This window comes from Larimichthys crocea, chromosome III (assembly GCF_000972845.2).
Source record: "Larimichthys crocea isolate SSNF chromosome III, L_crocea_2.0, whole genome shotgun sequence".
NCBI lineage: Eukaryota > Metazoa > Chordata > Actinopteri > Sciaenidae > Larimichthys > Larimichthys crocea.
This window is the reverse complement of record NC_040013.1, coordinates 14,197,979-14,419,771: the sequence shown is the minus strand read 5'-3', so window position 1 is coordinate 14,419,771 and position 221,793 is coordinate 14,197,979. Positions and strand designations below refer to the sequence as shown.

At 39.5% G+C, this 221,793-nt stretch overlaps 9 protein-coding genes across 14 annotated transcripts; 3 read left to right on the top strand and 6 right to left on the bottom strand.

The window, feature by feature from the left end:
- Positions 1-7,815: 7,815 nt before the first annotated feature.
- Positions 7,816-19,519, bottom strand: bmp5 (bone morphogenetic protein 5). The gene is made up of 7 exons (XM_010756380.3): positions 18,280-19,519; positions 15,546-15,738; positions 11,023-11,171; positions 10,461-10,658; positions 9,204-9,280; positions 8,983-9,093; positions 7,816-8,851 (listed from the first exon to the last, which is right to left on the bottom strand). Exons 1-7 carry the CDS (start codon positions 18,770-18,772, stop codon positions 8,702-8,704), a joined length of 1,371 nt encoding a protein of 456 aa, XP_010754682.1. The 5' UTR covers positions 18,773-19,519; the 3' UTR covers positions 7,816-8,701.
- Positions 19,520-20,444: 925 nt separating this feature from the next.
- On the bottom strand, positions 20,445-44,722 carry col21a1 (collagen, type XXI, alpha 1). Its single transcript, XM_019268521.2, has 29 exons — positions 44,432-44,722; positions 39,293-39,420; positions 38,544-39,104; positions 38,221-38,386; positions 37,913-38,141; positions 36,388-36,558; positions 34,728-34,805; positions 33,681-33,764; positions 32,489-32,551; positions 32,028-32,081; positions 31,884-31,937; positions 31,726-31,779; positions 28,117-28,170; positions 27,968-28,021; positions 27,815-27,868; positions 27,400-27,453; positions 25,723-25,767; positions 25,574-25,627; positions 25,425-25,478; positions 24,368-24,421; positions 24,144-24,215; positions 23,953-23,988; positions 23,250-23,294; positions 22,583-22,615; positions 22,346-22,492; positions 22,172-22,226; positions 21,894-22,085; positions 21,734-21,811; positions 20,445-21,568 (listed from the first exon to the last, which is right to left on the bottom strand). Exons 2-29 carry the CDS (start codon positions 39,387-39,389, stop codon positions 21,381-21,383), a joined length of 2,880 nt encoding a protein of 959 aa, XP_019124066.1. The 5' UTR covers positions 39,390-39,420; positions 44,432-44,722; the 3' UTR covers positions 20,445-21,380.
- A 4,223-nt stretch (positions 44,723-48,945) lies between these two features.
- On the bottom strand, positions 48,946-64,847 carry zmp:0000000760 (collagen alpha-1(IX) chain). Its single transcript, XM_027277350.1, has 27 exons — positions 64,317-64,847; positions 63,685-63,796; positions 62,515-62,638; positions 61,244-61,637; positions 61,072-61,149; positions 60,843-60,938; positions 60,710-60,763; positions 57,645-57,698; positions 57,492-57,545; positions 57,358-57,411; positions 57,146-57,199; positions 57,005-57,058; positions 56,864-56,917; positions 56,418-56,471; positions 56,248-56,292; positions 56,093-56,146; positions 55,950-56,003; positions 55,804-55,857; positions 55,598-55,669; positions 55,477-55,512; positions 54,888-54,932; positions 54,763-54,795; positions 53,929-54,075; positions 53,348-53,524; positions 52,508-52,598; positions 50,871-50,948; positions 48,946-50,575 (listed from the first exon to the last, which is right to left on the bottom strand). The coding sequence occupies exons 2-27, from the start codon at positions 63,761-63,763 to the stop codon at positions 50,373-50,375; spliced, it is 2,292 nt and encodes a 763-aa protein (XP_027133151.1). The 5' UTR covers positions 63,764-63,796; positions 64,317-64,847; the 3' UTR covers positions 48,946-50,372.
- A 458-nt stretch (positions 64,848-65,305) lies between these two features.
- Positions 65,306-166,205, bottom strand: dst (dystonin). Its single transcript, XM_027277337.1, has 105 exons — positions 164,649-166,205; positions 164,305-164,336; positions 162,839-163,027; positions 158,617-158,830; positions 145,330-145,391; positions 142,431-142,520; positions 140,268-140,303; positions 138,919-138,996; positions 137,800-137,892; positions 131,546-131,712; positions 131,302-131,414; positions 131,038-131,144; positions 130,828-130,947; positions 130,363-130,458; positions 130,138-130,265; positions 128,564-128,657; positions 128,307-128,461; positions 127,758-128,226; positions 127,542-127,670; positions 127,343-127,420; positions 127,074-127,235; positions 126,692-126,796; positions 126,427-126,522; positions 126,223-126,348; positions 125,977-126,129; positions 125,735-125,889; positions 125,494-125,620; positions 125,175-125,358; positions 124,454-124,611; positions 124,182-124,360; positions 123,928-124,066; positions 123,654-123,847; positions 123,407-123,569; positions 123,232-123,315; positions 122,948-123,055; positions 122,749-122,847; positions 116,240-116,386; positions 114,553-114,641; positions 114,359-114,467; positions 109,478-113,743; positions 109,230-109,376; positions 108,908-109,123; positions 108,685-108,828; positions 108,373-108,609; positions 107,369-107,521; positions 107,008-107,241; positions 106,557-106,841; positions 105,767-106,315; positions 105,344-105,520; positions 104,274-104,397; positions 103,700-103,908; positions 103,250-103,567; positions 102,974-103,140; positions 102,677-102,830; positions 102,129-102,255; positions 101,889-101,939; positions 100,486-100,721; positions 100,205-100,334; positions 99,661-99,860; positions 99,069-99,567; positions 97,306-98,774; positions 90,279-90,440; positions 89,933-90,103; positions 89,499-89,665; positions 88,796-88,955; positions 88,271-88,597; positions 88,026-88,110; positions 86,929-87,170; positions 86,607-86,813; positions 86,331-86,450; positions 86,103-86,210; positions 85,797-86,015; positions 85,512-85,715; positions 84,830-85,061; positions 84,124-84,350; positions 83,920-84,042; positions 83,699-83,800; positions 82,952-83,053; positions 82,438-82,611; positions 82,035-82,190; positions 81,655-81,852; positions 80,920-81,048; positions 80,181-80,351; positions 78,889-79,044; positions 78,302-78,508; positions 77,890-78,009; positions 77,156-77,325; positions 76,911-77,070; positions 76,100-76,294; positions 75,889-76,017; positions 75,414-75,557; positions 74,988-75,176; positions 74,766-74,895; positions 74,427-74,590; positions 74,180-74,342; positions 73,944-74,098; positions 73,777-73,851; positions 73,558-73,575; positions 72,585-72,701; positions 71,058-71,175; positions 70,099-70,212; positions 68,693-68,883; positions 68,361-68,471; positions 67,672-67,798; positions 65,306-66,375 (listed from the first exon to the last, which is right to left on the bottom strand). Exons 1-105 carry the CDS (start codon positions 164,830-164,832, stop codon positions 66,119-66,121), a joined length of 22,299 nt encoding a protein of 7,432 aa, XP_027133138.1. The 5' UTR covers positions 164,833-166,205; the 3' UTR covers positions 65,306-66,118.
- On the bottom strand, positions 116,351-118,886 carry LOC109140762 (plectin-like). The gene has a single exon (XM_019268515.2). It carries the CDS (start codon positions 118,729-118,731, stop codon positions 116,662-116,664), a length of 2,070 nt encoding a protein of 689 aa, XP_019124060.2. The 5' UTR covers positions 118,732-118,886; the 3' UTR covers positions 116,351-116,661.
- Positions 166,206-167,071: 866 nt separating the features above from the next.
- On the top strand, positions 167,072-174,618 carry znf451 (zinc finger protein 451). Of its 5 annotated transcripts, none has more exons than XM_010756397.3 (13): positions 167,072-167,196; positions 168,406-168,466; positions 168,775-168,861; positions 168,954-169,067; positions 169,965-170,076; positions 170,353-170,503; positions 170,603-170,729; positions 170,813-170,972; positions 171,088-171,235; positions 171,365-172,863; positions 172,945-173,016; positions 174,180-174,233; positions 174,479-174,618. In XM_010756397.3, exons 2-13 carry the CDS (start codon positions 168,410-168,412, stop codon positions 174,517-174,519), a joined length of 2,622 nt encoding a protein of 873 aa, XP_010754699.3. In that variant the 5' UTR covers positions 167,072-167,196; positions 168,406-168,409; the 3' UTR covers positions 174,520-174,618. The 5 variants fall into 5 exon arrangements, with proteins under 5 accessions (XP_010754699.3, XP_010754721.3, XP_027133146.1 ...); XM_027277345.1 differs by having other exon boundaries at positions 167,103-167,187; XM_010756405.3 differs by lacking the exon at positions 167,072-167,196 and adding an exon at positions 167,870-167,997.
- Positions 174,619-175,653: 1,035 nt separating this feature from the next.
- On the top strand, positions 175,654-178,321 carry bag2 (BCL2 associated athanogene 2). Its single transcript, XM_010756435.3, has 3 exons — positions 175,654-176,132; positions 176,490-176,599; positions 177,375-178,321. The coding sequence occupies exons 1-3, from the start codon at positions 176,011-176,013 to the stop codon at positions 177,767-177,769; spliced, it is 627 nt and encodes a 208-aa protein (XP_010754737.1). The 5' UTR covers positions 175,654-176,010; the 3' UTR covers positions 177,770-178,321.
- An 866-nt stretch (positions 178,322-179,187) lies between these two features.
- Positions 179,188-183,112, bottom strand: rab23 (RAB23, member RAS oncogene family). Its single transcript, XM_027277844.1, has 6 exons — positions 182,928-183,112; positions 182,511-182,596; positions 182,101-182,257; positions 181,896-181,978; positions 181,708-181,800; positions 179,188-181,623 (listed from the first exon to the last, which is right to left on the bottom strand). The coding sequence occupies exons 1-6, from the start codon at positions 183,080-183,082 to the stop codon at positions 181,490-181,492; spliced, it is 708 nt and encodes a 235-aa protein (XP_027133645.1). The 5' UTR covers positions 183,083-183,112; the 3' UTR covers positions 179,188-181,489.
- Positions 183,113-187,961: 4,849 nt separating this feature from the next.
- prim2 (DNA primase subunit 2) lies at positions 187,962-210,169 on the top strand. 2 transcript variants are annotated; one of them, XM_010756450.3, is made up of 14 exons: positions 187,962-188,101; positions 189,228-189,377; positions 189,498-189,610; positions 190,309-190,403; positions 190,497-190,617; positions 191,396-191,491; positions 193,134-193,271; positions 195,460-195,527; positions 196,904-196,976; positions 197,293-197,478; positions 204,841-204,967; positions 205,206-205,288; positions 207,552-207,620; positions 209,500-210,168. In XM_010756450.3, exons 1-14 carry the CDS (start codon positions 187,981-187,983, stop codon positions 209,725-209,727), a joined length of 1,668 nt encoding a protein of 555 aa, XP_010754752.3. In that variant the 5' UTR covers positions 187,962-187,980; the 3' UTR covers positions 209,728-210,168. The 2 variants fall into 2 exon arrangements, with proteins under 2 accessions (XP_010754752.3, XP_027134331.1); XM_027278530.1 differs by having other exon boundaries at positions 188,038-188,149; positions 209,500-210,169.
- The last annotated feature ends 11,624 nt before the right edge of the window (positions 210,170-221,793 follow it).

Here is a 221,793-nt window from a genome sequence, read left to right as displayed (position 1 = left end):
TCAGCCCTGAAAAAGCCTTTTTTGTAGCAGACTTCAAGGTTGATGTCTATCAGTTGCCACCCCCTAAAATTTAAAATGTCTTTTGGTGTATTGCCTCTGATCATTTATTCATGGTCCTCTTGTACACAGAAAAACAGTGTAGTGGCGTCAATGGTTGGAATTCAAAGTACAGAATTTACAAATCTAATTGTCAACAAAATTTTATTTAGCCTTTTACAATAAAACAAATCAGTGCTGGTCATTATTTCTGACAAAAATTAATAAAGTAAATGTCTGTTGTTGTTATATTTGCCTGAAAATAAGTATTCTTTTTTTTTTTTTTTTTTTTTTTTAGATAATTTCATGGTGTTATTGGTCCACTGGGCCTTAAATTCTTTTCAGATGTCTGTAAACCTGTGCTTTAAAGGCATCAGAGCCTGGAAATAATAAAAAACGTGTTTTGCAGAAGCACTAAATTAGTGCTTATTATTATTATAATAACTCTGCTACCATGGCGCACACTTTTAGGTATAAATACTGTATGTAGAAGCTTATAAATGAATGTGTTATGGAACTAATTATAATGTAATAATTCTTCATAGCATAGAGCAAGGTTGAGAAATGTGATGTCATATCACCATAACACGTGTAATTCATCATTTGCCGTCTATTGCCAGAAAAATGACAACTTTTCAAGGAAAAGTTGCTTTGTCAACATCTCTTTTTCAATCAGTGATAACTGCATAAGTCGATTAACCCTAACCGGCCTTTCAACATTTCTCTTTTTCAAGGGAACACAGCAGCTACGGTTTATCTTGACAAATACCAGCTGCAGAAGGTCGCTTTAAAGAACTGGCCTTCGGGGGCTTTCCTGCTTTTAGGAATCAATGTGATGCAGGTGAGTGGAAACTTTAAAGTTAAATATGGTATGTAAGTAGAGGGAGAGTTGACATTTTACAAAAAAAAACCCCAAAAAACAGTCCATCTGACATCTGTGAGAAAAGCGAAATAGTTTTGCAAGTTATCAGAGAAATATTAAAAGTTGGGTGTGGTTTCAAGCCAAAACTGATGTGTAAAACGTAAAAAAAAAAATTCTGCCATACAAACAGTACAATCATAATGTGAGACACATTAAACAAATGATCAAAGTACTTTTAATGTAATTAGGTCTTGTCTTGTGCACAGGATGGAGGATTTTCAGGACATTTGGCTATCAAATAAATGGTGGGTTTTTGTATCACAGCATTATTAACAAATTAGCATCAGAAGCATCACTGCCCTCATGTCCAGTTTGTTCACTGTAAACGGTAGAATAATGAAGTAAAAACAAAATGTCAATTCAGTGTAATTATTAGGCTAGTAACAAAAAATGTTAAAGTAGTAAGTAAAGGAACAATACTCTCTACATTTGTGTAGATTAGGCGAACAGATATGCCTTGACAGGAAAAGGGATGTCTCATGCTAGTTTGTAAGCTGTCTCCTGAGAACAATATATTATATACATGAGGATTTTGGAGACCAAACAGATGATGAATGCTTCAAAATATTAAATAAAAGTAAAACAGTGCAAATGTCACAACATGTTTCTGAACTGGAAAAAGTTGCATATGAAAGAAAGAAGCTATTCTGTCTTTTTTGGGGGGGACTAAGAAAGAAACAGATGTGAAAAACAGTATTTTATAGAGTACAGGTTTCGGCATGGCATGAAAGAGGTTTTAAGCTCTCAGATATATACTGAAAACAAAGTGTAAGAAAGAAAACAGGAACCAGATTAAATCAATTTTCAACCTCCATCCGGCTTCAATTTCTACATCATGGATTTAACTGAACTGTAACAACAAGAGAGTCCTGGTGCTGAGCGAATAGCACACTTATCATCACACTGAAAGCAATAATCATGACATCGTCTTCCAGACCTGGAGAAGATGGAAGGGTTCATTAAGATATATAGTTAGAATAATTACACACAGTCCTACAGCAGCAGACCACTTGGTGGTGTATAATTGAAACTGAATCATTTATAAGACAAGCTGAACAAAAAGAGAGAAAGAATGAATAATTATGGCAAAAAGTAGTCTTGCTCTTGTGTGAGAAAGGCATCTCCATCTCAATTCCATTATTTTTAGTCATGCATGCAGAGAAAAAATGACCCCAAACACTTTTCTTAAAATAAAACGTAAAGCCATTATGAAAAAAAAAACAAAAAACAGCAGCCTACCTTACAGTTTGTTCAGGAAGGCTGGCCACTTTGAGCCAACTTTCCACAGCTCCCCTTAGAGACAGCATGTGTGTTAAAGATTATCCTCACAGTAATCACACCGCAGAGCGCCCTGTGGCTTTTAGTCACAAAAGCCACTGACCTGTGTGTTAGGTTTGTGTCCACACATGATCATGGCTATTGAGCATTGATTTATAAAATGCAATTTCTCTGGCTCAGCACATGCAGCTTAAAGTGACGCTGTGGGATTCGGTGCACCCGCCTGCTCAGAATAGTGAACATTAATCTATATTTAATGAGTGTGATTAAATCATCTGCACTTAATATTCGATTGGCTGCGAAATAACGGCATAATTCATTTTGACATGTTACAGTCTTCATTATTTTCTTCATTACACACTAGGTAACACAGATACATTCAGGCAGATGTTTCTAAGCAGTCAGATATTTATTGTGCAGATTTTTATATTGCACCTTAGAGGACTTCATGGCTGGATTACGTCTCCGTCTGGCTCATAAAGTATAGAGAATTCCCACTATGTATCCATATTGTTGGTGGGAGAGAAATTTAATTTTACTGCAAAAATTTACAACAGCCAGAATACAATTGAACCGGGTTAAGCGGTGTCTGTTGACATCTCTATTTGCTGTCTAAATTGGTCCAGCAGCATGTTTTTGTTTATTGAGTGTGCCTGCAAGGCATATATTATTCATACGTATCCCAGGAGCAGTTTTGGTCGCACATACACAAAAAAGGTATCAAAACGACTAGCTCGGCTGGGAATGGTGTGCTATGACTTTTCTAAGCGTTTCGCCAAACAGTTGTGCCAAAAATTGCCAAAAACCAAGCCAAAAAAATGAATGGGTGTGTATTGGTAGAATGTTCGCGAACTAGAGATTGTGTCTTCTTTCTCTCTCTCCCGAGGTCACAATTTTTAACTTCAAGCACTGAAACTCTGCATTCCTACGGTCGACAAGATGAAGATGTTCACAGTCATTTTGCCACACCGTTTGGCATTTGTGGCCACCAGTTCGAGGGGGGTTCATTTAGAGATGTTCTGTATCTCTCAGGGGTCAGGGGTCAGGGCCCTGGTTGCTTGGCAACCACAAACCTGACTGTGAAACAAGCACGCACACACACACTAACAGCTATTTAATGTATGGGCATGATGGGGCCAGAGTCAGGCACACTCAAAATTTCTTTAGAAATGTTGTAGTTTTTTTTATGGTGGTGAAAAGATGACAGGATAAAGGTCAACTTGGTCAAATGAATTTTGGTCCAGGGCTGAGCACGTTATTTTTGATGCCTTACATTTTTGAGAAATATTTTTTATTATTTTTTTATTTGAAGAAAGAAGCCAAAGGTCTCTAATGTTCCCCGTAGTTGATACACAAACAGCCATTCAATTTGCCAAGATAGTGTCAAAATATAACTTTGGATTATTAACTGGACAATAAAGAAGTCATCAAGATTTTACCTCTGACCAGACATTTTACACTAGCTTTCAATATCTGTGCTATGAACACATTTCAGTTGCTACAAAAAAGTACCTGAAAAATAACCTTCAGATAGTGACAGACTTTGGGTGACATATTCACTCTTAATTCTGAGCAACCCAGGATCCAGTTCTGTGAGATATCTACTCAATTTAAGTCTGTGCTAAACCAAAGAATGTTGCATTATTTAGACCTCTGAACATACACATCCAAGAGCTATTGACTCAAGAGGTTTATTTAAATAATAGTGAAAGATGTGCTATTGTCTTTCTTTAATCAGCTGCAGAAAGGTTACTAAGACACAGCGGTAGCTGCAGTTCTTCTGAGTGAACCTCAAATCTACAGTATAAACACTGCTAGATACATTTAATTACCTTGGCTACTGCAGTGATGATGATTAACTCTGTCTGTCTGTCTTTAAGTATGTGCCTTAAATTTAAAGACTTGGATAAAAACTGATTTTAGTGTTTTCAATTAAAAAACAACAGAGCAGCAGGTTTTAATCACAAAGGTTTACCTTTATTGAGTGAATTGTGCTTTTCCAGCCTTGCTTTTTGTTCTTTCTTTCCTTAGTTCATAATTGTGCCCAGATATGCCCAGAGTCTTTTAATGTACCCCATTTTGGCAGCATATTAAAACACTTGGTGATACAGTAAACCAGCATGATAAACACAGTACAGAGACATCCTTGGCCTCAGAAACAGGTTAATATCCTGCGCATCTGCTTTGGTTTGTGTTTTTCCTTTAAAACCTTTTTTTTATATGATGTGTTCTTTGACATGAATAGATGGCTGACAGAAGGACATAACTAACCTGCACAAAGAAGAAAGCAGACATTGTTAGCACTGCATAGCACGTGAGAAGCTTTTATTTCTCCTGAGACAAACCCACAATTCCCATGGAAAATATGTCTAATATATGCCTCATGCAATAAAAAAAAATCAAATGGAAAGCCCAATCAGGATTTACTTTAAACGCAACTGCACGTAAGTACTTCATGGAGTTGTACAAAGTAAGAGAATTTTTAAATTTATACTTATTTATTAAATCGTCTCAGAAAAGCACTGCCAAAAAGTATTTAATGATGAAATTCAACTGATCTATACATTTTAATGCATGTATTAAATCCACACTAAAACTACAAGATTTCAAAATATAGGAATTATTAAAATACACAGGTGCCACCTCTAATGGTAATGGCAACTGACAGTTGAGTTCACAAACAGGCTGTTGTAACTCCAAGAACTCAGAACCTCTCTCTCTTCTCCGGCTGGGGAAGCTAATGTGCATATGTGAATAACAAGCAAACATAATGGTGTTTCTGCGTTGCCCTCTGTCGGGACACATTCCTCGCTGGTCCTGCTGCAGCCTTGTCATACCAAACAACATGTAAAAATGTGACCCATATGGTCTCCCTCTTCAAGAGGGTCTGATTGAGCTGTATGGAAGTCATAGCCCACCCACAGAATACAAATAAGGAGAACCATATGTGGGGAGATGAATTAGGTAAACTGCACAACATTTTTATTAGATACAATTTCACTTGCCTTGTGGATGGACTGCAAGGTGACACTTTGAAAATAAACTCTGAGCCACAGAAAGAAAAAGACCTCTGGTTAACAGAGGATAAGTCAATGAAACATGGAATTACTAAACCAAATGAACAATAGCTGTTATGGTTTGTAGTTGTATGAGATTGACTGAAATGTGATGAAAATAAGCATCATGTCAGTTATCTAACCTGCCTGCATTGCACTGACTGTATAGTCAAAATTGTGAATGTGTCATTACAGTCCCTGGCATATTAAACTCCATTAAGCTTGTGAACAAATGTTTAGTTTTACAGTTTATGGGTATGTTAGTGTAAAATCCTACATTACTTTCATGGACTACTGGACACATTTGATTTTCATTTCAAATACAAAATGTTTACAATATGAATAACTCCTCAAAACACTTTAAATACACTATAAATAAGTCTTTATAGGAAATTATAGTAAGTATCCTACAAGGCTTGTAAGCCTTTAGGAGGTTTAGAAAAATGCACGGGTAAAATAACAAGTGCAGTTTTTAGTCTTGGTTGCCTCTCTATAATAAGGAAAAGATACTTTTCTCTTTCAATATTTCTAAAACATTTTTGTTGCATGCATTCACATACTTGGAAACTGGTGCTGATTATCTTGAGTTACTCTGAATCTTAGAAGTTTATAGACTATTTAATGACTTAGGATGGATGACTTAGGCATTGCAGTCGACAAAATATTGCGGCTTCTGAGGACATAAGAACACATCTGTGAGCGGCCTCTGTGGCACGAACACCTTGGTTGGTGGTCTGACCAGATCAGTGGCTTGTTAAATAAGCTTTTTTTTTTGTTTTTGTTTTGCGGCATTTGTATCTAATGTATTTCCTGCTTGCGATGGTTTAGATTAGATAAAATGACCTGAATCATCAAGCATTTTGCGACTTTTGACAAGCAGCCAGTCCGGGCCTGTTAAAAGCTTCAAGATGATTTCTCCTAACTAAATATATCACTTATGCTGAACAAAAGAACATGTTCTTAACAGCCGCTCACATGGACATGTCTGTTTTCTCAATCAGGTTGAGAGAATAAACATGTTTGTGGTAGAAAAAAAAGCCTTAATATCAGCACCTGGAAACACATCCTGACATTATGTAACCGTGTTTATGTAAAGTCAACAGTATGTTGTGACATGCACTATAAACCTGAGGGCATGATGCATGAATAATTCACACGAAACCCTTCATGAAAAGTAAACTGCAATAGGTTGTGACCCTTTTCCAGCCTGTTTGGAGAAATGGCCACTCGAAGTGCTGATCTGATGGATGTCAAGGCTGACTCATTGCAGCCTGTTTTTGACCAAGGGGTCTCAGAGGAGAACGGGGCCACTATATTAATCTGCCCTGAGTATGGCAATTGTTACCCTTTCCTTTCATGTGGTTTGGGGGTTGCTGTCGAGAGGGCTGCGTAGTTTTGGAGAACCTAAATAGGAGCTCATTCATAGCAGAGAAAAAGGAAGAAATGTAGCTGAATTGGAAAGAATCCATGATATTAAACAGTAGATGGGATTGTGAAGTGCTAGGAGTAATCATGCCAGGCAACAGGCCGCAGGAATGCAAATCACCCCTCAAGCCAAGAGTTAAGTTAGCAGGTGGCCTCTTCTATTCACTGAATGTCAACACTCCTTTTAGATGGAGCCCACATAACATCTGGGCAGGCCAGCCACTGCTTTTAATTAAGTGAAATACAGTCACTCAATGTTCTGCCATGTCAGAGAGAAAAAAAATGTTATAAAAGTAGGAGGGTAGGGGGAGAAAAAGTGCAACAGTACATATCCTGTGTTCAGCGAAGGTCAACACAGTTGTGTAAATAAATATTAATCCTTAACCTAATCCCTGGATTTCCAAGACTATTGAAAATACCCGCAAACCAGAGTACTTCTCTGGAAATAGCACGTACTTTCGCATTTCTTGGAAATTCTACTAATCCCGCATGAAGAGGAAATGCAACAACACTTGCTAAGTTTAGTTTATGGTCTCCACTGTGTTTCCAGGGGTGAATCTGAAGCTGTGAGCAGATGGCAACATCCAAAACATGAGTGTCGAGAATGCAAGCAAGCAGAGATGTGCCATACACAGCACATAAATCATGTGATGGATGCTATCTTTCCCCATAATCAGGAAGGGATTGCTTACAAAATGATATACCTCTCTCTGCTTGCAGCCCTGTGATAATCACCCTTTTGGGCTATCTTTGGAGGTCACAGTACTGCTTTATTGCTAGCACTGTACCACTAGCATTACCACTCCCCAAGAGCATGTCAACAGGCTCCATGGGTGGACCCCTAGTTTATATCATACTTGTCAAACATTTATAAATCTGAGACGGTAGTCCGGCAGAGGTGTGTAAAACATCTGCAGAAGTCCAAACAGAAATATAAAAAGACAACTTGAATAGAGGACTTGCAGCTGGACGAGGGGAGAAAAATCTGCAAGGTGAAATCCATTTGTGCATATAGTTTAGGGTGATAAATGGATGAAGAAAAAGCTGTGAGGTCAAGTAAAGACAAAAGATAAGACAAGCTTTTCAAGTGGTATATTTATTAAAATACACAGCATTTTACATTAAGATATACTTTCCCCAAACGTGAGCAAGAATTATTGTGGAGCAAGGACGTGTACAGCTATGACAATGTCCGCAGAGAAATGTGAAAACAGTGTTTATAAAAGACTTTCATTCCAGACTGACATAATCCCCTTCTGAGGACGCGCACTCTTACAAAAAAAAAAAGCTGGCATGGAAAAGGTGAAACGGTATCAGTGCTGAAAGACGGTGACAGCTTGAAAACAGCTTTAAGCAGTTTGGTTCAGATTAGAGAACACTCAATCTTCCTTTTTTTCCCAGTGATCCAATTTGATTTTCAAAATTTCCGACAGTCTGTTCAAGTTGTGATGTTAGCACTAATATCATCACCTTGAAGTCTCTCTTATTTATCAGATATACTTGTGATGCTGCATTTTGTGACATTATTCTGTATGTATCAGCCATTTACACTTATTGTTTCATTACGGAAACAAACTACATGAATAAAAACACATCATATACTGACATCTAAGTATAATTCTACATATCACAGTGAGCATTTATAACACAAGTGTATTGTGAAAACAAGCAGAAGGGGAAGCGACCTTATGTATCATGATGACTCCAGTGAATAACTCATACAAGTTATCATACAGACGTAACTAAGAGAGTATATGCCAACGGACGCAAAAGTTAAATGATAACTGGTGTAAAGTAAAATCAACATTTTGTTCTAATCATTTAAATATCACAATATTCAGTGCTATTTTTTTAAAAAAAGAAGAAAATAAATTAGGTAATAAAACTTTATATACATAATACTGTACATCAGATCACACCTGCAGCAGATGTCTTTTCCAGCGATTCCCGTACCAAATAGCATAAATTAAGTTACCCCCAGCCACTAATGGCAACCACAAGACCTAACTACCATATTTCTATATTTCTTGAGGATAACGTTTGAGCTGTCATCGAAGTAAAGTACTGATATTGCGTTGAGCTTGGTTGGGGCACAGCATGGCTTTGGCACATTGTCAGGAAACATTAAATGGACCTGTAAAGGAGAGCATAAAGTCGTTTTAAAAGAGCTGCAACAGTGGTGAGCTTCAAATGAAGTATAACTGCTAAGAACATTATGATAGGTTATAATAGATTTTATTGCCGTACATGCTGAAGAATACTTACCAGGGTTTGCACAATTGCATGATTTGTTGCATTCATGTGTGCGTTGAGTGGAAAAGAGCATTCACCATCGCAGTAAAAAGCAGCATAGCCCTCAGGTGCAATGATCCAATCCTTAACACAAAATTAGCTTCTTTTATTTATGACACATGGTGAGTTTTCCTGGTGTCACCTTATAATCTCAATAAAAATGTATTGTTCATTGTGTTATTGCTGTGCCTTACCTGCCAGCCTAAATCTCGAAAACTGACATAAAGTTCGTGCTTCTTGCAGGCTTGTTTCTGTTCACTTGTGTTGTAATCTGAAAAATAAAATAAAAGGTTATTAATCATAACAGAAAGTAAGAATGTTTATATCTTTTTTGTCAGCTTACTATAGGGAGGTTAGCACAACAGTGGCATAAAAGTCTTCTGAATAAAAACACATTCAGTTCAAATATGCAGTCGATAAATACAGACTTAGTGTATCAAAGGATCCTAAAGTCCTGTTAATCACTACTTTATTGTGATAAATTGTTTCCTACAAATGTTGTATTATTAAAAAAAACAAGAGATTCTTGATTTTGGAGCTACAGGTGTTTTCTTTCCCACATCAGTGTGTGATGGTCATAAATCTATACAACAGGCAAATGAGCCATGAGGGTTGTAGTATTCCATAAACCTTAACTTAGTCATTAATTATTCCTTGAAATAATTCATGATTAATGAGATATGCAGAACAGAGCATTACGGGGCTGTGCCACTTTGCACATATCTGTCAACCTCCCACTACTAGCAATCTCTCACACTTCACAGTAATTTCAGTTTAATACTGTTAACATGCAGATCAGACCTGAATGCTGAAAAAAAAAATCTCCTTTAATTCAAACAGAATTTATAAACATCTGCTTTCTAGCCTCCAGAAGCATTTCTGAAGAAAATCCTTCAAAGGAACAAACATTTTGCAGAAGAAAGCTAAAGATTAATATTAAAACCCTGCATAAAGCCAGGCTGCCACGTTAATTACACCCCACAATATGAAAGCAAGGACAAAAATCATACTGACTGACATAGTAAGAACCTTGCCAGCAATCAGGTTAAACATGTAAGGTTTATTCCAGAGCACCAAAGGAGAGAAATAAAGTCATAAAAGCAAAAGGTTTAATCCTCTAGCAGAACTGAGAAAGGTGCTCATGGCAATATGCCCACTATATGTACAATATACACATTTAAAGTCGAAACTGTGAACTGACTAAATATCATGAAAACAGACTTTATGTCTTTGACGTAATTAGTGGGAATCTCATCTGGGGACTATTAATCTCATTTGAAGTTATTTAGCTGGCCCGTTGTTGTGGATATATCTTGTTTCAGGATATTAAGCAGGTTAGTCTGGTGGATTTAGCAGGCTTTTGCTGTATCTAATTAAGAGATGGGATGTGTATAAGTAAATTATTAAAAATCTACCCTAACATCTGAACTACATCGTAAAAGTGCAGATACCTCCTGTTTTCGGTGCTCTTGATGATTCTTGTTGATTAGTAGATTTATTGCGATTGTGGTTCTTTTTCTTCCCACCAGCAGCTCTGACAGAGCGAAGCAACACCCCGCTGGCCTTGAAGAAAGCAACCAAGAACGGCTGTTTGGACTGGGGCCCATTCCTCCCAATGATTCCTGCAGATTTTATGTTGATACTCCGTCCTTTGAAAAACAGAAGGTAAATAAAACTTTCAAAATAAAACTATAGAAAATTTAACATTTTATTATTTTATGACTTCTTTCAGAGTGATTCTGAAATTCAGCACATTTACAAATACTAGCTTGAGCCAGATCAAGCCAATGATATATTTTGTGGAATTTTGGCCATTTATTTTTTGTAAATAATGAAAATAATTGACAGACATAAAAGTCACATTTGTCCTGAAGTCAATGAAAATATTAGATTTTTATCAAATGCAGACATTGAGGATTGTCTCAAAAGATGAACTTCCTGACCTTTTCTTGATTACAACAGTCTTGATAAATCTGGGAAACAAATGTCAAATTGTTATAAAACTTCACTTGCCATCTACAGTCTCCACGCAGAGCTGCAGCCCCAAGTTCTGCTGTGGGTTCATCACCCAGTGGTTACTGGTGGCCGTGATGTCGAACACTAGCCAGCCCCCATCAGACGCTTGGACCTTTTTGGAGTCGAGCAAGAATGTCTCTGCATCTCTGAAGGTAAGAAAAAAATATCCGCATTAAACAATCTGCATTTAAAATTGTGCACGCCAGTACATACAGTTTCCAAGATTATTACTCCTGTGTTACAGAGCGTGTTACATTTGCTCAAACAGATGGTGAAATGAATGTGGTCACTTTACTGCTGCATTGTAAACAAATTACAAAACCTCAGTGCTACAGTGTGTTAAGCTTTAGACCAAATAAAAACTGTCTGTGCACTTTAATGTTGCATAGCTTTAATGGGAGACCGAAAACCATATGCTTCTTTGAGGGCATTTAGACTGAATCCAAGAGGCCTTAACCAGTTAGACTGGAACAGATAAACGAGGTATCACTGAGTGATCACAAATGGATGCTTCAGCTCAAACTCTGTAGCAGAAGCCAAAATCTGAGTGGCTTTTATTAGTTTCTTCATCTCTTTTTATCCTTTAGAAACCAAACATTCTTCTCTCTGATTTGGTGAATACAAGTCTTTTTTTTTTTATTCCAACTTTGTAGTAAGATAAAAGAAAGCGGCATTGCTATTGTTGAAGTAGCTGTGACTGTGTAATAAACAGAGTTGTGTGGGAAAACGTGTGCCAAGACTTCAGCTATTTGATTGGCAAAACATTTCAGGAGTTATGAATCATGTATATCAGCCCTTGTGTGTATTTTTAACATGAGCCTGACATAAGGCATCAATCAACCCTGAGTTGAAAAAGCCCCACTTCGCAATTTGCATTGGATTCCTTTCAAGTGGCAGATCGGATAAGGCAGCGCCTGTTCATTTTTTGTGGTTACATGGTGCTGGTCGGAGAGAACCAAGATTTTCCATGTGGCCCCAATAGTTCAGGAATTATTCAAGTGTTTATTACAGGTGTAATAAAACTCCACATGAGGTTAATCCTTATGAGTGACATACTGCTGAACTTCCTCTTTGAAAAGGATTAGGCTTATATCCTGTGATAATTTAGTTTGTGTAGGTAAGTATTCACTATTACCATAGCCATATCCAAGAGGAAATTTTTTTTATCCCACCCTGCCTCTATGATTACTGGATGTACTGTTCCACAGAGAGTGAGTTAACGCGAGTGGATAGACGTAACTCCTCTTTTTAGACAAGTCTGTCTCCTGCAAATTATGTTCATATGCCACGATCCTCCATTAGCAATTTATGTCCAGTAGCAAAGTTCAGTACTAGTGCAAGACACAGTGTGACATTGATATACTAGAGTGAAAGGAGGTCAGATTGGTGCGTAGTTGTCTGACCTTTAGAGTCAGACTCTACGCGAAGGGTTTTTGCCCACGAATACTGTAGAGATACTGTAGGAAGCAATTATGTTTTTAAGAGGGCCTCGTTTTGTTAGTATCTTGTTCCGCTCATGTGCACAAGGTCAATGTTTTCCCCAGTCCACAGTTAGTGGCAGTAAAGCACCAAAAAATGTTGCAATATGCCAGGGCAGTGAAGAAGAAAACTGCTAGCAAGCAAAACATGGCTCTGGAAATGTTTTAAAAGAAAGGAAATGCATCGAGCACTTTTATTAGACCTCAACGATACACACAGTGTGTTCTGGTGAGATAGACTGCTTGTAAAAATAACTTTGGGGACCTTTAACACCAGAATCTTGAGTTCAATCTCAAACTCACATTAGTAGTGAATGATAGTTTACTTATTTAACTTTGACTGCAATGTTAACTTAAGCCTAACAAAGTGATTTTTTTAAAGTATTGACAAGAAGTTAAGGGATGGAGGGCAACAAAAGTCCCTGGCTGGACTTTAGCATGCTGCTATTACTATACATGATCACTATCTTAAACGTCCAAGCAAAGTGGTTTTAATTTGCTACTTAACCACTCTTTAATTGATCCACACGTGGATTATGTAGAAATAACACACACATGCATATGGCTTTACAAACTAATAGTACTTGTACAGTATAATATGAATTAATTCTGGCTTTTTAAGTTTATTAAAAGTGAAGCACACAAATCACATTCCAGTATTGTTTTCTGACATTGTTCTTCTTTGTGAACACAAACTAAAAACACACTCTTCCCCATGAAAACGTGTGTGAAAACTTAAACTGAGCAGTCTTCCCCTTTAAGATGGCAGAGTCCATTGACTTGGACCTTTTCAAAGCCCAGGAGGGCCATATCTCCTCTTCAATCACCCACACACATTTTTGGCAAGCAAATGTGGGCCCACTTTTAAGTACACCCTTGTGTATTCAGCTATGTCATGGTTTAAACTTCCGGAATATTGTTAAGACAGGCAGGTGGTGGGCATAACAGTGACCACGGGAGCACCCGAGGGAGCCCCCTCCCCCCCAAACATAGGCCCTCATGGTTTCATCTGGGACACGGCCAGCTTGGCAGGCAACACAAGACGAGTGATAACTGATGGACCTTCCAAGCTTCGTAAGTGGCCAACTTGCTAATGGAGTTCTCTTTATCCGAGAACTATATTTGTAAGGCAGACATGGTGCGAATGAAGGAGAACAGAGTTGGAGATAGAAGGGCATTCTACGCAAGTGGAAAGTTTCAACCACGCAAGACAATAGCTGTTGGATTATTTGCCTTTTTCATTGTAAAATAAGATGAACTGGATGGAAGACATTATTTGTTTTTACCAGTGAACTAACAACTATCTCTGTTTCCTTTACTTCAATTTGCAATTGCAAACAAGATATTGTTTGCTGTCTGCTTTGAGTTTCACATCATGACAAATAACTGAGGCAGGTTTGATGCAGGTCCTCAGCCTATATTGTTTTTTGTTTTCACTTTGGATTTCTCTTTCAAATCTCAAACATCAGTATCTGTTGATCCTCAGTGAAACAATACATCTTTATAGCAATATCACTCAGACTTGTGTATTGTAAGTACTCGTAGTTTGACTTAAGTAGAATTAGAAAGTATTTGCACCACAATGTAGTTAAGTATCAAATGTGAAAGTACTCATAGAGCGACTGAAGGGCCCTACTGGACTAAAATTAGTGATTAAAAAGCAACATTTTAATGTATTAACTGGTTGAGCTTATTTTTTTCCTTCATTTGGAATCACATTTTAACAGGATTTCAGATAGTGATCTATCTTTTCAATTTTTATAGAACAAACAAACAGGTTAAGAAGAGAGAAATTGCAAAGACTTAAATGTTTAAGGGCAATATACATTTTTCTAAAATTTAGTTTTCTGTAGTCTCACAGAGAAAGTGAGTCTTTCCATTCCAAAGATTTCATTAATAATACCAGTCCTCTTCTTTGAGATTGCTTTTCTAGCAGCTGCACTGAATATAACCAGTGTTTTGTTTTAATATTTGTAGATGTTGATTGTACAAACCTAAAGAGTAGTCCATCCCAACTGAAATCAATTGTCCCAAATATCCTCCGAAAGTATTTACATTTGGACAGACCCAGAACAAGTGATAATGGTTTGCTTCCTAGGAGTCACATTTTCTCTAACAGTTTGAGGATTCTGAGTGTTGAGACTGCTGAACGGGTGTAATAAAATATCTGCTAAGGCTCTTCCAGCCAAACGCTCTCCAAGAGGTTGCACTTGATGTCTTCCATTGAAATTCGCAATAGTTTGTCCAGACTTCCTCCAGAATGCAACTGCTGGATTCCCTTTCCCTTTTTGTTCAGTGTAGGCGCTAACTAGTTTTAACTCCTTGAAGTCCCTTAAAAAGTCCTACGATTATTCTAAGCCCTGAGTTCACCCTGTAGGCACTAATACATTTTTTTAACGTGACGTACCTGAAGAAATCTTAAAAAGTCGCCATTGTTCAAGCCATGTAGTCTCATCAGTGCCTCACAGCTGGTCGCTGACCTTTGGTTAGAAAAGGTCCAGTATGAAGGGAGACCTTGATTAGCTCATCTCTTCTAATTGATTCGGGTTAAAGTCAGTGTCATGTGAGTGCCATCTCAGAATCTATTTTTCTTCTTGCAAGCCACTTTTATTAACAATGCTTTGTCATGTTTTCTGACTCAAATTGGTCCATCTATTACTTGTTTCCATTAAGTTTCTAATCAATCTTTGAACCCCTGTCTTTGGCTGAATTAGCATTTCCTCAATTTCTTTTGGTTGAGCTAATTTTAAGTTCTTTGTTGTTAATAATTAATCTATCACAATGCAATTTTTGTAAGCTGGTCATTGTATGTAAAATCTTCATTTGAAAAGTAACTAATGGCTATATCTGTCAGTTAAATGTAATGTGGTAAAAAAACACAAAATTGTGAAATTGTTTGGATTATAGGTGTAAAGCAGCAGAAAATAGAGATACTCAAGTAAAGTACCTCACAACTATGCTTGGGTACAGTACTTGAGTAAATGTTCTTAGTTACAGTCCACCACTGCTCTAACGTTTAGTTTTGGTTGATTCTGTACTTACTTGTTTTGATATTCCTTGATGACTTGATAGATGGAAACCTTCAGAGTGATATTGTCGTAGCGGGAATGACTGCGGTCCTTATAGATCCGAAACTCTGCAGCAGTCACGGCCTCTCCATCTGGGATCTGAGTCAGATCAAAACGGAACTCCTTGTAGTGTCTTCGTTGGTGAGAAAAATCTTTATCTTTCTCCACTGGGAAAGAAAATATTTTATGATGAATTTCATTCTTACTGGCAGGAAACCTGATCAAAAAATATGACTTCAACTCCTGAACTGCTGTGTATGTTGCTCACAAGAGAAAATATGCCAGCATTAACACACAGAAAAAGAGTAATTTATCACATCTTCTTTTACATTCCAGGTCCAATCCAAACATTTTGACTACCAACAAAAGCACTTTCCAGTTCATTAAATCAGTCAACTGAATACAGGTAGCAGTTCCCAGACAGGCCCTCTACTGTGTGCCTAACTGCATTCTCTGGCCATGATGAATGGGCTGTCAGTTAAGAAAAACAGGCTGATTTCAATTAAAGACACTTTCGTCTGCTCCTCAAGTGAGAGAAAAGACCAGACAGGATTCTTCAACGTCATGTCAGCGTCTACTCTGACCTAATTTCTGACCTTATACTGACCTCCTGTAGGTTTCATACAATGCAGTAAGAGCATTTAATAACCCTTAACCTTTGAAACTAAATATTTCTACTATAATGAGCAACACATTTTAGGCCTGTCATTTTTGAAAATGTTATGACGTATGATTATTTTATATATTTCCTCCATGTAGAAAATAAAAAGACATATACAGCGTAATTTTTCAGGCGTTGTATCCCTTTTTCTAGATAAAAAAAATTCACCTCAGTAACTCTAATACCCCATCAAAACTCCTCAGTGTGTCAACATGATGAACATGCTGACAAAAGATAGTTGGACAATACTATAGTGACTGTCCCACACTCCTGTCTGGTGGCAGAAACAAGGCATGTGGCTGAGGTCAGTCACATCCGCAGTGATATCATGCAGTGCATTTCCCTGATATTTTATCGAGAGAGAACGCCTGCAGTTACTTAGCACAAAGAGTTTAAAGGTCAGGTCTGACTTTTACCCACTGAGCGTGTTCCATTAAATTAGCCACGGGCAGTAATCTGAAGCAGAAGTGCCACTGAGGCCGTGGAGCTAACTAACTAACATTCAAACAGCTAAAGATTCAATAATAATGACTTCACTCCATGGTAAGGGTGAGCCGGGAGCCGCATGTTCTACTAGGACCATATTTTGTTAAACAGATTAATAAATGACTGGTGTGTTTCATCATTACATTCTCCTTAATACAATCTCATGTGTGTATGTGCGTGTGTGTGTGTATTTTTGAATAGCTGACTTCTTATTTATATATTGAACATTCAAATGGTTACAGTAAGCGCACAAAATGCTACATAGACGTTTCTAAAACAGTTGAGGTCAGTAGCTATATTTGAGTGTACTGTAATAAAGACAGAGCCCCATTGAACACTTCACTGACAGTCCCCAGAACGAGAGCAGAGCTTTCAAGGCTGACAGTGTACATGCCCTGCTATAGTGGTAAGTGGAAACAGATGGGCTCAGGCCAAGGTGAGGGATTATACTTCCAGGCAACTTTACACAAATTCACTTTGAAATGTTTTGCACGATATTTAATAAAAGAACGTCCTTAACACTACAGCATTATGTAAAGTTTATTTATGGTCATTTGTTATTAGAATCCATTCAGGATTCTGCAACGCTGCATCATTTTTTCATTTGGCGTAAATTTCCATGTGACGTGCTTAATATTTTCTCATTAAAGAATGATAAATGCAGCACAAATATGAAGACTAGAGCTACTGCTTTCAAGTAGTGACAGAACCTCAATATACACAGGCATCAGTCAATATCACTCCCCCTTTAACAACAGGAAATCATTTAGACCAATTTTCTCAAGGTCAGACAGTCATCTGATAAGTTGCTCTGAACTGCTGGGTTAAGGGTCACGGCTACTGAACAAACACAATCATTATACAGATCAGCTGCTTTTTAATCGAAAGCAGCACAAATTGATAGGGTCAAAACTTTGGGCCTAATTCTGTTAAATAAGAAATATTTCACACAAGGCTGAAGCAACTGAACACCTCAGAGGTCAGATGATGACTGACGTCTGAAAATGTTCATATTCACATTCAGATGTAGAAATAATAATTTTTAAAAAAAGCCTGTGAATGATACTGAGTTAATTTTTTTAGGACATCATAACCCTCAGATTAACTGAACAAAACGTGTTAAATATTTGGACAGAGCTAAATTCACGTGTTGATGATACCACAACACAGAGGCAGAGAAATGCAGTATATTAAGGAATTTAAAATAGGTCAAATTTTTCTCTTGCAATATATCAATTTCATGCTGCAGTATTTTTCTGTTTCTTGTCTGAGGTGGATAATTTTGAAAATGAGGCTTTTCATCAAGAACACATAGTCAAAATACGAATCATAGCATCATCATTATCATCATTAATTTCTTTAATAACATATAATATAATTAATTTGTTTTCTTCCTTGAAGTGGGTGGAATGAAAATGAAGAGTAACATTTAAAGACTAAAGTGTTGCACCTCTATATAATATTGAAAACAGACATCGCCTGCACTCAAATTTATATTAATTGCTTAATGTTAATTTAATGAAACCTGCCAGAGAATTTAGCCCGCTTTAATACCACTTACCTAAATTGACAAAACTCATAACCATGTCCGCATCATTGAGGAAGTTGGTGTCGTGCGCTGAGGTGAGTGCGGGGCTGTGGCCTAACAGAGGTGCCGCGCGGTAAGGCTGCGCCACACGGGAGTACCCGGCATGCTGGGGGCTGTAGTAACCTTTCCTGGAGTGCCCTTGAGCCTTGGCACTGAAGCTCTTCCCCGCGCCCTGCTGCACCCCCTCCTCCTCGTCCACGGCCATGGCGTTGTACAGGTCGAGCATGAAAAGCGGCGCGGAGGACGCCTGTTTCCCGGGAGAGAAGGGCCTCGGACGGTGAGGCAAACCCAGGATGGAGAGGATCTCTCTCTGGATCTCCCTGCGTTCGTGATTGCGCAACCTCCTGTAAATAAAACTGGAGTGCACATGGTTGTCACTTAACCCGCAATGAGCGCAGGACAGAAAACTCAAGCAGCTCCACGCGAGTCCAAGCACAGCACGGTTCAAAGGTGTAAGCGCTGTCATCTTGACAAGTAGTTCACTCTGGGGTGTGAAGTTGAACTACATCGCACTCAATTTGTGAGACAAATAAAATAATGTATATCTCTGCCAATACGGAATCATAGACTTTCCATATTAGACAGAGGCACCACAACTTTCACGGTGGTAACTGAGGAGGCTTTTCTCTCTTTTTTTGTTTTTTTGTTTTTACCAGTCAGCCTTTCTTACAAATGAGGTATCAGCTTGCAGAAAAGTCGCCGCTCCTCTCTTGTGCGCGAGGTTCCTCCAGCAGTATTTACTCCTCCAGGGTCCATCCAAAGCCTGTGCGCACACCAAGTATTTATGGAGATATGACCCCGTCCCTCACCTTACTCATCTGTGATGCAGAAACACGTAGGTACGCCCATAACGTCGAGGGATAACCCGGAGTTTCCAGTAGATGAAATGTATTCAACTGTGTCAAAAATGAACAGAGAGGAGCTCTCGACTCATGCCCCGGCTCACATTTTTCTTTTTTCTTTTTTCCCTCTTCCCCCCCTTGAGAGTGTATTAGGGCTAGCTGCCCTCTGAGTCCATCCCACACTCAACTTTTGTTTTTGCATCCACCTCTAGCGGCCGCAATAAAACTTCAGCCCGGTCCCATGATGAATGTGGCGGCTCGGGAGTGTAAAAGGAGACACTTGAAATTCGAGAGCCCGTCTTAACGAGTGAAAGAATAATGACAGAGCCTTTTAATCACCTCAACTTATTGAAGTCCGCGTGTTTATAGGAGAGGGCTCCAGATGCATTCAGCAGCACCAACAACAAGGATCCTGTTTTTAATACTGCAAAGGGCTTAAACATGATCCACTGCTGTAAAAAAAAAAATTTTTTTATTAAACACACCAACAAACAAGTGAGCTTGTAATGTGTGTGCACCTAAAAGGACACTACGGTACATAATTCCCATGTAGGAATAGATCAAGGAAGAAAAATAAGACAAAGACTGATAATAATTCAGTGTTAGAAACTAGAGACCCACTGCAGGTCTCCACAGTCTACAATGTTTTCCATCTTCATAATTATCAAAGTTGACTTTGAGTAAAGACAAGTTAATTTAAAGCAAAGCGGCTTAATACAGAAAGCTCTGCTCCCAGAGGAGCATTACGTAAACAATATGTTAAAGTAAGTATGCTGAGATAATTAAAAACATAAATAGTCAGAGGTTTCCATGTGATGGGTGGCTGCTGTCCAAGCTGGAAAAAAGGAAGCTCCTTTTTAGGTAAAGTAACTCCTGGACAAGTTGGGATGTTACCACATAGCGCCATCTAGTGTACAATGCTACAACACTTTAATTATTATTTCTGGAGTATTATTCTCTCACACACCATGTCCTGAAATTTTCAAGCCAGAGCTACACTTGTATCCAAGTTTCCAAGTGCTGTGTCCTTAGAGGAATACCCAGGTGATGATCTCTTTTTTGTTTCCATCGCACTTCACTTTGTTTTTTGATCTTGCAGTAAAAAAAAAAAAAAAAAAAGGAAGCATTCACAGCAGGTACACCTCACTGCCAAAAGAAAGTCAAACAATTGCCAGCAGAAAGTACACCTCACTGCCAAAAGAAAGTCAAACAATTGCCAGCAGAAAGATGAGACTGATGATGTGATGAAGTCCTGAAATAAACCTTAAATGTAAAAGCCCCAAAGCAGAGAAGAAGTTCACAAATCATTAAGATATTTTAATTCTAGTAAAAAAAAAAGAGTCATACAAAATAATAACACAAAATAATAAAATTACAAAAGCTGTTTACGACATGTCACTGCTGAAATACACAGTTTGACTCTTTTATAAATAACAATAAAATACCTACAGTAATGAAAGGTAAGCCTTGGGAACATGAATGACATACAATCTAAAATGTCAGCATGTTCATAGATGTAAAGTGAAAACATTTTACTTCCCAATTGGAATAAAATAAAGAATGTATGGGTATTGTGATTGGGGGGCTGGGGGTGGGGGGGTTAATTTATCTTGGGTGATACAGAATATTAGCAGTCATAAAAGGTTTTCATAAAGAGTTAAGTGCTTAACAGTCAAACTGAAGGCTTTAGGAACACAGGCTTACAGCACCTCATAATCAGCTACAGGAAATCAAACTCACAGTCTTGTGCTGAAACATGCCAATTTCAGACATCATTTATGATCACTGAACATGGAATTTATGTGTTTTTGTCTTTTTAATGGAACATATAGCAACCAACCAATGTGCAGTGAAAATTTTGAGAGCAACATGCAACAAAACAACACCAGGGGGCAATATGGGGGAAATATACCAGCACGAGAGAGCTCCAGAGATACATTTAGTACATGAGTTCAAGGTGCTCAAATGAGAGACATTAAATGGAACCAATTATTAATTCTTTCAGCACTAAAACATCAATGAATATTCAAAGACGTGAATAATAATACAAACCAATGGAGAAAATGTGATGGGATCTAGTTCTATTGACTGTCTAAGATCACATGAAGGGTGTTAGAAGAGGTCCGTTTTGTTTCCACAATAGAGAAAAACTGTATAGATGAGATCTTCCTGAGAATGGCTGTTTGTTCCACATCAGCTCCAGACTGGTGCCTGCAGTGACGCTGCATTACGTCAATAGTTTGGCCCTTTGCTGTAAGGATCCCGCCTCATCATGCTACCATAGCACATGGATGGATCACACACCCCAGGCTCACCAGGGATGCCAGGATTACCTCTTTTACCCTCTGCTCCATTTAGACCAGGGGATCCAGGCTGACCTGGAGGACCTGGCCTACTGTACCCCTGTGGACCCATTGGACCTGTAGAGATAAAGTACTAAGCCGTGATCATCAAGGACACAGTAGTAACAGGTGGCATTAAATATCAAAACTCCTTAAAAGTACCCCTGCAAATTAACTTCCACTTGGATTTCTGTAAATACACTGAATGATTAGCAAAACAGAACAATCAGTCACGTTATTCACCTGGCGGACCAGGCGGGCCTTGGTCTCCAGTGGCAGTTCGACCAGGACTCCCCTTCTCACCATCTAAACCTGGTTCTCCTACAAACATAAGTGTACTTTTTTGAGCATCCTGCAAAGCAGCTTTAGTAACATTGACTCTTGACTTTGACACTGGCTTTACCTTTCAGTCCATCAACACCAGGGTGCCCTGGCCGACCAGGGAGGCCTGGCTGTCCCCTGGAGCCGCTAAGTCCAGGAAGACCCCTGAGTCCCTGGGACCCAGGTGGACCTGGAGGACCAGGAGATCCAGGCCGACTTTGACATCTGGTACAGCTAGTCTGCTGGTTGCCCAGCATCAGTAACGGCAGCTCCGCTACGATAATTGACAGTGAAAAGATTTCAGATGTGTGTTGAAAAGACACAGAAACACATCATCATTCAGTCTGTAGTGATACTCACACTGAAGAATCTCTCTGCAGATTTGCCGAATGTGATTGTCCGACATTTCACTTGCCTGAAATGAAAAGTGATAGATCATTTGTATTTTCAGTGATTGTTTACTCCATTGTGTTATCAGATATAACAACATACAAAAACACATTAAAGTTGTTGCATAATGTGTAGCACACATACAGATCTTCCTTCAGGTCCAGGTGGGCCAGGTAGACCTGTGTTCCCTGTCAGCCCTCTGGGACCAGTTAGCCCTGTCTGACCCATCTGTCCAGGCCGTCCCGCTTGACCTTCTTGACCTCTCTGTCCTGGTTCCCCTGTTGTCCCTTTCTGGCAAAAATACCACCCTCATGTTAGCAATACACACAACGATTGATGTTAGATGGAGATACAGTGATTAATGCATTCAGCTTAACATACCTCTCCTTTTAGTCCCATTGGACCGACAGAGCCCTGAGTGAAAGTCAGGATAAGTCATTAAACAGGAAAGCACTTAGACAGCAAAAGTCTCCAACAAGACTGCATAATCCTAAAAAAGTGTATTTTGTAATAATAGAAAATCAGCCTCAAGATCTCCATCAAAATGCACAGCGAAAGACAATCTTGCTGAATTTTGGAAACTCTTAAATAAATGGAATTATTAGGTTTTAATATGGATGGAAATTTTAAGCAAGGCAGACACATGACCACTGAGTGGGTAAAGCTGTTGCAGCACCCCCTGTTGGCTAAACAGAACCAAAATTTATTATGCAGTGTCACTCTACATGCCTAACTTTGGTTATAGTTACACCTGCATATGTTCAGGAATTATGGTCATTTGGCTTTCAAGAACAGTGGTGAATGGATCATCCTTACAGGGCCACAAAATGTGATGCATCATTTTGCTGGTAGGCCTCATGCTTCAGGAGTTATAAGGAAAGACTTAGTGCTTAATAAATGACCACATGGTGGCGTTATTTACATTAAGAACAAAGTTACAGTTTTTGAACCGCTACTAAACTAACAAGCAAGGACCATTCTTCAGGAAAGTAATCCATTGATTGTGTACTGAATTTTGTCCAATTTTAGCTTAGTGAAAGACACTCACATGTGCCCCCGGTCGACCATGCTCTCCTTTTTCGCCTTTCATTCCCTGGTAAGAAAATGAGATTTCAGATTAACATCATGAAAGCAGTGTTTCAGCAATGGTCTTTGCTGTATGAGCAGCAGTACCGCAAGTTAAAACCTCAATTTAAAACATGATGATTGATGAATATTTGTAGTATTTATGGGCGTTAATGTGTTTTAAATGCAACAGGTTAACACCCATTAGATTTGATTACATGGCTATGAGAGTTTTAATTTTGTTTTCATGTAATGAAATTGATCCAGTTCCGCATAATGGAGAAAACCATCTTGGAAGTCAGCAGAACGGCAAATATCCAGTTATACTTCTAAAAGACAAAATGTAGCTGACACATGATTGTTTTCCAAACCCATAATCAGTGTGAGAAATGAGGAAATGTCCAGTGGGTTCTTGAAATTTGAATATTTTCCATAGTAAATGATTTAAGGGCAATATATTCCTCCAGTGATTAGGGTTAGGGTTAGATTATAATAGACTACTTAGAGACAACAATTATTAGAGTTCCATCCTGTGGCCATCTTGATCTCACATTTATTAAAAGCTGGTGATGTGCTCCCAAACCCAATTTGAGTTATTATTTCAGATTGGCATTACAGGGGTCAACACAAGCACAATATGATTTGGTTGTTTGACCAAGAAATACTTTTTTCCTGTCAAATCTTACCGTGTCTCCTCTCTCTCCTGAATTTCCTCTTTGTCCCTGATAAAAAAATAAAGACATGGATTATTTACTTTCAGTTACTAAAACATCTTATTGAAGTATATTTTGCACAAATGTACAAAAACAATGATTGTGATGTAAGCCTCTTGCTGATATAGAGGTTTAGTCACTGGCAGAAATTATAGTAGAAATACCTTGCTGCCCTTCAGGCCTGGCATGCCTGAGTGCCCCGGCTGACCCGCACTTCCTGGTTCTCCTGCACTCCCCTTCAATAGTATTTGTTTTAACACCAATCATTAAACGAGAGCACACATTACTTATATTCTGTAGGACACAAAAACTCCCCAAATACTGTATTTTATTTTAAGCACAATATTTTAATATTGGTGCATATTAGATTATTTAAATGGAAACATACCGCAGGCCCTGGTATTCCTTGTATACCTGGACTTCCACCTTCGCCTTTATTCCCCTTTATTAAGAAATAAAACATGTCTTACAGAAAACATACAATGAAATAACATCCAAAACACATCATTTTACTGACTGGACTGCAGCATACTTTCATGAGGTTTGGATGTATTGCAGCTTAACGTTTAATTGTGTCTAGTCGTATGCTTTCTTTTCCAGTTGAACAAGCCCCAGTAATTGCAGTCTGAAGCTTAGCCATAAAATCAAAGTACTGCCTGCCTGTCCATAAACTAGATTTTCGCTTGTGTGCCATTTACCAATACACATTGGCTTGTTAAAGGGAGATCAGCTAATGAAAAGTGATTAGGAGACAGAGCGTCCAGACCAGAAAAGCCCAGACTGCTTACATTTCCACTAAAATTCCACTGACGAAAGCAGTAGGTTCGGATCATCGCTTAATTTAGCATCACCGGTACGGCCAAGGGATTGTTACTTGTGCAAAGTGTATTTTAATAAAACAGTGACCAAACAAAACATGCAATGCTGCTGACCCAAACAGCTTTCTATGTATTTCAATCTACCCTGCGGTTAAAAAGCTTTAACCTAATCAAAACTAATGACACTGTGCACTGCGATGCATTTTGTATATGCTTGATGATATAGGGCATGGGAATGTAATGTCATGTAACATCATGCTGCACTGATCCATTGTACTTGTTAGCAGTACAGTAACTGCGCCACATTGTGATTGGACTTAATTTTAAATCAAGACATGGCTCGGCCTGCAGCTTGTCAGTTGCTAAGGCTAGCTTGTGTGGATTGATCGGCATTATTGACTTTTCTGAGTCACAATCTGAACCATTGCACTCACGGCCCCAGGATGTGGAGAGGGATAAAGTCACATTATATTTAGTGTACAGTTAATCCATTCAATCTTTTTGATGTCTGTTAGTAAGATAAAAGTCGGTCATTATATCTGTTAACCTAATTGTAGCTTTACATCATGAACACTACAGCTGTTTGAAGTAGCTCAAAGGGAAATTCTTAACAGGACAAATGATTACCTTGGGTCCAATTGCTCCTTTTAAACCAGGTGCACCAGGTAAACCCATCTCACCCTACCGGAGGAAACAAAATGATTTTAGCAACTCTTCAGATTCAATATTAACAGTTTGGTGTGTACTGAACCTATAGACAAACAGCCCTAACTTACAGGTGGTCCATCCGTTCCTTTGAAGCCCCTGGGTCCTTGCAAACCAGCTTCCCCCTTAAATGAGGATTATGTCAATCATTATCACAAAGAATGATGCAAAACATATGTTGCATTTAGATTAGGAACTTGTTACCTAGTCAGGAGCTCACCTTTTGCCCATCCAGGCCTGCATTTCCCGGCAATCCAGGCATACCCTAGGAGCAAGGAAACTGATTTTAATATATTGCAGAAAAAATATATTTAAGAGAAAAAAACACATGACATGAGATTGTTTGTAATGTTTTTATTTGTCTGTTAATTAAATCCTGAGTAATGTCTCTATGTGCAGGTGTAAATAGAAATAATATTTTTAATGAAATGGTATGTTTTAATATGCAGTTTTTCTGAACTGATGCTAAAAACAGGTTCCAGTTTACTTTCTTTCACAGTGAAATAATACCTTCATTGTGTCCTAAATAAAAAAAACAACTGATTGAACTGCCATGGTGCAGCAAGAAATATCTACCAAAATGTTACTTTACACTCCCCAGTTACGCTTGGCTTGTTGTAAACAGGAAAAGTGGAGAAATATGGTCTTGGAGCCTTTTGAGGCCAAATTTCTGCTAATATTTTTTTATGTAAATAAAATCACTACAACTAAATTAATTGCATGTCCTTCTTTAAACAACTTGGTTCTGTGCAGTAATAGAATACTGACAAAGGTTTCATCACTATGTCAAACTGTATGATCCTAAGATGAACTATGCACACATGTTTTACTGATAAATTCAATAATATAAAAAGTAGTTGATATTCAAAAGGAACTCCGGACAAAAAACTAAAGCTGATACAAATTTTAAAATAATGGTTTTATGTGGTTCAACACATGAAGCAAAACTATCTTGGAAAGCCTCTTTAGCTTTTTGTTTTAGTTATTTTTTTTCTGAGATAAATGTTTGCAGATGCTTAGTGGTTGCCTCAGACTGAAGTTGGTAACAAATGTGCATCGTGAAAAGATACGGCGGCAGGCAGAGAGACATAAATATAGATAGAGCCACCCAGAACACTCTTACTCAACCTATAGGTGAAGAAATCCCCTATCGCTAAAGCACTATCTTCTTGTTTTAACTTGAGGAAGTACAGTACTAATCCTGTCTCTGTGGAGACGTTCGCTAACTCTATTGTTATAGTGGGGAAAAATGGCTTACAGCCTTGTGGAGCAACTGACTCATCTTTTGTAGACCCATCACAAATTTTTGGACAACACTTATAATCATGATCTGTGGGATTGGTGCCCAGTTGAAACACTTTCTTCCTAAAACAGATTTGCCGGAGCACCACAGCATTCCCTCGATGAGTTACTTTCACTGCCTTAGATTATAGCCTGAGCCTGTTTGTTACATAACAGGGTTATCCTGGGATGAACTACAGGGGAAATACCCCTGATTTACTGGCTGTCAGGGGTACTCTCCGTACTGCTGACAGTGTGTTAACACACTGTAGTCTTGCAGTAAAAGACACTATGCAGATCTGTGTGATCCATTTAAATCAGCCCTTGTACTGTATTTGCCTATTTTACTTATCTGTTACTTACACTATTATTTAATGTCAGCTACAATTTGTATGAAAAGGACTCTGAAAACCATAATGGAAAGCACCACATACATAAAGTTCCCATTTTTCTTTCTTGCTTTGAATAAAAGTTAACTCAATATGACAGCACATTTCATATTTAATTCATGCAAACTTCAGTTTCTAGGAGTCCAAGTAAAGATGTAATAGCAACAGCTCAAACAGCGTATGAAATACCAAACATGCACAATGAATAATGTCTGTTTACGACTAACAGGATGGCCTTCTCTTCCATCGACACCGGGAATCCCACTGGCCCCAGCTTCTCCCTTTATACATTAGAGAAACAAAACCATAATTAACACATTTATTTTCATCCAAAGCCCCATGTATACTTTGTCACATATTTTTTACATCTCATCTTGGATTTATTAAATAGACATCTATCCAAAATGTGGAGAACGCCTCTGATGCTTACAAGAGATGTCAAATGGGTTTTGGAAAAAGACACGGGGGACACCAGTACTGTATGACTACATTTCCATGGTTGCCAAACATCAACAACACAACTTTGGGAACAGCAAAATCTGTTAAGAATGTGCATGCGTAGCCAATCTCATGCTTCCATTTTTCTCCTAATCCCTGAATGGGCTTTGTAACATACTGTTTTGTATGTCATAACAAACAGACCTTTTGACCATGTGTCCCTGGAAATCCTTCCTTTCCGTCTCTCCCAGTTAGGCCCTGAAATCAGAGAAATTGATTTTATACATCATTATAATGGCACACAACATATAATGGCATGCTCTGATTTGATTCTGAATACCGTAGTTGTATACGTACAGGTTCTCCTCGATAACCTGGTGGCCCAGGAGGTCCCATACTTCCCTTTTCTCCCTGGAAATATCACACCAACATTTATTACATTTCTTGTGCCATTTTTAGCGAATGAAGCTTTAAATTTCTTTTTGGAGATTTGTCTGCACCCTTACCACTTGACCAGGCTTTCCAGATAAACCTGCTATTCCCGGGGATCCCATTGAGCCCTGGGAGAAGTAAGAAGATTTATAAAAGATCAATAAATATGATTTAAAAATAGTATTTCATGCTGAATGTGCCACTCATCTAACAGGACCATCCATGTTTGTAATATAGGAAGCAAGTAGACAAGGTGGCACAGGTTATACAGTACAGAATAAGAGCACTAAGTCCACTAGGTCACACACGTATGCAGTCATTGTCTGATAGTCAGCTGTGATCTTGTCTTGTTCTCAGATAGACAATGAATTTAGCAACTTTCTGGAGTGAAACCCAAGACAGTGACGTGCTTCACTGCATCATTCTGGCATTTTTGAAATTGCACTGGTTGACCTAATGCTAGACGTTAGAAATCTGTTGAAAAATGCCAAAACTTGACAGGATGATGCGTAACTGCATTTTCATGTTTTCAGACTAAAAAACAGCTTTTGGAAGAAGACGGGACATTAGATCATTTATTTTCTCAGAATTTGCATTCCATGATTCAAAAATATGCTAATTACCTCAAGATGGAACAGATGACTTAACAGCGTAAAGAACGAATGATGTATTCATTGCTGGCTGACTTAGGGACTTTTGTGAGCGACAACATTTTTATTGTGACTTCGTTTGTAAAAATATTTTGATATAAATAAGACATTTTAGTCAAGGTATAGACAGTTTCTTTGGTTCAGATTCAGATTCTCAGATTCAGTTAATAAACAGGTCAGGTGTTCATGTTCGACTGCTGTCAAAACATATAAAAATATCTCTCCAGCTGTGGCCATCACTACAGTTCTGTTTACTAGAATTGCAGTCCAAAACAAACAAGCTATGGCAAAAGGGATTTAGAGGCTCAAAATGCCATTGACTGGAAATGCTGCAGCCAGACCTCTAAAGACACAATAATGGAGGCCAACTGGTGATGTTCGTGCTGTATTTGTCTTTGCAAATACTACGGAGTATCAGTTTATGTGACATGGAGCATAAAAGATGTAGTGTGAGCAATGACTGGTCTGTTTGCATACCTCAGGTGTGCATGAAAAGCTACTGTCGTGATAAGGAGCTTTCCCTAATAGACATGCTCATTCCCCAAGCTGGGCTGTGGGTTTCCTACAACTAAGGAACACTGATTTCGCTGCCAATGTAATTACAGTGTTAATGAAGGCAAAGACATAATTAGCAATAAAATGTTCCTTCAAATGTGATGAATGATTGTGGTCACGAACAAGTATCATAGACTAAATACACAAACATAGCCAATTTTGGCAAAGTGGCTAACAGTCTTGTGTCTTTGAATTATGCACTTCTGACTAAATTCAGCAGACATATCATGTTTTTGTTCTCTGGATCCTATGCCAGGAAACTTACACTACACCCTTGGGTGGTCTCAGAATATGGAAACAGTTTGGAAGGATATGTATATGTAAATGTGCTTATATCCAAAGAAAATCTTATACTCTACAAGATGAGGATTTCCTCTAACTTTAATTGAAGCTAAAGTGGCTCCCTGCTGGTTGAAGAGGGTTTTTAGCTTTCCAAACCTTTTGACCGACACATGAGGGACATTTAGTTACTTGACTTGGCCTGTATGAAGAATAATTTGAAGTTGAATGCCAAATGGCTAGAGTTTGTATTGCGAAAGAGCCAGAGGCATCTGAACATGTAAAGGGGAATGGGATACTTTACATATGTTTAACTGTGGTAGTGCCATGGATCTATGGATTACAATGTTAGTCAGTCAGTCTGTTTGTCCACCACTTTGGTCCTATCTTGACAGTGATTGCATGGATTGCTCTGAAATGCAGGCATGGTCCCCACACATGGAAATCTACGTACTTTTTGGCCATTTATATGTTAAGCTTCAAGTGAAATTATGAACTGCAAAAAATGTGTTGTTAATTCTATTCAGTTAATTCTAAATTTAAATTGACCACATTTGACTGGTGATGTGAGAAAACTTCAACATATTTGGCGGCCGTCCTGCTTTGCCATGTAAAAAGTGATGGAAAATCACTAGCAGTGCACTTTTCTAGATCATTCATGACCGATACACTGATTAGATGTCTAATTATGGGATTTTAAAAGATTACGTTGACAGACCAATAAAAGTCTTGTTCCTTTCGTGGTTTAAGTACAACTGGAAATGGGGTAAAAAGATATAATAAATCTTTCCTCCCCATTGTGTTCTCTCTCTTTGTGTTGTTCTGTGGCTAAAACCCAAAGTATCTGACCTAATCAAAAGAAATTGAGAAGACCGTCCAAGTACTAGTAAAAACTTAATTTGATACATCCTGGACCTTTGAGTGAAGCTGTAATAATGGGACAGATGGTGCAGGAGGATTTGCTCCAGGTGCAGACAGCTGTAATTTTCAAAATGACACTAACTACTTGAATTGTTCCCAATTTTAGCCAACTGGCAGTGCCCCCCGTGCTCTCGCTGATTACAAGGTGGGATAATATGACAGAGGTGATGCAACCTAGTGAGGGTGCATTACTTCCCTGTACCTTAAAATAAACGAAAAAGCTGTTCGGATGAATATCAAAGCAATAAGAAAGTTCTGGATAAAGCAGTATGACTGCTGTGAGCCCTTCTATTACCCGCTGAGCACTAACCTGCTGGACTGTCTGCCCTTTGTTGTGGATTATTGTATCAACCTGCTCCACTTTTCTTTGGACTGCTTTGAGGCAGCTGACACATTTCATCTCAGGTGTTTTCCCCCTGTGACTTATACCCTTTTGCCTTGTTACACATTACCACAGCTGCTGGTAGCACAGTCTGTGTGACTGAACAGTGGGAGAAGTAGTGATTCATCCACTCACTGTAGATTGTGTATTGATTTCTTGACATCCCGTTACTTTGAATTTGTTTTGTGGTTGTTATCTAAGGCTTAGAGATTCTCACCCTAGACTTGAATGTTATAGAAGTGGAGCTGTCAGGTTTCATCTGATAAAAGATTCACCTTTATGTCAGATCTTACAGTAATCGTTAGGCTAAGGAGCAAGGAGAAGAAACAAGTGAGATAAAAAAACAAGGTTAGAAGAAGATACACCTCTGGCGTCCTGGAAATAGCTAAGAAACTGTTTAAGCCTTCTAAGGAAAGGGCAGAACAAAAGCCAGGAAATATGAACACATTTAAATAGTCTCTGATGGCCTCCATGCTCTCTCTGCAAACTAAGTGCTCTTGCTGCACAGCATAGAAGATGTATTCTTGACTCTCCCAGGAGATCTGGCTTTATATTCATAACATATGGTTTGTAGAGTGATTGATGCATGGTGTTCAAACAGTTCAAGCTGATGTATCTAGCAGGGATTTCCTGTTAATCCTACATTTGATCTCATAAAAGAACAAAAAGAGTTACCTTGACAATTCAGCTTGTATTTTGCACTTCTTAACAATCGGCTGTTTTTCCTACGGAAATCATTTTTCTCAGCTTTGGTCAGTCAGCGCATTCGGTGTATTCAAAGTTTACTCACTTTCCATACTTGTATTAAATGCTTGAGATAAAAATATTGAACAACATCTGGATACTGTATTATTGAGCAAAGATAGTCACCATAACTGAATAATTAACAACATCACCTTCTCTCCTGGTTGTCCAGGCGATCCTGGTAATCCAGGCATACCCCTCTCACCCTGAAAGAACAGATTTGTATTACAAAATCACATTTTATTAGTCACAGATTTGTGTTGCATCATAACAATCAAACCGACACAAATGTGCTATTTGACCTTCCTACCGAAACACCAGGCCTCCCTTGCTCGCCTTTGTACCCATCTGGCCCACGTGGACCCTGACAGAAGTAACAAAGTAAACCAGATTTAAATTTGTGTTGCTTTATGCTTTAATGTACAGTATGTAAATTAGGTGAAATTGTCTTTACCTCTATTCCTGGTGGACCTGGCAGCCCTGAGCTTCCTCTAATACCAGGGATACCCTTAAAAAAAGACAAGAGATACACACATTTGGTTAAACATTTAAACCCCCTTAACTGTGTGCATGTTGCACAAGTGATTCTAGGCTGCGGGGTAGATTGAGTTTTTGATCATGGTGTACAACATGTGGTTCACTCTTGGATGCTTTTCATCACACAAAATCACCACTGTGTTGCCACCAGTGGTATAATCAGGGATGTTTCTCATTTGCCCATTGGAAAAACAAGAAAATAAGTATATTTACCGCTGTGTTTTAACATTCTGAAACCGTCCTGACCACATTGAATTAACAAGCAGAAATTTTAACTAAGTTGGTTTTTGGCATTTCCTCAGAGGCTTATTGTGGACACTGCTGTGTTGTTGGCGGTTATATTTTGTATGTTTGTATATTGAACTATGTAGTACTCACAGGCTTACCATCAGCACCAGCAGGTCCAGGCTGACCGGGTTTGCCAGCACTTCCTTGTTCTCCCTAAAGATAGTAGAATGAGGTTGTTTAATCATGTGTAACTCAAACAAGGTGTTAGTGCGTCTTCATCAATCACTCAGTCTCATAGCAGCAAAATTCATTTCAAACATTTCTGGTAACAATGTGCTTCACAGACGTGATGATTTAATTTATCCATAAACTGTGCTGAGCAAGCTGGCTTATCTAATATAAGATGCTCTTGTGGGGTTACAGGGAACATCTGCAAACCAGCAATGGCATTTTGGATCTATTAGTAAATGTAGTAAAGACATAACAGTGATCTTATAAAGACAAACATGCATGAACCCATGTAGGTTTTATTAACAGAGTTTTGTTGCTAAGGTTCTTGTAGAAAGGCTTTTATGACAAGAGCTGCTATTATTAAGGTGATGCCCTGTGATCAATAGAGGCGTAGGTTTTGGTTCCTATTTTGGAAATTTTCCATACCAACCAGTGTTTATCTTAGGCAGAGGTCTGCTTTGCTTTAAGTAAACAGTACGGTGCAACAGGATCTAACAAGACTAACCATAACTCATTAACAATGGCAAGCTGCAATTTATCTAAACAGAGGAGAGAAGCTTTTTGGTGCATTCATAAAACTGAAAATGTTCAGCATGTAACCGTACTTAAGAAATAAAAGTGCTACAACCTCCCACACTGTTTCGTGACATGAAGGAAATCTGTTGCAGCCTGTAATGACTGTAGTTTGATTTGACCTACTGGAAAGTGCAACCTCATGTGCTCATCACATAATTATCCAACAAAGAGCAACATTTAGACACCACTTGGGAATTTATTCAATGCTAACCTGGAAGAAAGAGAAGGTTTGTGCTCTGTCTCCCAACAGAAGCCATTTAGTCTCATTGTCATTCCTGAGTTTACACATGAACCAGCATAGTTAGAGATTAAGTTATTCTTCTCCTATTTAATATCAACAAAGCACTACTGTCTAAAGCAAATATTTAACTGGCTGAACACTGAGGGGCTAGAGAAAGTTGAACTCGTGTGCTAAACCAGAAACAAACTCTGCTATCTTACAGCAGAGTTTGTTTTTTGTAGGATTGTTTTCAGTAAGTGCTGTATAGGAGGAGGAAAATTTAATATAAAAAGGAAACTTTTTTGAATTACTGACCTTTATTCCTGGAAGTCCAGGGGGTCCAGCAGGACAAACACAGGGTTCTTGAGTTGGTTCAGTGTAATCAGGACTGTTTGAGCACTGCAATGAACAAAAAATAAACTCTGATAGAAAATAGATAATAGGCAAGAACAGACACTGAGCACATATACAGAATTAGCAACTGTTTCAGCCATCTATTAATCATTTTGGATAATCTTTTTAAGAAAACATGCTACAAATTTTCTGGTTACCACTTCTCAAATGTGAATATGTGGTGGTTTCCTTCTAAGATTATGAACTGAATATGATGTTGGACACCCTGTTTCACCATTTTCTGACATTTAGAACATGAGCGATACTTAACTTATTTGCTATGTTGAAAACTAATCTGTAAATCTGCTAAACCATACACTAAAAGCTGCTTCTTAAACTTAGTGCTGTGAGATTTCGCAAGAAGGGCGTCTTATCCACCATTCAAAAAACAATTGATAACTAAACTGTGATATCCCATCGCAAATAAACCATTAAAAAAAAACGAGAGATTAGAGAAGCGAAGGAACTTGGCAAGCATGTGTAATCTTAGGCTTCTCTTTTTGCCTCTTTTGATATTTCTATCTAACAGCCTTACGTTAAAAATAGCCATTTGGCTCTGACTTTGTTTTTATAGCAATTTCTAAGCCAACATAACAAAGACCTACTGCTTCACAAACACAGTTGGAGCCAGCAGACAATAAAAAAATATACTCAGTGAAACATGTTTAAAGCCGAGCCATGGTCCTCCTCCAACAAATTATTCTGTGCATAAACAGATGTGGCTTACGCTGAATATGCTGAGTTTACACTTTCCCTACACAATACTATGATAGACTGTACTGAATAAATAAAGAGCATTTTATGCCATGCAGTATAAGGTGTGGAGTTAACTGATGATGAAATTGTGCGGTTCATTTCAGAGCAGTAACAGATGCAGTTGAACAAGGTGAGAAGTAGGTGGGAAGAAGTTATCTCTGTTGATTTTGGGCTGAAAAACAAGCGCAGAGCCAAGCAGACTTTTATACTCACAACTCCGGGTATTTCACATGCAGTCTCTCGGTTGTTCTGCTCAGGGTCACAGTAAATGCGAAGCTTCTGTATTTCAAACTAAACAAAATAATAATAATAAAAAAAAAAACTTGTTAAAAACACAACCACTGTTCTTTATTCCAAGCAAGCTAACAAAACAAACAAATTGTAACATGGGGGTAATTTTGGAACATTTAGTTTAGTTTTATCAGTGCTTTGCCACTAATGAATTGAAATTGCTATTGTATAACTCTTAAAAGAAAGATAAGTACCCTCACTCAGTGTTAAGCAGCTACATGCTGCCAGACCTCCCTCAGTGTTTGGAAATGTTTTGCAGCAACGTGACCCTATTCTTCCATTATTTGGTATTTTGTTGATGTTGGTGGTAAAATGGCTCCAGAATGTCCCATAGACTGTTTCACTTCAGTTACAATGTGAGCAGAAAGAGGATCCTCACATGTGATTTATATTATTTCCAGCCTCATGAAAACATTACTATGACTCCATGATTGGGCACATAAATCAATCTTAAACAATATGGTTTATACATTTTGTTAATGATAACAGTGGCTTTAAACATGATAAGAATGTCTGGTTTGGTCTGTTCATGCTAATGTACTGATATTTAAAACTGCATTGTGGTCCACACTGGTGTACTTGGAAGTCAAATTACAGAACTCTGTTACCAATTAGAAGTGTGTTTATCCAGAGATTATACTTGCTTAACTACATTCACTTTGTTAAATGGCTTTAAACTACATGATCCTTATAACAATGGATCGGTACTCACGTTAACATTCACTACAAATCTTTGGTTCATATCTGCAGCTACAATGATGTGTCAACATACTGGCTGGCATAGGAGATCTAAAAGTCTAGAATGAATTATTCTCTTTCTTTTTAAACAAAGGATTTTTTGTGCACAATCCTGTTAGCAATTAAATTCTATTTTTCTTTATGTTTATTATAATCATGCACAGCAAATTTGTACTGTAAGGATTTTAGTTTTAAAAATGGCTGCTTCTTTTGAAGTTAATTTATTTAACATGTATTTTATTTCTTTGACCATCATTACAGTTACAAATGCAACAATGCCAAACCTGCTTCACTGCTTACATATGTTTGTGAGGTATTTTAAAGGGGTCAGTTTGTCCTATTGTTTCATAATAAAAGGTATTACATCATATTGACAATTAGAATAAAAAGGATGCATTGTGCAGAACACGGTCATTTTTCGTTTCCATGTTGTTATCATTACATTAAAATGTTATATTCTGTTTGCACGGTATGTATTTGCATCTATATTCAATAAAAACACACTCTATATAGCTTTCTGCAGAGCAAATTACAACACAACATAATTATGTACCAATTGAGACAAATAAAACAAAGATTAAAAAGACCTTGTGGACAAAATGGCAAATCTTTGCCAAGAATTTATTATCCGCTGAGTTAAGCATGTCTCTCAGGGGGCAGCAATAAACTCTGCAGTTCTGTGTGATGCAGTTTAAAACATATATCAATAATGGGTTTGCTCAACTACTCATTAAAACACAACTTTTCCTTTTTCTATAGTCAAGCTGACGTAATGCTGGATAATTTCTCTGGGAACCAAAGAACATGCATTTTATTAAAATATTGTTGATGTTAATAAACTTACTGGCACTGTTGTTTCCTTATTGACATATTTTCCAACTTGGGTTTTTCCATTGATGAAAATGCCGACAGGGGGCTCCAAGGATAGGGTTTCAATTACCAGGTCATCAACATGAAGAGTAACATCTTCCTCAGTTACCAGCAGCCGCAACTGGTGCCATTTCTCATCAAACAGCTTTTTTTTTTATCATAGACAAAGAACAGGAAATAGTCATTAATACAATACAATACATGCTGGCATTGTACTGAAATAGACTTAAAATAGTCTGTCGCCTGAAGGGTGTGTACAGTTCTATAATTGTTGTTGGAAACAAGAAGCAAGAGGAACTTAGTAACTGACTCAGTTTGAGGCGTTAAAACTTGGACAAGTTATACAAACATTAATCAAAATATTGTAGCATTTTGAAAGGGAAACCTTCCTCAGTTCAGAAAAAGCAAGACTGACATCATAATTAAATTCTTGATCATATAATTGATGTACAGGAGACTCTGTATTCTAAGCTAATTATTATAAACTATTAGTCTACTATCACACTAGTAATCCTCATTTAATGTATGCAGAGTTTGATTTTGAAGATTTGTGCTTCATCATATACTAATATCTGTTACACAGTATCCAGTTTGCCGATTTTGACCCCATGTGACCCAATTATCTGAGTTAAGATCAGTCTTTTGTATCCTTTGAAAACCAACACTGTATTTAAAAGCTGATTTTAAATAACCTGCACTAGATTCTTTTGTGTATTAAACTCCAGAGAGTTTAATTATATGATACTGCTCCCTTATGGGCAAGGACACAATGTGCCAATCAGGCGGATTTACAGCTGCTTCTACTTTTGTAAAGGTTAAATAGACTTCTGAAGCTCCACAGGCTCATAAAAGCTGCCTTGATGTGAGAATAGGTGGATTAGGCTAGAACAGTAACATAACATTATGTGGCTGAAAGAAATAGACCTTAGAGGTGATTTTAAACTATGCCCCCCAGAGTTGCACTATATGAAATAATGAACAGAACAGTATAGAAACAAGCAACTGCTTTACCTTGATGCAGCTGCCCTGCCAAAATGTACTTTATATTCATTATAGAGAGTATAAGTGTTCTTTCTCTCTGAAAAAAGCATTCATACCAAGAATTGGTATAAAATGTGTATTTACAATAAACAGATTAAAGGAAGATTGGTCATAATCAAAGCATAGAACCTGAGAGGCCCTAACTTGAGCCAAGCTACAAAAGCTTCCATAATGCAACTCAGTAGTGTCTTTTTCTTTTGACTTTCTTTCTTGCCCACATCTTTGAAATTCTTGGTTTGTAACAGAGACTTTCTGTTAAAAATGTGTAGCCACCAGGGCCCCAAGCAGAGATAACGCTAATGACATCAGGGCGATTTCCTCAGACTTGACGAATTCTTACAGATCCACAGAAATAACTATACAACTGTATTCACAGGTTATGTAGTGGTCTCTTTTAAATGTCAACTGAAGTTAATGTGTAAAATAACCATTTCAAAGAAATATTAGTGTTACTTTACCATTTCAGTCTGTTGTGAAAATGTAACAGTCTGAGTTCCACTTGGTGATTCACTAGTTGTGGTGAACATGACAGTACGGTCGACTCCATTTAGAGTGACCGCCATCTGGGGTTTCCCATCACGTGTCTGTACTCTCCACAAGTCCCACTCCTCTACTGCCACTGATCCTTTATACCTCAATGTGGCCACAAAAACATATGATGGAGGCAGCCCATCAGGAAAAAGGGTCCTGGGTAATAAATTTGAAAGTCAGTCAACCTTTGAACACATGGGCGATAATTAAGAATGAACAAAAATTAGATGATTACCATGTAGTTTCACTCAAGTCGAGACGGGATGTCACTTCATAGGCCTTAGAGCCGTAATATGCCCCTTGTGTCTTCTTTGCTTTTTTAGCCAAATTTAAATGTAAAAGGATATCAAAACCCTTCTCATCTCGGGAATCTACTGGAATTCTTGCTGGACAAACGGTCTCTGCAACAGACAAATACAGTGAAATAGAAAATAGGCAAACACAGAGACAAATAAATAACAGTACTTAGTCAGAGATGAAAAAATAGCAGTGATTATAAAAGTAAGATTTCAGCAGAACAACATTTTTAGATCAATACATTGATCAGCAGTTGCTTACCTTCACACAATTTCTGTCGTATGACCTGTATGATCCTAGAAATAGCTTTGTAGTCCTCAACAGAAAACACATAAGTAGAAAATGGCTTGTTTGCAATGTCCCTCAACTCGGCCTCTTCTGTCTCTGACCCAACACCAATTGCAAACAGAATTACTCCTTTTTTCCTTGCTGCCTCTGCTGCTTTCAAAACCTCATCCTGAGACTTCCCATCTGTGAGGACAACAGCAATTCTGGAAATGCCTGATGGGCCACGCTCAGACAGACCAAACAGTTTTTCTGTAGCAAACTTAATGGCTGTGCCGGTCCTTGTGTTTCCCCCCATGTACTCAATGGACTCCATTGCTTTGATGAGCTCTTTGTTAGAGGAGTACTTCCCCAGCGGTATCTCTAAAACGGGGTCATCGCTGTATTGGACGACTCCAACCTGGGTAAACTTCTGTCCAATGTTGAAGCTTGTTGTTATGTTGACAAGCCATCGCTTTACTAATTCAAAACTGACATCTTCAACACTCCACGAGCCATCTAGAATAAAGACCAAATCACATGGTGCAGTCCTACAACCTGAAGCAGATAGGAAATAAACAATCAGCAGTGTAAAATAATCATACCTGGTTTGGTGGAATACATTAGATAGAATGCATGTACAGTACATGAAATCACCTTTGCCAGTTGTATGCATTTGACAGTTTTTAATGTATGGACAACAAGCATAACAAAGTGTGAGAAAATGAAGACAGAAGCACTCTTACTTCTTATGTCTTCATCTTGAGCTGCACTAAACAAATGGAGAAGCATGAAGCACAGGCATCTTAAGACACAATGCATGGATGTCGCTTTGTAACCCATTATGCAGCAGTACCAAGTTCCAATTGTGCACCTACAGGGAAAGGGAAAAACATGCTTTGTATTGCAGAGAAAAAGAAAAGGACAATGCAAGCATTTGTGACATATGGTCCCTGTGTTATTCTTGCCTTGACAGAAGTTAATGTATGAGACTATTGTTCATTATTAATTATAAATATTATTGACATCATCCTCTCTCCAAAGGTTTAAATGTCAAAACCTTCCCACACGAATCTCACAACCTGCCTTTTCACACAACAGAAATTATAAGAGGTGTCGGCTGTGTTGCCAGGCTCTGCAAAATATGAATTAATTCAAACAATAAATGATTCAAGCATTGTATACACATGCAAATTAGCAACATTTGTTCATTGAGGTCATGTTGTCCTTGAATGATGCACCAAAGTTGTTAGATGAAAGTGAACTGATTAAGATTTGTATCAATGTGTATGACAGCAGGAAGTCCATGCATAAATTCAGACTGTAAGCATTTGTTATGATTCCTTTTCAAACATGTCCTACATTAATTTTAATGTTAGAAGTTAGTTTTGGATAGGTTTTTTTTTGGCACAGCAGTTTATACCCCGGTTGATGCATTTAATATTGGTTCATATGAATCATACAGTGCAAAGATGTGGACATGATTTATGTTTTTCATTAACTCAGCTGTGCATTTTGCAGAAGCCTGGCAATCACCAGGATAGGCATTAGTACAGAGGAGTGCTCACATACAAGCTGACCTGGTGCAAACAATACTGTATGCATTGCTCTTAGGCCAAGGCCTAAGTCAAGCAGAGAACAGACAGTCCATTCATTGTTTGTGGTAATTCAAATCTTTCTATAAAAGGTAGAAAATTATCTGTCAAATGTCAAAACAATTAATATGAGAAATGTGAGAAATGGCTTTAAATTCCAAGTCATATCCTTTTAATTCAAAAGTGCAGACAGATACTTTAACATACGAATTGCTGGTGGGGACCCCTGTGTTTGACAGAGTAGGTATCAGTCGCACATAGTATGTAATTGGAACAATATTGTGGCATAACTTAGGACAAGCAACAAACAATAGATCAAGGATGAGGAAATCATACATTGCAAAGTACTATGTTCAGAACCATTAAAGAAGCAGCACTACCTATTAGCCACCTACCCCGAATATGATGGTTGAGCGTCAATGGGGCAAACAAGTGCTAATGCCATTGGCCAATGTTGGCTTTTCCCTAAGTTATATTCACTCCCTACCTCCCACTGCTGCTACAGACACCATACCCACAAATCCCTAATTCACTTACTGTTACCACTAAGTTAAACTCTAAACTCTGCATCTATCCTCCAAGTGGTGCAATAAATCTTTCCAATCCTGCTGCACTGTGTCCACAGCCTCAGTACACCTAAGCATTTTCCTTTCAAGCTCCATCTACCACATCCTCACATGGCACTGTCAACTTTGCTAAGAAAACAATTCACTGAACCTCTGACCACAACTACCCTTAAAACAGTGCTTGCTCTTTCCTGTGGGATTATCAGCTGTTTCCTCAAATCTGATGCCATTTGCCAATCTCTGCCCACCCTTGGCCCAAACACAACAGGCCTGCCCAGAAGAGTTTCACTCCTACACTTTTCCTCTCCTAAGAATGAAACAGATTGTAATACCTTCCTTCGCATCATCAGATTAAGTAATTTTAACCAGTTACTGTCATATGCTGCTAAATCATTTACTGTAGTTATGTCAGCAGGTACGTCTTTATTGGAGTAAGAATATTTTACACCCTAGTGAGTTGGTAAGTCTAAACATAAGGGGGACTGACATTTTGGAAAGATGAAAACCAAACAATTTGTTCATATGATTGATCTCCTTTGGTTTGCTTCCATACTTTTCTCTTCCCTGCAGCTCTTCTTGTGTATTTTCCTAATTCATTCCCTGTACCATTTCTGTTGATACAGCCTTCTTTGTGCTGACATTTAGCCCTACAACCAGTCTTTACCTGACTGACTGACTCAATCTGTAATGATTTCGTTGTGCCCAGCCCCAAGGCTCCCCACCCTACACATGCACAAAAACATCTTTGCTCTATGGATGAGTGCTGAGACTGCTGACTGTTGAAACGCTTCTCCTACAGGTTACTATAACCAGTGTTTGATTAAATGATGGTATTCTGAAGCCGCTTATGTAAAATATCTCTATCAATCTAGCATACCCTAACAACAAAATCTAAAAACTAAAAATAACTTAAGGTTAAAATTGTGTTTTTTAGTAAAATGTCTCCAAAGCTACTAGATGAATGACCATGAAATTTGGTACAAATATTCATGTCATACAGAACCATAAATCCTAATGTCTTTGGTAATCCTTATCATATAGCGCCATCATCAGGTCAAAATTTCAGTTTGTCTGGTTAATGTTAGCATGCTAATATGGCAGACTAAGATGGTGAACATGGTAAACATTATATCTGCTAAACATAAGCATGTTAACATTGTCATTGTGAGCATGTTAGCATGCTAATGTTAGCATTTAACTAAAACTAATGGCTGTAGACTTGGTCTTGTTCACATGACCGAGGACCATTTGAACAAATGACCAAATCTGTTCTCATTAAAATCCCACTCAGATTTTAATGATGCAACGTCAAGGCAAGTGCAACACATGACAAAATGCAGTTTGTCTGTTAACATCAATGAATGTCAAATACAAAACAATGGTATGTTACACATACATGCTGTTTACATTTTGCAGGTTTATTTCAGTAACAGATGGACACTAATGTCATTGCATGTGCTGCAAACAACATGTAGCATTATAATGGAGTACAATGATGGTTATGTTCATGCTCATGAAATGAGAGATGAAATGGGATATTAAGAAACATGTCACACAGTGACAAGAGTCATATTTACATTTGGAAGTAATGAACTAAAGAGTTGCATGTAGGCAGACAGCAGACATTGTTGTTTCTGTGGCTGCTCTATCAAATCATCTTTTACAGTGGTTTCCAACACGTGAACGAAGAAAGAAAAAAAAAACTGCTGACATCCTAAAAGGAAGCAGTTCCAAATGAAGACCAGATATGCTCCATACAGCATTAAAAGCAGAACTTCTGGAAGGAATTTGATCAGAAGGAACTGATCGTACACTTTATTCATGGGCATTTCTGATGGCGACACGTGAGGGTCAACGAAACAGTGGCTAGGATATAACCCATGGTCTTTAAAATGCTTTTATTACAGTGCAGCCATAGAGGGGTCACACTCATTAACATGACTGCATTTTTCCACCATGTAAACTCAGTAACACAGTCGAAGGAGGCGTTAAACTGCCTTAGTTGTGCAAGCTGTTTCTTCAGAAATTTTTCCCCACTAGAGAGCCTGGAGGAGCTTGTCGGAAAACCCCCTCATTGGCAGAGTCCGGTCAGGATGACTTTCCCCTCGACTGACTTTCCCCAAACTGAGTGTTTCTACACCTCTGCTCGAGCCACATGGAATTCATTTCCACCATCAGACAGTGAAATTCCAGCTGTGGACTGTGACCAAACACATGTAGTCACGATGAAGGGAAGCAACCTTCATCCAGGAATAAAAAAACGCAACATTACACGTGCTATGCTATAATGCTTAGAGCTGGAATGCATGCATAATGTAGCAGAATTAACAGGTGCACTAATGTTGCAGGTTAGTACCAGACACCAGAAATCTCGTATTATTGTGGCAGCACGGACACTTTGCAGCTCCTGGTTTTGGTGACTGAATGGCAGAACTGTATGGGACGCATAAATATTATATTATAAAACATAACAAAACAAACTTTAAAAGTAGATATTATAGGTCCAAATATACCAGATGACATTAATTCTGAGATGAGCTGTGATAGTTTGCCACAGTACTGTGCAAACTTAATAGGATGAATATGATACTTTGTCGACTTAGTAGCAGTTAAGTTCCAGCTGGATTTGCTTTTCAGGAAACTGCTGAACAAATGGCTTCTCACGTGTCACCAGATAACATTTCACATGTTCAGGGTGGGCGTCAGAGTCATCATACAGATTTTGACCATAGCACAGACCACTGGTTTTGTGCTCAACAAGTCATACTCCCCTTCAGATTTAACATTTTTCATTCCACTATTTGTTTTGTGCCCGTAGTTTACCGTATATGAGGCAACAGCAGGTTTTAACTGCACTCGTTGAAGTTATAGTTATCTGCTGTAAATTTGGCAGAAGGAAGTTGTTCCATTCCAAAAACAACAACTGCTGTTCAGCATGAACAGTTGCCAAGATCAGGGGGATTTATTGCTGCCAAATTCTTCAACCAACAAGGGAAAGCCAAGCCCTATCAGTTGTTCTCCATAGAAATCTGTTCAACTAATCCAGACAATTAAATAATGTGTTGTAAAGCACTAACTCAAATGGGGTCTCGCTTTTCAGCCAACATGTCCACTTTAAGATGTTTCAGATATTTTCTACCATGGTCGATTATTGTTCTACATACACACGCAATTCTCACATCTGCAGCTGTGCTAGTACTACACAAGCAGTACTGTGGTGCACTGTGAAGTGTGCTGCACAGATTCAAGAAATCTGAAAGAATAGTCCTTTTACGAGAGGTGAAAATGGCCAGGAAAAATCTTGAGATGATTCCATTCATTCTTTGCATGACAGTAGCACAAACAAGGGACTGATAACTGAGCTTAATGTCTTCAATATGCAACTGCGGCAGCAGCAGCACAGACTCTAGGACACGAGAATAAACGTTGACACAGTGCTAAACTATCACTAATCTGCACAGCGTTACCAAATCATACAACAATAAAAAAAAAATCACTAAAATCAGCTCATCAGGTTTACCTTAATGATCAAAAACAAACTCCACAGAATCTAATACAATCTAAATAAAAAAAATTTGATGTGTGCTGATTTAAGAAATATGACAGTTGCACCTTCATGCATAAAAACACACCTAAACTTGTAACTTCAAAACAGATTTTCTAAAATTGAAAAAAATAGAATAAGTTGCCTTGCAAAAATTACACAAATTGAACAAGAAGTTACCAGTAAGTGTCCAAGCCCTTTGTGCGGATTCCCGTTAATCCATTGAGAGCCAGTGATCAATACTGTTCACAGCCCTGGGATTACAGAAACTGAATTTCGGGAGAAGTGCACATGTTTCTCTGCTGAATGAAAGCCTGCCCTTTCCAGCAGCTCTCTGTCTCCTCTGTTTCTGTCCCTCTTCCTCTCCACCCCCCCCTTCTCACTCCGGACTTTTACTGGCCTACAGCCACCCTCAATTACCATGGGTGGAAAGAGAAGCAGATAAGGAGAGCATGAAATAGTGAAGCAGACAGCCCATCTCTGACAGTCCAAAAGGAAAATAATAGTAATGAGTGCAGCCTCCTTCCAAGTGTTGAGGGTTTGGATCGTGTGTGGGTTGCTAGGGGCATAACCAGAGAACATGGAGTTTTTTGGATGCAGGACAAGCACTAGATTAGCCAACAAGTTGTGTATACTGAGACACATATACTGTACAACTCATACATACAACATTTAGCGGTATATGATATGCTAAAAAAATGCAATTTTACTACTCATTTATCAATTCCACTTCATCACTTAAATGAATAGCAGATAATGTTCTACAAGTCAGCAATGAACAAGGTGTGAAAAGCTACTGCAGTACTGTTTTTTTCTGTGAGGGCAGCTGGAAGTCATTAGAAATACAGAACTGAATCTGCTATCTGTAGAGCAGGCAGACCTCAGTTTGATCCACTCTAACAAGTTTTATCATGTTTGTACTCGGTGGCAGCCTGCTCTGCATCAACTAAAAACAGCCTCAGTGTTTGCAGGTTCTTTCAAGACTCCAAGAAGCCTGATGGTGTACTGAACACTGTACTGTGCAACACAGTTTTAAGTAATGCATTTAAGTACGTGAAATACTGACCACCTGCAGGATTAACACACTCTTTACATGTTAATGCAAGAACAATAATAATACAGTACTATAAAATATATACCTATATAACACATCTCTACATGTGATGCTTCAAGTAGATTTAGTTGCTAATACTTTTATACTTTAATGTTACTTATCGCTACTTTTGCCTCCTTCCACCACTGTGTTTATTATCCTTTGCATGTACAGGGTAAACAAAATTCATCAAACAGTGCTGTGATAAACTATAAATGTCACGTGGCAGGTAAAGATGTCATCAGCCGTCATCTTATGCTGACACTGAGCAGCAGTAGTTTCCGCATGAAGGCCTGATTGACCCTGAGTCCCAGCACACTCTGGTGGATCACGCAGGCAAATACTGAGTTGGTGTTTGGAGCCTGGGAGTGGCCAACCTGCTGGTGAGAGTAGACTTTCCAATGCTGACTAATCTTTTGTCTCTATAAACTGGTCTCTGGTTTGTAGCCGACAGGAGGTGCACATGAAGGAAACCCCGGGGCAGAAAATCTGTGTGCTTATTGAGTTTTTCCTACAGCTGTCTTCTGAGGCCTTTGATTAATATGACTGCAGACTCAGGTCAAATCTGGAAATGTGACATTAATTACATTTAGCACAGAGCATGTCGAGATTACATGATGAATACGTTTGGCAAGATAATGCCATGAGGACACATTGTCATAGTTAATTACATGCAGAAAAAAATCTGATATAATAAAGATGAATTGCCACAATATTGTCAAGTGAATTAAACTATTTTGTAAGCAGATAAAGTCAGTTTGAATCTCGCTAATTAGACACAATTGAACAGCTCATTATACTAATTTGTTGGAACAGGTGAAATCATTTGTTTGCTTAACTTATGTAATTGCATTTTCAAAGTAATGAAAGTCAAGGTGCAACTCAAGCAAAACAAGGCAGCTACTGTGTAATCATGAGCTTTATTTAATGTGCACACAACATTATCTCAAGTACAACTGTGGCATCAAACTGTTTTTCTACTTTAGATCCTCGCTACAGGGTGCAGATCTGTTTCATTTGGATAATTCTTAGTGGCCTCAAGAGGTGAAACTATATAAACTAAAGAGGAAAAAACTCTAGAGGAATTTTCTTATTTTCTACTACTAACTTTGTGAGGCAGCTGGATTTGTGACATCCCGAAATCACGAGAGAATCCATCTGTCACTATCTTGGCAGTACTGCCTCTGCCACCTCCCGTCAAAAATAGGCATTGACGTGGACTGTTTTAGGACCTGAGGTGGGCTAAATGAAGCCTGGGTGCTCAAAGAAAACATCTGTAACGGCACGCACCTGTCAAACAAAGTGGCCACGCTGTTAATCATGCATAACTTTAAGCCTTAATATAATTCAGTATAGTTGTCATGAACAGGGAAACTATAGAGACAAGATGATTTTTTAAACGTGTTTATTTCTGCTGTGAAGTCGGACATTTTAATATGGGGGCTTATAGAGATGGTTCTGGTTCTGTGGCCAGCCTCAAGTGGACGTTCGAGAATCAGCGGTTTTTGGCACATCCGCATTGGCTTCACTTCACAGCCACGAAGGTTGCCGCTTGGTCTGAACGCAGTGGTTTGGACCAATCAGCGTCCTATGAGGACCTGGCATGTGTTATGGCCATGGTTTATCGCTAGGTGTGTGAGACAATAGGTGACTGTGGCAGATGCTAAAGAGGTCGGCATTAATTCTGCTATCATCAGTTATATCAGAACTGAGAGAGTACTTATTGATTGAAAGATGTTCTCACTCAGGCAATAGTAGTTTCATTTAAGGCAATCATATGGGCAAAAGACAGCATCAACGATCCCATGACATCCTCAGACAAAAGGCCTTTTCAACAAATTCTTACATTAACCTTTAACCCTAGTCGCCACATAATCATCAGAGACTTTTTTGCACAAAACTCAAACCCAGAACCTTTAACTGATCTCTAGCTGAGAAAAAAAATCCTTTCTGCATGTGGGTCTGCTAATAAACTAAATCCATCAAATGCTTAAACAAATATGTAGTTGGGTTTCACAAATGAGAAATTTTTACATACAAATAATGAGGAAGGAAATTAACCAGAAAAGGTTTATGTCATCCACCCACCCACCAGCATCTCATTCTGCCAATGTGTTAAAATGCGGTAAAAAAAAAAAAAAAAGTTGTCAGGATACTTAATTAAATCTACAGTTGGGTCTAACAGCATAAGCAGTCTGGTCACTTTCACCTCTACAAAACACAATAACACATTTGGCTTATTACTTACATCAACTCACATTTACAGTGTCTGGCACTTGCTCTGAAACTTTTCAAATAAATGCCCGAGGACAACATAAAACCCCTCTCTCTAATAACCTCTGATTTTTTGCCATCACTTTGAAGCTCAACTGTACTGGGTTGTTTTAATCAGCTCCCATGCATTAAGTCGTATTTATCATGATGATGATGATGGTTTGCCACAGAGATAAATAGTGAGCATGTCTGAAGCAAGTGGTTGAGCCCAGAAAGAAAATTCAGAGGATAATCGTGGATTAGTAATAGTTTCCATGACAGAGGTGGCCACAGCATCCAGAGCAGCATGGCACACATGATGCTGCAGTTGTAGAGGGGGTGGAGGATGAGGATCTAAAGTCGATGGGTTTCTCAGAGGAAACAAATGTGAGCCAGGAAAGACACTGAGAACAGCCACAAGGAGTGCTCAGTGTGAGTTTCTCTCTTTGGGAGTGTTTGTCCATCAGAGCTGTGGAAAACAATCATTATCTTTCTCAACTCATTAAGTCCTTTCTGGGCTCCAGGATTGCTGGACCCTCTCGCAGCCTATGTTGATCTCAGCAGGGAAATGCCCTGGACAGGGCGTTGCCCCATTGCTAATACAGATAGACAGACACAAGTAATTTAGAGCCTCTATTCCACTTGACCAGCAGGTTTTTCAGCTGGAAAGTCCACACAAGCCAGGAATCAAACCGGGTCTGTGTTGCTGTGAAGCAACAGTGCTACAACAGTATCTGTGGAGCCACCATGTGGGAAACATTGCTGTTTATGTCACTGTTTGTTCTCATCACTACAACAACTGCTAAAAAAAAGAGTAAGCACAGGTTGTAGGTCATTAACTTTTCTATTGACAGCTTAAATTTATGCATACTCTCTGTAGCCCAATGAAATGTGATTGAGATTTGCAAGCAGTTAAATTATAACCAGAAATCATCACAGATAGGATTTCCAAACCTTCCACTTGAGGAAATGCAGAGAATTTTAGTGACCGGGGCGTAGCACCAAATTCTGGATCCTGCACATAGGTATTCTCCATGGACCCCTGCCCACATCCACAGCTGTCCATTTTAGTATCTTTGTGGGCCCATCTCACATGACAGTCCTGCATACTGAGCCCTACCCACCGCCCAGTCCTGCACTCCTGTTTGTGAAATGTTAGGGCTTAAACACAGTTTTCACATCTCTCACATCAACACAATAACAAAAGATGTAGTTTGATGACATTGTGATTTTAGCATGGGATCATGGGAATTGTTCGTCTTCACTGTTAAACGACCACCATTGCTGATGAAAATCTATCTGACATGGCTCAGGCAGAAATCATGTTCAAGCATCAGGGAATGTATTAAGGTTTTATTCATGTTACGTTTGTTGACTTCCTTCCTCACTCTCGGACATATCCTGTTTTTCCCGAGAAGTTATAGCAACCAGAGCCAAATGAAACACAACATACCCTTGAATCCAATTACTCATTTCACTGGACTTTGTTGGAAACATTTGGAGTAATGTAAGTACACAGCTCAACAACATATCTAACATTCAGACTTTTAGAGATTCTGATGTGAAAAAGTTACATATTACACCTTTAGAGGTACATTCTCTGACTTTATTATAGCACACGATTCCACCCTCAATCTCAAAGTTCAGATATCTTGCATTGTGTTATAAAAATGAAAGGGAATGCATCCGGATGGTGCAGTATCCCTTAAAGAGGGATAAACATGAACATATTAAGAAAACTCGATTGTGTTCCAAGTAGGCACCCCACGCTCACTGTGTGCATAAACCACAAAAGTTTTTTCAGCATTTTTTAAGGTAGTATGCGCATGAGCCAAATAACTAACTAGCTAACTTCCCATGTGAATAGCATGGAAAAATGTACTGACATAGCTCTCCAAGTCTTGAAATTTTATTGTACTGAATGCATTAAATTCTGATTATACAAAGAGTTGGGGTGCAAAATGTACTCAGTGTTTTACAACCATTATAATGTTAATGATTTTGACAATGAGACAAAAGTATTTAAGTAAGTGTAAAATAGTATAAAATCACCCCACAGCTGTCTGCCAGTGTATTTTTTTAGACTACTACTAGAGGTGTCAAAGCTGTAAGTTTTCAGATCCTACGATTAGTAATTAAAACATACTTAAGTGTCATAAAATCTGAACTTTTTCACAGAACAGCTCCAGAAAATACATGGCAAATATAACAAAAAGACAACTCAGAGTTTTAAATATTCTGTCTATAATTTTCACTCAAGACTATAAGATGTGGTACACAGAGTCACTCTCTACATAGAGAGTATTACATAAACTATTCATGCTCTTCAAACATTTTTTTATTGTTAGTTTTGTTTTGTTTTGCTGCCTTTGATCAAGTAATGACTATAGCTCTCAAATTCCAAGGCGGATAGAGCATTGATCATGAACCTGAATCAGGATTTCACACAAGTCTAAAAAAAACATCACTATCATTTTTTGTATTTTTATTAGAAAGAATAGATGTTTAAAGACAACTCAGACTTGTGAAATCAGTTTAAATAAAACTATCAAATGAAGACGGTCTTTTTATACACATATATTTTGTTACCACTCTCCTTCAGATCACATTAGTGTTGTCTTTGGTAACCTTGTAGATCAAACTGTCCCCAGACGTTTCAGTTGGGATGCATATTTACATGAAAGTTTCAATTTATTTGAACAAAAACATATTAACAAAAAACGATCTACCATGTTTTCCTCCTTTAAGCTCAATATTATATTACTGTTTTTTCCTCTACTGGCGATTCCTCAACCTCCGGGGTGCTGGCTGAGGTGTCCCAATGGTGGGGTTCAGCTGAGCACACCCTGAGGTCATACAAACACCTGGAGGTCCTCTGAGACCTGCGTGGCCCCTGAGTCCAGGGCGGCCTACATGTCCCCTCTCACCCTCCTTGCCTGGCTGGCCATTAAAGGCTCTGCCCGGACGTCCATGCTGACCTGTGATTGAGGCAAAAATGTTGTTTAGTCTTCGGTCCTCTCAGTCTGCTGAGATGAGCTGAGTAAGGCTGTTTTCACAGATTCCATGAACAGAGCATTTACAGAGAAAAATAATTTCTTCTTTGGCAAATAACACATTTTTCTTACACTAACACGTCTCCTCTCCCTTTTCCTGGGATTTGACTCAGCTGAATATAGTTTGGAAAATGATGCACAGGCCCAGATGTAGACATCGATTAATGTCTCATTTTAACCAAATCATCAAACAACATTAAGTACTGGAAGATGAATTTACCCTTGGGTCCCTGGTCTCCAGTGTAGCCAGGTAGACCGTAACCCTTGGACCCTTTATCACCTTGCTCTCCTCTGTCACCTGCAAGCCAGACACACACAAATACACTCACATTAGTCTCTCAGCAGAAATGACACCAGACGGGTCTAAACGCTATTCCCACAGGGGTGAAAACACTCAAAAACACACTGTTCATGTTGATTAAAGACCATATGTGTTACTGAGATCATTGTTAAATAAATGTTTAAAACACCTTGTAAATGCTCTTCAATTTCATTGGCTTGGCACGTGAATGTAGCAAGTGTGTGACATCATGTTCAGACGTCTAACCATAAATTAGAGCCGAGGATATACGTGTTAGCCTACCAGTTTTACAGCACTGCACAGTATTTGATTCAGCAGTTTCATATTATGCGGTTCATGATGAAAGGGAGTCAAGTGTTTTTTTTCCAGTGGTGAAAAGAGTAAGTACATGTGTTCAAAAGTGCAATGTGTGTTTCCATTTTAAGCCACTTTAGTCTACTCCACAATGTTTTAGAGGAAAATATTGTATATTGTATATGTATATTGTAAATATTTTAACTTCACTACAATTATTTGACAGAAGTTTACATACAAAACATGATGAAATATAAAGCATCTTTAAAGATTCAACTATCCAACAGGATGTAAAAGACTAAACTGGCTCAATGTCTGGCTACGTCAACATTAAAATGCTGCTTACATGCTAATATATCCTTAACACTTTGGAAAGGGCCATTCTGCATCCACATGTTGCTGATAATAATACTTTCACTCACAAAGGTACTCCAGCGATTCAGTCTTGCACTTCTATAAAGTTGGGGAAAATGTAAGAGACTGATTGGTAAAAAATGTATGCTGACTTCTGTACTTTTAGTCCCCACCGTCAGTCTAGGTGTCATCAGCACTTCACATAATACACTATAAACTAAGTGTTATTTTTTCTCAGAGTTGACAAAAGCCCACAGATTATACAAATATTTTTACATACTGAGAAGAACTATTTCATTAACCCCTCAATTCTTTTTTTACTCAAGTTTTACACATATGAACCTGAAATGCAACCACACACACACAAAAAAGGCCTACAGTATAGACATGCAAATGTGGAGAGATGGTGGAGTGATGTGCTTTCACATAGTAACGCCCTAGGAGCTCGGGGTGTGGTGCCACGGCAGTGCCCAGGAGGTAAATCCAGCACCTAGAAGACTGATAATGACGTATAAAATCGGTGGTGTGCCCCTTTTAAGTAACATTTTGAATGCTGATGTGTTATTTATTGTATTGATTTCATTGCTACTTATGAATTATCACCGAACTCCTTACCAGGTAGCCAGAAACACAACTGTATCTGCAACGGAAGAGCAATGTTACTCTACTGTATGTCTGCTGAAGTGTACATAGGCAACTGTTCGAGTAAATGAACAGCTTTGTAAGGTCATGTGTGTATGATATATGTCCTGCCTCTAAGAGGCCAAAACTATGAATTCATGCAGGCGTTAGTAAAGAAAATTAATTCTTTTTCCTCCACTGTTTTTTTCTAAAATAAGCACTGGTGGATTATAGTTTTGGTGTTCATCATATTAATAAATATAATGTGTCAGGTTTGATTTGCACACCTGTTTCCCCTTGGCGACCCAGATCTCCGGCCTCTCCATAGAATCCCGGCAGGCCCACTTCTCCTTCATCACCATCATTACCAGGGTCACCCTGACAACATAATCAATAGGAAAATACATTGTTAATCTTTGGTGTGTTTTTACTATAAACCTTGCAAAGTTTTGCAATGTTTTTCTTTTTTTTAATTAGGTCAAGTCATGAACTGAGATTCGATTCATTTTGACCAAATCTGTGCACAAAAACTGAAAAGATTTATCTATTTATCTATCTATCATTCAATTCTTTGTCAGGAAAGAATTGTAGAGTACGGGTTCATTGCTGTTCTTGGTTTGGCATTAAACGCCACAACATGAGACTTACTGGCCATAATCTAATATAGTGGAATATTTTTATATACTCATGGCTTCAAGAGCATTTATCAGCCTGAGAGTCATTGTAATTAAAGAAGCTGTGGAACATGAATCGGTTCTACACTGTATAATAATGTGGAAAAGGCTTTCCAATCCAAGGGCAGCCTTGATACTCTCCAAAAACCGTTCAACACAGACCAAGTGTCTAGTCTGTGACTCCTTATTTGTCCTCATGGAGACGTGGAAAATCGTAATGTTTTCATTCCAAGCTTTTCTGCCAAATACTTCAGCTCTCTTAGTCCAGTCCAGACCCTCTCAATGTGTTTGCATTTTACTCAGGCGGGGAGACAAAAACGAACAATGTATGGAGAATGTGCTGCACTCTGGCAACGTGTCAGTTAAAGGTCTCAGCTAAAGCAATGATTTTGCAAAAAAGAAAAATCAACTCCATAGAGTGTCTGTGTAGAACACCCAAACTTTAATACTCACAGGTGGTCCGGGGGGTCCTTTCTGTCCAGGGGGACCAGGGGCGCCCATAGGCACGTCCCCGTAGAGAGGACAAACTGCAGCACACGTCCTTTTCACAGAGTTGGCAAAGGTGGACATCTGTTCCAGGACCACTTTCTTACAAACCTCAATCACGTGTTGAGCAGCGAGCGTTGGGCCCTGTGTAACAAATTATTACCACATCCATCACTGGAAGTGACCCAACTTTGGGACATATTATGGAATATTACAGGATAGGACATGCTGAAGCAATGGTTACCTCTCAGAAGAAATGCAATGAACAAATGAAGCCAACAATATTTCCTGAGGCTCATTATGAATTTATAGCCGCACTAAATGAAACTCTTGCTGTGAGTCACTACTAAGTGCAGGCTAATGTGAAACTGTTTAAATGTGTTCTTGACACCAACGTTGTTACCAAACACTGTGGTGCCACTCAGCACGACTGCTCGTGCAAATGATTATTCTGCTGTATCTGTGCCATCACATGATGTGCCAATTATAGTAGAGACTGAAGAACAGTGCTTTTCATCACGATTTTCAGAGACTTGTATTTTACTCACTGGTGGACCTGGGGGCCCCTGAAAGCCATCTGGTCCTCCTTCGCCTCGAACCCCCTTGACTCCAACAGGACCTGAGCGTCCAGGTGGGCCTCCCGGGCCGCGCTTCCCCCGTCCTCCCTGAGGACCCTGCTCACCCTTGTCTCCAACCTGTTAATAACAGATCCAGAGAACAATGAGGAATCACTTTTGCAGAAAGCAACAAGCTTAAAATGCGTATTATGTCTCATGAATAGTAAAAATAAACTGTCATAAAGACAAAATGCAAGAGCATTTTAAGGATGTGACTAAAATAAACATGAAAATTGTGCAAATATACAAAACCCACAATGTAAGTTTAATACATTCATAAACAAACTGGACGTTTTTTCTGCAGGTTTCTGGTAGAGGACACCTGGAAAATGTGCAATGCTCATCTGTGGGTGTCACCGGCCTCATTGCAGTTACAGATGCTCTAAATATGATTGGTATGTTATTTAATGGAGTGAAATGACATTTTTCAGGCTATTCAGTTTTCCAACAGAGAATGTGATGAATGTAACATTTTTGAACCAGTAGAATGATGATAGTCTGGCAGAGGTATCACCGTATGAGGAAACGCACACCTGCAAGACTGTTCCTTTCAGTGAAACAAATTCTTCACAGAGCAAGTTATGATTCATCTTGTACTAAATCAGAGGACTGGATTGATGGTGAATAGTGGGCGGTGGATCTGTTCTTGCTTCATAGCTCTTGCACTTGCGCCATTTAAAGTTGAGAGTTTTCTCTGATCTCTTTGTTTTTTCGATCTCTTAATAAAACAGTTAAACATTTCTTTATCAAAGAATCCCAGCTCACCTTTCCTTTTGGGCCCTTAACTGCTTTTTCTCCCTTTAAAGTAAGCAAAAGCAAAGTCGCGTTAAGAAGAGAACAAGAACAAGATGTAAGGATGAGGAGAGAAGATGAGATATTTAAGGCAGTACCTGTCCACCTTTAACTCCTTGAATCCCCGGGATTCCTGTGTCTCCCTGCGCAAAGCAAATACAAAGATAAAGCTTGTAAATATTTAATATATGAGAATTTCACAGGCACTGCTCTACTCTATGAATACATGTTATTTACCGGTAAACTAGATCTTTGTACATTTAGTACATTTAGGGTCTCAGTCAGGCCACAATATAGCTTTTAACTTATTAATGTTTCAAAGTTCCTGTATGTTGCACTGTGGCTGTGACAAGTCCAAAAAAGGAACTTGAAAATCTTGTGTTGATGGCAGCAAGCCCCTTCTTCATTTTCGTTCATTCTTTTCATTTGCACCTGCACTTGAGCAGCATCCCAATGTATTATATTCCTGTACAGAGGATTTTGGATTGATTTTATCCCATTTGACCTTCATTCATATTTAAATGTGACCTTAAAAGTTGTAAAAGCGTGTTGCATAAGAGAAAACATCTACAGATCCTGAATGACTGCATTAAGCTCATGAATCGGTATATTTTAAATATTTCCTGAATTGTGGCATTGAATGGTGATTTTGCCGTCATATTTTATTTGAGCGTGAGGATGTATTACCTTGGACCCTGGTTTTCCAGGCACACCCACGTGTCCCTGTGAGGAGATGACATGGTTTAATGGCTCGAAGAAAATGAACTAGTGTTTGGAAGAGTTTAGAAAATTCATCTGGAGGACTTACAGTAGGTCCTGGTGGGCCGATAAATCCAGGTCTTCCTGGCTTCCCTGCAGAACCCTTGTAACCTCTTGGGCCCTCGAGAATAAAACATTTATTAAACCGACCTAAGGGACTGCTTTATTCTTTGTCGTTTTCCTTTAAGATGGCAAACTACTTTACGTACCAAATGTATTATGTGCTTGTCTTCAGTGACTGAAAAAGTGACTTACAGTTCGGCCTTGGGGGCCCATTTCTCCTGCTGGACCAAGGGTGCCTTTCTCTCCCTATAAAAGACACGAACCACAGCAAATGAATCAGCCAAAAACAACTCAATTGCACATTTATTTACAAAAGCCATACAAGATCAGCAAGTTACCTTTGCCCCACTTCGTCCGACTTTTCCACTGAGACCTTGTGGTCCTTGATAAGCCTGTTTGGAATAGATTAAATTTACAATAATACAAGCGCACTGCTTCTAAAATTCAACATTAAGATATCATTGTCAGCAGAATATAATACCTCTACTCCTTGATCACCATCTCTGCCTGATATGCCCGGATCTCCAATAATTCCCTGTGGGAACACTATCATTATTATTATAAAACAGACAAAGTAGTGTGTACAGTAAGCGAGCACAAAGGTGTGAGGAGCTGGGTGTGTCAGCAGTGAATCACCTTTGGTCCAATGGTACCAGCTCTGCCTGCAGGTCCTGTGATCCCCTAGTTTTCAAAAGTTCACACACACACACACACACACACACACACACAAAAGCATTTTGATCGCATTTGTGGTGTAAATCTAACCAAACAAAAAGGACAAATTGTGATTAATTTGTGATACATACAGGTTTCCCCTTCTCTCCAGGAGTTCCCCTCTCTCCAGGATCTCCCACGATACCCTGTTAAATCATCATTTGAAGCAACACAAGTTAAAATGTTACATTGTATGCAACTTTTCTAATAAGTGAGCATCATAGTGAACCTGGGAGCCTTCCTTCATATACAATAGAGTAGGTTATCGTTGCGGTCGAGGCTCCTCTTTCAGTGACTCACCAGTTTATGCTGATATAGTTCAGACCCTCAGATCTCAGCCAAAATCCAGCCACATGAACTAATGTTTATGGAGACGGCAAAAACAAGCCAAAAACATAGCTCTATTCCAGTGTTTTACCACATTAAAAATGATTTACTGTGTCTCCAAGCTCACATGAGAGGATTTTGAAGATAGAGGACAAAGAATTTAGAGTGTCTTATTATGGATTATGGAACAGGCAATCCCACGATAACCCACCTGCTTTCCTCTGGGCCCAGCACGCCCTGTTGGCCCAGTGGCCCCCTGTTCTCCCTAAAAATCAAAGCATGATGGAATTAAATCACAATATCTAGATAAAAAAAAGAAGAGAAGAACGAGGGGGGAAAGAAATAGGAATACCTTAACTCCTTGAAACCCGGGAATCCCTTCATATCCTTTTTCGCCTTTAGCACCCTTCATGGAGGCCAAGATGTTAGTGATACAGTAATTACATAATGACTTGCAAAAGGGCTTACCACTGTGTGTGAAAGGTCAGCTTACAACTTCTCCTTGTTTCCCAGTCTCTCCAATGTCTCCAGGGTGCCCACGGACTCCCTGTAATTACAGTCAAAATGCCGACATTAAACCTTCAGGATTATCTATAAAGTTATACAAGTGAAGCAATAGACTGCACAGAAATCCAATGAAAAGTCTGTAACCTCCCTGGATGGCTGTCTGTTTTCTAATTAAACAGATTACCATTAGGACTTTACCTTGAAGCCTGCTGCCCCTTTTAATCCTTTCAGCCCTTTAGGACCTCTGTCTCCCTGTTAACACAACATCTCATTAATACAATTTCTAACATTTCAGGTTAAAGAAAACAATAAATCTGAGTGTGATAAATTACCACTTGGCCCCAGAGTCCTCGCATTCCTTTCTCGCCTTTGATTCCTTTTTCACCCTGAGGACGTGTGTGAAATTTCATTAATCCATTTTGAGAAAGAACTCAAAAGGTGTAAACGTGTAACCCCTGATAGGGGCATATCAAGACAGATCTTACCTTTGGGCCTGTCTCGCCAATGTTGCCATATTCTCCTGTTTTTCCCCTGATCCCCTGTAAGACAAGATTGACACAATCACAAGCAGGACCACAGCCATTTGTTTGGGAATGGACCAACTAGAGAAAGGGTCACTGATCTACTGGGAGATTAAACTTTGCATGCAACAGAAAGAGAAATTGCTCAGACATGACAGCATTTGCTTTCTCGGAAAAGAGAGATTCAAGAGTCTTAAAGGAATGTTTGGACATTTCGGGAAATACACTTACTGGTGTTTGGTTTCCTGCCTTGATTTAGATACACTCTTATGCTTGTATGGTAAATATGAAGCTCAGGCTAGCAAAGTGTAGCTTAGCTCAGCATAAAAACTGGAAGCAAGGCGAAACATCTATCCAAAGGTAGCAAAATCTGCCCAGCATCTTTACAACTCACTGAACATGTTATGTTTTGTTTGTTTATGCCACACAAAAACGTTCTCTACAGTGTTAGCTGCACAACATATAGGCAGACATAATATATTACACAATAAATGATAATCCTAAAATTCTTAGGTAGACAAAGAAGAGCTGCACTTGACTTCAGATTCAGATGGCAGTAAATTAAACTGGCTGCTGGCTGTGTGCTATGCCATTGTTCCAACAGCTTATTATTCCAAAACTCTAATAGTTTGAAAAACTATTGAAAACTGTCCATTTGTCTGACTGGCTGTTATTCAGAAAACTCCCTTTTCTCCAAGGCCCGTTGTTCTGATATCATTGATTTAAGTAGGTAATTTAACTGACGTGACTAACATACTTAACCCAAACCGCTGTCTAATAAATAATGTAGTAAACCTTACCAAACTTATTATTGTTTCCAAGACGATGAAAGTTACCTGACTTCTCAGCAAATGTGCTTCCAGTCTAATTTTTCAGAACATTTGGGTTTTGGAATAATGCGCCACCAGAACAATGGGCAGTCCCCACTGTAACTTCATATTGAACGGGCCAAACATGCGAGTGGTACCAATTGTCTCATCTAAGTCTTGGCAAAAAAAAAAAAAAAAAAGCGTGAAAGCGCATTTTCCAATATGTCACATTATTCCTTCAAATATGAAGCTACAGCCAGGAGAAAATTAGCTTAGAGCAAACACTGGAAACAGGGGAGACACAACTATTAAGCATAGCTCTGTCTATATCTTGTTTGTTTAATCTGTACAAAACTGGAATGAAAAAAGTGTATGTAAGTCATTTTTAGAGATGTGTATTTTTGAAGTTTGGACAGAGTAGGGTTTTCCCCTGCCTCCAGTCTTTGGCTTAGCTAACCATCTTCTGGCTTCAGCTTCATATTTACAGCACAGATATGATAGTAGTATTGCATCTATCTCTTGTCAAGAAAGTAAGACTTTTCCCAAACTGTAAAGATCACATGATAAAAGGAGGACAATTCATTTTCAAATGTAAACATACTATAAATGTCACATTAGTCACATTACTGGAAAATATACACAAGCATATTCAGCAGGATTTAGGAAATATTAGTCATAAATACAACAAAGCAGAGCAGTATTGTTTGCACAGATGCTGACTTCCTCGGTAGTAGAAGGAAAAGTGTTTTCCAGTTGGCTGTATTTCACTGAGTCAACAAACAGATTAAACAAGGCCAGGATGCCTTTGTGTTGTCAGTTTATTTGACAATCTCACCTAACACAGTTTTTTAGCAGAGTCAGCTGGGCAGAGGTTAACCTCAGAGATGGCCGACAGTACGGCGAGAGGCATGACCGTGAACTTTACAACGTTTCTAAGGCGGTATAGCCCCGATGAGGAAAAGACCACCCACCACCTGAGATGGACAGTTCATATATCTGTGCCAGGAAATGCCCTCCTTGGATGCCAGCAGGGGAGGTGATAAACATGTTGGGGCTCTGTGATTCACAAGTTGGCAGGAGGTCAAAACTCTAACGAGTTACACACGGCAGATGTTTACTCCATATGAGCTACAGCTGCAATCCAGGACATCAATATGTAGCATGTACAGCTCTGGAAATGTGCTCTGAATGTGTTTGTACAGGCAGTATGGGGGATTTCGTCGAGTGCAAAGGGAATGTTAAATGCCAAACCATCTCATACGTATAAAAAAAAAAAGTTATCCTCTTTAAACACATGTTCTCCGGACTGTTTTTTTAAAGTCTCTCACATCTCCTCCAACATAACTGACTGCTAAGCATCAAAGAGATTAACAGGTCATAAATTTAAAGTGGGAATAATCACGTCTGCAGCTCCCTAAAGGATACAAATGTGAGTGTATTTCTTCATTCACTGATGTGTAACTGACTCCTCCTGCAGCAAAATACTTTGTTCATTATAATTTTTCAAACCTCTCCTCTGTTTCATAATTTGGTCCTCCTCCTACACTGAATTCATTGACCTTATCCAGAAAAATACAAACATTTAAAAAACAAAACGTCTAAGCAATTTCACACGAAACTAATGCCACTCATTACCAGACACTTGGAGTGTATGGTTATTACTCAACTGCCTGGTTTTCCTGTGTGTGTGGGATTCATTACTTTTGGCTCAGTTTCTTCCAAATGGAAAAGCAAAACCATTATAAATCCTGTGATCCTTTGCCAGTTTGAGTTCAATCCTGTATTCTAAACCAGTAGAGCCTGTGTTTTAAGATGCAAATGGCTATTTCAGAACTACAAAAACAAATTTATTGTCACATCCGTATTGGTTTTGTGTTTATCTTGGCTTCCTTCTAAATCTTTTGCAAAGCAGTCATGACTTTTTTAAGTATGAAAGGAGCCCCTACGTTTACTATTGCTAAGTGCTCCTGCTTCCAGATCTGTTTCCATCCTGTCGTGTCTCAGTTGTACTTCTACTGCCATTTTCCACAGCTTCGCTGCTGTCTCATGAGTGGCTATTTTACAGTGTCACCTAACTACACTTCACTTTAATATGCTGCAATAGTATGGGGGTGCTGCTGACCATAAGAAGTTAAGTTAAGCACCAGAACAAGCATTCATCCAGCATAATAGAAGGTTTGATAGTCACATGGTTAAGAGACATATTGCACATTTATTTACCCAGTTTCCCAGCCTTCCTGTGTCTCCAGGTACTCCTGGAAGACCTCTGTGACCCTGCAGATGAATAAACAAATATGTCAACACAGATTGTCTTCTCAGTATGCTCCTGTTTTCACTATACAGGTACATTTACCTTTGGCCCTGGAGGTCCCTGAACACCAGGTTGTCCATGCAGACATTTGCAAGAAGCTCTTCCAGCTGTTAGACCGATCTCTGCATACCCTCCGCACTGCCATGAACAGAAAGGCGAGACAACAGGTTTTAAAACTACACACACTACACACACACACACACACGCACACACACACACACACATTTCCAACAGAGGTAGTGAAACAATGTTGAATAGGAAGCTGACTCACCACGCTGGAAAGCTCACAGCAGCCCTCTGAATAAGCCTTCTCTGGGTCACATGACACCTCCATCTGCTGAAGATCCACCTGGAGACACACAGGAGATAGTATGAGAAATTATATGCCAAATCAAAGTTAAAATATTACTCTTGATACATAAAAATCCAAGTTGTCAACATACAGACACAGAGCGATCTCTTGCAGCCCGCTTGACGATGGAGGTGTACCCTCGATTGATCACTGGCCTCGGCTCATCAATGGTCTCCACACTGACCTCTTCACAGTCTATCAGCAGCTTCACCTTGCTGCCCTTTACACTCAACGCCAACTTGTGCCACTCTCCATCAAACAACTTTTCTACACCATGGAAGGTCCTCAGCATCTGGCTCCCATAGGGGCTTGTGTAGAAGAAGTCTAAAGAGTGCGTATCACCCTGGAAACGCAGGCCAACTTGCTCTTGTCCCTTGGGGTCACTGACCTGCCACAGGTCCCAGGATTTCTTGGCAGTGTCTTTGGTCACCTTAAAAGTTGCGATGACAGAGTAGTCGGAGGGAAGTCCATCTGGATAAACATCGCTGTGGCACGAGAGTTAGGTTTAGAGAGCTGGATTACATCAAAGAGAGGATGACTTTCTTTACAGAACAGCAATTAAAGGCTTTTGTAGGAACAGCTGGGTTTAAGACCATGAATAAGTAGAAACAGCTTCTTAAATGTTATGCTCAAATTCCACATTAGCATATGACATTTCGATGGAACTTTTTGTGAAATCTCTTTTGATGTCGCACCACTTAATTTGAACAAAGCACATTTTCCTGCAGCACAAAAGGCAACACTGAACTCATTTTCAGAAAATGAAAGCTCAAAGAAAAACGAGCTTACATCAGCGTCTAAGTGTGCTCACAATGCAACTGCTAATATACTGCGATTTAGTAGGTATAAGATTTACTAATCCATCTAACAGTTGTTGATACATGTGACTAATTTTAAACATTTAGCTTTAACATATTAAATACACCATTTGCATGTCAACGCGCTATCAAACTCTCAAATAGGGACTTAATAGAGTAACTTAACACCCCCCAAATCCTGTTTTTGCTGACGTCCGTTGATTTAACTTCTCACCTTGCTATAGAGATGTACAGGTGTACTCCAGCACCATGTGTTATGATTGTTTGGCGGGGTTGCAGGTGCAAAACTGCTTTTCAGTCTGGAGTTCAGTTACACTTTAAAGAGTAACTTAACACCAGGCCGAGGAGCAGCATCAATAATGTGTGTGGTCAGAGGTGTCTTGCACCTGTAACCACACCCAACAGTGATGTAACAGTGTACTGACACACCTTGGAGTACAGTTCTACATCGCTGCAGCCAGATGGCACGTTGAAGCTCTGGTCACAGCAATGTTAGGTCACTTTTTAATCATTTTCCAGCTGAAATTAGTTGAGCTCAGTGTACCTCATGGTCTTGCGTAGATGAATAGCAGGGTTGACACGGAAGGCCACCGCCTCAGGCTGAGAGCCGTCCACTCTCTTTACTCCTCTTGACTCAGGCACACGAAACTCCTCCAGCAGATCAAAACCTCACAGCACAAACACCGAGCTTAGTTCGACCTCACACTGATTCAGCATCAAAGGCGGCGTACTACTTCTAAATCTTACGTCAATGCTGATATCACTGTTTTGTTAAATGGTTGCATTAGTCATTGTCATTATTAATGCCATCTCTTCACAGGTACAATGAGGTAATATATTAAACCCATTTACATGAAGAGGCTGTTTATTTTCTTTCATGAGTGGATTTGGCTACTGGATTCTAAACACTGCACGCTTTGTGCTGCAGTTTGAATGAGATCAGAATGACTGTGATGTTTCCTGTGAGGTGAAAGTGCGTGGTTAACAGCTGGTGAAAGATCCTGATTACAAATGTTATGAAATAACTCAATGAACCCGCTCTGCGATAATGTAAACAGTGACACCTGCTATTGTGCCATATTATAATTACAAGTTTTCCTTTTGAGATTGTAAGTATGTAGATAGATTTTTCTGTCAGCTGTTTTACTATGTTTTATAGTCAATAATCCAAAAATACACCACTGCTTATGCTATTTCTGCTGACAGACGTCAGACAGGACACCATGGAGACAAAAAAAAACATTGTGTTAACTGATTTATTTATGGTGATAGAGACTCAGTTCCAAGGCTTCAAATGTTCATGTACATAGCTTAACCCCAGGATGACCTCTTTGACCTTTTAGTGTTCACATAGCCACTGAAAACAGGAAATATGATACTAGATCAACAGCTGTGATGACTATAAACTGAGAAACACTGACATCTGCTGGTCAAGACACAGTAATACAGTGTTCAACTTGGAAAATCTATAGCTGGAGCAGATTATTAATACGATATATGAGATTATTGTCAATAATATTTAATATGAGATGCTTATTTAACCAGAAAATGGCTAATTGAGATTAGAAATGTTGCTAAATCCAGTGTTGATAAATCCAGCCCCGCATGACTCCATAAAAGCTGCACATTGTGTGGGAGATGATCCAGTGTTATTTTTTATGCAATGATAAATATGCCGTAGATGTCAAATAAGTATGAAAAAATGTAAACTTACTTGGCAACTTTTGACATTGGGTCAGTCCCAAGATGGCAAAGACTGCTGCAACCACCAGCATGTCTTTGCAGGGTGACATTTTCAAATGTTTGAAGTCAGGGGCTATAAGTGCCTGTAGTACAGCAAAAAATAAATGAATAATTCAGTAAATCAGATGGCAGAAGTACTGTAGGCTGTTAAATAGAAGTCAGTCATTCAATTTGTTAAAAAAAAAACAACAACAACATTTCTATGCCAAAATGTTAAAGATTTAGAAAGAAGTAAGAAAAAACTGAAGCTGTTAGATTTCTTGGAGTAATTTAAAGTCAGAAACTGGTGAAAGGATCTTTTTACATATCACATATTCTAATTTAATTTGATGCAATACAATTACTAATGTTTTATAATCATATTGTATGATGAAATTATCTTAAGCAATATTAGATGTACTGACTTGCTTTGTCCATGCAAACATTGTCAAATTTCATGAAGTAATCACTGGATGTCATACACAGCCGATCAAACTACATTGTCCCGTGTTTGTAAAGCAACCAGATTTAATAGACAACTCCAAGTCATGTAATTTCTCAATGCCCTAATAAAAGGTATTTTAAAAATAAAGAAAAGCGAGAGAAAGACAGATAATTACTCACATATTCTTGAAAAAAGAAAGTCCCAGGTCTCCTGCTGATGGATCTTTTCCAGTTCTTGGTGTGAGGATTTATCCCGCTCTAAAGTGCCATCCCCGGGCCAGTGTTTGAGCTGAACAGGAGGACCATTCAAACTAAAAGATCTGGGTCTCAGAGGAGCCTGACCCCTAAGCTCCACTCCACCTTTGGTCCCAAGGGGATCTGTGGCTTCTCATAGGCCAGTTACACCTACAGTACAAGTCCAGTAAACTGAGTCATCACATTAAGGAAATGTAGGTGAACATACCTGGACCTCTATGTAGGTGAAAGGACAATTCACAGTAATGTTGAAGAATAAAGCCTTTACTTTAGCTAAGTTTTGTTCAATGCAGCTCTCGAAAAACGTATGTGTATTTCACTGTGCAGCGTTTGTCTCTTTGCACATTTACCGGTACATTTAGGATACTGTTGTAGAAACAGTAGAAAGTCTATAATTGCTTTAAAGGCAGTCACACAGGTTTTAGTGTATGTTCATTCAAGACAGCGTTTTATCATCCGTGGGCTCTCACTGAGAGAAAGATGTAGTATGTCACAGCTAAACACAAGATGCTCTGCAAACATTCCACCAAGAGTAGACCACACCTTCAACCTAAACCTTCTCACAGCGTCGAAGGACCAGGCGATAGAGAAAAAGACTGCCGAATAACACACAGGAAGATAAATTCTTCAATAAATGGATACAAATAGAAAATTTAAAAAATGTGTCCGGTGTCACTGCCTTTGCTAATTTAAGAAAAGACCTTTGCTGTAAATCTGTATGAAGCAATGGGGTGGCTTTTAATGCTTACTAAATAACTTTAGTTTAGCAGCATGAAAGAAAAAGACACAGGAGACAGAGGCTGAAGCGGTGGACTGGCCACCCACAGACTGACACTGACATCCCTCACTGCTACCACGGCTAATAAAACAAGTGTAAACGGGCAAAGCAGAGACGATTCAGTGGTCCACACCAGTCTCTGGTGGTTTTCTGCAAGCAGGTTTATTACAAAGTAATGTTACAGTAACAATTTCAGCTCTACCGAAATTAACCATACATTGACATAGATGCACAAGAGAATGTCTACATGTAGTGGCGCCTCTGAAAGGTCAATGCACACACTGCTGTGAAGTGTTCAGACAAAACAGGGACTGCAGCTGCGCACAAACAAACAAAGACTTAAAAGCTTCATGATTACGAGGTTTCTGCTACTTGCCTTAAATAAGTGTTTTTCAAAGGTTTCTGCAGTGCTTACTGGGGGTTTATTGTAGTATATTGCATTGCCCTTTAAATGCATGTTGGCAGTATATCATAGCACTTAAATAGATAATTGCAGTGCCTCAAATGGTACCATAATGCACCATCTACTCCAAACATCAGCAAACATAAATTACAATACATTCAGTAACTCTCAGAGTGCTATCCTGCGTGTTGCCCTTCATTAGTGTGTTTAGAAATGTTAGTTAACCGTACAACGTAGTCATTCCCAAGTTTTCTAGTGTTCATCAAACCTCTACAGGTTTTGCATCAATAAAATAAAATACAATAAAAACAATTTGACATTTTTCACAAAAAGTAAAATACATTAAAAACAAATGCACAAGGCCATTAACATTCCATTCTCACATAATATTAAACCATATTGCCTCTCAACTGAATATTTTACATCTTCGCAACAATTTAAATAACACTCAACACATTTGCAGTCTTTTAAATTAGATATCTCCAGTGTCCGTTACGTGTTTAGGGTGCAACTAGCTCCTGGGTTGTTTGTTTTAAAGGCCACTGACTATCGCTTGGATCCCTTGGCCAGTTTGCTTGTGGGAGTGGTTCTTCTTTGAGGAGTGGGGATCTTGGAGGGTTTTCCTCCGTGTTGACGGGACGCAGAGCGCGGCGTCGCTCGGGTTGAGTCACCGACTGTCTCGGACATGTCTGAACACACAGACTGGATGTCCGAGATGTCAAAGTCAGAGGCGTCACTTCCTCTGCGACTGCTCCCTCTGCTCCCAGCTTTACTTCCTGGTCGACTGGAATTTTTTCTTGAATCTAGAAAGATAAAATCACAGACAATAATTAATGATCTATTAAAATGAGCCTTAACAGTTAGGTATAGTGTTTTGCCACTGGCAGTTGGTTTCAGGTGTTGCGACCACTGCTGCAAACCAAAGATTGATTGATTAAAATAATAATGGGTATTGAACCTTTAACTCTTTGATGGGTTGAGATGGACAATTATATTTCATAAACAATATTCTGAAAGGGTTAGGTTTCCATTTGTAGTCCAAGCAGTATTGAACAGTGGCTTTTGGACAGTCCATACAGAGAACAGAAGAGGTGGAACACAATGCAATCTCAGAATCCATCCTCTATTGTTTGCTGATGATTAAGCTTTTTGAGGGTATGTCTTCATCACAAGATAGCTAATGATTTCCAAGATTGAGAAATGGATAATTTTCATGTCTGGAACTATTATGTTTTCTGTTATCCTCCTGTCTTGTCTTTCAGGTCTCTGCCTTCCCCTGTAAGTCATCAGTGCTCCCTGATTACCTGCCTCCCTCATGTGTTTCACCTGTGCCTGATTGTTTCCCCTCCCCTTTTCCCTCTATTTAATCTCTGTGCTCCTTTTGTTTGTCTTGTACAGCGTCTCTTTGTCTTGTATTCTTTGTTTACCTGATCCTCGACCTCAAGCCTGTTTTTCTGACCACGATTTTTGCCTCACTGATTTGTACTGTCGCCTGTGCTTGTGTTTTTCTAGTTTGACTAGTAAAACCTTTTTTGAACCACCACATTTGTCTCAGTCTGCATTGTGAATCCTTCTGTCAGCCCTTCCGATAATAATGTTGTTTTATGTACTCAGTATCTATGCTGATTTATCACTATGTGCATAGGGATGAAGGCAAGATAGCCAAAAATATTTGGTGAATAAAGAATGTCATTTCTGTTTTTGGTGTTTTTGACCTTTTATGGAAGTATATTTCGCTCGCTGCATAGCTGTGTAAGACTTTAATTGTGTTCACCCACATCATCTTAACTTGGTTTCCCTTATTTTGACATTTTTGTTTAAGTAACATCCAAGATGGCAGAGAGCACTAAATCTAACTCCTGGCTTCAAGAACTTTCAGTGACATCTCAGATGCTTCACCCAACATTTTCTACAGGGTAGAATTTAATCCTTCTAACCTTGAAATGGTTATTTCGACCTCAAAATGTTCTTTTGTTTGACATACAAAAAGAGTGTTCATTCTCAGCCAAATTATTTTCATTCCTTAAATTCGCTGCACTAGACAACAGACGCAAACACACCTTCAAAGCATGATAAAAAGTTAAGTTTCTGCTACTCACCACCTATTGTCTGTGCTCGGGCTTTCAATACAGCAGCACTGATCAACGTTCCCTCTTCACCAGACTGAAATCCTTTGCCTGACAAGTAACCAGGAAGACGTAATTTGCTGCCTTGAACTGGTGTACCCTGCAAAAGACAGAACTTTCATTTGTTATCAACGGTAGTTATCTCCTTGACAGTGTCTTAGACAGTGTTTTAGAAAACAGACCTTACCAACTGCAGAACAAGTTGTACCAGAAAGCACAGTTAGTTTGAAATCTAATGAAAAACCCCATTACAGCTGGGGAATCCCTTTGAGAGGCGGTTAGTATTTGAACTATACGTGTTAAACCTGCGGTTAGTAAGTCATGAAGCAATCAGACATGCATATATTATCATATTATCATATTATGGTGACATTAAAATGAGATAAAGATTTTTGTCAGACAAGAATTAAATATTAAGCACCATTAGTTAGCAAAGAAGTTAAAGCGTATAGACACAACTGAAATCTTTGACACATCGAATCACTGTGAATCCAGCATCTTCCAGATCAGCTCAATCAGCCATGAACAAATGCACTTTTCACAAACTGCAAGCTCTATCAAGGCTTCCTGGCATCATAAAAACATTTTGATAATTATGCAGTAGATTTCAGTTGGGTCATAAATCTAAAGTGTTCCACATCATGTGCTATATGTGACTATACCTCTGAGGATGAACCTTGGCTCCCAAAGGAGTCAGATGATTTAAGAGGAGTGGAGGGTTTGCTGTTTGTAAGCCAGGGCTTATCATAATTGCGGGTTATGTGTTGGGGAGTCTGGGAAACAATGGCAAATCAAAAAACACAGACATGGATTCATAAATCAAAAACTACAAGAAACACTAGATGTAAGAGACATAAAAAATAAACAGGAGCATGATTAAATAATGAAAAAAATAGATAAATAGGAGGGAAATTATGGTGGGGAATGAATCAATCTACAGTGTGACGGACAACTAGACAACAACTGACTCTCCCAGCAGAGCGGAGCCACTCACCTTGACTGTAGTGGTCGCTGCTGTGTGTGATGGTACCGGACAGCTCTGACTGGAGGTGGATCTGTTCGGGGAAGCTCCTCTGGACGACGGCCGAGATCTCCGGCCTCGGTAGCGGAAGCTCGCCATCACCTGAGTGGTTCCCTCTGGGAGGATGAACTTCTCTCGCAGCTCCATGTTAGTCCGGCCTTTAGCTAAGAAATGACAGTCCAAATGAGCTTTATTGCATCAATGCAACTGTAATTATTTTTATGAGCTTTTTTTTGTTGTTGTTGATGATGATATGAGTTAACACTTTATTTTCCACATGAAGTCCCTAATTTCATAATTATTACCTTGAAATATCGATGTAATTTGGTGCTAACTTTAGATAAAACTGACATTTTCTTCTGCTTCTTTTAAATTTAAATGTATTATTTTATATGTTCAAATGTATGCTTTGGCTACTGAAAGTCTTACAGAAGGAATTAATTATTATTAATTAATTAAAAATGCACCAATTGAACACTGTGTCTGTAGCACTACATTACATAGTTATTTCCAGGAAATTTTTTAATAAATTGAATGAATGAAGGAAATATGGACCTGTAAAATAAAGTGTATTTCAAATAAAGCAGAATACTTAAAATGAATTCAAATAAAAGTTGGAATTCTAATCCTGAATAAACAAAGAAAAATCAAGTCTCATGCAGTTTTCACATCTCCTCCATACTCGTCCAACAGAAGTTCATTCACTGCTGCACCAGTAGCGGAGTAAATGTTTATAATTCTCAACCAGCAATACTTCTTTGTTTGCTTGGACTGCTAAACAAAGAGTGTCTGCACACCAAAACAGCCCAAATCAGAAAAATTACAAAACCAAGAAAACATAAACTATACAGAATAAACCAAACAGACCCCACACCAGTTTGGTTAAAAATGAACTGGCTCACATGCAGTTTTCAATCACAAACAAAGTGAAGAGTCCAATAAATACTCTTTCAGTTTTGTTGTGTGTGTTGTATACAGACAACTTCCTCAATGACCACGTTAGGCAGTTTTATATCAGTGTCAACGTTCTTCTTTAATCTTTCAAAAAGGTTTTAAAATGCTTGTTTGTTTGACTGATTGTCAAGCAAACCCGAAAAACTGCAAAAGAAGCCGCTCGTTACATGCTGAGAGAGAAAAAAAGAAGCTGGTTTGCTTCACGTCCCCCAAAAAAGTGCCTTAGACAAAGTGACAGCACGTGATGTGTCCCACACAGACAACTTCATGCATGAAAACCAGCCGGAGCTGAAAGACAGTTGATTGTGAGTGGAACTTGTTCATGAGGATGCCATTACCAATAAGTGCTCGCACACACACACACATAGTAGTACACACCGGGACCAACACAAACAGCACACACTCGGATGTGCAGACACACATACCACTGGTGGGTTCATGGAGTAAGGTGAGTAAGTTTGAGATTTGCCAACCTATAGGAGACTGAGTAATTGAAGAGTTTGATTCCGAGCGCAACATTTTGCTCCCGTGGTGATGAACTAGAAGAAATGATATCATGTTCAGCAGGAGGAAGGTTTAATAGGGAAAAACAGGAAATTCATCATTAATACAGAGGAACAGCAGAAACAAACACATTGAGCAAATCAACCTTTCGCACTAGACGTGGGCACAGATCGGATCGTTTCACACTATGCAGGTGTCAGATTGATGATGGGCAATTGTATTTCAACTTTGCTCACTAACTTAAAACTAACTCAACATTCATGTCTCACAAATTACAGAAATTTGGCTCTTGCTGTGTGTATTTGTCAGTTTTTCTTGCAGTTTCGTCTTACTGCTTCAGTTATCTTTTTAAGAACGATGTGTTGGGTAAATAACCACAGACATGACTCCAAAATATATAATGAATTAGTACCAACAAAAAGAAAAGACAGTCACAGTGGTTACTTCTATTTATATTCAAACAGAGGATTAGACTCCTAAGCTCTCCAAAGCCTTTGATGGACCTGGAACTGAAAAATCCCTTTGCAGTCATGTATTTTGAATCGGTATATTAAATAATAACACTAATAACATTATTATATTAGGTTAAAAGAATCACTGTTTTGTCTTGTTACTGACTTTAATCTCAGGGGATGTGCTGTATCCATATGTGAGCACTAAACAGTACTTGGACAGCATTTTTGTGGCTGTAATGGTTAACAGACTTTTTTTCACTCTGCATCTGTTAAAGTATTCATTATTTTTCATAATACCTCAGCTGTGGCCTCCTTCTTGAAGAGATTTTGAAAAATCGACCCAAACTGTAATATTTTAGTCCTTCTAGACAGTGAGAATTTTTTAAGCTCTGCCTTCGTGACTTCTCGTGAACTTTTGAACTCACCTCGACAGGGGTCGTTCTTCACCAGGAACTCATCCAGAGCCATCCAGCCTCCTCCCACCCGCACCATCACAGTGCTGCGTAAAATTCGTACTAGACGAAGCTGCTGAGAGTCTCCAAACTGTGGCGGGGAGGGGAAGGAAAACAAAGAGGGCATGTGTGAAAACACTGACCTGTGTATGAGCACTGTCTTATTACAGGCTACACACTGTGCAACACTGGAAACCAGACTGTTTTGGAGATTTATTCCAATGAATTCATTTATTTACTTATTTTGTGGAATTAGACAATCAAAGTATTCCATGCACAAATTAAATAATCAACAGAGATGTTTTGTGTCCACTTCAGGACTGATTTCCTTTCCGTGTTGCACAGATTCACACAGGATTATGACACAAAAACACACATTTTTAGTTTTCATTCACCTCAAAGACACAAATTACACAAAGGTCAATCCAACTGGTTTTCCTCTAATAGTGTGTGCTGGTGTATTATTCCTAAATTAGAGAATTATTAATACTAAATAAGCTCATACTAAACTAAAATTTTCTCATACCATTTAGTCATAACATTTGATTTGACATTAGATGCCTGATATATTTATTGTTGGGTTAAAATGATTATATAATATTGGTTTAATGTAGATATTCTATATTTGTATGTGTGTGTATATATAATTTTCACACAACAAAATGCAGCAAAAGTACTCCTGATAACTTAGAAACAGTGCCTTCATCACATTTTTCTGATCTTTTAGATATCTCACTAACACATAATATAATTACAAATAGCAGAAACAGCCCTAAAACCTGTTTTCAGGTTGTAACGTCTGACTTTATTCCGACAGTGTCTGGCTTCGGTTTGCTTCCATTACTGCAGGTTGAGCCTGTGAAAAAACACATTAACTGAAGGCACGTTATTACACCACCAGGAGGCAGCAGTGTACAATAATTTGCCTTCATCTCACCAACCACACATAAGAAACATAAGAACACAGAGCATGTTATGGAAGTGAATGATTCAAGGTGTATGAGGTGATGGGAGACGAGAAGTCAGCCAGTTGGATGTGACCATGAGCATTAGCACCAAGACATAAATCACACGGGACGATCACGGCCGCATGCTTTCTGTCAAAAACAATTTCACATCATGTTCAAGCGGACAAACAGCAATCTCCTGCAATCCACCACTTTGTTGCACTTTCTACAACTACGACTCAAAATGCTTGGGATGCATTGACACTGATGCAGATCCAATGCAGCTCACACTGAGAACAACATGAGGAATGGTTCAGATCAGTTCTGTCTAATCCACCACAGTGACACGTAGACATGACCAAACACTGATGACCCTCTGCTTAAGTGCCTATTATCTTATGATATCTCTTCAGCTGGTAAAACAAATCTTGCACTCGATGATTATCTATGATTATCAGAATGATTTAATGTCACTGGTGATTTTAGTGATCAAATACATTAAAGGTGATGATGATCTGGAGGCACAAGACACATCTTAAGAATAACCATTTACCAGAATACAGCTTTCCAAAACTGCAACGTGTAGGTGGGGGGTAAGATTTTGATTTTCCCTGTTTGCTATTGTCTCATCGCCGATTAAGGAGTCATGTAAGCAGTGAACCAGACCAAACTGTCAAAAGAATTATTTCAATTCATTTGTTGTGCGATACATCAATACAAACTAGTTCATAAACCACCACTAATGCCCCTATCCCCTTTTAACTAACACCTTTACATTATTAATCTTAATCCAACAAGCTGCAGAAAGCATTTGTGGCATATGAACCCATATCAGCAATGAATTTTAAATTGCAACATGCAATTTGTCAAGACATAATAACTCAGTAGGTAAAAAATTTAAAGAATTAATTGAAATCATTAAGGTTGCCCAACTATGAAAATAAATAAATAAATAAACAGTGTCAGTTACACAAAAATATGTCAGCCAATGTTGAGGTAAAATCATTCCCATGATACTGAAGCGCCAAAGGCAAGCAAGCACAGAAAGCATTATTTTCCAAGCTGCCCAGCAGATGAGTTTATGCCCGTGGACCAATAAAAAAATATGGGCTGAAATGGTATTGGCACTTTAATATTGTATTTTCTGAAACTCAAAAGCAGACACATAAAACATTTACTACACTCATTTTCACCTGGATTGTGTTATTCTTCAACAAAACGAGAATAATCTGAAAAAAGCTATAAAACTTAAAACACATTTAATGTTTCTTTCAGGTTGTATGTTCTGATCACATTCAGCTACCATAAAATTGTTGGACTGTAAACAAATCTCAGACCACTGTTCCTTACGGATTAAATCAGATGGCCGACAGATCTTTATTTCTACTTCTGAGTTTCATACTGAAAACATCAGCCAGGAATTTGGGCAGAGAGAGTTAATTGAAAAACAAACATGGTAAATGAAAAAGGTTTTGGATAAGGCAGAGAACAGAAGGATAAAAACAGAAGAGGGCTTTCATATGTACCTGGTTTCCAAGGTAGAACTGGTGATGTGAAGAACAATAAAATATAAATAGGTTAGAGCTTTTAGCATGTATTGACACTTTTTGCAGCACATTCATCACTTACCTTCCACTTGATTTTACCATGAAATAAAGCCATGTAAAACATTTCACAGTCATGACATTGCTTGTGTTTACTAAAACATCCTTTGTTTTCGGTGTAATAGGTTCAAATCTGCTTACCCGGTATTTGTTGGCACCGATTTGCTCCACTTGGAATCGTTTTGGACATTTGCACTTCGCTACCTGGCGTGTAACCTGCAAACAGATATGAACAAACATGATTGCACCATAACTCCCTAAACACATCTCTAGATTTGAAAATTCTTGGCGTGAGAGTTCGTAATCACCTCATCTTCAATTTTGTCAGCATCTGTTAGTGGTTTGTAAGCGTCCTTGTTGGGATGAAGAGCTGCCACAAACTCGTAGTAGTCAATGTAGCCGTCACCGTCTCGGTCAAATATGTCTGCCACAGCGCTCATCTCCAGACGACTGGTAGGGAATTCTATTGAACAGCAATCATGTGTTACAAAATGAGCATTTTTTGAAACATGTTCATTGGTAAGTTTGTGTGTTGGATACTTACTGGAGGACAGAATGCCTTCAATAAACTCCTGTCGGGTCACCTTGCCATCTTGATCTTTGTCAATGCGGCGGAAGAAGTCCATGACACGAGACTTTTTATGATTCATCCAGCGCATGTAGCGCTTCCGCCACACGTCGAAGTCGAAGTTGGCGAATTCCTTCAGCTGCACATAAAATATAAAGACTGATGCGTTCAACCAGAAAAGATGTGAACAACCAGGTTTGCAGTTACACAGAGAGCAGGTTACCTCCTCTAGTCTGTCCATGGCATCATTGAGTTTCCTCCTTCTGTCCAACGCCAGCAGCCACACGTGCTGCCACTTAGTGACCAGCAGGTTAACCCGGGGGTTCTTGGTTTCAATGGGAGCTTGTGTTGCTGACGCGTACATGGTTTGTGTGGGAGAACGTTTTCCTGTGAGTGAAAGACAAACACCTTCAGCATGTAATCAGGAAGAATAGCTGAGCAATGACATCATACCAGGTGCTAAAATGGATAAGATGAGGATGTCGCGTCACCCTGCAGTGACTCAACACTGGGCCAGATGGCTCGGGTCATGCTCCATGAGGTGTATTTGTGGGATACATACTTCCAGGTCTTCCTTTGCCAAGCACGGGGATCTGAGACTGGTTCTGGGGCTCTCCGACAGGCTTCCTTTTGTGTGTCTTGGTGATTTTGTCAACATCTGGTTGCTTCCTGGTCATTTCCTCCATGAACGCCTGCAGGGGAAACCAACACGTATGCCTCAGTGTTAATGTAACAGCAGAAATAGTGAAATAATTCCTTTTAACTGCAGTTTGTTTTACTTCACCTGGTGTTCTGCTATGAGGCTTTTGACCTCTTCAATCTCCTGCGGCAGCACCTCCTTGTCCTTGTCATTGAGGTTGGTCTCGGCCCACTGTAGCCAGGTCAGCAGATTCTCCAACAGCTCCTGAGTGGCTAACAGCTCAGTGAGGGCCGTGCCCAATCGCTGCTGGTGCTGCCTGGCCCAAGCCTGCACCTGTAACAGTAACATCACACACATCACTCATACTTTTTAGGAACAAAGCAATTCCTGTGCGACTAGGCACATACAAGTGTTACGCTGAAGCTTCAAAAGGTTTCTATCCACACCACCAATCTTCATGGTAAAAAAATCTCAATTGTTCTATCTTGATCCAAGTCGTGTAGTTCGGTCATACCTGTGGATATGACAGAGCTGAAAGGTATGTATGCGAGCATGCAGCTGTGAACTGACCTCTTCAAACCGGGCTTTAATGATGGTGTTCCAGTGTTTGATGGTTGTGATAGAGTCTGGATGGCAGATGGTCAGAATAGCCTCCCCCATGCTGGTTGCTTTATTTAGAGCCACTCGCTTTTCTTCCAGTTTCTTCATGAACTCCTTAAAAGTAAAAAAACCCAAAAACGTTTAGATATAAAATTGGATTCTTTTCAGGAAACATAAAAATTAAGCATTGCTCACAAGGTTGTTTTAATATTGGAGCGAGGCAGAGCAATTTCAATAAGATGAAATCATAGTGAAGAAAGAATATCTACAATACTGGATTTTTGGCATGAAAGATGACATGGCTAGTTGCTGCAATTATAAAATCAGAGTCTTAACTGTTAAAACATGACAGCATGTTTCATTGATGTATTAAAATAACCACCTGTCAAACTATAACATTTAAAGTTTTGCTTAAGATAAAAAACTAAATATTTGCATTGCTTGCCTCGTGCTGTTCGATGAGCGCCTGCAGAGCCTCCTCATCATCAGGCAGGCTGCCATGGAAACGTAAACTCTGCTCTGCCTCAGCCAGCCACTCCAGCAGGATATGAACAGTCGAGTGAAACTCCTCCGCCTGCAGCCAGAGAACACACATCAGTGACAGGCTCGCAGTCAGTTTACATTCTATCTAATGTTGGTGGCGGACTCCTTGATACCTGACAGAGGGCCTGCTCCAGCCGGGCCTGTTTGGACACGGAGAGGTTGCACACTGTCTCCCAGCGAGTGCTCAGCTCTTGCATCTGGACTTTGACCCAGGACGAGTCATCATGGCTGCTCTCAATCAGGTCCCGGGCTGAACGTTTGAGCGCCTGAACGCTTACTGTCCTCTTTCCCAACTCTTTTTGGAAAACCTGCAGGGACAAATCAGTGAAATATGTTTTTAAACAACATAAAACAGCAACAAAGATTTGTATTTTTCAGGCTTTACAGTCTCTGATACATTCAGATATGTGTCAGACTTCGACTAAGAGATGTAATTGAAGCATATTTATCATTTCAATGCAAAAGCACAACCCTAACTTGTAGATTACAAATATATTCAGCTTCAACCGGTTCAGTCACAGCCGTTGGTGCAACAACCATTTTACTTGTGTTGCTGATGTTGTGCAGTTATTATTATCAATAACACTGGTATTTAGCAAACATAACAGCAGTTTTCCAGACATCCTTACTGAACAGGGACTCTCAGTGGAAATGTACTACAATGTGAGTCCTGTTGTTGTTTGAATAGATAGTCCAATCCCAGTCTGGTTTAAGTGTCCTTTGTTTTCTATTGTGATGCAAAACAGCCAATAAAGAAAGGAAAGGGTGGTGTTAACGCAGCAGTGAAAACTTTTATGCTTCTTTTTGAAGTTGGGTTTCGATGCCGTCGCTAAAGACCAGTGCCCAACCGATGGATCAACAAAGTGGGACATTCTTGGAGCTTTGGGTCACGCCGCTGTGGTGTGGTCTGGTATTGTTTTCTACCTTGTGGTTGTCTATCAAGTTGAGAACCAGGTCTATGTCTCCATGCACGGGCTGGTCCTCAGCCATCTGAGGCTCCACTCTGTAGAGCCAATCAATGAGAGCCTGGAGAGCGTCTGTAAACTGGCCGGAGAACAACAAGGCCTCCTCAAGCTTGTTTTGTCTGAAGGAGAGCACAAATCATAAACTGTGAGTGCAGAGGTCTGCAGGAGTACAGCAGAAACAAATACAGGAAAATGCATCCTTACCTTTCAACTGATTTGCCACAAACTGTGTCCCATTTGTCCCTCAGTTCACTCAGCATGTCGTCCAGCTTCTGATTATCATCCTGCAGGGAGGTCTTGTCTTTCAGGGAACGTCCTGTTCGAGTTGTGGTGTCATACACTGAGTGTTTGCTGCCCAGAGATTTTTGGAACTCCTGTGAATGAGAGAATATCGTAAAGTAAGCACAATTTGACAGCAGTCCAGGGTAGTGGATTGTTTCAAGTCTCAGGGTTACAGTGAACCATCACAGAGGATTTTCTTCCTGCTATTGTCAGCATGTCAGGCAGCATCCTAATCCGTGTGTATGTCTTTTGTGATTAAGAACACAATATTCTGTGAGGAACACAAAAGGAGGTCAAAACTCAAGAGCCATTGCTCCACAGAGATTAAAAGTATCCAAAAGCAAGGTCAACCCTAATACATTTGGTCCATCCTGGGATTATGACAGGATTAGCACAACATCCGCACATACGACTGCAGAAACAACAAGAGGGGACTGGCAGTCTGCAAAGCAAGCAAATGCATGACTAATGTGTTCTGTAGATAATGTAATTCCCATAAATAGCTTTCAGTGTTGGAATTGCTTCCAACTCTCTTGCACTACACATTAAACATGGTGTGTCAAACTGCTGTCTGGATGTGGTTTCTGTTAAATGTATGAAACTCTGTAGATGCTGTGAAAGGTCCCTGGTCCATGATAAGACGATTGCTCGGTCACCTTGTGCTGTGCCAGCTGCGTCTTGATTTTGTCCGGATCATTGGCAATTTCCACTTCTGAGTCCAGAGTCTTCTCAGATTCCTCCAACCACTCCATCAGTTTATTCCAAGTTTCATGGAACTAATGACGGACAAAGAAACAATCACAGTGTAACGAATTTTGAAAAAAAAAAAAAAAAAGGTATGATTTCACTTGATTTATTGCCCTGTTAAACGTTCAGATGATTATGTTTTCAGGCCCAAGGAGGGACCAGAAAACCCACACTAATGAAAATGCTATAATAAGCTGCAGACAGAATATGAAACAGGCTTCATATACTATTTCCAGGACTTTCCAATGATAATAAAAAGTGAAAAACAGCAGTGAAACATTGCTTATTTCAAACAAAACCTTAAAATGCACAGAACAGTACCTGTTTTGCCCTCTTCCTGGCATCATCCAGCAAGCGTCCGCGTTCGACGGACCGCTGCACCAGCTTTTCCCAGCGGCCTTGCACGCTAAGCAGCAGGTTCTTGATCAGGACCACATCCTGTTTCTGACTGAAGTATTTCAAATGTGTTCCTGTCTTGTCCAGGTCAATGATGTGGTCTCTGTGGGAGTTCACCTCTGTCACAAACATCTGCACAAACGCAGCAGAAGATAGAGAGAGGACAGAGGTTCAGGTCAGGTGTCGTGATATCAAAAGCCAGTGCAGGCTTTCGTTTGACAGCAGAGGTAAATTCATTAATGTGATTGATGTGCTAATAAGCTGTGTACTGAATGACAAAACAGATTCATTGAGTCATTGCTGGCTTGACTGATGAAATAGGAACTTCTCTTTTGTATATGATACATTTTCCACTAACTTTTCACAATTACGCACTCTCATAACAGCTGGATAAAAGTACGGAACTGCATAAAAATGCAAATGAAGTCACGCATAAAGATAAAAAAAAAAAATGAATTTGTCATAAGCATTTCATTTCACTCCAGTGGTTGTGTAATCCATACAAACATTACCTTATGCTCATCAATCTGAAACATGATGGTCTCCAGTATGAGGGAGGCAGGGGAAACCATGTTCAGCGTCTGCTCCGCCTGGGTTAGCCAGTTGATGAAGTCCTGCAGGGAGTTGTGGAAATCCGTGGCCAGCGTCAAGGCTTCTTCCAGTTTCACCTGTAAACACAATGTGAATCATCAGGCTCCAGATGCACAGGGATGAAAGCGATCCTGTTGTCTTTATTACAACCTGTATCACACTATATAATACTGAAAACAAACTGCTCGGTTGCTACAACACTAGATGAGGGGAGGAAAGAGAACACAATTACACATCGGTTGTGCCAAACATGACCTCTATTTATACAGAGGAAGTTAACATCTCTGGAGAGGCTGATGGTGAAGCAGAAATGGAATGATGAGCTTTTAATTGAATGAGTGAAACATCTATTGCTGAAAACATCCATTTGTTACAGCCGAGGCCACTGGCACAGGCTCATCACATGACCGTAAACGCTGCGCTAATGACATTACAAACCTGATGAGAGTAATGTGTTTCTTTCATATCTTGTGGGTCATGTTGAGAGTCTCGCTAAATATGGAACTGCACTTTAACAGTCAGTGCTTATTTCAGAACACTCTTTCCTGCTTGGAAACGGTACAGTAGAATAGAGGAGTGCCACATTGCAGCAGAGAGGTTTGGCCAGCAGCTGCAACTCTGCATGTGCTGTGAAGATTTAGCAGACTTTGAATTCCTGGGAACAGGACCAAAGTAAATAGGAAGCAAAATTCTACAGCAAACTCTCAAGGAGCCAGAATGAGGAGCTCCATATCTGGAGTGAGAGCGGTAAAGGGAAACGTTATTTATCTTCTTACCATGTTAAACCAATGATGTTTGTTTATTGTAGCCACAGAAGTGAGAAAATGCTCTTCCAAAGGACGAGATTTCCCAAAGAACAACACAGTGACTGTGATGAGTCTGTAATTTTGGCTCAAATATTAGTTTAAGCTCTATTATTTATTTTATGCACTTGTCAACTGTTCACCATGGCAACACATGAGACAAAACCACTGTTGTTCCACGCTGACTCGCCCGCTGTGATCTACAGTGTAACCACATCCTGTGTGCTCTTGCCAGAACTCTGTCCTTACACCATTCATTATCGGCACTGGGATTAGAGGCTTACATCCACAGAGTCATGGCTCAAGTGTGTGTCAGTGATCTCTCACCGAGACCTGAAGTTGAAGTTGTGAATCATTAAGCTAAGAGCAGTGTTTATCTGCCATCCTCGCCACGGCTTCAAATAACATACCCTTCTTTCAGCGACCTTCCCCTGCACGGCTTCCCATTTGTCCTTCAGGTTGGTGAGGTCCTGCTCCGTGTTGCTGTCCGGACCCTCGGGCGTCACGGCGAGCAGTTGGTGACCTTTGTTCATCAGCTCCTGATACAGCTCCTCCTTCACCTCTAAGGCAGAACACAACTCCTGCAAGACACAATGGCGCGAGGAGAGCGATGCTTTTCGTCAGGCTAAATTACATTTCAGCGCTTTAGTTCTGGATAACAATGTGAGAGTCTGCAGAGCTGAATATGCATTTGATGGATTTTGCCAGTGCACTTTCATTTTTATGTTAGTCCAACTCTAAACCAAAAATGGTGAAAGAACGAGCATGGTGAAACATGCTACGGCTCATGTATAATGTTACTAATTGTTGCAAAAGTTGTTTTTAAGTATTCCCTCTGTTTTCAGGTCCATAAGATGTCACTACTGCTGCTTTTTTAGGGAGAGTTTGTTGTGAACGTGTCTCGAGTTTCTCCATTAGAGGAAAGGAAAACAAAGAAGGAAAACATTCCTAAATTCATTATAGTCTGACATGGCTGAATCAATTTGAAACACTTGAAAAGCTTTTTGTTATCTCCTGCAGGGGGATGCAAGTAGTGTATTTTGCAGTGTCATTTAATTTTCACACTTCAGATAAAACACAGAAAAGACATAGTCGTCTCCTTACAAGCCTGCCATCTGTACGCGGCCTTTCATATTGTTAAACACATACCAGATGGGCGTTAAGCTGCTCCCGGGCCGTGTCTGGTAAGCCTCCCACAGCCTTTGATGCCAACAGCTGACGTTCTGTGTCTTTCAGCCACTGCTGCATATCTTCTATCTCACCATGGAAACCTTGCGCCTACAACACAATACAACCTGAGTCAGTACAAAAGGTGTCACACACACTCATTGTTGGCAACCTATGTCTCAGAGAAGAGGATGTCTGAGTTATTAATTCCTTGGATTGATTTAGTTACCAGAACTGGCTATCTGTGACAGCATGAATTAAAATGAAATGTGATAAATTAAATGATGATGATGAATCATGAAAATAAGAAAGTAGTGTTTTTATTTTGAATTTAACTTAAGTGAAATTAAATCTTGATTGGAGTTTCTGGTACTTTTTTTTTCGGATGAATTCCCTCTCAATCTGGGACAGATTATGTGTTTTTTTTTATAGAAACATTTCTTGAATAGAAATCTAAATCCAGGAAATATTTCTGCTTCTCATATCCCTTCTCGCATCAAAGCACCCTGCTAAATGTCAAAGTTATGAATATAAACTCCACAGGACGCACAAGGAATGAGGAGGGAGGAGGAAGAGGGGGATTCTTTCCCCCCAAAACAATTTATGACTGACATAACAGACTTGCTCCCCTGGGAGGAACGAATCAATCACAGCTTATTAAAAAAACATATCAATAAACAGAAATATGGCCTGCTGAAAAAAAAACACTTTCTCTACCTGAAGCAGAGCACTCTCCAGTTGTTGCTTTCTCTGTGTCGTCTTCTCAAGAATGTCTTTCCACCGCTGGTTCAGGTTCTCCAGTTTGCTCTGCAGGCTAGAGGCTTCCTCTCCAGCGCTTGACTCCACCAGATCATTACCGGCTTTATTGACCGTCTCGACTGTTGCCTTATGAGCCAACACATCATTTTGGAGAACCTGGAGAGACAAAAGCCGCCAGAAATGACAAGATGTTAAGTGGATGGATCTGAAGCACAAAAAAACTAAACTAAATCTGCACGGGTAAAGCTTATTATTGGAGTAAAGGATCATAAATCTACTGCCTCCTCCTGTTTCAGTGGATTAAATGAAATGTAAAGTGAGTTCGACTTTTGTCGTACATGATGTTTGGCGAGCTCTATCTCGATGGCTTTAGGGTCTCCTCCAGCCTTCCTCTGCTCGTTGAGCAGCTCCTCGGTGTGGCTCATCCACGCCAGCAGCTCGTCCAATGCGTGTTGGAACTGGCCCAATGCCAGAAGTCCTCCCTCCAGTTTGTGCTGGATTAATGACAGATTAAACAATTAGATATGGCAGCGAGCGCAAGCACTTGACCTGCATACACGCAACACATTCCACAGCCTGTTTGATCCATTTTTGAGGCTGTTTTCCAGTCCATAAGGAGCTGTAGAGATATATTTTATCTTCTTATATATTTTTACATCTAGATATCACTATTTTTAAATCATTACATTTCATTTTATTTCATTTTTCAAAGCTTTTCTTCCATGTGTTCCCTTTTCTGACCTGTCGGCTGATGATCTTCTCATCCAGGTTGTCCCACAGCATCTTGAGCTCAGACATTGGCTCCTGGATGGCGCAGCGATCTGCTTCTTCTGTCACCTTCTTCAGCAGGAGGCCCGCCTGATGGTTCAGGCGCTCCATCTCGATCTGCAGCTGGTACGCCTCTCCTTTGAACTCCTTTAACATCGGCACAGACAGCGGTACACCCAGTTAGTCAACCGAAGTACAAAGCTTCATGAACAATACATCGGACCCTACTAGCTTTCGCTTTTCAGCACAAGATTTGTCTTATTGTACATCAAAGACAATGCAACTATTTTATGAAGCTAGAGCCTTTATACCTGTACAAAACCGGCTACCTGGGGCAGGTTATGAACCATGCACAAACACAGCTGGTACATGAATACTGCAGTACTGCAAGTTCAAGTAGTAAATTAATAATCCAGCAAAGAAGTGAAACATCTTGTTTTCAGCATATAAGGTTATCCAGCTGTAAACACAAAAGGCAACACTGTACCTTGAGCTCTACAATCTGCTGCTTGACAGTTTCCAGGTCTGTGCCTACAGGTGACATTGAATCCAGTTTGCTCTCCAGAATATCCACCCAGTCAAACATACCCTGCGTACAAGGTGGGAGACCATTGTTATTCAGAGAAAACAAAGCTTAGTTCACAGGGAGTCATGTTTCACATTTGGTGTTGTGTTATGCACTAAAACTTATAGTTGGACTGTAGTAAATCTATATGGGTGACAAGTTAGGTAAACAAACACAGTAAAAAGGGAAAAACAAGACCTGAACTTCAATATTATTTTGAAGGAGGAATTTTTTCCAAGTTAGTAAAATTAAAGCAGCCGTGTAAGGACTGCTCCTTTCTCAGAAGCACTTTTTACACATCCAAAGTTGGGCCAAAGACAGCAAAGCGCTGTGGTTAGTGTTTATTGTTGCAAAATTAATAGGTTTCTCATAAAATGTTGTATCACTTCAATCACGTGCAATAAAGAAAGCACTGTAATCAGTGGTTTCATCTGAAGGCCATAAAAACTGTCTGGATCACTGTGTGTGTGTTTAACTTTCAAAGACATGTATACATCATTGAACAAGTTTGTTTTATTGCTAGTAGACAATGAAGACAGATGAAAAGTAACAGTAATGAAAACGTCTGTTTTATGAGTGAAGATTTAGGGTAAGTGCAAAAAAAAAACGCACAACAACAAATTTACTGTGTCACACTTGAAAATTACAAAGAGGCAGCACTAAAAGTACCTGCAGACCATCCTGAAACTGCACAGCAGCCTGCATGGCTTCTTCCAATCTCTCTACTCTCTCCTTCCAAGTTTTATTGAGATTTTCCCACGCTGAATTCACCTGGAAACAGGACACGAGTACGTCACCACAAGCCATATGCAAGAAGGTAAACGACAAGAAGATATCAAGGTATCAGGAAGTGAAGAGGAAAGCACGTGTCCTCGTAAAAGATGGTTTACCTCATCGATACTTTTCTTTATCACAGGTTTATCAGGTTCCCCGCAGGCAGTCATGAGCTCTGCACCTTGGTTTTGAACTGCATCAAGCTCTTCCTGCAGCCCGTCGATCTCCTCCTTAAATCCCTGTAATAATAAAAAGCAGTTTTAAAACAGACTTCATCACTTTGCTTTATCCATTGGTTGATTCAACAATCTATATCTGACCTCCACAAACTCCTGCTGCTGTTTGACAACTGAAGGATCGACTCCGGGCTCCTCCAGCTCTCTCAGCAGGTCCTGGCTGTCTTTGATAGTGACGATGAGGGCGCAGTGGTCGCACCAGAACTTGTCTGCCAGGTCCATCACATCCAGCAGCTTCGCCTCCCGTTCCTCCAGCAAGGCCTGGATGTCACTCCAGAGGAACACCATCTGGTCCAGTTTGTCTTGTACAGCTTGAAAAATGACAAGTGACACTTTGAGTGAATACACAATAAATCAGCAGCATTAAATATGGAATGCAAAGATGAAATGTCAGCATGTGTGCTGCCAAGGAACACATCTCACACATTAGAGGTTTAATGAGAAACTGTTTGGGGCTCTGCTTTGACTTTTTTTTCTCGTACGTAAAAAAAAACAAATGGCATTCCCATTAAAGCTACACCTGGAGAAAAGCTTTTGCAATCCAGTGAATAAAATCTTTGACAAAACTCAAACTAAGATCTAAAAACAAGGATGTAAAGAAGGATTACACATGTTTTAATAGAAAAAGAATATTTTCCTGCTGCTGACCTTTTATTATGCAATTTGTCTTACTGGCTCTTATAATTATCTCAGTGCCTTGTTGTGGTTTAACCGTCCTAATTGGATTCAAGTGAATAAAAAAGAAAGGGAATACAATTTTATTAAACCTATGATTTGATATACACTGTACCTTTGGCAGATATGTCCTTGTCTGCTCCTTCCGATCGTGCGATCATCTCCTCGCCTCGTTGCTTCAGTGTTTCATAAGAGGGTTGCAGTTTTTCCAAATCCACGGAGACGGACTTATTTTCAGTAATCTGCTCCTTGATCTTGTCCACCTCCACTGAGATGGATGGAGGCTGCCGCAGACGGTCAGCGATCCGCTCCAGGGATTCGAGCATTGGGTCAATTTTATCATGGAACTGGTGGAGAACGAGGAAAGGAAACAACTCAGTTTGTATTTATACTTCATGAAAAAATATTAATAGATTAATCGATTCATTGATCGACTTCAAATTTGAAAATTTGACTATTTTGATATTAAAATGTAAAAAAAAAAAAAAACATTTCTCATCTTCTCAAATATTTTTTTTGTTCTATGTGATTGTTTTGAACAAGATATTTCACAAGATAGATCATCTGAACTTTGGATAATTGTGACATTTTATAGACTAAATAATGAATTGATGAATTATAAAAATGTTATAGCTGCTTATAAACTCTATTTGGCCCACCCAATATATATATTCATCTGTTATAAAATAGCAAAAAGATTGAATTATATCAGACAATTTTAGGGAAGTCAGGATGTGAATATTTCTTTAACATTTCACTAGACATAAAAATGAATGCAGTGAACAGCAGCTCCTCACCTGTGTGGATTTGGAGATGGCTTCATCCAGAGTAGCAGCTCTCTGCTTGACATCAGCCTTGAGCTGGGTGTAAAGTTGGTCTGTAGCTGTGTACTTCTCTCTGATGGGCACTCCCTCCACAGGGCTGAGTTCAAGTAACTGAGGCCCGGTCTTATTCATCTTGTCAATGTGGGGTTTGTGCTCTGCAATCAGCTCTCGCATTTGCTGTAGAAAATATAACATTTTATATACGTTTTCTATTTCATAAATCGCTGTGCTAAAAATAGGCTTCTGTATGCTTCTTACCCTGAGCTCCTCCTGCTGCTGCCTGAGTGTCTCGTACTCGATGGCAGGTAGAGGCAGCTGGCTGAAGGTGCTCAGGGTTTCCTGAAGCCACGGCCACATCTCCTCGTAGGTCTCCCAGAACTGACTGGCCAGAGACTGGGCTCGCTCCAGCTGCAGACAGCGCTCGGAGTTCAGCTGACTGACGATGCCGTACTTCTCCAAGAGAGTCTGGGTCTTGGCCTGTTTGAAAAACAAGATTCCTTAATCCATGCGCTATTTTTTTAATGAATAATTGCCTGTTTCACATTACAAAGAAATGCTTTTAACCTTCAAGATTTCTTTTTCCTCCGGATTTTTGCTGTTCATGATGGCCTTTCCTGTTTTCACAATGTTGTCCACAGCATCTTTGTGCCTCATGATGTCCATGGAGAAAATCTGGAAAACCGGTGGAGTGAGTTATAGTGGACATAACATAACAAACTGCTGTGTTTACTGTACTTTGTTTAAATGGAGGTCTGCCTATCCATACACACACACACAGTGTGACAGGCTAACCTTCTGTGCTTGGAGCTGAGCTGTGGTTTGGTCCTGCTCCAGCCTGATCTCGCCCATCGACAGCAACTTCCCCTCAGCCTCAGTCAGCCAGGACAGTTCACCGTCGGCAGCCTGTTCAAACTGGAAACAGACAAAAATTATTTTCCATTGTTGAAAACACTTAAACTCCAAATTAGAAAATACGGAAACAAACAAAAGAGTAACAATAAAAAGAAAATAAAAAGAAACAGAAAAGCCTAATTAGAAATGGCTGCTTATTCATTCCTCTGGTTTTACCTGCTGTGACTTGAGTATATCAGCGTTGATCTGGTCGACCTGCTGGGTGATGGTGTCGCAGACGGCTCTGTACCGCTCATTATCCTCAGTGACCAGCTTATCCAGACTCTCGCGAGTGTGCCAAGGGATCAGATCCAGGAGAGAACTGCTCAGCTCATTTAGCTTGTCCATCGCTGGTTTTTGGTCTTTGGTCTCCTTCAACAAGGCCTGGGTAAGGTTCACAAAGGAAACACCAACTTAAGGATAATAAATCAGCTCATTGAGTGTTACAAGGTATTTTATGTTAGAAGTTACATTTGGTACTTATTTCTTTACAAATTACCTTCTGCCTGTTTTGTGCATGAAGGAGCTGCTCGCCCACTGGTTCCTGATCAGCAAACACGCTGGTCTCAGCCTCTACGTTGTCAAGCCAGGAGCTCAGGTCCTCATGGGTATGTTGCAGCTTGGTAGAGAGACTCAAAACCTGCTCTAATTTCTTTAAAACGTTCTCACTCATAGAGTTGATCTCAGCATACTTTGTTTTTATTCCATCCAGTTTGCCTTGGATAACAATCACCTCGTCACCTATAAATGGAAAGTAGATCATCATATTAATTAATTAGTTCAGGGAGTTTTGTGTTTCTGCTGCAGTATAGAGAAGTACGATACGCTGCCACCTTGGCTGAATGCAGAATCTAAGAACAAGATTTATGTTAGCAGCATCTTCCATGTTCTGTCAGTGATATGAGACGTTTTAAGACAAAATGGTGTTAATCAGAACAGCAAAAAGAGTGAATGCACGTTCAAAACAGATTCCAACAAATGACATACTTTGCCCTCAATTACAAACATACTGACTATTAAATAAATAAAATAATTTCCCCCTGGGATTATTAAAGTATTTCTGATTCTGATTCTGATTAAATAGTCTAAAATTTGGGCAAATCTGTTATTTGCATAGAGTTCAGCATATAGACTGAAAACAGGGAAATGGCTAGCTCTGCCCAAAAATAACAAAATATGCGTACCAGCACCTTTTGAAGATATCTTGTTTGTTTATTTCATACAAAAAAAGTGAAAAAATTACACAAGGTGTTTTTTGCTATTCCTTAGCCAGATACTCCAACTTCTTGGAGTCTTCTCTGGTGGTCACGCTGACGCTGTTGACAACACTGACGGTACTATCTTCTCAACTAAATCAGCAGGAAATCAAATAACTACATCTTGATGATGTCGTCACATTACTTTAGATAAGTTTGCAGATGGGACACTGTCTGCGCTTTCTGAAAATTAGATTTCAACTAATTTTGTTATTTATGATCCTGAAAAAGAGTTCGCTCGCTAAACAAGGCCAGAAACCTTATCATGTGTAAAACAGAGACAGAACTGTTTGCTGAGATTGAACTGTATGAACTGTGAGAGTCAGAAAGTCAGACATGCCTGTTGTTTGCTTCAGAAGCTCCATCCCATTAGAGATGGCTTGGTCAACATTCTTCTTTCTCAACTCAATATCACTTTGTAGAGCCTGAAAGGAAAACATGACCTCAGAAAATCATTGAGAGTGACAAGAAACTTTTCACTGTAAACAATGATGTCACACAGATCACTTAAATTAACTGAAACATGATTGATGCAACTTAAATGAATGGACAACATAATGCTCAGCCCCGAGGAGGAGTGTATACCCGTTGTTCCGCCAGTTGCTTTTCAAGAACATCTATTTTGTAGTCCTCCACGGACACTTCACTCAGCCTCGTGTGTGCCTCGTTAAGCCAGTTCATGAGGGCCACCTCGTCCTCTCCGAACAGCTGGGCGTTTGCCAGAGCTTGCTGCAACATCTCAGCTTTCCTCCTGCATCGCTCCTGGAGCTCTATGTAACTGGCCTGGGTGGTGTCCAGTTTGGACTGTACAAACTCCTTATCGTCCACTGAGCTCACAGTTCTGAGCATCTGACCCAGACTGACGGCCTGAAACAGGTCTTTACTGTGATTCATTATCTCCTCCTCTAAGGCCTGATCACAGGGGACGGGAAACGAACCAAGGAGATATGACACAAACAGAAAACACACACATAAAACAAAAACACGAAACATAAATTTAATGAAAAACGGAATGGGAAATAATGAAAAGCACAAACTTAAAATAATGAGCAAAATGAATGAACATAACTGATTGCACACATGGTAATGATGTAAGATGATGGACATTACCTTATGCTGAGAGATCTGATCTTCCAGCTTAGACGTCTCAGTGCCGATGGCTTCGGAATGGACTAGGTGTTTCTCAGTGGCTCCGAGCCACTCGCTCAGGGGCTCTAGGGTCTCGTGAAACTGCTGAGTGACCACTAAGATGCTCTCTAGTTGCTTGTGCCTGACACATTTATGCAGATAATAATAGTGGATTAGTGACAGACAGGTTTGTTCACTTTGTTGCTGAGAGATAGATGTTTGCACCATCCACATTAAGCAACAACCAGCAGTCATTTAGCTTAGCTTAGCACAAAGGTTGGAAACAGGGACAATCTGGCGTCACGTATGCAGATTTTGTCACCTATGGACAGCGCCAGCCTAGCTGTTTCCCTCCTGTTTTTTTGTGCTAAGCTAATCTGAAAGTCTGCCTGCCTTATATTTATTGTACAAACATTCGAGTGGTATCTATCTCATCTAATTCTCAGCAAGATAGAGAAAACATTTTCTAAAATGTTAAACTAATCCCTAAGCTTCAGTGGGAGGAAAGTAAAAGTGAATTTAGGAGTCTGACATTCTTAATAAGTTTTGAATATTCACAGATCCACATCTAGCCAAAAAACACTTTAAATCTTAGGAACACTTTTCATCAGCAAGATTTAATTTTAAGGCACACTGAAGCAGTTCGTTTAGAGGGACGTTTAATATTACAAGTGTTTATACAGACCTGCTTTCAGCCTTTTTCAGCAGAGTGTCCCACCTCTGCCCAAGGCATTCGATCTCTTTTGCAACCTTCTCCTTATCCACAGACTCTGCCAGTTCTGCAACCTTCCCCCCCTCTTTTTTTATCAGCTCCACTGTTGGCTTACGGTCATCCAGCAGTCTCTGTAAGAGCTGTCAAAGGCGAACAAAGGAGGAGAGTTATTGGGCGACTTTAACATGCTCTAACCACGAGAATCGCTTGGTGGTGAAAAACAGTAAATCTTACAGGCACAAATTAAGTGTCCGTTAAACTGAGAGCTTTGTAGACCACACTCATGTTTCACAATGGATGTCAATTAAATAAGATGAATGGCAAAGTCATAATGTTGCGTTGGTATTCGTGTATTGAAGTTTTTATAGTATGTGTTTATGTGTTTGTGCCACGCGATGCCAGCTTACTTTCTGCTCTTGTATCTGCGCCTTGACCACTTTGAACTCTGCAGATGGAGGTTTTTGATTGGCCATAAGCTCCTCCGTGTCAGTCAACCAGCTGAGCAGTGACTCCAGGGCATCCTGGAACCTCCCACAATGCAACAGGGCTTCGTGCAGCTGGGCTGAACGCTCAGCAATCTGCAGATCACATGGTAAATATAGACGTCATCTGTTTGAAGGTTGACTTTAACTGCACCCAGTAACTCATCAAAGGATAACACGATAACAAATAGTTAAAGAACAAATGACTCAATGCTAATATCGTTTTATGTTTAAGATCAACCAGTCAGACCGGTAGCATAAAACAAATAACCTTTTTATTGAGGGTATTCCACTTTGTGTTGACTTCCTCCAGGTCATCCTCAAGCTTCCTGGTGCTGGTGCCTTTGGCAGCGGTTTGGATCAGGCCCTGACCGAGGGAGTTGATGTCTTGAAGCTGGGTCTGCAATGGGTCGATGTCTTCTTTCTGGAAAGTCTAAATTAACATGGAAAAAACCATAACATTTAATGAGTGCTCAAATTACAATGTGATCAGAATCATTTGAAGTTTCATTCGGAACAATTCCCCTTCTACAGTGAGTTTAATTACAATATTGCACCATGTCATGACTCTGACTACTGAGCTTCACACAAATCCACTCTTACCAATGCAAGTTAATAAAACTGATTATTTACATATACATTTATATTGCTGGGAAGTTATCCCAAATCCAAAGATTGCTGCAACATCACCTCTGGGTTAGTGTTAAAAATCCAGCTGACATAAACATCTCTCTCACCAGTCAGCAGCTTCCAGAAAAACAGTTAAACCACAGATGTGCATAATCACACTGACAGACTTCCAGGCTGAACTAGTGAGCACCAAACCAATTTCACTCATCGTGTAATCAGATATGAATGAAAAACACCAGCTGCCAGAGAAACTCATCTAAAGATGTGTATCGAGTGAAACATGTGCTGGACCAGCTAATGAGCAAAAAACAGAAGTGAAGGAAGAGGGTATTTTTAGGCACCTGTGGGGAGAAATGACCCATAGGGTTCATTTCAGGACATGCAGCAATGGCATTCAGTAAGGCCTCGATCTCCTGCTCTCCTGCGTGATGAAATGTCTGTAAACTTTTAGGCAGGCAGGCCTCCACTGATTGCAAAAACTCTTCCAGCTCTTCCATGCTGTATTTGGACGCTCCTTGTTGTACAGTACATGGTTTTGTTGGCTGGCGGTTCTCTATGGGTAGAGTTACAGAGTTTCCGTATGTCTCAGGCTGTGTCACCACCACACTAACCAACTCACAGTTGTCCTGAGATGATACATCCTCTAACAGCTCAGCAGTGGATAACTCATCATAGTCTGTTAAAGTCCTTGAACGCCAACCAGAGCTCTCGTTTTGAGTCCTAGAGGCTGACCCTGAAGATAACCTCCCTGTGGAGTATTTGTACTCTCCATTGCTGAGGGTATCCTTTTCATTTAAATCCACCACACCAGATTCTATTTTCCGTGGCTCTTGGACCAAGCTGCTACTGTGGTAAAGAGACCGGTTATCCCTCGTAGGTGAAAAGGGGAACTCCTCCTGCCCTGAGCTGAGTGATCGCCCAGCTCTCAGGTCCCCAGACATATGCATGGCCTCTGAAGACGAGAGGCTCCTTGTGCCAGGGCCTGCTCTTTTGTGGGATCTATTAGCATGTCGTTCCCTATCTACAGTAGGGCTGTAAAGACCCGAATCCTCTTCAGATGTCAGTGAGCTGGTCATACTCTGCCCTCTCTTGCCATTGATCAGCCCCGGCCTCTCGACACTCCCAGAGCACAAGGTTCCACTGCGGCTTGCATACTCGCTTAAATTAGTGGGGGCAAAAGTCCGCCATGACCGTCGCTGATGTGGATGATCCTTCTTCTCTCCTCCCTGGAGACGTGATTTGGGCAGCACCGTATCAGTCGCCCTGATCATATGCCCATTGAGTTTAAGTCCATCAAAAACCACACGCTCATCCAGCATGGCAGGTTTACGGGTCCGGAGCTCAAATGAACTTGAAGCTGAGAGGGCTCCGTTTCCACAGAGGCTGCTGAGGTCTAACGTGCGATGAGTGTAAGGTAGGGTGCCTGTGAAGTGCCGGGATGAAAGGCTGCCTTTAGAGCCCGAGTCTATCTGCTCATTGAGCCGAACAGTGTCATAAATGGATCTCTGGGGCACATAGCAGTCATCAATGTTCAGATCCTCCTCCTCCCCCTTCCCTACACAGGAAGGGTTTTGTCTGAGGCAATCTGGTCTGCTCAGCGGTTTGCCCATGCTAAAACAATTGTCACTACTCACAACAAAGAAAAGATTAAAAGGATGTAGTGAAATCCTTTGAGGTATATGTTGCTCTAGTGCACACCGAGTAGTTTTAAAAGAAGCACAATGTGAGAAGCTGTGTGCAAAATAATCATTTTTGTCTTCTCTTAAATGAGAAGTTAACAAATAAATACTACAGGTTTCCACTTGTTTTTCAAAATAAAACTACAATTACTAGTGGAGATTTTCTCTTAAAGATTAAAGACACAAGTTGATCTTGATTAAAAAAATAAAGGCTTTAGAAATACAAATATGTCAAACAATATAAAAAATCATATCCTTGGACTGTATAGCAGCTTCATACTCTGTATTAGGAATGAAAATCCAGTCCTTCAATACAATCACCTATCCCAAAAATATTCCTCTTGGCTCTTCTCTGTGCATTGCCAAAACTTAATCACTATCCTTCTGGTCCAAAGTGCTTCTTTTTCCCTGAAATCCTTGCAGCATCTATGCGAGCCAAAGAAAAATCTTCAGTGCAAAGTGAAAATATCCACAGACAAATCCAGCAGGCTCTACCAAAAACTGTGGGCAGTTCTGAGGAGAGCTGGTACTCCTGGATAAACAAAAAAGCCTGCCCTCTCTCTCTCATCGCTCCCTTGCAATGACAGACACCCTCCTGGCAGAGGGTTTCATGCCCCGCCCCCGCTCATTATTCAGACAACATCTGCCACAACTCCATTTGTGCTCAGAGCCGCTCCGGCACATGTTGATTGGTGGACACATGACCCTTTTTTCCCCCCCTTTCTAATTCCCCCTTATGTCAGCATGGCCCATATGACTTCACTTCTAAGCCATCTTCTGCATCCTGACACAATCACTCACTTTTCCTTGTTTTTTTTTTTTCTTTCTTTCAGTGACTGAGGGAATGGGAAGGGGAGGCGATACACACCAGCTTTTCTATTCTAAAAAAAAAAAAAACTTAAAAAAAAAAAAAAACTAGACTAACAGGCAGCAGCAGCTCCCATTTTGATGACATCACACTATGCTGAAATAGATACACATTTTTTCCTTTTTTTCTCTCTCTGCCCTTTTTTTCTCTTCCCGTGGACGGTTGCTGTGGACCCTGCAGATATTCTTAATTACTGTGGAATGCTGAGGGAGGCACAGGTCCCAGGTAATTTAACACCGAAGGCTCTGCCAAGTGTATGAAGGCGCTTTTTATGTCCAGTGACCGGGGTAAGGGGAAGAAAGGAGGATAGAGGAGATAATGAAAGGAATTTATTTTTGTTTCCTGGACTGTCTACACCACAGTAGCTCGGTAAGAAGCTGAACAATCCCAACTTCTTTGTCCAGTCCTGCACGCATGAGGGGAGACGGAAAGAGGACGCTGACAGAGATAAATAAGAAGTTAAGATCTAGTGGGATTTTTAAAAAAGGATGTTCAGCCACTGAAACCTGGATACTTTTTAAATATTTAAGCTTTTGAATGTATGAATACAAATTATTTTTCTTTTTATTATTCCTTTAGTCATTTCCTGGCAGCTGCGGGTCTCTTTGTCCCCTCTGTCCCGTATAGCTTCAATACTTTGTGAACTTGTGAACGCTGCATTTTATCTAAGCGCTGCTGGTAATAAGTTAAAAGTTTAAAAGGGGACACATTTTCCAGGCCAACAAGTGAAAATGCTTTTATAATTACACTTCTCATCAGCTTCTCTAAACAATGAGGCACAGAGAAGTTTATTTGACAGTGCAACAAGAGCCAAAGTTGAGTCAGACAGGGATAGAAACGTGTGCTCTCTCTGTGTGTGAGATACCTGAGCATTATCAAATCTCAACGGTGTTAATAAAAAAACATCTTTACATCATCTTTTGATGCTGTTCTTTTTACTTGTATCTTTTGAGCTGTAACTTTTAATAAATTGAACTTAGAGAGTAGCCTTCTGAACTTGTCTGCATGATTCTTTAAATAGAAAAATGTTTAGTATCAATTAAGTGTGCAGAGTATTTTCCTTAATTACATTTGATGTAAAAATGTCATAAAATAGTGACAAAAGTCCATCATCATTTTCCACAACCCAAGCTGACATAAACCAAAACCCCAAAGATATTCAGTTTACCATAATAGAAGACTAGAAACCCAGCAAATATACACTTTTCCAAAGCTACAGCTAACAATTGTGGGTATTGTGCTTAAAAAACGACTTCAACAAATAATAAATCAGCTTGATTTTGTTATTTTCTAGCAAACCAAGCAGAGTGACACTATTGTATTGGCTATAAAAGAGTCAGCTAATCAGCCGAGGAACCAGAAGTCTGAAACAACATTCATCTGCTTATAATGGATTTTCATGCCACTGTCACAAAAGTGTTGTGGGAGTGAACAGAGTAGTGTTTAGATTTACTTGAGGACTGCCAAGTAAGTCTACACGGGAAACAAAGTCTAGAGACCTTTCAATGAAAGAAAACTCGGCATAATCGCCTTACAACAAAACAATGTGTACTCGCCCTGTATAGTAACTGACCTGTGGAAGTTTCATGTTTCACCTTAAGAATTGTGTATCTTTGCTATGTGGCAGTGAGTAAGCAACAAGTATGTGGTCACAATGACACTTTTTACCCTCATCAACTTGAATGAGGTTAGCTTAAGAGTGATTCATTTGGTAGAAATTCCTTTCTGTTTTTCAAGAGCCACTGATGTAATGTCTGAACACTGGAAAAGACACCCACGCCAACCCCCTGTAGTGTTGAATCACTGGAGCTGCCCTCTAAGGTACACGTAAAGATATACATACACCAGGACTCTCGGTCTCCAGCTCCTACAAATCTCATGTGGAAAACAAGAGTAAACACATGAAGTCAGGCGTGTCTCTTTCAAAACTTGACCTAAAATGGTAACAGCACATGAAAGAGGTGAATCCAAGCGCTGTCTTTCTCTGTTTATTTCTTTCTCGCCAGCTGCCAATAAAGCTCACTTACCTACAGTAACAAGAGCCTGATCCACTCAATATAAAACACAATTTGACTGCATTATCTAATGTTTTCATGTTGCAACTAAATAAAGAAGCAACTCAAGTTCTAGTACTGCTCTGCTGTAGTACTGGTGCAAATGAGTACAAAGGGGAACGAGCAGCTGAGGCCGTATATGTGCCCTCTCAACCCAGACCGGTGACGGGACAAAGAGAGGGTGAGAACATGCACCATGACAACGCTGCTCAGCAACAATTTGAATCAATCACTTCTTTAATAGTGATCCTGCAAGGCCTTTAAACCAAACTCCATGCAACAATCTCACAACACCCCCACCCTGTCTCCCCCTGCGATATTTTAATCCATGTAACTCAACTCCTATGTGAGTATAGCGTCCTTTTAATTGAAGAAAAAAAAAATCCCATGACCTACATCTTAGGACAGATCTGTGTCATTTGCCTATACACGCCTGTTTACATTGTTTTATTATAATACTATATATAAATGAAGCAGTCCTTTATAATTTCATCTCTAAATATAAGGAGGATAATCCTCTTTTGGAAAATTCCACAGGAATTTACAGGCTTTTAAAATATTTAGCATCTGTGTGTAAATCGTGCTAATGGCTACCCGTTGTTTTATCCCTCACTGATACCAAAACAAAAAGCCTTCCTGATTTTATACACAATATGGAGACTCAGAGGAATCGAAAACATACCATTAGGATAATTAGGAAGCTATGCATTTGCACCAGCTAAAACACATACTACTAGTGTGTACTGATAACAAATCATAATTAACATCCTTCATTTAAAAAGTGCAGATGGAAGCACATGCAGTATAAACCATGAGAGCAGAATTACATAGCTAGTTTGTCTACATTATCATTTTGCTTTTTGAATAATACATAATCACACTGACTGAATTAACTGGGAAGCAAAGCTTAATGGGCCTTCAGGCCAGCACTAAACACCACAAGGTTTCATTTTAATGGTTGTTAACAATCACTTTACTACTGCCTTCATCAAAATGCTCAAATTAACACCAGGCTACTCTAAGTTTAGAGCAGCAGGCGCTGAAGCATCAAGCATAAAAGAGCAACAATATCAGTGTTCACAGATCAGGATGCAGGGCCAGCTTCATTATTGGGACCATTGAATCATGTGACGCCCTGCTGGCGACCACCTGGCTATGGCGGTCCATCCCTCTTCCACCATCATTGCATGTGGGCTGCAGCTCTTTTGTTGACACCAGATGCCCTTAATGAACCAGCAGTCCCCAGAGGATTGTCACGAATGTAGCAAGTGTGCTCAGTGAAGAGGCTGCTGGTAATCTGCCCCAGTGCATGGTTTAGTGACACACAAGGGAGAATATAGCTTTTAGCATATAGCCTTAGTCTAGGTTCATTCATAATAACAATAAAACTAATATTTGTCAGTGACTGCCAGTTTGAACATCACAGGGGAAATTTGTCATGCTTGTCACAAAGTTTAGATTAAAAAAACAAAAAACATAATGTTAATGCAGCCTTTTCTCAAACGAGTTTCCTTTTTACTATATGTGAACAAATTGTAAGAGAACAAAAGTTAATAATTATATTTGTACAATATGTTTTGCCTAATTAGACTTACCTTTACTAACCCCAAACGTGTGAATTTTCTTTAAAATCTCTCTTAATGAATATCACATAACTGTATTTTATGTTGGTTGGTTGATTGGTCGGACAAAACAAGACATCTAATGATATTACCTCTGACTTTTTGGGGGGAAAAAGGTAAAAAACATGGCTAACAATGCAGGCTGTACTCTATTATTGTGCTGTATTGGAGGCCAGGACTGGTGCAGCTGACGGCTCATTACTCTACCCGACAAATCGTGTTCACTGTAGCAACTCCAAATGATCCCCTGAGAGCATAAAACAAACAGGTCCAAAAGCAACATGGAGAAAGCTATCAGCCTCAACTAAAGCTGTTCTTTCACATATATTTCACCATCCAACTCACTTGTCAAATCCAAATCACTTATAATTTATTCAGTTGAATTGAATGAAATTCATGTTTAGGCCTAAACAACAAGATAAATGTTAAATTGGAGATAAAATACCTTAAAGGCCTCCAGCTGTTGGTTGATGACGTCTGTCTCCATGCCGACGGCCTCCTGGGATGCCTCCTTGTCCACAGCGTTGCAAAGTTTATCTTCCGCTTGGTGGAGTTTGCCATACAACTCCTCTAGTTTGGTGAGAGTGCTCTGCACCTGCACCTCTCTGCCTTTAGCTCTGTCCAACAGTTTACCGCACTGCTTACTCAGAGCATCCAGATCCCTCTTCAGGCCTAGCAGGTCAGGCGAGGTTTCAGTCTCTAGCATCTTCTTACAGCTGTCTCCAGCATTGGCTGTGTTGGCCATCAGCTCTTGCAGCTTAGTCACGAAGCTCTGAATGCTGTCTTGCTGTTCTTTAAGAGTGGTCAAGTCGAGATCCACAGGAGCCATGCTGTCCAGTTCATCATCCAGGTCCGTGAAACGACTGAACATCTCACGGATGCTGTTCTGGAACTGGCCAATACCCTGCAGTTTACCCTCCAAGACTTGGCATGTCTCTTCTAGTTTCTTGTTAAGAGTGCTGTAGTCTTTTTCTACACTGTCAGCCTGCAGTAAGAGGTCTGTAACTCCATCAGCATCCGGGACATCTACCACAAGTTCCTTGGCCAAGCTTTTCAGGTGCTCTACTTGGTTCTGTACCCCCTCTAAACTTTTATGTTGGGCTTTCATGTTGGCCAGGTTCTTGTTGCTGTGTGCCTGCACCCCCTGTGATTCATAGGCATCCACCTGTTTTTTAGCCCCCTCAAGCTGACCCTTAGCCTCTTTATAGGCATCATTAAATTCCTTAACTGTGTATGAGATCTTCTCCAGGGAGTCCCTTTTGCTCTGTAGACCTTCCACTACATTGTCCACTCTTTTGCCAATGTTAGCCTTCTCCTCTTTGACAGCCTCAGTGTCTGTGTTGGCCACCTCAAGAAGGCTATCTGAAGCTGTGTTGAGCTGCTCCACCATCCCTCGGTGTTTGTCAACATCCTTCTGGAGAGCTTTGACCTGAGAAATGGAGCTTTCCACGGCAACCGGATCAACCGTGAGTTTGACTCGAACCTCGCTGGCTTCACACTCTTGGATCCAAGAGCTGAGCTTCTCTGCGTGCTCCTGATACTTCAGAGATCTCTGCAGAGCAGTCTGGAGTTTGTCAGCCTGTTCTGCAGAGCTCTTCTTCACTTCCTCCCAGTTGGATGAGAGTGTGGTAAGCTGTCCCTGTAGTGCCAGCTTTTCTGCACCGTCAGTGTTCTGCAGAAGCATCTCCCCTTCCCCAGTGATTGTGTTATAAGTGTCTTCATGTTCACTGAGAGCCTTCTGGAGTTTACTATGCTCCTCCAGGGTTTGTTGCAGGGTGTCCACTTTGGCAGAGATTGGTAGGGGCTTAGACTGGTCCTGGAGCTTCTCACCCAGCCATGACTGGAAGTCTTTGGAGGTCTGGTGGAACTGCTGAGAGCTGGCAAAGGTTGAATTGAGCTGCTCGATCCGTTTTGCTACAACACAAAAAATGTGGCAATCAGTGAATTCAATGCTGCAACAGGTACCCTGCAATATTCAGTTCTGAGATAATTTAGTGGGCAGTCACGGTTAACTACAGCAGATGCCAAATATAAAATTAGTTGACCAGAATTTGAATACTCCTCAAGGGTTATTGTGATTACTTAATAATGTAATTTAGCCTTCTGGGAAGTTGTTATCATAGAATAAATATATTTTACAGTGACTCAAACACATAAAATGGTTCTTTCTCTCCAAGCATTACAACATTATTAAGTTAGAAGGCCAACCTGCTTTCTCTTCCAGCTGTTTGAAAGGCTTGCTGACACTCTCCAGCTGCCTGGCTAAGTCTGCTTTGAGATAGTCCTCGGTCACCATCGCTGTAAGCTCAGCGTTGATGGCCTCTGCCTCTTTCAGCTTCCTCCTCTCATCTCTCAGCTGACCCGAGATGTTATGGACATCCTCCAACTGCTTCTTCACAGCATCGGGCTGAGTGCTCTGGCCTTGATGGTTGGTGAGGTCATTCTCAAGCTGAGTCACAGTCTGACTGAGACCCTTCACTAACTCCTGGAACTGCCCAGTCTTCACCGCAGCCTGGTCAATGAGGCTGTCTCGCTGGTCTAGCTGTGCCGTGAGGCCTTGCCACTTCTGGGTGACGTCAGCGAGCTGCTCCCTCACCAGCTTCCCACTTGAGGGATCTTGGTTGTCTGAGGAGCTCAGGATGGCGGAGGCAGCTTCTTCGAGCTGCTCATATTGAGGTTTACGGCTCTTAAATTCATTCTGGAGGATCTGGAGGGCAAAAATCAAGTGTTGAACAAAGGTTCACAAATCTAAAAGATGCACAAGTCTCAAGTTACTCCCAACAGCATGCACCATGCTTACCTGAACTTGTTGCTTCTGCATTTTAAGCATGTTAAGGTCTATCGAGAGGGGTCCAAGGACACTCATCATCAGCTCTTTCTCTGACAGCCACTGACCGAGCTGCACCTCAGTCGTTTGGAAGATGTCCAGATTCTTGTTGGACTGTTCCAAGTGCTGCTTCCTCTCCTCGACAGAGCCGCTGATATCTGCCCAAGCAGCATCTGTGCAGGAGGGCAGGACAGATCACACCAGTCTGCATTAGTCAGCACAACAGCACCTTTTTCTCCACTGTCCTACTGTTATTTTCACCAAACCTCCCACTGTGCAGGACTTGGCACTATGAATGTGTTAATTTAACTGGTGAGGCAGAGAGCAGGTACTGACATGAGCTCACCTTCTGTCAACATGGACCGTTTGTATGTGGTGCTTAGATGACTAGATGAACATAGAGTATTATAGCTGGTCTATATGCCATGTTTGAAAAGCTGCTTTGTCAGGATAACTTCTGACAGATTCAGTGACATAAATTACCCACGGCCATCTGGAGGCAACACCTTGTGCATACCTATTTCAGCCAGCATCTGCTTCCACTTTGCTGCCTCGGGGGAGTTTGGATGAGTCTGAATCAAGTTGAGGAGCTTCTCTCTGAGCTTCTGGAGCTGATCCCGCTTTTGTTTCATGTCCTCCTCAAATGCCTGAGAGAATAAGAAGAATTTTCAATCATCGAAAAGAGATTTACAACTTGAGTGTCAGATTTCATTCACAGCTGAATAAAATCAACAAAGACTGCGGGCCATTTCAAATAAATTTACAACAATTTGGTGACTGACGACAACACTTCACTACCTTCTGCTGTTCAAGCTGTGTTTTAACTGAATCTTTTTCTGTGGCTGCAATATTCCAGGAGGCTGCAGTCTTTTTCATGTCCTTTAGCCATGTCATCATGTTTTCCGTCTCCTTTTGGGCTTCTTTGACCTCCTGCACTGAGCCACTCAGCTCTGCTGCACGACTTTTCAGCGTTTCACCGAGGCTTGTGTATCCCTCGTTGACGAATGACATGTTCTGCTGGATCCCCATCAGCTCTGAGGACATTAAATAATCAAAGTAAGTTGCCTTATCAGGGGTTAATAATCAGAGTGTCATTATGTGGTTTTCTGGTTAATATAGTAGTCTTATTGTAGAATATGTTCAGAATTGAAGTGAGGAAAGTATCAGCAACTCTCTGCAAATTGAATTCAAACATTTGTGTAAATCAATGTGACTCCAAGCTTTACAGTTAGTGATCACAGTGAATAATAGATTCAATAAAAAATACACTGGGTCTGGAACCACTCATATGAACAGATTCAAGTGGCACATACGAGTGAGGTTCTCCACAGGGAGTACGATTGTTTGACTTAAGAATAAGCAAGTGTGGAGTTTTACTGTTAACAAAATCAACGAAATTAAAACAAAACTTTAAAACTATTCATATTTCATACACTGTTGCCCATAAAGTTGGAATAAAATATTGTTTACCTCTTCTCATGAAATGATGACAATGTGATTTAATCTTTTTTTAAATATTTTTTAATCCAGAATTAACCAGATGTGCATAAATAGGAATAAAAGAGGAATGTATCTGAAAACAAAATTATTCCAATTTTATGGGCAACAGTGTAGAAAAACTAAAGCTGTATCAATGTGATATTCTTGTTGGCTTTTTTCGTTTTTTAAGATTATATTGCCACAAGCACTTTGGCAAGACAACTTCTATTCATGAGTATTCTCGCACTCCAGCAGCTCTGTGTTCTCACATCTCACATTTCTAGCATCTAAGTTCATCTTCATTCATTTATTCTTTATTTCCGTCACAATTCTGCTCTTCGTATGTTTACAGCTGCAGGAATATTTTCTTTTTCATTTCGGCCCAATGAATACAGCCCTTATCTAATCTCATCGTATGTCCTCCCTTTGTGTGTGTGTGAACAGATGTCTGAGCCTTTAAATTCAGATTCATTTGTAAAAAAGTTTGATGGAAAATTATGATATAACTCTCTTGTGAGGATTGAGGCTTCATTTCTTATCTGAGAGGAAAAAAATAGAAACTCCTCCTGTCTTAGTATTTTTCTCTCTCTAACTTCATTACTCATAAAATGAGCACATACATATTGTTACAGTTAGTTTCAACCATTGTTATTTGTTTGGCACGGAGCCACCACAACCGGTTGTGTATTTCAACAGCAGCATCAACATACAGACTTCATTACCTTTATTTGTTAGGTAGGAATGGCTCCCTGGACCACCACCATTAGTATGAGCTGATGCAAAGACATAAGACAAAGCTTGTGTAAAGGACAGGCAGACTCTCTAGTACTACTGGCAAAAAAAATGTTTCCATGATCTCTAATGGTTAGTTATTATATAGCACTTAGAGCACCCAAACACCATGCAGGTTCCCATTCCACTGAACGATTCAGACATACGATGTTAAGTATGCTGATGTTTACCTGACTTGCTAGGGGTCTTTGTCTTGGCAGGGGATGTGAGGAAGGTAATGAGGCTGCATAGTGCCGATCCTTTACTGTTCAGGTCCTGGACAGCGGGGCCTTTGGATGTCCATTCATCTAATAATCCCTGGTGACAGATTAATCAGACAGATAAATGGCATATAGTTGCCTGGCATTCATAACACATGAAAGCAGAAGGTGATGTCTGAAAAGTTATGTGAGAATAAACAAGATTCACGCTAGATTTAGCATCTATTTCTGAGATGTGACGAAAATAGTCTCTCTGTTGGACAACATAGTGTTTCACTCCCGGATCTGTCCTGTGTAAACACATCATCCATCTCTCATTAGTTGGCAGAGAAGGCAGGTTGGGATGGTGGGGAGTTTAGGGAGGATAGGATTGTAATCTATTGAAACACAGTGCAATAGATCTATCTATTGCAAAATACACAGAGTCTGGTGCTGTGCCAGATGCAAAGAATAACATCAAATGCTTCTGTTACAGTACTTCAAGTGCAGTTTGCCTCTTTATTTATCTCATGACTCACTGTGACTATCTGCAGGTCCTTCTCCAGACTTTTCTCACTGCTTGGCTGGACTACAGGTACTTTCTCATTAGTCTCTTCCAGCCATTTGGTAAGAGTGCTCGCTGCAGATCTGAACTCTCCCAGCTGGTCCTGACAGGATGATACCTCTTCTTCCCTGTAGCAGACAAGAATCAGAAGAGTCATATCACGCATCCTTCTGTGCTTCATACAAATATTAATGTTAAGGAAAAAGATTGTAATTAATTATTAAAAGTGGAAATACAAAGTTCTCCTTTTCCCTCCTCTGTCCCAGCTTACTTTTCTTTAACAGTGTCTTTAAAGGTGTTGAAAATATTTGAGAGATTGTCCATCTTGCTCTGGATCTGGGCTTTGTTTCCATCAGGGCTTATTTCAGACAGCTCCTTGGACAAAGTCTGAAGCGTCTCCAAATCGCTGGCATGTTCGTCCATCTCAGCTTTAGTAGCCTGCAGTTCAAATACAACAGTCATTGTTTGTAGTATAAAATGATTTTTTTATGAAAATGTTGATGAAAGATACCAAATGTACCCATTTATGGTCTTAAAGTATATTTACCTGCATTAGCTGAGACAGTTCATTGAAAGTTTTCCCAAGCCCTTCTGTCTCATGCAGATCTTGAGAACGCTTCACAACAAACTGCTGAACTTTATCTGCGACCTCCTCAAACTGTTCCACCTTCTCCTTCAGTTGCTCCAGTTGGGAAACTTTTTGCTTGTGCTTGTCACAGGCGTCAGAGAAACGCTGGGAGAGAGTGTCCATCTTAGACTGCAGGAGGGCAGCAGCAGAGGGATCTGCTGTTTCCACAAACTTCTTCACCTTGGCTTTCATGGCTGAGATGCTGCTCTGGCGACTTGCTATGTCCTGCTCTAATGCCTTAGAAAATACAGGGGGGGGACAACAATTAAGTTTTAATAGCTAAAATACAGTGAATATAAACAAACAGCGTCAAATAATAGATATACTATATAGTTATTAGCCTGCTCAAACAATAACAAAAATGCATACTGCTTCTTTGCTGAGGATATCTCCAATGGATGCAGAGTCCAGGGGGATTTGTCCTTTCTCTTTCACACTAGCCTCCACTCCCTCCATCCATCCCATCATCTCATCCAAACCATCCTGGACACTCATGGAGCGAGTTAGGGTGATCTGCAGTTTCTCATTTCGATCACTTACAGACTTGGACAGGTTGTCATAGCGCTCAACTATGTCATCTACAACGCATGGAAACAAAACAGGTCATGTTTAAAACTGAACAGTCGCTCACTCTTTGGGACACATTGTGAGATAAACATTTCAAACCAAAGCTGAATCTTATTTGGCATTTATGAGGTTGCTAAGGCTATGATAAAGCATTAAAAGCATTTTTAAGTGTAAGCCAAGAAAGCAATGATTGGGGTAAGGGAATACAAATGAGACACTAAAGCCATATTTCATGTTGATTTTGTTAATTTTAGAGGAGGAATGGTGGACTTGTTGACATTACTACTCACTACCAATGGACGGTGTGCTTGCTTTACAGCCTACCTACTTAGAAGTAACGAGTTGTAATGCTCCGTACTTTGATTTTTTCTCTTACCTACTGTCTCCTGGATCTCATCTGAGTTACTGAGCAGGTCTCCATCAGATGTTATCAAAGACTCAGCTGTTTTGCGTAGTGTGTCAATAGCAATCTGATGCCCCGTCATCTGACCTTGTAGGGCCTGTAGTTGAATAAGTAAGAGAGAGATCAGAGAAAATAAATTTGTATCCATATAAATAAACGCCTTGTGTCTGCAGATTATGCATTTCACTGGTGTGCTGAATTGAAAACAACAGAACGATGATGTGCAAGAACGTCTGGATGATATCTATGGAAATATTGAGTCATTCCACAGATATATTTAGATGTACCTGTCTGTTTCGACTGTTATATTTACAGAAAGGCTTAAGATTCTTTGCAGTGATTTGTAACCAAAGCCAAAAGTACAGTGTTCCTCGGTTGGCCCACAGGCGCCTCTTATCTGGGCATATCTGTTCTGTCAGTCACTACCTCCCTACAGTGAAATGTTCAAGCTAACTGCAGCCAAAAGCTTTGACACAGGCAGCCTAGTCTCTTATCCTCTTGTAGGAGTATGTAGACTACCCAGAGTTAAACTATTCACATGTGGGTTTGAATTTAAGCACAGAGCTAAAAATAACTCTGTTGTACTTAAGTCAGTGGAAACACTGTATATGGTAACACAGGTCTATTGTGCCATGACCTTGTAACCCAGCCTTTTAGTCACTTCTAAATAAAGCTGTTCTTTATTTCTTTACTTGGATTATTCATAAACTCACATCAATTAAAGTGCACACGGAGTTCATGACAGTTGTGGTAACAACAACGTCTGGTTCAAGAAAGGAAATATCACATGCCAGCCTTTTTGAATTTGTAACTGTGAAAGAACTATTTTTAACTAAATGTAATGCATTACATGGGGAAAATGATCAAAAGGGCTCAGCACCTCACTTAAAGATTAAGACAAGCCTCAAAGAAATATAAAAAACTATATGAATGATAAAAAGGGCCCAACGTGAGATAAATCTGAGCTTTTCAAGGTTGCAAACTGGATTTCATACGAAGACTGGGCCTAAAGCACTACAGTCCTGGCTTGCAGTTTTCCTTGCCTTGGTCTCCTCCAGTTGTTTCTGTAGTGTTTGCGGGTCAGCTGCAATGGGCTCTGATTGCTGCTTTCTCGCTTCCTCCTCTGACCCGTTGAGCCACTTCAAAAGACCAGTGCTCGCATCGTCATATTTGTTGTATTTGTCAACCACATCTTTGAGGTTGTTGCCAAGCTGATTGCACTGAAACAAAAGAAATTAAGTTATACTGTAGGTGTGATTAGGTGTTCAACACATGAAGATAACAATGACCATGAGATGGAAAACTGACATTTTTACAGTGTTTACAGAACATTGCGTGACACCTTAAAGAGGCACTGCACAGCTTTTTTTCAGCAGTTTTCAATGAAGACAAATGCTCCCATCTAGTGGCCAGAATAAGACATTGTAACCTCACAAGATCTGTCCGATCATCTGCAGAATAAATACCTGTGAATGTAGCATTTTGTATCTGCTGGCTGCTGAATCCAACTTGTCCTTGACAGCAGCACAGGTTCCTGAAGTATCCACGTGCAGCTGAGCATTCTTAGCCGCAGGATCATCCAATCCACAAGCTCCAGCCACATCCAGAACTTTCTGTCCTGAAATGGTGATGAAGCGAAGGTCTCCTTTGTGAGAAATCACATCTTCTGAGAAGCTTTTCTGTCTCTGGAGCTTGTCACTGAGGATATTGAGGGAGCCTACAGGAGCCCCCAACTCCTCTATCTCACCCTCTGCCTGGTCTAACCAGTTCACAAACTCCACACAGTCGTCCTGGAACTTCTTCAGCTCCTCCTGGACACACTGCACCTGCTTCATCTGCTGTTCAGCTTGCGTCAGCGAGGCCTCGTAGCGCCCCTTCAGATCCTGGATGTTCTTCTGCAGTTTTTCCTTTTCCTCTGGAGACAGCACGTCGGCTTGCTTGTCGAGCAGAGCCTGTGCTGACTGGGTGGCTATGATCAGATCCTGCTGCTGGGACAGAATCTCCTGATGACGGGCCTGTAAGAACAATGAAGTCTTGAAGACACAATACCGGCACAAATAGCAGTAATTATTGGTTTTATTTACATTTATAAACTGATTATGACATATAGGATTGTGTTCATACTTCCATACTTCAAGTCCTTGGGATTTTTATTAACTTGTGCACTGTCAGTGCTTGCAAAAAATCCCAAATGTACAGTGAGTATGAACTACTGTGGAACAGACTCTAGCATTTTTTGCAACAAACAAACTATACCTTGACCCTTTCATACTGCTTATCCAGGTCCAGGGAGGCATCACTCTTGCCACTGGTCTCTCTGCCAAAATCTTTTTCAGTGGTCTGCAAATCATTTCCATTAGCATCATCATCCTCTCCTATCAGTCCCTTGGCTGAGCTTTCTTCTGGCAGGTTTCCATTCTCTTTACTTATATGGTCAGTTTTATCCAGAACGCTCTCATTTGCATTCCCTATGTTGGATATCCAGTCCAAGAGGCCTTCAATTTTGTTCTTACTTTCTTCAAGCCGTTCAACAGCTGCCGCCTGAAAACACAGATAGATTACATATTAATGAAATGCTGACAGGTGAAGGAAATCGATATATGTTACATTTAGCAATATGTTAATTACATTTTTATTATTCATTTAAATTCTGATGCAGTGCACTGTTTTTGCAGAAAACATATATAGAAATAATCTGAACTCTGACCTTTTCACTCTCCTGTTTTATGGCTGTGGTAACAACCTTCTCCAAATCCTTCCTGGACTCCTCCGCCCGCTGGTTGATGAGCCTGGCTTTGTTTTTAGCCTCTTCCAACTTGCTCTCAAGGATGGCAATTTGTTCTGGCGTCAGCTTGCTTCGGTTTTCCTCCAGAAACTTTTTAGTACTGGTGATGACCTCGTTCAAAGCACTGGCGTTTGTCAATACATCTTTTTGCAGAGCCTTGAGATCAGACAGGCATGTAGCAGCAGGATGATTAGGGTCATGGAATAAAATTGATTTTAACTCATGAAAACATACTTGGACACATGCTGTGCTTTTTAAAAGGCGAAAGAAACTGATTTCAAACCTGATGCTCCTGCTGGTACTGCTGCAGGTCTGTGACACACTGGGCATTTTCAGCCTGTTGCTGATGACCAATCAAGTGGTTTTCTGTCAGGGTGAGATTATCACACACTTCCGCCAACTTCTCTGTAAACTCCTTGTGTTTCTCCAACAAAGACTGCCCAACAAGAATACAAACACATCAACAAGTAAGTTTACATTCACATCCACACTCAATAAAACATTCACATGGAACAAACCCCAAAAAGCCCAAACAGGAGGAACTATTGAAGCACAGGGAGGTAAAATGCAAAGTACTCCTTCATCGTAATAGGGTAAAAATCTAGTATGCTGTAAACATGCTTTTTCAACCGATTTGGTCTCGTGATGGTAATAAGCACAAGGGGGACATAATGTCTGGTGTGTTAATTAGGTTTGCTGTGGGTGAAAGTGTTCCAACAGGGAAAGTGCATTTTGTCCACTGTTAATTGTTCACTGGTGTCTTGAAGGCCTGTAGAATACAACCAGCACAAAGGTTAGTCTGCAGATGTGATCAAGCACTTGACATGCAATCTTGTTATTTTTCATGAACATTTAGGGATTCACAGCAAAACTGAAATCTGGAAACAAAAAGTTGTAAGTCACTTCAGGAGACATTCAACAGAATACACTTTGAATAAAAACAAATGGCTTTATAGCTGACTGGGTTCATTCCAATATAAAAATCTTTATACCAATAATATGAAACCACATATCGAAATATGTTTTGTTGTTATGTCTCACTATTCTACGTGTACTCATTCACTCTACTTATGTTGATGTACCTTTTATTCTAATCCACAAATTATACCACTGCACCAATACTTAAATCTAGCCAGTAACATGGTTTATACAGCCTGCTCTGCATGCACTATACATGTACAGTAAGCCTTCATCATCAACTCTGATTTTTACTAAGCCAACCACACACGTATACACAGCTGTTTTGTCAAACATCTGTGATATTTTATAGTATATCCACAGGCAGACCTGCTCTTGGGTTTCCCTCTCCCTGGTGTCCAGCAGGACATCTAAGGTACTCCTCTGGATAACAAGCCTCTCTGTCTCGTTCCTGAACGCTCGCTGAGTGGTGCTGAGGAACTTGAGGAGGTAGCTGCTCTCAGCTGGACTCAGGAACTGAGTGTGCTCAGAAATAAAGCACTGGATATCAAACGTGATATCTTCTAATTTTAGCCTGGCTTCTTTTAGCAGGTGGCCCTCTGTGTCCTGGGAGAAAAGATGGAAATATGTTGAGTATATTTCTGTAGATATTGAATGTTTTGAATTGGACTTTAAAGATACCTTGTTCTGCTGAATCAAATGTTTCAGTGTGTCCACGTCACATTTGGTCAAATCCTCGTCACTCATCTCAGAGTTGTTCTGGATGAGGCCCGCAAGTTCATCAAGGTCACTAAGATGTTTCTGGTACGTTGATTTCAAATGTACCTAAAATCACATTTAAAGTAGTCAATAATTGATGTAACTCATGATGTCATTGTATTTAATTACTGCCTATGACACTGACCATTCCCATTTCCATTGCTTGCATTAGGGAGTGACTCCTTTCTGCACACATTTGGGAAACAGCAGTAAAATTTGGCTCTAACTCCAGATAAGTTGAGGCCAAATCTTGGCGGATTTGTTTGGGAATGCCCTCATCAGCAGAATGTAAGAGCTGTTTGGCTTTAGCCATATCTGTTGTCAGAACACCAGCCAGCCTACAAAGCTGGGACTCCAGAGACTGGATAAAAGAGCACATGTTGTCAGAAATTGATATGTGTATAATACTGTACATAAATTATAGAGAAAGTTAGAACACCTGGCATTGTTTGATGGTAATTTCTAACCTGGCATTCCTCTATTTGGATCTGCAGTTCCTCCATGCTGTTGCCCATGGGTGGCTGGATCATAAGGTCATTTCTGACATCATCTAAAACATCAGCGTGATCCTGCAGTCTCCCAACACACTCCAAATAATCCTGGATGGAGAACAGCTGTGGGGAAGGAAAACATAAATGAAAAACTGATGTTACTTATGTAAAAAAAAAACTAAGTAGAGGGGGTTGATTTAATACTGACACCACATAAAATGTACCTTATTTTTGACCTGCTCAACTTTGCAGGCATCTGACGACTGAGGAGAAGGTTGGTGACTTCCTGCAGCAGAGTGACAGACACCCACGTTGTCTTCTGCTGACCCCTCATCTTCTCCCTCTGAGCTCTCCTCCTTGATACTCTCCAGTATGTGACACCGGTCCTCCTGAGGTTCACCCCCGAGTGCAGTGTTTAGAGTGTCCATCACCTCCTGGAGCATTGAAAGGTCTTGGCTTGAGGAAACAGTTTTAAGAACCTGCAGCAGTTGCAGCTGGATGTTTGGAGCATCAGACTGTTCTGTCTTTTCGATAACTTTCTCTTCCTCCAGCATCGGTTCTGAGTTTCCTTTTTCCTTGTTGTTTAAACTGAGGGAGTTTTGTTTCAACAAATCCATGAGAAGGTCTGGGTGATTGCTCTCTATAAGTCCATAGGTGTGTGGTGTGGTTCCACAAGATGTGTCTCTCTCGTAAGGTTGTGGAGGATTTGGGACTATAGCAATAGTGCTTTCAACATCTTCAGTTTCTGCCTTTTGCAAATCACTAACATTAGACCCCTCTGTAATTCCCCCCTGGTCTTCTACACATGTCCTTATAGCATCAGAAAACATTGATGGAGCTGAAGAGGAAACATCAGATGTAACGTAGCTGTCTGACAGGAAATCAGTAACTATCTGGGGATGCTCAGAAGCACACACATCTAATCTTTTTTCCTCTGGTGGAATATCAGATCCTAATCCTGCTTCCATTACAGTATCAGACTGACCTGAGTTCATTTCTGATGCAGAGACTTTTCCACCAATGTCTACATTTTGTTCATCGCTTTTCTGCTCTGCTATCTGTGCATTTCGTGACACAGAGATCTGTTCTGTATCACTGGTGACTGTAAAAAATTCCTCATGTTGCCTCTCTGGGGAAAGAACATCTGTGTTTAACTCATTCTCATCTGTCGCAATGCACTGTGAACCTGACAAATCTGTATCAGCCAGTTCTGTTTCAAGAGAAACTCTGGTGGTAGCTGAAGTGTAGTCCTCTGAATCATCTACGTTAAAACACTTAAAACTGATAGGATTTGTTGCTGTGACTTCATCGGAAACAACGGGTGAGTGTTGAGATCTCTCATCGACAAACATACTCTGACCGTTCTGAGAGCATCTGGGCTCGGGTTCAATACAACTAAAATCGTTTTCTGAACAAGGTCCTTCTCGCTGCGGTAATGTGACTGTGCTGCCATCTTCTGTAATGTTGTTGTCATAGCTACCATTACCCATGCAAACTGACATAATGGCACTTTCAACTAAATTCTCGGGCAATGAGTAATGTCTATTAGGAATTGTCTCATTGTGCAAAGGTGACTGAACTGCACTTGTGTCATTGTTTATTCTACTTTCCTCAGACAACACATTGCGATGTGATGAGGACATGTCTGATTCACTCTCACTAACTGTCTGATTTCCCACTTCTGCATCACATCCAGTAATGAAAAACTCATGATCAGTGTGACTAGAGTGACTAGCAGAAGTGGCATATTGAGTCTGGCTCTCTGGATCAGTACTAACGCTGGCGTTTCTGTCACTCAGACTAGTTGGACGTGACAGGGAAGCTGGAGCAGCGTTTTCTACCACAACACTGAATACATCTGCTGCATCTGTCAACTGGCTATTGATAACGCCATGTGAATCACCGTCTTCAGGCAGTAAAGACGATTCGTCAGTGTGATGAGCAAACTCTGCAGTAACCTGACTCTGTGAGGAGGGTGACATCATCAAAGACTCATGACCAACAACTGAGACAGGAGAATATTCCCTGTAATTACTTATCTTCTCTGCACTTCCTGTTGTCTCACTATCTACCTCTGCATCTCTATTCTTGTTTTCCTTTTCACTGTCAGCCTCCTCAAGCACCATGACAGCAACCTTCCTCTCAGCCGCCTGCTGCGTGTTTTCAGCTTCATTAATATTCACTAAACCCAGATTATAATCATCAGGGATGGATTGAGTGCTGTTTTCTTCTGGGTAAATACTGGCTTCTGTGTCTAAGTCATCTTTAACTAATGCAGACTGCAGTGACTCACTGATGCTAATGGTGCCACCAGACCTCGACAGGCTCTGCTGTTCCATTACAGGAAGAGCAATATTTGATATGGATCCATCTGACATTGTCTGTTTTAAAACAGATATTGCACCCTCTTCATCACCTACAGCACTTCCTTTTTCATCTGACTGTGTGTCGAGCAGCACTGTGGTCTCGTCAACTAGGCCTTTACTAAGAGCTGCCTCCAGGTCATAGCGTCTCCCAGAGGTGACATCTAAAATGCTCCCTTCAATCATCTGTGCTTTCAGAAGATGAATAGCATAATCTTTCTCGTGTACACCCTCCATCAAGTCTTCAGAGCATAAAAACTCATTTGTACCTTCTGATTCACTACGCAGTGACTCAGCATCGTTGCACGGCAGTGTTTGATAGCAGAATTTTACTGAACACTCCGAGTCAAACATCCTTGATGGTGAGCCAACATTTGTTCCGTTCACAGAACATAAAGTGGGAAGGACGGATTGATCAAGACCTTCACTATCAGCACTTTCAACATCAATTTGGAAATTATTTCCACAAATTCTCTCACTTGACTCACCAAATTCGCCTGACTTTGTCCAACTTATGTTGCTTTGACACATGGTTTTCTCCGCTATACCAGGCTCTGTGGTATCCATGTCAATGTCATTACCTACTGAAACTTCCTCGACAGGATCTTGGGTTAGTGCCATGTCATTTGAAAATGACAAGGCACTAACGTCCTTTTCATCTAAGGTAATATTTCCATTGATAGATGAAACAAAATTATAAGGATCACATGCGTGTTTGATTAAATCATCTGTTTCCTCATTTATTTTCAGTGGGCTCTCTAAATCTACCTGTTCAGAAAGATCACCAATCTTTAACGACAGAGATGTTACATTTTTCTCAGTGTTTTCAGACAATATTGAATCTTCAAGAAAGATTTTGATCATTTTACTCAGCTGTTTATCGAGTATTAGGACCCTCTGTCCTGACGTGGGATCTATGTAACTGTTTATCATTAGGTAGGAGATGAATAACTGCTTTGCCTCTGTGTAAGTAGGGATGATATCAACTTTTAAGCAATCAGCAGCATGATAGCACCCATCAACTATGAGTTTTTTATACATAAGCCAAGATGAAAATTTTTCATTAAGGTGATCAACATCGGGAAACACATCAGGAATTTCTATAGATGTTAAAACCTGCGCTGTGTAATCATCAATGAGACCATTCTGAATGGCTGAGTTGATGTCTACCACCTCTGAATTCTCTGGAACGTATAATGCTGCTATTTTTTCCCGATTACTGACCAGTCTGCTGATAAACTCATCTGTGGTTACTTGTTGATCAGATTGAAATGAGGTGGACACAGTTTCGATTTCCCCAGAGGAAGGCAACACAAGTCCCATAAACTGCTGCTGATATCCGAGCACAGTGAGCGTGCTGCTAGAGCTCATCAAATCACACTGAACCGCTGCATCAACCTTTAGCCTATCACCATTTGGGAGGTTGTTACTCGTAACATCCGCTGACACAGCAGCAGTTATGTTTTTATCTTCTTTGGGGTCACATACGTCAACCTGAACACCTAACATCCTCAACATGGCCTCCTGATCACTTAAACCATCATGAAAAGACCTCAAAGTGTTAACATTCCTCCCTGATGTCAGTGATTTATTCCTGCCAAGACACGTTAATATCAGTTCATTGACCTCACAAGGCTCAACCTCCTGCACAGGCTCTAAGAGTGGCACATCTTCATCAGCATCCTGACAGGTCTTGTGCCTCTGGAGAATCTCTATATAGACAGAAGCAGGTATTAAACCACACTGAAAAGCCCTCTCCAGTGTCACCATATCCCCTGTGTAAGATACCTTCAATCCATCACTGTCTTGTTTGACCTCTATCATCTTAATGATCTGTTCTTCACGCATGGCCCCTTCCCTAGCTGCTGCTATGTCAGAGAGTGACACAGAAGAGACATGGGAACTCAAACACTTGCTTGATTCATTCAACTCTGGCAAGTGGTTCACTGTGGATTTATAAGTGAGATCTTGCTTGAAAGAATCGTCCCAGTCCATACAGACATGTGACTCAGACAGAAAGGAATTGGACGTTACGGGTTGAGCCTCTGAGAGAGTGATACTGGTTATCTGATCATTCAGGCCACTCACAGGTCCAGTGCCAGGCCCTGCATCAACAGATTTAAAATTCTAAAGAAAATAAAAATTTGAGAAATTAGTGAACTGATTTCAGAATCAAAATCTGTATTTTTCAATGTATGTCAAATTTGCAATTAAAGTACTCAAAAGCAAGACAAAAAGTACTCACCACAAGACATTTACGGGCATGTTAAAACATCATGTGCGCATGTGCAAGACTGCATCAGGGATGCAAACGGCAGAGTGACGGATAAAACATTTAAAGCTATCATGCACCTGGAATGCAGTATCCAGCATCTTGCAAAAAGAGGGAAGTTAGTCTCATCACATAGGTAGGTAAAGGGTTATGTATCATATCAGTTATCCAGTTGACTTTTTAAGTCAAGCACATTAATAATAGTGACATGTCAGATCAAAGCCGGGTGCAACAAAGCATGTTTACAGCATACTCAGATTTTTTGGGCTTCAATTGTATGAATCTTGTTTTCTGTCCCTAATGATCCAGTGTCAGAGAATACAAAGAGTGATGCAAAAGACAACTGCTCACACTGTACTAGGGAGAGGAGGAAAAATGTTAGTCATGCAGCTGAACATCAGGTGGCACTGTTTCCTAATACATCATAAGACACAAACGCAAACCACTCAGGAGGAGAAATGTGTCCCAACCTCTTCTGCAGAAGTTGTCTGATCTGAACAATGTTTGGAGAGTTCATTGTAGGCCTGGTTGAGTGCCTTCAGTTGCTCCTGGGCCTTTTCTTTCTCCTCTTCTGTCATTCTTGTAAGACAAAACACAAAGAATGAGGCACAGACTGACAACAATGGGAAGTATTTTGAAAGTTGGTGAAAGTAGTTTGACTTACTTGTCACTGTGTTTGTTCAGCATCATTTGTGTGGCCCTCAGTGCTTCTGCAATTTGTTCCTTCTTAGTGACCATTTCCTCGACTGACACCTAGAACGTCAAACAATGTCATATTAATATTTTATTTGCAATAAATGACTCTTCTTTACTTTTGACTACTCTTTGAGTACTTATCGTACAATAGTGTCATAAATATGATTAGAGGCGACAGGGACACCAAGTTCATACACATTCACACAATAAAGTTGTGTTAAAAGATTGAACTACATTTGTACATAAACCTATTTATATAAAATATATATATAATGAATAAACACATTTTGCATACACAGTAACTGGAAAATAATGCAATCTAATATTACAGCTACGCAATATCCTTTGTTCAACTTTTGTTTGGATTGTGTCAAAGAGGAGTTGACTCAACTCTATGGTTATTTCTGAGGCTGTAATTTGTGGTATTGTTGTATATTGCATTTTCATTCAGTTACACATAGGGACAGTGTTACACAGAAACTGTCATTGTGTTTCATAATTTGACAAAATAAAATAATATATAGCAGGAAGTCCAAAGCTGACATTATTATACAGTAATGAAGTGTTATTCATATTTTTGTGTGCATAATGTGTAACGGTAGATTGGGATGCTACTTATGTCCTTACAATACTGCACCTTACAATATTTGTATCAGGTTAGTGATTCAAATATTCTTTTGTATTTGTTTAAATTAGTCCACCATAGACAGGATTCAAGCACAGAGAAAGAAATGTGAATCAAAGTGAAAAATAAAACTTTTAAAACCTTTTTTTTTTTGCTTCCAGACTGCTTCCAAAATAAACATTACTGACATATTTAATACTACTACAACTACAACTACTACTACTACTACTACTACTACTACCAGTGTTCATAGTCCAAGGTTATTGAAACTAATTATTGGACAGTGGGAACACAGAACTGACATAACTGACTGGATGATAGGCTTTAGAACTACTCCGTAATATTTTGACTTACTGATCTGAACACAAACATATAAAATAAGTCAATGCTCTTATTTGTTTGGAAAGTTAGCATAGTAGACGTGTGATAACAGTCTGAACCCCTTTAATGCAGTTATTTACCCTCTTTTCTTTGGATAAATTGAATTTTGTAAAACCATTAAATACAATCACAGGATCACCAATCATTCTATAAATATATGACTTAGGATGCTACTGTGATATCCAGCACACGTAAAGAACATTTCTAAATTCCTTCATATTCAGTTCCTTCAGTTGAGTAATGTCAGCTTTGGACTGTACGGGACAAAAATCTGAAATGTATTTTGATAGTTTAATAACCTGTTGGGCTGATACAATTTATTGGTTGCATGTGGTGTTATGAGTGCTTGTGCAACTTATACATTTGGTCACTGAATCAGTTGGATGTGATTGAAATGAGATATCATGGGAAGTGACAGAAATTACAATCTCTACATGCAGTGTAAAATACATGGATTAAATGAATCAGAAAATAGATAGTGTATTTTTATTAGAAATCATACACTGACAGCAAAAGGCTGTGATATTGATTAGAAAAATACTCTTCACCATTAAACCAAAGCATTTTCTCGTGTACAACAAATATGTGGCAGCATACTGTATGAAAACAGGACATACCAAAAAACACCACAACAGTACACATTATTTACCTGGGGCTTATTAGAAGCGTCTGTGTTGGCATTGCTATCTTTCAGAGCATTCCCATCATTGTTTGGGGTCTGTTTCACATTGGACATCCAGTGCAATAGTTTGCTAACTTTATCACCATGCTCTCTCTTCTCCTCATCAACAGATCTCTAGAATCAGAACAAATGGGTTTTTAACAAGATTGTTAACTTTGTTACAAACTGAAGGGCGTAATCCTATAAGGGAAAGGCATTGCCAAAATACATTTGCAATCAGATTTAAAACACCAAAGCTCAAAAACCATTGTTAGTTGTAACACCCACTGTATTAAAACATGAGTAAATCAAAAAGAACATTCAGCATTCACTGCTGTTCAAGGTAACTTCACAGCCAAACACAAAGCCAAAGCAGGTTTTACTATGGACAAGTCAGTATTTACAAATGATTACTGCTTATACGCCCAAACATAATGAAATGTGGATTTGGCTCCATAACCATGGATTTTTGTAGCTTCCAGTAACCTTAACCCTGTGTGGCAGTCGTACACACTTCTTTCAAGTGCCTCCCTGAATGTGATTCTTCTCTTGGTCTTTGGACAGGTGAGGCTTTTGGTAAGGAACTTCTCATCTTTAAGTACAGAGGCAGTAACTTTGTCAACAAGGCCGCTCTGAATGACTTCTTCAAGTGAGACTCTATCATGAGTGTCTGGGTTTATCAATCCTCCAGTCAGGAGCTGGAATTCAATACAGCGAAAGCCAGCATCCTTTGGGAATAGATTTTCCTGAAGAGCCTGGGAAACCGACAATGTCTTTGAGGTCTTAGGGTGAATGATGCCATTAAATGCCTGCTCAAACTGCTGGAGCTGCTGATTTAATGCCTCATCTAAAAGACCTCTTTTAAGAGCCTCTGAGATAGTAACTTTCTCCCCTGAAGAGGGGTCGCAAATACCTCCAGTGCAGGCCTGGGCCTCCAACAGCCGCAGGGCAGTGGCTCTATCAGTAAAGCCTTGTTGAAAACCCTGGAGAACTGACAGCCTCTTCCTCTGAGTGATGTCCCAGAAACCAGCAATGGGGCTGTTAACATCTTCCACAACGACCATTCTTGAAAATATGATGTCTGCAATCTCATAGATACTAAGAAGTCCACTGCGATAACTTTCAAACTCAGACATTTCAAGGAACCTCTGACTTAATGCGGACTCTAGACAAAGCTGTCGGCCACTTTTGACATCAGCAATGATGTGAAGTGAGCTTCCACTGGAATCAGCTACAGACTTTTCCTGCCATTCACTTTCCTGCTGTGACAGAAACAGATATGTCCTCTTGTCAATGTGTCTTCCCTTGAAAGCTTCATAAGCCGACATTTCGATGCCACGACTGCTGATGACAACAGACGCTCGATGAGAACTTGTGGGGGAGGTGTTTGTTAAATTTCTTTCACCAAAGGGGAAGAGCAACACACCACCATCTATGTCATAAAGGCATGTCTTCAGTATTTCAGAGTAGTATGCTTTCTGTCCAGTGTCAGGGTTGTGGAACCCTTTGGGGTTACTGACTGGATCATGCAGACTCTGTAGTGTGTCCTTGTTCAAAAGACCTTGATCAACAGCAATGCTAGCTGGCACCCTGACACCAATCTTTGGGTTGATCAGTCCTCCAGTGGCTACCTGGACCTCGAGGATCTTCTTGCCTCTGTATCTATCAAGAATCCTTTCTTCCATTGCCTGAAACACAGACAGCTTTTTGCCAGCATGCATGTAGCCACTAACAGCTTTCTCAGCCTCCATCAGTTTATCTTTCAGGCTTGCCTCTATAATTCCCTTCTCCATAGCCTCAACCACTGAGAGTGTTTGCCCCGTAGCCAGATCCGTAAGGCTTCCTGTTGCAGCCTGAGCCTCCAGAAACTCAAGAGCATATGTCTTTGCTAAGAAGCCCTTCTCAGCAGCTTCTAGGAAAGACATCTTTTTCTTACTTGACTCCACATAAACTCCAGCAATAGTTGTTGGTTTGCCAATGTGCTGAGAAATCGAAGCTTGCACCTCTTCCACTGTGATAAGGCCCATATCCAACTTACGTAAAACCTCTTCATCTAAGAACTTGAATTTGATTAAGCTTTGAATACTGGTGCTTCCCTTGAGTTCTGGTTGCTTTTGGGAGGTTGAATATGTCTCACTCAGTTTTCCCTCACTCTCTGATGTGTTTACAGTTTCGTAAGTTTCACTGATCTGATACGTTCTCGTGATTCTATGTGAGTCTTTTAGTCCACAAAGAGCCATGTATCCATGTGTTGTCAGACTCATGGGTTCATCGGGTTTGACTTGGCTCTTGCTAGTCACATTTTTTATCTCTGTTTGTTGGTGAGTTGGAGTTTGATGAGCAGAGCTATTCAAAACTTTCTTTGTTGGTGAATCATAAAGGCTCTGGCTTTGAATGACTTCGATTTTATCTTGTCTGACTTGTTTCAGTCCTTCAAGAATGTTTTCTTTCCCCATTGTTGACATCTGTAGATGTGACATTGGAAGAACTGTTTAGTTACAGATCACTACAGTACACATCTGCTAAACAGGTTTTTTAATAAACAGTAAAAGATAAAGAATTAATAAAACTATAGTGCATTTACTTATACTGTAATTCTTAATAAATATGATATTGTGTTGCAGTAATGCTGAACTAACTTCATTCATACCTCTTGGGACACTTTCATTTTGAGAATCTCATCCCCCAGGTTGCATTTTGCACTTTCATATGAGGGCACCGTCCTCTGCAACACTGTATGTTCTGTCTTCAGCAGGGCAGCTTCATTATCTTTCACATAGTGATGACTGGTTTCAGTCACATCCTGTTTGCTTGTCTTCTGGCTGTTAGTCTTCATCCGGACATCGAGCATCAAAAGCTTGTCCTGAAGACTTTTAACCTCTTTGACGTACAACTCTATTTGTTCCTGAAGAGATCTAGCTTCCTTGTCCTTCAGTGTCAGTTTCCACTCACTATCTGTCAACAGCTGTTTTAACTTAGCTAACTCAGCTAGCTGCTCATTGCAAAGGCTTTGCAATTGGCTTATTTTTGAGTTGAGTTTAAGTTTGTCTTCCTCAAGTTGTGTAATTTGTGATTTTGCCTTTGAGAGGTCATGCCCGAGATTTGTTCTTTCTTGCTGCAGTTTGTCCAGTTTGATCTGCAGTTGTAGCTGTTGGTCCGTTTGTTGCTTTGTTTCCACAGTGGTTTGATACACCATGTTAATCTGTTTGACGTCCTGTCTCAAATACTTGTCAAGCATCTCTCCTAATTCTCTGCTATCTGAGTGCTTCTCACTTTCACTTGAGATTTCAGATCGAAGTAAAAATAGCTTTTTCTCCATTTCAGTCTGCACTAGCAACAACTGCCTTTCATAGCCCTCTTTCTGAAGTTCTAGTTTACTTTTCAACTCATCAAGCATTTTCTTACACTTCTCTAGTTGTTCTTCCATCTGCCGAGACTTCAGCTGAAGGGCAGAGTTTTCTTTTTGCTTTTGTTCAGTTTCTGTTTGGGAACGTTGCACCTTTTCTTTCAGCATTCTGACTTCAGATCCCAATGAAATGCTTTTTTCTAGTGTCTCAGCTTTCTCCTTCTTAAGGATCATGTTTTCATGTTGTAGATTTGATCGGGATTTGTCAGAACTCGACATTACTTCTTTCATTGTTACTTTATTTTTCTGAAGCTCATTCTCCAGCTGTAATATTTTTGATTCTTTGGCTTTTCTTTCTTTGGTCTCTTTCATCAATTCATCTTTAGTTCTTTGAAGGGAAGAGCTGAACTCTGAAAGTTTAACATTCAAGTTCTCTACTTTCCTTTCTGTTGTTAGCTTGTCATTCTGAAGAAGGTACATCTCTTGCTTTAGGGTTTCTGTCATTTTCTCTGAGCTGCTAGTTAACCCTTTAATACTGTTCTTATGTTTGAAAAGCTCATCTTCTAATTCCTTGACTTTAATGAGAAGGTTTTTAGTCTCAGTAGATTCTTTTTGCAGTTCTGCATTTTTTTTCTCTATCATGATGTTTAAATCATTAATTTCTGCATTTTGCATGAGGATCTTTTGATTAGAAGAATTCCTCTCAGCAAACATGGACTTTAGCTCTGCTTTCACAGTTGTTATTTCTCTTTCATACATGGCAATATTTAAATTGAGTGTTTCGATTTTCTGCTGCAGTTCAGTCGTTTTTCTTACTTCCTCATTGTAATCCTGCAGTTTCATTTGAAGCTCATGGGAGGTCTGGGATTTCTTATTTAGTTCCTCCTCAATAATTCTAACCTGTGATTTGGTGCCCTCCACCTGAGACTTAAAGATTTTTATTTGCTGATCCTTGCTGTCATTTTCAATCGTCACCCGATCAAGTTTATCTCTCATGTTCTTCAGATTCTTTTCCATCTCTATATTTATCTGCTTTAATTCATCTAGGTTTTTCTGCAAATGAGATGCAATTAATTCACTTTTTTGTAGTTCTGCTTCAAGGTTTGTACATTTCAGCTGTGACGCCTGCTCAGATCTTTTCATTAACATGCTTTCATCCTTAGCTGTTTGAAGCTGCTGTTTCCAGCTCTCTAACTCGCTCTTTAAAGACCTGATCTTTTGTTCAGAAAATGATCTCTCTTTTTCCAATGACTCTATTTGGATTTGAAGACTTCTAATGTCACTGTCAGATGTGATGCTTACCCTTGTCAGCTCATTGCATTTAAACTTCAGCTGATCTATTACTGCCTGCTTGGAAGCTAAATCTTCTTCTAAATTGTTTGTCTTGTAAATATTTTCTTGCTCCATGGAGCTTTTCTTATGCAATTCCCCTCGGGTAATCTTCAGCTGCTCTTTAAGGCCTTCAACCTCGGTGCTTTGGAAAAAAGCATTCTGCTCCAATGAGGACTTTGCTCTTTGAAGAGATCTGACTTCCTCTTGAAGTTCGTTGATGGATTTCTTCAAATTTTGTGTTTCCTGTTGGAGATCATCTGATTTCTGTCTCATGTTGTTCCTTTCGGTTTCCATGTCAATCTGCAGTTTCTTCAGCCTGTTGTTGCTGTCGTCTAACAGCTTTTTATAACTTTGTGCTTTCTCCTCAGCCATTTCTGCTCTTTTCTGAACTAGGACTAGTTCCTCTACTTTCTGCTGCAGGGCATCTGCCATCATACTGTCATTTTCTCTAGCCGCAGATGACTCTGGCTCACTGTTGACTGTTGACTGGCTGTCAAATACCAAAGGCTGCTGAGCCAGATCATTTGCTTTAGCCTGGACTTGACTTTGCAACTGTTCCACAGTGACTTCCTCCACGTTTATCTTTCTCTGAAGTTTAGGGCTTTGTTTCTTAAGATCTTGGCCATCGTTTGTTTTCTTTAGGAGGTCCTCTAATTTCCTCTGAGCCAAAGACCACTTGGCCTCTGTCTGCTCAATTACCTGTTTTGTGTGAATTAATTCCTGCTCACTCGCAGCTTTGTCTTTTACTGCTATTTCTAACTTGGTGCAATACTGACAAACGTCATGCTCAAGCTGTGATTTTTGAAAGGTTAAATCATCGATTGTCTTCCGTTGAGTTTCTACTTTTCCTTCCAATTTTTCCAGCTGCGCTTGTCTTTTAACCAGCAAAGCCTCCTGTTCCTGGACACGTTGCTTAAGTTGACTAATCTCTACTTCTCCTGCAGCTTTTTGGAGCTCCATGCTCTCTGTCCTTTTTGCATTCTCAGCAGTGTCAAAAGCCTTTTTGTGCTATAATGCAAAAAAATAAGTCATCCACTGTTTTGTGATTATTTTGAAATATTGAAAATGAATTGCATGAATATTTTATTTCTTACCAGAGTGCTGCTGCTATATAAAATAATCTCTCCAGGAATTTGCACATTCAAGATTTATCTTATCTTATCTTATCTTATCTTATCTTATCTTATCTTATCTTATCTTATCTTACCTTATCTTATATTTTCAGAAAGGTGCAGGGTGTTCAGAAGTTCAAACCAGTGTAATGAGCTTAGATTTGGACCTTAGATTTATTTAGGATTATTTAATAGAATTTGTCACTGATTTGATCACTGCACATTTGTCCTCTAATCCCCAACCTTTACACTCAAGCTTTCAGTAAGTAGGTCTGAGAATATCTCTCTGCACCAGTATTTACAAAATACTACCATTACAAACTCCTGGAGAGGCTTTATTTTCCCACATAAAAGCCAATACTAGAAAGAATCTCTCTCCTCACGGAAAGTCACCATCACCACACCAGTAAGGGAGTTGTATATGCAGACATGCTCCGTATTTGTGCATTTTCTTTGCTTCTTTTGTACAATGAAGCAAATATCTTCAAGTCAAGACACATAAGCAGAAAAATACATTCAAGTTGTTGACAACATATGTTGATAGAAAAAAACAGAAGACAGAGGAACCATGCAAAGATAAAAAAGTAAAGCTAAACTAGCATTATAAGTTTAAACATCAACATAGCCCCGAAAGTATGCAATGTGCTGCACAAGCCACTGTAAATGTAGAAAGCCACCAAGAAAGTAGTAAAATAAGAATCTCTCACCTCTTCATCTTCAGTTCTCTTCAGTGTTTCACTGGCAAACTTCACATACTGTGTCATGAGAGTCACGAGAGCAGTGTAGCGGGTCCGGAGATCCATGAACTGAAATTAAACAAAGAAAAAGAAGAAAAGAACATTATTGAGATATACTCTACACAGAGCACAAATTTCCCGTCCCACAATAGATAAATCAAAGTTTTACCTCCTGCTGAATGGCATCAGAGGAGCTTTGCATCCTTCGTTTCTTGAGAGGGGACTTGTGTTGGGAGTCAACCATCGCTCTGAAGGTCATCAGCTGAAGTTCATAATCCTAAAAAGATGTGGGTCAGTTTACAAGGTTGTTCTTTCTCTATTTCTGTTTAGATCACTGCTCGCTTTTTGTCCAATGCAGGACACAAGCCCATAATTTAAATAAAGGTTAACAAAATAGTTGAGCAAAAAATATTTAAAAAAAGGGCTGCAACAAACTGAAATAAATGGCATTACCTTAATGGAAGATGAGTACTGCTCTGAGTACTTCTGACACTCGTCAATTCTGCTCTGTTTTTGCTCAATTTCAGCAACGAGGACCTAAAATCAAACATTATATATGAGTATATGTGAGCGTATACATATATACTCTGTGTCTGTCTTACTGTAAAAAGTTGCATTATTGTCCTACCTTCTGTTTGTTTAACAGTTCAGCCAGTGCCTTGCTATCTTCAGGTTTGTTTTCTTGGACCTTAAGTTGTGCTGCTTCCATTTCTCCAATCCATTCATCAAGACTACTGTAAGAGTCTCTGTAGTGTTTCAGAGATTTGCTGATACCATCCAGGTCCCGAAGCCTGAAAATGAATGGTTAACGTCAGTGAGCAATGTCTAATGCTTACTTAATACTTGTAAACAAATCACAAAGACTTAAGACTAACCTGCTATCAATCTGAGAGTGAATGTTCTGCCATCTCTCACTCAGCTGATCAGCTTTCTCCTTATGCCAGTCGAGGTCAAAGTCACGCTCGTTGTGTGCCTTAAACATGCGGTCACTGATGACTCGTGCTTTCTGCAGCTCATCCTCCATGTCATGGAAGACACCCTGCTGCTCATCGATCTCTGTCCGCCATTGCTACAGTCACAAGGAGGAAATATTACTTAAAATGAACTGTTGTCAGTGTTGGTTAAATGTTAAATCCAATAATGTATTACCTTAAGTGTTGATATGACTGACTCAATGGACTTGACGTCAGAGTTCATAGCATCTTCCTCATAGAGTTTGGATTCGTAGGTCTTAACAAGCGCCTCTGCGCTCTGGCTGTGCTTCACTACTAAGCTCACTGTTTTCAATCTGCAAAACAAAGAAAACATGTCTCCAAGTCAGGTACTTTTAATGCAAATATTTATCTAGTAAAATATCTAAATGCCACCATGATCACTTCTAGACAATCAGGGGAGCGTCTTACTTGTCCATGTAAATGGAGGACATGGAGTACACTTGGCTCATGCTCTGTACGAGGATGGTGAGTTCAGAGGAAAGTGTCGGCACAGAGGGAGAACCTGCCGCCTGTCTGAGGAACTGCTCACACTTGTCCTTCATAACGTCAAGGTCCTCCTTCAGTTTATTCAGCTCCGCTGTCTTCTTCTGCAGAGCGGTACATAGAAAATCATGGTTTAAAAAAACAACACCACTGAGTTATTAAATATGTTAAGTGATTATTGAAACCCAGGTGTGTACCTCATGCTCTGTGATGCGCTGCAGACTCTGCTCCAGGTCGTCTCTCTCCAGCGGAGTGCGGAGTTGCCTGATCAGATGTTCTTCATGGGCCTCCAGGTGCATCCGGAAGTTGCGTATTTCTGAGATGTAATGATTGTACACTGACTCCTCGTGTTCCTCTGTTTACCAGAAAAATATAATTAGTAGTAATCACATAAAAGCATAAAATCTGACAGGACAGGATTGTTTCCATTTGAAAATTATGTATAAAAAACATTTGATAGGCAGTACCACATAATAAAGCCAAAGGAATGTTAAATAACCTTGTTACCTACATATGCTTCCAAACTCTAGGTGGCATCATTATCACAGTATAAGTCCAAGTAGGACCTATTGCAATGTGGCTAAATTAATGGCACTTTGTGCACTGCTAAGGTGAAGTGGTACATAAATAAGGAAAATGGGTTTAATATGATGAAAACCTATTTTAGAAAAGGGAAGGGGGGCATATATGTAAATGTATGTGTATATTTGTCCCTGTTTACCTCTGCATTTTTTAAAATAGTATTTAAAGCCTGTATTTTTATTCACACGCAAAGCAGACCACAGAAACTAAAAGACAAACAATTCCAACATGCATTAACTTAAGGCTCAAAAGGCTTATAGACACATGTGTTTCCCTCACGGTGTTCAATATACACCAGCAGCTTACTGCTGGGAAGAACAGGAATGTGAGCCTTGCCTCTTTCTGCAGATCTTAGCAGTTCCTGGTAGTACTCTTTGCAGGCCGCGACGTCTCTTTCTAGCTGGGAACAGTCTGCCACTGTGAAAACTTCAGACTCCTCGCTGTCTTCCAGGAACTCATCGAAATGGGACTGCAGGTTGCTCAAGACCTGCTGATGCTCACCCGGTAACATGGTCTTTATCTGCAGTAGTTAAAGGAGTAAAAGTGAACAAGTAAGACAAGAATTGACTTTGAAGAATCATCAAAACAGACCATGAATGATTATCAGCTGTGTGGTCAAGAGTCTAAACAGGCAAATATAATAATTCAAACAGACCGAGGACACATTCCAGTTGCGGATGGCTTGTATATCAGCCATTAGATAATGCCAGGACACCACACTCTTCATGTTGATGTGGGAGTGGTGCCACAGTGCCAGGACATTCTGGTATAACTGCTCAATTCTGCAGGAAGAACAAGACACATAAATATTCATAACAACAAAGGGTCATTTGAATAAACTTCATTTTGATGTGAACGATATTCCAGACACAAAATGAGCCCTTTCATCTCCTCACCTTGTTGCCATATCAACTGCCTCTTTGTTGGGTGGAGGCACAGTGAAACACACAGCAGGGACCATGGCCTCATTCCCTGCTGGGTTGATGACTTTCCACTTGGCCCGGTGAGAGTTATTGGCCAACACACACTCATCATCTTTATAAATTGTTATCTGGAAGAGACACACATCAGATTTACTATAAAACCTTAAAATAAACTGAGAGGTGGTGTAATAAGGCATAAAGTACTAGTAGGATACCTCTATTTGACGATAGTCACAGATGGCTTTAACAGGGATGGAGGATCTCACTGGGCTTTCAGGGTTCCTGGGCCTGAGCTGCACAATATTCTTGGCTCTGCCCACTAACCCAGCTACAGTGCTGCGGTACTGAAGGAGCTGCTCTTTCTCATCCTAGGGACACACCATACCAAAAATAAATTCTTATTTTCTCTACTTTTATTTGCAATATCCACACACATACTTCATATCTCTCTATCACTTTACCATTGACTCCTGGGTGAGATCCTCCAGTCTGTGTAGGCTGCTTGTTCGATCACAGCTGTATTTTCTATGAATGGCATCTTGCAGGTTCTTAAGATAGTCCATGGACTCTTTGGCATCCCTGAAAAACTGCACAGGGGAAAAGTGTGAGAAATTAGACACCCCAAAACAAACGCACTCATGACTAAGAAATGGGCAGCAACTTACCTCGAAATAAACAGCATTCTCCTTGAGATGCTGTTCTACACATGAGCAGAGCTGTAAAATCCAGCTCCACTGTGTCTGCATGGCAGCTCTGTACGCCTGGAAGAGAGAAAAAGTCACAAAATTAAACATCCAGATAGAAAAACTGGAAAATTACTATATCTTTTAATCATTGTGTGTGCTGAATGTGGGGTGGAGTTGCATTAAATCATGTATTAAAGTCATAAAGTCTGCAGTGCAGAACTAAGTCTACAGAAAAAAGGCTTACTTCAATAGTAAGCCTGGCTGGGTGGTTCTTGAGCATAAGGCGCTCTGCCTTGTCCTGCACAGACTTGATCACTTCCTCCTTTTCATCCAGCTCCCGCATCAGATCCTGTATGAAAGACATCAAGCTGAATATCTCTGGCATCCAGCTGTGGCAATGGACCAGTCACTCCATCCTCTTACACAATTTCATATCCTGCCTCACATCACCGATTATGAAGTTAATCTTTCAGGCAACAATACACAAATCCTTTCAATGAGATTATTGTTTATTGCTGTTACCATAGCCAAACTGTAACACAGCCAAACACACAGCCTGAACAAGCTCTTGTTATTCTGCGTGGAAGATTTCACAGATGAAGTTACAGTTAATCAAAAGAACTTACGGCATGGTAGTCTCTTTTCTTGGAGATGTTGCTGTTGCGATCACTCCAGTCGAAGGCGACCTCCTCTTCCTCCTTCTCATTCAGCCAGATGAGCTCCTGAGTCGCCTTCGACACAAAGTCATGCAGGTTTTCCAGGTGACTTTGTCGCTCTCTTGAACAGCTCTGAAAGAAGCAGGAATTCATAAAAGTGAGACTACAAAAAGAACATCAATAATTTATCATAATCATTTATAGCAGCACAAGTTTTAGATTAGAGAGAGATCAATTACCAGTAACCGTTCATACTGCTTCTCTAGTTTGTTGAGTTTGTCTGAATAAGATAGTTTCAGGGGCATGTTCATCTGAATCTGAGAAAAGAAAAACATGTCAGACTAACATTTAAGTTATGGATTATGTAGGATTGTTGCTGGACCGGTGTAGAATGTTTTCTACTATAATTATATGCAAAGAGAGAAACAAAACGCTTACCTCACTCAGTTTGGCATCTTTAAGACTCATTTGAAATTCTTCGATGGCTCTATGTACGCTTTTGTGGTTCTCTAAATGCATTTCCACGCTTGGCAAATCAGATCCCCACTCTGAACGATCCAGTTGCACCTTTAAAAACAGAAAAGATTCTCAATTACTCCACGCACTTATTTATAGCTACAGTAGATAATAAATAAACTGAGGGTGAGTACTTACCTGCATGTCTTCCACCCAGTTCAAGAGGTCCTGAACAAATTTCATGTTGACCTCCTCCTCTGTCATGTTGGGGTCTGCAAGTGAGGATTTCAGCAGAGGCTTGCGGATCTGCATGTGTTTCAAATGCCTGAGGCTGCCTGGGTCCATGCTGCCACCGCTCCCCATGTAGCTCTGGACTGAAGCGGGCTGAAGACCAGGGGTCAAGGCAGGAGTCAAGGACGGGGTGAGGCACGGCGTAAGGCTAGAGGTGAATGTGGATCCAGGGGTGCCTAACCCCCCTGGGGTGAGTGCAGGAGTGAGGGCTGGTGTCAGGCTTGTGTTGATGTTCTGTGAGAAGCCAGAGTTCAGGCTTTGCGTGATGCCTGAGATCATCATTTTGGTTTGTTCTGTTGTCAAGGTGCGACCTTTGCTGTACACGGAGGAACACTCTGCTCTCAGGGCTAAGAGGTCATCACGGAGTTTTGACACCCTGCAATCAAAAATGAACAGCAAAATGAGATGCGTGAGAAAATTCAGTGTGTTATTTTTGCAAGAGGATATAATTTATACCTTTGGACAAGCTGATCTGCAAAGGGGAATTTTCCGTCCAGGAGAATCTGGATGTCCAGCACTTGTTGTCTGAGGATATTCTCACACTCCAAAAGGTATCCGGCAATCTCAGCTTCATTTAGGAACTGGATGCCAGACTCAAGACGTTTTGCATCCTTAGCAGAGTAAAAGAAGAGACTCAAAACTCAAGAATTCACACTCCTGTGTTATTTTATCACCACATACATTAAGTCAAACAGAGGTTGCACAAAACTCACAGACTGCAGGGCAGTTCTTGCCAGTGCCAGCTTGTCCTCTCCATTGACACAGTCCCGCTGGACCCTGTTGGCAATCTGCTGCAACATCTCAAGCCTACAACAACAAAAAAGAGGAAACTTTTAGTTTACATCTGTTATAACTTTAATAAAAAACAAAAATCAAGAAAACTGCAACCTCACCTGGATCCAAAGGCAATGTTGTTATTGAGAAAGACTGAGCTGTTAATTTGTAACGGCTCGCTGAGGATTGTGTCATTGGAGCCAAAACTGGTAAAGCTGCTGTTGCTAACAGACGAGATTCCACTCAAATAGGCCATCTTACTTTACGCGGTGAGCGACTGTCGCTATTCGCGGTTACTCAAAACACTCACTGCTACATTTCACATCCTAATCATCCATCTGAAAGGGTCCCAACCTTAAGCATTCGCAGACTTGACTGATGGAGGTGTTTTCAACATGCTCATATTTATAGCAGCACAGCCAGGTGAGGAGCGTGTAAAATAAATCCCACCCCGGAATAAAGTGCTGCCCTTAGGGGATGAAAACTAAATAGCAGGTTGAGACAGTACACCTTTATACAAGCTGAGACTGTATACAGTGCTGCCAAACTTCTGCCAGTTTTCACCACACCCCAAATAAATCCTGTAAATATACTGTGTTTAGAGACCACAAAGACAGGAATGAAGATGTTAACTTGCCTAAACTGTTGTAAACACAAGTCGGAAAAATGACGGTTGAGTTTCCATAGCAATAAGACCTACTATAAACAAACTTTGATGACAACAGCAGACGGAGTTAAAAAACTTGACTGAGCATGCCATAAAAAATGGCATGCAAAATGAAAACATCTCAACCAAAGCATCATATGACATGAAATGTACATATTTGTCTTCTTAGCATTTGCAAGTTCCTGCCCTTAGGTTAAGTAGATACTCCTGAACTGCAGAACATAAGAGCTTTGTCCTCATTATATTATTATATATTTCCTTATTATATGAGATTCACTTTGTTTTCTGCTTATTTTGCACTTGATCATTTGTAAGTCAAACAAAACTCAACCTTATCATATACATATGTACTTTGGCTACAGTAAATCTTTATATTAACATAAATATATTGATATAAACCATATTATAGTGTGTAACAGTTCAGTGAGGGAATTTCTACTTTGATAGGAAAAAGCAAACTCTGCCATAATGAGGGAATTTCTACTTTGATAGGAAAAAGCAAACTCTGCCATAATCACTAACCGTCAGTGTTTAGTTTCATCAGAGACATTAGTGGGCTTGCAATATGATGCTGGAGCACTTTGCCTGCATCAACCTCAGAAAATGTTATGCTGACTCATGTAGCATTTTTGCTTCTTTACCTGTATACTGTGTGAACACTTTTCCACTCAGGAGAGCAGCACATGCTGGCAATATTTCTTATTTTCAATCCTCAATGCCTCGAATTCTCACACATTTTGTTATTAAATTGTGACCTTTGCCTGACACATATCAGGGGTAATATCAGGGCTATAAAGATTAGACCTGACAAAACAAAGTATGAATAGGCTCAGTGGCTGCACATACCTCTCCACCTCGGGCCTCAGGCTTTTCTCTCTCTCCAGCATGGCAACAATTAATTTACCCCATTCCTTCTCCACATCATTGGGGTGGTGACCCTGAGGTAACTGAATACGCCCAAACTCAATCCACATCTGTCAGATACAGAACAAACAAAGACTTGTTATTGCTACACTGTGCAAGACTAGAAACACCTAAGTGACATGCTTCTTCTGTTTTACGCGTGTATACCTCGAGCATTTTATAGAGATTTTTGATTTTTGTCTTCTCGTTCTCTTTCACCGGGATTTCATGTTCTTTAAACTGCAGATACTGTGTATAAAGTGCCTGTAAAAGAAAGCAGAGACAACAATACGTAAATGTAGTTTTTCTACACTTGGACAACAAAGCATCACAACAGGAGAAACGTCTCTAAGCATTTGTCCATAATCTCCCTTTGTCTTTAAAATAACTGCCTAAAAGTGCCTTAGTGCATAAAAGCTATCGACTTCTTGCAGTAAATGGATGCTGCTGCTCTCTCATATCCATCAATATCACTTTAAGTCTCATTTACAGCAGACAGATGCTGCATGTGTGCTGTCTAAAGCAGACAATTATCCTTCACCGTACTGTGATTCTAACTACTCTGTAAAATGAGACAGCTGCAGCTCAGCTTGAACAAAATAAAGCTAATAACAGCTAATAAAGCCACAATACCTTGAGTTCCACAGGGTTGTTGGGGAATGATCTATCTGACATTATGGCCACATTGTGTTTGATCCACTGGCTGAGGTATTTGATCATGTTCTGGTACTCCACCCATTTGATATCAACATCCTGTTCAAAGAAAAAGGATCGTCAGCAATAAATCACTTTTCAGCACGCAGAATGGGTGGTGTTACTGGCAGACCGGTGTTATCAACTTACATTAGGACTGATTCCATCAACGCCATCGGGTACTTTTGGGAAGGCATCATACAGTGTTGAGACATATGTGATAACTGATTTTTCATCTGGAGACTGAACGTCTACGTCTGATGAGGGGAGCAAAAGCCAAAATCGTTATGAATGCAACACATGAGCTGTACTCAGAGGAATTATTCCTCAAGCCAAATCCAAGTTTTACTATCCATGATTTATAGCACAGAGAGCATTTTTCAAACCAAACATGACACTGTGCATGGATCTCACCCTCGGGGTCCAGGAGCCTGGCCACCCCCAGCTGCTCAGCTGCACAAAACGCATGCTCCAGATTTGATCGGTTGGTCTGTGATGACACATGGGTCATGTCAACCATGTCCGGCCTGTGATAGAAGAGTAAGGAAATAACAAAAAACAAAAACAAGGCATATCAACTAAAAGAAAGAGAAAAGAACACTACACTACTAAACCCACTGTGCAAAACCCCCCTGCAGGTCATTCTGTGCAACAGTACCTGTATTTATGAATGATGGCGTTAAATAGCCTTCCATCCCTCCAGGAGGTTGTGAAGTTATCACACCGTACGCCTACATAGCCCTCTGTTATCTGCTTGGACCAGAGCAGCAGCCTCTCCTTGGCTGTCATGTCCTCGGACTCCCCTGTCACGTGGATCTCAGAGATCTGTCACAAAGAGAAACATGACGTTAAAAGTTAAATACAACATGTACAGACATTAAATGTGCCGTTGTGGGGGGTTTGAAAATATAACTAGAAATGTGTGAATGATAACTGTGTCAGAGAAAGAGTGGCAAAAATAATGCACAACAGCACAAACAAAACCAGCACACAAAACCTCTAAATATATTGTATATCTGCATTAAATGAACCTTTATGTCTCAAAACACACTTCACAAAGATAGTATTCATTGTACAGAGATTTATTTCATTTCATAATAATACTTAAGAGTAAATGGGTAAAAGTTTCCTTATCTGGCTCGCACAACATGGAAAATGCAACAAGGTCAAAAGTATGAGATAAAGTTGGGTAATAAATTGTTTTACAACATATTACACTACTAATTAAGATGACCTAAGATGTTGTGAAGAGAGTTTTTATCTTTAGTTCACACCACATACAGTAATATCGATTCAAGACTTTGTTTTCCTGTCACAGACATCCCAAACAACCAAAATTCTTAAAACAACATTTAACAGAAATTATTCTGTTCAAAAGCATGTAGGAACGCAGCTTGGAAGTTTCTATATCACAGAAAATGTTACACCGTAATAAGATTTGAAATAAAAACCAAGAACAGAGACACACAGAAGAGATTTTACCAGGTGAAGTTAAATCAATCAATCAACCAATGAACAAATCTTTATTGTACCCCGGGGGGAAGAATTTGCAGCCAGGTGCCATCAGTCATGAAAACAAGAGTGAAAAACATAACAACTGTCAGCTATGCAACACACTGCAGCTCAGACAAGATGAACACAAACACATCTTGACAAATATCACCACCCTGAAGAAAAAAGATGAGAGAAGAATACTTCAACAGACCAGACTATCCAGAATGTATATTTTCCACAGCCAAAAACATTTATACAGTCCAGTCTGACGAGAGTTTAACAGACTCAAAGCCAGCCACCAAAACAAAGGTTGATTTCATCCTTTTAGTCCAGCTGGAACACTAAACAAAGAATGATCAGGCCTTCCTAAGAAGAACATGCTGAGTATAAATGCCAAACAGCTGAATGTTACTGGACACTTTGACAACACTGTTGAGTTTCTACTGGACAGGCTGAAGTTTCCTCTCACCTCAGCACCATGCGAAAGGACCAAACGATTTCAATGAGACTGTGATAGTCAACAAAGTCAAAGTCATAGTCAAAGTTTGTGCTTTCTTGCAAACAAATTTAGAACATAGTTTTCTGTCCCTAACTGTCCCATGATATGTATAATTATCCACCATGATTTCAGCTGATGTTAAACAAGGGAGAGATATTCTGAAATCAACAATCAAATGAATTGTTTTGCTGACATGAAGATGAAGGACTGACTGTTTCACCTTCGTGCACAGTCTGAGTCTGATGCACAGCACCACAACCCTGTTCCTGCTCCTGTAAAAGTATCTTACAGTACAGTCACTGTATCACCAGCAGATTTTATATAATGTGCTGATTTTCATACAGACTCTATCAGCCAAGAAATATAAAGAAGAGGAGACAAACAGCGACCTGAAGAGAATCAGTGGTCTTTAGAATAAATACATTTACCTTCACACACTTCAGCCTCCTGATGAGAAACAGTCACTATAAGAACAATCAGGATCGACTGCTATAGTGACTAAGCAGCGTAATTAACACGATACGACATCATTTGTGTCCAGAATACTCAACACAACCAAAGAGCCACCAATAAAACTTAAAAACACGGGATAAGGCATGCTATCACTCCAAAGTGATTCTACAGTTAGCTCTAAAATTTCCTGATGCATAACACATATTTTGTGATTACTTACTTTTTCATCCAAATGCACACTTTTCCGTTATGCATATACATACATATGAATGAAAGAATATAGGTATGACATTCAGATGAGCAGCATAACTATTTTAAAGTAGCTTTTAAGTCAATCTGATCATGCTGCCAAAGTATTTTACATAATGTTCAGTACCAGTGAATACGTCCTGCGATAATTGGTTTTTGAGTCATCTTGTGTCCATGAATGACTGTGAACACCAACAGAGTGACACTACAATGATGACACAACGCTCTACATACAATGGATCGTGCCAGTTGAGTATAAAATGATTATGATTAACAAAATGAACTGCTGTTGCTCTAAAGAACTGCTTCATTTCAGCATTTATTTTCAGTGTAGTGCTTAACCTCTATGATCTAAACACCAGCCGTGAAGTTACATTATACCCCAATCAAATCCTGTATTAATCTATCACGAATCACACGTCAAATGGCTATAAATAAGACATCATGAGTACCTCGTGTTCGGTGGAAATACATTTGGCAGGAGCTGGAAGTGATTGCATGTAACCAGAGCAGGTGTAGGCCCTCCGTCTTCTCTTCCTGTGTGCTTGAGAGTCCAATATAATCTTGGCAAACATATCCTCACTCCCGGGTCTGTCATTACCCCTCAGAGTCCGCAGCATGTGCTCCACCGCTCCAAAGCTTACAGCCCTTCTTAACTGTCTCTGTAGCAGTTTCTTCAAAAACAGACCATCCTTAGCGGAGGCACCCCTGGGAGTTGTGTTAATGCCACGAAGCTTTCCTTCAACAGTGGACCTACTTCTGTCCACGACTGTGTGCACTGCAGAAAACCTTCCCAACCTGTAAGCTAACCTCTTAACAACAGTTTGATTACAGGCATCTCTAAAGACCAAAACTGGTACCTCTCCGACATAGACACCCCTGCTGATGCTGTTTTGCCTGGATAAATGTGTCTCCCCCTCTGATGGTTTATTCAGCTCTACGTGGGACCTCTCCATGTTCCCATCTACGGCATCCTGAGGCCTTGTGCTGCTGCAGATGGCCGCACTTGTAACAGCCTCACTTCCAGGACTCCTAAATGATCCACCAGGCTGAAAATCCTCTGATTTCCTCTTCTTTCTCTGGAAATAACGTCGACCTTTGAGTTCCTTAGATTCAGGTCTCAGTGGAGCTTTCTTGGGGTCAACATAGCATTCCTCTTTAGGGCCTCGAACACAGCCACAGATGTTTCCCATGGCTGACAGTCATACAGTCTCCATAGACAACAAGCTGTGTTGAGGCAAAGTATCCAGTAAGCTCCGCTTGATCTGAAGAGCCACTATCCCAGTGACAGAAAGCCAATTTCACATGGTGTAACTAGCAGTAGCAGACGAGCCGGCAGCCAGAGATAAAGCTCCACTCAGTGCAGAGTTCATTTTTTCCTTTCATTCTCTCCAAGATACTCACAGCTGAGAGCCGGCCAGTCTCTCTCCCTCTCACTGCATTACTCTCTAGTTCGCATGCTCTCTCTTGCGTCTCTCCTGTGACACTGGAATCCTTTCTGACCTTTGAAACGTTTCTCTTGCTTTGCTAATCCAGCACAAACGCCATAAATGCACACAGTGACGTGGCACGCGAGCTTATACCTCTCAGCTGAGCAAGAATGAAAAAGACTTGCGGACAGACCTGTTTCAGGGTGGCTAGTCTGCTTCATCTACACAGTAAACATGCCCACGTCACAGCCGCCTCTTAGGATTTGATAATATTTGTGTCTGTGATGAGGGGTGAAGGGAGGACAAGGGGTGGCCACATATTATGCTGTGAGAAACTTTGGCTCAGCACGTTTGGCTGCGTGAATCCCAGCCCGGTCAGAAAGGCTTTGAAAAACAGAACAGCGTAGGTCAACAAGAGCAGCAGAAGCAGAGGCAAATCCGAGCTGGACAACAAAGTGCTTTCACTTTATCTATTAATCAAGCTACGTACAATGGCAGAGCCAGAGGTGGGGCTTAAGTCCTATGGTTTAAACAAACACTGCGCACTGCACATTATCTAAACAGATCCCCACCACCGCAGTTCACAAGGGGGCAAATGCTCTGACCAGGAAGTGATTCACCACATAAAACCATTGCAACAACTATCTAACCCTAACCCTAACTAAAAAACATGGTGACAGAGGAATCTAGCAATACTTTAAAGACACGGCAAAAGAGAAATAGTACAGTGTGAAAGAGTAAATGTAATGCAACCACAAAGCTCAACTAAAAATAACAGCATGCCATTGTGAGCGTACAATATTCGAACACCAATGAAGTTTCCCTGAAGGTCAAAGTCACCTGACAAACCAACACACTTCAAACTAGTGCGCTGATTACTGCAATTGCTATCTATGGTCACCTTCCGGTCGAACTATCAAGTACAGGTATTATTGCAGCATCAGATTATGATTGTACATGTTATATTAGAGTACAATTGTGGTTTATAACATCATTTATAGCTATAACAACTTTATAACTGTACCGTTTTTCCCCAGTGACATGAATCATGAATATGTGAACAATACGTCACACACAGGGAAAGTGACCGTCAATCAGGGCAAAACAAACAGACAAGACAAACAAGCATAGAAACACCTGACGGCAGCGTATTGTCATGTGGGTGCATTGTTACCAGCTATACTAAAATACACATTACACTGTAGTATTCTCTACACCATGTTCCAAGTGACAATACAGTGTGGTTACCATTGTGAAGAGACAGTGGCAGCTTAAGCGTAATGCAATCAATTTGTTATCTGGACAGACATGATCAAACAATGGATAGTGCCTGAAACACGTTAACAAAACGTCTGCAGTAAAAGTAAAGCAGATATGAGGTCAAACAGAACAGGACGCACACCATGGCAGTACTCTGAAATTATATAAGTATAAAACACATAAAGTGTGCCCCCAAAACAACTCTTGTCCTTCAGCCAGGAACTAATCCTAACACTTCCAGCCGTATAAGAGCATAAGATTTAAAAACAGTGGTTCAGTTTAAACATGTCCAACTACTGTCAGCCATGCTTATATATACTAAAGCCAAAGGTGTATGCTATGAGTGAAGCACAATATTTTCTCCTGAAGTACCCTGCCATCCTTCCAAATCAAGAAGAAACAGGCCCATTTCTGCTGGATCAACTGCTCAAGGGCTTGCGTGAGACTGACAGCAGCAGGTGTTGGCATCTTCAACGACGCTACCTGTCAGCGCGTCTTAGTCCAGGCAAAATGAGATTAACTACTTTTTCTTTCGTAATTTCATTGAGGTCATCGGTCACACAGGTGCATTCTTATTCTAAAAAAACATAGTAAATCAATACAAGGCTGCAAGTCTATTACAATATTCCTGTCCTTAAACCAACAACTGAGTCATGCAGAAAGTGCCAAAGATATTAATAATGCAATGCAAGACAGTCCAAGAGAGGGAGAGGAGGGGACAGAGGCAGGGAGAAAGAAAGAGTGAGAGAGTGTGAGGGTGAAGTGGTTAAAGTGTGACATCTCTGCATGCTGTTGGATTTTGCATAAATATTGAAATACTTTTATGGGTTGGTCTGTGTGTGCATGCCTGGATACCCCAGGCATGCACACACAGACCAACCCACTTTTGTGTCACCCGAGCAATAACATGATAAGTATCCCCAGAGGACTTTTTTTGAGAACCTTCAAGGAGAAATATGAACTCAGCCTACAGCAGAAAAAAATATTGAAAGCAATTACAACTCTCTTCAAAGGTGTAAGCATACGCTAATGCTTGGTTGTACTGATCGGTCAGTCACAAATGTTCACAATGTAATGCTACAGATATTTAGTCCTAACTCTAATCTGGTTTTAATTTCATCGATTGCACAGACAAATGCTACTTTCAAGCCATGCTGCACAACTTTGACATCTTGTGGTCAAAAGTAGAAATATCCATTCAGCGGGAGAGTGTGGATGTGAACTCATTTTAGAAGCATTAATCTGGAGGGTATTCGACAAACTATTACGCAACTCTCAACCCCGAAGCACGCCAGCATTTCTGGTTGTTAAAAAACCCTCTGCAATTGAAAACCCTCTGCATTACAGATCAACATCAAGTAGGATGTGAAGATACATACACGTTGAATACAAATTAACAGCCTTCATCAGTTAGATGTAATACATAAAAGCAAGCAGAAATAATTCAGTAACTGGGTAATAAATATTCTGAATTACTCAGCAATTTAAAGCATAATATTTACCAAAGAATTAGCTGAAAACACTGACCTGAAAGTGCAGAATTATGGTCCAGATCAATCCCAGGGTCAGTTTTGGGTTACCATCTGTGATGTCGTCATTCCTGATATTTACAAGTTTGACCTGATGACAGAAAACACATGATTAATATATTGTATATACTCTCTAAATGATGGTACCCCCATTTACATTTATTTGTTATACAAAATATGAGTGACAGAGTAACTGTCTGTTCTGACTGACATTTCAAAAGCACCACAAGGTGGCACAATAGTCACTGTATTGTGTCAGAGAACACTGTTATCATAAACATGTGGGTCTGAGCTCACAGAGAGAATGAATGCTTGCTACTAATTAAATGCTATAAACCTTCTAGGTTATCCAGCACATATCAGAGTGAAAAATTATGTGTATTAAATGTTTTTAAACAATGAGATCACTTTACATTTAATGGCCACAGAGGATGCATGGATGTGGCTGGTATGTAAACGCAGCCAAAACAATAGAACAACTGATTTGTGACCATCTATGAATCCTTTGTCTCAAGCCTTACGTCACATCTGGCTACGGTTCAGCAAGGCTGTGTTCTTCATCACGTCTTGACTGTGGTGGGGGAGGGGAGGGCAATCATAGCCCTTTGGAACCCCGCTGATGGGATTTGTAGTCAGCCCACCATAAATGCTGCCATTACTATTTCTGGGAACTGAATTGCAATTTTCATAAAGAAAGTGCCATAAAGAGTCCAGGTGGAGAATAGGAAGCAATCACCACTGAGTGGGGCTGTCCCAGTTCAATTACACGTGTGTCTTTGCTTGCATTTGTCTGTCTTAGTGGTTACGGGTGAACAAATCTCTCACAAAACAGTAAAGCATTTACATATGCTATTCATCTGTAAACACATTTTATATAACTGTGAAAATTCTGACTTAATCATGTGGACTTTCAGTTAGATACTGCTATGAATGTATGATATGACAGGAAAGACATAAAAATGTGGGGGGGTTTTGTATATTGACTCAGAAGACTGATTTCCAGTAGCTTCATCCAGCAGTCTAAATCCTGAAAGCGTTGCCTCAAATGTATTCCAGTCTTCAATCAAAAGCCTGACAAAACAGAAGAGTATGACAATGTAAGTAAACTGATCCATACCTGCCGCTTCTTTAAATAATCCAGTGCTATTTGTACATTCTGGAGTCTGTGGAAGCGCATCCTCCCTCTCTCCCGAGGCTGTGGAGATAAAGAGGGAAGAGGGGACATGTATGGTAATCAGGTTCTTCTCAACATCAGTGGACAAATTATAAAAAAAAAATTTAAAAAAGATTAGTAGCATGGAGGACACAGGACATGCTTCCAGGTTCTTACCCGCTGATCTGGTGAGGTAAAAAAAAAGATCAACTTTACCCACAACACAAGTAGCCAATTCTGCAGGCCCACTCAAAATTTGTGCATGTGTAGAACATTTTCCACCATTTGCATCTCTAGAAATTTGCTCTGAACATGTAATAACAAACCCAGTAACCCTGCTAGTTAACACACTCTAACATAAGACACATTTTTACGTTTGATTCGCTGTGCTGGAGAAACTAAATGTACATTTTTAACAATAATAGCAGAGTGCTGCATTGTTCAAGCAAGTGTCCAATCTATTGTGATGAATGCATGTGGATAGTCAGGGGCCACAGCATGAGGTAATGAAATGGAAAATGCGTTGAAGCCAGGGTGCAGCAACAGCAAAAGACTTGCTGCGTTCAGCCGCGTTTCTTAGTTGCTAATAGCTGAGAGAAGAATCCTGTTCATCTCAAATGCAAAACCCATCTCCCACGGCTTTTATTCAGTGAATATCATTCACTTGTGAAGCCCTCTTGAGGCATCAATGTTGCAGAGTTCCCAAAAGCAGCAGATGAAAAATGTCCTGATGCTCACATAGGAGCAGAGCACTGTGATCGTATGGCTCAATGATGGGCAAAGCTAGTGAAATGGATATAAAGACCCAAGCTTTATGGCCAATTTCCATCTTTTTGATGCTTTTTCAAGGTGAGCACAAATGTATTAGTTTCTGTACGTTTTGTTGCACATGCATGTTCAAAAACAAGATTTGAGTGTGAGGATGCCTGGGTCTTTAGATCATGTGCACATTTCTCTGCATCATCAGTGTCATCTGGTCATATAAACAAAGCTTTGGGACTATTTGATGATTTCCTGATCAAAAGCTGTGGCATTATGAAACATAATGTTGCATATAAGTGACAAATCTAGCAAAACTGACAAAAGGAAAACAGTACGCTATCACAGAAGAACTAGAATATCTGCTAAAGTGCATAAGTCTACAAAAAGACAACTCTTACTGTGTGATTGTTTTTGCACTCCTGTTAACTGGCCACAACACGCTCTGAATTAGTCTGTTAAAAGGGGGTAAGGGGGCAAGCCACACGTACCCCCTTATCATCATCCACCGTGTCTCCATGCTGCTCAACTGCGCATGCTTCTGTCCCACTCACCAACCGCAATGTCTTCAGAAAATCACGTTCCCTTGGCTTATCACCGAAAAGGCAACATATGGGGAAGAAAGGAAGACATGGACACACATGGCGGCCAAATCAAAGGAAGTTAGACAAAGGACAGAAACCAATTCAAAGATGGAGAACAGAGAAGGAGGAAAGTAGAAGGGGAATGGGATGTAAACAGAAAATAGATAGCCACTTAGAGGATGAAAGTTAGTCACACTGGAGAGGGAGTAACTGCTGGGGCTCCTTGCACAGGAATACATGCACTTTAGACATTACAGCATGATAACATTACAGAATTTAGGAATGTACAAAACGATAGTATTAACACACTTTAATATAAGATGAAAGAATGACTTGTTAACAGTGAAATGAAATATTAAATAGCCTGTTGGTTAACATGCAGCACTTCTGTAGCCACTGCCTGAGGCCAAAGTACTACACTGTTCAGCTATGTGCTCTATATGTGAGGGATTGGACACATACACATACTGAACTGTACAGAGCTTGAGCTGTCACGATTTCTCCATGGTCAAAGTAAAAATTGCTTTATGCTGCTAAGGCCATAAACTGAAGACTGAAATTTAGACATATTTTACTAAAACAAATACTAGTAACTCAATTTAATATGGGTGCCCACTAAGTTTCTTTCCAGCTCTTCAACCAAAAAGTTAAAATAAGGATTGTGCTACATCTTCCATCAAATGTGAGGGACCATATTTTTTGCAAACTGTAATGAAAAACTGAGGTTTAACACACATAACAAGAACAGTTTCATATTTGTGAAAGGCTTTGGTTACTTAGCATTTCAAAGAAATTCCTCACATGGAAACAATGAACTTGTTCCAAGTTTTGACAAAGTGGAAGTGATCTGATTATATAACCGTTACAGTGATCACTCCAGTTGTGTTTTAATCACCATAACAACGCAGTTTCCTGTGCTGCTCATGGTTGTAATATTGTATTATTATGTAGTTTGTCACATTTCCATGCTGCCTATGTGTCAGGTACAGAAATGTTTCCCCCTTTCTAGCATTCAGTATTTGCAAAAGGGGGATCTCAATGAGAGAATAAGAGAAATTAAATCATTTACTGTCTTACACTGATCAGATTGATCACATTGTTTCCACGATAGGCTGATGCAATGTTGAGTAAATGTTCTGCACAGAACAGACAAGCGAGATTACTTCATGGGTCTCTCCGTGCTAATGTGTGTGAGATGCATACACAATTCAAATCTAGTCTTATGTTAATGATGCAAATTTTCATTATGGAATAATACACTACACTTTGTTTGTGAAAAACTAGTATATACTGTTTTTATTTCACAGGTAAAACACATGCTAATCTGGTGGTCCTCAAACAAATTGTGTCTTTATATTTCAAATGAAGAATTAAGAAGAAAAGTAGCCTTTGGCAGTTAGTTTGTTAAAAAGGCAAGTTAGCAAGTAAAAATGTATTAATGACTTTATTACTAATTTTTGGCTACCAAGAACTATTTTTCCGACTTGCTAACTTTTCCTTGATAGGCATCATTTTGATTGACTGAAACGCAACAGCCTCTTGTGGGTAAGCGCCTTATCTAGTATCCTACTACTACTGCTATGTGGCACAAAGTGCCTCACTATATCCCAAAAAATATATCAATATACAAAACAAATCATACTGTACCAGCCTATTTCATAATACTTCCAGCTTGTAGCACAGCACAGCTGACAACACAACAACAAGCACATCGGTCGGTTTCATAGATAACCCAGAAAAGAGAAACAAAAAAAAGGAAAATGTTCGAAACCTACATACAAGTCACAAAAAAAATGGATTTGATGAGTGTGTTTTGGTGGATGTAAAATCACAGTAGATCTGATTACAGACCATCCAATCCCAGGATTCCCTCCTACTATCAGTTATGTAAGTATGAAGGAGGAAGTCCATCAGGCATGCTGTTTTGCTTTCCTTACTGGTGTCTCATGACAATCCGAATGTTTTGTGATTTCATAAGAATGATCGTAACAGAAATTGCTCCAACTAAGAACTCAATCGAGACTCCCCCAATTTCACCAAAACATCATCAGCGTTTCATAACTTTGCTTTGAGTTTCTCTTTATCTCGTCAAGGAAAACTGACCATGAAAATTGAGTAAAAACGTGAACTCACCAATGTGTCTCCAGACAAAACCTCCAGCAGTGAAATCAGGTTATGTCCATCTCGCAAGTCTTCGTACAGGTCATTTATATGCTTCCGCACCTACGGACGTGATGGGAAAAGCAAAATGTGAGCAAACTGCAAATATCGGGTTGTTATAACACAACTGTTCACTGCCGACTGCTCACTATTACAAATCTATTTAAAACTGTTGTTGTTTTGAAATATTTTATCATATCAGATAATAATCTCAGTTTCAAGAAAGTCTGCCACATTCTTACACCTGACATAACTACAACTCAACCATTAACCCTGAAGTTTCTGTATCATGCCATTCATTCAACTTGGTGTTCAGTTTCAGTTTAATCCCAGTTTTAGAAAAACCTGTTTTAGTTCACAACCATGTTTTTGTTTCCCTCAGTTACCCCTATATTAAAATGAATGTAGCATAAAACACACTGAATAATAGCTTGAGTATTGTGACACCTTATCTAAGCACTTGAGTGAGTCACTTAACAACCCTGGACCAAGGTTTTCTCCTTCCAGCAGGCCCATCTCTCCTTCCTGTCCTAAATACCGCGCCTCTGAAATCACCCTGCTGCCCGTTGACCTGCTTTCACACAGGGCTTTCAGCACTGTAATCCCAGATAGCAGCCACAGCTGTGGAGCCAAAATAGACCTGCACCCTTGTGCTTGTGGGTCAGCAAAGCCAATCCCCAACTATTACTCAGCACCCCTGATTTCTCATGGGCCAAGTGTGAGGCCTGCTGAAATCTGGCTGTCAAAACAAGAAATAAAATGGAAATATTCCAATTAAAACATTAACTCAAGTTCAACAGGTTCAGGACAGAGCATAGTGTTACTATACACATGTTGTTGTTATGCTCTGCAGCTTCATTGCATGTGTCTTGTTTTATTACAGCACTAGAGATAAAATATTATTTTGCAAAAATTGTGACAAAGTGTGCATAATCTGTCGCTTGTGAAAAAGTGTGAGCTTCCTGAAGGCAGAACTGGAACCAGCAGCTCCTTAGGGTCTTCTACGTCTTAATTATTTTTGGAAATAATAAAAACATTGCTATTTGAAACATCATATGCAAATCATAAAACCAGTCATCATGAGAAGAGCCATGGGAATCCCCAACCCCATCAAGCAAGGGTTGATATACTGGGCAGGACCCTTAAAGTGACCCTTCAGGACAGGTTTGTTGTCCACAGCACACTCTGAAGACCCCCTTCAGGAGCAAAACAATGAATACAACAGGATAGGGAAGGAAAAGCCCCCCAGTTATGTAACAATGTAACTCTGTTAGCACAGCAGAACTTCATTATATTTATTAAGAAAAAGGCCATACAGTTGTTTTGTTTAAGCCCATCAAATAATACGAAATCAAGAGCCACACTAGAAGCTCTGTGAGGCTGTACTGAGTTAAATTCTAACATTAGGATGCTAATATACTCACAGTGACAATACTAAGATGCTTATATTTACCTATTATTTAATTAACAGGGTGAAAGTAATGACATTAGTACTGCAGGTATTTGGTTATTTAAACCAAAGTATTGGACAAACTGAAATTTTGGAAAAATAACGAAAAGTCAGGGGAACCTCAGTGTTATTACATCTCATATGGAACAAAACCAGGACTGTCAGCCTCATGGTGATGATCAATGAAAAGTCAGGGGATCATGAAAATCTGTAGGATTTATCATCATCGATATCTGTCTAAAATGTTGGGCCAATCTATCTAATTAATGCTGAAATATTTCACTTGACAAGACAAAACTCTGATCTGCTAGTTAGCAGGTTTCATTAATATCTGAACAAAAGTTTAATGGCAATCCGTCTAATAGTTGCTGAGATATTTCAGTCTGTTCCAAAGTGGTCGACCAACAGAGAGACAGACCAACATTACCATCTCTAGACATACACAATTAGCGTCGATATAAACTGCATATGCTTTACACCACTGCTGTCCATTTTCTAAAGCATGCAGTTACTTTTAGACTATTTTTTATTCAATTCAGTATGTTATGAAAACTTGACTTGAAGATTTGGCCACTGATTTTATTTAAAGGAATCTAAATATAAACGAATGAATATCATGGAATTATTTTTAATGAATGATCAGATCTTAAAATTCTTTTAGTTTGTCTCTATTTACTGCTGCTATTTTTTATCTAGCAAGACTCTGGTTCCCTGGAATATATCCAATTTACAAGATTCATGGCATTGACTAATGCATCTATATTAGTACCAATGAGTAACTCACACTATGTCATGTTCTTTTTAGCCACTTTAATAGTAGTGAAGTGATTGAAAGAATGAATTCCCCTTGATTAAAATATCACAGAAATTCATGTTCAAGCCTTACATAACAGTGATTTCTAGTGACAGCAGTGATTCATGTACCACTGATGCATAAACCCTATAAAGTCTAACATTACACATGAATCCAAGGTTTGACAAAGACATATTAAATGAGACATGCCAGTGCTTGTCTGTCTGTTAAAGTGTTTCATTAAATTCCACAGACAGATGAAACGCCACAGTAAGTGATCCAAATTCCTGAGTCAACAAAAGACAACCTGTTACTGTGTACCAGCAAATGTCATGCTAAATGACTTTTAACAAGCTTTAATAATACCTGGAGAGGAATGTTAGCATGTTAGGACCCAACACGGACAGCGATAATTGTTATTACAGCCAACACTTCTCAAATGGATTGTTTATATTGGAGGTAAATAGTTTGCTGATTGTTATGGGGAAAAAATGTTGGAATTTTATCTCTGTATTAATGAAAATAGTTCCTGTAGAAACACAGCTCAGTTTAGCTCAGTCACATATGGAAATCATAACTTTGACACGATAACAGGGAGGAAAAAATAACATGCAACTATTAGTTCTTACCTTCATTAGATGCTGATTTATCCATTTTGTAAATGTTTTCTTCTGCACTCTGTCTCTTTCATCTGAGGACGAGAGAGAGAGAAAAAAGAAAAAAGCATCCGGTTAATTTCAAAGCAAGTCTTTTTAAAGAAAGCTGTCATTAAAGGAGCCTAATTCTGCTTTGTGTACAACCATTATGTAGCCTATTGTGTTTTATTATGTTTAGTGGTAACTCGCTTAGGTTTTGAAGCATTTAGCAGTTCATTTTGGGAGCTCAATATTTTGCTTCCAGTTGTACAGAGTCAATGTCTGTGTGTGTGTGTGTGTGTTATTTTTGGATTTATAGTTTCAGTGAAAGTCATGTGCAAAAGTAAGGACATGTAAAGACCACAAGTCCCAGTTACTAAAAAGAAGGATGCCATTTACCAGAGGCTGAAATGACATCACTCTCTCCTGCATGCTCTTGACCACATTATGTTTTTTGTTTCCTGTCACCATAGCAATGAGTCTTCTTGCGGCCAGTAACATATGTGAATCCAGGACACAAATGGATGCGATTAAAAATGAAAAGAAAACTCAGGCCCTTTATAATAGTACCGCTACCACTAATACTGTGAAGAAAAAGAAAAAAATACTACTTGCATTAATGTGTTTTTTCATCAACAATGTGAATAACTTGTAATATTTGTTGCTGTATTTTTCCTTAAGATTGTCTTCTGTCCCGTGTCAGAGCAGAGCAAGATTCAGGCCAGTCACCACAGCCGTGACTCATTTCATTGCTTCCACGTCTCAGACTCTGCCAGACAACAACTCCTCTGAAAGATCCTCAGTGAAAATTCACATGTACAATCAATAACTTTAACAGAAATCTGCTGGCTATGTCAGATTTACTGCTCCGTTTTTCCACAACAACCTTGTGAAAGATTAAGTGCTTTCCTGAACTTTGACCACAGGGCTAACAATACAGATAACCTCCTCCCTCTAATAACCTTTGGTGCGGCTTTCAAAAAGAGTTTTGCTCAAGGATATTCGCCTATTACTAATAATGAGCAAGCACAGACATGACTAACCTTTCTAGAAAATGACAGTAAGCATTAATTTTAATACTAACCCATGCAGCACATTAGAGTTACCAGGTGAGCTCGATGCTCCCTCTCGGTCTTAAGGAAGTACTTCATCCTCTGCACCAACTCCTGAGGGCTACAGCCAGAGTCGTGGTTCGGGTAGAAAGATGCCATGTGAATAAGCGACTGAGGAAACAGTAACAGTGTCCCTCTTTTCGTCTGCCTGCCTGCCTACCTACCAGCCTACCAGCCTCTAGGGCAGTCGCGACTCCCTTTCCCATCAAGCATCCAGAACGAGTCCTGTCAGGTTTTCCATGGCTGCTCACTATTTTGACTTTCCGCACAGTTAAGTGTTTATCTATCAGCAGCACTCCAAACCACAGAAGTAATCAGTGTCTCTTATAAAAATAGAGAGAAAAGAGGAAAAGTTCCTTCGTCAACATGTTTCTTCATGAACGATTCCAGCATACTGTTAATGCACAATAAACTCTACTGATAGCACGCGTTACTTTATTATTTCAAATATCTTATGACTTATATTTAAACTATATAAACATGTTTAACCATAGACCTCAGCTTTCAAGGGTGCAAAAGTCAGATAATCATATTTCTATTGTGCAGCTGCCAACACTCACCACAATGTTTAAATCAGCAGAAACAACTGAGAGCACATCTGGTAAAAATAACAATTATCACCCTTCATGATACAACATGAAAACATGGTCATGCTAACATACTGTATGGTTTTTGAATGATCATAAAGTCTGAGCATGCATTTCCAGGATAACAGGAGCACCTTAAGATCCCTGTGACTGTACTCTATGCAGATTCCTACATTTAGTTCATCTAAAAATAGTGCACGTGGAAAAGCTGCTGAGAATTAGAAAGTGGGTTGGTGTGATAATTATGTTGTATGATGGTCTACACATCTAGATCAAGGTCTGACAGGAAGCCAAATCCCAAATAAAGGAAGCATATCGGTCTATCACATCAGAGTCTGACTCAAAGATTTATCAGTGAAGAAATAAAGAAATAGTATGTCTTCATTTTGAAAATGTGATGGAGTGCATTTACCAGCTGTACTGCTGTGTCATTGCTGATGTATCTGTCCCTGTGACTCAACAACTGATAAAAAGAGCAGCGAAGCCTGCAGTAAAACACCAATTTGGTTTGTAATACCCATATCTAAGCTCTTTGCTGCATAATATATAAACCTCTCCAGAAAAACTCATTAATATAGATTGGCTGAGCAAGTATTCCAGGAAACTCTTCAGCTCACAGCAAAGGACAGGAGCTAAACCAGCCATGGTCAGCAATAACCTACCATACTCACGCATACTGTACTGATAACTGATAAAAAGCATGCGTGAGTTAATCAACTCAGATTAACATCAGCCACAGTCAGGTGGCGCGAAACACATGTTTTAATACCAGCAGTATAAACAGAAGCAGGACTAGAGAGGAGATTTGAATATGCTAAGAGATAACTTAGAGTATTTCTGTCCTTGTGCTTCCCAAAAAGTGATGGCTGTTTAATTGTATGGTGCCCTCTTGAGGTTCACATGGGAATTAAAAGTAAGTGTGAACTCTGCCAACTTTAAAACAGCAGTCATACATTATTTGGTCATAAAATGAAAGCAGTCGTAAAAATAAGTCAAGACATAAAACATACCAACTATTTAACTGTAGCAACAACAATCATCATATATCGTCACACACTCGCACGTCGCCCAGCTTCATCAGCTTAATCAATCACATTCTACTTATCACATATAATAAATTCTGTGATTATACTACCTGGACTTTCACACTTAGTTATCCATTTCAGACATATCTGATTTTCTAAGCTATGTAAAAATGCTATAGTATAATAATAATAATAACAGCTGGTCATGCAGACATGTATTCTATTATTTATTATTCATCTATTTATTATTTATCAGTGAAAAGCTGTATTCCTATCTTGTCTCATAGATCTAACAAAATGCATGTCTCATCTAAGTCACACCAAATGACCCATTTAGTTTTTCCAGTAATCCAAAATCACATCTCTTTGGAAGGTAAAGCTGGTCAACTGTGACACAAGACCTTTAACCAAAAATGAACCCAAATTTATTATTATAAACTGTTAAAAGCCTCATAACTGTAAAAACTGACAACAACTAGAGTGTAATACAGTCATTTTTGAGTATTAAAGAGTAACACAACAATTTTAAGATCTGATGTTTTAATACTCTCACTCCAATATGGGTAGTTCAGAGGTCTGGGGAAACAGCTTAGAAATGTGTTAGCCAACAGCTTGTGACCTTTGGCTTTAATGAGTTGATGTTTGAGGGATCATGAAAGCCTGACTAACCACATCTCTCTCACATTACATTTGAACTTGGCATTTAAAACCTCATATAAAACTAGTCGTTAAACGTGTCATCAGAAGTGCGAATTTACACCATGATAAGAAGTTAAACTGGTAGTAATAAGTGGTAATTAATATTTACTGTACAGTCTTCTGTAATTATGTCTCAAGCGCATTGCTTCTTTTAAGAATGGCAGCATACTGCACTGAAAATCCTGACACACAATTGCCTTGTATAAAAGTACACACTGTTTTGTCTGGTCCACAGTCTAAGCTCAGTATTGGCCAAGAGTCCACCACAGCATTGAAACAGACAGCCAGAACTCCTGAGACACTTATTTGTAGACCTCAGCAAAGCACATGTGCATAGCTATAAATAGCTACAACCCTAAACCATGCTGCCCCTGCAACTGCAGGCCGCATAATCTGTGCCACTTGGGTGACGTCCTTCATTTCCTTACATACAAACAAAGATGACTGAAGTAAATGCTTGTCGAGGAGTTGAATTTGGAGGGTTTTTTTTAAAGATATTTGTTGATTGTCATTGTTTTGGCTTGTGAATATGATATATCCATTCATTTATTAGATTTTAGCTCATGTTTGGCCAGTCTTGAATTTATATGACACAGGTTGTGTGGCAGCATGAATGATAGATACCAAACTATTTCAAACAACATACAACCACATTTTTAGAAATGCAGCAGCAGTAGAACAGTCCACAGCATCCCATACTGATCTTTCATTGCTCGAAGCTTCTTTGTACAGGAGGATGGATAAATTGCTGTTTTCCTGAGAATGTGTGGCACAGTGGGCCTGGTGACACCCTTTGGCATCTTGTTACGTCAGGATGCCTAAAATATCCTCACATTCTGAGCAGAGTCAAAAAGTCAGAGCAATCAAAATCCAGCCTGTGTAATCCTTTTGACCTCGTATGGGAGGGAACTCAAAACAGACATAAAGGCGAACCTAAAAAGCCCTCAACCTTCCAGCCTATGACAAGGACTTGTTAAACATTCTTGCTTAACAGCTCTCATTTCACAGCTCTTGTGTCACAACCAGCTCAGTAAGCAAAGGCATGTGCACCGTAGTTTTGTTTTGAGTGCAGGGTTGTGTGTTGCATAGCACTGTCAGAGATTTTAAAAATGCAGGTCTGTTTTTATTGTGGACATGATCTCAGTTAACATCATATCACTTTGATAGAATTGTGAAGTTATAAAAAAAAACTACAGAACATGAAGTGAGTCTCCTGCACAGCAGTGTAATGTCTGATTCAGGTCATAACATAGAAAGGTTGCTGCACCCCAAAGCTTACTCAAGTCCCATGTAATGCTTTATCAGGATGAACAACATGCTGAAATAAATGTATAATGTTGAGTTTCATTTAGCAATAAAACACAAAGTACGTCTTAATATAGTTTATCTAGCAGGACAGCTTCTAACAAAATACGATAAAAAAATATTGGACAAATTAACAAATTTTGGCCAAATGTTTTTTAAAAAAAGTCATTAGGATTTATCACCTGAGCAACATGGATATCTTTACCAAATACAATGGCATATCCATTAGTTACTGAAACATTTCAGTCACAGACAGACCAACACTGCCAGCAGCATGGCTAGAAATGATCTGTTTTAACTTACAGAAACCTAAAATGGAAATATTAAACCAGTTATCCTGGGGTTAAATGCACATTGCCCATTGTAACAGAGGCCCACGGGAGTGATGAGTCAGCACAAAATGACTACCTTCTTCCACTTTAATAACTATGTTGTAAACATGGTATCCAGACATAGGTTGTAAACAAAACAAAAAAAATACAAATGCAAAGATGAGGGGGAGATACTTGAAGAGGGATTTTTGTCATTCTTTGTAAGCAGTCAGTCTGCACAGAAGGGAAGGGCAGCATCTGAAATATGTGACTCAGTAATTGAAACAGGTTGCCAAGCCTTCAAAGTAGCCAATCCAGTCAGTGTTTTCTTTAGTCTTCAGACAAAGCAAAGAAGAAACCAAGGAAAAGGGTTACCGTGTTTGAGATCTGTGCAGAGACTGACATCCTGTCTACAGCTCATTTCTGTAAAGTGCTACCGAGGAAGTAGGCATACACATCAAAGAGGCACAGTAAGAGCCACTACTGTAAAGTTTTCAACTTTTTCCTCCTACCAACATTACAAATCGAAGATAACTGAAACATGGCTATGTAATGCAAGGCTGCTATCGTATATAACTGCAACAGTGGCAGAACACATTGGAAATCTAGAGGTGCCTTGTTAAGATGTAATACTCAATATCTCCACTGGTGAAACTGAAATACTGCATGACCCCTGATGAAAAGCAAATGTAGGATGAAGGGGAAGTTGGCAAAGTGCCCGTAGGCATGAGCTATCACTACAAAGGCACTCAGCAAAGTCAAGGAGAGGAAAGGAGGAAGCATTAATGACATCTAATGGGACATAGATACACACATACAAGCATGAACACGCACGCACGCACGCACGCACACACACACACACACACACACACAGTTGTTAACACCATGACATGTAACAGCTGCGAGTGGCTGCCACATTTCAGTGAGTATTTGTCAGGAAATCTGTTTTCCTCCCCAGACTCCCACACAGATTATTGAGAATCCTTACCAAGGCCTACTTAAAGTAATCATGTTTACGTTCTTCGTCATGCTACATTCACACACGTGATTGTTTAGCACTCTTGAAAATATAGAAAATACAAATTTCACAGTCTTCAACCCCTACTTTAAGCATAAAGAAAATATGGCTTATTGTTTTCTATGTCATCCAAGATAAAATCACACTTTAGACACTTTTGAATATATGCAAAACAAATGAGCTAACAACTACTAAGATGGGCTACTTTGAATCAAAGTGGGAGAATCTCAAATCCAAAATCTTATTTGTCACTAAACAATGATGATAGTCACATTTTCTATTGAAATCAGATTGTAGAGTCTAGTTATCACTGAACAGCCTGATACTTTTAAGCAGATGAATGAATAAAGGAAAACCTATAATGACGTGTTTAAGTAAAGTGTTGGCCAACAAATTTTGACAGAACAGCTTCAGTGTTCCTAAAGAGATAAACACAATTGGAGTTTTGGTGATGGTGGTGGAGAGCGCTGTCTAACACACTAATGATTCTGATACACATCAAACCATTTAGCGACCCTTCCTGCTCAATATGGAAGCATTTGCAATTGTAATGGTTCACCTCTCATTTATTCATGTTTTTCCCTTAAAAAGGTTCAGTGTGAAGATTTAGCAGGGTGTATTTGCATAATATGGAATATAATATGCATAACTATGTTTTCATTAGTGTATAATCACTTGAATATAATCATGTTTTTGTGCAGAATTAACCTGTCGTATCTACAGATGGTACGTTTCTACAGTAGTCCAGAATGGACAAAGAAAACGTTACTTTTTCAAGTCTTTCGAGGCCATTGTAGTTGCTCCTTCACACTCAGGAGAGGATGATGTAAGGCAGTTGCAATCAGCAACTACACTGCTACATGCCACTAAATCCTTCACACCGGTTCTTAAATTCTGTCACCTGTCTGTATCTTCTATTTTTTTTTTACAAGTTAGGACTGATATTAGACAGTTCATAAGAGTATAGGAATAGTTTTAAAAAACAGTGCACCACAAAACAGATGGAACTACTCATTTCTTGGCCATCTATGAAGTAGTGGAGAAAGGAAAGCTGTTTCCTGCTGCTGCTATGGGACTGCTTCCCAGCATCTGCTGCATTCAAGAGAGAAGGGTGGTGCTGCTGGAGTGAGAGAGGAAAGGCTAGAGAGCGTGATTCAGGGGTGGGACAGAGACGCACAAGATGATCTCATGTAAGAGGAGCTAAGCAAAGCTGTGGAATGAGGTTTCAGTCATGCTGGTCTTCCTATCACCATGACAGCATATAAATACAACATTTAGAAATACAACAGCGAGCAGGCATCACATGCAGACACAGACAGAATGCAACTGCATGTGACTGCAATAAAGTTATAGTTTATATAAGTTCATAAACCATGTTAATAATAATCAAATGTATTCCAGAAGCACAACACATGCATCCCACTAAATGATAAATGTATAAATAAAATATTAGATATGAAACTAAATAAAACCTAAACATATTTTTGTAGCTAAAGACCGATGAAGCAGTAGAAAGCTTTCTGAGCACTCTCTACTGGTTTAGATTACAATGCCCATTTTAAATTAGGTCTATTGATTAGATCAATGAAGGGCTTGGCCACATGAACAATATTAGGTTTTAGTATAAGCAGATATAGTGAACTATAATGAACTGTGTTTAGTGTAGAAAGATTTTAAGTTTTTGCATTTTGTTTTCCATGTGAAACCTTGTGAAACGGATCGAGAAACAATCAGATATTATGTCTCACTTGTCCACCGATACAAACTGACATACTGATCTGAGAAAACGTCTACGTGAAACTTGTAACATGAAACCACAAGCAGTTGTATGAGGTTTACAGCAGACCCTGCTGGATTATTATTGTGAAATTAGGGAGCACCAAGTTGAGTCAGATACCAATCTAAAAATCGAATGCACTTATTTTGCCATTAGCACTTAGGATTTTGGTGGTAGCTGTGAAACCATAGCTGAGTGATTGTACTATCTAAATCATATTTGTTCATAAACCAAATCCACTGTACGTTAAAAGTTAGTTCCAATTGTCCAGATATCAAACACATAATATGCCAAACCATATCATTCATATCATTTGTTCTTTTGACACAATTAACTGATCTGAAAAACTATATTCAATTTAAACGTATAAAGCGTGTTCCTATTATTGCATTAAAACAATATAAGTTGGTGGTTTCATGCTCTGTTTTTAGGAGGCTACAACAACCAACTGTGTATGCACAATATTCAGTAAGGAATGTCCATCTGTAGGCTGAGTTAGGCGGGTAGAGACCACCTTCAATGTGTGGCACCTTAATGTTAAATGCTAAATCTTAATGAAAAGCCAAAAACAAAGGAGTGTCACTCCCATCAACTTGACACATGAACAAGTCTCTGGAACTTGGATGCTGCTCCCCTTAAAACAAAGTGTCTTTTGTACAGTTGCAAACAGTCTCCATAGAGGCAGACTGCTCTGTGTGTGTGTGTGGGCCACTAGGCCATTTGAATGTGATGAGTGGGCTGTCGACATAGAGCAGAGGGGTTGGGCTGGGCAAGGCCCAGGAGGATGGACAAAGGCAGTGACTGTGCAAAAAAACACAATGCTCTCTCACTTGCGGCTGCATCTCATAATGCAAGATAATACATGTGAAAAAGATGGTTTTAATTATTACACGTTTCCTCAATGTGCGGAAAACCTTCTTGTAAGAGAGATTAAGTCATAATGCAGATAGCAATGATTCACAGACAGAAGCAGACACTGACAGACCACACCCTTCTATAACACTTACTTACAGATGCAGCATCCTAAAGACTCTCTTTAAAGATATACAATCTAAAGCAGTCCATACGTTGTATATGTCTGTTCACATAAACAGTTTATATGTATCATATAATCATTGTTATGTATCATATTACATAACAATTATCATATTGCAATCAGAATATTAGCTTTATGTATGTTTTAATGTTGGTAAAGAGAAACAGATTTTTAGGTGACTAGCTCATGTGATGCACTGCACTTTTACCGATTTAGCTTTAGCTAGTACCGTATTTAATTAATTTTATTTACATTTCCCAATCATAGTATTGCTTCTTAAGACGTAAGTGGACAAAAATATAAATAACAAATTGCTTTATGTGAACAAGCGCAAAAAAGCACAAACGTTTTCCCCCCAAAAAAAGTGTCTCTGGGTACTATCTGTCAGTACTCTCAATAAGCAAAACATGTATATTTCACTTCAGCTCTATAAATACACTGTACATTTTAATCAGCATTAACGTCATATGGTGTCTCAAAAAACAAAATGAACTGCAAGAGGAGCCGAGTGTACCACCAAATGTCTAATCCATTAAATGTTTCCTCATGTCAGAGGATGATGAATTGTTGGGAAAATCTAATGGCCCCTTCAAGCAGACAGCCTACCAAGCAGGCTCTGCAAGAAACCATGTGATCTAACATAGCCACTGCCCAGTGCTATTAACTGTTGTATGTGTCTAAGAAACCATGTGTTTAACTCACTCCTCAAGTTTGCAGTCTTTTGTAATAGCCTGCATTGAATTTCAGCCTGACCCAAAGTAATTCAGTGTACTATTAGTTCTAATACCTAATTAGTATGGCATTATTACAGCCGAAGCAATAAAAACTATATGCATGACGATGCTTTGGCTGAGTCACCAAAAATCCAAACACTCACTCATTTCTGTCACGTCAGATCGTCTTACAGTATTTCTTTTCTTCTTTTCTTTATACTGGTCAAATCTATTTCACAAAATGTCAAACTCAGACGGTGATTAATGACATCAAGTGACAAGCACACACACACAAGCACAAACCCAACAGTGGAAATAATGTCAATAAGTTACGGTACATTTGCCTAAACTTCCACAGTTAATTATGAAAATGAGGGCTTGTGGTGAGACAAAGACAAATCTGTTTCCTACATTATAGATGGCCCACTGGCTGTTCTGTTTACTGGTCTGTTTGGTTGTGTTTGTTTGGTTACTGTTGATGATTTTGCTATGAAAATGTCTCCCTTTGATACTCTGGGCATCACATGAATTGAAGCTTGGGGCTCTGGGCGATCCTTTTAACTGCAAATAAATATAAGTAAAAACAAAAACAGAGATTTTTATACGGTACAGTTTGAAGCCATTTTCATGACTAGGAAGATATTGTTTTGAGAAAGTAGAAGGTATTTGATGCGGACATAAAGGTACATTTCTCAGCCTTAACATCCAGTCATATATACACTAAAATACACTACTTACTATGGTAATATATACAATAACTCCTACAAAATAAGATCTTAATTTCTAAATATTTCCTCTCATATAACATTTTTATTAAATTTGATTTTTGTGGACGTTTAAATTGTCATTCTTCACAGCAGTCCACAGCTTTGCAGTTATTCAGTTGCAAATTGATTATGTGTATTGCTAAACGTAGACTGCTGCCTCTCTCCTCAACTGAACTCTGGTAAATAAATGTTGAGAATGTCTGAGTTTTTTCTGCCATCAGAAGACGGATGTAAACAAAGTGGCTGGAAAGGATTTGAGGTGAGTTTGCTTGAAGTAATGATTAGCCCACCAGCTGATCTCAAGTTTCTCAATAACCACACATTCATAAGCACAGGAAAACTGATGAGAAAAGACACTGAATTTGGTCACTTTTACAGATTAAAAACAGTAAATGTAACCAGCAAATGTCAGCGTGCAAATGAAAAGCATTAGCATTATTTTGAGGCTTCAACGTCTCATAAAGTTTTAAATTTGTTGGTAAAATAATCAAGAAATCACCAAAAAAAAAGCCTTACCCTTCTTTAACAAGTTCATTGTTGATGCAACAACCAGCGGGGAGACGAACAGCCCCCCAAAAAATAATATATAACGCGTAAAAACCAGTCGTAGAATGGTAGTTAGTGATGGGACAAAACAGGAAAAATGAGTAAGCTCATTGTGTGTCACAGCTCCTCTGCCTGCAGACAACAGCTACAGATTCCTAATGATGCTACATCATATGATCCCATTAAGGTCCAGTCAGGGCGTTTAAGCCTTATACCACAGCTGACTGGCCCTGCTGGCTGCAATACTCAAACAGCTGAGAGAACACGCTCACGGCGAGTGTTATTGTACAATAGTAGCACAGTATATGCTCTTTATTGTTTGACTTTGCGGTCCTTGCGTGAAGAGGAAACACAAAGAGTTAAAAGCGCTGCTGTCAGTTTGAATTCAGCCCCACCAGATCACCACAGGCCTGGCCTCAGACTGCATGTGTAGCGAGCTGTCAAAGAGACACTGAATAACACAGACCCCTTCTGTGTGATGGATTTGCTCCAATTAATGAGATAGACCCGAAAGGAGCAGCTACTGTAAATGGAGTGACATGAGCTATGAGCTAATGCCTCACCCTGCTATGTCATTGTCCTCTCTGCCTTGAGACACCATAGGTCACATAAGCAATATTCAATGAATGATATCCTATGGGTGATCACCCTAAAATTACACAAATAGATCATTAACACAGCGAGTATGATTCACTTAAAAAATCTAACTTGATTTCTCTGTTTCGACCTGTCATTTTGACAATAAACGATGGCGTTATCATCTCGCTTGAAATGTTTTTCCAGTCATCATTCAAATTTAACAGCTAAATATGGGAAATAATCCATTCATCTAACGGTCAACTGAGATCATAAAAAAAATCATAATAAAGCCTTTGTCTCAGCTATTAAAATTCAGCCTAAATGTGATGTCATGCAGGAAATATTCCCACTTTTTCCACTGCTGGGATAAAGACACTCATACCAGGCAGCCACCAGAGAGAAAGAGAAAGGGGGCAGGCTGACATGCATTGAACTGTCAAGCAGGCTATCAGGCAATTTCTTCATCGTCCCAAAGCCTAAAACAACATCCAATCAGCAGTGATCCTACCTTTGTATTTTTCCAAAACATCCTCATAGGCTTGGAGATACTCCTGTTCGTCCGAGAGCACATTATCCTGCGGTGCGTACTGAGCCATAACCCGGGCTCCTCAAACTGGACATACACCAGCGGCGGACAGGGACACAGCGCGTGTATGTGTGTGCATGTGTGTGTTTGTGTGTGTGTGTGTGTGTGTGCATGTGTATGTGCTGGGCACTCAAGAGTGATCGGCGCTGTTGTTGCACTAAAGGAAACGCCCTATATCCCTCCCTTGTCTGCGGCCTGTCCAATAAGCGACACTTCCTCTGTGGAGTTGACTGGATTGATAGGAAAGACTGCCGGGACGCGCTCTGCTGCAAAAAATATCCATCTTAACGAGCCCATTGAGTCAATAATGAGTCTTAAATATAATCAAAACACAATTTATATCTTATTTTAATAACGCAAGAGGCTAAATCGCCCTCAGGTCTCATCCAATTCGCACCACCTCTCACCAGTAAGTGAAATAAGATGTCCAAACCACTCTAAATGAAGTGTTCATTTCTTACAGTGTGTAAAAATAAACGCTTTTCCTTGTCAGACGTCTCTGTACCGGCTTGTGACACCTGCCAAACATTTCCAAACAACTTTTTCTTTTGTCACATTTACAAGTTTCACATGATCTGTGTGTCTTTGCTTTCGTTTTCCCGTCAGCTGTTAACTCATGCCCAGTGATGTCACGCAGATCCTCGCAACGTGCAGACTTACAGGAATACGTTATCGATATTAAGTGCTGCTTCGTGGCATTTTATGGCGTCAAAGTGTCATTATAAAATCATTCAGTGCTATAGAAACTTGGACATTCAAGTGGGAAACAAACAAAAGTGCATGTCAGAAGGATTTGTGTCATTTCTTATGAATAAATCCACCTTCATAATTAACTTCATGATGCGTCCTCGTGATTCTAGCTCAAGAAATATGGCATAAAGTTATATTAAAAATGTCTTTAATGTATTTATTTTTAAAAAAGCCGTCGAAAATAATATAAGTATAATAATAAGCAGTTTTTTTTAAATGACAATACATATCTCATAATCATACCCATATATGATTGTGTCTAAAACATCATATCCAGAATAAGAGCGCAACCATAATATCACCACATAAACCACAAAACCACGTCTCTACAGCCCCTGTTTGATCCAAATCTGGGGACACCAGGAAAACATACACCTTAACAGGTCGCTATGAGCCCGTTCAATAGCGTTGTTATTCACGTTTCAGTGAATCACTAGCCTGACAGGACAACAAGGAGACTGCCCCCTTACCTGCGATCCTAAGCACGGCTCTCTCAGCCGGATCCAGCACGGATCCTCCTTGGATTTTCCTCTTGGATCGCTCATGTCTGGGCAGATTCCAGGGTAAAGTGTCTCCGGGTGCCGGTGATGCCGACCCAGATTTAACGCTGTAATCATCCTCGTCTGAGAAATCCGCCGAGGAAGACATGGAGCCGTGAAGGGAAGGGTTCCCCGAACTGGAGCTCTGTGAGACAAAAGAAAACGGGTGATAAAGAAAAAAGAAAAAAAAAAACAGAACAATGCTTGTCTTGATTTCATCTACATTATTTCTCACCGTCGCGGGTCAAAGTGCGTAACGTGAGCGCATGTTAGGTGTGAGGACACTCAGTGACTCTAGCCACCAGCTTATAAAACATCCATAACAATAAAAGATTGAGCGAAATAAAGCCAATGTGAAATCAATAGCATCTGGCTCCCCCGCCAGGTCAACTGTAAGACTTACCACTGTATACATGGAGAGCTGTCAGCTGGAAGAAAAACAAAAAAAACAAAAAACACAACAATCCTATTTTTCGCGTTATCAGCTCCAAGCCTTTAATCACTCATTTCGTGCGTCGATACCAAAGGGTGCCACGCCCTTTAAGGGATGCTCCGGCCACGAGTTCGTCTCTTATCCGAGCATTGAGGATGTGGGGGTGATGTCAGATCTCCAGAGAGCTGTAGGGATGGTACGCTGCGTGTTGTCGAGGCAGAGCTGGACCGTGATGGGAGAGCAGCAGACTGCATGTGTCTGCGCGTCATACCCGGCAGCCAACAACAGCCAAGCTCCAAAAAGCAGACTGTGGTGTTAGAGCGCCATCCCTGCACAAAAGGTGCTGGGTGGCTACAAAAACACCCCCAAAAAAACAGGGGTAATAAAAGGACAGGGGGCTGCCACAGACTGATGCACATTAGATTCACAGAGAGTAGACTGCTGAGAGGAGCAGTGCCTACACTGTAGATGTAGGTGTTAACCACAGAGGCTACAGTGGAGCTAATTACCTGAGAGGATGGAGGGCACAAAAAAGGGATTGCACTTGGTTTTAAATAGATTTAACCTGGTTTGCTTTTAAAACTAGTGAAGCCGGTTTAACCAGAAAAATATCACAAACAAAAACAAAACAAAAACAAATATTAATCCATTGATTTTGGGGAAGATTATCTCTGATTTTGCTAGTCTTCCTTGAGTCTTTGCAGGCTTTTAATTCTGACAGCAAATAACACTATAATTAAATAGAAATAAATCGTCCATGAATGACTTTCTGTTGCAATTACCTGCTGCGCCCTGACACACCTGAGATTGAGCAACAGGACAAATGCAGGCAAACACATCCTGATGGAGACAGAGAGGGGTGGAGCGCAAAAATACCTGCGTGGTGACACTTCACGTGATAAAACAGTAGTCAAAGGAGGGAACAGGCTGCTATGATCCTGAAGAGTTCAGTACTGACTTTAAAAGAGTGTGCGTTCAAAGCGTCTGGCAGTATTCCTACAGGGAGACCGAAAATGATTTCTATTTAAAAAATGTAGTAGTGTGAATCTGTTCGCAGTACTGGGTCAGTGTCAAGTCTGCACAGCTCATAAAACAACACACTGTTAATATTAGCAGCCTTTTCATCACTGCATCACTTATCATCAGGGTACAACTCCGCGCTGAAAAGGCAGATTAGGGTTGCAGTTTGTATCAGCTTTTTGCTTATTCATAATTCCTACCACTAAAAAGGGTAAAACTACAAGATTCCAGGAAGATTCATGCCCAGTAATATGAAATAATTATTATCTAGGATGCTATATGCATAAGTGAATATTCTCACTTTCTTTCATATACTGTACATGGATTAAGATAGTTGAAAGGGTCAACATTCTTTCTCCTTTGTGAACACCTACTCTCCTTGCTCAGGAGCTCTTACTGTTAAATAAATGCACGTAAAGTGATTACAGCTACTTATATATCTTTGTCAGCAATATTTGAAAATACAGTGGCTGCAGGGTATCCACCAGTGTAAAAAATGATTTTGCCAATGATCAAGCCCTGACAGGATACTATTTGCTAAATGCTCAGTTCCTATTCAATAACAGAAAAAGAGGAGCACACAGGTCCAGATGCATTTATGAAATGGTCTGTTCACGACCAAAAGCCAAAAGCTTTTATATTCCCTTGCACACTCTGTTTTAGTGGCGTTCATGTAAAACAGGCCTGTAAGTGCTTGAGCTGCTGTGAATACAACATGTGAAGCTGTCAGTAGTTCCCTTACACTGGTCAGGCTCCTTTAAAAAGATCGGTTAAAAAACACATTAATATGGTTTCACCGAGACAAGGAAACCGATCTTGTTTATTCACTACACACACTTTAGTGTCAGCAGGCAGAATAATGCATCGTGGGCTGATCTATGCCTGCACCGGTTTATTAAAGTTTTCTTATTTACAGCACACCTCAGAGCTCTTATGACTCCATAAATCTCAAAATTGCTATTTTTTGCTGCTGTTTAATATATGTAACATGTAACACTCCTCTGCCTTTTGTGCAAACACAGGGTGGTTGTCAGGTTCAGCATTTCACCTGCATAACAACTGTATCAATACAAACCGAATCATTAAGTGGAGTTTTTGTTGTTTTTTTACCCATGGCAACAAAATGTTTGGTTTAGAAGAAGCGACTGTGACATATTGACACGTGAGTCTTTCATGATAGCTGGCTCTTATCAAATTGACGTACATGTTGTTTGCTGACAATGGTAAGAAGAAAAAGCACAAAACTGTTTCTGTTATCTATTGCAACACATGAAAGCAGGGAGTTGTGACAGCATCACACAGATCAATAGGTTCCTTTGAACACAGTCAGTTCCAACATCATTGTCACGTCTCGCACAAATATAGAATTTCATACAGCACAGCTATAACCCTCTGCAGGTACAAGTTGTGAAGGATATTTCATATTTTGGATAGAATAAAAGAATTTAAAAAATCAGACACATTCAAAAACACCCACAGACTTGATTTTGCAAATGTGGGATCTGAGCTTTTTTTTAAAATACATATTTCCAGCTGAGGCCTTGTGTTTCTTCAGCTCTATGTTCCTGTAGTTGTACGTTCCCTTCCGGGAAGAAATGGATCAATATGTGGGTCAGGTGTTACACTGTCTCTCTCCTCACTTTACTTTTTTGACTGCTCAATCGAAACACATGAAAGTATTGAAGGATTGAGAGAACACTGTTGTTTGGAAGCAGTGCAGCTAATTCAGTAATGCAGACATGGAAAGCTGAATGTCTAGAACTGTGTTGAGGTAACAAAGCGCTGAGCTGTTGATACATATGAGGATAACTATTATGCTCCCATGCTGACATGGTGAATTGTTAACAGACTTAGAATGGATTAGAGAGTACAGGTACCAACATGTCAACTGGGATCAAGGCAACATGAAAAATGGAAATCAGTCGAGAGAAACTGACCGACTAGTGCAAACGATTCATAGAATAATGATTTTTAAAGGAGTCAAAGGCTCTATAAATTGTTAATATGAGATATTTATCACATCTTTTTCATGCAGTACCTTTAGAAATTGCATAGCATCATGGCCCAATCTGAATACAGAACTTTATATGAGCCAAATTTATGTTTCAATTTCATGATCGATAAATATTTTTATTAACACAAAAGCTTGTATTTGGTAAGTAGGAAATACATGTACAGTAAGTTTGTTGTGAAATAATCCCTGACAGAGACACCACTGTCAATTTATTAATTTAAAGTTTTTGTTATTTTAAAAATGATTTTATTGCTTCTGCAGTGGTCTACAGTCTATGATCAAAACTGCATCTTTGGCAGTCTAACAGTCTGTTAGTCATCTAGAAATAAAGCTGCAGGTTTCATGTTTGAAGAGACTGACGATGATTACATGTGAAAATGTTCAGGTTTTTTTATCCATATTTGTCATCTGGTCACCTGTTACTAATGAATACACATGGATAGAATGTAACAACAAAATAATAATAATATATATATTTTTTTTTTAACCCACTTCATTACATAAGACCTATAAATGACCATCCTTCAAGAGCAGGGCTTACACCCTGCAGACAAACACTCCTGTGTCCTTGAGCAAGTTACTGACTCCTTACCAGGTTCAAAGGCACATTGATGTCCCTGTGGAGGGAAGCAAGCAAAAAATAGTATCAATCATTTATCATGGTTACATTTATGGGGGGTACCTACAGGTTTGCGTGTGGGGGTGACTTGTACAGATTGGTAAAATTCTGGAAGGACTCTCTTCTTCACTTTGCGTTTCCTTAGACCCGATGATGAATCCGGTTCACTCTCAGGAATCTCAACCAGATTGGGCTTCTCCTCTGTCACTCGAGCATGGATGCTCCTTCTTGAGTGACGTGGACTGTGCCTGAAGCCCTGGGAAATATGGACACTTGTCAAGCTGGCAGCAGATTATACTTTCGGCAGACTTGGCAGTGAAATTAAAAGCTCTCATCATAATATGAATAATAATTGTGATGAGGTTTCTTATTCTAGGGAGGTAATTTTGTGGAATATGATTTCGATTTTCAGAGTCAGAAGTGTCAAAGCAAGATGACACAGCAACTCTGGATACAGGTGAAAAACAAATTGAACTATAACATTTGTGTCTCTCGCCTTCTTCGTTAGACCCTCTGAGATTTTCTTTAGGACGTGTTTATTGTTGGACTTAATATGTTTAAATGTAATAATCAGAAACATCTTCAGCATTAAGGCTCAGCAACTGTTCTGCTGTTGTGTCCTTGAACACGATACTGAATCCCTACCAGCAACGGAGCCAGTAGGGATTCAGTGTCCTGTGGTTCAATAACATAATCTGCACAGGAAGGCAAGCCTTTGAAGCTTTTGTTTTTGAAACTTCAAAACCATGGAGAGTCACAAAAAACTAAGAGCTTTATGCATTAGCATATGAAATCAAATGTAATTTATGTCAATAAAACTGATATGCATTTATGGCACTTTCAATAAATAATGGGTTTACTAAAAGTTTGACGAGGTGTGCTGTATTTTTACCAACACGTTTTTTAGTTTTAATGAATTTTTTTACAAAGGTAATGCCACAAGACAAATTACTCAAACAATGGTATGTCTACTAAGATAGCTTTTACTTCACTGTAACATTTTTTTTCCATTTCAATATACTATTTTGTCAGTGATATTGCTTTTTGAATCAGTTTTCATGCATTTATACAATACTTTACTTACTTTATTTCGTTGTTTTATTTTGAAATCAAAGTGCGTAAAACGGAAACAGAAGGATTGAAGCTCTACTTGACGCATTTAAGCATCAAACGTGATGGCAAATATACTGTCTTTTGAATCTTAAAATAGGAGTGGCTTTCTATCGGATTACTCACGCCTCAGTATGTTTCTAAAAATACACATCAAGAGTTTGAACCTGCCTTAATGAATGAAACTGCAAAATCACCCACATTATTTATTGATAACACATGCGCATTGCGCACATCACGGTCCTTAAAATAGTCATGCAGTTTTCTAAAAGTCCAAAGAAACATGCTTTTGGGAGATGCGTATGAATCGTGAAACAGCTCACGAAGCATATAACTCTTTAACACATTTAACTTTTAGTTTCTCTGTAGCTGTCAGACGTTACAGGACTGACTCAGAACCGTAATGAGAAAAGTTCATCCTACCTCTGATCGAAAATGATGTGATCGGAGGCCAACTACAGGACAGATAACAGATGTTAGAATGAGTTGTTATGGACAGACAGGTGATCTACTATGAAATATGAAATATATCAACTAGATATTCAATTAACAGTAATTCAGATATTTAAAGCTACAAACTAAAAATATACATCAACGCCTACACGGGTATGTTTTATTTCTTCTACAGTCCACAGTGCAGTGGGCAGACTGCCGACTTTGCTGCCTGCTATAACATTAATAATAAAGAGTACGAATTCATATACAACATGCGATGTACAGACATGAGCTGTCGGGATGAGGAGATGCGGCTGGCCTGCGTTACTCACCGCGGTTCTTGGTGCGTCCGGAGAGCACAGATTTTATTGGATGTTTTCCATTACGAAGCCTGCGATGCCAGCAGCAGAAGAACAAAATAGTCGCAATAGTCCCGAGCAAAAGCAGCAATAATAGCAGCACACATTGAATACTGTACGGCCTTAACAGGACCAAAAACGCCGCAGCAATCATCATAAGGCGAGATGTAGGAGCAGATCCCGCAGCCTCAGACAGCTGGCTCCTCTCCTGCCGTTATGTCGCTGAAAGCTCGAGATGAGAATAAAAACACTGACTGACATACGTGAAGCATCGCAGAGCAAACCGTGCACGGCGTATAGATTCAAAGTAAACACCCCAGACTATTGATATCATCATTGTGAGGCACAATGCATGACTCAGCAGACACGCAAGTTTTATTTTTTTATTTATTTATTTTTTCCTCCAACAGGGGCAGGGAGAGTCAGCAGATTCACCCCAGCATCGCAGTAATCTGCTGCAGTCTGCTGCCCAAAAGGATAATGCTGTAACACTAATGACAACAGTATTAAGACTAATATAGAAATATATGTGTCCGTGAAGGTCAACAGTTCAGTCAGATTGTTTACAGGGAACATATGTTGCATGTTTATCCCGATATGCTACTATATATGATTATTGCAACATGTCTGATTAAGTATATTTTGCTGTAAAGGCTTGTGAAATGTACCCTGTTATGTACAGTGAAACGAGGCAGATGCCATGCACAGACACTTTCAGGATGAGGGGGAAAAATAGAAACCAGCTCTAATCATAATCCACCATGGCTTATGTAATTTTTGGATGACCTGACATCATTCAGAGCATTTCTTCATGATGAAAGATGAAAAACTCAGGGACACAAATATGAGGGGAGAGAATATGTTTTATTTGCATAAGACAGCACCCAAACAACAAGCCCTGATGCTGACATCATTAGTGTGTACATTACATGCATTTGTGTCAAGATGTGTCCATGCAGTAAACCAATATACCATATTGCATGTGTCAATAAACATAAAAAACAAAAATACAAAATTATATATATACTATGTGAATGTTTGTGGTTGTGTTGATCCTCCCGCAGTACAAAGACAGGTTAACTGGTGACCCTATATTGCTTGAAGTGTGAATGTGAGTGTGAGTGGTTGTTTGTCTCTATGTGCCCTGTAAAGAGCTGGTGACTTGTCCGGGGTGTACCCACCTTTCGTCCTATGTCAGCTGGGATAGACTTCAACCCTCTGTGACCCCGATGAGGAGAAGTGGTTAAAGGTAACAGATGGATGGTTATGTTGACGTATGTAGCATTACTAAGTATACTAAATGTTTTATCTCATTAAACTACATTTGTATTCAAGCAGTATGTATTCTGTAAGTCTGCATATATGCGTATATGGTATTCTATATAAGACAACTTTGAGCATATGTTCAGTTTGTGTCATGGATGTGACGTCCATATAATTAACTGCCATGCAAAGTCAGGTCAATTGTATTCACATAGCCCAATATCACACATTAGTCTCAACAGCATATGACACCCACAATCCTTAGACCCTGATGTGGTGAGTTTCGTTATTTATGCACATTTTATCATACACGTCTTCTGTTCATGTGAGAGATTATATTTTAATGTATATATGTATGTAAATATACAGTACAGGATTGCATAATTGGTAGTATGATTTGTGTACTTGTACTTTCATAAGGAGCTAGACACCTGCATGGGGCTGCAGTATCTCATATATGCACTTACCATTGCTTCTTTTAGGAGTCTTGGTTTGAATCCTCGTCATCTCTGTGTGTTTCAGCCCTACACCCAAGAAGATTATGAAACCTAATGAAAGAAGTTTGGGTTGAATTACTCACAGGCGTTAATGTTTTGTTTTAAAAGGTGGACAGTCAAAACATAAATGTTATCACAAGTCACTTATGTACAAAGATCACTAATACACATGTGTACACATACTGTTATTACTTCTGCAAGGACGCACATGCATGTTGCATGTTGCATTAAATTTACATAAAAATATAGTGCACCATTATATGTGAGCATCAAAGCAGTGTCACACAATATGTGACATATACCGATATGTTCTATATATCCCACCTAGATATGTTGTTCATGTACAGTGACACAACTCCTTGTTCAATGTTTATTTAATTTCTTTTTATATTATGGATAAAAACTGAAGACATAAAAAAAACTATGAAATAACACTGAATGAGAAGGTGCTGTCGGGTACTGCATGCACTTTCTGATGTATACATTTGAATGATTACAACATTTGAACTAAAGTAGAAACAGAGTTATAGTTAGTTATAGTTATAAGACAGGATAAGACCAGACGGGCGGAGTTTGTTTTTGCGTTTGTTCTGCCTGCACAACCAGTAACCCCGCCCGTACGGCCCACTCCGTGTAGAAAAAGGAGCCCTTCAACTATACATGACGTAGCAGACCAAGCTAGCTGCGGACTTTGATTTGGGGTGTTGTTACTAGCTACCGCGCTATCAACTGAGGAGTCAACAGAGTGAGCAGTAGGTTAGGTAATGTGACATTCACCTGCTTGATTTTAACCATATATTATTAACGTCAACCCAAAGGACAACTTTAGCGTGTTGGTCAAATGGGGCAAAGCCGTTGCAACCGTAAACGTCAGAGCTAAGGTTAGCTTGCTCTGTGCCCGGTGTTTCGGTTTAACGAGCGACCGTGTTAACTGGCGACCCTCAGCCGAATGCGTCCATGGTTGTCGTAGTTACGACATTGTAACGTTAATTAACAAAAAAAGCGAAGAGGCGTTAACGAGGACAGCTACGCAACTTCTTCTTCATCAACACCTGTCGTAACTAGGACAACCACAGACGCAAGTCGCCAGCTAACACGGTCACTCGTTAAACCGTAACACCGGACTTTTGGTGCCATCAGTGAGAAGCACCCAGGATTTAGCTGCTAATAAAGTTGCCAGGGACCTGGTTGATGACCCGCTCAGCATTGGTTTAGGACACATCGCGTTGTTGTCAGGTGTGTGTGTAAAATAGCAGAAATGGGACTTACATCCATGCAACTTAATTTTAAACTCAGTGCAGCCCATGAAATTTCCACTGTGGCGCGTAACTTCTTCCTCGCTTGGACGGTACAGTGCTGCTCAGTACTGCCACAGGTGGCCGAGAGCTGTATTACAACTACAGTGTTTTGAGAGCACAGACTGCTGCAATTTAGCCTCCACCCGCCGGTGACAGCACTAAAAAGAAGCACTCTAGCGGGGTGGCGAGAAAGAAATGATGTCCTCAGTTGGATTTTGCATGTGTTGTTTTGACTTTAGTGGAAGTGACCTATATTGCACTGGTGTAAGTCGTGTTTTTGTAACTTTATGCAAGCCTCGCATCGACGCGAAGTCTCTCGAACTACCTTATTAACACGTGTCTTTTCAGCAGTATTACCTTATGAATACTAGCACAGTATACTTGATAGGAGAACTGTACACGGGTAGCCAACAATGACGCCATTTTCCTGCAACAGATTTTCGCTCTGTAGCTCATGACCAAACCATCATTTTATGGGGCGTATTTAAAAAAAAAAACAGCTACAGATTATGTCTTAATTTTGACTATATATATCGTGCCTGCAGGCCTGCTGCAGAGGGTACTGTTACTGACACTTGTCTGTCTGGCTTAGTTACACACCCCCTCCCCTCACATGCATGTTTAAAGTTAAAGCTGCAGCTTCAAAAGTGACACCAGTCTGTTTTTCCTCAGAGAAATGTCTTCTCCAATTGAAGCAGACGAAGATGAGGTGGAAGATGTGGAGTTTGTATCAGTAAGTCACGTGTACTCTTTATGCATTTAAAGAAAAATAAGGTCAGGCGAGAACATAATCAGCTGCTTGGTTTATTTCTGCTGACATTGACTTATTGACTGGACTTTTTGTGCAATAATATATCGATACTGATAATCATGCAGAATTTTCTGCTGACCTCATTCACGAATATCTCCTATTTAATTCACTAAACAATATAAGCTGCTGCTCATTATATCGTATGACCGCAGACTCAGCTTTTTATGGCCACGTTAAAGTGAATAAAAACGTAGGTATGGTTTTATAACATTAAATAACACTTGATTCAGGAGGGCCCTGTCAGACCAGTAGTGGAATGTATTGATCTGCGGAGTGATACTGAGGATGATGAGGGCTGTTCATCATGGGCAGGGACGGTGAGTTGCTAATTAGGACTTTTTAAAAAAATGAAATGGTGTGAATATCCGTCAAGAGTTTTCTGAAATTCATGTCTCTTATTCTCCTGCAGTTTGAAGATGAAATCACCTGCCATAGAGCGCGTGTTACGTCTACACTGGACAGGCTGGCGCAGCAGGTCGCTCTAGAGAAAAAGGAAAGAGCAAATAAATGTAGAGCATTCAAGGTAAGGCGCTTCAATATCAGACCATTGTCTTTACTCTGTTTCTACATTTTGCACACAAAAATACAAAAGAACAGAAAAGCAAAGGTTGTTTTTTTTATATTTAGTTCCCACTTTTGGATTATATGGAATAAGTATTGTGATGACCCACACAAACATTCACATCTATCACTGCTAAAGCCTTATGCATTCTGTGGAATCTACCTTTAATCAAAATATGTTCACCTCAAGAGTGCTGCAATATTAATACATGATATTTTATTAAGCAAAAAAATGTATTTGTATACTTAGCAGTGTAAACCAGCCTGTAGCTTCAGTGCTTATTCATGTGAAGCCAGTTGTAGTAGCAACAGTGCCACCCTGTGGGAAGGACAACAAACAGCAACGCATGGGTTAATGTTCTACAAAAGATTCACTACAACAGATTTCTGCCATTTAGAGTCCGCAGAGGCCATTCATGAGATCAGTGTCAATCTGAGGAGGGAAAAAAATGTGGGGTGATGATGTTTTTATTGGCAGATTGTCACATTATAGACCCACTGGTATTATACACATTAACAGCACAAAATCTAAACATGCAAGCCTTTCAGTTCATGGTGCAAAAAAGGGTGTGTTTTTCTACTAGGGCTGTGTCTATTTGTGTTGAAAGTAACCACCACCTGTTTGAAAACCGCTTTGTAAATATCACTGAGGTGGAAAATATCACTGGGGAGAGAACGTCCATCAGAAGACAGGTGGCTGTTTGTCACAGGTGACATCAACGTAATGGTCGTCAATCTACAATGAACAACAGATTCATTACACTGTTTGACACCTAGAGATCTAATACTGAACACAGTCACATAAGGTCAGTGTAAAAAGATAGTGGTCTCATTGTGTCTCATGTCATGTTTTTTCCAGGAGAAGCAAATCTTACAGAAAGCTCATGGACAGCAGGAGCTGGCTTTTAGTTCGACAAATGGAATTAACCAGGAAGCAAAGCGCTGTGTGGACATGTGGTTAAAGATGCCAGGTACTTGTTTTAATCTGAATCAGATCTGTTGCATAATCACTGACATCACTGACACTTTAAAAGCATGACTCTGACATGAGCTGTTTTATATTTTACCAGTGAACCATTTGTGCAATGATCTACTTTCGTCAAAGGAGATGATTAATGCATCATTTTGTAATAGGCATTCACACACGCACCTTTTACGGCGCTGTTTGAGAGGCCGTATTTACTGACTCACTCTGTGCAACACATTATAGTGTGTTTTATAGTTGCACTATATTGTGTTTTATTCAGGTGTTCAACCTGGAACAATTAGTGGTGGTTTTGGACGAAGACGCAGATCTGCTCCTTTCCCCATAAAGAGTTCAACTAAACACACTTGTCCGGTAATTAACTGCGGTCGAGTTTATGAAAATGCGTCCCTGCTTGAGGGACACTTAAAAAGGTAATTCTTTTCTGTTCATTTCCGTGTAGCTACAATACCGCTTTGAACCATGAAGTATAAACATGGCATATTTTGCAATAAAAAATATCTTGTGTGTAGGTTTGATCACTCACCTTGTGACCCAACCATCAAACTTAAAGGATGTCCATCTGAGCTGTTTGCCTGTGCTGCCTGTGGTCAACATTTTCAGACTAAAGAAGCGTGGAAGCAACATCTGGAGTCTAAGGTTTATGCACTTTTCTGACTGTGCTATGTGTTCAAATTATTTTGAGGAGGCAGGAGTTTCAGTTCTGTTGTTTTGGTTCCCAGGTGTCCTCACCTACTCCCGGCAGTCACAGCATCACTCAGACCTATCAACGAATCGTGTGTTTTGCCTGTCCTTCGTGCTACCTTTTCTTCAACCTCCGTGATGAGTGTCTGCAGCACATGGCAGCCAGTAATCACTTCACAGAGTCACTCGTCATGAATGGTAACCTTTGTTTTGAACAGTTTGAACAACAATTGAATTGAATTAAAGAAAGCGCTCAGGAAATATTATATGAGGAAGATTATGTGAATCTTTTACTTTTCTCCTCTTGTTAAAGAAACCAAAGGAAGAGCGTTACCAGTTCCCATCCCACAGTATGTGAAGAATCGTCTCATCACTTTGTGCAAGGATGCAACATTCAGCGTCCGATGCTCTTTATGTCACAAAGTACTGACCTCACATCAGGCAGCTCAGGCTCACTTTAAGTAAGTATTATTGTGATCATTCATTACACGTGCATGCATCAATGTCTTTGATATTCTTTGTTTGTATAGCAGACACAGATTTTGTTCATGTGTTTTTTTTAAAACAGATTTTTACTTTATTTTTTACAGTGTGCACTGCAGACAGGGCTGTGCAGTGGCCAAGGCCGATAAAACAGTAACGCAGGTAATGAAACAGCTCCAAGTGCGAGGGCAGTGCTCCCTCTGCTGTATAATCTTCCTCAGCCAAACTGAAATCGAGAGACACAAAGAATCGACCCAGCACGACGTTGAGGTCAACCAAACAATGGAGAAAGCAGTCCTTCAGTACTGCAGGTTTAGTGAAATTCAACACACATCGGGGGCTGGAGATGCACTGGGGAAAAGACAGTCCACCGGCCCTGAAATGCCTTTTCACAAAAGAAACAAGAAGAGGAGCAATGACGAAGAATTTCCAGCCAAACGAAAGAGACTAAGTCAAAGTGTGAAAGACAGCACTAGCAGAAACTCAAAAACAGCGTGGTGCTGCGAGTGTGGTCTACAGTTCTCAGAGGAGGCTGCAGCCAAAATGCATCTCTTGGCAGTGAACCAGATTTTCCATCAGTGTGGCGTTTGCGGCAAACACATGGGAGAGTCCTCAATTACCCGCCTGCATATGAGCCGCTTCCATGGGGGAGCTCATCTTTCCAACTTCCTGTTCTACTGCCGCAAGTGCAAGGTGGAAATGCCTCGGTACGAAGATATCCTATCGCATGTGTCCGAAGATCACAGTGGACACACCTACTTTATTGAACAAGAAGTGCCTGAAGAGCTTGCCGCAGTCAGAGATGCCAAGCCGTCCACCAGCACCCTACATTCACCCTACACAAAGTCTGCAGTGCAGCAGAACACAGTAGAGATCGCTTCTTTAAAAGCACAGCGGACCTGGATGTGCAGGATGTGCGAGGACGTCTTTGACTCAGAAAAGGACGTCTACAGGCACTGCAGTGACGTGAGCGGTCACAGCTTCCAGAGATTCATCTGTGGACACTGCCCGCAGAAGTTCTTCAAAGAGTCCACTGTGCGCAGACATTGTATGAATGAGCACGACGGGCAGATAAAGAGCTCCCACTTCTGTGGCCTCTGCGACAGCATGCAGTTTGAATCCGAGGGCGAGTTCCTGGAGCACTACAAGAGTCTTCACAGTAAGGACTACTACTGTATGGATGATAACGTTGTTGAGCCTACTGTTGTTGAGAGCACCAGTCACCCTTCATGCCCATGCATGGGTTCAGAAAAGAGCAAAGAGGAAATTAAATCTACATACACACAATGCATGAGAGATCTGTCCTCTGAAGGAAAATGTCAGTATACATGTGCTCCTTGTTCTGTATCTGTGCCTTCCTATGCACAAATAAAGACACATGTCCACACCAAACACCCAGCTCTAAACCTGGACAAGACCTTTGACGTGGAATGCAAAGTTTGCCTGGAGAGTTTTACTGGCGTACCAAGTTTCCATAAACACTATCATTCCCAACACTGTCCCCTGGAACCTTGTGTGAGCTCCAGGACCTGCAGTAAAAGCATCAAAGCAGAACTCACTGCTGTAAAAATAGTCAATGCTGTGGAGATCAAACCAGACGCGAATGGTAAATCAGTTTAGTTTTTTTTAAGTTTATTATCTATGTTCGTATACAGCATTTCATATTTTTTTCATGTTGTCATTTCAGAGATCGAAGATGAGACGCTGGTGAAGTTTTTGAACATGGATCAGGCCAACAAAGAGAGCGAAGAACATGAAAGTAAGCATTAAAAATACATAAGCACCAACTGCCACATAGAAAAATAGATAATATGCAGATTGTAAATACAGATAAAGGAAACGACAGAATGATTGAGTGTGAAGACATACATGCAGATGCTTCCACACAGGTGCACTGCATGGTACAGTTAAGCAATTAACATCCAATCATTCTCTGTGGCCTGTATGAAAATACTTAGCGGGACGAGTTCATTCTGATTTTGTGTAAAGAGAAAAAGATCTAAGTGATTGTGAGAGGGGGGTCTTTGTTAAGCAGATGGCAGGAGCTTCAGTCATGAAGTCTGCTCAACTGGCTGCTGTTTCAATAGGAATAGTGACTAACGTGAGACCTGCATTAATCTGTGGGAAAGGCACCAGTAAATGGGGGTCGGAAACTGTGGTCAACAGCCCATTTGATGATTGTGGTGCTCATGCATTAGTGCACTACGAAAGGAAAAACAGAAGAGCAACTCCTCCACGGGTGACTGAGTATGTGATCCCACTGTCAGCGAGAACGATCACATACAGACTGATATAATATCCGTTCGGCTTCAGCGCATGGATCCCTCATTACAAAGATGAAAGTACATTTGAGTGTTCAGTCATGCAAAAACCATAGGCACTGGTTTACGGAGATGAGTCCTCCTACACTGTATTTTCGATAAATGGGCGAGTGCATGTGTGGCGCACACCAGAAGAACGGAGCAGTGAAGGCCTCCGTTGGCTCTGTTATGCTCAGAGGGAAGGGCTACTGCAAGTCTATCTGTATATCTCGTCTGACTACATCTCCATCATCATTAAAACACCAAATGAGGGAATATCATTTGGAAGAATTTGGTGAAATCATCTCTCCACTAGAGTCGATTTAAATTAAATTAATCCCAAGACACATATAGGAGCTGCTGTATATTACGTCACATCAGATTTTTTTCCAGCTTTTCAAACATGAAACTATTTATTATCTATTATTTCACTGTGGCTCAACTACTATTTAAATTAAGACTAGGTATATTGGATTAGATCTGCAAATTGAAAATATTGTGAAATGCCTTACAAATACATAATATACATGTATAATGCCATATTGTTTTCATAAGGAATAGTATCTGGGTGTCAATAAGTACTGATTTTATTATTGTATCATTTTTTTGTGTTGCGTTACAGATGAATCTGATGATGTAATGTCTGTGAGTGCAGACGAAGCAAGAGAGTCAGCAGGTACGTGTTTATATGACAAAGCAGGTAATCCTTGTTTCACCAGAGAAACGTTTATAACTTGTGAATTTTACATTATGACTGAATTATAAAGATCATACATTGATTCCATTTTACTGCAGAGAATATAGTCTAATAGACTTCCCTTGTATGTTGCCAGTAGGAAAGAAATATTATTTGTTCTGTTATTTTAACTTGCTGTATACTTTGACCTTTAATGTCCTGTTTTTTTTATTATTTATTTATAGAGTTGGAAGAAGCTCTTCAAAGAAGTCTCCTGGAGTTTTAAGGCATGATGTGACACGATGTTTATCAAACATTATGTTGAAATGTTTTGTACCAGTATTTCTGTTCATAATATACTAAATAAATGTTTGTTGCTCTTTTACTTTGCTCTGTTCTAAATCATTTTCTAACTGTATAATAAAGTCAATATATTCATCGTACTATTGTTGGCACATCCCATGTTTTGGAAGGTTGGTTTGTGGCTGTAAATTTATACATAGTCCTTTGGTGTGTCGACACATGCTATAGATGGCATCGATGACACTGCAAAATGCTGAACTTGTGACCACAGTGCTAACTGTCTCAGGTTGCCGTCTCTGGTCTCATTGCAGACTTAAAATCCAGTGTATTGTATGCACCGTACGGAGTAGGCTCACCCTTTGTATGAAGAAAAGTTTCAGTCTTTCCTGCACACCAAATTCTTTTTAAAGTTGAGTCACACTGCAAATTGACATTCAGATGTGCCTTTGTAACTGGGATCTACATGCATTTGAAAAAAATAGGTTTCATTTGCTATTTTGTTCACATCCTTATAGTCATCAGGGTTAGGGTCATTTTATAATTTGTGATTCTTACAAATTTCATTACAGGTCAATCTGATACTGAAAAAAATTATAGTATGCTGAAACAGTTTGAGTTGTTGCCTGGGTGGTAAACACTGAGTGTTTATGTGCATGGAACAAGTTAATTGGGAGTGGACTCTTCCTGGTCGTAGAATTTGTCAGCTACCATCTAACTGCAACTTCAGAGGAGAATGTGGATAGACTAAACTTGTCAGGATTTACATTTAGATGTGAAGACAGAGATCTGGGTGTGCATAAAATACACAATCTTCCTTATATTCTAGTCATTAATAGAAGTTTTATGGCATGAAGAACTTCACCCAGACTTACAGTCAGATTTGAACAGGTACTGGTACGTTATCTCTTATATTACACAACACAGTTTCTATATTCAATTTTTATTCTGTTCATTTCTATTGCTCTGTCTAATATTGACAGGTGTCTTGCCCTTGTAGGACTTTTTGTTCTTTTATCTTATTTGCCAGTTATGTTAAAAATTAACCAGTTCAAATAAAAAACAGCCATCTAGAGTTCACTTTAAACCAGGGTCCCACAGGTTCTTATCATGAGTACTGTATTTTTTGTTTTTAAGTAAGATTTTAGACTAAAAACTCACCTGTAGATATTTGTTAAATATTGAAATAAAAAAAAGAGTCACTTGTAGGGTCTGGAAATGTGTATTTCTGGGGACCTGTAGAGGGTCCTCGGACCTGCCATTGAGAACCACTGTTCTGGGCTCCTCGGGAAATTTCTCGAGGACTGAGTGAAGGAAGTCGCAGCCCATGTTTGGAAATGTTCTCCCTGGAGCGCCGCTGCAGCCGGAGCAGCCACAGTACAGTCAGCTGAACAGCTCACACTGCTGATCACACACGGGAAGGACTTCTATCCGGGACGGATCAAAACAATAATCATTCATCACCATCATCATCATCATGGCTCAAGCGAAAATACAGGCGAAAATGAGCGACGCTCAGTGCGCAAAGTTCAGCAGGACCCTGTCCATGGCTGACCGCTCCGGACGACTTCTGGAAAGTTTGGATCAGCTGGAAATGAGGTACAGTGGAGTAACAGGCCTCAGCATGTGCTGCATATACAGCAGACTTGATGGGGTGTTAACGCATTATTCTTAGTGATTTCCATGGCTGCTTACTTTTTTTATTATAGGCCACAATATAAATATATTTGTAACTAGAAAAAGCTGCAGCTGATCACGTAACTAATTTTTTTTTTTTTTAAAGAGCTTTGCGTAAATACAATAAGTGAGCATCTAAACCTGATAGAATCACTACAGCACATCTCTACACTACTCCTAACAAGTGGATTAGGTGTTATCAGTCCTTTTGACTTTATATCAGGTCGTTGTTTTTGCAGAGAAAGGATGTCTGAGATCATGTTTTGTTGTCTCTGTCAGGGTGGAGAGTTTACGCGAAGCTGCATCGGCCATGGAGCAGGAAAGGGAGTGCATCCTGGAAATGATTCAATCCATTCAGAATGGACAGGAGATGCGGAACATCTGTGACGGTGAGGCTGCTGAGACTCACAACCCGACTTATACATGACAGGAAAACCTATTACAGAGTGTGTTTGTACAGGGCTCAGGTTTGTAATCCATGATTTCTGCTGCTGCCGATCTGATTTCTCTGTAACATTGTGATCCGATGAGGTTATGCTCTGGGATGATAGCTGGGTGTTTTTGTTAGAGAACCTCAGGGGATTTGAAAAATGAGGCAACCTGATTTTAAACCAGTTTATCCGTTTTTAAACCCCACCCCAGAGCAGAAGTTTGCATGAGCCCAGCTCAAAGAAACAAAGAGTTTGTTTTAATCCAAGTACCATAATTGATTATATGCAAATTATTATCGAATACAAAGATCCCATTTTTCATACCTCATCAGTTATGTCCACCTTACATCAATACAGTAATCATCACTGCCACACACCGTACATAGTAGTGCAGTAATTCTGCTTTAAACACCACCATTGTGAACATTTATAATGTATATGTATAGTTTGTGTGTATTCTTGTGTATTTGTGTGATGAAATAACAATAAACAGTTTAATGCTTCAGTTTTGTTTTGTCAGATACATAAAGAGTACGATATTAACAGAGTAGTATAGAGTAGAGTAGTATATTTGAAGGCCCAGCTGGATTAAATAGCATCAAATTTAGGCTAAAGGATCCACCATGCATTAGTATGTTCACCTGAGCTGCATGTCTTTGCTTGTAGCACGGGAGAGGAGCACACACTCTGTTCTTTAAAGATGCAGCGTTGATCTCCTTTTCTATTTTTCTAGGGGAGAGAGAAGAGTTAGAATTAACTGCAAACCGTCTCTTGGGTCGCACGCTGACTGTGGAGATCTCTGTTGGCACAATCAGAAATTCCCAGCAGGAGGATGCGCTGCGTAAGGCCACGTCCATAATTGATGAAATGGTGAAAAAGTTACTGGATGACATGGAAGGCGGCCGACAGCGGCTGCAGGCCCTGCACGCGGCCTGTGTGACTGAGGCCCCACCAGTCCCCATCGACCAAAAGTTTCAGGCCATAGTGATCAGCTGTGCTCTGGAGGATCAGAAGAACATCAAGCGTAGACTGGAGACTTTGTTGAGGAACGTTGAAAATGCTGAGAAGAACATCAAGATTATGGATCACCAAAAACTGGAGGAACCCAAAGCCAATGGCTGCCAATGAGGCTCACCACTAAAATATAAAATATGTCTTTAATACCACTAACCACTAAGAGCTGTTGTAGTCCTGTACTTACCCAATGAAGGTCTCTATATGTAGCAGCAAATGAATTATTATGGGAAGATCATGGTGATACTAAACCTTAGGGCCAAAAATACAACAAATCCATTGTCCCTGAAGGACACTTACAGTGTTCTACAAACAGTGTTACCTTCAAAGGATAATGCTTTATATGAATTGTTTAGCCAGTACACAATGTGTGTTCACATATGCACTTAAGTAAGACAGAAAAAGATACTATGGTATATGCACTAATGGATGTTCTGTCAGTTTAATTGGAAATCTGGTGCTCGACAAACAATAAATCTAATGCAGAAGTATCTTTTTCTGTTTCATTGTCTAATCTGACACTTGATGAGGATTTAAGATGTGCATACACTACCTCTACACAACACAAATCACGTAATGCTGTGGGTTATAGTTCATTTTTGCACAAAGCTGTTTTTATGTTAAGATTACGTGTCAAAAAGAAGTAAATAAAAAGTTGTTTACATCGTTTAGAAACATATGCATTCATTTGCTTGCACAAAGACTTACACAGAAATATGGTAGATGAAGCAGGTAACTTTATTTATTCATTTAGTATTTGGCATCCTAGGATATTTTAAAACAGAGACCCAGCCAATCACTCACTGTATGAAGCTATAGACAAAGCAACAATGTCAACAAGGCAATGGTCACATGCAAAAGGATGTGGATCAGATTACTTTGAAATGTATGTATCTATGTGTGTGGTAGTTTTTGTCCTGTAATACATAAGATTACTAAAAAACTGGATTACTTCAAAATCAAACACTGAAAATATTGTACCTCATATCATATTTTTTAATCAAACACTGAAAATATTGTACCTCATATCATATTTTTTCTTATTCGTTTTCATTTTGGACATTTCTAAAGTTAAGTGGAATGAAAGGAATGGAAGTCCGTTTTGGAAGATCTTTCAAATCTCCCATCTGGACTCATCACTTTTTATCTCCTACCAGGTCCAAAACAAAGTGTAGCCTTTCTCTAAGAAATGCATAATCCATTACTAACAAACCCTGCATGCCAGTCAGCTGTAATCGTCTTGGTATGCTTGACAATAAAGTCAACCCATTACATCTTCCTCAGTGGATGGACTTGTGGTTGAGAGCTCTGGAAAAAGTTTGTAAGTGGACCTTGGGTTAAGATTGTTTTGAGTTAAGTCTGATATTCTACACCAGTCTTTGTTTTTGTTTTTTTATTCATGTGAAGACTGTTACAGGCACACATCTTTTAGTGACTCTATTGACCAAATGCACCCAGACAAAGTGTGTTTAAGTTTTGGTTTAAGGACTGTACTGGCAGAAGGTTATTGTCATTTGAAATAACACACTGGATTCCCAAGAGAAAAAGAAAAGTTTTATTTATGTAAGATTACCAGCAACTTTCCCCACCAAACAGAACATCAGGTGCACACCTCAAGTTGTGATACATTTTTAACTGTTAAAACAAAAAAATCCAACAGAGAGTATTGTTTTTGTCAGACTGAAAGCGTACATATGTCGGTTTGTCTATCTAAATGTGTAAAATTTGTTTTATGAAGTCATGTGTGAAAAAGTAGTAGTAACAGTAAGACACAGATTATTACAACACCTGAGTGACAGCACATAAGTATGGTTAGTTTTAACTTATGGTTCTTGAAGATTATATGCCATCTTAATGATAAAGTGCGCTAAATTCATTCAGTCACAAAGCAAAGTAAACACAATGTTACAAATAAGAGAAAGTCTGAGGAAGAATTATTTACAGATTTAGTGTGCAGGCAATTTTTAAACGAACAGTAAGACTAGGGATTAAAACGCTTACTGCTGGTCAGTGGTGGAGAATGTAAACATGGACAAGGCATTGTGGCATTGCAACCATGGTTGGGCAGTCACTGATGCATGCACAGCTATGCCACGCTTTTTTTTTCCTTTTCTTTTTTTTTTTTTCCTAAGACAGCACAACCAAATGAGAAAGCTTGAAATGTGACACAATCTTAGTGTAGCTGGAACACATTTTAAGCACCTGTTGGGGTTTTCACAACAAACTATGACGTGAAAAAATGAAGAATTCAGTCCTGTTTCAACTTCTTGGGAATCAAGTTCATTTAAATCTGGGAAAGGCTCCCGACAGAGATCTAAAAATGTTTTTAAAAAGACCAAAACATGCATGCAGATGTATTCCCACATGTCCTGTGTATTATAATTTGATGTATAATACTTTGATTTGTTTTATTATTCAGGAAATGGTCAGAATTTTTGACTTTTCCACAATTCTTTGTGCTTGGTAAACCAATGTCTTTCAATCTATTAAAAAGGCTCAATGCAGACAAGGCAATGACATACAGCTCCAGCTAGCTGTATGAGTGTTGAGTGTTTGGGAGTTCGAGTACCCTCATGGAGTGAGAAGAAACTCAATTTTCTTGCATATTCAGTTACACACAAGCAAAATATCTTGGTCCTGGTGGTCAAGTTTTTGTACCTTCAGACAGCAAGACTTTCTACCACAGGGACAGACACCACTGAGCAGTGAGCTTTTAGCCTTTTTCAACTTTCTGATCCCACTCCTTTTCATCCCTCCCCCCCTTCATCATAAAGGTGGAGAATGATATTTACAAAATAGAGATTGAATTAGATGCTACAGAAGCTGAACAAAAGAAAAATATAAACCAAAATCTTGTACCATGTTTAGTGTTTGAAATGTTAGAACTATGAATACAGGTACTGAAACGTATTCACTCTGAGGCTGAACAATCAGTCACTCAAAGCTGTACCAAACTGAAAGAAAAGCGCTATTAAACATGAAATATGCAAAATGTAAACTGCAATCAAAAACATAGTGCTATAACTGTGTCATGTGCGATGACTCAAAGAGTTTCATTAATTCACAAACTCATAGACTTTGCGAAATTCTTACAATTTGGTTAACAAATCTGTAGATAAGTAGAGTGTAAGCAGACATATAGAGGACTATTTTGTGTCAATGGTTATTGATATTTGGTTATACATAGGAGCACATTCTGCTAATTTCATGTTACATCCATATCACTGCAGTATTAATATTTAACCACAGCTCAGAAAGAGGAAATTTGGCACTATGTTAACACCTCAGTGAAAATATCACTCAACACTGTTGTACAAAAATACTTCTGCACAGAGAATTAACTCTGGGTTCGATAGCGTTTTGTCCACGATAAACAGTATAGTTTGAACCATATTCTGTTGACAGACTATAAAAATATGGTACAAAATAATCTGTGTATCTTCTACAATACATGCAAACATATTGCACAGTTGAAATGTCAAAAACAAGAATTGGGTGACTGTAAAAACCTTCTTTTTTTTTTTTCCTCTTCATTTTTTTGGGTGTCATTAAACTAATGACACAACATGCATGCGCTGTAGCTGCAGCTGTTGCTGTTACTTAAGGCAACCACAAGGAGGAGACACGTGAGTAGAAACGTCGACAGATCGTTCACAGAGACCCAAGGCTGAATCAAAGGAAATTCAATCATCAATGTGCAGAAAAACAACTTAGAAGTCACATTAAACCTATTAAAGTAGTATAGAGTCTGTATGGGCTTTGGTCTCTAAGTGTGACTACAAGAATGACCAACCTATTCTCAGAAACAACAGTCAGTCACTAAGGTGACTTTATCTAGAGTAGGCTGCAGCTTCCAAAAGGATTTTTACTCTTCTTGGTCCTTTGTTTGTTAGGTCGCAAAGTGATGATTTCTCTGCCGTTGCTGGAGCTCTGGTTGCAGACATTACTACTTGTGGTATTAAAAACACCTTTGGGAAAATACAAATTATGAGGAATGTTACCACACAAAGAAATGAAACTTAAAAAAGGTGACGTAGGGAAACATTGCTTACCTATTTTATTGCTTGTTGTATGGACCACCTCCGTCTCTTCTGCTGTTTGCTGTTTGAGTCGCTGAAGATACTTCTCAGCTAAGTACTTAAAAACTAAAAAGAAAGAAGAGGCAGAAATGTTACAACAGTAACACCCAGAACAAGACTGGATGACTTGTATACATTTAGACCGGTTGTCCGTAACCCACCCTCATTGACATTAAGGTCCTCTTTTACTGAAGCACGATAAAATCTCAGCTTCAGTCTTTTAGCCAAAGCTTCTGCCTCCTCACTGCAACGCAGGTAAAGAAAATACAAAACGTCTTGAATGCATGGTAAATTATACTGCTTTCCTTACATTTACAGTCATTACTATTTGTCTTTTAATGCTCCAGAAAATAAACTATTACTCACCTTTTTATAACAGTCTCTTCCAGCAGGTCGATTTTGTTCTGCACTAGAACTGTGGGAATATCTCCGACCTCTGCTTCCACCTTCTCCCTCCAGCTGTCAATAGACTGAAACGACTCCCTGTCGGTGGTTGAGAAAACTAGCACACATGCTTGGGCACCTGGAATGCAAGACAACACACCAATAGGTCAAGTTGTTCATTCATTTTAAAATGAAAAACGCATGATACACAAACATTAGGTCAACTTCAGAACAGATATGCTCGAGTGCAGCGTGCATGTGCTTTGGTTGAACGGCGCACTGCCCGTCAACCGTGTAAACCAAACCAAATAAAAACTTAACCTCAGTGGTCAGGGAGGTCACTGGCCCAAAGCAGCAGTGTTATATTTGTCACAGTGGCAGGTGGGTCTTACCACGGTAGTAGGCCTTGGTGATAGCGTCAAACTCCTCCTGCCCAGCAGTGTCCCACAGCATTAGTCGAACCTCTTCATCATTCACACTAAGACAGTGAGCAAGAAAATCGTGTTGTCATTTCTCTACAGTCATAATAATATCCGACTCAGCTACCCTAGTTTTTCTTATGAACAAGACAAATCTGCACTTGTATGACTTGAATCTGGTGAAAAAAGTTTTTATCTTTCCTCAGTAAATTCATTTAAGAATGTTTTGATATATAATTTAAACATTTGTTACGCAAAAAGAGATTTTCCTGGTCACTCCAAAGTCACAGGATCCGATATTCATCAATATGCACATCTTAAGATCATCATTAAATCTTTAGTGGTGAGCTGCAGTAACATTAAAGGAGCTTAGTTTCTTAAGTTGCTCACAGTATCTGCCTTTCCAGAAAGTCCACTCCAATGGTCTTTTTGTAGTCCTTAGTGAAGATGCCTTTGCAGTAACGCTGGATCATGCTGGACTTGCCGACAGCTCCGTTGCCGACCACGACCACCTTGATGGCCACTTCCATGTCCTCCTCCAACATGGTTGGGCTGTTTTTTTCAGTTCCACTCTGCCTGGGTAGTTTCAGGGATGTGACACGGACACATATACCACCTGAATGTGTAAAATAAACAAAACATGAATGTGTAGATAATGTCATTAAAACGCACCAAGACGAACATGAGATCAACTCAAATATTGTCTTGTGATGTAACACATCCTGATGGTTTTATGGTTTATATTTGAAACCTGTCTGTAGAGTCTAGTAGTAACATTAAACATATTTAAGGTTTGTTACTTTTACTATAGTTGTTAGTTATGTAGTTGATTTGTTGTACAAGAAGCAAGAAGTCAACTTTTATTAAATGACAGTCAGATCTAGTGATAACAGGGTTGCAAAAATGTTTATTTACAAATTTAAAATTGAATAACTTTCTATCACACAACTAAAATCTGAGGCAGTGCAGTGTAGTCAAGGGCTTTCTATGCACAGCGACTGGAATTTTCCTTCAAACCACCATACTGTACGTGCTCGCGTTGAACAAGCCTGAGCGTTGTAAATTTCACAAGTAGGTTGTTCGTGGCGACTCCACAATGTGTTTATTCTTCCATTAGCACCGCAAGCAGCAGACTCCACATAGCAACTGGCAACTCGTCCACGGTTTTATGCGCGTAGCTGCCGAGTGCAACGCTAAACAACATATTGTGGGAAAGCTGTTCCCAGTGGACACTGACAACCTACTGTGTGACTGTGGTGTCCAACAGCCAGTCTGGATTTGAGTCACAATATGCGTCGCAGTAGAAGATATTATTATCAACTATAATTGAGCTGCATGACGCAGCAGTTGTTCTAACATGGCTTAAAATAAACAGCTCTTTATTTGAACGCTCTTTTGGTGAGAAGTTTTATATTTGAGTTTACAGCTCAACCTACACCTGATGTTAGATTAAACTCATGTAACTCACGTTAAATAAAGACTAAAGACCTCCTTCTTTCATTCAACTTTAATTCTCAAGCAGAGTTACACATTGGCAGTCCTCGCATCTCTCAGTGTAATCATTTCTAGGTGTGTTGTTCGAGTTTGTCAAAGTCAAAGTGAGCGATTATGAAGCTGGCTATGCACCCTTATAACTCAAGAGTTGACAACTTCTCTTAGAAAGTCTGACATTTTTATTTATTTTCTACTTTGCAATCTCCTCACATCACCCTCGCCTACCTAGGGTAAAGGAGAAACAACACTTAAAAAGGCCCTGTCTAGAGTCAGTATTTAGTTTGTCTGTTCTGGGCTACTGTATAAACATGACGTTTCAACATGGCGGCCTACATGGAAGAGGACCCGCTCCCGCTGTAGCTATAAATGGATCATTTTTTTAAGTAACAAAAACAAAAAGATTCTTATTTTCAGGTGATTGTACATGCATGTAAACCTAGTTATGAATATTATAGTCCATGTCTGTCTCATTCTGAAAATAAAAAGTCCCAAATTTTACACACTGGACCTTTAATTTCCCATATCATGCTGTTCGGTTTGTTAATAAGTTTGGGCAATGAATTAGGAATGATCATTTATTGTCTGATGCTGTACTCATGTATTATGCTGCAGCAGAATTGCCTTCCGAGAACAATATAAACTTATTGAATTGAATTGATTTATGCCTTGAAGCTTCTACAACTCAGACTTGTCCCACAATAAAGAGAGTGTGTCTATCAACTCCAGGTAATTTTCCATCTTATTCTGGTTATCATGATATTTTTCTGCCTATAAAGAGATCATAAACATTTATACATACAGTGCTGCACATATTTTAGACAGCAGTATTATTAGTATTAATGCACATATAACTGACTAGCTCCCTTCCTAGACAGTGAGTCATCTTCACAGACTCACTGTGACTTGGCCCAGGCCTCAAGGCGGGCCACAGTTAAAGCCAGTGTTTTAGAGCCAATATTTCAAATATTTATAATCCCATGACATGTAACCACTCCTTTCTGTTTAAGTCTTTCTGTTGCTGTGGGTGGTGTTTACAAAGTGTGACTAAGGATAGGGTGTGTAATCAACTTTTTTTATTCTGCTTTATTCCCTCAAATCTCAATTGCCTTTGGTCGATGTATGACCTGTTGAACAGCTGGCAGCAGGGTGCAAACAGCTGCTTGTGCAGCCCGTCAAAGCTGACTTGAGGGTGAGGGAGGATGATCACGCTCGTAAACTCACTGAGTGGTGCGATTTCTTACCTGAGGGAGAAAAAAAAATCACGTTTCAGCTCATCCGGTGTCCGCCAACATTAGATGAGCTAACCAGCCGGCTAACCCACAATCACATATCTCCAGCCTCCCTCCACAGCCCTTCTCTCTGTGGCAAGAGGAGACGCTAGTGACTCTGCTGCTAAGGTTACTTAGCTAAGGTTAGCCACTTTCCACAGAGAAAAGCAGCTTCTCCTCCGTCCGTCAATGATCTCTGAGACACTGCCTCCACGGACAGGGTGTCCTCCGCTTCAAAACGCCACGTTAAAGTTGAACTAATGTCGGTGACTGAGTGAAATCTGTGACATTTACGGGATGGAAATGCATTGCTATCTATCCACTGCGAGCCTACGTCCCAGCTACGTTGCGCATGAGAGTGGCTAACCAGGCAACTGGCTAGCTCGCTAATGTTTGTTGCTAGGCAGCGGAGTCAAAGAGTGCGCGGCGCAAGAGAAGCTTCGTCCTCGTTTCTTCTCCGTCGTGTTTTCTTCTCCTCCCATTGGCAAACGACGAAATGGCGCATTACCTCCACCAGCTGTAGATGTATAGTAATATAATATAACAGCTGCCCCATCCTCTCAGTCAAATGTTTCCTCCTCAGATAATAAAAAAAAACAAGAATAGACATTCACTTTCTATTGGGTGACATGTTTGGTTTAGTAAGCAGATGTCTCACTCTCACAATTCAAGTCTGCACTTAAAACCCACCTGTTTAAATTAGCCATTTCCATTTTATTTAATTGCATTGTCCTGTTTTAACCTGTTTCTAATGTTGTATTCTTGTAATCTGATATACTCTATGTTTCTTTTTGTTTGTTTCTGTTATTTGTTGTCTACTTTGATTTATTGTAAGGTGTCCTGGGGTGACAGAAAGGCGCCTATGAAATAAAATGTATTATTATTATTATTATATACTCCCAAATCTCTTTGACAGTTAATCATTACAGGTTATAAAGTTTATTCTTGTTTGCAAAAAAACACATCTTATTTTAAATAATGTGGTGTTTAGTCCTGTATGAACAAAATGTTCAAGTCAAGTCAACTTTATTGTCAGTGCTGCCATATGTACAGGACATACAGAGAACTGAAATAGTGTTTCCCTCATATCCCTAGTGCAAAGGGCAATAAACGTGAAATATAAAATACAAAAAATATATACAAGTTAAAAGATATCTGAGAAAATTATGGCAAATCTAAAAGATATAAACCGTATAAATATAGAAAATACAGCAGTATAAACAGAATGAACAGAATAAACAGTGAGATCTATCAAAAGATCTCAAAAGATCAAAAGATCTATCTAAAAAAAGTTTTTTTAAATGGGTGTACAGCAAATGAAGATTATTCTTATTATCCTCTCTTCTTCCCACTCCTTCTTTAAAATCCATGCTTATTTCCACTCTTCATCCTTTTTCTTCTCTAGATGTCTTAGCTTGAGATTCTTGGGGAAATGTGTCCTTCTAATGTCATCTATAACTCCTTACTAATCTTAATAATTTATCCACAATTACCATATATTTTATAAAGTGTGTTTTATCTCAGTGGCCAAGGGAAAAACACATTGAGGTCTGACGGCCTACTTCTACTCTCAGTCAGTCAGATACTCACTGGAAATGCAGTTTAATTTCCTTTAATTATTATACATTACATTACAATTATATACATATGAGGTTACTTTGTAACTTATACTTTGTGTAAAACATTTTTATTTCTACAGTCACTTTCTATTTTTATATATTCTTTGTATGTTTAGCACAGGTTAACTTCTTAACACAGTTATATATTTATCTTCTGTGCAAATGTTTATTTCCTCTGCACATTTTTTTAACTTTTAAAGTTTACCTCCTCTGCACATTTTTAATTCCTCTGTACATATTTAAATCCTATTAAAATGTTAAATTTAGATTTCAGGTTTATTTTAACGTATGGTTACTGTGTTATAGGTTAATTCTAATGTATGATTAATGTATGTTTGCATGCTGCTACTGGATGCTTACATTTCCTTCGGGATCAAGCTTCCTATCTATCTATCTATCTATCTATCTATCTATCTATCTATCTATCTATCTATCTATCTATCTATCTATCTATCTATCTAATTAATTACAGGGAGAACATAATTGGAATTATCAATTTGGCTCTGTCTATTTAATCTTCACTGTTCAATAGACCTTTTGTATTGGTAAATTAAGAAAATACGTTGCCAAACAAAACATGTACCCTGTGAAAATGACAATTTTAATGTTTGTTATGAATTTATTGAGAAGTATCAATAACCAATTTCTTGTGCTTCGCGCTCAATAACAAGACAGCCGAGATAATAGTTAACAGTTTTCCAGATTGTTCCCAGAACTTTGATAATTAGTTAAAGATTTCAGAGTCAGAGTCTTGAAGTAAATATGTAGCTACTTTAATACTCCAGTCTGAAAACACTCTACTTCTGGGTGCGTTTGTTATAAATCACAGATGGCCTCACAAGCTCCTGATGCACCTGGGGGGGGGGAACAACAACAACATAAAAATGACATCATATAAAACAAAAGACGTGGCTTATTTTAAATCATAACTCCTTCTGCTGCACGACTGGTTTATAATCATCAACCAAAAGAGGGAAGTCTTCATTATCTTAAATGTTCATAGAGGTGGGCATGAACTGGAGACTGTGGCGGGCCGTGCTGGACAGCTAAACGAGCGCTCACATGCTAACGACGGACGTTCTCTTCCTGAGTCGGCGCGTCATCGTTTTACCCGCGTTTGTTGAACAGCCCACTTTGTTTGGCGGGCTTGAACCGAGAAGACGCTGCTGTTACAGTCTAACCGGTAACATATCGATAATATAACACCTTCAGTGTTGTTCCAGCGGTCTCGGTATGTCGTGTGATAACCTCCTGCGGTTGCTTTAGCTAGTTTACCGCAGAGTGCTTTACCACCTCTGCTGTGTTGACTACATGTGTCGTTCACTTGAGTTTGTGCTATTGATACAGCCGTGTTACCTTTGGCGAAACGGTCTCTTTATGGGTTTAATTAATCCTCCCTCGGTGGTACAGTCCGTGTTTAATTGCACTTCTAACTAACAGGGCTGCTGCATCCTTTGTAACATAATAAACCGCGAGCTAGCCAGCAGGTCTCTGTCATAATAGACCATGTCGAGTTTAGTAAAGGCTAGCCAGGTTGTTGCAGATAAAAACATATTTTTAAAAGTATAAAATGCCTCTTGTGTGTTGATCTTTGTTTCTCCCTTGACATAATCTATAAACAAGATAAGTCTATGGAGATTTAAACTCATTTGTAATAAGTTAGAAGTTATACAAGGTGCTATTTCTTGAACAGACAGTGTTTTTGTTTCTGTCACAGCATCACCTGACTTGTCAGATCAGACAGGATCAATGGATTGCTAATTTATTTATTGCAAATGATATGTCAAAGTCACCTAAATCTTCTTCTGTTGTATACCATGTTTTATTTACAAAACAGCAGCTCACTGGTGTAAACCAAACATCTCTGTTATACATAGAAATGGAGTACTGTGTAAGTATTGTGCAGCTTGTTTATTTTTTAGGAACTTGTCACTTTAAGGGTCGGCACGGCGATGCAGTGGTTAGCACTGCCTCACAAGAAGAAGCTGAGGTTCAAACCAGGAAGCGTCCAAAGACTTAATGGGTTAACTGGTGACTCTAAGTTGTCCGTAGGTGTGTGATAGTGAATGCTCGTTTGTCTCTGAGGTGATGAACCTGTGGCTTGTCTCGCCCAGGTCAGCTGGGACAGGCTCCAGCCATCACTGTGAGGGACGGATGGATTGTTACTTTAAGCTCACACCGTGCATTCTCGAAATCAAAAATCATACTTGCATCAAATATACCAACCGTCACTACATCATGGCCTTTTAACTGGGGATGCATGATTGTGTATGATTTTAAAAAACGTTGTTGTTTCCCCGTACCATCAGGAGCCATGCAGTTCTCTGGCAGAAGAAGGAAGATCAATGCGAACCCTCAGACGGAGCTCTACGGACACGCTCTGCAGTTCTACGGGCAGCCTCCTCTTGAAAACATCTCTCTCAGTGAATTTGAGACATTCGCAGTGGACAGACTGAAATGTAAGACCTTTTGTCTCAAGCCGTTAAATTTCAAGTGATGAAATGTGCAGGATGCTGTTGTGTTTATACATTTGTAACATATCAAAATATTCATATTGCCTTCTTTTAATATCACTGCAGTGTTAAAGACCATCGAGAATCTGGGAGTGAGCTATGTGAAACTGTCCGAGCAGTACTCAAAGAAACTGGAGGCTGAGTTTAAAACCCTCAGCTTTCCTTACAGACCAGAGGCTGTGAGTATGTCTACGTGTCAAAATGTTTTTAAAACTTAGCAGTGCTACATTAATTACCTGTCATCAGTGTAGTTAAACACACACAAAGACTCAAACATTTATCACGCTGGGTTTGGGAACGTGTCGTCATATCGTGGACTTACGTACACTGTACCCCAATTTATTCGTGCTCGCCTTAAATTACATTCAGTTAGCAGTTTATTTGTTTCCACCTTAATGCAATCTAAAACAGTACAGCTGTGCTGTTGAACTATATTGTATGACACTTACAGGTGCTTCTGTTAGTATAAGATCCGGTCAGCTAACCGGTAGCCACCGCAGTTCTCCTAGTAGGGAATAACTTTGATTAACAATAACATAGATTTGATGTTAAAAACCAGGCCAATGATTTGTTGGCTTTTAAGGCCACCAAATGATTTAACAATCGCTCATACAGCCAAAACACACACATGACAATGACAACACTGACTCTATAGGATGTGAGTGGCAGCATTAAGACACAGAGACAAAAGTAGTGATCATAAACTAGCCTAAAATGATGGAAGATGACATGCAGTTATTGTAAACATGGGTATATGATACAATCTTTTGTTATGTATACATAGTCATAAAGCATTAAAGATCTGTGCAACTAACTAGTCAATAATGGAAACTAATAATATAACTAAAAATGCCGATACCTCTTTAAACCCGTTAAGGATGACAGGAAAACTCAAACTGGACCAAGTGAATTGGAGAAACGGAGAAAGGACCATATTTCACACTTCATCCTCAGACTTGCCTACTGCCAAACGTAAGTCTGCACTTTCTGTTGAATCTTTGTTGGCAAGTGAAGAAATAATTAAGAAATGCAACTGAATAAAAGTTTCTTTCTAATTCTTCCCAGGGAGGACCTGAGACGCTGGTTTATACAACAGGAAGTCGATCTTTTCCGCTACCGCTTCAATAACCTGCCTCCAAAACAAAAGCTTGAATTTCTCCACAGAAATAATTTGCAATATGACACGGTACGTTTTTGTATTTTATGTAAATTTTTTTGAAAGCCTATTTTCTACTTTAATGTATGGTAACTCAAAATATGTATTCTTGTTTAAAAGTACAATGTTTTAAACCTTCAAAGGTGAACGGACACTAAAAGTTGTCAGTAGAGCTTTGATTTAGTATCGGCGAAAACTGTATCCATTAATAACAAATACTCTACAGCACATGTCTCCTCTGGCTTTGTCAAGTCCTGTAGTGATTATAGTAAAATAAGAAGTTCCCACAGAATCCCCTGTATTTGTGGATAATAGGAAAAGAAACTCTGAAAATAGGTTGGGGATGTAAGATTAAAGCTGTCTACATTCACAACATGCATTCATTATATATTCACTAGATGGCGCTGTTGGCTCAGTGTAACAGAACCCACGCGCATAAAGGATTTCCTTGATTACTGATTCAACATTTTAAGTATTGTTTTCTATTTTATTAGTGAACAAATTGTCTTTAATTGATGATAAATGCACATAAATGCTATGTTTGTGTAGTTTCTCTTTTATATACAGTCTAAGGAAAGCACTGCAGCAGGTTTTCATAAAGTGGACCTGAATGCTTAAAGGAAAAATGGAAGAAGTATTTAATAATTTATCAACACATATTGTTTCAAGCAAGGACAAAAACGGTGCATTCGTGTGATAAATCATCTTTGGTTTCCACAAGCCTCAACCTTCAATGTATTAACAGTGACACAGTTCTACCTTTGCAGCTCCTCTCTGAAATTCATCTTCATCATCAATAACTTTTCAGATTAATGTCGAGGAGAAGAAGTCTCTGCTGGATAAACTTGTCAACTCCAGTTATGCCGTCAGTGGAATCACTGTGGAGGATCAGGACTTCTACAAAGTGAGTTACTCATCTCTTTCCCTGTCCTTTGAGACCACCAAGAATATTATGCTTATCCCTATAGAACAGATTTTGTATATACAGTATGCATATTTCTTTTTGTTCTCACATAGAGGATGACATTTGCAGAAGCAAGCCGTCTAGACATTCTAGCAATAATGTAGTGTTTTGTATTATTAGAACGTTAATAAAGAAATGACATTTTTAACTTTGCTATCTTAGCAGACGGCCAGAAAATGTTCTTATGCTAAAGTCTTTCTTCCCACTGTAATTATCTTCAAAGCGACTTAGTCTCAAAAGCGTCTGTGAGTCCATTAGCGAGTACTTGAGCATTTTTTTTTCTAATTTTGGGTTGTTAGTGCTCAGTTTGACAAATGTCCCGAAACAACAGGAAGTCGCTCCTGTGATTTTCATGTTAAATCGGCACTCCATCAGATGAAGTAAAGGTCGGGCGCTGTGACGGGTGGACGCTTGAAAGTTTGAAAAAATAAAAAAAAATTCAAAAATCGTCTTGGATTGGATTTTCCGTCAAAAAGACTGTGTTACATACATACTGGAAAATGCTTTCGACTGCTTTCGCATTATGGGAAAAGGGTAAGATCCAATGTTTTTGCAAGTTTTGACTCATGCTAGGGATTTGGAGTTGCTCATCCTCTGCTTCAATTTTGACCCCTCAACTTCATGGAAGCGCAGTGCTAAATTGATGGTTTGCCTTTTTAATTCATTACAAACTAATGTATTACAGGTTAGATTATTATTTCTACATAATTTTGGTCCAATTCAGAGTAGTCTACATGTAACAACTTACAAATATTATAATCTTCCGCAAACTACACAAAATAAGATGGGTAGAATTTACCGAAAAACTTGTATCCATTTGGCAACATGTACTAAATCCACAGATTTGGACTTGGACTTCTGCCTTTTTGTTGGACTAATTACCACACAAGCTTTCTCATTAGCGTCACCCATACTGTTTAATCCTGACCTGCCCTAGAGGACCAGTCAAGCCGGGCAGTGGCTTGTCTTTTAAAGAGTGAAACACTTATTACACTGAAGTAAAACACACACAAATTTATTTGCTTAAATCTATTTTGTTATTCAACTCCTCTGCCTTCAGGGCAAATATTTTGTCAGATAGAGACAGATCGTCTTATGATGCAAAATAAATTAGCAAATATTGGCCCCCGAGGCAGTTTAAATCAACTTATTGGAGAATTTATCCTCTCCCAAACGTAGACTTGCCGCTGTGGATATTAGTATCTTGCCTTAGTGCAGAACCCCGCAAAGTAAGTGATTGTCAGATCACCGTCATGGCCTTTCACAGTTGAATGGATTTAAGTCTACAGTTTGTCTGTGCACAAAAGAAACAGGGCTTGCTACTTGACTTTAAATTTACATTTTAGTCGTGTTCCTGGCAGTCTCATTCGCCGAGAGAATGTAAATCATCACGGCCACTTTATTGAACATCATCAGAATAAGTGTAAATTCCTGGATCAAATTTTAAGCAGACAAAACTAAGAAGGGCAAAGGCTTGGCCTTAGCGTCCTCACACTCACTGTGCATGCAGACAGAATATTAACATCTCTTCTGCACGAATGCATGAATTATTTTAAACATCTTTTCCCTCCAACTTTTCAAGGTTCCATTCCAAGATGCTCTGGATCTAGTGCGGACAAGGAAGGTGTACCTCAAAGCAGGCTACGTGTACATCCCTCACCAGGACATTGTCACCATTGTTCTGAATGATTTCCGCACAAGGCTGTCTAAAGCTCTCGCAGTAAGTGTTTGCAACTCTTTGCTGTTTTTTTTTTTTTTAAAAAGATGAATAATAAATGTTATGTAATATTGCAGGAAGCTCAAAATTTGAATCAACACCTCTCTGACTCACCCAGCAAAGCTTCAGTTTGCATTATGCATTTTAGTGTTGTTGTTGTGTCCACTCGCTGTACATGCAGTTTATGTAAATAAATTTTATCCATACGGTACGTCTGGTTCCATGAGGCAAATTATCAAATCGCATCCGTGCTTGTTTCCTTCAGTCCCCTGAGGGAAGCTGGAGAACCGCAGGGTTCAAATGAGTGGAATAAATATGCGCACATGACAAAAAATGTCTGGAGGGAAGACCAGAGACAGCTAATATGAAAGTGCTTATTGTACCTACAGGCATGATGTGTTTTTTAAAGGCTGTGGAAGGAGGCGTAATATCGGCATAACATTAAATGCCCTGAGGGATGTAGAACACATTTTGGGAACCACAGGCACCCTTCATGATATATGTGAGGAGACAGCCGTGGTTCAGTTGCATCATGGCGAAGGGTCCTGACTAGAGAACGAATACAAGCATGCGCAACAACCAAAGGCGATGGCACTAAATAGTTTATGAGTATATTTGTTTTAATGAGGTGCAAGAAATCTTTATTCTGGAGGGGAAAGGATGAAATATGCCAATATAAAGATCTGCAGATCAGATTGGAATCTCAGCCTTTCTGATTTGGATTTATTTATTTCCATTAGTACGTGATCTATATCAGCGTAGGAAACATGAAGTATACGTCAGTCTCCGAAGAAAATGTGTGATCCATATGAGGGATCAGTGGAATTGTGTCCACTTTCTGCTCACAATGGATCTCATCATTTTTAGTTATACAGCGGTGATTATTAGACCTCATCGCTGACAAGATGGCTGCCACTGACATTCTGTTGCACGTTGTGAATCACCGACAAACAGTGGAGAGGCAGTTTATCTTTAGTGGACCTGTCTGCTGTAAGAAAGTGTCAGAAGCTTTTTTTTCCGACACGAGACGCAACGCCTTTCCAAAGTAGCCAAGGTCCTGTTTAGTTTGGTCGTTTTGTTGCGGTTTTCACTCCTTGTATTTAACAGAGCAGTCACTTTGAATCAGTTTTCAGGTATTGCCTTTTGTTAGCGACAAATAGTGGGGCTCTGGTGTACTCTAAAATGCCCATTAACGAATTGAAGCACTCAATTAAAATGTATTATGAGCACACTGGTATATGCTAGATTACCAGAATTGTAGTGAAGTTGTGAGTTCTCAGTAATAGTCTTTGAATGCATGCAGAGTAAACGGGGCACACAGACCTCTATTCTTAAAACTACACTGTAGAATCCAGCACAGTTATGATTGGACTAGATTGCCTGTTGTTCCCGGTGTAATATAAAAAGTAATTTCCTCTCTACTGCTGTTGGCATAGTAGGTGACATGTACTTGATTTGCTTTTAACCTGAACACATGTCCTCCATCATGGGATAGGCATGGCCATATTTTCCAAATTAGAAAAGAAAAACAAATAAAAAGAATAACTTGGTTCATTTCCACCATCTCTCTCTCCCTCTCTCTTTCACACTCTAATTTCCTGGTAATTATCCGGACGACTAACTGTTGGAATGAAATAATGCTCCAAACTATTTTCTGTAACCGTGCCATTCTGACTGTTTTTGTGTTACTGTTATGGTTCTGCTCTTCCACTGGGGACAACAATGGGACATAGCAGAAAATGTGTCATTAAAAAGGCATGAAATTGAAAGCTGCTTCTCCACATGATTCCAGTTGTTGGTTTGATGTTCATTTCAACACGAAACAAGAGAAATGGAATACATTAGGCTGTTTTTTGCACATGTGTAAGCTTTTTGTTTGTCCATATATCTGTAGTTTTGCTCTTTAGTCAGACCCACAGTTGAAAAAGCTTCTGCTACTGACACAGAGTGTGAAACTAAACATCGGGTGTAGATGGGGGTTGTAAGGAATCACCTGACAGTTGTTTCATATGATATGTGATTGTTTGTTGGAATTTTAATGGTTATATTGTCATTACTTCTTCAGCACTAAATACTATTTCCGTTTTGTTTAAAGCTGTGATCTTGTATTTTAATTATTGTTCTGCGTAGTACTTAACCTTTGACCAACACAGATTGACCATTTCTCATGTGATCTCCGTCTCTTCTGCAGCTGACAGCCCGCTCGTTACCAGCAGTGCATTCTGATGAACGTCTCCAACCGCTCCTTAACCACCTCGGGTAAGCAGCAGGATTAATAACTTTGCTGCCACTTTGCCAGGACTCTGTTGAAAAAGAGATTTAGCAGGATTGATCTTTGGCACGAAAGAACATTGCAGGCTTGTGGCTGACCTGAGTAAACCCAATCTGTCCCTGTAGACATGTCCAGATGTTACATGAATCATCTATTCCTATTGTTAAAGTTACTCTGTCTTGAAGAAAATAGGACTAAGCTACATGTGCATCCTACAATTTTTACTGCTCTGTGTTGGTGGGCAATCTTGGTTGTTGAGTGGTTGGGGACAGATTACTTGGTGGATTTATAATAGTGTTAGGTTTTGTACAAAGGTATAATTTAATGGTTAAAATGATAGATTAAACGGAGCTTAGAGTACCATACATAAGTGTTTTTCCATCAAACATGAGTGGTGCAGTAAAAGCTGCTGCTTATCATCTTTTGAGTTTTAGGTTTCACAAAAAAATGCAGTATGAGTTTGTTGCTTCATTTAAGTACTTCACTAAAACTGCATCTCCTTTATCAGTCCTCCATTTAAAACAATATCTATTAACAAAAAAAGCACATAAAATGTTCATATACACAAAAATAAAAAGCCAACACTTCTGTTTTTGTTCCCTTTTCCTGTTGTGGAGAAATTGCTATAATCAATGGTCAATTGTAAAGGCAGGAGGGAAGAAAGTGTTCAGGAGCCTCTAATTTCTTATGCTGTCATGAGCTGAAGTAAAATAATAAATAGCATGACTAGGACACAGAAGTGCCTTGGACTGAGAATTAAAAGACCACTTTAAAATGTTTTGCATCTTGAAAATACAGCAAAGGTACAAAGTACTTTCCGTCATGTAAAAACCTTGTTCACCATTGAACGCTAATGTTTGCATTGAATAGTACTAATAGCAGCAGACTTCATTTCAGCTTCATAGCAAGGGACACACTGAGGGTGTTTATCTCATTTTAGATAGAACATGAATATCGGGGTTCAAGTCATGTTGTTGGGGATTAGTGGGCAGGTTGTTGAGATTAGTGGGCAGGCCACTAATCTCTATGGTAAAGGCAATGTAATGCGGGACACTGGGTTCAAGTCATTGCCTTAAAAATCTACTGATAGCAGCTTAGCAGATTTAAGTTTGTTTACATGGGTCACATGGGATGTATTATCCTTTTTTTTTTTTTTTTTTTTTTTTATTGTGTCCAATGTTTAATGGCAAGTCTTAACCTGATTTTCTATTCAATAAGACCTGGTTACATTGAGGAAACATATATCAGAAAATATCAGTTATCACAGCAGCCCTGATTGTTTCTAAAATTGTATTAATTTGACTGAATAAATTCAGTCTTATTTGTCACAGTCCTAATATTTTAGTGTCTTTTCTTATTTTAGTCATGCCTATGTGGGACAGGATTACAGCATCCAGAAGAATGTTGGAAAAATCTCATTGGAACAAATCGATTCGGTAAGTTGCATTGACCATCTATCCTTGAAACGTCACGTACAGGGTAGCATTTTGCTCAGGGATGGATTGTGTAAAAGTGGAGAATTGAGGCTTGCATTGTAATTCTGGTGGTACAGAGGTGGCACTAAATATGGGTGTTTGTGCTGCTGAAGTTTAATCAATCATTTCACAATGCATTTAACATCCTCCATACAAAAGATAGATGGTAAATATAAAAAAAAAAACTAAGCAGGAATAATAAAAGCCATTTATGGTTATAGATATGTTATAATAGTTCAAATCTGTATGTTAGTCATGAGTTGTTGTCTGCCTTCAGCTTTCAGGAAAGTCATTCCCGCTCTGTATGAGGCAGCTCCACCAGAGCCTCAGAGAGAACCACCATCTCCGCCATGGTGGTCGTATGCAGTACGGCCTCTTCCTCAAAGGTATCGGCCTGTCTCTGGAGCAAGCGCTGCAGTTCTGGAGGTCGGAGTTCATAAGGGGCAAAGTGGATGCAGACAAGGTAATGCTGACAATATTAACTTTTTTTAGTTATGTTTCTTTTTATAAATCCATGCTGGATTTTAAAGTCTGTGTAAAGGCAATTCTGAGATTTCTTTGAAAATACATTAAATTTGTTGGAAAATAGTTGCTGAAAACATGTGAAAAGACTTTGAACGATATATTACTGAAATGTGGAGTTAGAGGTCGAAACAGTTTTTCATCAGTTTTCAGTCCAGGATTTTGTGGGCGGTCCTTAAAAAGTGGCTCGATGACACGCTGAGGCCACCCTGAGCATACCCCTGCACCCTTAATAGAGAGATAGAGATTAATTCATCTTGCTCAGAGTGTTTCAAAGTTAGTCATGTCAATTTCTGAACTCATCTGACAGAAACTGCTTCAGCACCCCCCTAGCCCTGGAGCTGAGAATGAATTTTTACACGATTTTTGACACCTAATTTCATAAACTTGTCGATATTTTTCATCATTCAAATTTGGCTGGGTGGTTAATAACCCTTTCTTTTTTGGTCTGACAACCGTCTTTAAACAAATGACTGAATGAATGCAGTTACTTTTTTGCCTCCTCTATACCACTACAACTTTTAACTTTTAAGACCAACAGTTAGAAGGATGTATTGTCATAACAAGATTATTTAGTTATAATAGAGAAATGTGACAATCTATATCATAAAAGACATAGGTGAAATGTACTATTCATACTTTTCGACTTATACTCTTCTAACTATCCAACATTACAACATTCAAACAAGAGCAAATGGTCTAAAATTATATAATCTTTTAGAAGGCCTTTTCTTTTTAGGTATTTGCTGAATTCTTTACAACCTGCTTAAATACCTGGATTCCTTTTTTGTGTGTGTGTCTTTAAGTTTATCCTTGAAACACCAGATCATTGGGCTAAAGGACAACGATTTGTGGTCTGAAGGCCTCTTCCTCTCCAGAGTGCTATTCAACACTTAAATGGTTGACGCCGTTTCATTGGTGATGAAGTGACCCCATCAAAGCTGTATTGATTAAAAGAAAGTTTGCTCGTAGCATTATTTACACACACTGCTGTGATGATAATGAAGACTTAAGTGGTCGAGGGTTCAGTTATTGCGTCTCTCAATAGAAGGCAGTAAAAACATTAAAATTGCTTTGCATGAAGAGAATCACTGCTCTTAATATGTAGACGAGACAACAGTGACAGGAGACTCCACATGATGGAACGGTTTGAATAGAAGATACAGACTGTCATACTGTGCAGTTTAGAATAATTGAGTCATGCTGTGTATTCTTGTGACTTTATTCCACAATATATTTTAAACAAGCTTGGACTTCGACAACATTTATTTAACAGTTTCCATATAATTAAGTTGTTTACATTTCTGATGGCAACAGCTTCAGCATTGGGTGTTGTTTCCCTAATTGGGTCACTAGATACCTGCAGATGTGTTGTTACAGAGTGTGCTACATGTAGCGTGGCTCCAGCACATACTTCAAAAGTCTGGCATTATGAACCATAATGCATTTCCTTATTGACCGTCAAGAAAATATCCGCTCGCTGATTAGATAATTTGCTCGTATTGTGTCGATATGCTTTCATAGATATGACTGTACAGTAAAGACTGTAAGAACATTCCTGTATGCCTCGCCTTGACTGGACAATTTGAAGTGAGATATGGCTGATTCAGACTCAAGTGTGGTTTTTGAGTAGTTTCTTTTTATGCTCCATTGTCAGTACAGCCACTTAGATATTCCCTGTCGAGGTATCAGTTACACTGGAAAGTACGTCTACATGTGAAAGTGAGTTAACTTTTTTCTATTCTGCTTTTATTGATAATCCATTTATCATTAAGGTCCTTTTCGCTATTTTCTGACCAAACCTTTAATCAATAATGAAAATAATTCTTAGTCATTGCCCAAAATAGTTTGAGTATACCTTTCATGCCCATAATCTTGAGTATGTCATTGATCTTGCTCTCAAAGCTCTTTTGAATGGTCAGATCACACAATATTTAAAATGTCTGCAGGTTCATAATCAAACACTCTCCTGAATACTTGAATCTGCTCAATTACGACATATATTGTGTGTTATTTGTGTTATTGTGCTGCTATGATTAACAGACCATTACTATGAAGACGGTTCTGGTCAGAGGCTCTGGAGTACCACAGTGGATGCAATCAATCATTTTTAAATCAATTATTTGACACTATTGATTTCTCTAGTAAGTAATCGTGTAATAAGCAAGATAATGTGAAGCACTGCACATTACACCTCACTCGTGCTATTTTTCCCTTTTATTAGCAGCATCACTTGCTTCACATAATGATATTTCTTCATGTTAAAGGTATGACCATCTGACCATATTTATTATTTCCAGTCGCTCTGATATCGAATCACTCACTAACGTGTTATTTTTTTAACGATTACTGAATTTTAAACAAATATGTATAAATACTGCATGTCCACCTCATTAGACTGCTGCCAATCTCCAACTGGGAGTACTTGGCAGCTAGATATGGAACCAGGGTGATCTGATCACAATGTGAGCTGCTTTGAATCATTTATATAATCTATATATACTAATGTATATCTGCAAAGTTAAAGCTTAAGAAAAACTGTTGCTGACTGTTAAACACATGCATACACTACTTAATCTCACAGATGTTCCATTTTTCGAGACCTTAAAAGTTATAGTATTTACAGGCTGCAAGGTGAAGGACAAGAAATCGCATAATTGTGCCGAGCTGAATAGACACTCGGTTGCAGCAGTATGACACAGTAGTGAATGTAGTGTGGACCTTGATCCCTGAGCCGTGTTATCTTTGAATGATGATTCGTAGTAGTAGATGACACGGCTTGCATGTAATTTCACGTAGTCTCTTTCCAGTCCACGGACATGGATTGCATCAGTCAGGTGATGATATTCTCACAACATGCCAGGACACTTTGTCCGTTTCCTGCTGGTACCACAGTTTCAGTAGTAATGAGAAGACACATCAAAGAAATCTGACCAGACTCTGATGCACAGGGAGTCCTCTGTGTTTTTAGCTGTTCCAAAATCAAATGCTCGTTCAAAATCTAAATTGCATCTGTGCAGAAGAAGAATTGTAAAATGAGGAGGTGCCAAAGAAATCTTCAGTGACCATGGTTTAAATCGAAAGGTGGTCAAGGTTAAAGTTCTAAAAAGTCTAATATCTAACATTAATTGAACAGACACAAACCTGCTGTGTCTCACTGGTCGAAATAAAAACAGAAAATCCACTAAAAAGCTAAATATGTCTAAAACAAAAGTTTAGTTTTGGCACTACCTGAGCTTGACCTTAAAACATATTAATAGTTTGCTTTTATTTTTGTAAAAAACTATTAGTTGCAACGAGCACCTGCATTTAAGCCGAGGGTAAATAGTGGAAACGACATAGAACTGACAAGGGTGCATTACTAATGGGGGATTAAAAGCAAACTAAAATATCACCAGGAATTTGTGCAGCTCTTTGAAATGGTTTCGCACTGCAGCAAAATATTTTAGAAGTCAGGAAAGTTATTTTTGAGTGGTGGTTTTCTTTACTCCCTATAGGTTTAATTCAGTACGAGGGGGTAAAAAGTATTTTCAGTCAAGCCATCTAAAGGTTTTCTCGTAGTTTGTTTTTACAAAGGCACAACAGAATAAGCATCTTTGTCACTGACACCTATTAAAGAACGTTTTTAGATTAATAAAGCAGAGTCCATCTAGTCTGTCCCGTCCCACTATCTGTTAATGGCCCTCAGTAAGCGCCTTGTGGCAACTACAGTACACTGGATCCATGTTACAGCCCTGTATGGTGGCCCATTTCTGAGGTGGCTTGATTCCCAGGTACAAGCTCCCAGAGAAAGTGTGATGGGTTGTGCATAAAACCCAGCACTTGTTTCACAGCAGAATGGTGCTGACCGGATCGCAGCTCTCACAATGATGTATGTGTTAAGTCAGGGACTGCACTTTGTGGCAGGCTGCACAAAAGCCTGCTCATTAGTATGCGGCAGGCACAGAGGAAAAGATGGGAGGCAGCGATGCCGAAAGGGAAGCCTGGAGGAAGAGGCAGTGTGATATTAGACTGGGGGGAGAGAGAAAATTGATGAAATCAACTCGATCTATCCATTTTTATTGCCACGGAAGTTGCCCTATTCATTTGCAGGGGTGTCTTATTTGCACCACGTCTTAACGTGCTCTTGTTGCTGTGGGGTAGGACTGCTTTTGGACGGCTTGTTTTACAGATGTTAACTTCAGGTTAATTAATTTCTTTTCTTTTTCCTTCATAGATTTGTTTTTCCCCTGGTTGTCCAACAATGAAAGAGATTCATTAGACACTTTATATTAATTACTCTTAAAGTTCACTCTTTTCTACATTGAAAAATAGAAGTTTTTCTTGATGAGATGCATTTTTGTTTTTTCCTTTTTTTAGAAAGTCCAGAAAAAACATTCGGCTAGATAGTAGGATCATTCTTTCATTAGGGTCTATGAATTCACTGGGACTCCTAGAATTACAAAATCTGTCTTGTCTTCTGTGATAAGTTGTTTACAGAATAGTGTCACTATTTCAGTGACTTTAAAATGTGACATAAACTGGATATTGACCTGTTATCTGATATAAATGATTTAAAAGAAGAAAAAAAAATAGATAATTGCTTTTAGGTTTACCCATGCCGATGCTGAATATACATATTTTGTATTCACTGAGAAATGCACACTAGGACCAGGAGTATACATAGCTGATGGATTGGCTGATTAGTAACAAAATATGTTTTAGGTAACTTAAAAATGGTGTCGCCAAAACAGTTTTTGCACCCGAGAGCACGTTCATGTTTATTTTCGCCTGTAAAATGTGTCACTCAATCACAAAGGATCCTCATCAAAAGGTGTTTTGTGATATATCTTCATCAGATTTTTTGTTTTAAACTCTCTTCTTATTTTTCAGCCTTTTATGTCAGCCTTTTAAAAATGCAGGTTATAGCAGGCGTTTATTGCAGCAGACATTTTGACTTGTCAGAGAAGAAAAGCAGAGGTGTAGATAATGACACGACTCTGTTCTATTCAAGTGTCTCATTAAGTCATGACAGTTTGACAGCATGCACAGTACCAGGGCCCTGAAGCAGGAACTGAAGGAACTAAATCCAATTCATCCATTGTTAATTGTATTATTTACACCTGTACTTTTTCTTTCTGGTCACGTTAAACTCTTTTACTTGGTGTGATGCCCGGTGCCACTTTAAGGGTTTGGAGCAGGTTTGTCAGTGTTTTAGGGACTTTGCAGTTCTCATTTGTCTCCATCGCCTTTTTAGTTTAAAATTCCACTTGTGCATTGTGTGTACATGACCTTTTTTGAAAAAAGCGCTGGTTTTAATTTTGCAGTGTCAAACCTCTTTACTTGTCTGCGACTGGAGTTTTTTTATAGCCTCTCACCTTTTATTGTGTACAGATTCTGAGAAGGCCTCTAGTGCAGATTAAAAAAAGGGAAGTATATTAATGGTATTACACAGACGAGGAATTGAAGCTACAGGCATATCGGTCACTGTGGACTGAGTCTAGGAAGCCGTGCCAAGTTTGTACACACACACACACACACACACACACACGCACACGCATATGTAATCCCTTTGATTGTGTCCTATTTCTCTGTCTCCATTGCCGCAGGTTTTTGTGAATGTGTCCTCCAGTGTGTGTGTGTGTGTGTGTCGGGGGGTGCTAGTTAGATGTTAGTAATATAGCCCCATGAGCCAAGATGTGCGCTAGATGAGCTGTGGTTCTGCTCCTTTAATGCATCTTTTGTGCTTGTGTTTAGATTTTTTGAATCCCTCTCAGTTTGGAGGTCACCTGTATGAGAGTATATCCGACATTATGAGAAGTGTGGGAACGCAGCGACCGATTAAAAGAAACATGGAAAATATTCTATTTAGAGCAGCTGCATTCAGTATGAGTAAAAAAAATAGGACAGGTTGAGGAGAAGCTGCAACACCTGAATACTGTTTTTGAGAACAATGTCTACATTCACTTTTGATGGTTTCGTTATAGAGCTGTTTGTGGTTGATCCCCGCATTTAAGAAAGAGCCAGTTAATAATCTGTTGCTCTTGTGAAATCACCCCAGTCTCACCTGGAAGAAGTGTAAATCTAATATCACACCATCACGTCTTTGTATCACTTTATTAGACCACATAGGATTTTTTTTAATTTTTTTATTTCCTAATTATTTCACATAATGCATATTAAACACACTTTAGTGCCAGTGGAAATCCAGGATTCGTTTTAATAGAGTAGGGGGGTCTTAAATCAGGAAGTGGCTTCTTGAATCTTTAGAAGCTCTACATAATTAATATTTGATTTGTTGTACTTTAAAGAAGATTTTATGGATTTTTAAATTGCTGCTGCTTGTCACATTAGCAGGTTCAAGGGTTTTATTGCGACATTAACGTGTTATGATGGGTGCAGTCATGGTGATTGTGTTCTGCCACTGTTGAAGCACACTGTGTGTATTTTACAGTTTGATTTTCAGAGGCAGGGTCCCTGTAATTCATTTTTTATTGTTGCACATAAGCACTGTACATATAAAATGGGTTCACTGTGAAGATTGTATAGAATGACCCCCATCAAAAAGGTTTCTTTTCTTTTCTTTTTTTGGTTTGGAGCAAACAACAGAAGATGGTGTGATGGTTTGCAGAAGTCTAGCACTTTAAAGTTTATTGATATGGTTCAGTTGTGTCCTTGACTTTGATGTTGTTGGTCATCACATAGTTTGGTTCATGATTGAATTTGCAATGTCGTCATAGATGCGTTTTATAAGATCAGGTAACCCCAGTTTTGTTCACTTATGAATGCAGCCTGACAAGTAATAACTTGTCGTACATGAATCTGCTTTTCATTTTTTTTGGACCTTGAAGATTCCCAGAATTTTGCAACCCTAATAACAACTCAGAGAGACCTGAAAAGTGACAAGGATCCCCAACTATACACCGCTTTTCACTAACTAGTAAATGGACTAATCATTTCAGCTCTATACATGTCCACATACTTTTAAAGTATAGTAATACTGCCACACTGTATCAGGATTTCTTGCATTTAAAACATACTCTTCACATTGATTCAAAGTGCTCTGCAGGACAAGGGGCAGAAGCAATGAGAGGGAAAGATGGTTATATCACGCTATCCATAATTCAGCTATCTTGAGTGTGGCGACACCTCTACAGCAGGTTCTCTCTAATAGCTCGATATTTCATTGAGGAAAACACCCTGTCAAAACTGACATGATGTATGACAATGTCTCTTTTCACCCCAACCTTGTCCCTCTTACACTCTCATCCTCACTAATGCCTTCTCTTCCTCTCTCCCCGCTTCCCTCTCTTCCTCTCTGTAGTTTGACAAAGCATATGCCTACAGCATCCGCCACATGTTTGGCAAAGAAGGCAAGCGAACAGACTACACCCCCTACAGTTGCATGAAGGTGATTTTATCAAATGCACCCAGCCAAGGCGACCATCACGGTGAGTTGACGGCTGTTGGTAGAAGCCATTACCCATGTGATAAGCCACTCAGCTGTCATTATCAGGCTTTTTAGTTGAAGCGCTTGGCTCGGAAGAAATGGTGACACATCTGACTAAATACATTTTCATTACCAGAATCTTCTCCACATGCTGAGTATTTCATTTCCCCCCCATCAGTGAAACAAACAACATCTTAATTGTTTGTTTATATATTCATTTCATTTTTTATGTTTTGTAGGATGTCCATTTCGACACAACGACCCAGAGCTACTGAAGCAGAAACTTCAGTTGTACAAAGTGTCTCCCAGTGGAATCAGTCAGGTGGGTGCCGATCGGTCAAACAGTGGCTCTCTGAAATGGACGGAAAGCCCTCCAGCCACTGTTATCTGCTTCTAGCATCTTCTGCGTTACATTTCTCTCCTGATTTCGTGAAACTCTGCAAATAGAAATTGATTTTGTCAATGAGTTTATAAAGTCTGTGTCTATGTGTGTGTATATATAAGAAAAAAAAAACCCAACTAATTCACAAAGTGGCAAATGGTACGCCTCACCAGGCCTCAGAGTTGGTCTTAGAAGTCCAATTCTGAAAACATTTCATCTACAGCAGGGGTCAAAGTCTGAGACTGGGCAGCTTTTCAGACAAAGCTTGGAATAAGGTGATGCCTTACTTGTTACTTACTTCCTGGATGCCTATGGTATTAATGATTATGTTATTTGATCCCACTCAAAAAGTGAGTCAATATAGCCTAATATTGCTGTTTGACTACACCAAATACATAAAAAAGGTCTGTCGTAAGGCATTTATTTGGTTCTGACTGGTAAAGTTGGAAAAGTAGAGTAAAATTCCCCAAGCTACTGAATCTCTGAGCTGTCTCTTTAACTAAATCAGGCAACTGTAGGATAGTCTGTGATCTTCTTTTGATTACTAATTTATTAACTAATATAATCTTTTTTTCCCTATCATTCACTGAGCCTCCCCTGAAACTGTTTTGAGCCACCCTGGGAAGGCTCTCCGCCCACTTTTAAAACCTTTGATCAGTAGATGGTACAGAAAATAAAATTAATGGCAGCACTGACTTGGCACGAACGTCCACAGGGCAGATGGCAGAACCCAACGTTTGTCTGACTTCTTAAAAAAAAACATTTTGTCATACCAAATATAACCTAACAGGACTATTAATCTAATGAGGCTGTACATGCATCAATACTTAGAGTTAATTAATAGATACCAAGTTTATCACCTTAGTTTAGTTGGTTAGTAAACACAAAGTACAGCTGAGACTGTTGGGAAAATTGTTAAAATTAAGTATTTTGTCATAAACCAAAATCTTGGACAAAAAAAAAAAACTAATGATGACACCAGATGAAAAGTTAATGAATCATCATCATTTGATGGAATCCATGTGATATTGCTCTCAAAAACACAAATGTCAGCCTCACTGCGAGGGAAAAGGAAAATGATATTTCAGAGGATAAGTCAGAGGATGTGCACTGATTTTAAAATGAACTCTGAAAGCGATTAAGATTCATCACCGAATCTTTGAAAATTTCAACATGATGGTTTGCTATACTGCTGTTTAAACAGGATGACCTGAAATATAAAGATCGTTAAGGCTGTAATATTATGATGAAGTGTCTGGCAGAAGTTCGACATGTTTTTTCTCTTATCCCCAAAGAACCTTCCAGAGTAAGTGAAGCACTAATATCACAGCAGTGTGATACTTCCTGCTTTGCATGAGAGGAAATAAAAATAACACTCAAACTCGAACTAGTGTTCGACCATTATTATCGTGTCGTTTTGTGTGTTTCTGCAGCTGTTTCTGGTATTCCATTAAACAAAATCATAAAAACTGCAATATCTGAGCTAAGAACAGCTCATCACTGATCTAATAGCAGCCCCAGTGTTGAGCATGCTTGTGGCAGTATCACGCTGGAGGCATCCTTCAGGAATATGGGGAATAATGAAGGAGCCAAATACAGGCAGAATCCTCACAAAAGTCTCTCTCGCAGTGAATCCTTGAATTTATTTTTCAGCAGGTCAGTCACCCCGAGTATGCAGTCACGCTAACACTGCAGTGATATTTTTTATTTTTTTATTACAAGAATGCGAGGGCACTCATGTGACCCAACCAAAGCCTGGGCTTTAAAGCGTCTGCTCACGTCCCCGCTTTTTCAGCTGTACAGTGCTTCAGAAAACCAGAATGGAAAAAAAGAGAGAAGAGAAAATTCCAAAATTGAGATGTACCAAGACTTGAAGGTGTAATTGTTGCCAACGGTTATTCTAAAAAGAGTTGACTCAGGGCTTGAATATTTGAATTAGCCCAAATAAACCTGTGATCTGTTTTCATTACATCTACGAAGATTTCCTGAATGTTGTATTCACTGCTGTCATTATGATTTATGAGGAATGTCTATGAGGGCAGTTGACAGAAAGCCAATTACATTTTTTAATACATGTCTGCAGTAACAGAAAATATTGACAATCAACTTGTCTAAATGTACTGTGAGGTGTAACAGTGTCACAGCTGAATCTAACATCGTTCCTGGGAACTTCTCTTTTTTTTTTTTTTTTTTTTTTTTGCAGATCTTGGAGTTGGTTAAAGGAATGCACTATCAGCTGGCATGCCAGAAGTACTTTGAGCTGACACACAATGTAAGTGCTGATTTTAATTTGAAGCGGGGAGTAACTTGGGCTACCTGTGTCACAGGCAGCAGGTCTGGTCCTTAAACTCATGCAGGAGAGACCCAGAACTGTCATCACCTCCATCATAAGCTGGCTGTCATAGCCACTTAATTTTTAGCGGTTTATTATAGCATTCAGGTCTGTTTTGTCCCCTGTGGATACTTATTTATTTTAATCTGTTTTAGTTTGGATGCTTTAGTCATCATCCCTTTCAGTCACACTCAAGGTCCTCGTTGGAGAATAAACAGCGATTGGGGAGTTAAACTTGCAGCATATTTGCTTGCGACGTGCATGACATCCATTCGAGTTCGGCACAGAGTTTAGATTTCGGATTGGCTCATTAAAAACTCGAAATTTAGACTTAGGATAAATGGGATCACAGTATCAAAGCAATATAACACAACAAACCACTCCAAACACCATAGAGGAAAACTAATTTAATTTGTACGCAAACGTACCTTTGAAAAACAAATTGTGGTTTTAAGTTAAATGGAGGTTGAAGCTTATTACGCAGACATCAGTCGTGTCAATTTTCTCATATCTTTTAGTAAGTAAGGAGTTTATCCCAAAATGTCCAACTACTACAACTACTCTGTGGGAAATACACACTTGTAACCCTGGGCTACTTGGCTCGCTAGTTATTAACATTAATGGAAAATTGTCTGGTTGCATATAGAGGTGCAGGGTGAAAAAAATCGATTCGTGTAAGAATTGCAATTCTTATCTTCTACAATTCTGAATCGACTCACAACTTATTTAAAGTGTAGTCCATTTTTCCCCTCGCCGCTGGCATTGCTGACTTGCTGTGTGCCCTTTCCGGCTTCTGTAAAAGTTTGAGCGGAAACTGGCGAGTCAGTCGCTGCTAATCTCAGCTGTCAAAGTCAGTAGCCTATCAAAAATGAAGGGAAGGAAGGAGCATGACTCATTCATGGAAGTTCCTGAAATATGCCCTTTCCACTGGATTGGAAATTGTTTTGAATTAAATCATGATCCCAATCGGTGACATAATGAAAGATGTGTGTTCTGCCGTCATGTCTATAATGAATTTATTTGCTTCAGATGGCAATTTGTATTCATTGAATTGACACTCTTAAGAAGCTACTAGGTGATAAAAGCAGAGATTTAAGAGATGGATGTTGTGTCTGAGCGCAGCTTCACTTTGAGAAGCGAGAAATCTCAGCAGCAGCAGAAGTAGTCAGTATTGATCCGACAACCTTTTCATTGCCCTGCAGATACATTCTAATATGTTTTTAAGAAGCAGTGAGATCCCTCCGTAACAGCTCTTAACGTGCTTCAAAATTTGTTTTAGAAAATTATTTTCTTTCCGAGTGGCTCAGCAGGTAGAACTCACAAATTAAAATGTCTCCTTACTGACCTTAATTTGGCATTTGAAGGACGCTGATGCCGCCGCTTACAAATCAAACATTTACTCCTTCAACATGAAGTTTTTGAAAACCTCAGTCCCAATTATGTGTTTATTTAATGATGGAAAAGGTCACAGGAAGAGCAATCGAAAAAGCTCGGATCTCATCTGTTCATTGATTTATAGGTTTTTACTCACAGAGTGATTTTGACATTTTATTTCCGAAAAGGGCATTTTGTCTCTTCACTGTGCTCTGACGGAATAGTTAGCCGGTGACTTGGCTCGCTATTTTGGTCCTGAAAGCCTGCCATCCTCATTACTGTTAATAATTGGTAAATTGTTAGTACGTCAGCGAACCTTCGTCATCATCCCCAATAAAACAGATGTTGCAAGATCTTAGAATAGTCGACGACAATCAGCTTGCTACGAAGCTGCTGTTCTTACCTTTTGTCCTTCCTCTCCTGTGTTGTCTTTTTTTGAGAGCAGATTGAGGACGCCAGTTTCTCACTCAATCACCCCAACCAGTACTTTATAGAGAGCCAGAAAGTTTTGGGCGGAGGCAAGGACATAAAGCGAGAGATGGACACTTCACAGAGGTCGCAGGAAAACGGTGTCACCAAAGGATCCGTCCCTGCTCGAGAGACCCCAGCGAATGCCTCCCAGGATTTGGCTGAGATGACAGAGGATCTGGACTCTTTCTTTCAAGATGCCTGATCATATTTTTCCTTTTTATATGTCTTGAAATAAATTTACATTCATATTTGAGATATCTGTATCTGACATGTTATGAAATTAAAGTTGCATATCAGTGATTTCTCCATAATTTGTCATGATTTTCACCAGATATAACTGACAGAGATATAGTTTTCTACCTTAATATTCCTCATTAACATGTCAGTGAAGAATCCTGGCATCCTGAATTGTGCCATTTAGCCCCAGTGTTAAAAGTCATCCCTCACTTTGTTTTCTTCCTTTGTTTACACTGTGGTCTGAACTCTGATTGCTTCTAAACATTCTCAGTGCTCTATGTTTTGGCAGGGATATGGTTTTGGGGGTGATGACTAGAACGTTTCCCAGCTGTCTCAGACACAATGTCATTGTATTTGCTGGCAGGGGTATGGATGAATCATGGCAGGAGGATGGATGAAAATAAACAATTTCCACAGTTGTATTATGCTGCCTTGGAATATTGCCTCATAGTGCACAACGCAATTTATTCCGAACACACGTGGTCTGGAGATATTTTCTCACTCGTCTCACCGACTTCTGTACGCTAAATAATTTGTGAAAAATGGTCTGAAAGTCACAAACCTTTTGCACTACTGTAATGTCGGCAACAAAGGCTGCTGCTGCTCTAATCTTTGTTCTTTAGGAGCTCTTATCTCAGTTCTCACCATATGCTTCTTACAAGATTACTAACTTTAGATCCAATTAGATGTACTGAACAGGCAGCCCTGAATTATATGAATACAAATGTGTTTCCCAGGAGGCCAAATATATATTGTATGATTGAATGAAGGCTTCCTACTATAATTCAATGACTGTTAATTTTTAAATCATATTTTAGCATCCCCAAGGGTGTGAAATGTTTAAAAAAAGAGACATTATACAATTTCTCTGCATGCCTTTCTGTTTCAAGACTTTCTGACACATTCACTCCACAGTTCATCGCTGTGTGATGCTTCTAACGTCATAAACACATGGTCCGCACCAGAGCTGCACATAGCTGGAATTAAATTAGGTCTTAAAATCGAGGCATGGTGCTTGACATAGAGAGGATTTATTCAGTATAATAAGGCAACTGGATAACAGTGCGCAGCCGGGCTGCTGTCAGCAAGAGACCCTTTATGTTTAATATTTGGTTGAGCACGACTGTGTGACAAAGCTGGCACTTTCTTAGACTGTAGGCAGGCAGTTGACTAGGACAGTGCTCATCTCCTTGGAATGGATTTACAATCGTTAGTCATGAACTCGCTTGCTTTTCTTCTTCGTGATTTGTTTTCTTCCCATGCTCATTACATGGGCGAGAGGTGTTCTTGGGGACGGTGCATTACCTGAAAAGGGCAAGAAATTACATCCTCGGAACACCTAACCACAACATTTGTTTCATGAGGTCTGTATGGAAGCTGACACGTGGGGTGAATCTGTATGCATGGTGCAGCTGGAGTGAAGGTTTTGCTGCAATCTTTAGAGCTGCAAACACAACGTCCTCAAGTTCATTTGTATTGCATCCACAGACGAGTGATCCTAATTCAAATATAAAATGAACAAAGAAAGCAAAACTTTATGTATGATAGAGTAATGTTTACAGAAAGTGGACACAAAAAAAAATCTGCTTTGTGGTGCGAAAAAGCTCCAAAACAAATCAAAAGGTTATTCGTCAGCAGTATTGAACACTCAACATGGACTCTATTTTACATTTCTATTCAAAGCATGATGTTTCTCTTTGTCTTCTTCCTAATGTAATGTCACTCAGGGGACCAAATGAGCAGCAATTTGATTTCTTATTTACCAGAAGCTGCTCTAGTTAATCTGGGGATCCGTCTGCGTTTTGTTTGTATAGATGATATCCCATAATGCGTACTTGTGCATCTCGCCCTCCAGCTTTACAAAAATGAATTTCAATTTATTTGATAACAGTCTCATTTCTCATTTCAGATCTCATAAAAAGGTTGTGTAGTCATTATGGATTATTAGCTTTTCAGGAGCGAGGAAGAACAGATTATTTTGGGCCTTCTGTGGATTCTTGTCAAATTAGCTGCTCTGCAGTCGCAAACTTTATCCTCACTGTACAGAAGCCGCTGCTAAATATATATATTTATATTTCAAGGCAATAAAAAGTTTGAGCGGATCTGAAGCAAAGCCTGATGGAGGTTATATTAGTAACATCCTGAGTAAAGTTTGAGTTTGGGCGGCTTTGTATTTTTTTAGGCAAATTACATACATTTAGAAAGAACTCATATCTTCAAGCAAAAACTAAAATAGGAAACTCAGGAAGTTCATCATGGATTGACTCTTGAAAGATCTGAGGTAAGGTCGTGATGAAAGAACAGTGAAACAGGACAGGTACTAAGTCATTTTAATGGCAACTGAGCAAGCTGTTGATGAAGCTGACCATGAATTGCAGCTTAAAGTCTCATGGGAGAAAAATCTAGTGAGTTAAGCCTGATTTGTTAAATTAGAAAACAGTTTAAAATGTTCATTGTTGTAACATTTTAATAATTTCTTTCTAGCATTTTGAAGAACAAGAATAAATAAACAAATGAAAACGCTAAAATGTTATCTAAAACACTTTTATTTTATTAAGGCTAAGCACTCCCAGAAGTATGTGTGTTTAAACATAATAGCAAGGGGGTGACATTTCATTCCTTTGTGCCCAGATTCACTCAAATGTCATCCATGAGTCTACAACCCAAAGTCCCATTGGGATGTATTAAATGCACAGGGCTTGGATGTTTACTTTGCTGACAAAGAAAGGAGGACAAAAGCTATTTTAGCATGGAAAACACCTCTCCTATCTGTTCACAGCCTAAGGAGTGTAATTAAAAATGTGCAAAAGAAAAATGTTGAAAGTGTTATTAACCACCGAGAATTTAAATGATTAATGATTATTGCTATCAACAAGTTTATAAAATTGGGTAAAAAATTAGCAGTATTCTCAGCTCCAGGACTGTGGAGGCGTGTCCGCTGAATGTGCTGAAGCCACTCCCACTTGTCTTGCAGCGATTCTGAAGCGACTGAAACGTGTCAGATGAGTTCAGAAAATGACAGGACGAACTTTGAAACACTCTAAGCGAGATGAATTCATCTCTATCTCTCTGCTAGGCGTGCAGGGGTATGCTCAGGGTGGCCTCAGCGTGTCATCGAGCCACCCTTTAAGGACTGCCCAAAAAAATACAATGGGCAAAGGTCAGGGGCTGGACTGAAAACTGGTAAAAAACTGTTTTAATCTCTAACTCCACATTTCAGATATATATTCTTCAAAGTCTTTCACATGTTTTCAGCGACTATTTTCCAATATATTTAATGTATTTTGAAAGAAATCTCAGAATTGCCTTTACATGGTCTTTAATTTCCTCTTACACGCAGCACAGGAGGCAGAACTTCCTTCTGTTTGACTTGCATGATTTTTGAATGTGGGACAACATGACGCTGACTTTGGCTTAAAAATATGATAGTGAATTCAGCAGTCACTACAGATAGGTGTTGTCAGGGAAACTATGTGAGTCTGTGTCCTTCCTACAAGGGTTTATACAGTATAGCGAGGATGCACCTGTTGGCATCATTGCATTGATCTAAATCTAGAGATCCACGAGTGTCCATTACTGTGTCTCTTGATGACACCGTTTGGTATTGATCGTAACACCAGATGGAAGCATCAGTTACACACCCATCAGCATTTTGTCTAATTCATGTGAAACCTGGCAGTTCTTGTTATGATGCACGGTGTAATGTTAGTCTCTCAATAATGGAAAAAAATAAATAAATAAATACCCAAGTTGTCAAACAATACATTTATCATCAAGTCCAAATGTGAAATTAGCCGGGAGACGTGACAACCCCGATGATTGTAAAATTGGAGACAAACTTCCTGCAGCTGTATGTAAACTCATCATTATTCCCCCGGGCGTTCGTCTCATTAACCTGACAGATGTGTGAGTCGCTGCTCGTGTGATTAACTTTGCTCACAAACTCTTCACTCTGTCTAAGCTTCACCTGCAGCCATGCTGTCACTTCCTGTTAGACTTCACGTTGGACAAAACCTGTGAAAGAAGAGACTTAGTTGCTAAAAACATCCCTGCTCTTGCTTGCTTTGGCAAACGGGTTTTAATCACCGCCGCACACAACCAAGACGGTTTTACCCTTCCTCACGTTGCTGTGGATCAAACTGCTTAGTAAACACTGACCATCTATTTAATCCCCATATAGAGCCTGCATAACTGAGAAGGGAACTTCCACATCCATCATTCTCTCTGCATTTATTTTCCCCCATTAGCTATTTGAGCTTTGAAGACGGAATTTAATGAGATCACATTGTTGTTCATCCACATTTCATTTGAAAATGACTTGCATCTCATTTGGCAGTATTTTTCCACATTTGTGTTGGCATTTCTCTCTCTGTTTATTGCTTGTGTGGTTTACTGCATGTCCATGACTGGAGGAAATATGCCCATGTGACCACATTTAAAGGTCCAGTGTGTAAGATTTAAGGAGCCTTATTTACATAATATGGAAAAAAATGAAATATAGTGTGTGTAAAAAAAGCGGAGGTTGCCTCTTGTTCGACAGCCAGTTAGACTGGTTTAGCATAAACACTTGAAACAGGAAAACGACTTGTACCAGCACCTTTGGTAGGACATTTTGTGACTTAACAGTAATGACAAGACTGCAGGGAATTACTGCACCCTGCCAAGACATAGCCCAGTAATCCCACAACTTGTTTTTACTCTTTGTTTTTTGTAGTGATTAAATAAAGAGTCAGCTTTAGATAGGCTAAGGCAGATTTGTCACCTTTGGACAGAGCCAGGCTGGCTGTTTCACCCTATTTCCTTTAGTCTTTAGTTTCATATTGATCTTCTTATCTTGCTCTCACCAAGAAAGAAAGTGTATTTCTTCGAATGTTTAACCTTTTCTTGAAGTAAAACTATAGAATATCTGTTGTCTAGTCAGATTCGTCCCTCGTGTGTACATACCTTCAGTTGTATATACAGTATACTGATGGCTGCCTCTTTCATGGTGATTTATTGTTGAATAGCTGCTGTTGCTTCACAGAAAGTCTTCTCACTTCCTCTCGCTGCCAGTTAAGTGGATTCTGTCACACATATTAAAAACAAATCTGCAGCAGAGTGTGACACATCAAGGGGGGAAGTGGAAAGCAAAACCCCTTGTTAATAGTTGGAACAGTGGAAGCAGGGACTGTGGGATGTTGGGGGAACATAATGGCCCTGACAATCAACCAGCTGAGTGCCCGTCCTGTTTCCCTGCAGGGGGTGTTGGTGGAGACGGAACGCTGGAGCTTGTTGATGCTTCATGAGCTGACACAGAGTTAGGTCTGTGTCAGCTCTGAACAGACGGGAGATAAGAATTCGAAAAGATGTGAGTGTGAGGAACCAGAGTTAAGAGCAATTCCCTGGATTTCCTCCTTGACATTGATAGATTGATGAGCCGGAGCTCACAGCAGTCCAACAGATTGTCCTCTTGAGATTGATGGATATAAAAGATTTTTTTTTGCCCTTATTTTCAATGTTGACACCCTCCTAAAGGGTTACATCTTGGTAAGTTCTAGTCGGATAAAAAGGCTGTGAAAATTCATTTTGTCTCACACCATCCGTTCCAATTTAAAACCAGCATTTATGTGAATCATGTTCCTGATATCACGTTTTGCTATTATTAGAGCCAGAGCCAGTATAGCTGCTTTTTCATGTTATCTCTGTTATCAGGCAAATTCTACCTAATGCAATAACAAAGAGATGCAATGCACTACCTTGTAGGCATGATTATATGAGACATGCACAGCGGGAAAATGTGTTATTAAAGGAAATATCAATGTTTTGTGTAATGCATCAGATTCCGAGCTTCTCTACTTTTGTCCTTTGAAAAGCACTGGATTTCTCACACGATAACAAACTGTCCTTTGGGCCCTTCAAGTTGACACAAATGATTTGCTCCATTAAATCACCCATCACTGAACATTTATTGAAAAATAAATCATTTTAGAAATGATCTGTTTGAGAGGGAGAGCAGAGAAGAACAGGGAGCTCACCTCTCTCTCACAGCTGCATTGCATTGGTTAATCTCTTTCTTGTGGTTCATAGCTTCAGCGCCCCTCGGGGAGCTGGGATTTTTCACTACTGACATGCATTTTTCATCTTCACAGGGTCTCCAATAGCACTCAATATAGAGAACTGCAGTTTTCCCAGGCCTCATAATTGTCTGTAGTTTGATGTCTTAGCCGTGGTAGGCCGCATGTGTGCAGATTTGAGCCAGCAACGTCAGAGCGTGCTGCAAAAAAGATTTTCTTTCACTTACAGAATTACATCAGTGTGACCTCTTAGCGTAATGTCAACACCTCACAGGGTATACACACAGACTGATGACTCCATGTTTTTTTGTAATCGCGTATCCTCGAGCAACCAAATCTATTTTGGCCTTGGCCCTGGTTGTCAAATCAAATCAGACAACAAAATTGATATTCTAAAATAATCCATTAAGTGCTTACAACACATTTTTCCTTTAATGGCCTGTAACATTTTCTTCTCATTCACACATCAGTCGACAAAGCGAAGGACTGACACAAGCGTTAATTAGAAAATGTCAGAGCAGCTCTGTATGCAGTTCTTGCGTAGCTGGCTTTTATTCAATCCTGAAAAACGACGTGGATTGCTTTCACTTGAGACAAAGCACTAATACAAACCCATGGGTTGCCCCACTGATAAGGTGAGGTCAGTGTATGCTGGTAATCGACTTCAACAGCTTACTGCAGCAACGCTTCAGGCATTTTACCAAAGGAACAAAGCAGCCGTAAAGTAATCATCAAAATGGTTACTATGGAGCCCCAGAAAATGGATAAGATGAGAGAAGTCAGATACTGCTTAAAGCCTGGAGAAGTGTGGCTTGAAATAGTAGAAAATGCTTATATGATAGTGAAGTTGCCGCACAATCTGAGTGAAAATAAACATTTGTAACTATTAGAAAACCTATTTCATAAGACAGCTCAATTCGCAAGACATCTACATCTACAGGACCAGCACAGAATCTAAGCACTGGTGTGTGCTTAGATTCTGAGTGAATAGTGAAAGAAGAAAATGTATTTTAACTCCCTAAACGTTTAGTTTAAATATGTGAGTATTTTCACAGCTTTACTTTGCTGTCAGACAAAAACCCTTTCTGATGGGTGACTGAAGGAAAAAACAGTAAATTTCGGATTGATTGTGGATTTTTCAGTGGCTTTAATTAAATAATTAAAATGAATATTGAAAAAAAAAAAAAAGAATATTAAACAAAAAGCTTTTCCAATTAAAAAATAATCTTCTATTTGTCTGAACTTTCTCGTACTAGTATGCAGTATTAAAGTTGGTGTTTGGATCTTATTGGTGAAGCAAATAGCCCGCTCTGAGTGTTAACTTGACTTTTAGCAGCATTTATTTCAGGTGTTAAATTTGTTTTTATCAACTGAATTCATTTAGGTAGATTTAATGTTCAGTGAGTCACATTAAAACCAAACTGACTGTAACTCGTGGTTTTATGCAGAGAATTTGCAACAGCACAGAGGTAATTAAAAAATAAGTGTTTTCTTACTTTATTTATGTTATTGTAACTCTGCCGACTCTTAGCGTTAACTAGAAATGTAACTGCATTAAATGACTTATATAAAATATAAAATATAGTTCCTGTTCTAAATGAAGCAACATATAAAAATGATGTTTTGTTTCTTGTATTAACATTTTTCTGAACACTTCCTGCACCGCCCCTTACCTGTTTGCCCTTTTAATGATCATTTCATTTTTTTCTCAATCTAACAATGGGGCAAAATCAGCATTTCTATTTATTACCTTAGATCAAACTTTTACACCTTGTCTTAGAAAATAGGCTGTCCAAGAATCTTAACATTAAGACGGGCATTTAAGTATAGCAGCATAGGCCAACCCTTTCCAGCTACAGACAATTTACACAACAGGCAGATTTATTCTTAATAAAAGAGATTATTTATTGTTGAGTTCTTATTGGAACAATTACAAGAAGCAGAACTAATTTGCTGGCAAAGGCCACTTTTAGCTAGTAAAACAGAAACTTTCTGTCTGATCTCCAGGATATGTAATAAATGCTCAAACAGCTTTCATTAGACATTTCCTATTGAAAAGAAGATTTTATTTCACATTCCTTTAATGTAACCTTTACATTAAAGAGATCATCTTAAAGATTTTAATATCAGGAAAAAAGTACACCTTTAGTTAAAAATCACAGTTGTCAGTGTGACAATGCCTGAAAGCATTTATTGGTTATATGAATGTTATATTTTTGACTCTGTTATGCTCTGTTGTCCTCATGTTGTAACCTTCCCTCTGCTCTTCCTCTTTCACACAGATGAGCTCCAGTTTTTGATCGAGATAGGATATGTCTTAATTTTGACCTTCTGGACCAAAATTATTTATGACTTGGGCTTTAACACAACAGAGCTGAGGTCAGTTGTTGAGCAGCTGGCCACAGCTCTCTTCCACCTGAGGTCAATCGGTCTTGTGTATGGGGACCTCAACCCTCCGATAATGTGATGGTTGTTGACCGCAATCAACATCCCCTTAAAGTCAGGCTAATTGACTTTGGCCTGGCCTGTCGAGTAGCTGCAGTTCAGCAGGATGTCTGCGTACAGATGACATGGTACAAGGCACCAGAGGTGATGCTCCACATCCCCTTCAATGAGGCCATAGACCTCAAATCACAATCACACAAGTCAAGGATAGCATGTACTTGAAGATGAAGATATTATAAAGAGCATTGTGTCTACTTTCAAGCAGTGTTGCTGTGTCTCAATTTGTGTACTTTCATACTTACACTTGTTAAGTACATAAGTGCGTTCACGCTGTCAGTTATGGCAGCGTGTAGGGTACTCTGCTGGATGGTACACTTCTAACGCTCAAAAAGTTAAGTGTGGAACGCTGGACACAATGGGAGGGATCACTGGCGTTGTGAAAATGAACACCCCAACATACAAATCTAAGTTGCATAAAGGTTTTATATTTAATCAATTAATAAATTACTGCTCTGGACATACACAGACCTGTCCGTCATTATCATTAGGAAAATTGAAAATGTGATGTAAAAAAAAGGGAATGGCGTGTTTGTGGGGTGGGGGATAAATGATTAAATATAAATAAATAGGACAACTCTTAATAGAGAAACAATACATTTAAAAATTGTTGAATGCATGTACTGTATGAATGAGTATGAATGATGTCTAAAGAAATGGATGGCATTGACCTACATGTGCAACATGTGCTGAAAAGTGAATCTTATCATGTCCTCACACATTGAATGTGGCAGAGTTGACACATTAAGCCTTTTGCGAATGGCTGAAACATTTAGAAAGCAAGCGGTGATTGTGCTGCTGTCACTCTCCTGCTCACAGTTATTTATGTTCGTCTATAGTATCTCATGGTAGCATAGAGCACATGCTTGTTGAGTGACTGTCCTTTGCAGGGATGTGACTAATTGCACTTGTTTGGCTGTAAAGAGTTCTTTTTTAGATAGTGTAAACTTTTGTCACATGCTCTTCATTAAATTACCAAGGAACAAATAGACTCCAACGTGACCTTGCCTGACAATCACCTGCCGAATCAATAGCTCGCTGTTTTCACGTAGGCGAGATGAATCACCTTGCCCCGTGAACAATAGTTGTTGTAGGTACTTTTGTCACCCAGATCGAATGCAACAACTGTGTATTATTTCCTCGCTGTGAAAAGAAATACAATCTAGGCAAAACAGAAAGGCTTCATTGGGGACTTCTGCGAATCTTGACAGCTACATCACAGTCCCGCCTGTCTGAGGCCTTTATCTGACATAGCATCTTGCACTCAGACTCACAGGGGTGTGCACAAGCAGAAAAGAGCTGAAAAACAGACCAGAGATGCCTGTTGTGCCGTCGTGTTTTCCGACAATCTTAGATGTAGTTCGTAAGATGATTGAGCTTTTGGATTTTTATGATTTATGAGAATAACTCACATGATGCTCATTTAGTTTTCATTGTGAAATTGGTTGTAAACTCAGACTGCGATATGCAGCAGTGAATGAGACAGAAAAGCATACAGGAAAGAAGAGGATATATGTAACAGTAAGCAGATGTTTAGTGATGTTTAACCGGAGCTGATTTCCACTGTTGACATGGTGCAGATTTGTGTTAATGAAGCAATGACATTTTAAAAACAACATGCAGATAAAATAAAAGAAAGATTTTCACTTTTTTTAAAATAATTTTTACCCAGAAGTTTACACCTACATTTTTATGGTTTTAGACCACAGAGTTGGTGTTCAATCATGCATAGTTTAGAAATAAATAAAACTTCGGCTATTATCATATCAGAGATGTTCAAAACAAGTCAGCAGCATATTATTTCACAAAGCATAAGTGATGTTTAGTTGCTCCAAAACAAACTACTTCAGATACACAGATAGTTATAAGTCTTGCGCAGTTCTAATGAAGCAAAGGCTTTCTGAGTACACTTGACTTAATTTAATTTGGAGAAGTACGGAATAAGATAATGAGAATTATTGAATAATAAATTAATTATGTATACCCATAATACACTGAGTGGTTTTTATTTGAATCTATATTTATCTAATTTTGTTATCTATTTATTTTGACTGTTGGATAGGGCAAATCATTTGATGTTATATATAAATATATGTCTGATCCTGTTTAGATTTAGTGCAAAAGATACATTATTAGCAAGGATATAGAGGCATATAAACACTCACTCCTGTTTAAATCTGCCTTTAAGCTCCATTGCAAAGGAAATATTATGTTTATTCATAAAATAGCTAGTTTGTCATCTGAATATGGAGATGTATTTAACAGCTTGTCTCTGCATTATGCATGAAAACACCCTCACAAAAACACTCCACTGTTTGTTTGGAGATATTATTCCGAGAGAATTAGTTTAGTTTTTGTCACACAATAACAGATGCAGATTTTTTTTTTCTTTGGGTGTTGAATATTACATTTCATGGAGGGCAATGTTACAAACCAAAGAATATCTTAAAATCTTTTGCATCAAACCAGCACTATCTTTGTGAAGACATTTTGTATACTGGGTGATGCATCAATAGAAAACATAGTTAGCCCAATTCAACATGTCAAAACTCTACTGAGCTGGGGAGGGCAGCTGTTGTGCAAAAGGGAGCTAAGATCAGAAATAGTGTGTCTACAGTAGCACAATTGCAGCCCAAGCTATACATCCTCACCTTCTGTCACCTGGCTCTGATCCCAGTCTGTTGTCACAAGGGAAACGACATGAAAATCATCAAAACAAGTCAAGGACTCTGACTCTGCACCATTTCTGCACAAGTGCCATGCTGGTGAAGAGGCCCTTTTAGACGTGGGTGATTATAAACCCTCATTTTCTATTCTGGCTCATCAAGCAGCTGTCTAAACAGAGCTGAGTTTGCTCAGGTATTCGTCCCTGGCTGGGGAAAATGCTGTGTGTTAAAGTTATTACCATGTGCTGTTTTGCATCATTGAACATTTCTGGGTACTCGCCTAGATCCTGACCCACTTTGGTGTCTTTGTCTTTCCAATATTTAGACCAAGTGATATCGTGGAAGATAAATGCTACGCTGTCTGACAGGCTCTGTGGATTGTATGTCATGGTGCAAATGAATTAAACAAATGCCAGTATCTGGGGTGAATGTTTTGATGAATTCAGTCAGCTACACAATTGAACAGATTCATGAAATCCCTTTCCGCCCGAAAAGATAAGCAAAGGATGATTTTCTGCATCAGATCTGACTCGTTAGCCCTGCAAGCTGTTCGAGTTGAACATGTTGCAAGAAGCCGAGATGTGCCTGGTTTCCGAGGCTATCGATTTATTGTTTTGTGAATCAAACATGAACAAAGAAATTCATAAAGAAGACATTCACGGACATTTATTTGAACAGTGAGATGCTTGTATTGCTTTCAATCAATTTCAAGTGTTAATCACAGCGTACGTATATGCAGAGCTGCAGACGGTACCATTCATTATGACTACCGCTCAGAAAATGACACGAGGTGTGAGCTGTGACTGGCTG

Bases quoted from the DNA above. Each gene is read 5' to 3' on its own strand.
- dst (XM_027277337.1), bottom strand. From the start codon at position 164,832: ATGATGATTGCTGCGGCGTTTTTGGTCCTGTTAAGGCCGTACAGTATT. The intron at 124,612-125,174 runs GCAAGGCTCACA...TCTGGTAAACAG, and splicing joins GCTAAGATCTGCAGAAAGAG to AGGAACACGAGGAGTCAGTG. The intron at 68,472-68,692 runs GTGAGTGGCTCC...ATTGTTTCCCAG, and splicing joins CAGCGACCACTACAGTCAAG to ACTCCCCAACACATAACCCG.
- znf451 (XM_010756397.3), top strand. From the start codon at position 168,410: ATGTCTTCTCCAATTGAAGCAGACGAAGATGAGGTGGAAGATGTGGAG. The intron at 170,730-170,812 runs GTTTATGCACTT...TTTGGTTCCCAG, and splicing joins AGCAACATCTGGAGTCTAAG to GTGTCCTCACCTACTCCCGG. The intron at 173,017-174,179 runs GTAAGCATTAAA...GTTGCGTTACAG, and splicing joins AGAGAGCGAAGAACATGAAA to ATGAATCTGATGATGTAATG.
- zmp:0000000760 (XM_027277350.1), bottom strand. From the start codon at position 63,763: ATGTCACCCTGCAAAGACATGCTGGTGGTTGCAGCAGTCTTTGCCATC. The intron at 56,147-56,247 runs GTGATTCACTGC...GTGTTCCCACAG, and splicing joins CTGGTACCATTGGACCAAAG to GGAATTATTGGAGATCCGGG. The intron at 54,076-54,762 runs GTGAGCTGGGAT...TGTTATTAACAG, and splicing joins TTAAGGGCCCAAAAGGAAAG to GTTGGAGACAAGGGTGAGCA.
- col21a1 (XM_019268521.2), bottom strand. From the start codon at position 39,389: ATGGGTTACAAAGCGACATCCATGCATTGTGTCTTAAGATGCCTGTGC. The intron at 31,780-31,883 runs GTAGGAAGGTCA...CTGTTCTTTCAG, and splicing joins AAGGGAGGCCTGGTGTTTCG to GGTGAGAGGGGTATGCCTGG. The intron at 21,569-21,733 runs GTGAATAACGTG...TTATCTCTACAG, and splicing joins AGGCCCGCCTGGTCCGCCAG to GTCCAATGGGTCCACAGGGG.
- rab23 (XM_027277844.1), bottom strand. From the start codon at position 183,082: ATGTTGGAGGAGGACATGGAAGTGGCCATCAAGGTGGTCGTGGTCGGC. The intron at 181,979-182,100 runs GTGAGTAATAGT...CCTGCGTTGCAG, and splicing joins GAAGAGACTGTTATAAAAAG to TGAGGAGGCAGAAGCTTTGG. The intron at 181,624-181,707 runs GTAAGCAATGTT...ATTTTCCCAAAG, and splicing joins TACAACAAGCAATAAAATAG to GTGTTTTTAATACCACAAGT.
- bmp5 (XM_010756380.3), bottom strand. From the start codon at position 18,772: ATGACAGCGCTTACACCTTTGAACCGTGCTGTGCTTGGACTCGCGTGG. The intron at 10,659-11,022 runs GCAAGTGAAGTT...TGTTTTTCAAAG, and splicing joins CTGCGTGGAGACTGTAGATG to GACGGAGTATCAACATAAAA. The intron at 8,852-8,982 runs GTAAGTATTCTT...TCTCCTTTACAG, and splicing joins ATGCAATTGTGCAAACCCTG to GTCCATTTAATGTTTCCTGA.
- bag2 (XM_010756435.3), top strand. From the start codon at position 176,011: ATGGCTCAAGCGAAAATACAGGCGAAAATGAGCGACGCTCAGTGCGCA. The intron at 176,133-176,489 runs GTACAGTGGAGT...TGTCTCTGTCAG, and splicing joins TTGGATCAGCTGGAAATGAG to GGTGGAGAGTTTACGCGAAG. The intron at 176,600-177,374 runs GTGAGGCTGCTG...CTATTTTTCTAG, and splicing joins GATGCGGAACATCTGTGACG to GGGAGAGAGAAGAGTTAGAA.
- prim2 (XM_010756450.3), top strand. From the start codon at position 187,981: ATGCTAACGACGGACGTTCTCTTCCTGAGTCGGCGCGTCATCGTTTTA. The intron at 196,977-197,292 runs GTAAGTTGCATT...GTCTGCCTTCAG, and splicing joins CATTGGAACAAATCGATTCG to CTTTCAGGAAAGTCATTCCC. The intron at 197,479-204,840 runs GTAATGCTGACA...TCCTCTCTGTAG, and splicing joins GCAAAGTGGATGCAGACAAG to TTTGACAAAGCATATGCCTA.
- LOC109140762 (XM_019268515.2), bottom strand. From the start codon at position 118,731: ATGTCACATCTACAGATGTCAACAATGGGGAAAGAAAACATTCTTGAA.